This window comes from Calonectris borealis, chromosome 5, assembly GCF_964195595.1.
Source record: "Calonectris borealis chromosome 5, bCalBor7.hap1.2, whole genome shotgun sequence".
Taxonomy (NCBI): Eukaryota; Metazoa; Chordata; class Aves; order Procellariiformes; family Procellariidae; genus Calonectris; species Calonectris borealis.
Window position 1 is genome coordinate 12,399,422 of NC_134316.1, and position 223,017 is coordinate 12,622,438.

Here is a 223,017-nt window from a genome sequence, read left to right on the forward strand (position 1 = left end):
GCAACAAAAACCAAGCAGGTCAAATCTGAGATCGATGCTGCCTGAGCCAGATTCTGCTGCGGATAATTCCTGAAGACGTCTTGTGATCAAAGCAGTAAAGCAAGAATTTGTCCTAACCACTGAAAGTGTTAATGGAAGATCCTGTCTGTAATGTCTGCTGCACATTCCTGCTCATATCCAGCAAGCAAAATACCTGCTGGTGTCAGCAGGGGTGTCAGGCAGGGAGTAACGACTTTGCCATGGTGATCCACATCACCGATGTGAATCAAACCAGGTTTAAAACTGGCTGAGTTTCAAAGGTTAGATGCTGATCCCTTTCTGCTTTCACCCTCTCTTCCCCCAGGTTTTGTCTCTTTTACATAAGAACAAACCTGAGGAAGGCTAGTGGGGTTCTTGCTGGCAAGGAGCATCCCTTAAACAACCAGTCTGATCTCAACACCATTATAAACTAATTAAAAAGCAGGACCAGTCCCTTTCCAGCAGGTTCACAGTAAGGCATTTTTCACAGTCTGACCAGTACCTGTGCATTTCTTGCAGTATTACAGGAGGAGTATTGCTTATTACAGTAAGTATTACCCAAATCAGTAGAATTTTTTAATATTATCAGGTTCCTCCTTTTTGCTGTTTCTCTTGTACTCCTACAGCACATTTAGGAATACTTTTGCTGACAGCATTGTCTTTGGAAAGGTCCATCAGCATTCTGCTTTGGCCTGCCCTGCTAATGCTACCTGTCATTCAAGCTGCTTGCCTGATGCTTCCGACTGTAAGACCCTTTTTTCCCTTTGGTTTAGTTTGCAGTCTGTTCCTGTTTGGGCCGAGATGTAACATTAAGAGCATTCTGAGCCAGGTAATTTGATATTTACTGTATATGTAAAAATGTTAACCTAAAGCAGCGGTTTCTGAGAATAAAGCATAAAAAAGCGTATTGTTTTGCCCATTTTATGAAATGATTGAAGGAGTGATTTCAAATTTGATGGGTGTGTTGTATCAAGGCTGCCTTTCTCTGTGAAAATTCCCCTAAATGGAGCTAAATGTGTGAACCTTCAAAATAATCACAGTTTGCACAGGAAAGGCTTGCAGGAATTTCACAGCTGAATTCCCCAAGAGTCTCTCCTTTCCACGAGCTCTGTGCACTGCAGGGAAGATGGCCTTGAAACTGTCAAAGCAGCGTGGCACCCTCAGTTCCCCGCAGCACATCACCAGAGCTCTGGATCCAGTCTGTGTCGGCTGGAGCTTCCCTCAAGATCCAACACGAGCAGATGTTTCCTTCAAACATGGTCAGTAAAGAGATTTTCTCTTGATGTTCTGTATTATATCACTTTGTATCCTGCAAACTAAGCAGCGTGCTTTGCGGCAAGTCGAGGAAGGGTGCTTAGGGAAAAGTTGGAGCTGCTTCTCACAAGCCTTCTCTTCTGAGACCTCATCCCACAGTGTGACTCAGTCAGCCCGGCCGAGTCTCACCTGCCTCCTGGACTTGTCCACTGGTGGTCCCATGGGTCAAGGCAGGAACAGACCCCTGGACAAGGAGCACATCTCCTCTTTTCTCTGGCTATTGCCTCCACTTGCTCCTGATGTCTCTGTATGGTCAGTCGGCTCCCTGGTTTATGAGGTGCCTTCACTCCTGTGTGCCCTGGGTTTTTTCTCTCAGCTAAGGAGGTGGGAGAAGGATGAGAAAGAGTAATGATGGACAGAAGACACTGTGAGCAAGAGTAGTGATAAGCAGGAGGCACCTCCCTCACAGCCACCTCCATGGCTGAGAAGAAGAGGGCATGAGACCCATGCAGGAATCTGTTAAGTCCTTGCCCTTTGGTATGGGACTGTAGGTTGAGTGTGAGACAGAGGATAAAATGGTCCCTGATCCAGAGAGGCTTTTAAACCACAGGGGAAACAAAGGAGTTGGAGGGTTGGTTATACAGGAAGAAATTAGTTGCAGGGATCAGGGCTTCATGGGCCTAAGCTTTGACAAACACCTAACACACTTTGCATCTTCTGGGGCATTAGGTCAATTTGTCAGTGTGTTGGCCAGCAAAGCCCTGAGCAGGTTGGAGAAGTGCAAACCAGGGAGGAAAAGGGGGCACACGGGTCAGAAAGCTGGACACCCTGCCCAAGCAGAACCGGGAATGGTCTCCTGGCTCCTATCTGGCATCCAGGTCCAGGTCTGCCTCCATACATGGAGGAGGAAACTGTTCAAAAGACATTTACAGCTGTGACTGGCTCTGGGTCACCTAAAAGTCACAGAAGTGGGGCAGGTGGTGGCATGCTCTTACAGACCTGTCTTCTCCTGGAAGACCAGACAGGCTTCCCAGGTGGGGCTGACATCTCTCTTCCCTTCAGCACGTGACCCAAGGGGACTGAAAGCAAATGGGACAGGACCCAAATTTAGCAGGAGTCAAATGGAAGAGATGAGCGGAGGGTGGTTTGCTCTGCACACCCAGAGCAAAGGGATTTCTGCGCTGGCTGTTTCTGCTGGGTGTGCTGAAAGATCAGCAATATTTCAAGTCAACCAGCCAATAGCTATTTTTGGCTCTTATTTTGCAAACACCACATCAGAAACAAAGAGTTATTTTTGTCCATCAGGATTGCTCTGATAACTTTGCTCAGTACAATGTTAAATAATCAAACCCCACAGGAATAACAGCACTGTTTTATAATCCCATATTATCAGATACATAGAGGCACAAAGCGGGGTGTGTGTGGAGGGGAGAGCTTAAATCTCTTAATGAATACAAAAGAATATTTGTATTATTCATATCACCTGAGTCCACATATTGCAATGATTTGGAGTATTGTGTAGGTGTACATAGAGGAGTGGATTTTTAAACAAGGGGGTACTTGTCCCAACAGAAGAAAATAGCAATAGCTATTGTCCTCCACCCCTTTTTAGCAATGCCAATGCACAATGTGGCTGGTGTGACAAGGAGCAGCTGAGGCGCCTGCAGAGCCCCACTCCTACACACACTGTCACCATGGCTTCCTCCACATCTGTGTTGTGGAAACACCTCCTTTGCCCATGAAAACCCCAGTGGAAGTGGAGCATATTGATCTGTGAGTCACTGGTAGCACTGCTACAGCAACAATGAAGAGAAAGTAAGTCCCAACTTCTGACTTTCTACAGTTTCTGTCACACAGGACACAAATGGGACCAACGTTTCCTTTTGCTAAACACTGTATGGACTCAGGAAAGACAGCTCTTGCCCAAAGACCTTGAAAATGTCACTGGGGAAGACAGATAAAGGTAAGAGAAAGGGAGTCTTATAATGGCTGGTTGGAGAAGTTAAGCACAGAGACCTCACAGACCCTCTGCTCCACACCTATCACATCCCACATATTTTTTAAAACTTGCTATTTAGGTGCCAAAGAAACACCTGTATTTTTGAACACGGTCTTCATGGCAGGTGATCACCACATGGAAAAATCTGCTCCAAAGTATCCAGAGGGTAGCAGTGAGAAATTGACCTCCCCGAGAAACACAGAGGAGCTGTTCTTGTGAGACCTGGACACTTTGGAGCCACGTTCCTCCAATTACCTGCCAATGGTGTCAGGGAGGCTGGTATTGGAGTGAGTCACTGAGCCAAGATATTCTGAGCAGGCCTGGGTCAATGGTTCATCTTTTTATTAAGCCCACCTTTCCATTCCTCAGAAGGCTAGGAGACATCTCCTTTCTGTCTTGCCTTGTCTAACGACCAGTGGGTGGTTTTGGAGAAGAGGCAAACTCTTCTCAGGTGTGCACAGTGAAAGGACAGAAGGTGACAGTCACATATTGCCGTAGGGGATAGGACATAAGGAAAAAGATCTTCTCCAAGAGGGTGGTCAAGCAGGAGAGCAGGAGCCCAGAGAGGATGTGGATTCCATCCTTGAAGATGTTCAATGGGACATGGCCATGAGCAGCCTGCTCTACCATCAGATGTAGCCATGCTTTGAGCAGGGGTTGGACCAAATAAAGTCTACAGATCCCTCCCAGTATAAATTACTCCACAACTTTTCTGAGTTGAAAAAGGTCTCTGGCATGTTCCCCATCCTGTCTGAGAGGCTTGGCGTTTTCCCCAGGAGGCAGCACTGGGATGAAGCCATCACTTTCAGACCTGGTGGCTTAGCTGGCTAGTGCACGCAGTGGGTTGTGAGGAAGCCTCAGGTGTTTTTACCTCTGCCTGGAGAATTTGTCCATGTTTCCTGCATCAGAGGTGATTGCTCTGTAAAGCACTAGGGAGTTGTGAGGCTGCAGGTTATTTTCAACGCCTTAAAAAGCAAAAAACCTACTTTGCATGCAACGTCAAACAGCCATTGGTCTGAGAAGGGAAGAGAAAGACCCTGTAGGCTGCTGCTTAGGGCACCCAGCTGGAAGATAAGTGTGAATTAAACAATATTTTGGAGTGAGTATTCACTAGAGCAAGGATTGAAATCCTGGAGTCTCATTTTCCCTTGTGCCCAAATCTCCCCAATACCAGCCCCTGAGCTGTGCTCTTTCCAGCTGACCTGGTGGAAAGGAGGCCCTGAAATGTCTTTCCCTGCCAGCTGGGGCTGCCCCTCTGCCATGCTGGGAGAAGGGGAAGGCTGGGGTGGCCCCAAGAAGGCTCCTGGCTGCAAGCACTGAGCAGAGCCAAACACCCCTCAACACCAGTGTGTAAGTCGCTGGGAGAGGTGGAACTTGAACCACCTCCTTCCACAGGATTTCCTGCAACTTAACTTAGGCTTCCCCATGTGTATCAGGCTGGTTGTACTAAGAGCTGTTTCCCAGAAACTGCATCTTCCCATGTGCCTCCCATGGACCCTCCGTGTCTCCTTTGGTGAGTCTACTGGTTTGCAGGATGCACAGGAGAACGGCCCTGGGAATGATGTCCTTGCATGGGTTTAGCCCAGAGGGACCCAGCGACTGGCCCAGCATCACAGAGTAGGCTTGAAATGGTGAGGGTATGTGGGCTTCCAAGGTGGTATCACTGACATGGTTTATTGCTCACTAGATCACGTTCTCTCACATTTCCAGCACCTGGAGTCATGAGCCTATCAGAGAATCTCAATTTGGGGGTTTTCTAAAGGATGTTCTCAGCCCTTTGTGCTGCAGAGAAATGACTGAAAATGCAGTACCTCTCCTCTTCCACTGCTGCAAAAAGCAATTAGGGAGCCCAGATCCACTTGTTTTAAATCTTGTAATTTTAAGCCAATCATAGAACTTTTGAACACCTGGAGTTGGCAATCCTACAGCCCAGAAGTCCTTGTGCCCAGACCACCCAGCCTTTGCAAATATCTGCACAGATACATGTGTCTTCAATTTGTAATGTATTTTGCAAAAGCCGTTTCAATTTCGTGAAACAGGCACTTGATACCTTGAACATTCTCATTCCTAAGCACTGGCCTCTTTTGGAGTATTCATGTGCTTTTTGTCTGTGTGATGGAGAGGCTGCCGTCACTTGGTCAGAAGGAAGATAATATATGCAGTTGCATATTTGGGTTGCTCATCTTCTGGAGTGTTGAACAGACTTCCTAAATGATGCCTCAGTCCTTTGTTCAACTTTCAAAATGAATATCCCAGAGCGGTCTGCATTTTCTGGCTCAGCTCTGCTTTCAAGCACAATGAATCAAAAAGGGGATGATTTTCGAAGCACTTGTGTGGGAAATTTATGGCTTTGGTTCTTCCAAGATGAAAAACCTGATGTAGGCTATAAACTCAGCTTGTGACTTCTCATGGGAAACAGAGGATGGGTAGGTATAAATCAACCTGCGCTAAATGGAATGGCTGAGACTTCAGAAAGAGAAATCTGGTCCAAAGGACACACTCTTCGCTGTGGAGTTAAGCCGAGCTCGAACGCTGTGTTATCGTTTCACTCTCCTGTGCACACAAGACACTCTGGCATGAGTTTTGTGGCACTTCCAGCCAGGTGAGCTGGCGCGAGTAGGAGTAGAGTCAGCTTGCAGAGAGGATGCAGCCTAAAAAAACCTGCTTGGAGCACTCCTATAATTTTCCACCTGTGCCAAGAAAGACAGAGAGGTTTTCCCAGTAGTGACCAGGGGAAAGAGCAGGATAAGTTGGTGTGGGGCAGCACGAGAGGCTGGCTACCCCATGACTCACACCCAGCCTTGGCTACCCCACAGCCAGTGAGGGTCATTCAGCGTAGCTGATGTGAAAGCAAATCCTGAACTGCTCTGCTGGGACAGAGAGCAAAAAAAAAGGAGGAACAATCCCATGTTTATTCCTGATTAGTTTACATTGAAACATGGCTGCTGACAGGTTATTTTGGTAATAAAGGCAAGAGCTCATTGTGTCCCTCATTCTGCTGCCTACTCCGCATGGGTGGAGTTTCACTGAGATCGGCTGGAGCCCTTCCACGTACAGCAAACGGCAGGATTAGCAGCGATGTTTTGCAAATATCCCTCTTACTCAAATAACCTATTAACTAAAATGCTCCATTGAGCTGCAATCGCTAGTAGGGTTGTTTTAGTTTATAGTTTCTATGGTGAATAGTGTGTTTCTGGAAGCTGGGCTAGGTATTTTTCTTTCCTCCACTTGGAAACATTGTGCTGAAGAAAGTGGAGATTGTTAGATGTTTTGAAACACGTTCTTCTGCAAAAAAGTTCCCTTTTGAACGTTTGATAATAAAAATTCATTTCCATGATGCTACAGGCTGTGGGCTGACTTGCATGGCTGGATGATTATTTAGCAAGATACGGAGTTGCCAAAAAACTAGGTGCAAGTTCAGAAAACAACCAGGCATTGCCCGAGTCTGCAGCTCCGGTGAATCGTCACAGGGCAGAGGCATGGAGAGCTCGGGGCATCACGCAGGGTGCTGGGCGGTGCCGGGGCTGAACACCACGCGAAGCAAATCACAGCGTTAAAGCTCAGGACGTGGACCTGAGAGGCAGGTCCCATCGGTAGCTCTGACAAAAAGTTTGCTGTCTGTCCCTCGGCTCTGTAGTCTGGAGCAATGGCTCAAGGCAGGCCCAGAGGGGTCCCGGGGTGTCGCAAGCATCTGCCGATGACTCTGGTGGTGGGTGACTGCCACTGGGTCAGCCCCTTCGGCAGATGGGGATGGAGAGGAGGCAGCGCAGGAAGGTGTCAGGTACAGGTGGGCTGTGAAAGGGCGAGAATTTGGTTTCCAGGTGTTAGTTTGGTGGCACTTGGGGAGGGTTGAGCACCGGCACCTGCTCGGGGCAAGCAGCAAGATTCCTGCCAGCGACAGGGTTTGGCCAACCGTCGCTACAGCCGCAGGTTTGGCTCCTCGGCTCTCTCTTGGCTGTTCCGTCCCACAGAGACAGCTGCATCCTGGAGAGGAGAGGTGGGTGTGTAGCAACATCAGGAGACCGCTGATAGGAATGTAGAGTATTTGAGCTATTGTGTATTTGAGCTTTTTGTGTATAAAGCTCAGCATCAGCACCAGAAATGCAAAGCAAAAGCAAATGTCAAAAAGGAGAAGAGTCAAGAACTGAAAAGTAACAGCTTCTGGTAACTACATGCACGTTTCCACCCATTAGTTTGAAGATGTAATCCCTAGATCATGCCAACCTCAACAGTATGTTTTATGCAAACTGTTACTCTCTCCACGAGCTGCAAGTAAAAACACTGTTGTTATACTCATGCTCTTGTATCATGTGTAATGATTCTTGTCCAATTTACTAAGCAGCAGTGTGTGTTCAGTGTCACATTGTGTAGGCATTAGAAGTATTATTTGGTAGTCTTTTTTAATTTTAAACACTTCTGAAATGCTAGGCATATAAATTGCTGCTTTTAAGTTTGGGGTGAAAAGGAAAAAAATGAGAAGGGTGTCACTGCTTTTAACCTGCATATCATCTCAATGCCATGCTCTTCGCGGGGAGCACTTAACAATCGCTCAGAAACCCTCCTCCTGCCCCGAGAAGAGGCAGCCAAAATCTGTCCTGTGGGGACACTGTCTCCTGCACCAGGCCCCACCGATGAGAAAGTTTGTGCATCCCATAGGTGTATGCGACTGTGGATGTCAGATGTAAAAATGCAGAACACTTTACCAAGGAAAGCTAGATACTCCCAGGAGAGTAAAGACAGAGGGGGTGAAAAACTGGGGACTGAACATACAAATCTCCGTGTGTGACTTCAGCTCAGATAGGTGAAGTGGCTATGCCTAGGTTTGTGGTGAAACAAGAAGCAGAACAGAGGTCTAGGGACTCCTACAACCCAGCAAGTGACAATTCTCCCCCCTGGTTAATCCATCTTCTTCTGAATCATTTATGGATGTTTTGAGGCTGCTTACGAAGTTCAGAGGCATTAGGCTGGAGAAGAAAGTGTGGAGAGGCGTTGCATGTGCTGTCAGCCCCCCGGCGGTGCGTCCATCTGCTCTCGTGCGCTAACGAAGACCTGCTGCGTGATGCGTTTCAGGAATCTTCCAATCTTCAGGGCCTTTTGCATTAATCTTTAATATGCTCTTTGTGTGCTTGTCATGTAGGAATTCAAAGACTGAAAATAAGCTGCTTAGCAAAGATGGGGCATATTAGCTGACTTCTGCTCCAGACTGTGGGACAAATCCGCCAGCCTCTGGTGCAGAAGATACCAGCTCGGGCTAATAGGCCCTTTTGCAAAATTTTTTCCAAAAAGGAGAGGGAAACCATCAGCACCATAAGGGATCCCATTCTGTGTTTTTTAGTCCTTCCTTTGTTTGAGCATCTCATCTCTCTAAGAAGACAAGCTCACGAGGAAAATTTTCAGTGGAGGTCCAGCAAAGCTGCCAAGAAAAGCACACCGGATGAACAGGGCCACGACGACTTCAATAGTAAGCCCCAATAACAGCCCAAATGCCCAAATTCAGTGTATTACCCATCTCGAAGCAGGTCCACAAAGTCAAAGGAATTACCTCTGTACATACCTGATCTCAGAGGAACATTGGGTTGGAGGCTCGTGAGCACAACTTCACCAGACCTAGCCTAGTAGCACAGACCACAGACACAGCTGGGGTTGGTTTATGTCTTTGCGTTAAAAGTTGAGTACCAGCATTAGACATAAGAGATTCCTGCTCTTTCATGTGTATTGGGTCCACAGCATTTTGCTTTGAGTTGGTAACAAACCATTACTCAGAGGGTAATGGTATCATTCTAGGTAAAAAAATAAATCCACAAAGAGAAGATCTAGCTTAACTATGGGATAATTCAGTGTACAGAGCGTTATGTATTCCTGGTAGCCTGTAAAAAGGGCTGCAAGTTTTCTGAGTTAGTGCTGGCATATGCAGTCCTGATAAAATTCAACTTGTGAATTCTAGTCATGGTATTAAAGTTTATTAAAATGCACTGAAAAGGAAGGTGACATTGTAAAACAGAATAAATAGTGATGCCTTGTAAAGCCTGAAATATCAACATGAGTATCTTGAGTGCAGTGCTAATCACAGTAAATTTGGAGTGGAAATCAGCTCTTCTAGTTTCTTCTGAAATCTTTCTCTGGAGCAGAGCTGATGGTCACTCTAGGAATGTTTAATATTTGATACTTGGCATCATACACTCTGAGCCCATATGTCTCATTCGGTTTGTGTGTGTTTAACTCGTGTAAATTAATTACTCTGCAGTGGTACAGTACTTACAAACCTACCTACTGCGATGCATCGCCTATAGCATATGTTACTACAGAAGCTCTGTTGTTTATGAACACTCCAGGCACGATCACATTATAGCAATAGCTGTATTCTGCTCTGGTGTAAAGCATGGGCCTTATCCTGCCATCTGCAGTCAGGCTTCTGCTAAGAGCTCGTATCGTCTTGTGTTCAAGGCACAAAAAAGTGTTGCCTCTGGAATTTTCCTTCTAAGTGAGAATAGTTCCTCAGGCAGGAAGGTTTCGCTGAAACATAGCAGCATCTGGTTCTCATTTTGGGAATCAGTCATTTATCCAGCTTTATAAAACTGAGACACAAGAGGTCAAATGATTTCAGTTCAGGCACCGAGTTGGTGGATCAGGTTGATTTACATCTCAAGATGCTCTTAGTTCTCTTCTTTGGCAAGTAGATGTTACAAACCAATACAAAAGATAGTTTCCAGCATTAATGCAGTATTGCCTGTCTCTTCTCCTGTAACCTATGCACACCCATATATTAAGACTCTGTAAGATCACATCACAGTGTTTTTTCAAGCCTATATATGTTTTCTGATTAGATATGTGCGCTGGATTTAGCCAAATCCCCACTTAAGTGCTGTACTCTATGTATGTAGGTCATTTGCACAACAATTTTTATTGTAAATCTGGAATAACAAGCTCTTGGCAGAGTTCTGCATGGCAGAAACACTTTATGTCTTCATATAAATGCATGTGAGCATTTCTGGAGGGGGAAAAAAAAAAGAACAAATTAGTTAATTTTTCTATGGTTTTCCTGGCAACTCAAGAGTAACCAGGAAAGATAACTGGAGAGACTCAGAGCTGTTGCTTTTACTCTACTTTTAGGCAAACGTGTTGGGCAGCTCTTGGACCATTTCACCTGCCTCCTTCGGCCTCAGCCCAGCCTCAGTGCGGCCCCGGGCACCTGCAGTGGGGAACGCAGCGAAAACCTGCCGGTTTTGTCCTTGCCAGAGCCAGCTCGCCCACCCAGCTGGGCTCTGCCGGCAGCCCCCTCCCCGGGCGGGCTGCAGGGAGGAGCAGGGCTGGCAGCAGCAGGGAGAGGGGCGATATGCCAAAAGCTGCCCTAAAGAGGGGCAGGCAGCCTCAGGCAGGGTATGGACCAGGCACCTCTGCCTGGGTAAAGGCACCGCAGGCATCTCCTGCCAGCTTCCTCCCGCCGCAGGGGACCCTGCTGCCTGCGGACCGGAGCCCGCTGCCGTAGGCGCTGTGCAGGTATTTCCAATACAAAGCAACCAGAAGGCAGTTAGTACTCTAAAGAGTTTAAAATCTAATCACTTGGAAGGAAAGCTTTGGCTCGGTTACATCAGTGGTTATCACGACTGGAGCCAGGCGCTAGGTTGTGACAAAATCACCTGTTGTGAAAACAAGCTAATTACACGTCTGGGTTATTTGTGAGTTGAACCAGTTCTTTCCTATTTGCTGAAATGAAACGCGAGCACCTAAGCAATGTAGTTTGCTGCATTGTGCAAACAGTGAAGCACCTCCAGCAGCCCTGCCAACCAAAAGCGCTGCGGCTCTGGATGGTGAGAAGGGCACACATCACTGTCAGAAACCAGAAAAACTTTGAAGAATGCAATAAAATCTGTACTTACTCAGAGAGCTGGCCTTGCTTGGGACAGTGGCTTAGCCTGATAAGCACCATCACTTGCCCTGCCTATTTCAATACATTTCTGAGCATTTCTATAAAGCAAGGGTTTAAAATACCCTCTTTTTTTCTTTTTTTCTTCCTCTTGGTACCCAAACTCATCCCTCAGCTGCAGTGGACCCAAAGCAATGCCAGCAGATTTAAGGAATTTCTATCCGTGGATCTGCAAGCAGGGTTTGTACCCACGCATCAAAACTTTATATTATTTTAATAGCTTCTTTTTCTCAGAATGCATATGAAAACCATGCAGATGATTTCTAGCTGGACAGTGGTTCATGTTGAGCCAGCAAATAATTTTCTGGTCTTATTTTGAATCACTCTTGGAACAAGTCTTAGCTCTGCATGTACAAACTAGGCCAAAAAAAAAAAAAGGGTGGGGAAAAAGACACAAGGCCCTTTGTCCTCTCTGGAATTTGTTTAAAACCTCAGGGATGAATAAGGCACTTTATTTAACCCAGCCTGGCTATAAATAGGAAGCAGCACCTTAGCCTCTATGTGAACTAGGGAATTCAGATGTGTCTCCTCAGTTGCGATCACACTTGAGAGGCACAGCTTCAACCTGAGATGTGTCCCTATGATAAAGGGTCATTAAAAGTAACCGAGGACACCAGGTTTGGTCCAAAGAGAGGCCCTGAGCTAGAAGGAAGGTGCTGGGGCCAGCAGGAGTCAAATGGCTGCTTTGCCTTTGCTCGTGTTTTCTGGTCATGCTTAAAGCACCACGTCCTCCTGCTATTTAGCGTCCCAAATCCCATCTTAACTTTTTTTCTTGTTCCTACTGGAGCAAAATTGGTTTCAGCATGGTGGGAGTGACTGTTCATCCCTGTGGTACCTCAAGGGCTTCATGGTGGAAAAGGCACCAGGAGCTGCTCTTCCCTCTCTGCAAAGACCCTTCGCACGAGTGGGGTTATGTCGTGGTTTAACCTGGCCGCAGCCAAATACCACGCAGCCGCTCGCTCACACCCCCCCCGCCGGGTGGGATGGGGGAGAGAATCAGAAGGGTAAAAGTGAGAAAACTCGTGGGTTGAGATAAGGACAGTTTAATAGGGAAAGCAAAAGCCGCGCACGCAAGCAAAGCAAAACAAGGAATTCATTCACCACTTCCCATCGGCAGGCAGGTGTTCAGCCACCTCCAGGAAAGCAGGGCTCCATCACGCGTAACGGTTACTTGGGAAGACACACGCCATCACTCCGAACGCCCCCCCTCCTTCTTCTTCACCCAGCCTTATATGCTGAGCATGACGTCATATGGTATGGAATAGCCTATTGGCCAGCTGGGCCAGCCACCCTGGCCGCGCTCCCTCCCAGCCCCCTGCACATCTGGCAGGGCATGGGAAGATGAAAAGTCCTTGACTAGCATAAACAATACCTAGCAACAACCAAAACATCAGCGTGTCATCAACATTATTCTCACACTACATCCAAAACACAGCACTATACCGGTTAATAGGAAGAAAATCAACTCCATCCCAGCCGAAACCAGGACAGGTTAGCTCCTGTCCCCCCAAGGGATGCCGTCCCAGCACCTCTGGGCCACACTACTGGGCCAAATTAACAAAACCCATGGTGGACAGGAACACCTGAGATTTAGAGAAACCTCTTCAGCAGCAGCTCCCAGTCCTCGGGCCCACGAGGAGGGGGAGGATGAGTCGCAGCAACCATGCGTGTGTCCTGCTGGGGAACGGGAGGGCTAGTGGCTGGACATAGCCATTAAGAATTAAAAAAACAACCATGCTGCTTCCAGAGCCAGTGCACTCCATGGCTACGTGGAGACCATTTTTGTGTCCAATTCACCTTGTTCTGCCTCAGTTGTAAATCTGGGGAAAAAAGCGACTTGCTTCCCCCCGCATACCCAAGTAGGAGTTAAAGACCAGTACCAGTGAAATAGCACCTGAGTTGCTGGTTTTCATCCCATGTTCAGTTTATTTTGTTCTGCCCTGTGTTTTCAGTTGCAGTTCTGCAGTACTTGCAAGACCTCACCAGCCTGAAGAGCTAATCCAGGAGGACGTACAGGGCTGCCAAGAGAAGGCTGGCTTGATGAGATAGGTGCCTGTGCCATTTCTTCCTGCTTGAAACATCATCAGTGAATAGTTAGTAGCCACAATAAATTATTCTTAGGTTTCCAGTGCTGTTGTATCTGGAGCTTTCCCCAGCTCCTGGGTCTGGCTGTACGTCCCAGCAGCATCCCAGTCCCAGGGGTTTTCATGGCTTCATCGCCCACTGAATAGTAATGCGTGAGGGTACAGTTGTCCCTCACAACTGGGTGAGGGGTGTGGAGGACGTGGGTATGTGACAATATCCAACCTATGTTTCATAAATTAAATGACTAATTCATAAAGAGAATTTGTCACACTCCAGGAGCCATGCCAAAGCTGAATGCTGGCTTGATTGCAAACATCCATTTAATGGCTGGACTCATTGCCATCACGGGCATTTTAAACAGATTTCCTTCAGTGTGTGGGTACAAATTGTCAGGCAGGATGAAAAGATCCTTGTCCTTTGTAGTGTAAGGTCTGGGGTCTGAAAGCTGAGCATGAGGAGAATAGCTCCTGGTCCGTGTCCCCACCTCCCTGGAAGCCCCCGCTCCTCTGCTCCTGCCCACCCTCCTAGCTGGGCTCGGGGAGGGTCTCCAGAAGGGAAGTCTGCTAAGGTTAGATGTGAAGTTTTTGGACTCTTCATGGCAGAAATGTTGGAGAAAACGGAGGAAAATATTTTACCAGCATTCTTAGAGGACAATTGCAACTTTTTAATGTTTCAAGGTTTTTTTTTTCCCGATGATTTTTTTTAAAGAGAGAAAACCAGAAACTTTCTTAAAATCCCAGTTTTCTAGAACTGAGTGAACTTAAACTTTGGAGAGTTACTGTCTCTGAAATGAAAGCCACAATTTGTTTTCAAAGACAAAGGGAAGAAGGGTGCCCTGCTCTAATTTATGGTGAAAGCAGTGCATATGAGTAACAGCTTTTATAACGTGAATGCGAGGCATGTGCTGTTTGTTGCGGGAGTCATGGCTCCCTGTAGCTGCCAGAGATCACCTTTCTCCATAAAAGAATTCACACAAATATTGGATTTGGAAAAAAAAAGATGGTAAAAACACAAATTAGGATTGATTTGATTTAGATGTGACATTTTTCAGTTTAACGTCATAAAAGCCAGTTTCCATCTCTTACTAGTGGTTTAAATAAAGGCTAATTCCACTGAAAATGTTATTTGCTCCTTTAGATAGGAGTGTCAAGCAGGATACATCTGAAAGAAAGAACTGCTAAGCAGATGTCTGATTAAAGATAAATGAAAATACCTCATAATATGTCAATGGGATAACATTAAATGAACCTGATCCTAAAGGATCCAGTGGATTTAAGTTTAGAATATAAATGTTAGGAGCAAGACAACAGTGTTCCCATGCTCACCCTATATAATTAATTACAGATACACTCCCCTGCCCTCAGACTCAAGGAAAGAAAACATCCAGGACTCAGCACAGATCTCACAGCAACACAAAATCAGCACCAGTTGAAATTGTAACCCCTGGAGCCATCAGGTAGCACCCGTTGCATCCTTATGTGGCTGAACACTGTACACCACACACCTCGCAGGAAAACCCCAGAAGGAAGGGACGGGTCCTAGGGAGGCGAGCAGGAGGCAGTGTCAGCCCCTCTACCACCCCATCCGCAGGGTAATATATGCCTGGACAGGAGATTTTCCATGCATGGTGCATGGAAACTCCAGTACTCTGTGACATTAAGCATCAGGTCTGCAAACACTGCGGTGCCAAAGCTGGGCTCATTGCCTCCAGCCTGGGATACAGAAAATTTCCCTGACCATGCCACCACCGCCCACCAGGCACAGCCCCGCTGCGCAGGTCCCCAGCCCGGCTGGGGAGAAACTGGCTTTGACCCCAAGCAATGCTTTTTTGCCATAATGCTTTTTTGCTAACACACCCATCACAGCGAGCAGCAGCAGCTTTTGAAAGTAACAGGGAGTCTCATCCTCCAGTTATCTGATCCTTAGCTTTTTGGTAACTTGATGTTTTTGGAAAAAATTGGTTGTTCGGTGGCAGACTATCTCTGCTGCTCATCTTTTCTGCCACATGAGCCTGCTCTCCTTGCACAGGGTACAGGTTTCTAGTAATGTGAGTTCCTGCTGGGCTCCACAATAGCCTCTCCAGAAAATGTTAAAAATGTGCACTGCATTAAAAGGTGAATAAAGATGAGCCAACTGGCTCGCTGTGAGCACCGCACGCAGGCAGGTACCACCCAGGGCGAAGGGGCCACGCCAAGCGGGGCAGCAAGAAAATCCCAAGACAGAAGCAGTGAGCGTTGAGCTGCCTGGTCTAGGGAGGGCTCAAAGGAAAGAGATGGAGACAGCAACTGCCATTGATACAAATCTGAATTTATCTGTGTAGGAGCCTGTGGGATGGAGGGCCAGTGTGAGTATTTGCATGCCCCGAGGCAAAGGCAGGCTTAGAGTGGGCTTTGTTCCCCTGTATTAGTGGTAGGACAGAAGCTGCACGCCACCACAAATAATCCTTTGCATTTTTAAACCAAGGCACTGTGGGTACACCACTTCTTCCAATTGGTCCAGTATAGGCATTTAATAGGTTAAACACGTAATACATCTACAGGACATACATTAGTTGAGTATTATGTACAGGTGGCATTTTACAAAATTAGAAAGAACTGAAATAGAGCAAAATCCAACAATGTCTTACTCCATAAAACTTCCTTTCTGCACTACATGAAATATTCTACAAGCTAGACTAGAAAAATATGACTGAATGTCTTTTTTTTCCTTTTTAATTTCTACAAAGCTTTTAATCCAGAAAAAAATACAAAACAACTATTGAGTTTATTAGAGAGACAACACTTGCACACAGACAAAGTAAGTGGACATTCATAGACCTGCAAGTTGAATAAATAGGGCTTGTTTGTATAAAACAATTTTCTCTCTATCTTGCTCTCCTATTTTAGGGCCTCTGGCCCATGTTCAGAAAAATAAAAATGAGAGGAGGAGTTTGGCTTTGCGTGGTTGTTAAACTGAGGCCATGCGGCTTTAGGAGAAAGCTGTAGTTTGAAGCATCCATTTGCTACAGGTAAAATACTTCAAGGGAGCAGCGCAGAAGAGGGAAAAGGAAAGAGAGGAGTAATTAGGCTGGAAGGAGGAAATCTGGCACTTCTATACGGGCTGTAGCCTTACGTACTAGGATGAAAAAAGTAGTGCTGTGTGGCGTTTTTTCAGGGTGTATGCAGAATTTTGTTGTTTCTTTGGGAAACTTATTTAGGGAAGTGCCATTGACCTCAGGTGGAAATAGGATAAGGGCCATCCAGAGCAGGAAGGGAGGGAGCGTCTGAAAGCAGATAGAGAGCACATAAAATTGGGGGAAGTGTTTCAAACAACTGTTTTTCCTTTTACAAAGTAAAAAGCAAATTAAGTGATACGTCTAACGTCATTCCTCACGGAGCTGGGCAGACGCAGATTGAAAGGAAATCACACAGCTAAAAATATGTCGTCACCGTCGTTGTTTTTCCCCCAGAGCTTTGTAAAACTTCTCGACAGTTGATGCAAAAGCAGCGTTTAAAGAGCACCCCGCATCCGCCCGGCCACCTCGCCAGCGCAGCTTTCCTCCCACCGCGACCAGCTGCAGACGGGTCCGAGACGGGGACCTCCTGTCGCTGCTCGTGCGCTACCCAAACACGTAGCTTGAGCTTGTTCTCGCTTCGTTGGCTTTACCAGAAAACTGTCCCCAGGGAAGAGGGTGACGGGGAAGGCAGCCAGATTTAGGAGGTGCTCTTGAAACCTTCAGTTACTCTGGTGAAATTCGGTACTCTGACCAGAATCCCACTCATCCAACAAAATAATTCTGTGACAGCGTAGGTAAGAGAGTCTACATCAAGAAGGCAAAACAGATGGTTATATAGGTTGAGAGAGCAAAGTTTAACTTAAGTATCACATTATAGTTTAACTTAAGTATCACATTATACTATACTACACTGCTTATAAAAAGGGTCCTAGTTCCCAAACACCCCAAATAATGAGCTATATAGTTTTGTACATAAATTAATGTTGCTTTGAAGTAAAATATTCTCTTTCCTTTGTATTAAACATTCATTGCACAGAATTCTTTGTAAGTAAATATATTAAATTTGGTTGCTAAGAAGGTATAAACTTATCTTATTAATACATCTGGCCAATAAATTTTATCCACCATCACACAATTAAAAGTTGCCGTTAGAGAAAATTATTACTGGAGAAAAGAAAGCACTTGGAAGTCAACTTAGGAGTTAACGCTAGAAGAAATCCTGTTATTTCGTTCCACCTACAGCGAGCGGCTTCTTCCGGCTGCAACATTAATTGGAAGTACAGACCCCATCCAGCCCTGCAGAGATGGAGAAAGCCAACTTCGTAGCTTGCGGGACAGTCATCGCTGACACAGTCAAACCCTTTTGAGTACATGCATTATCTATCTCCACCAACACTGTCCAAAGGGTAGTGTTTTGGGCCAAGATTGGTGGTTCTCCTGGGACGGTGGAAGGTCCCTGTGCAGGAATGGGTTCACCCCTGTCAAAATGGCCCCAAGGAAATCCACTGGAGGCCCGAGGTGTCCAGAGACAGCTTGTGCCACCGTGAACTCTGGTCTCCAGGAGGTGGCCGTGCAACCAAAGCCAAGGTGGCCGTGCAACCAAAGCCGAGGGGGCCATGCCGTGGTGACGGCACCCCCCGGCGCCCTCACTCCCGCCAGCAGCACCGCTCGGGCAGGAGGGAGGCGGGTGTGTGTCCTGCCACCTGGGCCCTCCTCCACCCCCTTCTACTGCGGGTGGCTTGGAGAGGACCTGGCGTCAGGCGAAAAGGAGGGCAGGTTTGGGCCATGCCATGGAGCTCCCGTCACCCAGCCCCAACCACCGCCCGGCTCGGGTTGAGGGAGGAACAGCTGGGCCTCTGCACCTACGTTACACACAAAACATACCAAAAGAAGAATCGTCACAACAATTTCTATTAACAAGGTGGGACAAATCCAGCCCTGGCAGAAGCGGGAGCCGTCTCGTTGGCTTCAAGAGAGAGGAGCGTGAGCCACGCCACGGCTGGACCTGGGCCTGAAGAGTGCACGAACAGCACGATCCACCCCACCAAGCCTACAACAGACAGCCTCACTCCACAAACACCAGCGACTAGCTAATCCGCTTCGTCAATGTACAGCGAGAAAGCGTTTCTGAAAGGCATGAGCCTTTTTGAAAAGGCGACTTAAGAAAAGGCTGGTTCATCCAAATTTGCACAGGTTAGCCAAAGGGAGAGAACTGCTCTGGGCTGCCCTGGGGCAGCAGCCTGGAGGCAAATCTTACACTTGCGTCTCTATACAAAAGTTACAAAATCAAATGGTGACTTTATATTACATCTATTGTCCATAATATCACAGTGCTAGTTTTAAATGGCTAAAAACAAGAAAGGTTTTAGATTTAAGACATCCCTCCCGTAGAAATGTAACCCCTTTGTCCTGCTGTTGATACCTGAACGCAGCCTTGCTTGAAAAAGCTAAATCCAATGAAATGTGCTAATTGAAACTAGGAGTGTTTTTCCTTGATAATCTCATATTTCCTAAGAAGTCCCATTGTTTCCCAAGGAAAAATTAAACAAATAATATGAATCGCAGCCTGAAAATCAAAATGTTGAAAAGAACAGTTCTAAAGCCCAGACGCTTCTTACCAAGTACTAACTAAATAAAACCCTTGCAGATTTAAATACAGATTACTTTGACATGTCTTCAGAGTGTGTTAGCTTTCCAATAACATTCACAACGAAGTTTCACTTCTGAGGCCATGGAGTCCCTACTCGTCCTCTTCAGTTCTGCTTTCCAGAGTATCTGTACTGTCTTCCGCTTCTTGAGCTGGGTGCACTGAAGTATCTGCAAAAAAATAGCTCGTCAGCATTTATTCCCCCATACAGGTACAACAGCCCTCATTTGATTCCCTGCTCCACCAGGCAGATGATCCATCAGGGTGCTCAGACTCGACATGAGCAATTCGCTCTACTTGCAAACCAGTAGTTAAACCTGGAGTAGGGTACTCTGAGTGCATCACAGCCTGACTTTACAGGGGATGTCAGACCTCAGGACGGGTAGCGAGATGAGGTGATGATCCCTCTCATTAAAAGCAGGAAAACCACTGTAGTGGGAGGGCTACCTGCTGTCTTAGTGAAATCTGCTTAAACTCTCAGTCCTGAAGACATAATGAGTCCTAACGTCACTGCACAAAATCAACACAGAGGCCATAACATGCAACCTGGAGGTCAGACCATAGATTTGGCTCATATTTCTTCTTGAATGATCAAACCCTGTGGTTGCCCCCACCTAGAAATGCCAACTGGAATAGCAGGTGATTTGACACCTCAAGATCAGACCATTTGTCATCACCCCTTTGGAGGTAAGGGAAGGCGCATCTTGCACCCCATCCTGGCTGCTGTCTCTGGGCATTTGGGTGGCAAATGGTGTACTGAAATGGAAACCGTGTCACTCTTTAAGGAAAAGAAGAGCACTGAGATGAAAAAAGCAGAATAGACTAGTTCCACACTGAGCATTCACTGTGCAAGCTACGCTCCAACAAGCTCTTATCTTTAGCCATATTTACCCTACAATGACACTACTAGTCATATATACGTGTTTGTGAGCTCCCTGCTACATTAATGCACTCCTGGGATATCATGATGCTTTGAAAATGTGCAGCTGTTAAACACATTGCTTCTAAGCTAGGAGATAGGGAGGTAGATATATGCTATTGAACCGGATTCCTGTTTCCTCAAGCGAACTGCTAATGTGCAGCAAACTGCCTGTTGGCCATGCGAGTGGCCAGCACTGAGCCTGATGCGGATGAAAACACCATGTGCTCAAAAGCTACAAGGAAATTTTCAGTCCACAGGACTCCCAGTGCAGGTGTTTCTGGGCACCTTCATGCACCTACTGCTCTTTGGTACACTATTAACTCAGTGCATGGCATCGCCTGAAACTGCTGTTTTCCTATGGGGAACAAGGATGAAAATTACGCATTCAGACCTTCCAGATCCATCTGCTGCTGCTGCTGCTGCTGGACACAGACTCTTTGGTCACCATGAAGACCCTTGTCTTCTGCTGATTTCAGGTCATCAGGAGGCCAGCGCAGCTCCCCACTTTCCACCTCCCCGGACTCGGTCGGCTCCACCACGATCGACGGCAGTCTTTTGGACAGCTTAGGGTACTTCTCACGTGAGTCTGGGAAGGCCTGGTGAGACATGTGGGGACACGTCTGTCAAAGCCTTGCCCAGGGATGCATATTCAGAGCAAGCAGAGTACACGCTCTGTCTTAGCATCCTTTCTACATTTGACATGCACTCCCATGTCCACCAAAGAACCCGCTCAAACTGGTGTAAGGCAAGCACTCCTGCATAGGGAGGATTTCAAAAGCTCCTCGCCGGCCAAGCGAGGGTGCAGAGGGACTAATAGGACTCAGCACACTCTCCCCTGCATGTGCTGTCCCTTGCTGGGCAAAGACCAGGACCAGAAACCCAACTTTGCTTGCCAGCGTGCTGGGCAGACGATTGCCATGACTTGTGTGATCCAACGTGCACAGTAAAAATGGAGACTTAGGCGACAAAATTCTTTATGTTGCCAAACACTTGTGTGTCAGTTCTGGTGGGTTTTTAGGACACAAAGGTCACTGCTGTAACACTAAGCTAAATGGCTGCTGCAGCCCTTCTAGCTGCTGTGCTTTTGCTCTGATATGATATTCATGTTTTCTTGCGGTGACAGTTTATTAAGAAGCCACCATTCTGCAGAGCTATTTTCTGTAATGTGAAACACTGTATTTTATAATGCATTCGTGCAAAACAGGTAGCCCCAGAGATTCATTTTTACACAGAGGATGGTGCCAGCTATTATTTTCATTTGTGACATTGAAGCTGCAGGTAAAACACTATGCAGTGATTAGAGCTTGAAGCTGAACTACGTCTTTTTAGTGAAGGATACTGTAACACATAAACGTGCTTTCTTGTTTTCAACATAGCTAGTTCATTTAAATCTCTCAGGGTACTTTGTTTTGGATTGGTTTTTTTTCTGGGGCTTTTTTGAGGAAAATTAATTCCAGCTCCTCCAGGATGTTAACGTAAGACAAATTCTGTTGCTGCTTTGCTGAAACCTTATCTCCTGGCTTCTCAAACGTCCATATACCGGCACTAACGGGCTGTAAATGTCTCCGTGCTAGCCGAGTTTTGTTTTATTTTATTTTATTTTATTTTATTTTATTTGTAACAATAAAAGCAAGGTGCAGACTAGGGGACTGAACTAGGGGTTGAGAGCGAGAACCACCTCAGTTTAACCCCAGGTGCTGCCACAGGTTTGCTGCGTGCTGGCGGGAACCTCCCCACATATCTGCAACACATTCACCACTGAATCAGAGTCTCTGGTTAGACTGAGCGCTGCTGTTACGTGAGCCAGTCTCAGCACTGCTCCTCCTACGAGCGCAAGCAGAAACAGTCATATATTTCTTAAACACCATAAAACTGGGCAAAACCTCCAGGACATTGCCAGGGACCTGGGGACTGTAGCGTCATAACCCAGTGGAGGGTTGCTCCAATGGCTTTTGCAACCTTCCTTCATCCCATGAGATGCTCTCTCTAAGACCTTAGGGTTTAGTTGTCCCACATGGCATCAGAGCTGGCATGGGGACGCAAGCCCTTGGGAAGGGCAATTCTCCTCCTACGTGTCTGGGAAGCAGCAAGCACATTTTTATCATTGCTGCGATGCCTGTATCCGACTTCTGGAGATGAGAAAGGACAATAATTCTCATCCTCACGCCCTCACTCCTCATGGTAGTGTTGCCGAGATTCATTACGTTTTGCAAATCTACATGAAGGTGAAAAATGTTGTATATTATTGTTAGTGTTGCAAAGTGAGACACGATTAAGAAGGGATTTTTTTTGTGAGAAGGTCCCTTCAGTGCAACTAGACCAAGTGAATCACTGAAGGTAAATCTTTCTAATGCCTCCCTGAGCTGCAGCCACATGGGCATAACTCAATCTGATCAAGCAATGCTGCTTGTGCTGCCTATCAGAAAAGTTCCCCCCAACTTCCCATTACACAGCCTCCTCCTGACCTGTTTATAATTTGGAAAGACATTTCCATGGCAGCTGTCTCGACTGGGAGGAATTTTTAAGAATCTGTTAATATGATCCTGCTATTTCCAAATATGTTCAAGGTAAAATCTCTTTGGCCAGGACAGGTCCAGAGACACCCCTGAGCAGCAGTGCACTCTTCTTCAGACCAGGTGGAGCCCAGCTCCCTGAGCCTCATGGGGCAAACTGTGGGCAAATTGCCTTATTTCCTCCCAGGGCTGCACATACAGGTGACAGTGACCTGTTCCCCCGGCTCCTGCTCAGCCTGCTCGGGTGGCAGAGGGCTGCGTGAGAGCCACCCCATCCCCAAGCCTGCCGGCAACCCCTGGCAGGGGGATCCAATGCAACAAAATTTCTGCTTTTTCCATCTGCTTTCTGAAGCCCTAGGAAATGACACACGCTGATCTAAAAATGTGCTAAAAGGAGATTATTACGACTGCAACAAAATTTAGGAAAGGCACCTGTGTGGCCTCAGCTTGGCTATTTTTATTTGTGTCATTCTCATACGGTCTTTTCTCACACCAATCACATAATGTTTTTTTCCACCGGAGCCCAGTATTTACCACGTCCCTCCAGGAATGAGTCAGGACTGGCAGGAAGCAGAGCTGCCTGTCGGGCCTCGCTGTGTTTTTCTGCGGAAGCTGGAGTGTGTGACGAGTGGGCAGCAGACTGCAGGAAGAGAAGGACCGGTCTCCTGGCCAGAGTGCTTGGAAGTTGCTGGAAGAAAACTAGTTTTCCCGCTGAGTCACTGACTTTGTGCTACCTCTCGTTTCTTTTTGCTTTGCTGCCTCAGTTGGTCATCACTAAAACGTGGATGGTATCACCTTCTCCCAGAGGGGTGGGGTAAAGGAGCTGGGGGAAACCCTCTGGAGCATATGATCAGGGACACCATAGAAAAGCCATAAAGACATAGGTGGAATCGGAGCTGGCACAGAGTTTGGGCAGTGCACACTAACACAATAATGAAAACTTGGGACTCGGTGAAAAAGAGGAAGGAGAATATTGAAAATGTGTGTGCTCTTTGGGTGAGCAGCATCTATCCTGTGCGGTCAACGAGGCACGGGAAAGCCTATGGTACGCTCTTGAATTGCATACAGCCTTTCATTTCACGCACAAGTGATCTGAAAGGAATTTGCAAAATTTCCGTTCTGACTTCCCTGGCTTCCAAATGCTTGACTTTAACCTGCAACGGGCTTCTCCTAGAGTAGCTTTCCGAGTCTGCCCGCAATAATACATCTTGTGTTGAGAAGCAACTCAGGTCCACCAGGACACTTTTAGGTGGTTTGTCCCCAGCAGTGACAGCGAGAGTCACGAGCAAAACCACAGAGCACAAACTGGGGCGTGGGGGTTGTCACAAGGGGGCTTGGGACATCGTGATCCCTCCTGCTGGAAACGGCACTGCAGGCGGGTGCACGAGTGGGTGTCTGAGACCGCCTGGGGACAGAAAATGCTCTTGCACCTGCCAGCAAATGGCCCTGACCAGCGCTGCCGCTTCGATGCCAGAGCCATTTACGTGAATTACACCATCATTTCAAATGGTCTCTTTTCTAAAAAGGGAGCTCCCTCTGAGCCTGAGGAAACTTAGCTCATTACGCGGGTGGCTGTATAAAAGCTGTGGTATTGGCTGGATGCCTTCATCACGCGATGGTTGCTCAGATCTGAACTCTTGGTGACAAACACCCTCTTTGCCTGCATCCCCACAGGGGCAAGGCATCGCTGCCACCGTGCCCCAGAGGCCTGGCACCCGACAAAACCCTCCCGCCAGAACTCTTACCTTTTAAAAATGAAACCTAAGTAGGATCAAACGTATTTCAGGGCTTGTTCTTCTGACAGCTATGCTCTGCAATTCAACATCTATGTGTATGACAGTTACTGGCTGCATTACATTGCTTTTGAAAAGCACCTCAGGATACTTTCCAGTTTTTCTGAAGTTACCTGGCCTGAAGGGCCTCCTTCTTCCTCAGGAGTCTGGCTGAGCGCGAATTCCTCCATCACCGGTTCCCGTGTGTTCATCACCTCTGTCATGCTGCGAATATTAAATCAGAATTGGAAAACTCAGCTCTGAGCTTTGGCCCCACAGTTAATTTGACAAAAGGCTTTGGCTTTTCATATTCGTTAAAATAATTGTGTTACAGATTGTCCTTTCTAAACAGCCCTCCAAGAATTGTTTCCTTGGCCCTACGAGCCAACCGCTACCACCGCATGCCGTGATGCAGAGCAGGGCATCGACCCCAGCTGCCCCGCCGGGACAGCAGAGAGGACCCCCATAGCGTCCCAGAGCTGTCAGCAGGAAAATATGAGCCCTCCTATGTTATCAGCAAGCAGTTCATTACTAATATATGAGCTCAGAAATTGCGTCTGTTGACCAAAAAAAGTTACTCGTGGAGATATCAGCCTTGAATTAAATTCTCATTCTTCATAACATCTTCAATATTTGCTCTTCCCAGATGTCTCTTCTATTTCGTTATGAGCCAGCACTTCTTTTTAAACTGTTAATTCCAGACACACCAGCTGTATTGGTGTCTAAGGGCCAGATTTTCAGTAGTCTTTACTTGCTTGAGTGTTCAGAGGGGCGTTGAGTGGGATTTTCAAATGCATCAGGGAAGGTTTGGCACTTAAATCTCATTTAAACCAGGGACTTAGGAACCTAAGTTGCTTACGTGCCCATTAAGCATCCCCCCGTGCTGTTTGGCGCCCGAGGGACTACAGCGCTGGCCCTCGCACTCTCCTTGTTCCACTGGGCACTTGGGCAGCCGGGAGCAGAGGGGTGAGAGCCAGCTGCAGCCCGCACTGCAGGGAGCTCAGCCCAGCCCACGGCTGGGTAGCCACGCGTCTCTACGGCGTTAGGATTTTCCTCACATTTGAGATTTATAGATGCAGCATTCTACTGAAAAATTTGAGGGTGCCTGAAAACTTCATAATGCGTATTAAGCGCATAGGCACAAACAGAGCCTGAACCGCTCTGTTTGACCTACAGACTGAAGGGGCCACGTTCATTTTGGATGGGAATACATCAGCCCTGGATGGGTTTGGCCCCGGGCATTTCACTCTCTCTAGCTGGCATTCATCAGGTACAGCAGCTACTGGCTGCCGGAGCCTCCTGCAGCACGCAGAACGTAGGCATCATCAATTACACCGCCCTGGCACCTGCCACAGCAAGCACCCCTTTAGGCACGACTAAATGCTGCCATTAATTCTGGTCCTGCTTCACACACAAAAGCCTTCTTTGTAAAGGCTGCTCCCACTGAGAAATGCAAACTAAAACATCTTAAGGATAACTTGTTTCAGGCTTACATTACCAATTACCCCACAAAACTAAATTTTACAATATCTGCAATCACTACAAAACCCTTCACAATGACTTTAATTAGCTGTAGCCCAGAGCAGCGTGATATCGTAGAGACTTTCGCTCCCACTGTATCATATTTAAAAAAGAGCACAGCAGACCCAGAAGACACTTGAGCTCAGCTGTGGGCCAGGACCCGACCTAGGGAAAAGCCCTGAAATGCTGGCCTTGGACCCAACCAACGCTGAATTAAACAGCACATTTCCTGGTACACACACACACACGAGGGGAGCGGAACCAGGCTCTGAAACTCAGCAAGAGGCTGAACCAGACCCCTGATCTGGGCATCCCCCAGCTTACACAGCCTGAATCCTCCCAGAGCCACAGCACAGCAGAATAGGGACAGATTCTGCCTGCTAGGAAGAGAGTTTTGAATTCCCCGCCCTTGCTTGGACCTGTACGCTCCCCAGGGACACCACATCAGGACACCACAAACCACCTAATCAGTAAAATACATTTATTTTCTGGATGCATGCTTTTATTCCTGCAGCATCCAGCGGGCCATACCACTGGGCACCCGTGGACAACAACACTGAGGGACTGGTGATCTGGAGACCCTTTCCTGGAGCAGTGACCATGGGCCCAGCTGTGCCAGCTGTTCCTACACCCCAAGACAGCGCTTAAAAGATCAGAGCTGTGCCCTTGAACCCTTCCCTGTCCAAAAGGAAAGCAGCACTCCCTCCGCTGCCTCCTTCCACTGATCACCCCTGGTGCTCATGCAGTTCTTGCCTTTTTTCCCCATCCTGGTCCTGGTCTCTCCCTTGCTCCCAGAGGGACCTTTTTGCATCCCTCCTGCTGCCCCTCCAGTGCTGCCTCTGCGGATGACCACGCTGGGCCACAGCAGGACCCTGCTCTCCCACCCCACCTCTTTGGGAAGATTTGGTCTGGGGGGCTTTCACACCGCCTGTTAACCAGACCCAGCCATAAGCGCAGAGAAACACAAGGCCCACCACTCTGACCACGTCCAAGATGAATGTCTTTCTTCTCAGATCCTTTTTGGGGTTCAGTGATGGAGCTGTCCTGGATTGCAGAGAAAGGGAAATGAGAAAGTGCGTGTGTGGCTGGAAATAATCTTGGAGGCTTTGCGGGGGGCCGGAATTTATGAAGTCTTGGGCTTGGCTACCACGGAGAAGACATGTCCCACTGCTGTGTGTCCTTGGGGTTGGTCCCCACTAGCCAGCGGCAGACTCCTGCAGTAGCCCACAGCTGGCTGGTTTATTTTAACAGCCTTTCAATACATACCAAGTGTTTAAAACACTTCTCTGTCCTTGTTCCATGGGACATTAGAGATATACATCCACACATGCACTGTCAACTATGTCATATGAGCTCAAAGATGTTGTTAAGACCTCATGAAATTCTATTATTGAGCAATAATGGGCTCCGTGCTTCCCTAAGACCACATTACACCCCGCAGATTATTTCTAAATGACAAAGACAAATGATTCTGGCTAGGAAAACGGTGACAGTCCTGCCAGTGTTACAGCAGATGCCTCAGTGAATCAGCTCCCAAGCTGTTGAAGCCCAGGCCATTTCACAAAATCTGTGCAACTTAAGGCTTTGATTGAATAGGATGGCAGAAGTGATTGTACTTGATGTGTTTCAGAAAAGAACATGGGGCCATGCAATTGGCAAAAGAATTAGGCTTTAACTGGAATAGATTAATTGTTCTCAGTCTCCACTTAGAAACAGTGAAGGAAAGCAGAAGAAATCTATACAGGCTGCAAAAGCAGTGATGCTTCTAACAAGCTTAACTAGGTATTTAACACTAAAAACTACTAGAAGTAAAATAATTGAGAATGCCGCTGCAAATCAGTTCATCTGAAACTTTGAAATCACCTGTAGGACATCACCAAATTGTTTATAAAGCCACAGAATCTGAAAAAGGGGTTGGCTGCTGCTTAGGGCTTTTTTACCGATGATATGATTTATGGGCTGGATAATATTTTACTTTTCAGCCAGTTTTGATTGAAAATATTGAGCCACTTTTACTGCTGCTTTTATGTGAGATGTACTAATATACAATAGAGAAGTGGCTGATACAAGCAAATTATTATAAGAACTCTCTCTTAAATTCAGTCTTGTATTCATTTTATGTACAGTAGGTGCTGATATCACCAATGACATGCAGTAGCCATAGTGATGCAAAAGAAGGCAATAAATAGCATTTACAAACAAAGAATAAATTCTGTTCTGCTGGATGAGTCACTTACTCTGAACCTTAAAATTCTTGTGGCAGTGCATTAAGAGATGCATTTACTTCCCCTAGGTTTAATTAAGCTCAACTATACCAATTAGGGGAGAAAAAAAGCAAAATCTGTTCTTGCTTTTCTGTGAGAAAACTACATTTAGAGAAGATTATCTTAAATGCAACTACTACGGTTGCAGGACCATGCTATGCTGATCTTTTTCCAGGGGCACAGAGCAAACGCACAGCCCACTTTCTGCTGTTTGCGATGGCGCTAACAAGGTCAGTAACATACAGAGCAATATATAGGTTGACAAGTGCTAAACCACTTACCATGAGAAAGCACTCAGAAATAATGCATGCATTTTTATTTTAGTTTTTGAACAGAGGGCAAAACTGACCTGTGAAATTCCTGGTGGTGAAACAGTATTTGATTGAGGACCAGTTTCAGGATCCAAAAACATGAAGCACTTATGAGGTTACGGAAAACAGGCAGGTTGCGTGATGCAAGCAAAGATTGCCTTAAGAAGAGGGGCAAAACCACATTTTATGGGACAGGCTGAGCCATGGTTGGGAACAGTTATTACCTGAAGCAAGGATCAGCCTGGACAGACACGCATCGAACTGAGGCCCGACCCCGCTCTCACCTCACCAACCAGGATGGGCAGCAAAGGGGACGCCCGGCCAGAGGACGAGGCTCCATGGAGGATAAATGGCAAGTACAGGGCAATGACAGAAGAGAACGCGTTACCTTCAATCACATCAACAGATGTCGCTTCCGAAAACTGTCCTCGCTGCAGACGTTCACGTCGTTGATGAAGTGTCGTGCAAACTCTGTCAAATCCTAAAAGTGCCTGAAAGAGACAATACAACAGAGTCAGAGCGTGCAACCAAAGCGACCACGCTGGCAGCGACCGGTGTGAGAGAGTACTACTGAAAACTTGCTGCAGAAACTCCTACTGTGAAGGTCTGTATAATTTTCTACACCAGATGGGATTTGATCTCACTAAGGACGCAGCTCGTAGCATACCTTGTGAATTACTGAGGCAATTACTGTTCCAAAAACACCCAAAGCTCTTAGCTGAAACACCTTGCAATCTGACTTTTTTGTGATTATGATTCCTTAGTGTAAGCTACATAAAAATTGCTGAACCTGGGACACTCTGAAATTCTGCCATATAGGAATTTTGATGATAGTTGGAAAATCAGAAAATAAAAATGTATACCCTTATTTGGCAGGATCAGTCTGCTTAGTGAGGCATGGCTTAAAACATCAAAGAACGAGACTCCTGCTCAAGAAGCTACTGGTCAAGACACAAAGAAGACAAAATATGCTGAAAGAAGGATACCTTAGGATCACATTACTGCACGCTTCTTTCAGATGTCACAGGAGAAGTGATTTTTGCAGAAGTCTACTCCAAACTGAAGGTAATACTTTGACTGGTATCAAGACAGGGATCCTGGTGAGCAGAGGTGAGGATCCCACCATTTCAAAGCGTGCATCACTGATTTCTGATGACTTCTCTGTCAGAAAGTCTTAGCTGAAGAGCTTGAGGAGTTACAGTGCTGAAATATAGTCAGTATCTTGGCCAAAGATGATTTTCTGAGAAATTTGTTTAGCCCTACAGCTTGCCAAATATATATTCATGCCAGCCACAGCTATTTCCTTGGATGGGAAAAAGGTGTTTTCAGTGCAGTGAATGGCACTAGTGTATATATTTTATATCCTCCAGTGGTTTGGATTCCAGCCCAAGTGATTAAACAAATCTACCTGCTCTGGAAGCCTTCCTACCAAGATTTATAACTCCGAATTAACTGCACACTGATTTTATTCAAAAACAGTGACAGAGGAAAAATTGTGCATTGCATTCTGGAGTTTCTTCTCATGCCGCAGGCCATGCTTATTGCAAATTAGGGAAGCAGGAAATCACATCTCCATCCCCGGGATTCAATTCAGAAGGTTGAATTCTTGTCTGGCAATTTTCCTTCCTAACCAATGACCAAACCAACTTCAGAGAGGCTAATGTTTTGTCCCTTAAAAGTTCATGACTACACTCAGTGTTTGTCTCTTGTATGGAAACCAGAGAGCATCCGATACTGTGTTATCCAATATTCTGGGAAGAAGATTTTTATCCCACTACTCATTACAAAACCGCTGCTATTAAACCTATGAAAATTCAGCACGAACTTGTCTACCTTCAATCTCTCCTTTAGAAAAGATTGGGTGTAATAAGAACAGTTATTACACTGAGTCATCTCAGAGAGATGAGAGATAAAATAGTGTAAGAGAGAACGAACCGGGCACCACATGGCCACTGGTTGGAATCCAAGCCAGGCCACTTGCTATTTAGAGGTATCTTTAGATGCCTGGTTAGCTGTATATAAGGGTCCACGCAGTACTGAATGAATTAAACCCACATCCATTGCTTTTCCAGTCTCAGCAAAGGAATTCTGGATTGAACTGACCCAAGACCAATCTCCTCTCCAATGTGTTGGGCAACTCTGTCCTATGGTGCATGCAATGCTTGAGAGGGGATTTCAGCTACTTGAAAGCTGTAATAAAAAGAAAATCACTTAAGGCCTGCAGCATGGAAGAAGTCCCTTCTCCCAGCCCCACAGCCATATTTAAAAACATGAAAACTTCTTCCCAGTCAAGATTGTTGAGAATTCAGTGTTTCCAGTGGATAAAACTACCAGAATGCATTTATTCTCTGAAGAGGAAATACTCACTTTATCTACCTAATAGATGTGATTATCTTCTTTGGCTGACACTAGAGGAAATATAACTAATACTCTTCCTTCTATGATACTGCTTAATCTTTCAAAAACAAGGCACGGCTACTGAGACCACGCGACGAGCCTTTACTGCGGGGGAAACAGTCTGGAAATTACTCAAGTAAAGCCTTTCTCTGCTTATTTCTTCTTGTCCCTTCTTACTTTTACCCACCTTTGCTGCTTTGCTGATCAGTCCAGCCTGGAGCCTGTTTGCTCAATGCACCTCCTCCCAACCTACCCTGCTTCCGCCTCCAAAATAACTTGCCCTCCTTTGCCTCAGCTTGATAACCATTTTCTTCTCTGGCTCCAGGAGTACGAACACAGCTGTTCTGCTATTAACAGCGATCAAGAAGTCTCAAGTCTCAGAGAGCAGGGACACTACCTGGCCACCCCTCCTCTGGGCTTGGAGAGCCCTGCTACACCTCCCAGTAAAGAACAGTTGATTTAGGGGCTGCTCCAATGAGCTGGTCATGCCCTGCTTCTCTAGGAGCCGCAGCACCAAGCGAAGTGTGAGGAGATACAACCAAGGGAATGATAATAGAGCTGGTTCCACCAGTGAGACCAAGCAACGCTTCAGTGGTGGCTCCTTTGCCCAGATCAAGGGCCCTCAGCCTCCCACCCCACACAAAGGGATGGATTTCCACCTGTGCTGCTTGGCACAGGCCAAAAGCCCAGGCACCGAAAGGTGCTCTCGGGGCTTCTTTCCCACTTCGGAAAGCATCTGGGACACATTGTGTGTTTGGAGTTTCTACACCACAAGGACACGGTCTGTCCCGGTGGTGTGGTCTCACCACCCACGGGAGGACAACCGGCACCAGGGAGCAGAAGCAGGATGCTGTGCAGCAAGTCTGGCCAGCTGGAGTGTGTGGGAAGCCCAGCCTGGCTGTCTCTCCTGGGTCATGCCTGGCCTTGCCATGCGGGGAGAGGACTCCACCAGGCACAGCAGCAGAGGCCTTTCCCTGGGATAAATCCACTGTGAATTGCAAAGTGGATGTTTTTAAGGTAAGCGCGCTTCATCGGGCAAAACAGAAATAGGAACCGGCCACAGGTTGCAATCCTAGCAGCCCGCAGATCGGCCGCTTGATAAAGGAGCCCTGCGTTTCAGAGGCGCCAAGCCCCGAACACTTCCCTGGGAGGCAGCAGCACCTCCAACATCAGGTCACTCTCATTTAGAGATGCCTCCTACTCTGAAAGCATCACCTCTCCTCTCCCAGCTGCCCCAGAGTTGGAGACAAATGGGTGGCAGAAGGAGACCTGACCTCAGGGTGCCAGGTTAATCATTCCCCCACTGCGCACTCATGGAAATATGATGATAACAGCCTAACAATACCACATTGAAGGTGCACCTTCTTACAAGTAAGTGTAGATAGGTGGCAGAAACTGGCCTTGAACCACAGTTCCACGTGCAATTTTATCATTTCTCTGGCACTGCAGAAACGGGAGCCCTCCCCTTCTTATTTCAATGGGACAATCCCAGGGGCTTTACCAGCCCCGTATTTAAATTGTGCTGGAGAGACGTTCCCCACGTGGCTCTGCACGCGGGAGGACTGTAAACACCGAGCTCTGGGAGCTCGCCCGGCAATCGCAGCGCACACACGGTTCCCGCTGATTTCAGATAGCGCCTCAAACAAACCAGGAGTCCAGCCCTGGGCGTCCGGTCCCCCCCGCTTCACCCCACTAAAGCCTCCGGATAAATGCTAACTTTTCTTCATTCGAGGAGCCTAGTCTTTGTGTGTGCTACAGAAAGAAACCCCTGCTATTGAAAATTGGGACAGGGCATGCATGAGAATGGTGTTAGGCAGGAGAAGCAATGGTTTACTGCTTGATTTTTGCAAAGTGGAAAATTTCGACGGGCCACAGTAAACCCTGCTCAGCAATTCCCAGTAAACAAACAGGTCTAAGGAAGAAGGAAGGGTGCCTTATTTGAGCCACTTTGCTGCATCAGATCGGGCTGTCAGTTCAGCCAGGGTGGATGAGCGGGCAGTCTAGGACAGAGCTACATGAAGGGGCTGCTCACACGGTACCAGAAGGTGCACGTCCCTGCAAGGAAACGTTAGTCGGTGTTTTCTAGGTCCAGGTGCTTCTGTGGATCCAACTCTTTTATGCCTCAGTCTTATGTTAGTGTCCTAGGAGGACGGAGCTACGGCTTAGGCCCTGCAATGCTTCAGGCCACACAGGTGGCCTGGGCCATCCATAGGTAGGACCATGCCCAGTACCTTTGCTGAGGGTGGGACACCAGCCTCAGCCTCCTGGCACAACCTAAACTAAGCATTTACCTCAGTGACACCCTGCAGCCTCCAACTTCTGCCTACTGAGCTCAGCTTTTGGACACTGTGGATAGGAACTTGGACAGCTTCTTTGTTTCCCCCGGTTGCACATTTGTAATGGATGCACTTTATGAAGTGTTGTGGATTCCATGGGACTAGCGAAATGTAAATTACCGCAGAATGGACCACAGAGATAAATGCGCGCGTGTATGAACTCCTATTTAAACCTCCCACTTCTTTTTGGATGCAAATCTCTTTCCTAAGCAACTGAGAAAAGTGCGATATGTGTCAGAGTCTGGAGATTAGAGATCTGTTCTGTTCCCTCATTTCAGAAGCTCTTGTCTTTGGCCACCCACACAGTACTTGAGTTCTGCTCTCCGCAGGCCAAAGCTGCCTTCCTCTCTCGGCAGCGTGTGCTCTGCAGAAGATGTCGATCTCTCTCAGGAAGCAGCAAGATGAAATGACTCTCGATGTGGAGGAGCAGGCATTTCAGCATGAGACACAGCACGTAGTTTGGGAGAGCGAAAAGGGGTAGGAGGCTGCTATTTCCAGACCGTGCTGCCTCTCACCGCTAACTTCCCAGCGAGCTGCAGTTTTTACTGTTCCTGCTCCAAAGAAGCTACTGGGGTAAATATCACCTTGGGGAATTTCTCAAACACTCATCTGTGGACTACCAACACCAGAAAACACAGGCTCGCAAAGGGCATGGTCCTGGCAGATCACTCTACCTCAGCCTCCTTGACTCCTGGTGTTGCACAGTGAGGCACCGGGGAGCCGTTGTTCTCACATCCCCAGCTCCTGGAGCGCCATGACTACACACAAACCTCAACTTCCAGTTTGTTGTAGTTGTCCAAGTTCCTACTGGCCCTGTTTGCCAAAAGGAGCTAGAAACTTGACTCATAAATGGTCAAAGAAGAAGGAAAAAGAACTAAAATGTGCCTGTGTTTAACTATCGCAATTTTTAAAGCAATCTCATGATTTGGGGGCGATTTAACTCAAAGTTTTTTGCATGTTTGCAATGCTGCTTGCTATGGATGCTTCCTTGGTAGGTTTTTCTTTTTTCTTCTTCTTTTTCCTGGACGCTTTAGAGAAGCTTATTGATTTCAGCTCTTTGATCTCAGCACTAAACTACCTGAGCTTCCTCGCGGAAGATGCCACAAGGGATAGGTACGGCAAGGGAGGAGAGCGGGGCAACCAGCCAGCCAGGATGCTTGGAGATAAGGATGAGGAGCAGACAGCCAGGAAGCATGTGCAGAGCAGCGGAGGGAGAAAGAAGCAGAGCAGATGGGAAGAATGACTAAGCCAGCTCCTCCGAATGCTGGTAGACCTCGGTATCATGGAAAACTCCAGAGAGTCCTCATGGAACCGTGTGCCAAGAGAAAGTTTGGATTTATGTCTTTTAACATTGGATTCAGCAGCTAATTGATGTGAAAGGACCTCATTAAGAAAACAGCCCCATCAAAATTAGAGATAAGCCTCAACAAGCTGTTAAATGTTTTTAGAGGTATCTCTTCTGGTACTCGCTGTGCAAATACTCTCTCACCTGAGAACTTGCTGTTGGGATTGGAAATGCCTGTGCTGAGCAGAGTGTTTCTGAGCTCTGCTCACGCAGTGAACCTTGCATTGGCTTCAATTTCTCAAAACCTTATGAAGCCAGCACCTTACAAATAAGTATATCATTCCTTCTAATTCAGAGCAACCGTTACTTGGGTTGCTCTGGGTCTCAGAAAGAAATGGTTTTGTTTCCGGGATCTTCCCTGGAAGATGACAATTCTCTCATCCCTCATATTTGATGCCACGATTGTCCCTCACCTTATAGGACAGGGAACTGGTGACAGATGAAAATTGGCTTCCTGTGCTTCTTTCCACTATTCCCTAGGTATTTCTGGATGGTCCTGAATTCAGGCCATAATCCCATGAGCAGAAGATGAGTGAGGAAAAAAGTATCTTAGAACATCAACACAGAGTAGGTGATTCTTAGATGGAAATGTCATGGGAAATGGATTGCGAAATGTCTGATGTCTTTCTGGCAGTGTGAAAGAATACTCCGGATAGTCTATCACTGCACCCATTTCTAGGTAACAGAATAGGATAAGAGGTTAGGTACGGTTAGGTAGAACAGTGTTTTCTTAAAAGATAAACTAGTTCTTTCCTTGTAACTCTGGGGAAATTGGAACACAGGGCTATCAGTGCTGTAATATGATGCAATATTGAGCACTTAGTAGAGAATTTAGTAAAGTCAATGCAGCAAAAGTGTTAGATTTTAAAAACAAGCAAACAAAAACCCACCAGACATTCCTAAGAGAACAAAGACAAAGAAGACACTTTTAATGTTCCCTATTGGTAATTAACAGCACAACTGCAGGTGTCACGACATCACAACCTCACACCAGAGATGCAGCTGGTTTTCTTTAAGAATTAAAACTCCATAAGCTTAATTGAATTTCCAAGTATGGGAAGTTGCCCCAGCCTGAGATGGAGGATATGAGAACACCGTGTGCTATCGCAGCAGGGATGGGCATGATGGAGAGTGAGGACAACACATAGCTAAAAATAAAGAAATTATTAAAAAAATAAAAATGTGGTATGTTTTTTTTGGAATGAGTCATTAACGCTGAAAGCAGATATGCATTAATAGGGCTATGAGTCTTCCTGCCAACCAATTAACAAGCACCTTCCGGATCTAGAGGTCTCCTAAATATTTGCACACAGGCAGTTTATGCGTGTGCATGTCAGAGACAGAACTCAGCTGAAAATTCAGGTTACATCTTACAGAAGTTGCAGTGGTCTCAACAGAAGAGCTGGACTTGGACTATTCTCTCCTAGTCCTATGGGGACATGGGCACTACGGGGCAAAATGCTGTGGGATCAGTCAATGATGAGAGCAGGGGCTTGTCCTGCTGGACCACAGCTTCTTCCAGCACTGGTACCTGCTCTGCACGGTACTGGTCACACTCTCTGCGAACCGTGAAGGAGATCCCAGCCCCTAAGGACTTGCGATCAAGAGGGAAAAAGGCTGAAATAGGGGGTTGAGATAAGGTTTTAAGGACCTGTTGGTATCAGTCAGTCTTTTTCATTCTATGTGGTTGTTATTCGTTGGCAGTTTTCCTGGGGTTTGCAATGAAGTCTTCCTTTGAAGATGGAAAATGCAGGAAATTGATTCATTTACAGATCTTTCCAGACAAGGTACACATGTCTGAGGAGCAAAGGGAAGGGCTGTTGCTGAGGCAGATGCTGGTCTCCTTGAAGTCACAGCAGGGCTCCTCCTGCTTACATGACATAGGATCCGCCCCGGATCAAGGCTTTTCTGACTGACCCCTCCAAAATAGACAGATGTGGTCAAATGGGCTCAAACGCAGGGGCATAATTTCAGAAATGAGAGAGAAGGAGCAATTTCAGCCTGTGACACTGTGGGGTCGATACCTGATCTATGCAAAAGCCTGTTGCTTAATACAAAGAGATCATTGTGAAAAGGGAGGGAAAGTAGTGACTATATTTGCACGTTCATTTCTTCTGCTAAAGTAATGTACCAGAGACGTTAGAGGAAATTCCACTTGATTGACAAATTGTCAGGCTAGATCGGGAACGCAAGGAAACCAGGTCAAGTCATTCCCTGTTTGCTTGTTTTCTCTCTGTAATCATAATATTGACTCTGAAAACATGTTTTTTTAAATGGAATATTAATTATCAAAATCCTGAGCTGTGAGCTGGATTCTTTTCTGGGCACAAAATTTGTTGCTCATTAAATCTAAGAGATGGAAAACACAGGCTTGAGCCTGCTTGTGTGTAGGCAGATTTCCCCGCTTCACCTTCATTTTCAGGCTACTCATAAGGAGGCATTGTGCAGAGAGCCAGGCTATGGGACAGACGTGAACACCAGCTTCTGGGTCCTTCAATAAGATTTGAATCTATAGCCAGGAGGGCTTCCTTCGCTGTACCCCGACTATATGACTGCAGTAAAGATCTCAGTCAGGAAAAGACGAACAGAAACAAATTTCTCTCTGTATATCGCTTATTGTGGCTTGAGGGGTTAATGCTACATCCAGCCTAACCTAACTCCCCTCTGCGACTGTAGCCATATTCAGAGATCTACAAACACAGCTCTGTCCCAGATGAAAAGAAAATTTTTGTGGTATGCTCATTTGGCAGCAGGAAAATATTCACACCCCTTGCTCAGAGTGTAACATAGTCCTCATTTACAGAGCAAAGTAGGTTCTTTCTTTCTCTACAAGTAATCGTATGTGTGGTATTTGCTACCTGATGGGAAAAGCAGGATTTCAGTGTTCTTTTACCCTAGTTCAGCTAGGCTGCAAGCAAAAGCATTATTGTCCTAAACTTGCGCTTTGCTACCCGCTTCCTCGCCTCAAAAGTTGCCTTGAAAAAAACAAATGGAATCAACGAACAGCTGAGGCGATCGCAGACCACAAACCAACAACTCCCCCAGCGCTACGCTCATTCATCAGGATTCCTTCACACAGCCCTTTCGGCTGCCGAATAAGTTGGTTTGGTTGTTTTTTTAAAGGAGAACCCATTCTTCAGTGAATTCTCCTTAACATCCTTTAATCAAAAAAAAAAAAAAAAAAGCATCTGGAGAAACGAGCCAACGCAGAGGCGCGCTTTCTGCCTCTCCTTCCCCCTCAACTCCCCGCAGCCAGGCGTGGAAGTCAAACACTTTTTCCCGGACGGCGCTCGGACGGCTCCGGCGCCCCGCGCCCCGCACCGCCCCGCACCGCGCCTCCCCAGCGCCCGGCTCCGGCTGCCGGCTCCGCCACGGGCGCGCTGCCCCACGGCGGCAGGCAGCAGCTTCCCGGGCCGCCGCCGCGGGGCTGCAAGCGGAGGACTTACAGGTGGCGGCTCTTCCCCGGGCTGCCCCCGGACCCCGGGGCGGCCGCCCCCCGCCCGCCGCGCCCCGCCACCCGCACCTCCCCCGAGCCCGGCGGAGACCCCCCGCCCCCGGCCCGGCTCACCGGCGGGGCAGGCGAGGCGAGGCGAGGCGGCAGCCGCCCGCCACCCATGCACGGCGGCAGAGGGGAGCCAGCAGCTCCGTCAGCGTGTCCGCATCCTCCCGGGCCGGGCGCTGGCACCGCCGCCGCCGCGGCACCTCCCCGCCCGCAGACCGGCCCCGCCGCTGCCGGCGCGGGGAAACCACTCCCCCGGCAGCGCCGGCGGGCGGCGCGCAGCCACGGCCCCCCCCGGCACGGCACGGCACGGCACGGCCCCCCGCCGCTCCCCGGGCCGCCCCGCGGGGCGGGGGGGGCGGCAGCCCTCGCGGTCCCGGCACTTTCCGTGGACACGCGTGGAACAGCACGGCCCCACCCAGCCCCGGCCCCCGCACCGGCCCGGCCCACACAGCGCCCCACGCGCGGGACAGAGGGTCCCGGGAGGGGACACTTCCCCGGAGCCGTTTCTCACCTTGCCCTGCTCACGGGTGTGGGGCTGACACGGGGCTCCCACCCCTCCCCGCAGCAGTCCCTGCTGAGAAAACTATGAATTCAGGAGGCACAAACTTTTTTTGGTTCTTCTGAGGGGGGTTCTTTTGGGGGGGGGTGGGTGCTCCACCCCAGGGTGAGTTTCCCAGCTGCATCCCCTGCCCGCGGCAGGGACACACTCTCCTGCGGGCAGCATCCCGTCACCACCTCGTCCAGAGGGGCCACGGAGCTGGGGCTGGTGGGCAGGCTATGCCAGGGCGGTGATAAGGGGCTCCCCCCTGCCAGGGGGCTGTCTGGAGCCCACCTCAAACCCACTGGAGAGAGGCTGTCAGGGAAGAGTTTGCAGCTCTGCTTCTATTTGTGATGCTGGAGAAAGAAGCAGAAAACACCCGCAGTGGGTGAGGCACTCTCGTGGCAGGAGCCTGGGGAGCAGTGGCGGGGGGATGTGGCCCCCCAGGGCTGTACAAAGGAGCGTGGTCCTCCCCGCTGCTGTGCATCCCCCTGGGAAGCAGCTCAAGCGCAGGCACTGAGGGGTGTGAGGGGGGCCTTCCTCCCTCTGCTCGTCCAGCGATTGGAGCTGCGGGTTCAGCCTGCAGAGATGCAGCCCCTGGGGTCCCCTCTTCGCTTGGCACAGGGCAGTGGGGCTCCGGGGAGGGACGTGCACCACGGCTGCCGGAACAGGCCTTGCTTTTGATGCCTTTCCCGAGAGCAGCACTTCCAGCACGAGCACACAAGAGCACGATGAAGCGGCGTGAGCACTGAAGGGGAGACGGATGTCAACCCGGAGAGGCCCTTCCAGCATTTGGTTTGTGTGAGGTCCTGTGAAACCAGCGCCAGCACGCGCGGGCGGCACAGGGTGCGTGGAGCGTCCCTGGGGGGCACGGCTGCAGGCGCTGGAGCCCCTGCCCAGCCAGCAGCAGGCAGGGGAAGAGGAGGCGATGCGAAACCTCCTCTTAGATCTCTGCTCGGGCTAACGTTGAGTTGTCAGGAAACAAGGAGCTCGGCCTCCATTTCAGGGTGATTCATGCTTGGCTGGTGGGGAGAAAAATGTCAGCTGCTGCTGATTTAAGGGAAGACACCCGCCTGTTTCTGTGGGCAATGCTGAAGGTAAGTGAATTAGGGCAGTGGGACAGTGCTGGCACAGCTGCGTTCAGCTCTTCATGCACTCAGGACGGTGGACGGGAGGGATCTGTGTCCAGTGAACCCATCTGGGAGTGAAGGCAGCTCCTTCCCAAAGGATATATATAGATGTATGTACACTCTCTATACAAAGAGTGTATCTACCAGGATATTTTCCAGTGCCAGGGTTATGGGCATGGACCCCAACTCAACAGCTGCCCAGGAACTGGTTGTGTCAGCTCTTCTTCGGGAACTGCTCCTGAACTGCGAGCTTTTACACACTGCGTGCTTTTTACACGCTCCTTTTGCAAGTGTGTATAAAACGTAGCTATCAGTTTAAACCTATATGGGCAATATGTAGCTTCAGTGTATAAAGACATGGTGTGCTGGGAATGAGCTTTGCCATGGCAATGGGCTGGCCGTTTGTTTATGGCAGTTTTGTTCCCAGACTTGTAATAAGGAGTTATTCTTGTCTGAGGACGGAACGGCTGTAAGGGTAGATTTATAGGGTGGATGTTGTGTTCCTAATGTTCCCAGTGACATTAGGAATTGCAGGAATTCTTTAGGAAAGAGGTGTCGGTGTGATTGGAGCCCCGGGGTGATATCAGGGAGCCTGTGTGCCCCCTCAGGCACTTGGGCAGGGCAGGCGATGGCTGGGACGTGGCAGGATCCAGCCGTGGGGCTGGGCAAGCTGCTCCGCTGAGTGAAACAGAGAAACTGCTGCTGCTGCTGCCCTCCGTATCTGATGGCACCAGAATCTTGCCAGGAGGTTGGTGGGGACAGTGTGGTGCCAGCGAGGGACCTTTCCCTCTGCTCCCACTTCTTTCCACTTCCCATGAGCAGGTTCCTGCATGCACTTTTTTCTTCTCCAGGAACTGCAAAAGGCAAAGGGGAGAGCAGGGACAGGGGGTGACTGCTGCCAGAAAAAAAGATGTTTTAAAGCCATTTGAGTTTTGCAGAAACAACTGGGGTTTTTTTGTGGCCGCAAGGAAGGAAAGAACAAGCTTCTGTCTCCGCCACAGGATCTGTGTAGTCCTGGGCAGCAGATGGGCCCCGGTGGCACCCAGCCAGCTGTGGGGGTACGGTGGGATGTGCTGTCTGCCTTCAGCCCCCGTGGTGCCCTGCAGAGCGTGGTGGGGCTTTGCTCCTGCTCCCCGCAGAGATCGTGGCGGGGAAGTGGGCAGTTGTGCCGCTTCCTGAGGGGCTTTCAGTAACAGGTACAGCTCAGAGCCTCTCTGACCTTCCTCCCCACCAGCATGTCGGGGACTTCAAGGGTTGGGCACTGGTCGAGGGCTCTCTTCCCTTCTTTGGATGTCTCCCAGCAATGGACAACTGCTAGCTGAGACTGATTTAAGAGCAGCTGGCTGGGACACTACCCAGATAGAGCAGCAGGGATATTGAAGAACGATGCGGACAATCAGAGGGGATGATTGAGGTCCCTTTGAATCATGAGAAATCCCCAGATGCTGTTTGATGGTCCTCTTGTAACAATACCTCCACTGGGCGTTTGCCACGTACCTGGTGGGGAAATGTGACCCTTATTTTCTCACATGAACGCTTGTGATATGGTCCGTGCCTCTGTCAGTTCAAGATGTGTCCATGGCAGCTAGTGAAAACGATCAGATGAAGCAATCAGCATCTGCCTGGTGCCCTCCAGGAGGGCTTTGGAGTTGTATTTGCAACCTTTGAGGCCCTGAGTGGGGAATTCACTTCCCTCCACGGGCAAGTTGATCAGACACCAGCTGGGAACGCAGAGGATGCGGATGGGATATCCTCTGTGTGGGCTCCTGGAAGCCCCATACGGGTGGTTTCTGAAGCCCACTGCAGTTTCTAAAATAGGCTGGAGGGCAAAGGCTCTCTAGATGACAAACAGGGTAAGCGCCAGTCAGCCAGTGTTATTCCTGTGGAATTGATTTGAACACTGCAAAGACTGAATTTAATTTCATGATTAATTATACCAGGAGACCCCAAGTGTTGGATAGGTGCCTTTATTAAATAAATATCTTGGCTCCAAGAGACGGGGGTTGCATTTTCAGATCTAGAGTAAGACTGGTGTAGGAAGGGCACTAAATCAAGATGAAAACACATGGTCAGGAGGCTCGGTGAGACATGCCAGTCCTGCAGCCCTGGGTGACACCAGCTGCACGTGCTGCCTCCGGTTTCCCAGGAGGGGACCACGTGCAAGCCCCCGGTGCCAGCACTGCTGCATCAGAGAAGCCCCTGCCTTGAGCCTCTGCCAAAATCTGACTTGTTATTATGGCCCAAGGCACCCAGGTTAGACGTGCGATTTCCACAAGGTGGAGGTCTAAAGCGGCGCCTGCACGCATATGTGTCCATCGTCTGTATCTGCCCATAGAGCTGTGCGCAAGAGATGCAGCTATCACCTTGCTTCTTCATGGTGGGTATGCTGGCTTTTTCACGGGCCTTAAAAAGTCAGTGCATCAGCTGAGCGGTGGCAACTGCGCATCTGCACAGCATATATACAACGGTGTGTCTTACCATAAACCTTTTTGCTATAGATTAAAAGAAACCAATTTCTTTTGCCTCTGTTGCAGGGTGACGTCAGAAGCAGGGGCAGCCGTGCTGGCTCAGCCGAAGTGAAGGAATCAGATAACCATGCATGATGCTGAAGCGTTACAAACCTTGTGAATTTAATGTTGTACATTTCGTCTCCCACCCTCCTCTCTGCAGATTGCTGCTGTCCCTCCTGGACACACCTCTCGTTGTGAATCGTGAGATGTCATGCCTTGTTGTTTGCTGTGCAGGTCACCTTGTGAATGCTCCGAGACAATTAATTACCCCAGTCCTGATTGAAAATTCTCAGTCCTTCAATTTTCTGGTTGCATTCAACTGAGTAATGTCTTTCCAGAGACAGGGGAGAGAAGAGTTTCCAATTCATTTGCAGATATTTGATTATTTTAAGAGGTGTTTTTGTGAAGCATCTTGTAATACATGAAGTCCCATGGCTACATATCCTGAAGGAAAACCCGGGCAGCACAGCTCCTCGATCCAAGCAGGCATGGCCAAGCTGGCCAACGGCAGGCTCAGTTCTCACACAAATCAGGCAGCAGAAAAAGGGACCAATTCCCGCCTGGTACAAGGGCTTTTGGGTCAGAAAATCTGGTCTTGCCATGGTGCTGCTTGAACAGGAGAAGGTAAGCTGTATTAACATGGACTGAGCGTGAGAATCACAGAGGCTTCAGATGCCAGGGCTTCGGGGTGGGAAAATAATAAAGAATCACACAGAGCTTTCTGATATTAAATATCAAAAACTTACTGGAAGGAGGAGAGTAACTTTTTATTAAAACACCTGTCTTTTCTTGGCTGTGGAGTTCCTACTTACACCCTTTCCCCATCCCTTCAGGCTTCACTCCCCGATACGCTTTCGAGGCCACACATTTTCATCCCTTGCCACTGTGCAGGGAACGTGGCCCTGCATACCCCACACGTGGGTGTGCAACACTGCAGGGGTAAGACCTGCAGGGGTTGCCATAACGGGGGCCTCCCTGTATAATACCAAAGGTTCATTTAAATTATTATGCTTAATATCTATGATATGCTATGATAATGAGTTACTATGTATTACAGTACTGGCTTCGTTTCCTGCTCCAAATTTGGTCCCTTTTGGCATTGGAGCAAGGTTTTATCCATCCGAATCACTGCATCATCATCAGATGTGGTCTATAGGCACAGGACTGTCCTCCAACAGCCCGTTTTCCCTCCTGAAGGCTGTGGTTGGGAGTATGGTTGCCATGGTGGTAGCGAGACAATTAAAACGGCTTTATAACCAGCTGAAGGTACCAACTGTTTCCAGGATACCATATATCCTAATCAATCTCAGCTCTGACAGACCTTGGAGCAAAGCCAGGTCCAATGACAGCAGTTGGTGGCGTTTCATTTTTTTCTTCCTTCTTCAGCCCTCTAGGTTCCTGCATGGGTTTGAAGCTGCAGTTCGAGGTAAAAAAACCTCCATCCTTTGTGCATGTGGTATCTTTCAGCCCGCATCCTTTAATTTGGGCCACGCAGCACAAAAAATGTATAAAGTTATCACCACTCTTCTGATCTCTTGACCTGCAAGAAGCTGAACTGGCTTCCTTGCATTGACTGATGTGGGTGCTGCCCTTTAGCTGAGTGCAGGGAATAAGGGATCTCTTTGTTAGAGGCTCCTCCTAACAGGCTGTACTGGTCCCCCTGCCAGGCCATTCCCTGTGGGTGGTGGGGGCTGGAAGCAATATGTTGGAAGTCACACTGTATCCCAACAGCTTGGGATTCAGAGCTGTCAAGCAGTGGCTCATTGTTAGTACAACTTCTTCCAGAACACCAGAAAAAGAAAAGGCGACTTAAAGTTTTTTATGACCTGCTGACACACGAGTCTGGTAGGAATCTGACTGTCTGTGAATCCGGAGGAATAGTGGAGGGGTTTGGAGATCCGCTGCTGCTAGTTACAGGGTTATTTTTCCCTACAGGTAGCGATGTGAGCTGGAGGGCACCTCCAATTTGCATCTGGTTCTTCCAGCTGGCTTACGTGGATCTACTTTGTGGTGTAGGTGCTGCTCCGTGCTGGGGCAGCACTTCAAATGGATGTATAGTGTTTTTCTGAGGGCTTCTTGTATCTTTGCCACTCTTCAAGAACAGTTGAATTTTAGAGAGTTTCTGACTTATATGAGCCCTGAGGTGACTATGTAGTCCCAGGTAGGCAGCTGGGCCAGCCGTGTCCTGCAAGTCTGGATGAGTCTGAGTGTGAGGCTACAGGATGGCACAAAATGGCACTCCTGATTGCTACTACTTTTCCCCACATTTCTAGAGAACTTAGCTCAGGGCTGCTCTGTGTGGCACTGGACAGGTGCTACTGTGGGTTTCAATTTCAGGGCTCTTCTGCATTTCGTGGTGACACTGTCTATCTCAACGTTCTCAACTTTTCTTTTTCTTGAGACAGAATACTTAAAACAACCACAATTATCAGCATTAAAATAAAATTAACCTGAATCTGACTTAAGTTTATGGCCCTGCTTAAACCTTCTAGGGTTGTGAAGCCTGTTGTGGAAGCTGCTGGTCTATATCTTTGCAATCAGTCAACAGCATGCCATCAATCACTGTATATCATTTGCTTTAGATTATCAGACCTTGAACAAGTCTCCTGAATTTCTAGTGTGCCCATAGATATGCTAGCTCTTTACTCTCCGTTTGGATTTACCTGATCCCTCCAGCTGGAAGAGTCTGCAAACAGCCTCCACTTCTCAGAAGGGGCACTCCACCCAGGCAAACACTCCTGGCATCTGCTGAAACAACAGATTTGGAAGCATTAGCCTGCTCCATTAGTCTCCAGGGTAGAGGGTCATTGAAAGTCCCGAGGTAAAGCAAAAACCTTCTCTGGAGGCTTTTTCTCCCTTAGGAACCAGCTATCTTCAACACTTCCTCAGTGATCAAAGAGAAAGCTTGAAAAAGCCCTAATTTTCCAAAGATAAGCAATTTAACTATGTAAATGGAAAGTTATGGGTTTCTTTAAAGGCTCTGCTTGAAGATTTTTTTTCCATGATTCCCCCTTGACACCATTAGGTCTTCCTGGCTGCTCATTTTGGATGATTTTGTTTCAAAATCTGTTTAGAAGCTTAGGTTCTAACGAAGGGCAATAATTACCCAACTAACAATGAACTTAACCAACCACCCGAGGAGTCGGAATGATTTACAGCTTTCAAAGGAGCTGATGCTAGCTTGCCTTTTGTCTTTTTACTTAATGCCTCTCTAATATTCTTCTCTGGACACAATGACTTTCTGAACTGTTTTTTCTCCTTCTTTTTTTTTCTTAAATAGAATGCTAAGCCCCTCCACCACCTAATTCTCTGCATACAAAAGAAGATTTAATATCCTCTAAATGACTACAAAGAACAAACCTACCAGATGGCAGACTTCATTGCTCAAGGGGGATGCGGGCTGCTTTTCTTGGAGAAGCATTTCAATGTGGTTTTGAAAGAGAGAGTCACTAGATGTATTAATCTTTTCCTTAGTGGGGTGCTGTGATATAACTCAGGAGAGGTGCAAGAAGAGGGAAATATAGTTCATGATCCAACAGAGGAAACAAACGGAGCTGCGTGAGGAACCTTTTTGCTTATTTCTTGAGTCTCTTTGAGAAACATTTTAACTATGACCTTGAGCATCTTTGCAGAAGTCTTGAGATGTAGCATCTGGATCCTAGGCGTAACTTTAAAAACTTGAAGAAAGATTTAAGAAAGTTAGTAACATTCAAAGACTACTTCTCCAGATTTAAAACAAGAATGTTGCTGACATACAATCAATGCTCTTCAGGAAGAAACTGTTCTGCTTCATTCTCTTCCCATTTTTCCTATGTCAGAAGCCAACTTGCTAACAAGATTAATTGATTATAAGGAGGGCTTCCTTAAGAGCAAATGTTTTGCATCTCACTTATTTTCCAAGTATTTGGCTGAATAATTCATCTGACACGTAGCTAAATAATTTCTCTTCATGGATTATCTGAGAAGAGATCACAATATTTACATATGGACCTATTGTTCAGACTTATTTGCTAAATAATTTATTGGAATAATCTGTGCTCTGTGTCTCGTTTGTGGCCAGTTCCTTGGGAGATGTTGATATTCTGATGATGTGATATGTTTCTGTTCCCAAGTGGGTGAGTGTAACTTTCTGGAATTATTTTGTGATGTAAGTGGATGTTATTATGAGTTTGAAATGTGTTTTCACGCTAAATTCACACTTGGTGAGTATTCCTACCAGAAAATGTGTTCCCTAGGATAACTGTGGAAAGCAAACATGAAAAAGGAAGGAACACAGTCAAAGCAAATCCATAAAAAGATTCAGATGAACAGAAATGTGTTTGCAGGACACACTTATCTCTGTTGTGAAGCAACGTGATAAAGGAGGAGACCTCAGATTTACAAGGTAGAAATTGCTATATGCCAACCAGCTACATATCCTGTATGGACAACTTGGAAGACGATCAACTGCCAGACCTGCTACCAAACAAATATGACCCACAGTGATTTGTGTTCTCTTGGGATATAGGTTACACAGCAAAGTGTAAAGCGAAGCAAAGTGTAAAGTTACATACAAAATGAAGAAAAACGAGAAAAGACAAGAAAGGCATATTAATGGATGGCAACAATCTCGGTATTAGGGATGAAGAAAATAGAGTATTTTATATGTCTCCAAACTAACACAATAGCCTGTAGTAACAGCCACTACCTGATACCTTGAAAGCAAAAGAATAATTTCTATCGTGATGTAGCGATCAGCTTTCACCCTGAATTTGGAGATCTGATTCCTTTATCTTTGCAAGTGCTACTGGGAGACCTGCTTGGTAACAAGAAAAAAATTCAACCTAACAACAGCCCATTCGTCCTGGTGCTGAGTCAGGCAAAACCCAAGTATTTATCTGGAACATTAATTCTCTGCAGACCTTTGCTTCAAATCATGTTTGCTGTATGCCAGTATGTATATTAAAATAGCTAGAGAGAGAGGCCTTACTCTCACAGAAAGTCAATCGAACTATGTTTCTCCCCACTGTGAAAGAGTAGATTTAAATGGTAAAGCATATAGCTGAATGGTGAAAAACAACTATTCTGGATTTAATCCCAGCTATCGACTGGGAAGATAGGTTGCAGTTTTCTCCCTCTCTAGTATTCACATCTTTCTCTAAATTTCAAAGGATGTCTTTGGACCAACTAGAACAGACGCTGACTTTTTTAGAGCTTTGGGCATGTTTATACAGGGACAGTATTTTTCCATATAGATATAGATATAGATATGTACATTGTTTACACTATATCAAACTCTCTTGTCCACCCTCCACGTTATGATAGTCTAAGATGCTTCTCTTGACAATCCTCGTGCATATACTGTTTGCTCAGTACTTGGGAGATGTCCCTTGCTCTGTTCTGTGCTCTACAGCTTTACTGGCAGTTCGTTGTGGGATGCCTTTCGAAACTACAGGAATACTGGTCCGGAGGGGTGAGTGTATTAAACTGCCAGTCTCCCATGATTCACATCCCTTCCTGCCATCCACTAATGTTCCTGGCACCATTTTCAAATTACTATTGGGCAGCAGATGGAGGACATGCTGCTAAGTGCTATGATTATGAGATTCATTAATATGGATGGGATTATGCACATGCATTTGTAGTTGGGCAAGCAGAAGAATTTGCATCTAGAGTTGCCTAAGATGTTTGATACTGAGGTGATACAGCTGTAGGAAAGGGTGCTGTAGGAAGATGAGATCAAATTTTGTGGAGCGCTTATGTGAGGCAGTGTTACTTGACAAAACTCTTGTTTCAGGGCTCACATAGGCAGCAATGACTGGTGGGATTTAGGTAGTGGTGCAGAACTGGATGGCCGCTGCCAGTGGCAAAACTTTTGGATGACAAAGACCAATTAGAGATGTGAGCAGAGCCCAGAGCTACAAGAGAAGAACACAGCCATGAGTGTGCCCATCCAAGTGGGCAACCGTGCCACCACTAACTCTGGCATCTTACTGCTGATCAGGAGCTCACCAGCTGCGGTTGGGTGATCAGCTACAGCAAATGTTATCATGGGAATTTGAAATGGGGAGGTATCTGCTCCATCATGTCATAAGCCTGGAAATGTGTAAGAGTTGGTGCTGGCTTTAAAGGGTTGAAAATGATAAACACACATCCCTAGTCTTTGCCAGCAGGAAAAGGTATTTTCCATGGGTTTGCAGAGGCTGACTGATCACTATAAAATATTCACTGACGGTAATGTGCAGTGGAAAGGTCTGTGATGCTGTGTTATTGCAAAAATTGGGTCTGGATGGTGGAATGGAGAGGGACTATTTGCTTCTAGAGAGGATATGAACATTATGGTTCCTCTTCTTGTTCTGGGCATCTGGATTCAGTGTATGCTCTGTTTCCCTGGCCAAGGAAGCTCTTTGTTGGTGGTTTCGGCATGAAGGAGAATTATTTAGCTTTGTGCGGAGTGGTTGCAGATGATCGCTGGCATGTACCTCAGGAAGACGGATAGGAGGGAGGTGGTACTTCATGAGAAGGGTGGGTGTTTCTCACATGATGTGCCTCATGTGATAAGTGCCTGCAGTTTTTTTGCATATCTGTAAGAAGAGAGACATCCTGAAGGAAATATTGGAGCAGGAATGTGAGTGGGAGCAGGAGGCAGAAATTTAATATTTTAGCCAGATGGGGAAAGCTGTCTCTGTTAAATGACTGAAATACTCATGACCACAACATAATGGATGTTTGGTGTGCTGAGGACAGAGAGTGATTTTTGGCCTATAAATGCATTGTAACCAAGGAAATGTCTTCCTGTTTGATGTATTGAGGGTGTGTGGGCATGATCTGTCATTTAGGGGTTTAGCTGGATCTACATGACCTTTTCCAGTCAAATGCACCAAAATGAATTTGAGTGAGGAAAGTAATACATGATGTGTTGAATAAAAACCCAAAGACCGCAGTGAGGAAACACGCAAACATAACAGCTGTGAAAGAGACGCCTGGTTGGACTAAGGATGTATAGGACCACAGAAAGGTACCAAAGCGGGGCTGGCAGTAGCGAGAGCCCCGGGATGGTATGTTTCCTGGGTTGCATGGGGTTCCCTCATGTTTGCCTCTGCATTGCCCATATAATCCCTCCTTCCAGGGTGCCCTGTTCCCATTCTTTGGGAGCACCTCAGCAAGTGGCATCTCCCTGCTATCTCTGCAGCCTCTCTGCTGGGATGTATTCAGTCGGCCCTGGCACAGATTCTCTCACACATTTTTTCCCATTCAGGTATCTGTCAGCCTCCCTGTGCATGATAATGCTCCTCTTCACACAGGTTGTGTGCTACAAGTGCTAAGGGAAATGGTAAAACCTCTAAGCGCTTATTGTCCGTTCCCAGTTTCCATGGCAACCATGATAAAATGTTTCTTTTCCCACATTTCAGGAATGCCATTCACCTCCTTCCTTCCCACTCTTCAGTTCCCTTCAGGAGGAGGCGATGCTTACCCGGCTGCTTCCCCAGGGACAGACCCCTACGGCAAAGGCTTGGCCCTGCCCGCGCCCCCAGGGCAGATGTGAGAGCGAATGGGGCAGCGCTGGTAGCTGGAGGACATCACCTTGGTACAAACTCCCCAGGCCCCAAACAGGTCTCGTCTGAAGAGGCAATAGTCTCGCCAGGACCACACCGGCAGCCGGAGTCTGCCAGGCTGGCTTCCTCACGGCTGCAGGAGTGGAAGGGGAGAGCCAGCTTTCTCCTGGGAGAGCGGCTTTGCCTTGCAGGGGTGTGCTGTGCCACGTGGGCTTTGATTTCCCTATAGATCAGGCCTATAGATCAGCACAAGCGCACCGTAAATTAACGGAGTTTCCCAGCGGTCTTCCTAAGCGCCCTAAAATCTGCATGCCTGGTCAGCCTCGGCAGCTGGGTCACAGGAGCTCACCGCTGATAGCTCACCTTCTTAATCAGCTGAGTGAAATAATGAGCTAGAGAACCTTTTCTAGAGAGTTTTTCTGCCTGGGATGTGTTACTATTATATACATAATGGGTTTTCAGCGTGCTTAATTATTTAACCAATGTGTTGCTGGGGCGTTGAAGCCTGCATTGTGTGAGCTGCTGTGGGTGCACAGGGCTGAGCAAACTGCCAGTAACGCAGGAATGGGATGCGAGGGCAGCGAGTCTGGCTAACGGCTGCAGGGTGGACGTGGTAGGCAGCAAACCTGTAAGTCTCGGATGACTTCATTTTGGGTTGTGTGGCGCATATACAGAGGGAAAGAGGGTTGAATGCTAAGCAAATAGAGAGACAGGCCCTAGAGAACAGGGGTTTTATATATTGTCTAAATATATAATATATAATTTGTGTGTGTTTATACATATCTACTACTGGAGGCTGTCTCTGCACTGTGTTCAGTGAAGCTCTTCTCAAGGCATTTGAGTGCATTGCCCAAATCTCCTAGGTCTTTGCCCATCGCTGCCTGCCTTTGTTAATGTCCACCTTGGCAGATCCTGGTCAAAAATGATGCCAGGGTTACTTTTGTCTTGCTACTCACTGGCAACAGGGTGGTTCTGGAAAAATGGACTATTCCACCACTGTCCTAACTGGCAGCGTAACCTGTACAGCACACCTGTAATATCAGGGATGTTATCTGCAGAGATATAGTCCAGCTCCTCAGAAGCTGAACAAAGAGGGGGGTCACTTTCTGCCTGCAAACGCTTCTGCCAGAGCGGTCTTGCCTTCCCGCAGCACCGGGCTCCAGGAGGGTTACTCCTTCTCCGTGGCTGTCCGCATCCTGGCGGTGCTTCTCCAGCTGGAGACCGAACGTGCAGCTCTGGAGAGGCAGCCTGGTCAGGCCCCTGCAGGGTCCGTAGAGGAGCTAAATGGGCACACTCCTCTCAAGCACTGGGAAACGATAGCACCGGAGAGCTGGCATCTAGTCAAGAGGTCGCTGGAGCTGTGGTGGGCGCACAAGGGTACCAAGGAGGCCAGTCCCAGTAAGGACCAGTATCATTTGGGTAATGTTTGGAAACCTACCAGATGTGGCATTGTTGGTACCAGAGCTGGCTGAAGATCAGGAGTTCTGATTCACCAAAAAATTACATTTTTCTTGCCTTTTCTTTTCCCCCCAGATTTTCAGCAAATTGGGGCCAAAGGCCCATAACCTCAAGGCTGCTTAGCCCAGGAACAGACTTTCCAAATACACCTTTCTGCCCCCACAGTTTGCAGTACCCCCAGCCTGGGGATGTTAGGGATCCAGAGGAAAGCATCCCAGAGCCTGGCCTCAGATTTGGTCGACTGAACCTAACGTTTTCTACGTGAAACGTACAAGATTTGAAGAAAGCAGTTGTTGGGCTGAAAATTTAGTGGAAAGTTTCCAGCCAATCACAGTTTGAAATGAGCCTTCATGAACCCTAGAGACCAAATGGCCTCACTGGGAAGTCACCCAGTGCCTATTCATGGAGGTTTCTTACGGGTCCATCAGCATGAGCAACTGAAAGGCCCCAGGTGTGGGCCGTCCTCCACACTGTTTAATCGTTGTCTTGCTCCCTGGTCTGGTGCTGGCTGGTGCCGGCCGGTGCCCTGGCACGGCACGGAGGGCAGCATGCACCGGGGACTGTTCCCAAATGGGCAGCAGGGGCCAGGCTGCACCGGCTTCAGCACCATCCTCCCCACACTGTGCTCCATCAGTGCCACATTTTTTCCATACCCCCATTTTCATAATAATAAAATATCATCCTGCTCAACTGCAACACTCGTTCAGATGCTTAAAAAAAAAAAAAAAGAAAAAGATAATACTAGTAATATTGTATTAGGGCCACAGGGGCAGCACATGGGGACCAGATGAGACCCAGAATCATACGTGTTATGGACTGGAAGTGGCTAATCCATGCCAGTTGGCTTCAAGGCCAGAGAACAGTCCCTGGCCTGATTTTATTTATTATTTCAGACCTAGACTGACCAGCAAATTTGGTATAAAAGTGAGCAGCATGAGGACATCAGGCACTTTTTCTGCAAACTAATTTAGTTACTCTGGGGTAACATCTCCTTAATGAAGGTTTTATGGAAGCACCTGGAGGTACAGATGTGTTGTTTTGCCTGCATAATAGGTTCATAAGGGTGCTCAGGATGAAGTATGCTACACTAGAGGTTCTTCAAATTGCCAAGGTGACCAAAATCCTCAGAGCTGCAGAGACTTCTGTACATATCGACTGTGATTTCAGTGGTGGTGTTTATAGACTGCGCATAGTTTGCCAAATTCCTCACAGACTCATTACGGGACAGTTTCTACACGGACTTACACCCTAGATGGTCAGTGTACAGAATGGGGAGTGGGGGCCACCCAAGGTTGGAGGATATTAACTAACATTATTTTGGATTTTCACTCCCCTAGTACGCGAGTAGTTCTTTGGAAATTAGCCTGGCATTCCTAGGTCTGTTGAAAGAAAGGTATTTGAAGAAGGACTTGAAGAAGAGGGCTAAAGAAGGGACTGGCTGCACAGCTAATTCCACATCATAGCCATGAGCGTCTCATCTATCTCCCAGCCATTCCCATTACATCTAAATAGACCTGTTGTAATGAAGAGGTGAGAGAGGTGAAAGAGGGGGTTAATGTACTAGTCTGTTACTGCTGGAGATATCATTTCCAATTTGATGGAGGTCACACATGAAAATAACTGTGGTTGTCTCAGCTGATTCTTCAGGGCATACCTGGTGGCTAATTTTCCTGAAATCTCCTGGTTTTGCATTAGTTAAGAATTTGCATAAGTGACTTTGAGAGAGGAGATTGTGTTTATATCCTCTTGGTTTTATTTAACATTGTACTTTTATTACCTGGGGTTTACTCCTCTGGTGTGATGCATTTCCCCCTCTCAGATAAAGCAAAGTAATAGCTACCCAGAGGCCTGTAAAGTATACAAATGGGGCTGAGTTGGAAAGGTCAGCCCTACAGATATGTTGGACCATGCCAAAGAGCAAGGTGAACAGATTAAGCTATATAAATATTTAAAGAGCTGTAATTAGGACATGGCCTCACTCCCAAGGTTCATTATTATACATGCACATGGCAGAAAAGTAACTAATCATGACCTTTTTCCACTTGCTTTTCCTTATATTCTTGACAGAGTGTTTTTTACTCCCTAAGAGTTCCTGGCTGGCACTGCCTCCCTGGGAAGGGACAGATTTGTCATGGCTTTCTGTGAGGCCGGGAAAAATCCCAGAGAGGTTTCAGAAGCAAGTAAAGGGGAGATGTTGGCTTTTGCCCAGGCGTCACCCTGTGCTGCTGGGGTCTGGGGCAAGGAGGCAGAGATTTCCCAGCATGGTGGAAGCTTTCGTCCAAAGCCCAGCAGGACTTGAGAGGCTCTTGCTAAGGACACCAAGTGTCCCGGTGTCACAGACACACAAACACCCTCCTCCTGGCGGGACGACTCCGGCTCATCCTTGGCCTCAAGACCATGTATTTGCGACTCCTGGACTCAGCTGTTACAACTCTCCTTGAGGCACGCAATCTCACAAGCTAAAAACGCTGTAGTTGGTACAAAGTACAATATCCTCTTTGCTTAGCAACACACGTTTTCATGAACACCTCATGCCATGAGGCTCGCTGTTGCCTCATCGCTCATCAACCAAGCCCAATCCAAGGTCTCCTTCCATGGATGGAGGTAATGGGTGGCATCCCCCGCCGCTGCTGTGTCCTGCAGCAGCAGCCACCTTCCTGTGACACAAGAACCAGTGGGACAGCTTAGGGGCTGGGCCACCATGGCAGCTGTCCTGGGTTTTATGCTCCTCAAAGTGCAGCAGTAGCTCACCACCTTGGTGCCACCACCTCCAGGCAGGGAGAGCACAGGGGGACGGTCACTGAAGGAGAGGCTGGTCTCCTTCAGAAGAGGTCTGAGCTGTCTTCCTCAGAAGAAGAGGGTGAATGAGGGTCAGAGGCGTTTTCCAGATTGCCCACGGACAGACCCTGGTGCTGGGTGGGGAACAGACCCGTAAATGCAGCATCCCACAGGGGATGCTCTTGGTGTAGACCAGCCCCTGCAGGGCTGCTGGTGAGGGTCAGGGCTCAAGGCATACACCAACACCACATTTTTAGACCTCCTGCTTTTCCAAACATAGCATCTTAAGTCTGTGCCTGTGCCCCTTCCCACCACGCTAACGGCTCAAGAGGAAGAACCAGAATTACCAGCTCTACAGCACAACAGGCGCGCCTGTTTTAAACCAAACATGGTGGTGGTGGACAACATCAGTTGGACCAAAGCAAAACTTTTGATGGCTGTGAACCAGTTTTGATGACATTTCCACTGAGAAAGACTTACTAATCATCTGACCAAAATGAAATGAAGAAAGAAGGAGGCAGAGTAAGGGAGGACGTGTCCCCAGAGAGCCTGGAAGCTTGCAAGAACACCTGTACTGCACTGGCCAGCAGCCCGTACCCGCACACACATCTCTGAAAGTGCCCACGGAATAAGAAAATTCACATACACGCACAAGAAAAAAAAAAAGAAAAGAAAAAAAAAGAAAAGAAAAAAAAAGAAAAAAGAAAAAAAGCTTGTTTGCTGCCCTGCTCTTCCCTGCAGCTAAATTAATTGGGTCTTACTCCTGCCGTCTGTACGCCGGCAGTACTCCCACAGCACTGACTTTAATAGGAGTGCAGATTGCAGGATCAGGCCCACAGTGTCTTGGAAAAGATGAATAATAATCACTATGTGGATAAATACTGCAGTTTGCAACTCAAAGAACACTTTAAATCTGCTTAGCAATTTGTAACGCCCACAGTAGAACACTGTGTAAAGCTGCAGTTATGAGACAAATCACTTCTCCATTAACCGCGGCTCCAGGATGTGCCTTATGGCAGCGCGCACGGGGAGCGGGGAGGGATGGAGGGGAGGGGGACACTGCGCGCGGGGCGGTGCGAGGAGCGGAGAGCTTTGCTTTTTATGGCAGCAGCTGTGCTATTCCTTTACAGTTATCTTCTGGGCTTGCAGCAATTAATCCCCATACGGCCTGACTCCAATGTCCATCCATCTGCGGACGGTTGTGCCGCCTCTCAGAAGTAACCATCTCTCAGTACTGATGACTTTCCTTCAACAGTGTGCCTGGGAAAAGAAAATTATGTGAATTTTTCCAAATTATGGTATTTTTCCCAAGTGCAAATCTCAGCGTCATTTGATGAAGCCTTTCCTGGCCAGCCGTCGGTGTTCCCTCAGCCACCCAGTGCGCTGCCGGCAGTTATCCAACCTCACCTACACCTGAAACATCCCTCTGCCATGCCAAAGCGCAACAGCAGGGCTATAAAAGCTCATTTTAAGGGCCTTCCTCTTTCTTATTTAAGCCTTCGACATCCTGCTGATCTTCTGGAGGCAGAAAACCTCTCCAGATGCAATATGCCCTTGGTTGACTCGGGGCTGTTTCACACTAGCAGGAGGCACTGAGCTGCTCAGGGCAGGAGTAAGCGGCACGTCCCAGTCTCAGCCACTACAAACTGGTATAATCAAATGGTGTTTGATCTGCACATCTGCTGCCGACCTCACCTGGACCACGTTGAGAGCCGGCAGCCTGGGCAAGCGTTGGGAGCCTCTGGGGAGAGGAGCGCTGGGAGCCCATGGCGGGGAGCGAGGAGTGTTGTTGTCGGAGCTAATCCTCCCCCTTGTTGTGGGAGGGCTGGTTCTGGGGAGCCTTGCACTGGCTTGCGAGTGAGAAAAGTCTCAGGAAAGAGAGCCATAATTGAAGAGTTCACGCTGAAATAAGCCAAGAGAAGCCAAAGGGAGACTGACTCCCATGTTCAGCCTCCAAAGCAGGTAAAGGCAGTATGTCATGGCAAAACAATCCTGATCCGTAGGACTGAAGCCTGCACCCATTTTCCCCAAATGGCCAGATGGTGTCTCAGGGGTCCTCTCAGATTTGCAGGCAGGCAGCAGTAAGGGGAGATCTTCCCCTCTAGCCTACAGGGAGGGAGCAAAGCTGCTAATTAATTCTGGAGCCAGCAAGCCCCACAGCTGAACACCTATCACTGCCACAGTGGTGGTGAAGGGTGGAAGCTTGCCAGCTCTGACCCTTTTGTCCCCAAACTCCCCCACGCGCTAGGTGCAACAAGCCTCCACCACCCTCCAGTTATAATTCGATGGGTACCAGATGATGACAAAAAGCACTGGCAGAGACACCACCTGAACCACAGTGGCAGGAGGCCATTCACAACGAATTCTTCACCCAAGGCTTGGCCAGGGTGACCTGGCTCTGAAATGCCACCAGAGCAGAGTAGGCTGCTGAGCACAGCTCTCTACCAAGAAAAGGAAAGACCTCGGACACACTGGAAGTAGAAGTGTGGTTTGAAATGCAGGGAGAGGGAGGACAGTGAGCTATCTTGAATCATCTACATGAACCATACGATGACATTTAAGCCTGACAAGGCCGGTGAGGAGATCCAGGCAGACTGGGGAATTAGACAAAAGGGCCAGGGTCTCAGTGCAAGCTTTTATCTCATTCCTAGGGAAGGTGTTTGGAGACCTTGAATGAGAAGAAAGGGTAGCAAGATAAACAGAGCAGGCAGCTGATTCCCCTAAAGATTTTGAAACAATGATCAAAGGAAAATGCAAAAGAGGAACATGCCCTCAGAAAGTCAGAGGAAAAAGATTCATAGCTCAGCAGTTGGGTTCAGGTATTAGAGGAGGTATTTCAGCTCCTCCAGGGAATCCAGCCTGTCCCACACCAGGAAAGCACACGCTCGTGCTGCAGGGAGAGGGCAGGGCTGAGCAGAAAGGTCAAGTTTCCTCCTGCCTAGATTATGCAAAATGCTGCAGGTCCTAAGTGTTGAATCTGGGATGGCATGGAAGGATGTGTGAAAAATAAGATATTATATGTAAAGGAAAAAATTTTCACAGCAAGGGTAGTCAAATGCTGGAACAGGTCACCTACAGAGCTTGTGCAATCTCCATCCTTAGAGATTTTCAAAGCTCAACTGGGAAAGGCCCTGGGTAACCTGAATCATAGAATCATAGAATCATTAAGGTTGGAAAGATCCTCTAAGATCATCAACCCAACACCACCATACCCACTACACCATGTCCCTAAGCGCCTCATCTACACGTCTTTTAAATACTTCCAGGGATGGTGATTCAACCACTTCCCTGGGCAGCCTGTTCCAAGGCCTGACCACTCTTTCAGTAAAGAAATTTCTCCTAATGCCCAGTCTAAACCTCCCTTGGCGCAACTTGAGGCCATTTCCTCTCATCCTGGTTTAATCTTGAAGCTAGTCTTGCTTTGAATGGGGGGTTCAACCAAATGATCTCTGGCAGTTCCTTCCAACCTAAATTGCTCCACGATTCTGTAACTCTATGATCTGAAATGATCTCAGGGTAATATTTTAAAGTTTTAAGATGTTTGCTTGCTGTACTAGAAACCCACGCGCTGCAATACCTGGACTTAGAGAGCTGGAAGGGAGCTTACAAGAAAATGCAGGCCATCGCCAGCTCAGCAAAACCTAAGCTGTTCCTAGAATGACTCTGACAACCAAAGTCAAACTTCCCCAGTTTGCTCACAGACTGGGCTAGTTTACATGTCTGTGCTCCTGTTGTGAATGTGAGGGATTTTACCAGCCACTGAGCGATGCATCTCCACTTGCAAAGGAGCAAAAGAGCATCTCTACTTCTTGCAAGCAGTCAGATATTTTTACTTTACATCCCATCTTAAGACAAGTTTTAGTGCTGGATTTGGGTAGTGCTGTGCTGATGGGGAGAAGCAGGAACACTTTGTACACTCAAGGTCTCTTTGCAGACTTCATCCTGCCAGCCTCAGGAGAGAGTGTTTGGCCATAACATGTTTCAATCAGCCTGCTGGAAGAGTAAGCCCCAGGTCATGAACCCTGTAGCCCTGACTCAGAGTAGGAGCTAGAGAAATAAAAATTAAAATAAACCTGAAAAATAAAAGTGGGAAAAAAAAAATCCCATGACAGAGGCTAGTCTTCAGTGACACCAACAGCAACATTTGATTTGCATATCGAGGCATGGCCAGCTGTCAGTCACTGAACACCCCAAACAGATCACATTTGATCATTATTTCTTCAGTAGTACCTTGAGGCTTCACTATAGGACAAGCACCCTACAGAGCCAGATATTATGTGCACAAAACATATCCCCTCTCCTCCATCCTCATAGTGAAATTTCCAGTCTATTTTCTCCCTTGACCCACATTTTTGTAGCAGGTGCTTTTAAACGAAGGAAAGAAAATGAGAAGCAGCTGTTTGATGGCTACTGAAGGGCCTGGGATGGCAGCAGCAGCTAGGCTGAGAGGGATTAATAGCACTGTGCACGTGAGGAGGTCAGAGGTGGCAAATAAATGCAGTTTATCAGAGAGTTACGGAAATAAAGGAATGAATCACATTGCTCTCATCACCATAGATGAGGTATAAATAGAGTTAATCAGCACTGAATGAAAGCATATTAACTCAAGGAGAATTATTCATGCACTGCAGGTGTTTTCCCAATCCCTGTCCATGGAAGTAATGAGTGAGAGCAGTAATTGGTGTCCAGCCCATCTCTAGCCAGCAGCTATTGCCCCTTCTGGACTGAATTAATCTTCCAAATTGCCATGCTGCTTTACAATACATATTTCAACATAATGATCTTTTACTTATTATTATTTTTGGTAGCTAGTGAGTTATCGAGATTGATAGCATCCTTTGCAAGAGAAATAAAGAACCCAAGGGGAACTGATAATTCATTGAACTTTTGAACTACCTCCAAGTCACCTCTCTGGGACTCGAAAATTATGATGTATTATTTATCCAGCCCTGGCTGTGCCTCTCACAGTGTGGTAGGAAGCTTCAGGAGAGTAATAACAACATGGGCCCTGTACACTTTCCCTGAACACTTGCTGGAGAGAGCCTGCTACTAATTTGCCTTTCAATAAGGGCTGTATTTTTCCGTTGTAGCCACTTTTTAAAACAGCAATTTCTATGTGTCAGGTTACCAATGCAGCCTCAAGAGTTTCCTTCACTCTGGTCAGCTGCGCTGCTCCTCCCTGCTGCAGCTCAGGCGGTGTTTGGTAGCCCTCTCGGGGTGGTGCACAGGTACTGATGACCTCCCTGATCTCTGGGCCAACACTGCATCTCCCACAGACTTCAGCAATACAAGGACTGATCCCCAAACAAGTGGTTGTAGCTCCTCTGGGTCCAGATCTCCCCCTGCAAGGTGCTGAACCCTGTAGCCCGGATTCAGAAAAGTGCTTAAACAGAGGCTTAACACAAGCATGTGCTCACCTTCCTCACAAGGTTAGAGCTCAAAGGATCACCCCCAGGCAAGTCCAAACCCCATTTAGTTCCCAGCAAAGTGAAGACTTAGTGGGTCCTGAGAAAGCAGTTTTCATCTGTACCAGCAATGCTGAGTTTTCTCACATTCACCTCCTTATCCTCCCTTCATCATGCCAGGCAGGGGGAAGATGATGGTTTAAGAGCTGCTAACGGGACCATCCCCAACCCGTTGGCCCCTGTGCTGGAAGCGGGGCCACAGCAGTGGGGCTGAGGCTGCCCCGCTTTGCGATGGCAAAGCCCCGTTCCTCTGAAGACCTGAAGTGGTGCAGCAGGAGGAAGAAGGGCGAGCACGAGAGGCATCCACCTTTGCCCCTTGCATCAGGTTTAGCCTTTCACAGCAAAGGTTATGTACTAAATTTATTCTGTAGGTATTCACAGGGATGTCACCGAGCCCGCCTGCAGCTTCTATCCCATACTTAAAGCACCAAATGATGTGTAAATATGTTATTAACCCTTTGGGGGCCGAACCCCAGCTGTGCAGGTCGTGCATGGCGCGATGTGGGTCCCGGGTCCCCCTCGCGGAGCCCCCCGCCCGCATCCTCACCCGCAGCCGCCGGGCGGGGGACGGGGCTCGGCGGGCCGCGGCGGAGGCAGCAGCCGCCTTTCCTTTACTCCTGGCTCCCTCTCGTGGGCCTTCCCAAAAAGCGCAACTTCGGCGGCCCCGCAGCTCCTGCCCCGCGGCCGCCGGCGGGATCCCCCCGCGGCGGGAGCCCGGCAGCCCGGCCGCCCTCCCCGTCTCCCGGCCGTCATTCAGCCCAGGGAGCTCCGGGGGGGAAATGAAACTGCAGCTTGGGCTGCGGTGCCCGGCCGCGTGCATCGCTCTGGTTGCAAGGTAAAATACAGTATTTTGAGTTTTCCAGGGTGTGTTCGGCTTCACAGCTATGCTTATACCCCCAGTGATGGGGAGTTGCTCATTTATGCTCTTGCTTTCATGCCTTACCACCAGTTTTAGGGACAGATGTGTTTTCTCCCAAGCAAAAAGACCATCCATAGTTGTCACTCCTCTGCCCTTTCCTGCACCCCCTCAAGCTAAAGTCTGCAGTAGCTGTGTCCCTGGCAGTGTCGCTGCATTTCCTTCCCCTGCTGCTTCCCTCTGTCCCATGCCTGTCTCTGTAGCATCCTCCATCTACTCCACAACCGGACTTAAATCTTCATCTAAGTCTTCAGCTTGCAGCGCTTTCAGAGAGCTGTCACCTTCCTCCTCATTCCCAGCCTGTCTGCCAGCTCCTCTGCCCCTTCTCGACCCACTTCACCCCGGCTCTCACCTCCTCTTTCACTAGCCATCGCCCTGTGCCTGCTTGGCAGCCCTTTCACCCCTCTTCCTTCTCTCTTGGCACCTTCTGCACTGTTGTCTGCCAGGGCACTGTCAGCACTGCTCTCTGCCTCTGTCACCTGACCCTCGCCTGACCCCTTCCTTTCATCTCTGTGACCCCAAATCACCTGAAAATGTGCTTATCCTCCTTCACTCCTTCCTTTTATTCTTTCCCCTCTTATGTTTTCATGTTTCAGTCCCAGCTGTGTCCCTTATTCCAGCCATAACTCATTCTGAGATGCAAACGAAGAGTGACAAGCCATGCCACCAAAAGCTGCACCAGGGACACAGCTGGTGTGAGGCTCAGGATGTGCCTGCAGCTGCGGGGCTGTGAAGCAGGGTCTGCTGCCTTGCTGCATGAACTCAGGTAGGTAACTGAACCTTCCCGTGCCTTTCTTTCTCTCCTTCATCCGTCCTCTATATTTCAAACTTAAGCTGCCGAGTGCAGGACAATTTCTTATTCTCTTGTGGTAAGGTGTCAGATTCAAAGAGGTCCAATTTCTGTGTGAATCTAAGGCCTGATAACAGCACAAATAATAACCGCAGCATGTAGAGCTTGTAAAATAAACCTTTGGCAAATGGATATCTTGTACGTGAAGTGATGCTTGCTAGACTTTTACACATTAAACACCCATGAGCCTGCAGCTGCCTCCAGGACAATTTATTTCAATTCCATCTCATTTTCCACTTGTGAGGTACTCCATGAGACTTAGTGACAGTATGTGAAAAAGGAGCTAGAAAGCGTTTTGGTGTAGAACAGCCACTGAGCCATCCAATATGCTTGATGTGCTTTATTCAGAAACATAAATCACTGAGTACTGAAAATTTATGGAGAACGATACCATTTGGTGATGCTTCTGCCTTGCCCTTCTCACCGGGTAGGTTTCTTTGGGCTCCTTGGTGCCTCTAGCAGGGAGGAGCATGCCCTGCTGCAGCTGGGTCTTCCGTGCTCCAGATCCATCCAAGAGGTCCTTTGTCTCATGGTACAAAGGATGTAAGTGAAGTGGAAAACACACATTCTTTCTCTGCAAGAATCACTGTTTACATGTCACTTGCTTGGAAAACTTAGCAATGTCTGAAATCTTTGGAAAACAAAGCAAGGCTATTTCTGAACGGTATCATTCAGACTGGTGGGTTTCCCCACCAAGACGGAACTTGGCTATTAGATAGCAAAATAGTTCCCAGCTGACAGAGGAAATGGTTTTTGCTTTGACTGGTTCGGTGTCTCTTCAGTCTGGACATCCAGATCTCGGCAACATCAACTGCACATGAGCTGTCGTGGGGCTAGAAATGCCTTTGTGTTGACCTCGCTCATTAACCACTGAAAAGACGCCAGAGGAAGCCCCAGCCCGGTTCTGCTCCAGCACGCCAGGCATCCAGTGAGAGGCAGGATTTCCTCTGGGGAGAGCTCGCAGGGGGGAAACAAAGTCCTCGTGCAGAAAATGTCAGCAGACAAACATCTGCGGGTCAGCAGGAGAGCTTGCAAAGCTGCTGCCCCCACCCAGCTCAGCACGCCTGGGGACACCTTGTCCCCTCCGAGTCCAGGTGCCCTCAGCTTTGCACTTTCAGGCCCAGCTGTGCTCGAGACCACAGACCAGCCCTGTACAAGGTGCTGCAGAGATGCCTAGCCCTAACCCAAATTTCTAAGCCCATGTAATAGATGCCAAAGGCTTTATGTGCCTTTACAGTCTTGTGCACCCTGTGGGACCAGCCAAAAGCTGAGACAAAATTTTATTAAAACACGGTAAAGTGCTGGGCAGCTTATGGGATGTCCACCCGATGGACGCTGTGATGTCCTCCCACAGCACAAGCCGGTATTTGCATACATAGGTATGTATGCATGAGGACCAGAAAGCCAATGTGGCTGTTCCCACCATATGCTTTATTTAGTGAAGTGGCATTGCTGGGATCTGAAAGAAGTACCCTGCAACAAAATGGAGAGCAAGACAGAAGAGCTGAGCTGGGCTGTGAAAGGAGCAGCTATCTTAAGACTTGCTGAAAAAGAGCAAAAGCAGAGGGGTGGGAGACCCCATAGCCTTTGAGAGAGGAGAAAGAGGAAAGGGCGATGGGAGTGAGCTGAGCCACACGCCCAGAGCAAGAGGCGGATGAGCTAGCTGGGCCTGGGCAAGCAGGGTCTGCACAGGGCAGAGCACAAGCTAGAAGCATCTCCCCGATGAGGATGACGTGTTTCGTTTCTGCAGCCCCCAGGCACTCCGCCACCCTCAAGGCCAACCTTGCTGGCAAGAGCCACCCGTGGCCCCGAGAGCTCTACGCATCGTGGGCAACAAGAGCAGCCGGCTGTGGCAGAAGACAAGTCAGAGGGCAAAGAAGGAAGGTCAGGCAGTTATTTAAAGCACGTCCAGCACCGTAAGTCAGTAGGAAGGTGGCTTGAAATCTTTGGAAGTCAAAGCAATATCTATCTGCTGCAGGTCTCTTCCTTCAGTCCTTCTTTGTTTTGCCTGTTCCCACAACTCCACCTTTTCCTTCTCTTTCTTCTCTTTCTTCTGGCAGTCCTCTTTCTCCTGTTTCTGGGTTTCTGTCTTCTTGTTCTTAGACTCTCTTTTGCCTTCCTTTCTTCTTGACCCTCATGCTTCTTCTGCCATCTTTTAGCAAGACACCTTACACCCAGCCTTGGCCTCCTGCTCTGCCAGTTGAAAGGAGACAAGATGCAAGGTGCTGAAGGCAGGATAAATAGGTCTTTCCAACCACCCCAATGAACAATCAAAGCCTGAAGAAATGCAGGAGATAGGAGAGGTGAGCAGAAAGACTCAGCCTTTTTTTTCCTCGCTTGGTGCTAGTCCTTTTCTCCAACAGATCCTTCCAAAGCCACCACCTGCACCAACAGTGGAGAGCTGACCTCAGGCAGCACAGCACCAGCCACTGCCCATGGACCAGCCACTGTTGTGAGAGTGCAAATTCTTTCTTTTTTAAGCAGAGATGGGATGCCTCTCATCTCTCATGAGATGCCATCATGAGATGGGAGAGAGGAGCCTGATCCCGCTGTCACTGCCATCAGTGGGGCTTGTTTTCAGTGCTGATGGCAGGGGCTCCAGCTCAGAGCTGGCCATGTCAGGGGGACCCAGGCCACCAGCTTAAAGCATCGTCTTGGCTCCCAGTAAGTCCAGCTGCCAGATTCCCACTGCCGTCTGCAGGCACCGGGTTTGACCCTTGCCCGAGCGAATGCCCTGAGGCACAGCCCCTTGCAAGGCCAGCAGCTGGCAAACCCCTTTCCTTGCCCTCTCTCCTGCTGCTGACCACCCCCTGTCCCGTGCGGCTCGGGCCCAGGGGAAGGTGTGTGACATTTGTTTGCCAGTGTTTGCCAGAGAGAGTAGCCACTCACATCGCTGCCGTCTCCATCCTGGCAGCCTGCAATCCACTTCCCAACATATTCTTTTATCAGAGGAATAAATGCTGACCAGTGGCTTGGCTGCTCGGTGCATTTCAGGCTGGGAATATACTGCTAAACTGCAGCCTGTGCTCTCCGTCTGCCTCTCGCCATCTCCTTTGTCTTCAGCAGGAATTATTTATTGCCCAGGAGCAGCAGTGGGGCTGGGTGTTGGTCTCTCGGTTGGAGAAAGGCCACGGCCGGAGCTGGGCTCTGCCTTTTGATTCCTTTGCTGTTGGATCCATTTTTATTTCAAAGGACCAGATACTCTCTTTATGTATAATAGAAATGAGTGAAGACAGAGTGCTTACCCCAGGATCAGCGTCTTTGAATTCAGATGTTTGATCAGCGGATGAAGGGGCAGAGAGCAGGGGAAGGAGGGGAGATCGCAGGACCGTAAGGGTCCTGAGGAAGCGTTGGCATGTTTGTGCTGTTTCTGTCAGTGCGGAAAGTCTGGAGGTTTTGATTCTGCACATCAAAGTCAAAGCTGAAGGCAAGTAAACGAAGTTTATTCACTTCTCATTTGGGTGGTAAGAGTTTACTCATTCCTCACCACTAGAACCCCAAGCAGGGACGATTTCTTGCTTTTATTGACCACTGTAGCACTGATCCTGTTTTAAAGGCAGGTTATTTTTTTTTTTCTATTTACTTTTCAACTTAATGTTACAAAAAATGGCCGAACAAAGTCCTCTCTAGCCTGTGCCCAGGAGAGGCAACCAGCAGGTACTTAGGGGAGACACAAGCACGTGCTTTCCTCGCCCCGCAGCTCCGGGACTTTGTTGACGGTTGTGCCCAAACCTCTGCGCTGAGCCCCCCTTGGTGGTCCCTCTGAACCTGCTGCGTGTGTGTCCCACCCACCCTTGCTGTGCCTTGGTGGGCCCCGTGGTGGGTCATGCGGGTGTGAGGAGCTGTGCAAACACAACCCCAGGGACGGTCCCCTCCTCCCCCAGGGTCCTCGTGCCAAAGGAACCCCTTTGCTGCCCATGGTTAAACTCCTTTCCACTTGTCCTGGTTCACCACAAAACCTCTGTTAGAAAATTTTGGAGATGACTTACGAGAGACCGCTGCAGTCGGCAGGCAGATTTGGGGAGGGCTTTCTAGCAGCTACTGAGGGGGGAGGCAGAAGCATAACCACAAACAGCAGAAGACCACAAATCAGACATCAATATTGCCTACGTGGGGGAAGCAAAGTGGCTGAGGGGGGACACAGCAGGGTGCCTGATTTCAAGACAGAGCCTGGGGTCTGGCTGGAGGAAGGCTTCTAAGCCCAGAGGCAAAATAGCATGGCCTTAGTGCCGTGGCAATCTTATGATGCAGCACAGAAGTTACCTTTCCTTCCTTTTTATACTTACTTTTAATTAATAATTTGCAAGGGGAGGTGGGGAAAGTAAACTATTTCAGCCTACATCTTTGGTGGCAAGCTGCAAAGCTGGACTGTTGAATGTACAAGCTCAGGGCTCCTTAGAAGATCCGGTGGCTGCGAACTAGATGCCCTGCTCGTCCCCGCACCCAGGCTTGTGCTTACACGTCGGCTTGCACGAAACCAGGAGAGGCACTGTGGCTTCGTCTGCAGCGATCCTGAGTGCTGGAAACTCTGACTAATTCCGCAGAGACTCGCGGCCCGCTGACTTAGGAGAGCATTTGCAGTTAGTCAGGCTGGAGAAGTCCCAGCCACAGGCAGCAATGTGGCATCTTATTGCTCGATTCATTCACCTTATTCGATAACTGTTACAGAGGGAGAAACATCCTGGAAAGACATAACATCTGACAGGCAGAAAGCAGCCAGAAGCCTTGCCGACACAGTTCTGCTTCTACTGCGGTTACAACGCAGGGCTGCGGTTACGATACCCATCACGGTTGGAGGGCACGGGCACGGTTTCCTGCTGCGGCTAGCAGGGTCTGCCGCAGACAAAGCGGAATCAACCGGCACAGCGTGAACACCGTGCTCTACCTAGGCTTCCACTGAGCACACCAATGTAAAGGCCACTGGATTTGGATTTAAGTATGGGGAAAACAGCCCTTTGGAAAGAGGGTTCTGGCTGGCAATGATGGATAAATACTATCGCAAACTCCTGTCCCCTCCCTGGGCTGCTGCTGGGCTGATTTATGGGCTGTTTTATGGACACACACATGCAGTAGCGATTGCCCGTTCCTCTCTGCAATGCAATGCAGGCTGCAGCTGGCAGTAGCTGAAGGGTGGAAAGCGCTGCTGTGCAGTCCCCACGGCTGGGAAGCGACAGGCACGCCGCTGCTGACCCCGGAGAGACCCGCGCTGGGGTCCTCCTCCGGGATAACACCCGGGCCAGCGGTCACAGCAGTCACATCCTGGCCTCTCACGGGCGGCCAGGGCTTGAAAAATCGTATTCACAAGGCAGCTGCAATATTCGCGGGGTCAGAGCTGCAAGGATGCTCTTTTATAAATCAAGTGCATCTACTGGCTACATCTTCCCAATCAGTTCCTGGGGAAAAAAAGGCTTTTTGAATGGAATTAATGTTTGGGCGTTTGCTTTATGGTTCCAAGTCAATATGTTTAAATGCTTTGCAAAAGAGCAACGGAGAAGAAAAAGCTCTGCAAACTGGTCATGCATATAAAAAGCCTCATCCTTCAGCAGACTAAAGCCAAGTAATAATCCACTCCGCTCTTGCTTATTTTAGGCTTGTTTTTAAAACAAAATGTGGAAAGTCATCAGAATACTTGGGGTGCATTAGACAACCCCGTATCTCTGTCTGAGCAGGTCGCAACCTGCAAACCTTCCCAAGGAACTGTGTGTGGCTAATTTGAATGTCCCCATCCTTCTGCCGCCGCGCAGGGCTGTGTGTTGGGACTGCAGCCCGCTTAGGCCAAGGACAGTTTACAAGATCAGCTCAGTGGTGTTTCATCCTTGTCTTGCTTTGCCATAATAAATGCAATAATTACAATCAGCATTATCACCCTAGCTATTTGTTATTTGACTTATGGTGATAATTTGCATTATCGCATGAGAGCCTCTCTCTATTCCAAGCAACCACATTGGATCGGGAAGATATATCGGCAGTCAAGCCGCCCATTTTAATTGACTCCCTCATCTTAGCAATGGCAGTGCCGGCAATTTGCTCAGCTGTTCATCTCCTCACTTGACTTATCCCAGTAAATGGATTTCCACCAGGAAGCCAAGGAACAGGTAGGCTCCTACCCGAGCCTGCCGCAGTTGCAATAGTGCGAATGGAGAGACACACCAAAATTCCGATAAAAACTAGGGAGTTGCCCAAGACAGATACAGTCCCCATGCAGAGACTTCTTCGCCCTGGCTGTGTGCAGGGCTGCACGGAGGGAGGGGAGAGACGCCCGTGCTCGGGGCAGTGGGGTTTGGCTCGGAGCCCTGCTGCTGCAGAGGGGAGGGGAGCGGCTGAGGTAAGGTACCGCCGGCCGCCTCTCTTGTCTCATTTATTTGGAAGGGCAGCTGATGACAGAACTGCGAGGAACATTTGCCTGTGACTTTATCACTGGTTTCCATGGAAAACATTGTGTCACAGGGGAGTATGAATTCAAGGCAGGAAAAAGCTGAAGAATCGGATGGGTAACAGGGCTGCTGCCGCTCAGCCAGGGCAGCTGGGAAAAGGCAGGTCAGGGACGGCGCTGGTATCTTACTGGTGGGCTTTCTCGGTGGTCAGCTTGCTCGTACAGGCTGCACGGCTGCCACGGACAGCCGGGGTTTCCAGCAGGCTACAGTGGTAAGGCCACAGGTTATTTTTATAAATCCTCACCCTTGCAAAGGCCTCTCCCTCAAATCACCCCTCGAGGGCTCCCGGGGCTCCCACCACCACCCCTCAGCCAGACCCCCACGCCCCGAGTCCACCGATCCCCCCTGGAGCCCCGGCATGGCTCGGATCCCATGTCACTAGAGGGCACTCAGGTTATTTTTTCCACCAAGCCTTCAGTTTTAATATTCATAACATGCGCTGCGCTCTTGGGGCGGGTTGGCAACATTCTCTTACGGGAGCAAAGAATTTTTTTCCAGCTGGTTTGCAGGGAGCGGGAGCGATCGTAAAGGCAGCGCCTGTTTTCGGAGGGGATGCCGCAGGGGCTGACGGCAGCACCAGAAATGGTGCGTGCATGGCGTGCGCTGCGCAGGCTGCTGCGCCCGCTGTACGTGGGACCCCGTCTTGCTGCGCCTCGACGCGGTGCGGGACAAAGAGGTGGGTGCTGGCCCCGCAGGGCTTTCAATAAAGTGCTAATTGAAGCAAACTCCCAGCCTCCTGGAGCTTCCAATAAAATAAGAGTACTGACACATCCGAAGCTTGACGCCTGGTGAAGCATGAACTAGCAGTGCGGGCTTTTGTTTACTGCCTCTGAAGCAGATTACTAATGCAGCAGTGAGGTAATATACTTCTATAGGGACCTGGAAAAGATCCTTTAGAAAGAGGAGACGTGAGTGATGAACTGCCTGGATTGAGGGGTTGCACTGCAGGCCTCACCCGAAGGGTTTTTTTCCCCTATTTTGACCCGACGCTAAGGCTCCTGGTGTCCTGCCCTGGCTCTGGTGTCCCCAGCGGAGCAGAGGATCCAACTGCTGCCCACGCGCCGTCCCGAGCCGGAGCAGCACCGCCGCCCTCGGCGCAGGCACCGTGGGCAGTCTCCTTGGCTCAGCGCCGTGCTCTGCACTTCCCCAGCTGCAGGATGCCCCACACCAGGTCCTTCCCCTGTGTCCTGCCCACAGGTGTGCGCGCACCCCCCCCCAGCACACAGGGTACCATTGGCACATGCCCCAGGAGCAGCCAGCAGCTGGTACGGCTCCGAGGAGAAGGCTGTGAGGGGCACTTAGGGTTACAGCTCCCGGGTTGCCCCAGCTGATTGGGGCCGGCCTTGGCCCAGGGGGTAAGCGACCTGTGGCAAATTCACTGATGCCTCCTCCACCGACGGCTGAGCACTCGGCTGGGGGTGAAGGCTTCGCCCTCCCACGGGACGCCAGAGCTCGCACGCTGCAGTCGCGGGAGGGTCAGTCTCACCACGACCCTCGAGCCTTCGCCAGCGGCACAGTGCGTGTCTCCCTCCTCTGATGAAGCACATTTCCCTCTCACAAACCATGTCTCATTAGCAGTAATGCTTTCTAAGCTGTAACTGGTATTCAAATCAAAGAGAAGTAGTGTATTTTCCCTTATCTATTGCCACTTTATTTGCACTGGAGTAGGAGCTAGAGGCTCTGATTGGGACCCCCTTGTGCAAGACATAATGAAAAGATGGTCCCTGCCCCAAAGAGCTTCCGGTTTAATTACAGAACAAGCGACAACAGATGGATGCCCCATACAGACAGGGAGGAGCACAAGGTAACAGGGAGACAATTATGATTAGCTTAATAAGCCGTGGTCACAGTACAACAGCTGCCTGCCATTGTCACTAATTGTCACTCCAATTGCTATGAAAGAATTCTTTCAGTTTAATCATGAAATGTTCTCCATCACCCAGGGGGAGAAAATCCAGACATTTTCCTACGCCCCGTGCCTCACTTTCTCTATGAAACCATCCTGCCAAGCCCAGGGATCCAGGACATGTTGTCTCCAGCAGCGGTGCTTCTGCAGGTATCTCCCTGCCCCTGCTCGCTTCCCACCTGGCCCTGAGACATGACAGCGGCTTCTGTCCCCTCCACTCCCGTCCCTGCATGGTCTCACCGTGAAATGGATGGAGGAGCTACACATAACGGCACCAGCAGGGCTGCAGGGACAGAGCACCACGCACCCAGCCCCCCCCAGGAGTGAGCAGCAGGAGGAGGTCTTGCTGCTGGAGGTCTGGTACTATTCAACCACAACCTGAGGGTTAAATCCATCTTTCTCTTTTTCTCTCTCTTTCTCCCCATCACGACTCAGCTACATCGTATGTGCTCACTCCCAGCATCTCTCATGTGCTCTGACACTGTGACTGTTGCAGCGTAAGACCAAATTGCTGGCCTTTTCATGGTTGAAGTAACCATCGCACTTTTAAGTGGTATTTAATTCAAAACTGCTCCCACCTGTAGCTTTCTTGACTACCTATTTGCTATGTATTTCTGGGTTTTTTTCCTGTGTATTTCTGTGTCTACTTCCAGATTTTGACCGCTCAGATTAATGTTTCAAGGGTTTCTGAGCATTTGTTGAGACTGGCTTGCCCGTATCACACACACACGTACACACACACATGCTTAAAGGAAGCGGGATTCCTCCATGCCCACAGAGAAGGACAAACAGAGGGCACATCTGGCCATCCAAATTGGATTTCTGCTCTGACTGAGCCCAGAGGAGCCCGTCTCACTCCAGCGAGCAGAGAGAGTCTCAGGTGACCCAGGCTGCAGCTTGGGGTTCAGCCCAGGCTCCCCCAGGCGCAGCTGCCCTGCACTCCTCCCTTCCTACACCCACCGGCTGTTGTCCCTTCCCGTGCACAGGCATGAGTCCTCGTGCTGGCCGTGGGGTGACTCGGACTACCCCACCTCCCTTCTCCACACATGCCCATCTTACCTCAGACTGGAAAGAATTACCTACTGCCTGCTGAGTTACGCCCAGGCTCTCAGGGACCTCCACTGGGCCGTGCCAGCTCTTGGTAGCATCTCCCCTTTACACTGGGCTTGCTCCTAGGAGGGAGCAGAGCTGTGAGCATCGCCCTTGCTGGCTGCAGCCGTCGCGCTGCAGACCTCTGTGTCACAGGGACCTCAGTCCAACCTCCCTCCCTCCCTCCCAGGGGCTTGTATTGACTTCGATTTCCTTTGCTGCTCTCCTCAAGCTGAAGTCAAAGACACCTGCATAGAAAGCATGGGGTAGGGAAGGAGGATGCATTAGTCTGCACCAGTGAGGACATGGCCCCAGGCTCTCCAGGGCTCAGGTTGTTCCCAGCAGCACCAAACGCGCTGTGGCAGCGCGGCGAGCGACAGCCAGCAACGAGGAGCCGCGGCTGGGCTGGCATCTCCTGCTCGTGCTCGGAGAGGCTTCTCCGCATGCCGGCATGGGCGCCTGCCGGAGGGCAACCGCTGCCAGCCACACCAACAGTGCTAGCCGTCGGCGCTGCGCCACGCGGCATGTTGTGCCAGCGTCCTGGAGAGAAGGGGATTGCCAGTTTACCGGCTACGATGGAGCCCGGCCAGCTTTGAGTGAACTAGATGGGAGTGCTCGCACCGAAGCGAAGGATGAGCCCATGTGCACTGCTCGCCTGCCAAGTGCCACGGGCGGCTGCTGGCCAGGCCTGGCTGCGTCCCGGGTATAAAAGCCATTTCAGGGCACTTCATTTGCTTTGTAGTGTCCTAAAAGCAAGAATTAAGTTGCTTTTGCCTTGCAGCTCGGATCACTCTGCGTCTTTGGATACTCGTGTCAGGTCAAGTGTGAATTAATTGTGCTTGCTGCTTTCCTAGATACATTGCTTTTGTTGGAACAGTAAACTGCCAGGTTTATTAGCAAGCTGAAGAAAATCTCTGGGTTTTGGTTTCTTTTTTTCCTAAGCATTAATAACTCCTTATTTATTCCACTATCACAAAAAAAAAAGAATTAAAATATTCAAAGATTTTATGGCAACTGCTGCTGAATCATTGCAAAGTGGAAAAACTTCTTCAGTAAAAATTAGCCCATCACATGTTTGTTTGCTGGGTTATCTGGGGTTGCATTTCTTTCCTCTCCCTACCTGGTATCTATCGACATGACAGGTACAAGCGAGATACAAGATAAAGGGCAAATGTAATTTTAAAATAAAACCTTCTGTGTTGAAAAGTGGTAACTATATTGCAATCAATCTGCTGCTGCTCTCTTCCTTCTGCTCAAGTGGATATAAGTCAGGAAAAGGAGGATGCCATAAGACATAGCAATGTGCTTGCTGCAGCCCAGGCTGCCGAACGAGGTACCTCAGGGCCTTAAAGACCGTGACAGTTGGAAATTATTTGCCGGCACATATTTTGCACCATATGTCCTAGGAGTTGAAGTACCTATAAAGTGTGCTTAAGCAATGATATGCTGCCAGGACGAAGGCTGGTGTTCCTCAGCCTTTCAGCAACTCTGCTGAGGGGAATGATTACAGAAGCTGCAGAAATCTGTTGGTTTTTCTCTACCTTGGGAATGCAGAGCTGGTTGAACTTGCCAGCCAGCCCAGCAAAAAGGTAAAAGACATCAGAGGCAATTAAAGGCGAGTCAGCATGGAATTTGCAGAGTTCAAAAATACTTGAACCAAACCTGTCAGAGTGAGACAATATTCCCGAAAGAAAAATGCAGTCAAATATAGAGGGGGAAAAACCCGACATAAACATGTATTAGGAAGAAAATACTGTTATTTCTGAAGGATACAGTAATCTATTTGAGACAGGTCTCGGTAAATCAGCGCTTCGGTGCCTTATTTACAATGATGAGACAGATGATGTGAAATGATGAGAAGTCTTGCATAACTAATTTGCTGCAATGTTTCAAAGCTGTTAGTGGGATGATAGTAAGGGAAAATAGAGAGGATGTTTTGTGCCAAGATTTTTAAAAAGCACTTCATAAAGAGAAAAGTTAAAGATTAATTAACTATTGGCTGTGGTATGATAATGCAGTAAAGCATCTTGTTAGTTAGACAACTGGCTTAAAAACAGCTTATGAGGGGAGGCTAGGACATGAGCAAACCAGCAAGCATTTGATTTTAAGACTTTAATTATCTGTAACGTCTTGTATTTTTAAATGACTAGGTTGGGATATGAAATACTAGTTACCAAAATTTGCAGGTTAAGACAACAGTCAGATTTAATAAGCAGGAAGGGAGCTGGTCTGTGTGCAATACAGCTCTGCTCTGAAAGGTGACCGTGAAAATTACATACTGGGATTTTTTTACACAGTTATATTTCATGTACAAGCAAATGACAGTTTCATAACCACCTGCTCTGCAAACTGGACTGGAGATCCTTGAACGTCAGTGGGAATATTTGTAGAGTTGGGTGCTTCTCAAAGTGAATCAGGGCATCAGTCTTTGACCTGAGGCCAGTAAAGGAGAGATGGGCTTTAATGTTGATGACTAATGTGAAACAATAAATCAGGGAGAAATGCCAAGCTGCAAATAGCACTGTCATGCAATACACTGCCAATTATTCGGGAGTCCTATTCAGAAAACTTTTGAGCTCATCAGCATTGTATGTAGCTGCAATAAAACCGGGAGAAATAATGCCGTCGCTGGTGGTATTGAATGCAGAATCTGCACCATATGGCCTGTGGTAGGTGCATTTTGCTGAGATTACAGCATGAAAAAAAAGCAGTAGTTCCACAAATACTGATTTAGGACCAGATTAAATCTCATGAGCTATGGTAGGTTTCTATGCTGCTTTTCCATTTAAGGGATCTTTAAGATGCCGTAAACATATGTTTCATATAGGGGAGGCCGCTCAGGAATTCGACTCTTCTGGATAGCGTGGTTTTGTCGGGTAGTGTTTGAGGCTGAGTGACAAGAGTTGAGAGACAGAGAAGAAACTCACAGGCCATCCAGACACAGACACAAGAAGATATATTAAAAACACAGCCTCAGCAGTCGGGGGGGAGAGCGCGGGGCTTGTGCGTCTCTGTGTCTGCCCAGCCTGGAACCCAGAGAGCTGCGCATTCGCATCAGGGCACGGGCTTAAAGGCCTTCAGGGCTGTCAGCAGCAATTCTGTCTTGAGTCCCGTGTTCGGGAAAGCCTGACTGTCTCCCTGGCACAAGGGGTCTGCCTCTCCTGGGTGTCACAGTCAGATTTCACAGGCCCTGAAGAGCAGTTTCTGACGTTCTCACACTCTCATTTTCCTTCTTTCTCCAAACCAGCCATGCAATTTAGGTCACGGTCAACCCTTCCATTATTGTTTCAAACCTCCAAGCCAATAAAAATAGCTTGTAAAGGCTTTCATCTTATCTCCACCACCCATTTTTTAGTAATTCAGCAGGAACGCTCTGTGCCCTGCTGCCTTGTTGGTCCTGAGCTTCCCAAGCATCTTCTGCATCTGTTTTTCAAAATTTCTGCTGCAAACAGCTCAGCTGTCTGGAAAACGGCTACTTACTCTTCACCTTGCCCACCTCTCTGTTAAGGAGCTCATTAAAGTGTTCCTCTGCCCTTCTGCAATTCTTTAGAACTAAAAGTTCCCTTTTTTGTTCTTTATCGGACTCACTCCTCCTTGCTATCTTCCCTTCACTGCCACTTTTGCAAAATGCTCACATGCTGTTAGGACTTCTACTCTGCCCCATTGTGTCTGGCAAGCCACAAAAGAAGTATCTTTTGCTTCATTCTATCAGTTTGTTGTACCCACTTTCAGCAATATCATAACCTTCTGGATTTTGAATGCAAACAATCCATCACACCGCATGTTAATCCTCAGCTGCTTTTGTGTCATCTTCCCCATGTTGTGTATATCTTGTAGATACCAACATCTTTCATAACTCTCATATAACACTCAGTCAAAACCTCAAACTCTTCTTAGCATTTCTGTGATGTCCCTATCTAGATTTGGGTTCCTCGAAGCCTCCGGGGTATTTCTATGGCTATTCTTCAGCTGCTTCTTCATCATGCAGGTATTTCTGCTATTGGCATTCTTACAAGTCACAGTCAGAGCTCCTCAGGCGCCTGGTGTTCTGGTCATTCCTAATTTCCTTAGCAACCTGTCTTCTGGTTATGTGTCCATTGTTCCCCCTGCACCAGCAACTACTGAACCTGATTTCTACCAAATTTGGCAAAAGCACAGAAATAGCAAAGACCTGTCCTCCTGCAAGTTCTGTGCAAATGGGTGATTTAATAGAGGAGAGAGATGCTGCATTTGTACCCTCCCAGGGAGAAAGGCAAGACTGACTCCAGCCCCCACCTACCAGGTCTGGCAACAAACACAGCCAGGATGCTCGCGGCGCTCAGTTGAGAGCCCACAAGAGGTAGGTGGGAAACAAGAGGGGAACTGGAAATACTGTGATTAGCCAGAAGGAAGTGTAAACGCTTTGGCATACGGCAGGGCTGGAGGATAAAGGCACAGGAAGCATGGGAAAGACGGGTATTGGGCTAGAGTGAGGATTCTGCTGTGGAGATGATGCAGAGGATGAGGGGTGGAACAAGCATTAGTGCACAGGGCACAGAACCACTGGAAAAACGTTCCTTAGTTCTGCTGCTCATGAACCCTTTTCATCCTGGATCAATACTGACTAACTGATTGACGTGATTAACAGTGACCTGATCTCTGGAGTTCTGTACAGCCAGATCTTTAAGCGTGGCACAGTGAGCTGATCTCGTTCCCTTGTCATTATTCATAACACGTGGACTCTTTTACCATGTGATTGGTTTCTTCCCCTATTTCAGCACTGTAGTTCTCTCATCCATTTCTCTTATGAGAAAACCAGCATATATCACTACAGTTCTTCATGGACTGTTCCTGTTATTTCATCCTTTGCTTCTGCAGTGACTACTGACGAAGCAGATACCGTGCTCTCTTTTTTATCCTGAAACAGCAAATTTATTCACCCAGAGCTTCCAAACTGGTGACTGCTAATAACCCAGGCTCATCATAATACATGCTCACACTGCATATCCAGCTGGCTTGCTTCTGCTACAAGACAGTGGGTTTGCTCATTTTTAAAAGACAGACTTCCAGCGCTCTCAACTTTTCCATGGCTGCGATAGTCCTTTGGTTGCAATGCTGTTTTTTGGAGGTGGCCTGAACTGCGTAAGATCAAAACATTCCACGTTCCAAATTTCTAGTCCTTTTTCCATCACAAGTCATTTGCACATACTATAGTTGGTGCTTTCTCAAGGTGTATTTGAGTTGCTTACAAATCAGGGCTTTTATAGGAAAGAGTTATTAAGCACGAGACTGCCCAGCCTGCAGTCTAAAGGACCAGGCTTCTTAATTTGGCCACTCTCCTTCAGCGTGACAGGGGAAGGAGTCTGCAAACAAAACTACTGGAGGTTTAGCTGTGTGCCCATGGGAACACAAAAGCCCTTCTGCATGGTCATACGCTAACAAGAAAGGGCCATTAAAACACCATTAGAGCTCATACTTTGTGATGAATGAGGCCCACAGCCCTGCCTCAAGGTAGTGAAAATGAAGCAAACCTTCACTGGAGCCTCAGGATTTATTCTCAAGGGGAAATGCAGTAGGCAGGAGGAGCTGCAGGCAGAGCAGGACAAGCCGCTAACTTGCAAGACATCTGGGTTTAACCTGAGCTGCAGGGACCGGTGACTGCCTGCCAACTGCGTTAAAATGTCACGGCCTGTCCCACACAGACAGGACAGCAACACCGATAAAACTGGAGGGGGGATGGCCAATCTGACCAGGCTCCGTCTTGGCAAGTCGGAGCTGCTACAAGGTGACTTAGACACAAGAGTCTGCCTACATGGCATCAGGGTCAAAATTCTGGGACAGGTGTCCACCCAGGGCTCAGCGTGGCTCAGACATTGGGCTGCCACCCCATGTTCCTGTGTGTGCCACCAGCCAATGCCAGCCTCATGCTTTGCTGGGAGTCCAGCAGGATGCCACAATGGGAGCTGCACGTCACCTTGCTCAGTGGTGGCTGCTCCTCAAGGAGGCTTTCTCAGTATAACACACCAGATGATAGTTTTGGGGCAAGACAGATGGGTGGACATAACAAGTGAGGACCTGACAAGGTAGATCCATTGGTTAAATTAGTGCATTCTTCGTTATGTTCAGAGGAGAGACCATATCAGCCCTGCTGAGTAGTGTCTCAGCAGGTCCTCTAACTGTGAGGCTTGGCTCTAGGGGTGATATCCTCTCCACTCCTGCACAAAGCCTGTTTTCCCCAGAAAAGATGGCAGTTACATGAGCCAGCAATGTGTCCTTGTGACAAAGAAGGCCAAAGTTATCCTGGGCTGCATTAGGAGGAGTGCTGCCAGCAGGTCGAGGGAGATGATCCTTCCCCTCTACTGAGCACTGGTGAGGCCATACCTGGAGAACTGTGTCCAGTTCTGGGCTCCCCAGTACAAGACAGAGATGGACATAGTGGAGAGAGTCCAGTGAAAGGCCACTAAGATGATTAAGGCACTAGAGCATCTCTCGTATGAGGAAAGGCTGAGAGCTGGGGCTGTTTAGCCTGGAGAAGAAAAGGCTCAGGGGGAATCTTATCCGTGTATATAAATACCTGAAGGGAGAGTGCGAAGAGGACGGAGCCAGGCTCTTTTCAGTGGACAAGAGGCAGTGGACACAAGCTGAAACAAGGGAGTTTCCATCTGAACATGAGGAAACACTTTTTCTCTGTGAGGGTGACTGAGCACTGGCACAGGTTGCCCAGGGAGGTTGTGGAGTCTCCACCCCTGGAGATATTCTCTCATCCCTGGAGATATTCTCTCATCCCTGGAGATATTGCTCACGGTCCTGGGCAACTGGCTTTAGGTGGCCCTGCTTGAGCAGGAGGGTTGGACCAGATGACCTCCAGGGGCCCCTTCCAACCCCAGCCATGTGATCTGTGATTCTGTAATACAAGCAGTGAGGATCATGCATAACACCTGCACTCCCAGCACTTTTAAAAAGGTGACCTCAACTTTCTCCTACGACAATGAGTGATTACGTTTGGAAGCTGTCCCTGAGATTCTGCTGGAGCTGAAGCCTGCTGTAAGTACTTTGCATTTACTCTTAGAAACTACACCCAGCTGGATGGTTCAGAGAAAAAACGTATTTAAATTAGGCATGTGGATTTGCATCTTAATCATGTTATCATGATTAAGTAGTACCTCGGTGTTACCTGAGGCAACCATAGGCTACACACCTAAATGAAATCTGAAACAGTCAAACCTCTTCTGCTTTACATATATTATGTCAGTGCAGATTTTCACATCTGCAGGGCAAATCATAGATTGGCAAGCGGCATTTTAATGATTGAAAGAGACAGCCTTGCCCAGGACAGGCACCAATTAATTGCAGTAACGATGGATGCTTTGAAATAATATATCCTGTTCCTGGACCATCACAAAATTAAATTTAGGTCTGTCCTACTCCCAGGATAATCAATAGCAAAACCTCGGGGTCAGCTGGACATCAGTGGATTTCGTTGAAGTTATGACCATTTTTACCAGCTGAAGATCAGCCCTGAGGAGTTTAGTTATTGTTATCACGAGTCTCTGCAATTTGCTATTGACTCCAATGAAGTCATGACAATTTACTGTAGCTGAGGGTCCACCCCCCTCCTGCTTAACGTCAGGAACAGAAGCAGTATCCATCAAATCATTAATCCTCTCAGAAAAAGCAATCACGACTTCATGCTCTTCTGGGTTGTCCAGCCTGAGCACTCAGCCTGTGGCAATGGCCACTGCAGAGTCTTCATTTTTGCACCCGGAAAAGTCCCCGTTTCCCCATCACAGCTAACGGACTCAGAACAAGAAGTGATAATCACAGCAGCTGCCTCCTCTCACGCTGTACATCTGCCCTTGTATCTCACAGTGGGGAAGCAACTCCCTGAACCTAAGGCTGCTTGGGGAATCTCTCCTTTCTGCTCTTCCCACGGCACTTGCTGGTTGGAGGACCTCCTTGTCTGGGACTAACGGGCTCTTGGCACCACGGGGTAATGACTGCCTGGCCTTTTGTCACTGAAAACAGGGCTCTGCTAAGACATGTGTGGTGCCAAAAAATGTATATTTGACACTGTCACACACACCAGTGGGTGCAGTGTCTACCCCCATGTTAGTGGGAATGCACCCACACCTGTAACACTGTTTGGTCCTGTCTGTGAAGTTGAAATCCCAAGTGAGACACCTCATTGCAGATTCGATTTTCAAGTTGCCCTAAAATGTGTGGATCATTTCAACATTGTATGGAGACAGCTACATAGAGCTAAAAAGAAAACACAATAAAAGTGTGGAGACTGCAGATAGCTTTTTATTGTCAGGAGTGGTCGAGGGCTGGTGACTACAGAGCGAGCTGGAGGCCCACACAGGACCAGCAGTTGTCCTCTCCTTCGCATTGAAGCTGGAGAGCGAGGCTTGCTGCTAGTCCTTCTTGAGAGGGGGGTGAATGCACTCCCAGGAGCATTGCCAGTCACCGTTCAACCCCCAACCCCAAATTAGCAGGTGCATGTCCAGCTCTTCAGGGTCTTCCCTGGCTTTTTGTCTCCCTTTCTCCTTGATTCCGCAGGTAGCATAATCTCTCCTGAAAAGTCCAGTTGGGTGCCGCCACCCACTCCTGCAGCATCTGCTACTGGAGGATGAGTAGCTCATCGCTAGCTGTGAAGAGAAGAGGATCGACATGGGGGATGACAGGGAACCAGCCCCCAGAGGGAGGTGGGAAAGAGGGGATCAAATAGTTCCCGTGGGGTGGGGGACTGGCCGTGGCTGGGAGAAGGGGAGTCAGGCAGGGGTAGCATTCATGCTTGCCTGCAGTGCTGTGAAGTTCAGGTCTCTTCTGAATTGCTGTCAATGTTGTTACAAATCTTGGTAATTGCTGGCATAACGTGTGAGACGGAGGGCTTCCGCGCAGCTTTGCTGAGACGGGGTAAGGTGGAAGCCAAAGACAGTAGCATTTGTGTAAATCCAGACTGAGTGCCTCTGGATGTGTAATGGTGCAGCCAAGATCAGCCTGAAGCTTGGGTGAAATCTTTGTTCACAGCAAATGAATAGGAGCAAAATGTCTTTTTTGCACATTGTCAGAAAAATCACTTTGTTTTTGGAAGAGGTTTTATAGAACAGAAAAGTGAGAATTATCAGGAGCAGCCTTTCAGGCTATTTGATGCTGAATTGGTACAGTTATTTTTTCATTGTCCCAGGATACTGTGAATAAATTGAAGCCATTTTGGTCCCACCTCTGCCTTTCTGAACAGTACTCGGAAATTTAGAATAAAGATACCATCTTTATCAAGACACCATGGATAAAGAACCATCAGCTGAGGATGGTTTGCCAGGTCATCATTACTGAAGAAGTAAAAGTGTTTTCTGCACAATATCTCCTGCTGCTTTTAGGGCAGTGTACAACTGTATTTTTCCTGAAGGCTATTTACGCTCTGCCTGTATCTTAGAAATAGATTGGAATATTTTCTGATTTCAACTTCTCATTACCACAAAATAATTATCTATGGATAATATATCTATGTGGAGAGGGAACCAGGGAAGAGAATACAACAGAACTTGCTTTTTATTTTGATTATACAGTCTCTGAAAATCAAAGAGCACTTTGTCATAGAAGAATGAAGTGTGTATTAAAGTAACATTACTTAAAATGCAAAAATATTTCATTCAAAGCAGACTAGTTCTTTTCCTTGTAGGTAGACTCGGTTGTGCTTATCTCCATGGGAACACTCCTATTAAAGTCAGTGACAGATTTTTAAAGGTTCAAGAGAGAAGACTGGAGAAGTTTTATATTTCATCTCCAGTCATTCCTCTCAAGACATAAAAAAATTAATAAAATGCAGTATTAATTTAAAATGCTGTATGAATAACACTGCTACTCTCAGCAACCCATGAGAACTAATCCTACAGATTAGCCAAGAAAAAGGAACACATTTCCTAGCTATTTTTTGCACATATCACCTAAAACTCGTCTTATTCTCTGCAACGAACAGGACTACTGTCAGCTTGGCTGAACCAAAGTGCCGGAGTATCTAGCAAAAAAGAAAAAAAAGCCCACAAAACAAAATCGGATAATCTTAGTCTAGCATCAACTCAGGCGCAAAAAATTGCCTCTAGCAACACGATGCTTTTCACACTTTGTACAAAGACTGATCTGACTGAGTCTGGCAGATGTGAAGTTGCAGTAACACACCATTATTAAATGGCAAAATGGCAGCTGTACAGAGAACAAGACATGGTACTGCTACTTGCAAGATGTCATAACTGTCAACGAGTATTTGGGTTTTTTAATATTATCCCTGTACCACTGCTTCCACCCCCTTTGAAGATCCCTGAAGTAGCATGAGTCTAAGGGAGGTTTTATGTTTTGTTTTGCCAGTCTTTCAACATTACCATGTGCCTAAACAGACTGGATCATTGAGCCAATGCTTTCCTTGGGATACTGTGGACTTGAAATCAGAAGTCAAATAAAATTGAGCTGTTGTGTTGCCTAAATATGGTGATGACATTCTGTTCCAGATGTCCATGATAATTACCTCATCTAAACCCCCAGTTCCCTATACGTCAGTCACTTTCAGACAAATTCTGGAAAAAAAAAGAACAAGTGGCCTCATAATGATTTTGATGGAAGCAGCTGCCCACTTCAGTTAATGCTGCTCTCAAAGTGTGAATGGAATGGGAAGCCCATTAATTTGATGTGATCCATTTCAGGCTCCTTGTATTAAACCGCCTGTAATCAGGAAACATACTGATCAATAAGACTGACGGTTTCCTGAAACAGCAGCAGGGAGGCAAGTTCCCTTCTTTCAGGTGAACTTTAAATAGGCATAAATTATTGAGAAAGAAAACTATGTGAGTAAGAAAAAATTCTGAGGAAAAAAACAATGTGCTTGGAAACTTGCTGCATCTAGACTGGAAGAAGTGAAGGATTAGCACGGTTTCTTTGCCTATGATGGCACTCTGCTCCCTAAATCCTGCAAAGCAAACCAGCCAGAAGTAATAGTATCCCTAAAAGTCTCTACTAATACACCTCATGATTTTTTGCTCCTTTGGGGTTTTTTTCTCTTTAAGAAAGCATGCAGCAAGTGCAAAATCTTTTCATATCCCAGTTTGCCTCACCTTCAGTTCAAAATACCATCACTAAAATCTAGATACTTACAAGAGCAAAATAGAAGCACTGCCAACAAATGCACTTAATGGCAGAACACACTTAACAGAAGGTAGCCTGCCAATGGCTTTGCTGCTCTTTTTTTTTATTATTGTTGTGAGAAAGCATTTAGTGAAAATTGGAAATGACCAGACTATCAGCCCTTCCCAGCACTTCTCCATGAGCAACTGCCCTTTCTTTCCTCCCACTTCACTCATCATCATGTGCAAAGACAAGAGCGTTTGTGAAACCCCCTTGCTCAGCTAGTGCATTAGCAGTAAGCTAAAGCAGAGAGCTCTCTGGAAGCCGAAGCAGAGTTCTAGCATCCGCCACCCTACCAAAAGAGCAGAGACTTTGTTTTCTCTGAGAAATTTTCTATGTACTTCCCACTGATGGCTAACATCACACCAACGGTGACTTAGCTGTTGTTGGTTTTAATATTGAATATATTATCTCAATGCTCAGGCTTACACGATGCAATGTCATCAAAGGCAGCCCCCACTGCTAGACTATTTTTGGCTCCCAGTATGGATGACAGCTGTAGATTTACACTGCTTTTGGCAAGAAGGAATTTTTTTAGAGCATTGCCAAATACAAACAGAGCTGGAAAGGTGACAGTTTCCTAAAAAATAATTCCAGGAAGGAAAGTCTATGATAACAACAAGATATAAACCAGTCGTGTTGCTTTTAGGCATGTTTAACTCCTTCTTATATTCTACCTTTGTAACTCACTACTAGGAGCTTTCTCCAATTTCAATTTAATTATATTTTGCATTCTGAATCCTTAGAAAACTCCTCCCTTGCTCCACATTAGTCAACTTCTCTCTGTTAGAAATTTCATCTAATTTCCTTAATGAGTAGAATATATTTAAGTCTTCTAGCTAGGTTTTCTAGCTGTTCAGTCTCCCCTTTGCCTATTAATGGAAAAACAAATTAAAAAGAAAAGCAAATAAAAGATTGCAACTTGATTTTTTCTCTTTTTCTAGAATTATCTGTCTGAATGTGACAAAGTAGGTATTTGCAACGTCTTCTTCACTTTTTTTTTTTTTAGCATGGGGGTCTTCATTGTTAAGGAGCCATGTTTGCAATTTCTGTCCATACTTTTTATGTTTCTTCATTCTTCTCAATTCCAAAATGATCTGTGGGTGGATTTTCCTGAAGTCATAAAGCGGTGACACAGCTATTTCCTGTTGCCATCAAAATTCTGTAACAGAATTTCTCCCTCTACTAGTTACTAAGTTACTTGGAGTACAGCCAAAAAAAAAAAAAAAAAAAGGAGGCCTAAGTTGATTGGATCTGAAAAAAGGTTTCAGTAGCCATATGGACTTCATGCCTTCAGTTCTGTAAGTCTACAATGATTCCAGAAAATATATAAGTGAGAAGCCGTTCGTTTATATTTTCTCTCACAAAAAAAAGAAGAGGATTTTTAAAATCAGATCAGTCCCAGAAAAAGGGGCTGTATTTTTCCACTGAAATATACCACAGGAAAAAGGAACTGGTAAGATGGATCATTTAATTCATTTTAGCCAGATCACATTTATTTTTAGTATATGGGATTGGCACAGATGAGTAACAGAAGCAGAATACCTTCAGCTGCATTTTCAAGCTTACACACATTTTTTAGTATGTATACCGAACGTCACTTTTCAGCTAGGTAGGTTTTTTGTAACTGCAAACCTTGCTGTGAAAACCCAGCATTATTTACAATATACAAGGCTTTTAACTCTTCGCAATAGTTTTTGAAATCTTTCAACTAATTCTGGAATACCTACAGTATTGCTTATAAATAATCCTGCACGTGTTAGTCTGATGTACTTAACCTTCCATAGTTGTTAACGCAGGCTACAATGTCATCTGTCACCCATCTGTCGTTTTCCCAGCACAGGATCTGGTTCTTCCCTGTGACTGGTGTAAGTCAGGAATAGCTCTTGAAATCCCTGAATTCTACTAATGTAAAACAGACCGAGGAGACTGGAAATATTAGAGTGATTGGTAGGCAGAAAATGGCTATTTCTTCATCCAGATGCAGTTTCCTTTATAATCTCTTCCTTGCTGAGGTGGTGGTGATAATCACCATCTGCAGGAATAGATAAGAAGGGAAAAGATAGATATTGTAGCAGGATCTTTAAAACTCTGTTCTCCCTAGCCACTACTCTGATCAACTGCCCAAAAATGAGTCTCCAAAGTGGTAATAAGCGGAAAATGTTAAACTCTCCTTTTAAATAAACCAACAGCAGCAGAAATACAATAGGAATTGTTAAAATGCTAAGGATCCTGCAAATGAATGTATCTATGATATTAAACAGTTTGAGGTCAGGTGAAACAAGCATAACCAGAGAGGAACATCGAGAAAGAACAATGAAAACTTCTAGATATGCTATGAAATATTTTTTCAAGTGGATGTGTGCAGAAGGAAGTACAAAGAGATAGAAGTCATTTAGGAAAAACAAAACAAAACAATTTTAGTCCACTGTGGTTTTCCTTTGTTTTAAAATTATAGGTTCTCGGTATAAAAGTATGATTCACGGGATCTTCTATCGAATTGCATTTTTTAGAATTAACAGGTCCCAACATGCCTGTACCTTCTTGATCCAGGTAGTAGGTCCAAATGCACAACGCAGTATTACTACGACCCGAATAGCTCTCAGATATAACAGGTATTCGGTGTCAAAGAGGTATCTATCAGACACGCCTGAGGGGCAAGGGCTCCTAGAAAAAAGTATTTCTGTAATCATCTGCTGGACCTTTCTGTCACGTTGGGAGGAATACTTGCTGCTACACAATACTCCATCTAGCTCTGTCTGGTTATGCTCCTGACTCTCTGAAAAGGGCAGCTCCCTCTATGCAGCACCGGTTGGGTTTGGCCTAGCCATTGGCCCTGAAGGTGACGGTTGAGAACATTCAGGTCTTTCAACAATGACCAACATGTCATCTCTGACCGTGGAGGACCCCTGACAACTGCAGCTACCACAATGCAAACCCCTGTCTAGCTCCAGCTCCTGGAGGCAGGGGGTTTCCCAGCCCTGACAGAACCAGCACTCAGCTGCCTTCTGTCTCTGGTGTGATCATTTTCCGAAAGCACACAGTGCTCCATCTACTTGCCAGGGGAGTCAAGAAGGAAAAGGCATCCTTCCCAGTTCAGCTTTGCATCGGGACCTGACTGGCTGCATTCCTAGAGACGTAAACTCCCATCTCAAGCTGCTCAGCATCTTGCCTTAAGGTATTGCAGCCTCCAGAAAGAACAGCTCTCAGAATAACTTGTAATGCAAAAAAAAAAGCACTGCAGAAAGTTTGAGTGCCGTATACCGGGCCCCTTCTCCTTCAAGGGAGCGTGGACAGCAGCTGTTAACACACTGGGCTCTATTTGTCCAGACTAGTTGCTGCTGCTTTGAAATAAAGCCCTATCACCAGGTAGGTTTTGAAAGGCGCAGAAAGCCACAGCTTCCAGGCGCCATGTCCTGCTGTGGGGCCTTGCCTACCCTGCCAGCCCCACGCCTGTTGCCGGGGTCTCCACCGAGGCAAGCCCAGCCATAGAGCACGGAATCGTGGCCGAGGCAGGCAAAGGGAAGGCCCCACTCCAGCCATGGCCGGAGAAGCCTCCTGAGCCCACATCAGCCCTGGGCAGGCAGTGCCCAGCCAAGGCCTGTGGGGATGGCGGCCTCCGGGGTCACCCCCCTCCTTTGAGGGAAGCCATGGCCTGGCACAGCCTGGTGCGGGCCTGGGTGGCTCAGGGCAGGCTGCCCGGCCTCCAGAGCACCGCGCTGCCTGCCTGACCGGTGAGGAGGGGACTTCGCCCCGAAACCCTGTTGGGATGGCAAGGCTGAGGCACACGCAGGCTGCGCCCTGCCGCCGGGAGACGAAAGTGCGGATGAGAACGCGCAGCCCGCGCTGCTCCGCTCCTCTCACCCTCCGCGGCGAATCTGCCGAGGCGCTGCAGTGAGCGGGCAGACGCACCCCTCTCCCCCCGCTCCGCTACGGCGCGGCGCTCGTCCCAATCTTCCTGTGCGGCTTCGCGCGGCCCTGCCCACGTCGGAGCGCGCGGACGCTGCGTGGTGGGCGTGGCCGGGTGCCGCCGGGGCCGCTCCGTGGGACGCGCCGGGCCGCGCTCGCCGGGGCCGCCGCTGCCGGGGGAGGAGGAGCGGGAGCAGCCCTTCCCCGCCGCCGGGGAGAGGCCGGAGCGGGGGGGGTGGCCGCGTCCGGCCCATGGACCGTCCGGGCCTGAGGCGGAGCCCGTGGAAGGAGCCGCTTGGCCCCGGCGCGGCCGTGAGGGGCGGGAGGCGGCGCGGGGCGCGGGCGGTGCGGCGCAGCTGAGCGCGGCGCCCCGGGCCTTTGCGCGCCGCCGTCCGCCGGCTTCGCCGCCGCCCGAGCGGCCCGGCCCTGCCCTGCCCTGCGCCCGCCGCCGCGGCACCATGTCGGCCAAGGTGCGGCTGAAGCGGCTGGAGCAGCTGGTGTTGGACGGGCCGCAGCGGCACGACAGCGTGCTGAGCGTGGAGACCCTGCTCGACCTCCTGGTCGGCGTCTACGCCGAGTGCAGCCGCGACTCGCCGCTCCGCCGCGACCGATACGTCTCCGACTTCCTCGAGTGGGGTGAGGCCGGGGACGGGCCGCGGGGTTGGGGGGGACGGGGCCCGGCCGGGGCCGCGCGGGGAAGGGACGGGGCCCGGGTAGCGGGGGGGTTGTGTGGGAGCCCCACTGCCCTGATCCCCGGGCGAGGGGCGGCGAGCTGGCCCGGGAGGGTGGCCCGGCCCGGCCCCGGGAGCGCGCTGCCCGCCGCCGCTCCCGTCTGCAGCCGGGCCGGGCGAGGTGGGGAGACGCCGCCCCTGGATGCGGAGCCTCCCTGGGGAACACCCCCGCCGCCAGCCGGGCCCTGACCCCTGCGGGTCTCCTCCCAGCTCCGCTCGGTCCCTAGCGAACCGCTTGGCAGCCGGCAGCAGGAACAGCACCGGAGTGTCCTTGGCCTGAAAGCCTGCTCGGCTTAACCCGAAATGTCAGGCTAATCCGGTGCTCCTCGGAGGGTTTCCTACCTGGGGGAGGGGAGGCGGGGGAGAGCAGCAGGCTCAGGCTTTGAATTACTGCTCTTGTGCCGGATTTGTTGCTGTTAGAGAGGGCGTGTGTGTGTCTTGAAGGAACAAGAGTTACCGTTCATCATGCAGTCTTTTTAATTTGGGCATGCCCCCGAAGGACAGAGCAATTCCAGGCAGCCTTTATAACAGCTTTGTTTAATGGTTTCCTACTGTTAAGCAGCCTGATAATGAGAAACCTCCAATAGTCCGGAGCGTGCTGACAAAAGAAAACGGGGATACTTGTGATAATGCTTAGGATAAAAGTTTTCTATCCAGTGTTGTTTAGTTAAGACTATTGACTACAGGTATGTGGATAGTAGAGATCCTTCCCTGCTGCATGCCTAAATGAATTTATGTTAAGTGGCCATGGTGGCTGACTGGTTTATTCAACTGAGTAAGTTATGAATAATAATGTATGACGAAGGTGACTTAACTTCTCCATGGAATAAGAATTGGAGGGGAGGGAGGAGAGATCATTGCTCACGAGTATATTGTCCCGTTTATCAGCTGTTCCATGCATGTACAGTTAATTAGGCTTTTAAAGAGCCCTCTTAAAAAAAAAAACAAAACAAACAAACAAAAAAACAAAACAAAGGATTTCCTAAGGGAGAGGGAGGAACTGATTTACTTCAGTAAATGCAAATGTGTCTTTAGCACTACAGACCAGAGCACTAACATGTAGGGACAGCTGGTTCTCCTTAATTTCTGTGGGGACCACCACTCTTTGTCATATACTAACAAACTAAGAGGATTCACTTCCTGGACTCTTCTATTGACGTCAGTAATGCGATTGCCAACTGAATAATTAACCACTTTATCACATCTGCCCCACAAGGCTGCAGCCTGGGGAACATTGATTATTTGTTTTGTGGTGGGAGCTTTGTACGTCTTCTGCAGAGTGCAATCTGGTTTTATACTCTTGTTTTCAAGCTGATGGCTTCAACGAGTGAGCACCTACAAACTGTTAAATGTGATAGATCAGACTACGACGGTGCTTTGAGACTGAAGTTGAGGAAAGGATTTGAGGCAGGCCAAAGAATGATATGCTTTTTCTATAGCACTGCTGGTGGTTGTGTCTTACTGATTGATCCCTGCGTTGTCATCTTCTGTGTGATGGAGAGGCCGATTATCCAATTGTTTATAAAATCGCTTCTTTTAACTCTATTTATTGTGTTCACTGAATGTGAAAAGGTTACTGACTTGATGAAAAGTATAGCTCGCAATAAAAACAGTGTGTAGTTCTTACCGCAGTGTGGGATTACCCTAGTATAACAAAGTGCCTATTCAATAAATAATTGAAATGTATGTGAGCTACCATCTGGTGCTGCAGAGTAGGGATAAAAGTTTATAATCCAGGCGCTTGATGGTAAGGGGATGGGCCTAAATCTGGACTGCTGTATATTTGTGTTCCATCAACAAGGAATACCCTTAAAACCAACTACAAGTTGAAACTGTGTGTTCCTCCCTTTCCTTCAAGCTGTTAAAATCAAATAAATGCCAACAACGAGACACCTTTTATCTGTGTCCTAATGCCCTCACAGTATGTTTCCACTGACAAGGAACTTGTTTCTGCCTCCAGCTAATAAGGAAAATATCATGCCAAACACGCTAATCTTCCTCATGTCATGATGTGCAGTCTTAATTACAGCCTGATTCTCTGCTAGAAGATATTCTGGATTGATGTGCACAAGTTTTGCGTGCTGTTATGTGTCTGTAGAAGCATGACAGTGTAGTTACATATTTGGGATATACTTTGAAGATCAGTGTTTCTTTATCAACTGGAGACAGAAGGCATTTCCTTTGAACAAAATGGAGACTTATTACCGACAATGGAAATAAGCTGCGTAGGTATTAAGGTTAAATTAAGCTGCGCTATATAACAAGCATTTCTTTACTAGTTTGGATTTAAAACTGGGCGTGAGGTATCACACACATGAAATTCCCTTAAAATGATTCAGCGTGGCTAATGGACTTGCTTGCATTCTTAATTGCCAAGAGAAAATAAAGTTCAGGCGTGGTAGTTGAGGCAGAGTTTTTTCCTGGCTGTGGGGTGCACAGGAGATGCTGAGTTGTGTGGTGTAGCTGGTGGATGTGGATATCTCTGCTCTCTGACAGCAGCGTGATGCTGCTTGTATTCTGGAACTGGCGATTGTGAGAGAAGGGAATTGGGGAGTCCAGAAAATTAAGTCCCACGTTTATCTTGTGAGACTTATGCCGCCTTCGCCCTATTCAACATCTGTAGAAGCCTCGCACCTCACCTGCAGAGGCTGGTGAGCCCCAAATGCTGGATCTCATTGCTTCTGTCCTATAAATCCCGCTGCTGCTTCCTGGCAGTCCTGCCACAGGCTTATTTCTTCAAAATCTTCTTCCTATTTGCTAACCATAGAAGAGCGTAGGGTGTGGCCGTTCGCCTTGAGGCGGCTTGTGGCTTCCATCGCTTTAGAAATGTTGTAAGAATCTGCCATTTTAACCTTGGCAATTGTAGCTTTCCCATGGTGAATGGAGCTTTCAAACAGACTATATTTCTTCCCTATACTGGAAGTATAATACACATATCTTTACGCCAACTATCTTTGGAGAAAAGCTAGCTGAGCTACAAGTGAGGAGTTCAAAAGTCCTTTTCTTGTAGTTATTTTTATTTATAACTCCTGAATAAGGTCTCGCCCAATTGGTTATCACTGTATTGTTTATATAATAGATACTGAAATAATGCACAGTATTCTTAGTGGGAATTGAATCCAAGTCTGTTAGATAGCAGACCCATGTCTACATGTTCAGAAAGAATTTCCCAAATCTGTGCTTAGTGCCTTTTAAACTGTTGCTACATCTGCTGCTCCTGGAGTGAGAAATAGAGAGGAATCCTAACAGTGAGGAGTCCTGTTTATTCTAGTTATACTTGCTCATTCCTCTCTGAAAGTCATCAGTGAAACTGGGCTGCTACAAACTTCATGCCTCTGAGGCCAAATTGCTTGACCATCTCTGCTGTCCTTCCAGTTGTCAGGAAAGCAACTTAGCTGGCGTCTGGGGAGATGCTGGAACTGGACAGTCCTGGGTCCTAGAAAGCTTGTAAAACAGTCTGCATGGCGCTGCAAGTCTATGGAGGTAATTCCCTTGGTAAAGCTGACCTAGGCCACTAATGAAGACTACCTAAAGCTGTCGGTAAGCACAGAGGAGGCTGCATGGCCTTTGGGCTTACCCAATGGATTATGGTGAACACCAGTGCTTGGGTGCTGTGGGGTGGTATTGTCCATGCACTGCACAGGGACCTCCTAAGAGACTCTTCCTGCAAAAAGTGTGTGCTGTCCCTTGTTTCATGTGACGAGGAGAGAAGTACAGGAGTGCTGGAACAGTGTGGCTGCAGCTCAGATGTCTGTGCATCACCTATCCTTTGGCTTTCAGGTACAGCATGCTCCTCCCTGTGGAGCCCCTTGTTCTGTCATACTGCGGGACCTGAGTCTTTCATAACTCCTGTGCTAGAATGGCAGCTCCCAGGGCACCTTGCTGGCTGGCATCACATTCGTGCTCGTCTGACATCACCTTGTTTTTCAGGAGTTATCTTAGCTGGCTGTGGTTGGTGCTTGCTGCCCCTTGCTTCCAGTCAGCAGGGACTGGCGCAACCGGCTGCTCCGTTTTTGAACAGCTACTTGGCATAGTTTGCAGCCAGTAGGCGAGCATGTTCAGAAAAGAGTCTAACAGGAATGGGCCTTATTTGTATTCAAAATGCTCTTGGTGCTGCATAGACTCTCTTGCTCCAGCCTTTGTTTCCTCTGACCCTGTTTTGTACTGCTGGCATGCTACAGAGGGCAAGATGGCACATGTCCCCACATAGTTCATTCAGTGTTGTCTCACTCCTGGACTATGCACTGGCTAGTCCTCTCTGTGAGAACACCTCAAAACCAATGTCAGAGTAGTTCAGACTGATCTGAAATGTGGCCTTTTTTTCCTTGAAGCAGGTGCATGGGATGCTTCTGTGGACTATTTCTCCTGATACATTATGAGCCATCTGTTTGAATGCTGACTTATCTTCTGCGGTGTCAGTTTGTGCAAGGTCTGCTACCCAGCTAGACTGGTGTTCTGCTTTTGGATAGTGGTAGTGGGTTTTTTTGTTTGGGTGTTTGTTTTTATTTTTCCTGAGAGGAACTTACTTTAAGGAGGCTGAAGCTGTGGGGAAAAGAAAGAAGATTGCAGATGATTAGCACAAGTAGGCCGGCTGGGCACCTGCTGCTGAGCCCTTGAAGGCAGTCTGGCATAATAGGCAGTGGATGCTGGTATAGTAACAGCAATATATTCCCAGTCTGGGCTAGAGGACGGAAAAACGTGCATGCAGAGTGCTCAAAGCAACCTCTCTAACCTACCCTTGAGCTGCCACTTTTGGGTATATATCTGTTACACTTGGGGCTGGACCATAGATGGAAAAATCACACAGGGAAGGTTCACCAGAAAGGGTTGCTGTCGTGCTGCTGCTGGTGCAGTGATTCACAACTTTGGGTCGCTGTCAGGACTGGTGCTTCAAGTTTGGATCTTGCTGCTGGGGGGGCTCTGTGAACTTGCTGTGAACTTTGCAAGTCTACTCCCAGACCTATTTTCTCCTCCTTCCAGTTCTGCTCAAAGAGGCACCTTAACATTTTAAATAAAAAAAAAATCTAATGAGGCAAGGGAGAACCTTGCAGCGTGGCCTTTCTGTCAGAAGAGTCTAGAGCCTGTTCTCTCAGCCTGAAAGCAGTTGTATTCAGAAGTGTAGATGTGGACCTGAGAAAAGGTCTTCCCAGCCTGCATTAAAGCATCTTCAAAACTAGCTGCAGGGTAGACCTAGTCCTCTGACTGCCACAGGCACTGATGTACTAGAAAAAGTGCTAGGTAAGGGTGGGGGCACGGTGTGTGGCTGAGTGTGCTGGTAGTATAGGAGGCAGAAACTATCCTTAAGTATTTTTGAGATGACCTTAGAGTTGTCAGACTTTGAGGGTTGCTTATGAGGATCTTTGCTTTGACCTTTTTGTGTTACACCAGGAAAAACTGTCACTTCATAACACGTCGTATCTCTTGACTTGAGGCTTAAATTCCTCTCTTCTTTCCCTTTAGCACTCCTCCCCTGCTTGCAGAAATACATGCAGAAAGCCAGGAAGGGACCTCAGGCTCTGCTAGCTTGTGTAATGTCCTTCTCTGTGCAGGCAAAAGCTGTGCAGCAAGCGATAAGCCTGTTGGGCACATATGCGAAGTGAGTGTGGTTGGATAATGAAGACAGCTGATGAACAAGAAAACTGAATTTCTGATTCTGGCCTAAGTTCCTCTACTTCCATCCTCTATCCACCAAAGCCTGTTACGATCCCTTACACTAGATTAGTGGCAGGAGGGTGTGGATGAGGCCCCACTGGGGAGGGTGAAGCTACAGGTACCTTGCAGAGGTTCTGGAAAGGCCGGTGGTGGTGGTGGCCACAGTTTCTTTGTGCACAGTGCAGTGTGGATGTGGCTGGAACCCTTTCCTGCTCCCTGAAGGCTTTCCTGTGGTTGGAGATGGGGCACCATAGCTTGGATCGCCTTTGCTAATGAAGTCTTTGATGGTCATCTGGCAGAATGCGAGCATGGCTGCCGAATCCCAGTTTCTTTCGTTCTCTGCTCTGAGTAAACTGGTTTTGTTCTTTTGAAAAATATATGTTAGGATTAATTCATGTTGAAGTAGCCCAAACTGCCGTGTTAGCTTTGATAGCATTGTGGTCAGCGCTAGTGATCTGAAGGCATGAAGTTCAAAGCTTGCTGCTGTATGTATGATGGACCCTTTACAGTACATCTGTTCTAATCTGTTATTTTTAGAATGAGGCAGTGTCTTTTAATGACTTTTTCTGTAAAACTTTATGTTGTGAAACGTTGGCACTGAATGCCGCAGTCATGTTTTGACAGTGGGAAAGTAATGTGGTCTGGAGGATGAGAGATACGCTGGCATGTGCTGCTAAAATGACAGACGTCCTGGGTGAAGCTTGTCTTCTGTCCCGTAGAAGGACGTCGGTATCGCTATTCTCCTGTGGATAAAGTTGCTAATAAATAGCAATAGTCCTTAGTGAGGGCTTGAGGAATTATGTGGTATGTTAAAGGCTGTGACCTGTATTTTGTAGTTTAATTTTGTTTATATATGAAAACTCAGAAAGGGGTAAATAAGTAATTGATAAATTCGTAAATTCTTCATGTAGAAAAAATGTGTGCAGCTAGTAGTTTCTCACTCATGGTACATGACAAGGTATAGAATGCAGAAGTAAGGTTTCATTAGTATCCATAAATCTAACATTTTTTCTGACTTGTTCCACTTAGAAATCTGAATTATTTTCATATTGATTTTCATAGGTAATATTAAGATATATTTTGGAAAAAAAAAAAAAATTTACATCCTTAAAACTTCCGTGGTTGGCACAGTTATGCATTATCAGTGGAGATGGCTTGGATGTTGGTTTAGTCAGCAGATTCAGTGCAATGAACTTTTTTATCAAATGAAGTTGAACTAACCTTTTTTTGCAAATAATTCGCATGTGGGAGTGAGTCAGTTTTTTCTACACCTACTAGAAACGAATGATTTTAACTGAGTCAGAACTGAAGAGACTTGTTTCATTAGGTTTTTTTAGCAAGTTGCTTTTACTTTATGGTTCTATATTAATGTTTTGGGTTTTAGAAATGTTGATCTGTAGCTGAGATTAGTTGGGAATGTTATACTACTACAGATTCTTCAAATTTATGAAACTTACATTTTATCCCTTGCTTGTAATTTGAGACAATTCATACAACCTGTTTTTAGGCGGGTGTTACAAAAAGGAAGAATTATAATATTTACCTAAACAATCGCAAATTTATCTGAGCTGTTAACAGAATATAGTGCCTAGGATTAGGAAAAATTTTATGGGTTCATCTTTTTCATTACCCATGTCTGAAAAGATGAATAGGGTGATGGATCACAAGCAAATCTGTTTAGAAAAATAGAAGGGACTGTTAGAGCTTTTTACTGTATTTTTGCCTTTGATAGTGCTTTAAACAGAGTTGAGATTCATTTTCTAAGTCTTTCATAAGGTACGCTTGAGAATTCCGATATATTCTTGATGTAGTTACCAAAGAGCTTGTATCATGCTCACTAATATATCCCACTGTAGCTCTAGGTGTTTTTTGTTGTTTGTTTTTTTTTTTTTTGCTTGGTTTTTTTAAGAAAAGGGATTTAATTTTAAAAAGCTTTTCCAGGTCTAAGAATTTCTAAGTACATTTAGTCTGTGGTTCAACGTGATCTGTTCATTTTAGCTGTCTCCTAATACTAAAAAATTCCGCTCTATTTTTCTCATCAGCATATGCAGATTGCTAGAATGCAAGCTTTCATTTATAAAGAATTTTGTTCACTATAATGAATGGAGCTTTCTTCAATAGGAAACTACACACAGTTTTCTTAAGCCCTGATTTTGCATAGACCTCAGTGATCATGTCTGTAGATGTATTTAGAGTGCATTCAGATTAAGTTTGTGCATCCATCATTGCCAGCTGAGGCCTTAGGCATCCTGAAGTGCCTGAGATCTCAATTTCTGTCATTCATGTCGTCAGGGTCTTAACATTGAAATATATTATTACTTAACCATGGCCTAAAGCTTCAAATGTGATTAGGACCTCTGGATGCCCAACCTGAGACCTCTATAAAGGAGTCTGAGCTTTGGAAAATGGTGGGGATGTCTTCACCAAGTATTAAATCATTGAAAATGTATGGAGTTTATTAATCAGGCATGCATTAATGAAGGCTGAGGTATAGTTCTTAATTTGCTTAAGTGCAGTGCCATTGAGGGCTGAATATGTATAGCTGCCTTTCCCAAAAAGGTCAAGAAGAGAAAAGATCAGAAGCAGCATCAATTCCAGATATATGCCAAATTCTTTTCACCATTTATAGTTGTTCTCCAACATAAAAATAAACATGAATAATTGCTTTGTTAAGTCCTACTTGAAATGTGTTTATGCCAGTTTAGCGAGACGTGCGTGTTCAGGATTTTAGAAAAGTCTATAGAAAATTCTGCCTGGACTTTTAATTCAGCTTAAACCTGGGTTACATTGTTCTAATTTTCATCAAAAAATTCAGTGAAATATGAAGTAATAAGTAAAATGAAACCAGTTTTAAACTCACTTAAGTAGATATGTGGAAGTCAGTCTTAAAGGAGTGTTGCAGCTATTCTGGCAATATTGCACTTTTATTTGGGACTGTGTAGTTCGTGGGATGTGGATTCAGTCTTTTTATAGATGATGTAACTTTACCCAAAATATAGCAACCACTGTACGAGTATGGGGGTTTTTAGTGTATTATGATTTCCCTGCTAGTAATGGTCCCTTAGCCTAAGAACTAAACTGTATGCCTTGCCTTGATAGATGAGACTTAAAGGAAAAGCTTTGGGTCACTAGAAATCCTCCAAAGGTACATAAAAATAGATCATGCCCTAAATTGGTTTAAACCCTGTAGTACTGGAAAAAAAGACAACAAATACCCTCTCCCAGAAAAGAAGGCGTTAAAAAGTTGAATCCCTTTTAGAGTTGTGCTGAGTGGGGTGTTGGGCGGAGGAAATCTCTGTCCTTGTCTAAGGAAGGACGAGGTTTCTAGTAATTGCATGGTAATACTTCTGGGGCATCTGAAACCTTTTTCCCACTCTTGAGGAATTCCTCCGTCCCTGGTTCCCCCCTCTTCCAGAGATCCACGTGTACCTTGGCGGGGGCGGTGGGTGGGGGTCGTCCCCATTGCCTTGCACACCTTTGGATTTCTGCTGTTGTTACAGCATGACTTCCATGATCTTCATTTTGCGCATCCTTCCTCAAAAATTCGCTTCTTCACGGAGCTTTTCTGTGTGCTGCCGGCTTTATTGCTGCCCGTGTGACTTGGATTATCAATACTGAAAGCTGGAGTGTTCCGAGTGTCTTTTATTTTACTGTAATTAAGGCAGAGTAGAAACAGCAGGAGGGTGACTTGAGGCGTGAAGATCCTATTATCATTTGGAAATATGTTCCCAAAGGTTTGCTGTTTAAGATGCATGTTTAGTCTTTAAATTTAGCTCTTTTTCTGATAGGATTAGTTAGGTCGTCATGTGTTGTCGTTCCCTCCACCCCCATTTCTGTGTATGATGGCTACCTGGCTGTGGTCTCCTTGTCTGGAGATGGACGCCTAGAGTGCATGCTCTGCAGGCTTTGTCTGCAGGCTTCTGACTATTCTTGGACTGTGGATCTGAAGAAGAGTAGCAAATGTATTTTTTCTACGGCTAGGTTTACTTGAGTAAGAAGTTTGTATTAAAATTTTAAATTAAGGAATTGGGTTTCTGTTATCTAGTCTGTGATCATTTGCACTGCATCTGAGTGAAATGGGAGTGTAATATCTGTCCACATTTTCTTTCTTTTTAGTTTGCATGTTCTTTAAGGCAAGGAAGGGATCTCACTGCGCCCTCCCTATCAGTGGTTCTTTTTAGGATGGCTTTGTTGCCCTGCAACCCTCTCAAGTTACTCACTTAAAAAAAGGAAACTACATTTTTGTGATTCAGAACCTCACCCTATTATTATTATTACTTATTACAGGAGGCTGGGAGAAGAAAATTTTTACATGTACAAATGGCTAAAAGTGATCTAAAGGTCCTAACGGGATAACTGGTAGCTAGTAACCGCTAGTTGTTGGGTTATAAATGCAGAGAGAAGGCTGGAGTCTGTGGTATTTAATCTTTCTGCCTTTTATGGGTAATATGGTATTTTTCCTAAACTCACAACACTTCATCTTTCAGAGCAGACTTTCTGAGAAGTTGCAGATGAGTTAGCCTGTTGTGTCACAGAGAAGCAGCACACTTTTTCCTTCCAGGCCAGCTTTAACTAGTTGTAGCAAAATGCCTTAGTCATGTGGCGTGGTATCGCTGCATGGAGGAATTAAGTTTGACTGTGTTAACTTACTGTGGTATGTAACTGAAGACTTCCATTACCAGTAAATTCAGCCTTTGGTTTCCTGGACAGTTAATATTTAAGTTGGGAATAACGACAATATCAAACAGCTGTTTTTAAACTGTGGTTCTGCTGGCCTGGTACTCCAGGTAATATAATACAGGACAACATAGAGTGGGGATACCTAACTGGAGGCTGTATCAGGCCCACAGACTGTCTTTATCTTGCCCTTACTGGTATTTACTGGTTATTAAGGCAACTGAACTGTGGTTATTGCTCTGTGTATGTTGCGGGCCAGCAGGGTTTACTGGATTGGGTGTAGTGCTGTACCAACAGGGCTATACTGGTCAGGCTTGACCCAGGCAGGCAAGACCTAGTCAGGTCTACATCCATGACTAGAAATAATCAATCCTTGTGCATCCTGAAGTTGACTGTGTCTGATGTGAATTGTAAAAACAAAAGACCTGACACTTTGAGAAGGAGGATTTTTCATTTTAAAAAAAATTCAGTGATGGAGAAGCTTTTACTGCTCTTAGGAAAGGGCTTTGCAGTAATTATCCTCAATGTTAAAGGTATGCATGCATTTGAGTGGCTCAAACCAGGAGCAGAAGTGCCCTGGTTGATTTTGACAGAATCAGAGCTACAGGTAGTCTAGTTATAAACTTCCCATTCTTGTGGGTATTATTAAACATCGTAAAGGCTTTGTTTAATGTTTCAGGCACTTCTTGAGGGCGGGGATAGCAGAGATTACATTCTATACTTTACCTTTTGCATACCAGCTTTATATTTCCTTCACACTGTAAAACCTCATGAAGTTCAGCATGACAAGTGAGAAGTCTTGCACTGTGGAGCTGTAAAAGTTGGGGAATGACCAAGTAGAAAGCAGTCTTGCAGGAAAAGGCTTGGGGATCCTGGTAAACAACTAGTTGAAAAAGTCAGTAGTGCATCATTGTAGAAATGGAGGCTGCCTGTGTGCTGGGCTGCATCAGCAAGAGTGTAGCCAGCAGGTTGGGGGAAGGGGTTATTCTGCTCTTTACAGCGCTTGTGAAGCCATTTCGGGAGTACTGTGTCCAGTTCTGGGCTTCCCAGTACAGAAAAAACACTGAGAAACTGAAGCGAGTCCCTCAGAGAACCACTGATGTGGCTGGAGGCCTGAAGCACGTGATGTGCAAGAGAAGCCTGAGATACCTGGGTTTGGTGAGCCTGGAGAAAGGGGAATCTGATCATGATCCTCAACTGCCAGATGTGTGGTTAGGGAGAACACAGAGGCAGACTCTTCTCAGGCGCACCGCTGAGAAGGAGAGGCAATGGACACGAGCTATGGCAAGGAGGATTCTGACTATGTGATTATGTGTAAGGGGAAAAAAAATATTCCTCCTGAGGGTGGTCTGGAAGGCACTGGAAGAGGCACCCAGAGAGGTGATAGTCTCTCCATCCTAGGAGATAAACTTCATCTGGACAAGGCCTTGAGCAACCTGGTTGAACTTTGACATTATCTCAGCTTTGAGTAGGAGGTTGGACTCTGATCTCCAGAGGTCCCTTCCAACCTAAAATTATTCTGTTCAGTATAATCTTTTTTTTTTCCTCCTGTGTTAGCAAATTTATTTAACATCATGGCTGCTTTAATAGAAAACAGTTGTTCTTCATACTTCGCAGAATGAAAAGAAATATGTGAAATAGAATCTTCTTGTTGTTATAAATAAAGTAGTTGACACAACTGGTGTAAATTTACTCTTCATTTTTTGGTAATCTTAGGTGTTTACCCTGATTGGTTGGCATTTTATCACATGGTCTAATGTAAGTATTGACAAGCTTTTAACTAAATTTTAGGCTTGTAAATGATGGGAAACTAAATTTTGTTCATGTTGTTCTACCATGTGTTTAATAAAAGCACCAGTTTCCTTGTTCCTGGAAGAGAATTGTCAGAACAGGTTTCAAGAACTTTGAACCTATGTTTTTTGTCTAGTGCTTTTTCCCAAGTGTGGTTTCCTTATGTCTAGTTGTTAGCCTTGATAGCAGTTGAAGTATTTTAAAGCTTTGTTCCATGGAGCTGTCAGAAGAGCCTGCAATCTCTGCATGACTGCAAGCCTGAATCATCCGTTACGAAAAATACAGGTTTAGCTGTTCTGCTAGATATGTTCTCATATCACAAAGGGATCTCTATCTAGTAGGGTTCTTAATATCCTTATATCTGACATTATAAGGAGCCTGACTAAGCAGTTGGTAACAACAGGGTGAAACAAATTTTCCTCATAGTTGTAAAGATCTAATGGGAGATATTGGCTGTTTTTTGGTTTCCTCTGTAAAATAAAAGCTTGTATGACTTAAATGAAGTTGAACTTGCAACGTCCTTTTAATGCTGATATTCTTTCCTGATGATAGTGCACTTAGCAAACCAAAACACACAACAAATTCAGTGTTTCAAAACCATATTGATATATAGGATGGGAAGTGCTATCAATGATGAGGATAACAATATACAAACGGGACAAAAACCAAGAATTGAATCCTTTATTAGTGGTGTGTTGTAATTATTAACAGGGTATCCTAAGTGACACTTGACTTTCCGTACAATTAATTTATATCTGTGTTTTGGAGTATGTTGCTTGCAGCAAACTCCTGGGAAAATAATAAGATTTTTCAAAATTCTCATGATTCCTAAATGCCTGGGAGTCTGGTAGACATTCTTGCCAGAGAACATACACTGTCAGCTATGTCATGAAGGCATTCATTGACAGTACTATATACTGTAATGGTCCGTTACCCTGCTGGGGCAAGGACTGTGTATGTGAGCAATTTATAACGTGTGTTAATTTTTCAGAAGAAACTTTGTTCAAAATGTTGTATAGTTGTTTCAGATGCTGTGGTTGTGAGCCCTCAGCTGTGTTTGTGATTGATGTATGGAAGCTGTTCACACTGTGTTCTAGTTGCAGTGTGTCGCTTCCCCCTTGGGAGGTACCTGCACACTGTGCAGATAGTGAAGTAATGGCAATAACTTCTTTTTTGGACTGAGTCTTGCTGCCTAAAACTACTGAGAAATATCATCCCCCTCCTTTCATGTCCTTAATTTCCTCTTTTGTTTCATTGTTCAGACTTTTTACTACTTATTTCCTGTTTGTATTTAGAGAAGGCACTTTGCAGTCATGGCTTTAAAACAGCAACGCACACTTGTGCACACATTGCTGCAATGATCTTTTGCGTCAGTGGCTGTAATATGTCATTGTGCACATTGCTAATGATAGCTCTTACTTCAAGTATATGCTTGATAGCTACAGAACAAATAATACAGAGACTTTACTGGAAAATGTGCTCCAGTAATTTACCTTCAGAGCTCTGTGGGGAGCTCTGAAATGGGTGACAGCTGGTGAAAGATTATCTTTTGACAAGAGAGAAGCATGGGCAAGACCTACTTCTTACTTCAATCTCCTTGCCCTCATCTCTCCCTCCCCCCTCATGTCCCATATAACACTTAAGAACCTGTCCTCTCCATTTTCTCCATTTAGGTGGAGACTGTTAGTTATCACTTGTGTTTTTTTTTTAAAAAAAAAAAAAAATTAATTGGCAGGGAAATAAATTTAGCTGTGCATAACAATTCGTGGAAGAGGAAATCAACACTGTCCACTTGTAATCTTTTAACTTGTCCAGAAGTTAAAACTAGTTAACTTGTCCAGAAATAGATTGTTGAGGAGTCATAGTATTTGCATTAAAATTTGCAGTATTGGAGTAAAAAATAAGCAGGTACATGAATTAGAAAGGTCTGGGAAAAGCATCACTTAAAGTCCTAAATATCGATCAATATACTACAAACAGTGGTCAGGCCAGATGTCTTTACCTGGACTTCCAGAAGTGATAGCCTGTACTTTAAGGAAAACTTTAAGTTGAGCTTATGTACTGTCTGTTAAATAAGGAGAGAGATGGAACCGGTGATACTCGAAGAAACGAGAAAGATTCTTACTAGACTTTTGGGGGTTTTGATGTGTTAAAATGTGTTCACGTAAGAAAGATGAGACTCCAAATTGCCTTCTTGGTTCTTTGAAAATGCATTTCTTACAGAGTGGTTCTTCAGAAGAGGACAACTTCTTAAATTCTGATTTCATATAATACAGTTATAAACGCTCCTGGCTTCTTTCCTTCCTTCAAAATACAACTGAACAGTCAGTCGGGGTGAACTTTTGCCACCAATTGCACAAACTACTCAGCTATTGTAAAATTTCTTAAAATAATTAGGTACATTTTTGTTCCTGTGTAGGAGTAACTACTGGTGCAGTCTGAGCACCAGTAGTAGGAATTGTGACGAAGTGACACTTGCTGCTCATGCAAATAATACAGTGGAATAGTTAAACACATAGCTGTTCCTGGCATTTCTTTTTAAAGATTTTGTGGACTTAGATTCCCCCCCGCCTCCCCCAATGATGTTGCTATGAACTTGGTTTTAAAATTCAATTTATATAGGAAACAGGAGTTAAGCTTCAAGAAATTATGATAAAAGTGAAATTGCGTGGCTGTTAGGGTATAAACATTAGGACAGTTGCCAGAAGAATAGTCTTCAAGACTTGGTCTCCTTTACAGAAGATTTTGACAACAAAAATGCAAGCTTAATAAGCACAGCCTTCTTTCCCCTCAATACTGCATGATATCTCTGTCTTGGAGACCATTGCCACACACTGTGTGTGTACCTGCCCGTAAGAACTAGATCGAAGCTTGCATGTTACTTTAAAGGCCATGAAACTATCAAGAGATTAAAAATATTTTTGGTAATATTCATGTCCTTGCTGGATTCACAGTGGCAACCCAAAGATGGAATGATGTATTACTAAGCAAGCGGTCCTGAGCACTTTTTTCACGTAGGTTAAAAAAAAGAAGACATAAGTGGCATAAATATTGAGAATCTTAAGAGATGAAAAAGTAAAGGAAAAAATTAAAGATTACATCTCTTCCAGACTTTTCCGTTAGAAAAGTCCAAAGAAGTTTATGGAACAAAAGCATTACATAGCCTCAGCTCCAGAATAATCAAAAATGAAACTAGCGTGTCTGAACTACAGTATCGAGGATGAAAAGTTTGACAGTCTTTAAAAGATTGTGGTTTGGGACTAAGTAGTTTTTTAAAGTGAGTCAGTGCAAGTGGAAGATATTACTTAAGAGCTAAAACAACACTGAATGGGCAGAGTAGCCAAGGTTTACTTAGATGACACTGGAGATAAATTAGTAAAGAAAAATATTAAATTCTGTGTGGAAAAAGAGAAGGGAATGGGGTATAGCTAAAATGATGTGTAAGAAAGTAGAAAGGCAACCATTTGGCTTTTCTCTGTGTAAATAGTTGACTCGATGTCTATCCTAGTTTGCAGTTACGTTGCAACAGCTTAAAGTATTTAGAACATTGGCAGAAATTCCTTGTTACTCTGCTTGTGGTCTCATCTTCTGCTTGTGGTCTTCTCAGAGGCCATGTACTACGTCAGAAGATTTCTGGAAGGAAGTTAATGCACCTTCACTGCTTACTACTCTGGAAATGGAAAATCGTAAAAGCACATCTACACTGGTGGGGTTTTCCGGCTGCATCTACTGGCATGCAGGTGCTCACCCTGGTGTTGCACTGGAGCATCCAAATGTTTGGTTGTTATTTTCAAGTATGAGTAAAGGAAAAGGTTGGAAGCCAACAGAATGGAGCCTGAGGTATAGATGAAGATTTGAGATTGCCAGCCTACTACAAGCTTGTTCTGAATGTCCTGGTACTTGATTTTCTGTTTTCAAATCAACACACCTGTCTAGATGGGCTGTAAATGAGGAAGGAAAAGGAATTCTCTACTTAAACGTGTGGAAATAAATCTTAGGGCAAAAGGATTATGGATGTAGTGCTTATTGAACAAAGATGGCATGTGGATAATCTTACTCTTAAATTCAAGTAAAGAGGAGCGTACAAAACTGAAAAGTTGTGTTTAAAATGATAAGCTCAAAAGCAGAATGTTCTATCAGATACTGCATCTGATATAAAAGCTTGTTGGGATGATCTTCACTTGATATGCCTACCTTGAAAAAACTGAGGAGCAGGACGTAAAGGTGCAACATGTGGTATTTACAACTGTGAGTGTAATGATTGAAATACTTTTCATATTTTAATGGCAGCAGTTTTGGTATCAGCTTTAAGCATATGCAAGAAAGTGAGAAAAGCTAGAACCCATAGAGCTTGGGCTGCTGCTGATCACGCTGGGGCATGCAGTAGCGGGACGTATGTCCTAGTTTGGAATGGTCGTGTGGAGGATATGAGCTTCCAGGAGCCTACGAGAGGTTTGGGAATGCATAGAAGCATGTCCCTTAAAAGGTGTGTCATGTGGGCTGGCAGTCTGTTGAGAGCTTGTTTTCTAAAATCACGATCCAGAAACTGGATTTAAGAATTTCTGAAAGGTATCACGGCAAAAATGTTAGGAAAAGATGGGCTAAAAATACTAAACAAAAGCGAAAGTGTGTTCTTTGATACACAAATATTGAGATAAGGGGAAAGGGCTTATTCAGCATACTATACGTAAATTAGCAAAAAGTTGGATAAGAGAGGGTGACAAAAATGCAGAATGAGGGGAAGAGAAGAAGGAAGAACTCCATCCTGACTGTACTAGAGAAAGCTGAATTTATAATGCTTGGAGACTTGGAAATGTCTGTAGGAAAAGGCATGGTGTTCTGTTTTTAGATTCTTGTTCTCTATGCTTTACATATACATGAGATGTTAAAGCTCTTTAGTCGTGCTCTAAATCAGCTGGATTTTAAAAATTCACTCTTAACTGTTCCAGGATTTGTCTTCCCTGAGGACAACTATTTGATTTAAAGGACAGTTTAAAAATCTGAACGTGTATAAACTGTCACGTGTCTAATATTCCAATTTATCCAAAATGTTTTCTTTCAGGGCTATTCAATGTGTATTAAAGAAAAACAATCTGCTTCCAAGCAAGCTTTAGGTGGATTTTTAGTCTTATTTAATAGCAGGTGTTATGATCTTAGTCAGTTTGAAACTTCAGAATAGTTAGTTGATGCTGTTTAGCAAACCGATAACTTAAATGGGCAATATTCTGAAACAGAATTCTGCAGGCTTCTCGGTTTATTTCTTAATAATGACAATTTTTGGCTTTTTTTTAAGCCATGCACCACACAGTTTAACTCCATTTCTAGAAACTTACATCTGAGGCCAGGTTTAGGATCTCTTCAAAGATTTCCAGTAGATTTCCCACTCACCCCCCCACGCCCCCCCAGCAAAATCTAGACTTTCCTTTTTCAATTTAAATTTTAACTGTAGTATATGGAAAGCCTGGGGATACATACAGACAAATTTTGAAATGTGCTAAGTCAGCGTCAGACATTAAGGAAAAGTTGCATAGTGAAATTAGAAGCACGTCGATTTATCTGGATAAAGTTTTTATCACACCTTGGAAGGCTGAGAGATGTATTTCTCTTCCCTTTCTACTCTCTTTACATCCTTTCTGAGCAAGTAAGCGTCAGGAAGCATCCTGCCCTCTGGAGATGAGCCTTTCACTATAATGTGTAGCAAATCTGAGCACGGGACTTGTTAATATTCTCTGCAGATTTAGAGACAATCTCCCTCTTCTCTGCTTCTGAGTAACTTGAGCTACTCCAAATATTCTAGAGCCTGGTTACGGTAATTGCTTGTCGCATGTCTTCATGGCCTTTTCCTACGGCAAAAATCTGACTTTCATTGACCTTTTAATTAGATCTGGAGCTCCAGGGAAGTTCTGAAACAGGGTGAGTAGTGTCTGAGAACATGTCCTCCTGCCCGCTGCCATTTAAAAGGAAGTGGAGTGAAGAGAAAGATGTGCCACACCTGCACTTAAAGTAGCTATTGCTATCTGAACTCTTGAAATTGAAAAACAGGGTATTTATATGCATAGTGTTGCAGCCTTGAGCCATCAAAAAAAAAAAAAAATCAAGTGCGATTCTGTAGCACTGTAAGCTGATCTAATGCCCCATCCACTTAGTCTTATATTTCCTAGTTTATGGTGTTGATCTGGCTGACCTGAAGTATCAGGAAAAAGGCAGTTGTCATCTGGCTCTGCTCCCTTACCCACCTTTCTGTGCAGCTGCCTGGGTGTTAGCACTAAGGCAGGCCACCTCCGCAGCAACTAGACTGCTGTGAAGGCCGTTGCATGGGCACTTATCTCGTCTTGGTCTGGGCGACTTAAGATGACAGCCTCTGAAAAAGAGCTGCGCTCCTTTACCCTCTTTGCTTGCACTGGTGTAGCAGCCGCTCCTGACCCTTCAGCGATGATGATTCAATTTGTTAAACTACAGGGTGATAGTTGCATTATGTGTCTTGGTAGGTTGGGTTTCTGCTGGTTTAGTGAGCAGAATCAGGTCAGTGAGGTGAGACCAGCTGAATTTGTTATAGCCGATACAAAGAAGAGAGCAGATCTATGAGCCTGCCCTCTGGTCGCAGAGTGATCCACTTCAGTTGTGTCATTGAACTACATCTTTACTTCACTCTAAATTTATAAGCAGCAAAAAGGGATACCGCAATAGGTGGATTTCCCTCCTGTCACTGTAAATGCATTTATGTAGGGTGCTTTGTCAAGAAGAGCTTATTAATAGAAACCTCTAACCCTTGAAATAAAGGAGGTGGCATGTGGTAAGCATGCAATGTAAAGTATGAATTGTTCTGTTACATAATGAATGTATTAAGTTTTTAGTAAATTGAGAGAACATCTTGCATATATCTGGAGAAAACAAAAGATGTGCATTTACTGTAAATAATTGATAAAACAGTTATGCTGCTTGTCTTACTAAGTTTTACTTTTAAGATGAAATAAAGCATGCAGTCAGAAAAGTAGAACTTTGCTCATATGTTGATGATGTAAGTGGTGGCTTCTTAATTAATGTAAGTGTATGTAAGCTTATATCAGCACAGTGCGGTCATCAGATTGGAATTGTTTTATTTCTCAGCAGGGTGTGCAAGAGGTGCTGGGTCTGATGAAATTTAGATTCATTCATGGGTTGTTATTGAAATTTGGGTGAGCTCAAATTGGAGATTTTTTTAATCTCTAGTTTGAAACTATCTGAAAAATAAGTGATAATATCAAAGAGTTTTTCTGAGTAGTCATAATTCTCAAACTATTCTACAAAAAATATTAACTCTGCTTTTTAGATTATTCATGCAGTAAAATAAGTGGATTTTAGCAATATTTACAACTTTGTTATGGAATGAAAGAAATTGAATCATTGAAATTTTACTGTTTGGAACTCGTGATTCATGTAGAAGCCTGAAACAATTTTTCCATTACTGTTGTGCTTCAATATGCAATTCCCATTTGCTGTGGCTTAAATGGTCTCTCCAACACCTGCAAAATCTGGCCCTGGACCAGGAGTACAGAAAAATTCAGGTACAAATAAAGCTCTGTTAAACAGAGATTGTATTCTGTGGTGTTTGTTGCCACCCATTTCTTACAATGTTTTGACATGTATCTTGGAAGATCCTGTCCTAATGTGCTGTAGGTTGGCTAGAAACAGACTCTTGCGTAGCACTCCCATGCTCACTGCAGCCCAAAGCAGATCCACATCAATTCCAAAAAAGGCCAATTTGCCCTTCTCCAGCCTCGTCCTGCTGCCTGCCTTGGGCTGGGGCTCCAACGTCACAGCTGTGTGTGAGTCACATTTGGTGAATGGTTTGGTGGGAGGGGATGGGATAGACAAGTTAGCTTTTGCCTGGAAATGTTTCCTGTTTTGACATACCACGTGAATGCTAGGGATCTAGACAATAGAGTGGAGCATGGTGGGAAGGAACACGGAGGAACTCTTTCGGCAGCAGAATGGATTTCCTGGATTAAAGTGGTCGTGTAGCTCGCCATTCAGTGGTCTCAAATGTCTGGGATGTCAGAGAATCCCAGGGAAAATCTGTAATTCAAAGAGCCTGTATATGACTTGACATGCATGTATCTTCTGGGCTGAGTATGATTGTCTTGAAGAAAATAAAAGGACTGAAGATGAAGCTTAAGAAGGCATTGGATATCAACAGTTATTCAAGAGCAGAAAAGATTCTTTATTGTGGAATAGTAATCTTTTCTTTGCATTTTTTTAGCAAGGCTTAAGAAGAACGAAAGTACCATCTCTGAAAACCTTATGAAATTCAAGTAGAAGCAAGATCTGGTATTTCAGTCTCTTCAGAAAGTGACAACTTGCAGACATTATTGGGCTTCTGCACAATGGTTTAGTCAGTGAAGTCTCTAAGGCTGAAGAGGCTGATAGACCACCAGGGAATCCATGGTTGGAGCGTAGTCTGCTGCAAGAGCTGGGAACCTTAGGGAAAGGTTGGAGAGGCAATGGCAGCTTTCCCTCTCCCAAACAAATGTGACAAGTTGGAAAGAGGTATGAAAAACTGGACTACAGACTGCAGTCAGGAACACACTTTCTAGGAGCTTTCTTAATTCTCCCGTGAGAGTTCAGCTAGAACTTAATTTCAAGCTGCTGAGTGTTTTTGGAAATGCCCTGGTTAGTACTCATAAAGGTACAGGTTTTCTTGTTCAGAATGTGTCATCCTGCTTAAAAAAGTCTGTCTGTGTCCTGATAGCTGTATGCTAAAATGTTATGTATTGTGAAGCTGCACCAAGCTTGTGTGGATGGTAAGTCACTTCTGGGTTTCCCAAACTAAATGCTATTCACAGTCACATTTTTCTTCGGTCTTAGTACTAACGGTTAGATCTTCCAAGGTCAACTTCAGTATTAAAAAAAAAAAAAAAAAAGACAAACTCTGCCTGAATTGGTTCTGGAGACCAAGTTGTACTTTCCTAAATTATGGATCATTCTATGACAGTAACACAACACAAAGATGTTAAATTGGGCAGTGAGCTTTCTCCTCTGTTAGATCTCAGATATAAGCTTCCTCTCCCTTGTACTTGCATCCATCGAAGCATTAGCAGATGCCATTACCTTTAGGTCTGATTGGTGTGTGGTTTTTATTTTACCTGACCGTTATTTTTTGATAGGTGAAGTACTGTCTTTTATATATATATGAGTACAGCAAATAGTCATTTGGTGTTTTTCTTGGATATGTGAGCCAATGCTTACTTCCTCTCGCCTGCTAGAACACACTTGCTGTCTACTTCTCAAAGAGAAGCACGGTGGCTTTGACAGGAGTTAAAATGGCAATGCATTTTGTCACTTGGACTACTCGGAACCATCTGCGTGTTCCTCAGTGCTTGTCTGTACAAATCTTGAGTATTATCTTTGGTGTCCTTTCATTGTAAGCATGAAAAGCAGTCAATGGGCTAGTCAGGCAGATAGCCAGCTATTAAATGTTTGTGGTAACATTCATCAACGATCTGGCAAATGGTAGCATATTGCTGCGGATTGAGTCCTTCTATGTGGTACTTGCTTTTGGGGTTTGCCACACAAAAAGAGTAACAGTGAACACAGATGATGTTTCAAGGTAAATGCCTTGCTCTTCTGCTGGCAAATTTAGTGATGCTAATAGGATCAGCACCAGAACTGCTCAATGTTTTTCTTCAAAACATTTCCCAATGCCGTTACCCTTTAGCATGGTGATAAATTTTTCATGCAGTTATTGCAAACTAGTATACAAATTCTAAATGCCAGGATCAGTTCTTCTGTAACTGATAAAGCCGCTCGTGGAGCAAAATGCAGAAGCTATGAGCACTCAGTCGTGGTTTATGCCTAAAAGTAATGACGGTTTTAACCTTTTAAACCTTTGAGGATTTCGCATGTAATTATCTAATCCAAATCTTGTCCAAACTCATAGTTCTGTTAAGTGCCAGCAAGGTATCTGATTGAAAGTGGTCAGGCACTCTATTTTATGTATGTCAGAAGGCTTTCATAAAACGAAGCAAAATCCATAATCATGGCTGCAAATGGATATCTTTGTGTGCTACTTCTTCAGAAAAGTTTGAGGTTTTTTTTAAAACACTTGTATACCAGATTAAGTATCACAATATAATATTTAATTTAATAATAGAGTTATCACTTACTGTCCTGAAAAATGCTGGCAATCAGCCTCAAGAAGATTCGGACTTTCTTGGTGTTGTATTAGTCTGTCTGCATATGTCTGTTTCTACTGGCATTTCAATTCAGATAATCTGTTAGAAGATAACATCTTAAAATTAGGAAGTACTGACTAGCCAGGCACTATGAAACTGGATGGCCTTGCTCAAGGGATAAAGGGGACTCTGACAGGGTGTGAACCAGTGTCCGGCATCAGGAGGCTGTTCCGCAAGGGCTGTAAGCACTTTGCAAGAGGTAACCAGGTTTTTAACCCAGTGGAGCTTGTGTCATTGTAATGATAACCGAAGTCTTGCGCCACTGAATTTATTTGTCTAATGGATGTTGATGAATGGTGAAGAATCAGATCACTGAGCAAGAGGCAGAGAGAGTAAGTGAAGTGTGTGTGTGTATGTTATAAAACAGGAGGGAGGGCATGGCCGAAGTCAAAGGCCCAGCAGAAAATGTGTCAGAGAACACAGAATGTGTCACCTTTTGCTTGTAAACCGCAGAACTTGGTGAAGTTTGGCTTCCTGTAGAATTGGGATCTACCTCCTTTACTAGGCTCAGCAGAATAACCCCGTGCCCTTCCCACCGTACTGCCTTCCCTTTTCTGTTGAATGCTTCCTTTCTTCCCTCCTCTGGGTCACCATCGCTCTACCGTCCCTCCGTGCCTAGGGACAGCAAGGTATGTCCGCTTTGCGCCTTAGCGTGCGCTGGTTGCCCAGCTAAGCAGGTGGCCGCTATATTCCTGCGGCAGCCTTTCCCTTAGTGGAGATGATACTGTGAGTGTCTTTCCTATTCACGGCCGGTTTTGTTATAAAACTTGTAGCAACTTGGTATCTTTGGACAACTTCAGTGAAATTTGGCAAAGGGGGTATTAAGGGTCTTCACTGGGATCAAAAGGTACCGAATGGGAGGAATGGACTCAGACTGGCGAACCGCGTGATCACACATACCTTATTTCCTTAGGAAACCAGGCTGAAGCAAGCATTCACAGGGGTGGGCAGTGAGAGGAAACAGGCCAGCACAGGAAAAGGGAGGCAAGGATCTATAATTGGAAAAACTAAGACTGGAGTCACAAAGGATGGAAGAATTAACAAAAATTTACATTTCTAAAATATAGGGAAAATTTCACAATCGGGTAGCAAGAGGATTGTACTTCTTTAAAACTCAAGTGTGGGTTGTAACAGGTATTTATCACCCTAGTAAGCAGGTTGGGGCTACCTGGGTGTGGGTATCTCCCAAGACATGTATGCAAGCACTAACTTGTTAAACCTGTCAGCCTACTGTTTTAGTAGCAATATCACAGGAATGCTGTTTCTTTGAAAAGGGTGCACAAAGGGCAAAGAAGTTACTTGATTTCTAGAATGTAAGTCAAGAGGGGTGGTTGAGGGAAATGGTAAAACTTGCTGCTCTTTCATGTTCTTCCTCCAAAGAAAACATCTTAAATAAAATATTGGATCTGCCTGGTGGGAGTATGGCTCCACAGACAATTATCTGCGTCATTTTGTTGTTTCCCTGACATTAATATTTTGCAATTCGCATAGTTTCCTACCACAACGTTTTGTAAAGGGGATGAGTAGCTAAAGGGAGCGTGGTGGCAGATGAATTTCTGTATGACCAGACAGTTTGGACATACCTTCTGGGTAGATCTACCTGAATGTTATCATTGTGTTATATAATCGCTTAAACCCCAAATCACTTACAAGATCAGGTCTGAACTGTGAAACTATCTGATGCAGGGCAGTCCAGTATATGAATAGGTTGTCCAGAGAGGCCATGGAGTCGCCATCCGTGAAAGTTTTTGAGACCTGTCCAGGCAAAACCCTGAGTAACCTGGTCTGAAATCAGTATTGACTGTGACTTGAGCAGGAGGTTGGACTAGAGACCTCCTGAGGTCCCTATCAACCTGAATTGTTGAAAGGCACCTGTAAGTCTGTGTATTATTTTCGTGCAGTTGTCACATTTATTTAAAACTTGAAGCCGCCAATGATACAGAACATCAGATGTTCTTGAACATTTGGCAGCTTCGACTCGGTGTGTGTCACTCGACTTGTGACTCTGAATTGCTGGAAACTTGCACTGCCTAACAAAATATGCGGGAGTCCTCAAATTAGAGCCATTGGGTAACTCCACCGCTGAAGCAGTAGTTACCATAAACCCAGCAGACAGTCTTTTGTCCACTGTAATGTAAAGGTGCTAGTTTTTGTGATTCCAGATAGTAAATTGTTGACATAAATCGAATGGTTCAGAATCTGAACAGAAAGTAAAAATCCAAAACATACCTCAACACTTCTCATTTTTAACCACATTCTAGCTTGGGAAAAGTTCACCATTTTTTGAGGGTGATGTTGACAATATTACCATCCTTCCCTGACCTGCTTTCAGAAATGAGAGAAAGTTTGACATATGCTTTTGACCTTCACAGGGGCCGGCATGCGCCCGTTCCTGGGGTAGCAGCGCAGGGTGCCCAATCTGCCATGTCAGATCATCTCCGCTGGCGTTTCCTGCAGCTTTTAGTCGTTCTGCACGTCTTCAAATATCTTTTATCAGGTGGCATTATACAAATTGACTGCAGTGTAGATGCACCAGCTCACAAACCTAAATCACAAACCTGTTTACCTATGACTGCGCTTCAAATTATGTTTTCAAATTATTCAAATTGATGTTTTCTTTTTGTGCAAATGAAAATCCTAGTCCCATCTATCAGGGGAAGAGGAGGATCTGACCGGAATAGAATTTGTTTGTGGGTGGAGAATTATGTCTTTCATACATACTCTAGTTTTCGATGAAGAAATAAATGTTGGCATTTCACTTCCCGTTATGAATATTGATCAAAACATTGACTGTTACTGTTTTGTATTATATTCTTGAGAACATACATTTCTTGGCTTCTTAAAATTACTTGGGTTTTTCTTTCTTGTGTGGCCTTATGGAGAACACCCTTCTTCCAAACAAGTGTAAGTACAATAATGCAAAATCAGCTTGAGAGAAAAGGCAGTGATGCATACAAATATATTGCACGTAGAATGCCTATCCCAAATTCTGATTACAGCCTCACAGTCATGAATAAACAAACTCTTGCAATTATTCTCAGCTAATGTTACCCTGACAACAGTATATATAACAAAATTCAGTAATCACTGCCAACAAAACCCCCAGTACAACTTCTGTTTGCCAGGATGAAATACTTTCATTAAGTATGAAATCAACTCCAAATCATAAATCCTGCTTTTAGTATTAGGATCAAAACTAATCAGTAAAGTATAATTATTCATTCCAGTCTATGGAGAGAAGTTTGCTTTGAGTTCCTTATTTATAAAATAGTGATATGTAAAAGGAGAAGCTGGAGCTCTTTACCAGTTACGTAGTAGTGGGTATATCACTTGGCATCATTCTGGCAAGCACGGCAATATAACAGCTCTCTGATACTTTTTGGTGCAAGTTTCTGCTCACTCAATTTTGCCAGTTCTGTGCATGCTACTGGTCTGGACATTAGAGGGTTGAGGAACAGCAACCTCCTGGGGGGGAGCAGGAAAGCAAATTGGAAATATTTTTTGATTTAACTTACAAAGAGGTAAAAATTGTGCAATCCAGTACTTAAAAGCGGCAGGTCACATTCTGGTGTAAACAGGGTTCTACTCCAAAAAATGCCAGTAAAGTAAATATTCGTTTAAATGAATTACTGGTGTGTTGCCTCCTCTGAGCTCTGATCTGCTGCATTCAAATGTTCATGGTTGGTGCTTAGCTTTCCAAGAGACAGACCTCTGAAGTTGTGGTGTTTCTGAACACCAACACCTGCTAAATACTAAAAGCCAACATAAGTTAAGTGCACAAATAGCTTGTAAAAATAGTAACTTCCTTTTAGGAGGGAATACTTTTTTTCATTTACATATATTAAACTAATGCATTTTAATATGTAGTACTTCAGTTGACCAACTGAGATAGAAAAAGTAGGACCAACCTAGGACCCTTGCAGTTTTTGAATTGCAGTGGTGGTAAAGAGAATGAGGTCTGCTAATCCTTCATTCTTGAAGGGGACAATTCCTAGAAAGATAGCATTAATGCCCTTCTCTGCAGACACTGTTTCTTCTGTTTACTCAAATTTAAGTACGTGCTCTGCTTGATACATAATATTTATTACCTTTTAAAATATAAAACTAATTTAATTCACTTGCTTTAATACAACTTAATGCATTTCTAAACTGAATCCCAGTTTTAGCGAGTGAAGTTTGATACACTTCAAAGCAAGGAAAACTGTAGACAAAATAATGAAATATTTCATTACCAATTGACAAAACAAGAAAAATGTAAGAAATAAGGCGGTTTTTTAAGTGTACAAGACAGCTTAAACTTCTGTAGATTTGTGTCTTCCCGCTTTGAAAGTTGCTTGTCATCAATTCACAGCAGCAGGGTTTTTTTATAAATACTTAAACCAATTATTTTGCTATTCTGTTTACTGACTAGAATTATTACTAAAATTGGTTATTTCTTTTAAAAAAAAAAAAAAAGGAAATTATTCTTGGGTTAGTATCCCCCAGAAGTAAAATTACTGGATTTCATTTCCTCTCCCCTTGAATTTTAATAACAGAAGCTGGTGTTCTGCAAAATTAGTCTAATGACCTGCATTCTGTGGTAGCGATCCATAACTTGATAATGGAACTTTCACGTTTATTTCTTATCTGTAGTTGCATTTCCTCAATCTGTTCTGATTTGATGGGAAGGGAAGGAGGCAAGAGAACCTTGCAAAAGAATTGATACATATCACAGCCATTGGCAGTGGTATTTACTTATATAGATGTCTCATTGGACTGGTATAGGTCTCTAACTGGTTTGAGTTGGTGTTGCTGGGTGAGTTTGTTAGAAACAATTTGGGGTTTTGGGTTGATAGTCTCAATGGCGCTGTGGTGGGGGAGATCGTGGTAGGCGTTTCTGCCCTGCTGAAATGGGGAATATAGCAGAAAAACTCATACAGTCTCGTTCTTAAATTTCATACTTCGGATAGACAAGAAACATCCAGTGAAAGGGGTATTACTTGTGGAGAAAACCTTTTCAATAACACCTCTCCTAAGTACAAAGAAGCAGCATGGCTATTCTTCAGTACAGCTATTTCTTCATTTTATTAGCTGTTATATGAATTTTTGCTGAAAGGTTTTCCGCCTTTCTTGGTTAGACTTTATACTGAAGTCTGTAATCTCCGGTTCAGACTTCTGTATCTTCTGTGTGTTCGCGTGGTTTGGTTTGTTTGTGTTAGCATCTGAAATACATCGTCAAGGCAGTGACCCCTCTTGTAGGAATTGTGTTTGGCTAATAACTCATTAGCTTAATCATAACGTAAGGTGAGGTAAAACGGGAGTCTGGGCTGAATTACAAGTAGTAGTTCTGTGATGTTTTATTCAGTTGCATATGGGAAAAAGACGTGTTTAAAAACACCAGTCTTTTTAGTCTGACAATGTTCGTGGTGAGGTGAAGAAGAGCAATCTTTTTTGTGCTTAGTTGGAGGTGTAAGCTGCTGCTTCGTAGACACCATACTTGCTCTTATGCAGTTTAGCTGGCACCACTGTTCTTCCTTATTGATTTGGTCTTCATAATCAGAGTAGTGAATTGTAACAAATGTTGTATCTAAACAGTAATCCTCATCCTGTGATATGCTAGAAATAAATAAAATATTCTGAATGGGAACTGGAGAGGAGAAAATTGATGGGATCTGCAGGTACAGTGGAATTTATCAACCAGATATTTTGAGAAATGTCTTGAATCCAGTGGGACCACCAGAACAAAGTAAATGTAGGTTAGTTAATTGCTGGACGTCTTTTAGGCTTCAGCCCTTCAATAATTGGTCTAATTGAGATCTGGTCAATGTGGCTTAACAGAAAAGATAGTTCAAAGTAAAAATCCTAAATTAGCCACAGATCTTGCAGAAAATGGTTTCATTTCTATTGAGTAGAGACAGCTATCTCTTGAGAGTGGGTTGTTAAAGCTTTAGCTGAAATAATAAAAAGTAAAGCTGAACTCTGCTTAAGAAGAGAATTATTCTAGTGGCTGAAGGATAGGACATATTTTCTCTAGGGTTTACCAGTAATGAATCAGCTCTCTTCCTTTCACATGGTCCTTCACTGATTCACAAAACCCTGAAGAAAGGGGGGAGGGGGGAAATCCTTCTGAAAGACTCCTTTGCCCTTTCCTCACTGGCAGCAAGGCAGAACTTTTTTAAGTTCTGATTGAACTTTTTTAAAAATTCTAAGTGTTAATTAAGTAGTGTAATTAATATTTTTTCCTTCTATAGTTCTAACAGTAGCTGAAAAACTACTTTGCACTGGGTATGCAACAAGTACTTTTGACTTCTGATTTATGGATTATTTTGGCTTACAATATTTCTCTTAATAATTGAGTTTTCTTTTTTTTTTTCCTTAAACAGCAAGACCATTTACAAAATTGGTAAAGGAAATGCAGCTCCATCGAGATGACTTTGAAATTATAAAAGTGATTGGAAGAGGTGCATTTGGTGAGGTAAGAGATTTTTAGTCTCAGTTGTAGTAATGTAACTTTCATCGTTTGTGCATCTTATTTCGTGCTACAGTTAACCTGTACTTGTCCTAAAGACAAAAGATTCACACAGATGTGTTAAAATACTTCCAAATGTGGGATGTAGCTAGGTGCTAGTGAAAGGTCCCTTTGAAGCAGGGTATTTAGTGTCCAGTTCTGCCATTTCTGTGACTGGCTCATTCTGACTTCAGTGTAGCAAAACAAGTGTCTCTTCAATGTGTGTATGAACAGGGTGGTCCCACCTAGCAGCTGCACAGCTGAATTTGGGATCTCTGCTCCCACTTGCCATATGTACTCTTCTGTGCTGCTATAATTTAACACAGAACTGGGCTGCTTCTATGGTAGGAACGCGGAGGCTGCTCCACCCATCTGCCTGTCTCTGTAGCAATCTGGTAATGCAGAAAGACGCATTTGGTTGCTTCAAAGGCTGTTCCCTGTCATCTTTGAAGATCAAAGGCTGCCGGATCTGTTTTTTTGGACAGCAAGTTGAATCATGCTGGGATGATAGGAACGCCTTGTGTTTTGAGGACTCGCCAGTCCCAGGACCCTGGACTGAAGCTTTACTACTTAATATGCTTGATGAAGTCTCATCAGTCACGGAAGTCTGATAGGGCTTGCCACTGGCAAAAGCATTCATGAGCGTGTCCCCTCCAGTAGGCACCTGAGACCTCTGGAGAACCTCAAAGACAGCCCTTTCAGCGTTTAAGTACATATAACTAAAGCCATAGCTGTCTGCAAAAGAGGTTATTAACTAGAGAATTTCGAGAAGTGAAAAGCCCCTTAGATTTCTTTTCAGGAAGCTTCTTTTAAGTAGTGCCACAGTAAAGTCAAACATAGTGACAGCCGTTAGTGGCTCACTTCAGCCCATTAGCACTTGGTTACAACTTCTGCTGCCTTGGCTAAGGCTAGGCTTCCTCATCTGTCTCCCATTTTCTCCACAGAGAGGTGTGCCCTGTAGGGCTTTCCTTCCAGGCATGGTGTGCCCTGGACACATCGAACTCTTTCACATAGGGTTTGATTGTGGGACAGAGGTATCACAGGCAGACCAGAAACTAAGCTAGAAAAATGCCAGGACCCTACTCGACCTAGGTTTGGAAAGCAATGAGGTTTCTATGTGCATATGCACGTGGTAGTGGGTGAGGTAATAGCTTCATATCCACATAATTTTAAGCCACTTCAGAGACTGCTTTTGAGGAAAGTGGACACCTAAGACAGAAATTAGTGTTTCAAGAACATCTCTTCATCCGTACTATCATCTAACGGTGTGATGAGGTAACATGTAGTTCACGTGTAATCATCGTGAGCGTAGCTGCTGAAGGAACTTGAGCATTTTAACTAAAATGTCCAGATAATAGTAACATCTTGACCTGTAAGACATAAGTTCACTTTCTAGAGGATGTTGAACTTGATGAGTTGCAACATTTGTTACAAAAAAGGAAGTGTTATCTTAGGGTAGTGGAAATACTGCATGAAAATCAGTTGGTTGTTTCACTTGAATGTTTGTTTTCAGCTGGCCTGTATTATTTGAACATAATTTAGAGAGAAATGTTTTTAGAGAGAAAAGTTGCTGCAAAGAGTTTGGCAGGAAAAAGCAGAAATGGGAAAAAAATTTGATAAGTCTAAGGAAGGGCAGAAAGATACAAATTAAGTCCAGAAAAGAGGTCTGAGGGGAGAGGTTTATGAGTAGATATAAAAGGCCTAGAGAATCAAGACAGTAGTAGGTTACTGTCCACCTCTCCGGTAGGGTTTTGATTCAAAGCAGTAGCACAGTTTTGAAGAGAGTGCCCCCCTTAGTGCAGAATGATTTTGCTGTGCGTGAGCTGGATTTCTTTTGGAGGAAACTAAACCAGAACCTCTGTTCCAGGTGTGCACCAAATGTGCTTCTGGCCCCAAGGAGTACATAAGAATCAATCACTGGGTTTGACTCTCCTAACAGCTTCAAAGCATGTTTGGTCCAGGAGACCAGGCTAGATACAGTCTGAAGCAAAATTCCTGAACTGCATACAGTATAGATGGAAAGGCTCAGCACAGGCTACCTTCATCTGTTGTTCTGGTCTTGCTGTACCAAATTACTTGCTATAGTGGGTGTGACCACTGATATCTAAAGAATTTTAGATTAGTGTTTTGGCAGTTTGTCTTTTGGTGGGATTAGAAGTGGTTTCTGGATGTTTTCAGAACTAGACTTGTGAATGCTATAGCTATCAAAAATGGTTTCGGGTCAAGGGAGCCCTTTATAGCGACTTGCAGATGGAGTCAGTGTTGGGAATGCCTTCATACAGTATAATTTAAGGAAGAGCAAGCATAAGACTTAACTAAAGCAATTCGTACATCCCATCCCCCCTAGTGGAAATGAAATTCCACAGAAGTGAAATGAGAAAGTATCTTAATTTCATCCTTCTGTTAGAGCTGCGAGTGCTTACAAAGTCAGTGGTGTTAGTTATCTTTCAATATCACGTGTCCTGATTATTAATTATAAAAGTTTTAGTTGATTGTTAATTATAAACATAATTATAAATTATAAAAGTTTTAGTTTGTAGTTATAGCAGCTTCAAACTTTTTGATCAGTTTAAATTATGCAGGAATCATTGATTTTAAGTTCATTATACTTTGATCCCACTTGCCAGAGAATATTTCATGCTTTTTGCTTATGAATGAATCCTTTGACCCTTGTGTATACTACACTGCTGTAACTGCCAAATATTATAGGCATTATAAAATAGTAATTATATAAAGGTTGACATTCCATAATAAGAAAATAAAATCTAGTTTCTTGAGAGGGTGTTGTGGCATCTGACTTGTATAAAGCAACACTTCAGAAGACTGAATGGGGGAGCTGTAAGTAATTTTCCATGGTACGTTCATACATACATAGGAACTATGTTAGAAATTAGTTGATGGGATTCTAGTGATTATAAGGTTATTCACTAGTTCCTGTTTAAAAAAGCAACCCAAACACAACTATCTGCTAGAAATAAATTTTAAAAATAAAAATATTTGTTAGAATGCATCAAGAAATTAATCACAATTAAACTAAACATATTCCTATTAAAAGTAAGTAGTTTAAATTAAACGCTGAACAGCTAAACAAGCCAGACTTCAAAAAGGATGAAAACTACATTCCATTCTTCTCAGTTTAGGTATTTTGGACTTTTTGGAGAATGCCAGGGACTTTAGTCTTACCAAAGAACTTTTGCATAAATCAATAGCTTTGAAGAAAGATAGCTTAAACAAAATAAAGGCATGATATTAGTTATTAGTCAGGATCAGTGGTCAATTTTTGCCCTACAACATGTAAGCCAAGGAAAAATGGTCTTTGACCGGAAAGAGGACTGAGACCACATGTGAGCTTCTTCCTGTGAACACAACTGCAAAATCAGTATCTAATTTAAGGCCGATTGATATAATCACCAGTACATATCTGTACTGGCATGTCAGTGCCTTTTTCTATCTTTCTCCTTTTCAAACCGGCAGAACTTAACCTGGTTCTTTACACTTTTTCCAGCAATATGAGAACAAAACGCAACTGGTAATCCAAAACCACCTGAGTGAAAGTTCTTATAGCACGGGAGATCTGAGAAAGCAAGAGAAAAAATGTTTCTTAAAGTTCTCATTATTATGCTGGGACAGAAATAGCATAGCTCAGAACCTAGAGATTTCTTCTCTAGCCACCTGCCAAAACACGCAGTTCTTCTTTTCTCATAAACTAAGCCAGCTACTTTGCATGCAAGGTAAACTGAATGTCTGAATATCCTTTACAGCAACATTTAAGGCTCTGACTCCTGGAGTCACTGGCTTGAGAACATAATTTAATTTTTTCAGGAGTTTCATAGTTATGAAGAAAAGTTTGAAATGTTCTTTGAGTGCATGACAGTTAGAATAGCATATAAATTGAAATGCTAGCTGTGAGAAGGATAAACTACTCGTGGCTCTTCCCCGTCTTCTAGGGTGTGTTTGCCCGGGGGTATACCCAGCTGGGTGGGACATTTTTGTGAGTGCCCCAATGTTACTTTCAGTCTTTCTTTTTTGCGGGTCATATAGGCAGATAGCTCATGTGCAGAGGGGCAACCTTCGTGAGGAGTAAAACTAATAATAATTAAAAAGCCCCCTGAAATAAAATCAGAACTAAAATGTTTTTTCTGTAATCTTAATTCTGGTTTCTATTAATAAAATTCATGTAGAAGTCTGTCTTTGTAGACAAGAATGAGTATGTTGCATAGGGTAAAGTTTTTTGTTAACTAGTGAAAATACACATTCTTTAGGAGAAGATTTAAAGAATATGAGCACAGAATGGAAAACTCCTCCAGCTTTTAGACCTTTAAAAAACCACACCAAAATAAAAAACCCAAATCCACCTGTCGCTTGAAGTTTGCATGTGCCTGACTACTCCTTCTGTCTAGAAACACTGTGGACCACTATTTGAAAGGAAATAGTGTCCTGAGAAGCTGTGTCTGGTGGGATTGTGCCTACCTGAGAAACTTATGCCAGCCTAAGAAGTGCCTTCTGTGTGCCTGGTGTTTGCCCCTGCACGTCGAGGGAACTGGGAGTACTAGTGCTACAGAGTGGTGAGAGGGATAGGAGGAGGATCCTGTGTACAGGGACTGTCTGGCTCTAAATACTTGCGCTTGCTCCTTTGCAAGCTTCATCTGACCTCTTAGTAATGTACTTATAAGTCTTTAAGATCACTTTTTCTCATTTTGTGTAAAGGACTGTTTAGGCACCATTTAGTGCTGTAGATTAACGCATTTCAATGAAGAGCAGTTGTTGAAGGAAGAACCGTGTCAAGATGTACCTTGTTTGAGAATTTGGAGTGTATAATGTGGCTGACACCTCCTGGAAATTTGGCAGCATGGGACTGAAACAATTGTTTTCCTTCCCTTGTTTGTTAGCAAGGATTTCTTGAATGAGCAACGCTTACTGTGGTTGCAGCGGAAGGGTGGAACTGCTTGGTCTTGCTTAGCACAAAAATAACTACAACTCTTAATGTGCCCCACCTTAGTATTATTGCTCTGGATGGATTAGAAATACCTTTTCATATAAATGCTGTTGTGTACAGACTTGATCTGTGTAGTGTTTAGTAATAGGACATGTCACCTCGACTCAGGATGCTTAGTCAGAGTCTTAGCTGGAATCAACAGACATAAAAATCTGTCTCCAGAAGAAAATAAATAGTGGTTGTGAGAACAAGACTGATACCCTGTGTACCATGGGTTTCTGATAAGTTACGTGGTTCCTAATGACAGATACCTGCTAAGGGTGCAGTGAGACTCAGAGTGAATATGCAAAACCTAATGTTCCTGTGGACAGTTGTGCTTGGCAATGCGGCGCAGAGATGTTTGTGCCTTCTCCACCTTGTAATTGCAGCTGTAGGGTACCGAGTTTAACGTTTTTATGTACTTTTAGAAATTAACCTGGGGCACAGTGAGCCTACAGACTGCAATTAAGGCGCTCTCACCTATTCTGAAGCTCTGGTGATTGGTATTAGGTACTCAGCAGGGACTGTGCCTTCCTACATTGTAGATTAACAGAATTCCTAAGTATTGCACACAACGTGTATGACACTTTTCATCCAGCTATTCAAAGAGTCAAAGTGTTCAGAATACGATGCAGAAGAAATATTTAATTAGCTTTGCTTTTCCACAGTCTGCTCTTCACAAAAAAATATCAAAGCAGGCTATTTTCTGCTGTGGAAATGGACGAAGAAAGAAGCTGCTTTGTTTTCAAAATGCTTCAAAAGAGCTGGTTGCTATCTTAGTCCTCCCCAGCTCCGTGTCTGTTTGTATGGCAGCACCAAGTTACTATGGTGACAGGCAGGTTGCAAGGAGCTGGAGAGACACAGTTCATTGTAGTGCCGCTGCGAGACCAGCCATTTGTCTCTGCAATCCCCCCGATTGCTGAGGAAGACCTTAGGTGTTATTCGGGGCCTTTATTCTTCTTTTGCAGAACCTTTCTGGCTGGCACTTGTAAGTGATTTCTTATTTGCACGACATGACGATCCACACCGTGTGTCCAAAAAAATGATTTTGCTTTGGAAATGTGCACCGTGGCATATGAACCCTACCAAAAGACACTCTGGTCGCTCATTTTAAATGTAAAATAGGCATAAAAAAACTGACAGAGCAATCCAGACCAGTTTTTCTCAAAGATGCGGTTTTAAAACTGTTAACTAACGAGCTATGTATCAAAGACTTTTCATATCCAAGAGTATCGGGAGGATAAAGCAGTTCCTGCAGTGTTTTTTCAGTAGCTAGTATCCAAGGTATCAATAGCATGAGACAGAAATAGTATAGTAAAAGTGGCATATACAAGTTTTAACTGAGGGAAATGACTGTAATATTCAATTATGAATCTGGTAATAAGACATTATGGATAAATTGTTTACATCTGAAATGACATTTTGTCTCATCTCCCAGTTGAAAGGCTTGTCTAAAATCTCTGCTCAAATGTCTAAAGCCATTCCAAGTTCCTGCCAAAGGTTAATTCATGGTAATTTTACACGATTTTATCCATGTAATTTTATTGCCCATTAGCCTAAGCAGATCTTTTATGTTTTATCATCCTTATTACTGATGTCCTTCTTTCCAATTTTATTTGTAGGTAGCAATCATATCCACTTTTCTGCCCTTTTTTTTTTTTTTTTTTTTTTTGAACAAGCAAAGCCTTTTCTATTCCCACGGTAGCATGAGAGGCTCTTTAGTTCCTTGATCACCTCAATAGTCCTCCTTCATACCTGCTCCAGATAAAGTTTATTTCTCTGGGGTGCGGCTGTGTGTGGAGTTTCCAGTGAGTTTGTTTTTCTACAAGCCAGTAATGTTTACCCCTCCCGTGGTGTGTATCTGTCTATGAATTCCAGTGTTTGCCTTTTTCTTAACTACCTGTCATTATGAGCTGATTGCACGAGGATTATCACCTATGTCTTTTCAGCTGAGAACTTTTTGCATTTGAGTTTCACCTTATCCCTGAAAGTGCAGTCCGTGAGGATAAGTTTTACCTGAAAGTTTAACGTGCCATGAGCATGAATGGTGTGTTAGGTGGCTTTTTTATCTTTGCTTTGAAACGAATGCCGGCATGGTTTCCAAGAAGCTGAACATCAAAGAATTTACAAGCTTTCCAGTAGAAAGTCTTTTTGTTAACTATCTTAATTGTTTTCTGGAAATCCAGTCTTGCATTTAAATGATTTCTGCACTTTCTTACACCATGCTTATCTTTTACATAAAAGAAAATTTGTAACTTGATACTGCTTACTGATGTTGATCATGTCACTCAAAGGGCAGAGTACAGTGGTGGGAAGTTCTGTCGTGTTTGTAGAGGCTGATTTGGCTCAGGTTCCCACCCTGTAGATTTCATTGGGGCATGAGGAAAGGTGAAACTTGGCCTAGGCTGGCTTTGCATGTTGCAAACCTAAATGTCAGTATCAAGTGGTTTTTGAAGATGAAAATGCAGCAAAATACTTCCATAAAACAATTCAAGAAGCAAAATACTAGCTCTTGCCAAAGTCTAAAGGTGTTATTTTAGCTGCATTGGTTCCGTTTTTATTTTATTGCAATACAAGTGAAACAGAGCTTTGAGGCAAAAAGTACTGGAAGAAAAGGAATGGTAGAAGTAATACAAATCTGATAGGATGTTATGGCGTATAGTTACCAAGCTGGCTCTCACTTTTGCTTTAGTCCCAGTTCTCATACATTTTTTTGACATAAATATATCTTAAGTTGGTTGAAGTGTAGGCACTAGAATTCATTACGCTTTCTGAAGTCCTTGAGGAAACATACTTATCTCTATTGCAGTGTCCCTGTTGCCGTGAATCTTGAGCGTGACGAGTCACAATGACAGTAATCAAATCAGCTGGTGACTGCTTAGACCCATAGGAGCTTGCCTGGAAGGGGGGCTGCAGTGGCGGGGGAGCCCCTGCATCTGGAATTTTTCCTTATCAGTGTTTTAAGGCTTGGTAAAACAGAATCACCTAAGTCTCTCTGTGATTGTTGAGTATTCGGAACCCTCAATTCTCCATTCCAACCTAGCACAATGAAATGCAAGTTGGGTAAGTTTTAATTTTCTTAATTTGACACAGGTATCAAAGATAGTTGTTCTAGGTCAAAGGTGTGTGGATTAGTTAGCCCACATCCCATCCCTTTGGCTAGGTGGAGAGGTGTAGGAAAAGTCCAAGGCCAGAGCAGAGCTGAACCCTACCAGCTTCCAGCGGCTGAGGGTTCAGGGACTCCCTAACCACACCTGTAACTCAGTGGTCAGTAGTCTCAGACTTCTGCTGCGTGTGTTACTCAGTCATTAAGCATGTACTTAAATACTTTCTGAATACTTAGGCGGCCACAGCAGCCTCTGGGGCTGAGTTCAAAAACTGTTGTGTGACAATAATACTTCCTTAAGCTACCTTTTTATTTTATTTGATGCTTTTCAATTTCTGTGTTATGAGAAACAGCAAATAATTGTTCTCTGTTCATCTTCTCTGCCACATTCGTGGTTTTGTATGCCTGTCATAGCTGTTATCTCTTCCAGGCCTGGAATATTTTAGGTTATTAAATCTTCTTCTTCGGAAGAAGATTTTATACCTCTGCTTGTGCCTTTTTTTCCTTTCATTATTCTTAGTGTACTTTTTTTTTTTAACTTCTATTACAGTGTAAGTTGTAATAACCTCGGAAATGAAGAGTGAGCATCAAAATTAAATCCTGGTCTTTTACAGTCTGTGCATAATGTGAGCACTTGTTCAGCCAGTAGACTTTTAAACTTTGAAGATAGAAGCAATGCTTTTGTTCTTAAAGTAGGCATTTGCAGCAGTGTACAAATCTGTGTCCTTTGGAATACTTCTGAACACCGAGTATTTTTTCTTACATTAGTAGATGTGGTGGATTGGTATGTAGTATAGGAGCCATCATATTTAAAACCTGACATCTTGCATGGTTAGCACCATTGCAATATAAGAGGTTTCTGTTTGATCTTGCAAAGTGGTCAGTGTGGTTATTGTAATTGAATTTGAGGTATGCCAGAGAAAGAGGAATTAATACAAAAGTGAGAAAAAACAACTACACTGCAGCATCTCAGAAGCAGCCAAAGCATTATATGATGAATGTAAACTTAGAAATACTGCCACCTGATGAAGAAAGTAAAAGAAAGCTAACTCGAGTTAGTTCAGTGAGGAAACGCTGAGGTGTTTTATGGAACAAAGGGTGTAGGATTTTTTGCAGTATTGTAACAATATTCTTGCTTATAATAGTACTGAGTTTATCAAGGCATAATTTAGTTTGTGCTTCCCTGGTTCAGTTCAGCCATTAATGAGGTTTGGGTTTTGCATTTCTATTTGTTTGTTTTCTTAAAAAAAAAAAGAAGAAAATCTTAATGATTAGAATGGGTTGAGAGTCGGGTCTAGTCAGGCCAAAGTTCTGTTACTTCTGTGAGGCATCTTCTGCACCTTTCAGGCTTCTTTTCAGAGATAAAATTCTGGGGGAATTACCTATTTTGCTGTATGGGTACATGAATTTTTCTGCTGGCACAAGAAGCTGTCCCACTGTCCCCCTTAAAACTAAAGCAGCAGCGTGTTTACTGGTGCCATAACTTGATAACCACTTATTGTAAAATAAGTCAACTTTCCTTTTCTTCATCCCACTTTTTCTTCCACAGAAGACGATTCTCTTCCTCCAGAAAGTTTAAATTGGGCTTTTTTTAAGCAGTCCTTTCAGTTGAAAATAAATAGCACTAATATAGATAGCAACTGAGGGATTGCCAAATAGGCCCTACAGATTTGGATTCCTTTTTCTTTTCCCTTTTTTTTTTCTGTCCAGGCCTGCTCTCATTCGCCACTTTCTGTTCCAACGTTTGCACAGCTCCTCAGCTGTGCGTGTCCTCCGCGACGCCAGGCTCGCATCCCTCCTCAGCACTTGAGCACACTTCAAACCTCCGTCAGCCTGCAGTGCTTTCAGACAGTGATGGCCTTAGATAAAGTGCAGTAGATGCATATTGGGGTTCTGATTTGTGCACTATGTTTGTACTTAAATGGCTGAGCAGTTCTAGCCTTGTGGTGTAATGAAACCTGAATGTTGCTACTTCAGGGCTCGCAGAGCTACGCTTGCAGATTGCTTCTGCCTCAGAGCTTTTGTTCGTCTACAGCAGATGCTCAGTTCGGTGTGTCCCTTCGGTGGAGATGGGGGTATTTCCTGAGTCGTCATGTTCTGTATGGAACAGACTTTAAAATGTATAGCAGGGAATGTCAGCATCTTGCAGTTTCCCAAAGCTTTTAAGTGCAGTTTGACTTACAGTGTGCGTTCAGCTCTATCAGGCAAATTATTCAATTACGTGTATGCAGAGAAGTTGTTGCAATGGCTTTTAACTGCAAGGCCATGATGGGGGCAGGAACAAAGCTAAATGTGTTAGGCCATTACATAAGGTCAGTGTTGAACAGTTTGATATGTCCCAAAGAACCTCAAGTGTCTGCAGGAGGTGTTTGTAGGCCAGGAGGCACTGGTGTGTAATGTAGCTGTGGATGTTCTGCATAGCTTACAGAAGCTGCTTCTTTGTGCTGTGTCTTTCCCAGCTGCGTTTGGGGCCAGATTCCCATGTCTTTCCTGTGATGGGTACTTGCTAGTCCTTCTCTTAAGATACGTTTCCATTACATGACTCTGTGTGCAGGTGTGTACGAGGTGTTACTCATCCGTTATGTGACCTGGTGAGTGGAGCTTCACACACCAAGGGGTGGGAGGCTTAGGTATGCATCTGCAGAGTCAGGTGTCTAAATGTGAATACCCATTCTTGTGTTACTGGAGGAGCAGTCATCCCCCTGCCTCTCATCTGGAGCTTCTTTATTAGTAAGGTGCAGGGAGGTATTGTATTTCCCTCTTCCCTCCTCAGGACTTCTGACTTTGTATAGTGTTGCTCTGCTTGACGCATTATTCCAACCTTGTTTTATAGTTAGCGTCTTAGAGTTGCTGCAGCTCCTGAATCCCTTATAGATAAGAGTTTTTAAGCAACAGAAGAGGCGAGCTGATGTGATTCCTGTTACTTTTCCCACTGCTATTTGAGCTCTATTAAAAGCAATGAAAGCTGGTTGGTTTTCTACTTCTGAAATAGCGACAATCTGAGAAGCAGCAGAAATATTCAAGCAGTCCATGTATAGTCCTGTGAAAATGTTGCTGTCTTAGTCGTGATGCCTGCTTTTCTTTGCCAAGTGGAAGAATTTTGTGGAAATGATGGCTTTACTACAAGAAGAATTAGTTTTGGTCTTGGAGAATACAAGTCTTGGTGAAAATAAAGTCTTTGCATTCCTAAGCCTTGAAGTTTCTGTGTTCTGTTTTTTCTTCCACTGTACATCTATGTGCACAACTAGCGACTTCTTAATAGACCAGTCTGAGCAAGGCTAATATACAGGTTGCATAGTAAAATGCTTCAAGCAAAATGATGAATAAGTAAATGAATACTGTTTTTGCTTCTTTTTAAATATCTGCATACAGTACACAAAAGCATGTTAATTTGCAAATATCTTTCAAGCTTCTGAAACCTGAAATGTGAAAACAAAATTAGTCAAATGTAGTGTACTTCTATTGACAGCACCCTTCCTTGTTTTCACAGGCTGTCCTTTTAAATATTGCCTCGTTGGCTGAAGGCATGGTATACAAGCATCGCTTGTTCTTGGCGAACAATGCAGCTTTACTACGCATCTTCATATGAAAAGCTTCATACTCCTCCCGCATCATCCCCCGTGTACTTGATCATGAGCCCTTGACCACACATGGTGTGCTGTGCATCAAGTACATTGTAGTAATGCAGGAGGACTATAGAAGGAGCAAAGACTCAAGCTGTAATTTATCAATGTGTGAGCTGATCGCTGATGACTTCTAAGTAACTTTTTTATTAATATTTTGTTAATATTAAGATGTTTAAATATTGTATTTCTCCGACTATGCTTTTGTGTGAATATTAAGTTGTTTAAATGTTGAATTACTCTGACCATGCTTTTGTTAAATAAAGATATCTTATTATTTCAGGTTGCAGTTGTTAAAATGAAGTGTACAGAGCGCATTTATGCAATGAAAATTCTAAATAAATGGGAAATGCTTAAAAGGGCAGAGGTAAGTAATACGGTTCTCTAACAGACAGAATTTTAAAAATGACATTAGGAGAATTACACTGAAGTTCTTCCAGATTAGGAAGAATTATTTCATGTGCATAGGAGCTTCATTCTTTTTTCTTTTTTTCTTAAGCTGTATTAGTGCAATCAAGTCTGACAGTCCCTTCCAGGCATCTGTTGTTCTCAGCATTACTGTGTATTCGTTTACCAGACAGTTTGCCCTAGTTCTTACGCTGAATTTATTGGCCAGATTTTTGTTTACAATAAAGGCAAGTTAAAGACTTCATGAAAGCTGAGATTGGTGCTACTATGACATTCACAGCTGTGTACAAAAACATTATGAAAAGGTCTTTTTTTCTCTTGCCTTCAGAAAGCGTACATTAAGGAGCTTTGCATCCTACGGTTTGTAACAGGATTTATATAACTGGTGAAACTATAACTAAATACTTTGGAATCAGAAATTCAGATTGTAAAACAAAATGTGTTAAAAAGGTAAATCTGTTTAAAAAGGGGTTTTTTTGATGAAAGGAGATGTACATTGTCACAACAAATTATGCAAATGTGAATAATTAGGATTAGGAAAGGACCTGCTGAGAATATGCCATGGGAAGTGGCGTAGTCCTAGAATTTGCATTTGCATCCTAGAATTTGCAGACTCCTACTCTTTGTGTGTAGAGGAAAACCTTATGGCAAATGTAATATTACCTAAATCAGCAGTTAAATGAGCAATATTGAGCAAAATGAGCAATCAATATTTGCAGCTGTTCCGTTAAGGGGCGAAGGCTAGCTGCTTGCTGAGGACTGAGCTTGCTGACCCTTCCCAGTTCCATTCTTCTGTCCCCTTCCTGATGCCACCTCCCCCCCAGCCTACCCTTCCTAGTCCCTCCCTTCCTTTCAGTGAGTCAGTGCCAGCTCTTTTCCTGTGAATAAATCTCCTCCTTCTTGTTAAGCCCCTCTTCACCACTGCGTTTGCCTGATTTAGTCATACTCCGTCCATCGGTCCATGCTCTCCTTTACAAGCGGCGGCAGCCGCTGCCGCTCGGCTGTTCTTTGAGCTGTCAGGAGAGTTCATGCTCTTGGCTGTGCTGCATCGGCGGTTCTGCATTAAGCCTTCCCTGTACGGGGGAAATTTGGGGCCTTTTCTACACAGGTTTCAGTTGGGTTAATTCGTTGGTCAGTATAGAATTGTTTTAAACCCAAGTGCTTGTAGGGGGCTCCCAAAGTCTAATGGAAATACAGCTATGCTGGCTTATTTCAGTAATTTTTAAAGTGACTTAATTAAATGGTCTACCTAAATAGCTGAAACTTCTACATGTAGAGATGTCCTGAGAAGTTAGCTGTTTACAAATTGTCTTCAAATTATGCGACTAACTCCTCTTACCCACTCATTATCCACCAAGAAAGCGGTATAATGAGCAATAGTTTTCCCAATACACGCTTAGGACAAGTAACAGCCCAGTTAAGTTCTCTTTCCACTCACTTTTCCCATCTACAAAGGACAATAAAGGACCTGTCTTCTCTGCTGTGCCCCTTTGTCTTTTCCTGTTCGGTTTGCTCACTTGATTTGGCTTTTCTGGATAAGCAAGACTTTATAACCTGCATATCAAGTTCATAAAACATCTGGGTGTTAAAATTTCTCAAATGTGGTAAAACTTGTTAGTTTTTAAAATGAAGCCTGCAAGAATACAGTAGCCTCTTAAGTGGGCAGTTCCACTGAAAAGCAGACTTCAGGTGTTTTATTATCCACTGTATGAGTGGTCTAAGCAGCACGTTGTTATACTGGTTTATGTTTGTTTTGTGAATTGTAATATGAAACATTTTATGACTTACTAAACATCGCAACAAAGTTATCTAAACACTGCTTATTTGTGTACTAGCTGCAAGAAAAAAAAAAAAAAACATGGTCGGAAGCCACTAAAATACAGGAAAGATTAGTGAATATCAACTGACATCCGTAAATGGGTTGCAAGCAAAAATAGGCATGCCATTTATGTTGATAAGGTGGACCATTTGTATTCGTTGTTCTGACAGCAAAATACATAGACGTTAGTGTATTACCGTTGACAGTTCCAAATAAGTCCTGACTGGCTGATTAGGTAGCCTGTCACGCTTTTTCAAGGCACATCTCAAGGCCTCTTAAGCTAGTCTAAGCAGAAGAGGAGAGTCTTATACTTTGAATTCATGATGCAAAGTGTTCAGCAGCATTACTGGTTTTGAAGTGTTCGTAACATTCCCTTGCTATTTGAGGTTGCACAATGAACTGGATCAAGGAACTTCGAAAATAAACAAACTAGTTTTCTGTGTTGGCAGCCTCCTCGCATCGTGGTGCCAGAAGAACTGAGAAGTGCTGTGCTCTGGTGCTGCGGGCAGGGGATAGGATTACTTGGAGCTGCTGTTGCTGCCAAACTTTTTGTAGAGTGATACTTTGGCCTTGCATTCATAAACCGTTAAACCACTCTCAGTTAACATTTAATTACAATTTACATCTCTTTGCACCAATAATTACTAACTTTACAACGTGGCCACAATATGGTCTTCTTCAGTAGAAATGTAAATTGACTTTTGCTTCCTTAGGGGGGGGAGAATTGTTGAGATACCTTTATAAGATGTACTCAATATATGGTAAAGCTTGGGCTTCCCAGGAATTCGTTCCATAGGACATTTTCTAAGACATCTGGACAAGTGGCAGTGACCAAAAAAAAAAATCAATTATTATCCAGAACCCAAACACTTGAACTGCAGCTACCGAATATCCTAATAAGGGCTCTTTGAATTGAGAGTAGTGAAAGAGTCCTCCCGATTTCTGCATCTTGATAGTTCTGATCCAGTAAAAACATTAATATATTTTTATTAAGAAGGACTCGCTTGAAGTTTATGAAAGTTGGTTTTATGTAAAGATGCTGAGAAAACCTGTTACGCAGAGCTTGCTTCTCTGAAGTGTTGCAGTGGGCTATTTGAAGTAGAGGAAAAATTATTGAAAATGTATTATACTGGACGAAGATAAGACAGCAATAGTAAAATCTGCTTATTTCCTATAGTGTGCTGGCAGTGTGTGGAACTGGGACTGTAATGTAAGAAAAGTATAGGTGAAACTCTATTTACACAAAGGTCTTTTTCAGAAGTACCAGACTTACTTTCCTAGAGCCATTATCTTTCTGCTACAGATTGCGGTGACAAGTTATCATTTTTCTGGCTTTTAAAGATACATTATGGAACAAAGATTCAGTGTTGACTCAAATTGGTTTGTGGGCTTTTTGGTGTTTTGGAGGGGAGGTGTTGTGTGTTGGTTGGGGTTTTTTTTTTGTTTTTTGTTTTTTTTTTAAGTCACGGTCTGATTAGAGTGATTGAATGCTTGACTACAAACCTACACAGATTCCCTGGTTTGTCACTTGTGCAGACTGAATTCCAATGAATAGAGACCTCTGTTCAGTAATTTTAAATAATCCCATAAAACGTCCATATATATTCATCCTGTGAAAATTATTTGTTCATGTTGACAATGGCTTTTTCCCCTCTCTTCCTTTAGACAGCTTGCTTCCGAGAGGAAAGAAATGTCTTGGTGAATGGAGATTGTCAGTGGATTACTACGTTGCACTATGCCTTTCAAGATGAGAACTATTTGGTATGTTTGATTCATCAGCAAATAAAAGCTTTAGGTTATGAAAGAACTTTATTTTTGGTACATTTAAGGATATTAGTGCAATAAATCAGTCCACCTCATGCCTTGCAGCAGTGTTTCAACATTCTTGTTTTCTCCTTGAAGAAATACTTCAAAGGGCTGACTGTAACTCCAGGAGAGTGAGAAAGTCATATAGTACTATAGTATGTAGAGGTTTAGTTAAGCACCTTAAATTAACTAATCTACCCTTACATAAAATATATCATGCTTAAGTTTAACATTTTGGATAACACTGCAGTTAAATAATTTGAGAGGTGTTAACTCTGTGAAAGTAAGAAATATTTTTATTTTATTTTAAACTTTCAGCATGTCTTTTGAAGCAAGATTTTGTTTAAAAATGGCAAAAGTAATTTAAAACTAAATTTTAATTGATTTAAAATTTTTATTTAAAAAACTGATTAAACTGGTATTTTAAAAGCCTCAGGAAAAAAAAAGCAGCCTATTTCTTAAAAGTATTTCAAATATGTTTTTAAATCAGCAGATTGGTCATCTCAGTAGTTTGAGAGACTTTGGCTACTGTTTATAAAGGAAGTCATTCTCCTATTACATTTTTTAATGATGGGTTACTAGAACTGTAATATATAATCTATGTTTACCTTAGTCAGGAGAGTGCTGGTCAGGAGCAAAGTCAGTAAAGCCCCAACATACTGCAATTTACCGAACCATAGAGCTTCCATGTGGCTACTTGAGGCGGGGTTTGCAAACTTGTTATTTCTGTAACAACTGACATAGTTGTAATGTGAAAGTTTTCACCTTCTTAACACTTTTTAGATAGTACCATAATAGCAAGTCATGGTTATAAATAAGAAAAAAATTGTATTGATAAAAAGGCTGTCAATGAGTTTAGGAACTAAGCATATGAAAGAGTTAGAAAATACTCAGACTTTTTCACAGGTGCTGAAATGAAACAAATTATTTTGACTGTCATGTTGAAAGTATTTTCACAATAACAAGCACGTCCTAAGCAAGTAAGTAGTCGGGTCTTAGACCCTCATTTACAGGCTATTTCCATTGAATGCTTTGTGACAGATCCAGATTTTCAACCTCTCAAAGTTTAGTTACCTCTGGCACTGCCTTATGAAGATAGCTCATAATTTCAAATTCCGTCAGAACCAAAAAACCTTCAGACTTGCATAAAAATAACCTAAGCCATCCTAGTATTTCCAAGTAGCTTCTAAGAATGGAACTACCTAAGGAAAAATTGTTAGCTGTGCAAGATAGCAAGCAGTAGTAATGACAGCATAGAGAGGGATCTAGCATTGCTAATAGCATTTTATACAAATCTGTTCCAAGTAAGCTATAGCAGTATAAAACATTTCTTTTCCCCAAGTTGCCAAAGACATTTAGATGTTGGAAGTTTCATTTGACAGCAGAATTTAGACATCTAGCATCTAATTTAAGATCCAGTATCTAAGAAAGCAACAACTCTGCCTGGCAGCCAAAGTCAGCAGATTCCCAGCTTGCCTGAGGTCTGGTTCTGCATGTGCTGAGATGCTGCCTTCCAATTTGGTCTGTTACTCAGCATCCACCTCATGTAAATGTCTGGTGCTCACAGATGGAGTGTATCTGCATCTCAGTCACTCTGTTGTAAATGATGCGTGAAGAAAAGGTGAAACACATCAGGAAGTGACTTTCATCCAAAAACCTGGACAGAAGGTTCTCTTCCATACCATCTTAGTGGTTCACTTGTCCAGGGGCTTGTTCAGTTCTCTGCTCAGCTTGAAGAAATTTATAGCCAGGTTTTTCCACATCTCGGGAGAGTACTGCCATGTTACAGAACCTGAGCAGATTGGGTTTACTTTTTAGCTGCGCTGTTCATCCTTGATCCTTGTAGAATGGAATGCAAAGCTGAGAACAAAACAAGAACAGACAACAAAGCTTGGTTCTCTGACCTGGAGTGGACATCAGTCCTCTAAAAGAGAAAGCTCTAGGTTCTGGTGTCTGCTCCCAGTGATGTCGGTGCAGTATAGCTAATGGTGCTTAAGTGCAAAACCATGTAAGGTAACGATGAAGCCGAGCGAGAACCTTGGTGTCTTCCCACACCTAGGGCTTTGCTGTCCTCCTCTGGCTGCATGATAAAGGGCTCAGAATGACACAGATAAAGAGAAGATGAGATGTTAAGGTAGAAAAGTAATAGCTGCCCTTGGAGATACTAGAAGTTATTGGGGTTTTATTCCCTCTGTTTGATATTAGTAGAGCACGTGATGATGCAGAATTTACATATAAGCAAGAAACACAAAATTCCACAAAATGCATATGTTCTGCAGTTCATTTTCTGGTTCTGCTTCTGTAATTTTAAAATGTTTTAGAGGCAAATACACCATGTGGTAGTATTTTCTAAACAGCCAACTTTTAAGTGACATTACATGGAAATGCTAGGATGGCTTTTTTCTGATTCCTAGAAAGCTTTTTGTAGAGACAGTTTGAGTCAAAATGGGTTAAGTAAGTCTTTGGTGACTTTGCAGAAGTAGATATGGTGTGGATAAAACATAGTCCATGAATATTAGAAACATGTACGGGACCTGTAATCATGTAATCTCTTCCAGATTCAAATCTGTTAGTTTTCTTGTGCTTTACCAGAAAAATTTTCTTTCCCAGTCTCATTCATGAAGAAGGGCATATGTGTGATTGTGTGCTGTCGGCCTCTTAAAGGCTCTGGAGTATTCATGAGAGTATTTTGATGTCTTTTTTTTCCTTTGATTTCCAACTACTCTCCCCCTGTTTGATGTAGTCACTTCTCTGGAAGAATGCGATACCTCTAGATTTCAGCATCTTAATACCCTTTATTTTAACCCCATGTGAAGGGAGAAGTGCCTCTGGCAAGAAAATCATTGTGAATTGGAAGATGAATAAAATTTGACTTTCTTATAGAAGAGGTCTTCCATCTTTCTCTGATCCAAGTGCCTCATTTTATGGGTCAGCTGAATTCTTGCTGAGTTATAAATGCTATGGGAGCTGAGGGAAGTGCATTACCTTTGCTGAGCGAAGTGCATTACCTCTTTGACAGGCATGCTATTTCAGCTCCCAAAGAAGCCTCTCTAAGCTCTCTTATATTTGATTTTGAGAGAAAATTCTTTAATACAATATCCCTTTTAAAAGATTGCTGGTTCCTGTCTGTAGCCTTTTGTTTTCAAACGTAATTGTTGTATGTGTACAGTGTTCCAACACATGTTTAAAATTCCTTGATGGGTTGTGTGGTACGGACTGATTGATTTCAACATAAGTGATGAAATTTGCCTATCAGATTAAGCTATAATTTGAATAATATGGAGAAAAATATCAAAACCTATGCCTTTCGGAGTTGCTCTTTTACGCCAAAAGATAGTGAGGAAATGGTTAGTGTTGTACTTTATGTTCCTTTGGGTTCCTATCTTGTTTAATTTTCTTCCCTTGTGGAAGATGAATCTGTGGCAGGGACAGTGGATTGCTTTTCCTTGAGGAGAAGAATGACTGCTTTGGAAAGTTATTTCCAGAATAAGCAAAGTTATTCCTAAAACCATGTATCAAAGCATCTTGGGAAGCATGGAACAAAATGACTCAAGACTGGTAGTACCAGATAAAGTCATTATACTTGAAGTGATGGTCTGGATTTAGGTGGATATTGCTAGGAAATAACTAAAATGTAATCACTGTTTTGTGGTATGAGAAACAAATAGCAAGTCTGAGTCCTTTTCTTTCACATTACCCTATGTATGTTGGTCCTTTCCATGGATAGGATTGGCCTAGGAGGCTGTTCACTTTTTCATTGAAATGTATTCAGAAGAACATAAATGTTTGATCTTTAAGTTTCGCACTGCTATAGTGCCTCTGGCTTGACAGTGCTCCTGGCTTGTCATGAGCATCCCTAATGTATAGTGTCATCAAGCTCCTGCCAGCTATGTTATGCGTTCATGATGTGGCACGTGCCAAGATGAGTGTTTGAAGATGTTGATGTGATAAGTCCCACTTTTGGAACCACTAGTAGTATTGAAACGGTACCAAAACTAAAAGTAGTTATGAAATGTATATTTTAGACTAAGCTGCATCAAGTATTGTTTTTAACTACAGTTTTTTTCTTCCTGTATCCTCTGGAAATGATCAGTTTAAGGGTTGATAACCTACATTAGTTTTGGTGATACTAGATAATTTTCTTTGTGTGACACTGTAGTTAAGACAGAAATAAACTCACCCCGATTTACTCATTTGTTGCTGCCATACCTTGGTTGGGTTTTTTTTTATGGTAAGAACTGAATGCTGATGTGTCACCCTTACTGTGATTATTAAAGGAATATGGTATGTTTTTACACTAAATAAGCAAATGATGACCAATTTTGACAACTTCCCCCAGGCATAGAAAAAAAAATTAGTGAAAGGGTTTTTTTCAGCAGATGACTGATGAACTTTAATTTTTTTTCTTACCACCTGTCTATCGGTACTTAACTGCTTTATTTCTCCTTTTTCAGTATCTAGTGATGGACTACTATGTTGGTGGTGACTTACTGACACTTCTCAGTAAGTTTGAAGACAAACTTCCTGAAGATATGGCTAGGTTCTACATTGGTGAAATGGTGCTTGCTATACATTCCATACATGAGCTGCATTATGTGCACAGGTAAAATACCGTCTCACTTGGGAAAAAATACATGTGCAGTTATACAACGTTAATCCTAAAGATATTGCTACATATACAAATGGGCACAGTAGCCATAGGCAAACTGCTGTGGGTACTTGCTTACTATATATTATATAAGCTATTACATTTTAAATATCAAGTTTTGATGGATTGGTATTAGAAGAAGTGACATTTATCTGACTAACCTTTTACTAAAGCTTTTATTTTTAATCAGGCTTCTTGACTTATTCTCAATTCACTTCGTGAATATTTATCTGCCTTTGTCCAAGCCAACCTAGAAGTTTGAAGCAGTTTGAATTCTCTGCAAACGCTTAGACATTCTGCAAAACTTAAGCACAGTAAACCCATGATAACATCAGTGCATCTATTTACCTGAGGTCATCCTCAAATGGTTTTTGTAATGAGTGGGCATGTGCCTGTCTAATTGTTTCTGCACACAGGATGTATATTCCAGATCAGTGCCTACCATCATATTAACTTAAGTTGTGTTCTGTAGTAGTGAAGAATATATAATATTCCTTATTCTCTGTCAGAAGAAACTGGTCAGGAAGGTAGACTACACTTTGTATGCTGCTTTTTTGGCTTCCTCTTGGAGGAGCTGTTTTAGAAGAGCTGTGAGTAATGCAAAGGAGGCACTTGATAAATATTTTGTTTCATCGTTGCAAGAATCTGGATCGAGTGAGAATTTCTATCCTTTGTTTGCTTTTCAAATTTAATAACTATGTATGATATGTCAATTAAAAACAAAACTATGCTAATTCTAGAAACCGTTGCAGTTGTCTCTTTAAATGCTGACTTTATAGCTTGATTTCAGTAAACAGAAGTTAGAAAATGCAGAGTGTGAGAGTAGTGAGGTTTCTGAGTTAACTGAAAACTGCTTATGGCTGTACAAGTAGGTTCATGATAGATCACTGAAGTCCAGGCTCAGGAGAAACCGACTTCATACTAGCGCTGTATGTGACTTGGCAGGTACATCTTGGCCAGGGCCCTTTACCTCTTTACGCGTTTATTTCTTAGTCTGTGAAACAAGGACAGTTTTACTGTCTCTTCTATGAAATTTATGGGTGAAAACTGTTAGGAAAGTGAAGTGATTTTTATTTACAATTAACGTTTAAAAGACACAGGGAATTCTCAAACTATAACACTTTGAACTCTTCTGTTTGGACTTTGATCACTGTTTCAAAAATTAAAAAGAGAAAAGGTACATAAACTCTGTAATAGTCCTGTGAGTAAATGTGGACAATCCATGGGGATTCAAAAATGTTATGGACTCAGAAGTTCACCAGAGGCTCCATTGCACCCATTTCTGAGGAAGGTGGCCTGACTAACTGACCAGCTACATCTTTGCATGGGGCTGAATGAACATCTGTTGTGGCGATAGGAGTGAATGGCTCTGAGGCCAAAACATACGCTTTGAATAGGAGATGTATGAACGCCCGAAAAATTACTGCTTGGCAACTGGAATGGATTAGGAGGAAGCATGATTGCTCTGGAGAGGATTTCAAGGACCCTTTAAAGGCTTATATGACCTGTTAGCTGTAGATAGGAAACAGTGGAGCTCAGAGACGAGGCATTAAGCCTTTCTGAACAGAAACAGTGTTCCCCTAGGCAAGCGAGAGCTGCATGCAAAGCAGAGAAGCAGAGATGTGTTGGATGACATTGGCTCATGCTTCGAATGGCACTGTGAGCAGTGTTCTTTAAAAAACAAACAAACAAAAAAATTGGTGTATAGTTGTATATGAGCTTTAATAGTCCTCTGCACCTACTGAGCTTGACTTGTGGTTATGGGACTGTAAGGGAATGTTGACAGTATCTGGAACTGAAATGCACGGAATAAGTTTAACAATAGAAAATCAGTAGTGAGTTTATTGGGAAAGCATAGTGAGATGGTCTCATTTTCTGGGTTAGCACATAGTTTTCTGTATTATAACAAGTATGCATGCATTTAATTTATGTTGACAGGCATAGATTAGCATTTACTCTTTTGTCTTAATACTGCTAAGGAGCAACAGTGTTAGTGAAGTTTCAGTAATGAATTTCAAAGCATTAGCCCTTGGTTAAAAAGTGTTAATTCAAGTTTGTGTTGGAAAAATTTATCAGATTGGCAGGATTTTTACACATATGAGGACCCTTTGTTAAACCTATCATGGTTTTTCTCATAAGTCTCCTCAAGTGTGAAACTGTGGAATTCAGCACCTTAAAAATCAGAAATTGTCAGCTTCCACATCTGTGTAGCAAGGTGTATTAGAGCACTTTTTTTTAACTTGTTTCTAGTAATTCTAGTCTCTTCCTCAAAAATTAAGCTGAAGCTATTGTACATTTTTAAAGTTTTTGAGCACATGCAGTGGCATTTGGAACTTCCCATTTGAAAAGAAATACAGTATTTTATGGTGCAGCAAGACTGGTGGGTTTAACGTAAAGCATATGTAGTTTTATTTATTACTAATAGGTAGTATTATTTGAATAAATATGGTATCTTAAAAAAAAAAACAAATCAATACATTTATAGGTTTAGTTATCTTTTTTGGCTAGCTCAGATAAATAATAATATTTCAAAATGGCATGGTGATATGCTAGCATGTTGGGAGCTGATTCTGGATAGAGTTTGCTGAAGAAAGGGAAGGAGACTGATATATGTTACCTTGGAAGACATGGATGTTCTCCTTTTTAGCCTGCAGAATTGGTACATAACTGAGTTGATTCTTTTTTCTGCACTTGCTCTTCTCCCTTCCTTTCTCACCACCTTCCTAACGTATTGGCTAAGCACTCTTAACATCGTTTGGGATATTTTCAGGCTATTAATTTAAAAAAAAAAACAAAACACAAACAGCATAGTATGTATCAGGACTGTCTTATTAAGTTGTCTGGATGATTGATCTTTTACTGATACTTTACTTTGTGTGAATTTGACTACAAAGTGGTAAAATAAAATGTGGTTAATTGGTGGACTAAGTTCAATTAATATGCTCTTTAGTAAATCCTTTTTGGCTGCCTTCCTGATTTCAAAAAGAATATAAAATAATGAGCTAGAATGAAATGGGAATCTTGGTTCCATGTCGTTTAGTAGCCTTAGCGTGCTGTATACCGTTTTATACCCTGCTATATCTGTAAGAATAGGAAGGGCACAGTTTGATAGCAGAGACCTCCTAATGTTACTGTATCCTGTTGAAATGGCATTGCCCTGATCCCAGAGCTGGGGGAATTCAGTGGCTTGTAGAGTAACTGCTGCATGTACACAGGATGCAAAGGTCTTTAGGTATCCATAGAAGCCAATGTGCTGTGCAATAGTGTTTAGAAAGTCTTGAATAGCAAATGAAAAATAGTGGCCAACAGAAATGCTGAATAAAATTTAGAGAAGCAGTAAAAAAATCTTCCTAGATAAGAAGGTAGAAGTTAGTTATGAATCTTGGCAAAAACCATGCGATAAAAAGATTGCCTTTTCTCTTTTATCTGTCTTGCCTCTAAACAATATATTGTGATATATATAATCTTGAAATTATGTTGATGAACTGCCTGTTGCAGTCAGTATGACTCACTGTAATGGTTCTGCTTGGTTATTTGACCTTTCAGAGTTCAACTTTGATGAGCTTGAAAATCTGATGTAATCTAAGGCTTCAATATTGCAGGCAAAGTTTTAAGTTGGGCAGGAGGAGAGAGTCGTAACTAGTGCAATAAAAAGATTTTGCATCAGTGGGTATCCAACATAAAATTCTTTGTTATTCTGATGCAAGATTAATCTTTACAAGCAGAGCTAATACTGTATGTTTAAATCTTTTCTCTTCTTTCCATTCTAACAGGGACATAAAGCCTGATAATGTCCTTTTGGACATGAATGGCCACATACGACTGGCAGACTTTGGATCCTGTCTGAAAATGAGTGAAGATGGCACAGTATGTATGAAGAAAAATTTAATTGGGTCACTGTTAGTGGGACCTTTTAAGTGAGTTGCTGGTCTTAAAGCTGTTAGACATTGTCAGTGTGCATCAGGGAGGTGATAGATTATAAGCTTATGGACACGCTAAAAATTGAGGGAAGTGTACAATTTAAGATATTTATAAAAACATTTTTGACAACTTCATCTCCTGTTTTACAGGCTGCTACCTTTAAAGTTATCCTTTGCTATGTTTTTCTATCTTTCACCTTTTCTCCTACTAGCTGTTTGAGTTCTCATGAAATTTTTATGAACTGTCAAAAGACCCTGTGTTAAAAAAGGATAGAATTTTGATATTATTTATGTGCTGGAATCATAGGTGACCAGGAACCTAGCAGCCCTGACAGATTTGAAGTATAAGTCATTCAAAATGAGGAGATAATTAATAAGCAGTTTATTTTATATGCCTTTTACAAATCCAACAGCAACATTATGGTAATTGGCCATCTTGTGCACCAGATTGGATACACCCCTAAAAGCTAAATCACTCATGAGGTTTTTTGTTTGTTTTGCCTAGTGTAGGGTGCTTCCAGAGGTGCCAATCCTGCTAAAATATGGCATGCAACTGATGGTGCCAATCCTGCTAAAATATGGCATTGTTCACTGATTTTTGGCACAAACTCAAGTCTTGGTGACATTCTGTAGTCATAAAATGCCTGTCAAAGATTTACCATATTAAAATGCAGAATGAATTGGAAGGAGCTGTTATAATGCTATGTGAATCCTGAGAACATATTCCTAGAGATCAGAGCGGCTCTGCCACTGCCCAGTTGCACAACTATGCAATAAGCCTTAAACCAATTTCTGACATACTAAAAATAGGGGTCTATCTTCAAACGAAACTGTAAAACTCGGGCGTAGGACTTGAACTCCCTGCTTATTCATTTCTCATTTCAACTTCTGGCAGCCAATTGCAATTTTAAAGTATAAACAGATACAAAGGCAAAACATTTTCTCCTCTTGTCTTTCTGGTTTCTCACAACAGGTATGACTGTTTTGGGTTTCTACTGTGTTCAGAATAAAATGTATCAACTGATTTTATGTAGAAGTAGACTGGAACTTAATCTTTGCAGTCTTTGTTACTTTCTTAATATTTTCTTTATTTTGTTGCTGTGATTTTATAAATCTCTTCCCTTTCCAAAAATCATGTCCTGTTGTCTCTGTTTGTCACAAATACTAGTGTGTGAGTGAGAAAGTTGCTGGGAGAACCTGAAAACTTATGAGAATTATGTTTGCCTTATCTTTAAGGTACAATCATCAGTAGCAGTGGGTACGCCTGACTACATCTCCCCTGAGATACTGCAAGCAATGGAAGATGGAATGGGAAAATATGGGCCTGAATGTGACTGGTGGTCACTGGGTGTCTGCATGTATGAAATGCTGTATGGTGAAACACCCTTTTATGCAGAGTCATTAGTGGAAACCTACGGGAAGATTATGAATCATGAAGTAAGAGATATATTAAGTCTCTATGTATTCACTGAGATTATAATGTTTACGGAGAAACTGTTACCACCTAAAGATATTGGAGTGATGGTAGTTTTTGCTTTTTCACGATGGTTTAGAACCATATCATGTAGGTTTGTTGGTTCAAGTTTTAGGAATGTTTACTTCTTTGTCAAATTGAAATTTTTCTCTAAATGCTGATGTTTTTCTTGATGGAAAATCTAAGCAGACTACCCAAAATCGAAATTAAAATCATGTTAGGCCCATTTAAAGTTTCCTCTGGGCTGTGCAGGAGAAATGAAGTAACTCATTATTTACACAGCTGCGCACATTTTCTGTCACACTGATAACAGTACAAAAAAGGGAACAGGCAAGTCAACCGGTGTCGACATGAGCTGCATGAGGAACATGAGGTCAGGGGGAGTTGCCCGGAGTGGAAGTGGTAGAAAAACATGAATTTGAGCTTCATGAAGAACGTGAGGTTAGGGGGTTTGTCCAGGGTCAAAGTGGTAGAGAAGAGTTAGAACTTCTGGGTGCAATTCGAACATTAGAGAATAAGAATAAACCAGTTCATGGTGTCCTTTCAAGAGCTGTATTAGGAGGCTGTGTTTATGTGCATACTTATCCTAGGTAGCGAGAAGCTGTTGCATAGGGCGTATATTGTTGCATTTTCTTCTCCCCAGGATGAGTGCAGTTTACTGGTGTTTACAACGCTGTGCTCTCACAGTGAAGCAGTGATGGATAAGACATGAAATCCTTGCCAGTGCTGACACCCTTGCTGTGATGAATATTAATCTCTCTCTTGCTTTAATTTCTTCAATGAACTAACTGGTAGCAAATGTAACTAGCGTAAACTCTGGCTACCTGGTTCTTAAAGTACTTGGGAGGAAATTTGAAGCTGTTGTCCTGCAGACTTAACATTTTAATCTCATTTGGACACACAGTCAATATGATTGTATGTTTTTCAATGGAAGTTTTAAAGTTTAATTTCAATTATGTTGGTTTGGTCCCTAATGATCTCATTTTAAACTTGAAAAGTTGTATTATAAAAAGATAGATATATATGCTATTGTCATTTATTGAAAAAACACAAACCAAAAAGCCCTTCTTGACTATAAAGTGGTAGTAGTAGCAAGCTAAAATACAGAAAAAGTTTTCCTGATTTTTATCTAGAGTAATTTCAGATGTTAGCGGTAAGTACAATTTTTAGATCTTCTGTTTGTTTATGATAATACAAATCTTTGCTAAATGTAGATTATATTTTGGTAAGAAAAACAGGTATTTAACCTATAAATTAGAAAAATACATCTTTAAATATAACAACATTTTGATAAGAATTGACTACCATCATGGGTTTTTAAGAGTTGAAATTAATAAAATCTCAAGGAGTACATCTTCAGGAAGTCAGTGGATCTGTGACTAAGAATACCAGTGAGGGTCTGCCTTTATTGTATGATCTTTAATACATTGTAGTGTGTCAAAATTCCTGTATGTCATTAAACAAAGTTTGCTTTTCCTCATAGAGTTACAATAATTGTAGTTAGTTTCAAACAGATCTGCATTAAAGAAATTGAGAAACGATTACTTGTCCTCGAAATCCATTTTAAGACAAAAAGTCTGTCACTGAATGTATTGCATTGTGCTCTGCCACTGCTCGCTGGAACTAGAACAATGTTTGACTATTCATTTCCAGTTTTATTGGTGTAATTTAGCACGTTCTTTTTGAAACTACTGTTGAAAGTTATGGAATGGATTCCTTCTCTAAAAAATTCTCTATTTGTTTTGTTTTCTAGGAACGATTTCAGTTTCCATCCCATGTTACAGATGTATCTGAAGAAGCGAAAGATCTTATTCAGCGACTTATCTGCAGTAGGGAGCGTAGACTGGGACAGAATGGAATAGAGGATTTTAAATCTCATGCATTTTTTGAAGGACTTAATTGGGATAACATCCGAAACCTAGAAGCACCTTACATTCCAGATGTTAGCAGTCCTTCTGACACCTCAAACTTTGATGTAGATGATGATGTATTAAGAAATCCAGTGAGTCTTTGTTTTTAAATATTACTAATGCAAGTATGCAACCTTGCTGCACTATAAGGTAGTAGTGAGAACTTATTTCAAAATAAGTAATGTAAGAGATGAAAATTAAGTCATTTCAAATGTGAAAAATTCAAGTTTTTCATCTCTATGGCATTTTGGGTTATCAGAAATCGCGAGCTGCTTTTCTAAATGGTAGCACTTGCCAAAATGGACTACTGTTACATGGTCAGTCAAAGTTAAAACATGTTTTGGTAGGGAAAAACCCTTAGTTGCCCTTTTAGTTTACCTTTACAAGGAGCTAGTATTTGGATTTATTCCTTTTCAAAGGTGAAAAAAAAAATGTCATCAGAAATACACATATTCTCCATGCAGCTTGCAATCACAGCTGTCCAGGTGAGTTTGCTCACACTGCTACTTCTCCACTCACTTAAGGACCAGGAGGTTGCTTTTTGGAGTGGGAACACTGGTGTTCCCCTCCTCCATATCTGTTGTGTAGTAGTTTCCAAACTCGGGTTAGGAGGAGCGGAGGACTTTTGTGGTAATTTATTCATCAGCTTGCATTCCAAGAAATGAAGACCTTTTAGCATGTTTTTTTATTGTCTAACAGTAACTAGCATACTAAAACTAACAGCATGCATTTTGGTGCCAGGTCACTTTTAATTAGGAACATGAAATTTCAGGTTTTCTTTTACTGGTTACATTGTGCTTTGAACTTGTTGAAATGCTGCCCTTTCAAGTGCCAGTTGAAGAGACTCCTAAATTCAGGTCATTATATTAAGTGACCTAATCTGAAATAAAGTTCGTCCAGGGACAGTGGAAGGCTATACAATGAAGCATAACTGCCAATTGTCAGTTGGTATGTGCTAAGAAAAGTCTTCCCGTTAGCTGTCTCTCTTTAACTGTTGAGGCTAAATCAAATGCCTTTAGCTCTGTATGGGTTCTCTTTCGGGTTTTCATGTATGTTGTTTTCATGCAGGAAGTGGTGCCACCAAGTTCTCATACAGGCTTTTCTGGATTGCATTTACCATTCGTTGGGTTTACATACACAACTGATAGGTAAGCAAAGGATATGTTGTTCATTAAACTTGTTTCCCAAATGCAGCTAATTCTAGGAAATTCTCATTTTTATAAACCTGTAGAAAGATTGATGTCCATAGGTGTACCTGTGGATAAACCTTTATCCCTTTTTTTTTTCAAGTGTCTGAACATATTTTAATCATGCTTGCCAAGATTAGATGCTTTTGTATTTAATATTTTATCTACTTGAAATGAGTGGAAGTTAAGGGACTAGATGTGTCACTTGCAATTGGGAATAAACTTGCTGTTCCTGCATTGAGAGGCTGAGAGCAAGTCTTGTGCACGTTGCATGTCTGCCAGGAACAGTTCAGGATTAGCTCATTGGTCCAAAGCTCTGCTGGTAGGCTAAGTGAACGTAGGTGGTTCTGAGCATGGACAAAGCGGCTCACTTTGCACGTCTTTGAAATGGCCTCCATCTGACTTCAGAGATCCCTTAAACATATACTTGTCTCTGATCTTAAGGTTATTCTGCCCTGTTTGTTATTCCGTTATTTCCCTTTGCTGGGGTTTGTTACCCCATACAATACTATTTCAGAAAGAACCCAGTACACACATCTCATCCTTTTCAGAGTGAGATCATGTGGCTTAACTTAAATCCATCTTTGTCACACTTCAAACTTTTGGGTTTGTTTCTCAGCTCTCTCAGTGCACGTACACTTACTTTGCTGTCAGGTACTAGTAACCTTTAGCATAGGAAAGCTAACATTTTCAATCATTTAGGCAGTTTGTAAAGTGAATATACGTCCGCATCATTAAAGTCCAGAATGCAGGTATCTTAATTCTACAGCAGCGTACACAGTAGCTAGGGAATAATAACTTCATCTACCTTGACAGCTGTCTCAACAGTACTGCACTAATTGTTCTTGTAAATTTAAGGTGTATATTTGGTGGAATCCCAGCATGTCACTGCTATAGATTGTTGTGAGTATTTATTAAAATGTTCTAACTTACATATTTATTTTCAGCTCTTTATCTGATAGAGGCACTTTAAAGAGTGCGATGCAGTCTGACACTGTAACCAAAGATATGGATGTACAGCGTGACTTAAAGAACACTTCACAAATAGAAGGCTATGAAAAGAAAATACGGAAATTAGAGCAAGAAAAGCAGGATTTGAACAGAAAACTGCAAGGTTAGTGGTTTATATTTGTTTGGATTCTTAGTTCTGCTCATTAGGAGGAATTGGAATGTATTTGTTGAAAACCTTTTCCTTCCTTTTCTGGTTTTAAGAATCTACACAGACAATGCAGAACCTCCAGGGTCCAGCATGTGTTACAGTAAATACAAGCCGTGATAAGGAAATAAAAAAATTAAATGAAGAAATTGAACGGTTGAAGAACAAATTAACAGGTAAGCCTCTGGCAGGTAATTATAGTGATGCAATTTAATATAACTAGGAGTAGCAAAATATGTACTGTGTTTTTGCAATAAGTAGAATTAATGTTCTTAGGTGCTTAAAAAAAAAAAGGGTTTTTAAAGTCTCGTTCAATATTAAGAGGAATTTCGGTTTTTCCAGTGAGCACTTAACTTTTTCTTCCACTTGCTCGGCCTGATAGCATATACTAGCATGGGGGGTCTAGAGTACAATGAATTGTCTAGATGGGTTCAGTTAAATATTTTTTGTGATGTCTCTAGAAGTCTCAAGAGATTCTCTTACTCCTCCTTGTGGGGGGTGGGTGTCGTTTTGGAGGGGTTTTACTGGAGGTAGGTGTAAGAGACAGTGGGGGGAGAAAGCTAGTTGCTCTTTAGTAACATAAGGGTGGGAGGATGTGTAATAATAGTTCACATTTAAATATTTCTGAGCTCCTGCTCCCTTTGTGTTTCTGTCTGGTGATGCATTAATTAGGAAGCACTGAGCATTGCAGAAAAACAAATACTGGCATCTGTCCTGAGAGAAGACTGACTCATCCATATCACTGAAAATCTGTTGCTTGACAATGCTATTAGTTTATCCATACAAACCTCCTGTTAGCATCTAATTTTTAAGTGGGAATCAGTGATAAACAAAATGGTAGTTCTGAATCTTAATGACTTGGCTGAGAGGTTTGTAGGGGCCTGTAGAATAACGTGAGTGAGATCAGATGCTGAGTTGCTGATGCTGATTTCCGCTCCCCCCCTCCCCCCCGCAGTTTGGCAGTATACCCCCCTGCAGTTTGGCAATATACCCCCTTTGTAGGTGCATGCATTGCAAAAATCAGCTCAGCTCTCCTAAGTAGATTACCCTTCCAAAAAAAGCTATTCTTGTATATTCTGAAATTAGGTTTGAGTCAAAATAGTTAGATTAAGGTGCTGCTTCTGCAAATGGTTCACATTTATCTAGCTCTTCAGCCAATGGTGTCCTGTTAAATATAAAAACTAGCAGTATGATCTCGTTTAAAAAGAAGTAGTATTGGTTTGCGTAGAGTGGGAGGAGGTTTGTGCTGAAATGAGAAAAGGTATAATACTTCAGTCGTTACAGCAGTGCTTGGGATCCCTAACACATAGGTCTGTTCTGCCACAGACATCAGTGGAACTTGAGTGAGACAGTTATTCCCTGTGCAATTTATTTATTTGTTTAAAAGAAGTAGTAATTAAAACCAAATGGAGAATGGCAGTTCATTTTCTTACCAGCTCTTAAGACTGAGCAGAAATATATAAAGGTGTTTAGTTTGTTGCACTTAAAGGTGATAATTTCAAATCAAATTTGTTTAATTTTCTTTGAGAGTAAAGAGAGAATGACCAGGAGAATATACTGCCAGGAATATGGGCAGTCGAGTCGCGTCTCCAGCCTGCCTCGTGCAGGATGGTATTTTTTTCTCAGATTGTGAGTTCTTATCCACTCCAGGAAATAAATAGTCCTTTCCTGTCTTGCTGGATGCACTAATGACTGACTATAGCCTTGCTTGTCATATAATGAAAACTCTTTAGGAGACAAATTACTAGAACTGGAATTTGAACAACTCAAGTTTATTTCAATGGTTTCAAGGGCTAGAAGTTGCATTCCTTAAAAAGAAAACAAAGCCCTGTGCTAAGGCTTTTTCACTTCAAGAGATCACAGTCTTTGGGAGAATTTCTTTAATAGGTTGAGAAAATTAAAATTAAATGGAGCTGTCAATGCCCCAAAATTACCTTAAACAGTCTAAAATGGTGGGAACAGGAAAGAAGTTGATTTTCCAAACAAAGTGATGCCAGTTTGCTTGAGTAATGTTGTGTGCTTTATTGGTGTAAATTTAGGACCAGTTTAATATGTATTAATCTACAGATATAAGTAAACTGGAAGGACAGCTTGCAGATGCAGTGTCTTTTCGACAAGAACATGAAGACTCTATACACAAGTTGAAAGGACTAGAAAAACAGTGCAGAGTACTGCGGCAAGAAAAGGAGGACCTTCATAAGGTATTGATCCAAAGATAGATATGTTTAAAAATAATCATGTAAGTAGTTATAGAACGGTTTTGTTGTGACTGCAATTTTAGTGTTTTAAATGCTGCTTTTTAAAACTATACTGAGATGTTAGTGAACCTGTTAATTTCATTTGCAATACAGTAGTTTTCCAAAATAGGACACTTTCTTTTTTGGAAGTTGATAGGCATCTTATTTATTTCAAATGTGTTCTGCTAGATGGAACAAACACCAAAAGAATGGTTTTAGTTTAACTATTTAATTATTCTCAACTGTTTCAATATACACAGGAGTTAAACTCAGATCTATGGCTAGTCATCAGTCCTGTAGATACCAAAAAGCATGCATATATATATATATATATATATGTATGAAAGAGTTAATAGAGCTAGGTCACTGCTCCAGCTTGAGCCCACTTACCCTTTGTAATACCAAAAGGTTAATTATTGCTTAAGGCTGAGGATGACTTTTAGGTAATTGCTGAGTTTATTTACTGTTGTGTAAATTACACCTTTGTTTGCTTCCTAAAATGTAACAGTATCTTAGTTTAAGTCAGCAAAATATTTTGCAGTAGTAAATAGGGGTTTGCATATACTACATACCAGTTTCAATAATATCAAAAAAAGCTATCTCTATTCAAATAGCTAGTTTTGGAAAAGTCTAGCAGCTGTATTGTTCACATGGCATTTAGATGGACCCAGAAGTAATCCATGGGCCATAATCTTTGGGGGTTTTGTCCAGTAGAATTTAACAGTCTCTCTTCTGTCTGTTAACCAGTGGTAAGGGTTATTTACCAGAGTGTATGAGTAGCAGAGAAAGCAAATCTGCTCCTCCTGATTTGAACACATGCCTTTTGGGAAGTTAGTGAATGCTCCTGCAATACTCCTACTAACGGCAGAATATTTTAGAAGTCTTTTGGCCAGTATACATTTATTCTGTTGTCTAGTTTTGCTCTTTTTCTTCCCCCCCCCCATTCTCAAATGATTTTATGTAGAACATTCAATTTGTATTTTAATCTTGTTAATTTTCGTTAACTACTTACTGTAAAGGAAACAGCTTTTACACTTTCAGTTAAAGTATTAGCGCTTCACAGTTTGTTCTGAGGAATCTTCCTCAGTTTTCTGAAGAATTTCACAAGATTTGCTGCAGCGTCTCAGTGCTGGTACAGTGTATTTGATGGCTCTCCTGAATGTTCTGTCTGCTAAAACTTTCCTTTAAAAAAAGATTACTATTGTGCAGGTACATGGTGGTAATCTGAAATGAAGTTATTTGGAAGTGAGGTGGCCTTGTATAGTCAGATTTATAAGACAGACTTCTGGAACAGCAAAGGTACTCTTGGAGCTGCCAGACTAGAAGCAGAATAACTGCTGTCTTGGTATGTTACTGCAGCTGCTTACCCGGAAAAAAAAACTTTGTGTAAATTAAGTATTATAAATAATATTTTACAGTTATGTGAGGAGGTCAAGCTTTCAAGTCATGCTTATGTAGGTCCACTTCCTTTCTTCTTGGAAAGAATATATGGAGTTCAAATGACTTTTTTATTATTACTTTTTTTTATTTAAACCAGCAACTTGTAGAAGCCTCAGAGAGATTAAAGACACAATCCAAAGAATTAAGGGATGCCCACCAGCAAAGAAAGCTAGCTGTGCAGGAGTTCTCCGAGCTCAGTGAGAGGATGGGAGACTTGCGGTCCCAAAAGCAGAAGCTGTCCCGTCAACTTCGCGACAAAGAAGAAGAGGTGGAAGTGAGCATGCAGAAAATTGATGCTATGCGACAGGACATCCGTAAATCGGAGAAGATCAGAAAAGAGGTAGCTTGATAAAATAGCTAACAATAACATGTTTCAGTTGCTGCTTATCCAGTATCTCATATGTGATTGTATTGAAAAATTGGCACTGTTAACGGTAACTTACTTTGTCTATAAGAAATTACCTCCATAACTTTTCCATATAACTTCGCTACAGATCACAAAATAGATCTTGATTTTGTTTCTAAATGTTTTACTGATGTATCAGGAAAGAACCGAGTCTTCTTTTTGTTTGTACTTGGGCTGATTTTAATCTGGAGGAAACTATTCTTCCTATATGCCCAGCTTCTTGGTTCTTGTGTTTTGATTCTTGTAGACTCTGACTCATAAGTCAGCTTGAAACCTAGAGAGCTTAATATCTTCATGTGCTTTAAGGTTGGAGTATTCTGACTTTGGTTTTTTTCAGCTGAATTTTTCTCTTCAGCTGGAGGGAAGAATAGTGATACAGACTAAATACGTGGTTTTCCTTCCTCTGTAGTTAGTCATTGTAGAGAATGTCTGTAATATCTTTAAGCAAGTTAATTTCCAATTGGTATTCTAGGCAATTTATAGTTTTACGTAAGATGAAGTGGATAACCAGAAGAGGGCATAAGAAACAGCTATTGTGGTTAACCTGGAGTGTTTTAATCACTGAAAAACCATCAAATTTTATGTATTCTCTGGGTGAAGTGTAGAAGAGAAATTCAAGAGCTTTAGAAACTAGAAACTAGAAACTTTTTTGCTAGAAAACTTCTAGCAAATTGAAGGGCAGTCTATGAAAATGTAGTAAGAGATGAAGTTTCTCAGACTTTTATCCATGAATAAGAAGTGGTAGTTAGCTGGGAAAGGCAAAGGTGTCTGGGGCACCATATTTGATGCATAGGGCTGTGGCACCTTGTCTCTAGAGCAGAATGCAGCAGGCATCCAAGGCTTATTCAGTTAAATACTTCCATGCAGGGCATTATAATCTCCTGTCTTTGTTCTTACAAATTCCTCTGTTCTCCCTTTCCTAACAGCTGTATCAGTCTTCTATTCAGAACATAGACTGTAAGTTCATTATCTTGGCCCACAATTCTAAATACAATCCTTTTAAAAACAACTTTGCTAGTTGAATTTGAATGCAGAAAAACAAATCTTACTCTTCCTGTCAGGTTTTAAAGCCTTGCCATTTCTGCTTGAATTGCAACAGTTGCCTTAGTTGCCACTAAATTGTCTTTCTGATAAGATTTCTGAGGTCAATAAATGGATGATCAAGCTTATTTTGTTTTATAATTGCAAAGTAAAAGTGTCCAGTGTTCATATTTGAAGTATTTTGCAATAATTTGGCTCAAAGGTTGAGATTTTTAAGCTGCCTTAGTAGATACTGAGGCATGGAGCTGACCTGTAAATGTGGGAGACTTTCTTCTTTCTCAACTGCAATGACTTCTTAGTGTCATTTCCTTCTCTTAGCATTAATAGAAGCTGTGCGGTTATCCCTGCACATATTTGGTGTAGTTCTTATCAGTACAAAAAGTCATATAGTAATAGTTCTACTGCATGAGAGATGGATGCCTGGATCAATGAAGGCAAAAAAATTATCACGGCATTCTGAGATGATTGTTATAGGGTGTAACTTAAAATGGAAATAAGGAAAAACTTGCTGCTCCTCCGTATGTAGGAAAGGAAATGAATGATACAGATAGCACTATCTTGTGTTGAAATGACTTAAAATTACTCTTGTTGCAGCTGGAAGCCCAACTTGAAGAAGTTGTAGCAGAAGCATCAAAAGAACGCAAGCTTCGTGAGCACAGTGAGGTCTTTTCCAAGCAACTGGAAAATGAACTGGAAGCTCTAAAGGTTACATGGTTTTTGACAAATTCTTACTCATGACACAAGAGCTGCAATAGTTTTGCTTACTCAACTGTTGATGCCTCTGGGAGACAAACACTACAGCATTACTAGAGCCTGACCTAACCTGTTCAGATTTATTTAGGGTTTTTTTTGTTTGAAGTACTTTAATATCTCATTGGACACTATTGTCTTGAAAATGTCCAGTTTATGAATTCTAAGGAGATACTAAACCAATGTGATCCAAATTGATTATCTCTGCAACCCATTTGAACCCCTTATTAGAGCCATGTAATCAGAGCAGTCACTTATGGGGCTTAATACTTGGAGACAGGCACCCTTTAAATCACTCAGTGCTCAGATAAAAATTTTTCCGAAGTGCAACCAATTTGACAATTCTAAGTTTAAATAATGTTCCAAAAATATAAAGATGATAGTCTTTTCCTGATGGTTTCTCTTCTTCTTCTGCAGCTGAAGCAGGGAGGCCGGGCAGCAGGTGCCACACTAGAGCATCAGCAGGAGCTTTCCAAAATTAAGTCTGAGCTGGAAAAGAAAATCTTATTTTATGAAGAGGAGTTGGTCCGAAGAGAAGCATCACACGTTTTGGAAGTAAAAAACGTGAAAAAGGAAGTACATGATTCAGAGAGCCATCAGCTTGCACTGCAGAAAGAGATCATGATATTAAAGGATAAATTAGAGAAAACAAAGCGAGAGAGGTAAGCTTTCAGGCATGATTCATTAACTATGGATTTCTTTTTTTTCTGTATTGCATTGCATAGGTATCTGTGCAGGACGGTATATCACTTTAACTCTATTTATTCCTTTTTGAAAATCCCAGCCTACAGGTTCAGCAGTGTTACAGTATAAGTGTTTCTATTTCTTGTCCTTCTCCTTAGGCACAGTGAAATGGAGGAAGCAGTAGGAACAATGAAAGAGAAATATGAGCGTGAAAGATCTATGCTCGTGGAAGATAACAAAAAGCTAACAACAGAAAATGAGAGGGTAATTATTTTAGGAAACATTTTTAAGCAAACTACAATTCTTACTTTGTACTTTCTGATGTTGAAATAGTCTACTCATTGATCAGAACAGATCTGTAAATGTTCAGGCAATACCTGAATAAAACAAATGTAGTTTTTGCCATATAAATGGCAAGAGATCTGGCTAAATAGTAACTTTAGCATCTCAGTACTGCTCTTTGTGGGATTGATTCCCACAACTCAGAGGGCACCACCACCTTCTGATTTCTCCATGAAGGCCGCACAGAGAGGGAAGCATTTACAAAGACTGCTTGCCTTCCTGATGGCTTACAGTTAAGCCTCATTCCTCTTGATGGCCTCTACACTCGCTTTTTCTTTTCATTTTGAGTGAACTGGCAATGTGTTGTTCTATGCTCAGGAGCTAGTCTCCAGTTCCACAAAAAAAGAACCCCTTCCAGTTTTTTGGTCTGTGTTAGAACTTCCAGATAGCCCAGGGTGGTCTTGTTTGTTCAGATTCTATATGTGTGTAGACACATGCATATGTAAAAAGCCTGAAACTGACATAAGCCATGGGTGAAATTAATCTTTTGTTTCAGCTTTGCTCCTTTGTGGACAAATTAACAGCACAGAACAGGCAGCTAGAAGATGAGCTCCAAGACCTAGCAGCAAAGAAGGAGTCTGTTGCTCACTGGGAGGCTCAGATTGCAGAAATTATTCAATGGTATGTGCTATTTAGAGGTCCAGATGGCCACTTTCAAGTTCTAAAATATTGATTGGCTTTTTTTTTTTTTTAAAATGTATAGCTAGGTCCTTTCTCTGTGTCTGGGATCCACAAAAGCATGGTATTTCTGAGTGTTGGTTAACTGTTTTTCTTCTGCTTTCTACTGTTGCTGCGTAGTAATGACAAGTGAAATTGTCAGATTCTATTACGTATAAAAGAGAGGGGTTTGGTGTCAACTTGCTTCAGTCTCTAAAGTGATCATTAAATCACCTAATATGGAATATTTTGATAAATTCATTCAGGAAGATGGTCATGATTTAAAAGGTCCATGTTAACATATAGAACCTCACTAGCTGTACCAGACAAGCACTTGCGCTTAATTCACAGGTCAGTTTTTCCCTCTTATTTGCTGTTTTAGCAAGCTGTGTGGAAGTATTTTCTTGTCCTATGCAAGACAAGAAGGACTTGAAGGTAGCCCTTATGAAAATTGAGCAAGCAATATGCAGATCATGTTCCAAACAATAACAGTGAATCTCTGCAGAACTCTTGCTGATGGTAGAAGGGAAACTTCCGTTTCCCTAGCAACTGCCACAATCAAAAGAATCAGATAAAAGAAAAATCTAAAGCAAGCAATCTAAGGTATATTCAGTTTTCGGTTGCTGGGAGAGTTTTCCCTGCTGTGTCCCTAAATCCAGGGCAGACACTCTGATTATTTGGTGGTACAGTATTTGGTGCTATGAGCCATGAAACTGTTAAGTAACAGTTTTTTGTAATTGCACAATAGGGTGAGTGATGAGAAGGATGCTCGTGGCTATCTCCAAGCATTAGCTTCCAAGATGACAGAAGAACTAGAATCATTGAGAAGTTCCAGTCTGGGGTCACGAACACTGGTAAGAAAATTCAGTAATTGCCTGGTAAGCAGGCATTCAGGCTGTTCTGGGGATGTCTAAGCAGCTGCTTCTTTAGTTTCAGCTCCTGTCTTATCGATATCTATTCATAATCAGAATTCTTTTCTAATAAATACTCTGCTCTAATGACTTTCTAGATTTTAGCTATTCTTGTGAAATCCGTTTGGGTCATCTGATGAGATGTTAGAGGCGGGGGGGTGTTTCTTACTAATATCTGCCATCACAGACTGCTTTAAACAGTACAGAGGAGAGAAGAAACAATAACTTAAACCATTAAAGGGGAGTACAGAAATGTACCTCACCATGTTAGATGCAAGTGAATAATTTTAGTTGTTTTTACAGTGAGATAACAAAGTAAGTTTTCGTTTGTGAACAAGCATTAGCTGGTTGGTATTGTTACAAACTAGGGACGTGCTGAGAGCATGTAGCTTTATTTACATGCAGAACAATGAGACCTTATACCATAATTTTCCTGTACAGTAGTAACATGAATTCCCCAAAAAAATCTGCAAAATAGAAGAGCCCTCATGAAGGAGTACATTTTCAAGGACGAAAACACTGTCTTGCCTTGGCAGGTACTAAGTACCTGCATAAGGAAAGGGAGAGCCATTTGCAGGTAGGCATGGAAGCCCACATCCCTAGCAATGCCGGTCAGCACAGTCTGCCATGCAAAGAGTCTATCTGCTGCTGGTTTATACAGATAAGAAGTCACTTAGCCCTTCCAAACCTATGAATAGTAGAAAATAAGAGAAAGTTATGACTTCCTGTGAGCTAACATTTGCCTACATCATCAAGAGATGATTATAATATTGAGAGGTTTAATAGGAAGAAAGATCAGATCAAATGCAGTTGGCATTTTCTTCTTAGCTACTGCTACAGCTGTAGCTACGCTGTCTGTTCTTTATATTACAACTGATTTTGTAACTTCAGCAGAACCTGATCTAAGGCAATTATTTCTCAACATAAAACAATGCCTCTCATTTTCATGACTGTTACTTGCAAGTTCACGTGTGACTAGAGGGGTATCCATTAGGGAATGGATAATGTAGTCCACAGTGAAAAATGCTTGGAAGAGCTCGGGAAATTAGCTTTTGGGGGTAGTAGGGCAGAATTGCATGGTATATGCAGAAGTATAGTGTATGCTGCTTAGCAAGTGTAAGACCTGTTTAGGAAACAGGTATCTTGGGTATCTCAAAAAAATTTCATTTTTTCATGCCTTTGCCACTCTTGGTATGTTTTAGATTAGTATGTTTTACATTAAATATTTACATTTATCTCATGTTTGAAAGTCCAGTATGTCACTGTGCAAGTTTTATACTCTTTTCTACATTGGACAATGAAAACTAGCCATTTTCAATGGGTTGTCTCAATTTGACTTCCATGCTCAGTGATCCAGCATTTTGGTTTCAAGCATATTGTCATAGTGGTTTAACCATTATAAAAATTGCTCATTACTTCGTTTTTGTGTAACAAAGTCTGACTATCGACTGATTTCCATGTAGCGGGTATACCATCCATAACTAATTAAAAGAGCATTCTCTGAACCAGTGTGAAAGCTATTTTATGTCTTTGAACAAGAATAGAAATATCTTTAGACAGTTGATATTAATATTCAGTAATTTACTGCAACAGGATCCACTTTGGAAAGTGCGACGCAGTCAGAAGTTGGATATGTCAGCTAGGCTGGAATTACAGTCTGCCCTTGATGCAGAAATTCGTGCCAAACAACTAGTTCAAGAAGAGCTACGAAAAGTTAAAGATGCAAACATATCTTTTGAAAGGTAATAAGGGCTTTGGTTCTGTTTGGGGTTTAATGCGCTGCTCTAAACTGCTGGTTAGAATAGTAACTTTCTTAAAATGGCCCCTTGTGCCTGGGATATTGGACTTTGCCAGAAAGATCCCATTCCACAGACTACAAATTTCTTACATAGTCAAATGAGAACTGTAAAAATTTCTTCAAGTAAACATTTCACTGCTGTGAACAGCTTGGTAATAAGATACAGATCTCGGGCACCTGAGGAAAAAAAAAGCATAAGAGCAAATTCAAAACAAATTCAATACCTTTTCTAAGACTAACTGGAGAGTAGACATATTCTTGGGAATTAAAAGCCAAACTACTATTAGAATAATTTTGTTTGGCAGATATCTGCAATGATAGCAGGAGTCGCAAGTACAGTTTTCACTGTCTCATCAAGTAGTGACGTGCCTATTCAGAGGAAAAAAAAAATTAAAAAACCACCACCACTCCTCAAAAAAAAAAAAAAAGCATTTTCCAAAACTCTGAGATGTAGGACCAGAAATTAACAACCCTGTGCACTGGTATTCCTGCCTTTGAGATATTTCAGATTGCATTTTGATCGTATTGTGTTGCTTTAGTAAATTAAAGGAATCGGAAGCAAAAAATAGGGAACTATTGGAAGAGATGGAAGGTTTGAAGAAAAAACTGGAAGAAAAATACAGAACAGATTCAGGTAATTAAAGTTAGTGTGTTTTAACAGAGTTCTAACACCACCTGCAATGTTGCCTTTTAGCTAAGCCTGTTCTGCTTTGGCTTTTAGGTCTCAAACTTCCAGACTTTCAAGATTCCATTTTTGAATATTTCAACACCTCTCCTCTTGCACGTGATCTGACTTTCAGAGTGAGTTATTACGTAAAATAACTATAAAAATGTGATAGCCGAATTATATTTTTATTACGTAAAAGCACTATATGGCATGTTTGCATCTGACATATTAGCCAAATTAGTGTGACGCAGAATTGGATGTCCAGTAGATGTCAGATTGCTTGCCATTTTGTGGGGAAGCTGGCACCTTTGGGAAATATTCCCAGAAGTTCACAGTAATTATTTCCCATTCTAGCTTATTTGTTTAGGTTAATCTCAAAATTAGGCTGAATAATATATATTCAGGGTTTTTTGGAAAGGCTGGCACACCCTGTTACAAATAAGGAATTAAATGCTTTGCAGTTGGAAGATGCTGATTAGTACGAGGAAAAGTATTCACACAGTTCAAGGAGTATTTAAACAGATATGTAAAATCGTTGGCTCCAGATCTTAATGGAGTGGTTAGAGTAGAAGGAACTGGGAAGAGAATTAGAGGACCCACAGATGTTGGTATAAGAAGTTTATCATGACACACCCTCTGATCCTTAGAAAACTAATCATACAAATCACAGCTCCAACTGGGCGTTTCAGTTAAAAAGGTTTGTGCATTCCCTGAGGAAGCAGCTGTTAAATGCAACATTGAATCACATTTCCTTACCTCATGAACTCTTGATCCGTGAAGATTTTCTGGGATGTTTTTTTGCAAAACACATAGACAGTTTAGGATAAAACCAAGATCTGGAACTGGAAAGAATAATCTGTTATGTTTATGGAGCTGAGTTAAAGGGACTCAAAGTTAAAACCTCATCGGTCTGGTTAGATTTTTATATCTGAAATGTGTACTCCCTCTATTATTTTTTTTTTCCCCAAATTGTCACTGTCACTAAAAAGAAAGCATATGGACATGCTGTGGTATTGAGATACACTTTGTGTATGTGCTGTTCCCAGTCACAAAATGTCCACGCTTGCTTTCTTGCTGAAGCAGCAAGATGTGCTATATGGATGAGGTGGGGGGAAGAGAGAGAAACATGATATATGCTACTATCTGAATAAAAATTTTTATCTACTGACCTTGATATTTTAAAACAAAGCTTTAAAAAGAACCAGATATACTTAAAACAGTAACATGTAAAATATCAAGCCCATAACTAATCAAGATTCCATTTTACAGATCCTGCAATACATATGTAGTCGCTATGGAAATGCAGGTGGCATTTTCTGATGAATTACATTAAAATTGATGATACTGTACTTAATGACTTCCATTAACAATTTTTTTTCACGTGTACATATAGAGATAGTTCATGTCATCTGCTCCGGCTTAATTTGAATAAATATAATTTGGCCATAAAAACCATTTTATTTAGCTAGCCTATTAATATTCTATCTGAAGTTTTCCTGTGGGTGATAAGTGATCGTTTTTATCCCTCATATCCGTTACAACAAAGGATTCTGTTTCTTCTTCGTCTACATCTTCTCTGCTAGCCTTTTGGGAAGAAGTAAGTTTTTGCTAGTAGTTTTGTCTCCTTATTTTGTTGTGACCTGTCATAGTAAAAATGGCCTTCTAAAACTAGAGATTTTGCTTCCTTAACTTCTCTATGACTTAATCCGCTAAATAGAACTAGTTTAGTTTTCTTTTAATACTTCTTTACAGGCTTACTATTTTATATTTTGACTATCTATATGGCTAATGCTGAATCACACTTAGCATTTTTAAATAGTTCATATTACATAATAGTACAATTTGATCTTAAATGGCCCAGCCCTACCAATCAATTCATAACAAAAAAAAAAACAAATATCTGAACATATTTAGTGAGCTAACTGAACTTGAGCCATCTCTCTGTCTAAACTGGCTGGGAAGTGAGTGATTCATTACTTGTTGCCTTTAGTGCTAATTACATCATTGATGTGAAGTCTAATCTGATGTTTGTTAATCATGGTTTTCATGATGTCCTCAGAGTACAGTTATACAGTATCCTACTTCCACACCCAGCTTCTTTAGCTCTGGAATTGTAGCATACTTCCCCCTTGTGCTGGCAATTAGTAGTTGCTAATATAAGTGTGAAATTAATAGAAGGCTTGTAATGGATGCTAGTCTTAAATTTTAGAGAAATATAAGACAATGTGATTAAGTAGACATGATTCGTTTAAAGACAGAGGCCAACCATTTTTAAACAACTTTTAAAAAGATTGTGTAGTACTACTTTAAGAATTTTTCTTATGGCAGAATTGCTGGCTACTGTGCACTAGAAAAATCCTAGTGTAGTAAGCTACCATGAGAAATAAGCTATTTTATGGATGATTGCCAGGCTTCTCAAACATCATTCCATACCTGCATGCAAGAGATTAGATGCAGCCTTGCTGGGAGAAGGCAGCTGTTAACAGCATTTATGCTGCCTACTATGAGGTTTTGCATTTCAGTACTTCCAGCTTTACAGCTTTTCCATCAGGTGGCAGGGTTTGTTTTGAGGAAAGATTTTTTTCAGAGTGGAAAGTTGTTAGATGTATGTGTACTGCATATAGAAATGAGCATTGTTTTGTGTTTCCATTTTGTTGACGTGAGAACACTTCATCAGATCTGTGGTATCTAATCTAATGTGTTTGCTGTCACTTTTGCAGACCAGTTCTATTAGTGAGCAGGAAACACAGGGCCCCAAGTCAGAAGTTTCACCGTCTACTTCAGTTGTAACTGCAGAGCAACAACAAGAAGTAAGAGAGCCGTTATTTTACCCTGAAGAGCAATTCACTAGAAAGTCTCTCTGTCTTGTTCATGATAAATACATATTGCAGCATTCATTATGAAGAAGCAGGATTGAATGTTGCTTATTTGCAGTGTGACAGTGTGAATTGCACCTGCTTTGAGGACAGTTGCAAATGAAACCTTTTCACTGGCTCTGTGTATGTTGATGTACCTCATTTTCATATGTTTTCTGTATTGCTGCTTGTTTGTTAGTGTGCAGGCTTTCCTGTGAGTGCTTTAAAACGCAATCTGTTTCTACTAAATCAGAACGGCGATGTTTACAAAGATTAAATTTCTGATAATTTTCAAAAAAGAAAAAAAAAATCAGAAAACAATAAGCTTTGCCACCCCGATCTTAAAACAAATTCTTGAAGCCTCATTTTGCTCAATTACAGTTTTTTGTGATTCAGGAACCAATTCGGCTTCAGAGGATGCCTGCTGCTCCTTCCCCCACCATTCAATCCATTTCTCTAGCTGTACCAAAGGTAGGGGGACTGTGCTAACCTTATTCTAAAGAACAAAGGAAAAAATATAAGTTATAAATTAGCCCTCCGTGTTTGTTCTTGTCCTGTTTGGGTTTGTCATGTGTTGTTTGTTTGTTAGGTCTGCGTTTTTAATCAAATGCTTCCAAATGCAAATTGATGGGTTTTGATTTGTCAGAAGGGATGACAGGTAAAATATTTGTTGGTAGGTTTGGGTTTGAGTGTCTTCTGCAGTTGGAAATAAAAATGCTACTGTTGTCTTGCAGCACCTTTTACAAGCTGCACTTGCTTGAAAGAAGCCCAGGTTTCATAATGTACACTCTAATATCCTGGAGGGTGGTGAAGGGAGATGCTTGCGTTACATGAGTACAGAAAGTGAAAAATTGTTGTTTTTTATCCTGAATGTATCTTTCAGCCAAAAGCTCACCAGCTCAATATCAAGTCATTTACAAGCCCCACTCAATGTAGTCATTGCACCTCTCTTATGGTGGGATTAGTTCGACAAGGTTTTGCCTGTGACGGTGAGTCAGTTAAACTTTCTGTATTTTCAGCAAGACCCTGAAATAATCATCCCAAAACACTAATGTATTTTAAGGCAACCATTTCTTTGGGGAGGGAGTGAAAGAGAGGGGTGGCTACCACTGAATGGTTCTCTTCTTACTTTTGCATGATCATACTTCTAAAGTCAAAGAATTAATATAAGCGCTCATGGTTCCCTTTGATGCTACTAATGAATTCTGCTACTATTAGTGCTGTTATAGTGTGAGTTGAGGTGCTGGGGAGGCAGGAGTGTTTTCTGTTTGTGTAGTGGAGCAAAAAAGGCTATGGGAATGCTCTGATAACATGAATCTGAGTCTGTCTGTTTTGTGCAATCCTGATCATAAACCCCGTACGTTGGGAAGACCATTTGCTAGGGTTTTTGGCCTGTAGCCTGCTTTGCTGTCCATTAGTTTTATTTAAAATGCTTTCCCTGATGCATGTATCGCTATTGAGTTCCATGTTTCAGTATATGGAGGTATTTTTCTTTGAAAATATTTGTCTGTATCTTGATTAGACACACGAAATCAGTAAGTAGTCCACAAATCTGTTGAAGACACTACAGTATAAATAACCTTATTGTATTTCTGTGCCCAGCTTAGTTCTTGCTAGTGGCACCCTCTCCACAGACACCTTCAGCATCATACTCAGATTGGCTCATCTGCCCTCCAGGGCTTTTTTCCTGGCAAGTCTTCCTTGGCTGTTCTTCCCTCAGAGCACCTATTGCTCTGCCAGCGCTTGCCCTGGGGCTGCCTTTTGTCTCCTGTTGCTGACGGTTCTGAACTCTTGCTTTGCATCTCTTCCTGCAAGTCTGAAACGGTCTTTTTCCCTTAGTGTAGCTATCAACTTTGTTCTTTTTTTACTCTTGTGTGCTTTAGTTAAGCTCTGCGTCATTAGTTTTCCAGTTTGCCTCTTCTACTCCAGATCTTGATAGCTACAGGAAAAACTAGAATCGCATTGACATAAGAATAGAGATGACTCCAGTAGAACAAAACTTTGCCATGTTACACTCCCAATCACTTGCTTTTCCCAATTCCTCCTCTTTAATGCTGGAGACTACGGTAAAATACAGCTGCACTTCCAGAGGCTTGTGGAACTGGCTATATCCTGTGGATTTTCCCTATTCTGCAACTGGTGTGCCTTGATACGCGCAGTCCAAATAATTGATGCCTCCTGAAAGAGCTGAATTTATTATCTGGTCTTGGGGAGCACCTACAGTACTTTGCATGCATGACTCTTTGGTGGCCCCTGGGAACAGACTGTAGCTCAAAGAACGAGCCAGGCAGCCTGCTCTGGGCTGCCCTCTCTCCTGGCTGTTCCCTCGGGCATTGTGAGGAGGCGGCTTGTAGCCCAGTCTGTGGCTCCAGCAGAAGCAGGCTGTTCCCAGGTTTTCTGGAATCCTTTGACCCTTCATAATTACAAGACTAGATGTGCACAAGGTATCTGCCATATGCCCTTCTGAGAATATGGTTAGGAAGAAGCAGAGGATAGATCACGGTGCCATGTCGCTCTCTGCTGCCTTCCCAAGCCTTCTGGGACAAACCAGGCAAAATCTCTGTGGAAAGATTTGGCCCATAAACTGTGGGTTGGATGCCTTGATATTGCATGTTAATTCATTCTGCAGTTCTTGTAGTCTGTCTCATGTGAAGTGGCATATATTCTGAGTTTTTTCTGTGTAGTGCTTCTGTGTCAGGTGCTCTATAGGCAAGAGACCTCTGTCCCTTGCTGGTGCAGCACAAAGTGGTACAAAGTGGTGTAAATGATAAGAAAGGATGCAACGATTAGTGTACATGTTTGCTCCTTATTTGGACTCTGAGATATATACATATGCCCCTTTCACCACACAGCCTTTCAGTCCTTGTCCCCGGGTTTCTACTTTATTATGCTTTCAAGCCCATTGCCTTTGTTTAATAGTTTAACGCATTCTATATTTTGGTCAGTTTAGTTTTACGTTGTCTTTGCAGTATTGTTGCATACTTGGATCAAATTAAACACCTACTATGTTTATCTTGTCTTCTACCACTGCCCTGTAATTTTTATTCCTCCTTTATTAATACTTTTTCTCTTCTGTGACTTGGTTAGTTGCTGCTTAATACCAGTGAGGCTGACCAACTTCTTTTCCTTCTGGAAAATGCTTTCATAAGTTGCTTTGAAATGTGGACTCAGTTCCTGCCCTTTATGGAAGTAATGGGCTTAAAAAAGAAAATAAATGCACTTCAGAGAGTCTCATACAATATCTAGGTGTGTTCACTCCTTTAGCATAGTGGGCTATTATAATATTTGACTGCCAATTTCAGTGTGATTAATTAATTTGCTAGGCGTAAGGGTAGACTATGTTAATCTCCTGTTATGATTGACTCATACACGCATTTCACTGTGGATTTTCTCTTTTGTACTTAGTGTGTTCATTTGCATGCCATGTTTCCTGCAAGGATAGCGCACCTCAGGTCTGCCCTATACCCCCTGAGCAAGCCAAAAGGCCTCTTGGAGTAGATGTGCAAAGAGGAATAGGAACCGCCTATAAAGGTTATGTCAAGGTAATAGTCTTTTGTTCTTGGACAAGAGAAGAATACTAAACTTCACTTACAGCTATGCAACTTGGAACCTCTAAGTATGTTTAAACAGATCTCCTGAATTGTGCTAAAGCCTTAAGGCTTTGTGTGCTATCTATGTAACTTATTTAACCTTCGTTGCTTTAGATGTGGGAGAAACGGTTGGTTTTACTACAAGAGCTAAAGGTTAGTAGATTAGTAGCTACAACGTTCATAAGTAGTGGGGGGGGGGAAGTATGCTTTAAGGAAGAATTTCTGTCGTCGTTGATGTAAGCATAATATAAAAGGTAAATTGTCCTACCATTTTGGCATTTGTGGAATATACAAGCCCCATTGTTTGTCCTAATACTACCTAATATATTTGTTAAACTGTAACAGGGAATGGTTGAACTTAAGGGAGGAAAAATGATTGCTTGATTACTTGACATTTTTTCACTCCATTTTGAAGGGCAAGTAGAACATCTTCTAATTCCGTTGATCTAAGTATAAGCTTTTCTAAATGTCTCTAATTTCTGTGTCTACTACATATGCTTACATTTAATAAGCAATCAGTTATTTATACACAGGTCCCAAAGCCTACAGGAGTTAAGAAAGGGTGGCAGAGGGCTTATGCAGTTGTCTGTGACTGTAAACTGTTCTTATATGATGTGCCTGAAGGAAAATCCACCCAGCCTGGAGTTGTTGCGAGTCAGGTCTTGGATCTCAGGTTTGTATTATTGTGACAGATTAGAAATCCTCTGTATTTTTTCCCTAACAGGAATATTTATTTATAGTACACAAGAAACTTTTAGATCATGAGAGCTCTGGTCTGAGAATACCTGTGTGTTCTGAACATAGACTGCGGCTAAGTTTAGGCTGAACGAATTGGCTCAACAAGAAGTCGCTTAAGTGACTTTATAGTCACTTACACTACAATCACTAATATTTACAGTATTAGCATGCTTCTTCCTAGAATTCCATATGCACACATGGGAGACAAATAGACTTTGGTATATTGGTTTTTCCCCTGCACTCTGACCTCAAGAGTGAGTCACAGATCATCCCCTAGCCAGCAATTTCAGGAACATTAGAAAAACTGAAATAGTCTTCAGAAAAGCACCAGCTAATTTACAATGCAAGTGGCTCTGACCCTGTCTTCTCACAGGAGTCGTTTTTTCATGGTGAACCATTTGAACCACTGAACACTGTCTACAAAAGATCTGAGACTTTCATCGGTCAGAGTAACAAAGAAGGTTTTTTTTATTTAAATTTATGGAAATATCAATAAAGTGTAATACCTTTTAATGTTACAGCACCTTCTATCTCTGTTGAATATAAAGTTTGCATTCACAAGTACCTTGATTTATTTTTTTTTCCAGACAGCAGTACCATGGGGTTGCACCAGTACTGCTTTCTGTTCTCACATTTATTCTCTGAGAACCGTCAGTGTCAGCTCTCTCTGACATGCTGGCAGCGGGAGCAGAAGCGTGGATGTATTGCAAACAACAGCATTCATATCAGTACATTGCTTGAAGCAACTCAGCCAAATATTACACCAACTGTCCCATGCTTTATCTGCTTATTGTAGCTGCCTCTTTGAGTCCGTCTTCTGAGGATTCTTAGATGTTTTAATAGATGTTAACCACCACAGCTATAAATTCTAGCATGGGCAAATTTCAGGCATTAGTGTCATCTTTACACTAAAATTGGCAATTATGGTGATCAACTTGGTCAAATTCAGTTTAAAAAGGCTTGTGTAGGCAAGCCCTCTGGGGTGGAGCACTCTGAAATGCAAAAGTTGTTCTGATGTCTGTTTATTTTACTGTAATAGAGAATAAAATCTAGCTGTTTTGAAAACCCTTGTTTGAATCCCACAAACTATAATTATGTTGCCAAGAGCTTTTTATGTGATTTTTCTTTTTTTCCAAAGGCCCCTCTCTTGCTACACATTGAGGTATGAATTATTCATTTCTAATGTGTCTGCTGAGCTGGAAGAGCAATATTCTTGCTGCTAATTGTAGAATAGGTGTGGTCGGTAAACCAAAACTACACAAGCCCACCCCACCTAACTTCAGGTGGACTGAGTTACATGTACTGAATGCTGTAGAAACATAACGAAAGCTTGTGAGTTGTTTGGGTCAAGGATGGTTAGAGCATAACAAAGCAGTGATGGCAGTTGTGACCTCTGTGTGGTGTTAGGAGATTGCAGCCAATTGAAACAGTTGTGATATCAGTTAGATTTTGCTGAATAATGTTAGTGTGTGCATGTATGTGATTCTCTTGCTCTCTTTCTTACTAGAGATGAAGATTTTTGCGTGAGCTCTGTTCTAGCATCAGATGTAATACATGCGACTCGTAAAGACATCCCTTGTATATTCAGGGTATGGCTACCAATTTACTCTTAAAGAAAATACAAGTTAAATACCAGTGTTTTGTTTTGTTAGTGAATTACTATATTTAATGTTTATTAAGTTATGCAGAAGTATAAGAATTTAGGAGGGGTGCTGAAATGTGTAGAAAAACAATATGATACTCTGCTTATAATTGAATTGTAAAGAACAAAGTTCTCCTTTTGCTGCTTCCTTGTATATAAAGTTCAGCTTTTTGCTATTTTCTTGATTATAATTCAGTATATTTTTGACTCCTCTTCCATTGGTATTCCCAGATCCTGGTTTTTCTTTATTAGCTTTGGACGACTCCCACTTTAGGAACTGATGCTGTAACAGAGTAGGCTGATGCTGGGTTGTGCTCACTGATCTAGTTTGCCATGTATTGTCTTGTATAAAAAAAAATACATTTGAAATTTCAGTTTCCTTAATTTCATATTTAAGTATAGTACAAAAAATTTAAAATAAGGGAAAATAATTAGCTTAGTTATAATAGCCTCTTTGATGTATGTTCTATCCAAATGCTGTATTTAGTTTTTAAGACCTAGGAAAGCAGTTCCTGTTGTTATGTGAATTATATTTAATCTGGAGTTTTAAAATATAGAGAAGAGTATGGTAGTAGCCAATATCTATAATCCCTTGCATTTGAATGCAGAAACTCATTGTTTTAGTCATTTAGAATCTAATCAGTGGAACATGGAAACCAAAGAGCTGACAGTCACATGCAATCCCAGTCATTTGGTCCTTTAGGGTTTTACTTAAGAAATATCTTGGCTACTTGAATGCTTCTGTGGCTTTACTTTACTACCTTTTTGTACAAATATTTTCTGCAGTGGATTTTCATCCTTTAGTTTACTACTACTTTTACCTTCATTTTCCTCTTGCTTGTTTCTAAATGTATTTTTTTTATTCCCATCTGCCTGCTCTCTTCTCAAATTAGCACATGTGGAATACTATGGGAAGGGGCTTCTGAGGAGAGAAAATGAGCTATGCAGAATGGTGGTTGATTCGTTTAACCAACAAGGCATTCATAGAGTTCAGCCTGCTTGACTTGCTGCTCTAATTTCTGCCTGCATTTTTTAACTGCAAGGGTATCTAAGAAAAAAAACTTTTGTCAAATATCCCCATGTAGGAATACTTGTGTAGATAGACATGACAGAATGTCATGTTTGATCAGATTATCCTCTAGTAGAGGTCTGATGAATTAACTAGAAGCCTGGTGTGTGAGTGTGTCTATTTAGATAACCTGTTGACAGGGACCAGAGAAGATGCTGCCAAAGTCCACCTCTTTTCTCAGTTTTATGTCCTTGAACAGAAGGAGTTCCTAAAACTGCAACAGTTTTCAGATATCACACCAGTGATATCTCATGCAAGAGAGTCTATTTTCTCAATTTCATTTAATTCTAAATTTGCATCTTGCTAACATAATGACATAGAGTGGCTTCTACACAACAATTAAAGCGTTACTTTTCATCATCTGTGTAAAAATGTTGTCCTTCTTTCATACGTATTATTTCACGTAACACGTGATGATATTGGTGGCCCACCAAAGACAGATTTTCATTTCTTTTGGATCTTCCACCAACAGAAAGCAACACCAGAATGCTGCCAAACATGAAAATATTCCCACCTCTGACCCCCCATGAAATCAAGAAGAGGAAGAACATGTCTCAAACTCAAACATCTCACCTTGGTAACCAGTTTTTAAAGCTGGATGTTAGGCTGTCCTGGCATCCAGACACTGCAGTCTAAGTGCTGCCATCGATACATTTTTAATAATAGTGTAAGAGTGTCTGTAGTGGAGGCCTTCCACAGCTTAGCAGTTTGAGTTAAGAAGCCTTGAGTTGCATAGCAAATACTGGGTTTTTGTATGATGAATAATGCTAGGTATATTATGACCAACTTCTCCCATTTTTTTCTGCGTTTGACTGCATGTGAGATGCCACCTTCAAAAGACTGAGGAGTAATACATGGTGGTACTTCAAAGAGAAAACCATAGCTGAAGTCTGGTTTTGTTTTGTTTTGTTTTCAAATTTAGAAATATTATCCATTATGCCTCCATCAATCTTTAAAATATTAATGCTTAGTTACAGTTTAGGACATGAACAAAGCTTGATGCAGACTAATATGAGCTATGAGCAATTGCAAACTATTCAGTTCTTTTCCTACGGCTCTTCACTTTCGTCTTACTTCTGGAGTTCTGTCTTTGGCATCCTATTGTCCCAAGTTTACTTTCAGTTGTGGGGTTTTTTTTTTTTTCTTTAAGATGAATATTTTTGCTTAATTCACTCTTTCAGGAAGTGCATGCTGCATAACCACATCACCCATCTTTATGGTGATTTTCTTACCAAGGCTTATAAGCTGAAGATGTGTTATCCTGTGTATGAATAGTTATAGCCTTCAATTTTGCACTTTTGCACCTTTTGCTGCTTTTTTCTGTTTAACTGTTGTTACTCTAAAAGTCTGTTGTGAGGGCTGATACTGGCTGATGGCCTGTTTGTCTGTGACTGGAAGCATAGTTCCCATGATCTCACAATTCCTACGATCTCTTCAGACAGGTCACAGAACTAATATTAAGAATTAGTAAGTGGATACTTTGGCCAACAGAAAGTTCCTGGATCATTTTTCTATTCAGAACACATTTTCCTTTGAGATCTGTAGGATGATTTCCCTGAAAATTAAGTGAAGCCATTGTGATTTTCTTTTAACTTGGGGAAGTGGGAGAATGCAGTACTTCGGTCTCAAAAGATTGTTTTCCTCCAGAGCTTTTAATGCAGATACGATGTGCTCATCCCCCTGGACAAATATTTTGAAAATTAAGTAGCAAAATCAAAATCTAGAACTGATCATAGCAATGCCATTGGGTTTAAATGCATCTGACTCAGAAAGCCTGTGTGTCATTTTCAATAAGTTATTAAAAGATGGTGGGGGGAGGCATCAGGACAAATTATGGCATGCTACTGAAATTCCACTTCAGAGCAGGAAGGAGCCTTTTGCTGGGCTGTATTGATTATTGTAGGAAAGGAATGTAGCGTTCCTTGCCCATTTTAGGATTCAGAATGATTAAGCAAGACTGAGTATTTTTAAACAAAACCACGGAGGCCTGTGCATTTTTTCAAAGCACTGTGGCCATAACAGCTGTTGTGCTGTGTTGCATACCACTCAGGTACATCATCACATTGTTACGAAAAAGTGTATTTTACTTTTGTAAATAAAGTAAAATGTGAAGTAAATAATACTGCCAAAAAGGACTTTTATTACTCTTACTAATTTCGCTTTCTCTGTCTTTTAAAAGGTGACAGCTTCCCTCTTAGGTTTGCCTTCGAAGTCTTGTTCTCTATTGATCCTGACGGAAAATGAGAATGAGAAGAGAAAGTGGGTTGGAATCCTAGAAGGGTTGCAGTCTATCCTGCACAAAAACAGACTGAAAAACCAGGTTGTGCATATTCCACAAGAAGCCTATGACAGCACACTGCCTCTTATTAAAGCAAGTTTAGCTGCTGCTATTGTAGGTATGTTTGTTTTAACTTTTATAAGCGTGTGAGAGTTGTTGGAGCTTTTAGATGGGCTTCTGTAATGAGAGCACTGACACCTTGAAATAAATTCCTCAGCTGAATTCCTTCACAGGAATTTAATAATGGGGGAAAAATGCTAATCTTGTGTTTATATTCAAATTTCTTCATCCACTCAGAGTAATACAGTTTAGTTGTTTAACAGGTTGTTTTAGCAATACAGTATATAGCATGCTTTTGACAGACTGCATGAACTTAAGCAAAATTGATTTGCTGTTGAAAATCTGTTTGTCCAGAAATTTTTCTAGCTGTTCAAAGCAAACAGTTTGTTTTAAAGATAAGATTAAGTGTAGCTCAATTAACGGCCTTTTTTTTCCTTCCTGGTTTAGATCGAGATAGAATAGCAATTGGTTCAGAAGAAGGACTGTATGTGATAGAGGTGACCCGTGATGGTAAGTTAGGCCATAACGCATGCAGTAATTACATACAGAATAATGAGCTCTATAACTTTTAATGCTGTTATAATATAGGTTACACAACATCCCTTCATGTATAGTAAGTATTAAGCACTTAGTTAATTGACGAGAAGGAAAAGTGAATGTGATATATAAGCGCTAACTCGGTCATTATCATTACATTCCGTTGACTGGCTGAAATTAAAGGGATGGGTTACTGGGCGTATTCTGACACATTCTCACCTTAACTGTGTTCCCACAGCAGGTAGCAAAATGCTTCAGCACAAAGAGCACGCACAGCACACACCGCAGCAGTTGATGCACAGTGAATTATCAGGCACTTACTAAATAGAACTTGAATTATTGCCAGCTGGGGTTAAACCACGATGCATGGAAACAGACTTGTTCCAACCTGCACCGTCAGAGGACTTAAACTGCCATGAATTAGAAGTTAAACAGCCAGTGCAAGCAACACAAGAGTTTGTAGACTTTCCATTAAAGCCACCATGTATCATTGTCTGTTTCTTCCAGAAATTTGACAACCACCCGTGTTCTGTTTCAGACCAATGATGGCCAAAGCAAATGCCTTGCTTGCCCCTTTCCGTTATCTCTTTATCTCCCTGGCCCCATGCTTCCTCCTGAACCTGCTTTTTCCTTCCTGTTCTTAATGCGCTCTCTGCTCTGCTTTGGGAAAAGTGGGATCAGTTCAGCCTGTTCTTGCTGAAGACTTACCATGTCCATTCCAGAAATTCACAGAGTGTGCTCCAGGTACCACAGCAAAGTGTACGCTGCGTAGTCAGTGGGCGGCACAGGCATACCCCTCTATCGTTGAATTATTAGGCATCATAGCTAGGGAGTAAGGGAAGCATTTTTCCCTTGAACATGATATACTGAGCACAAACACAAATAATAATGGGAGACATGCCTTGGTATGGTGGGGAAAGCATGGAGGCCGAAAGGATTGCTAGCACATGAGCATGGGGATCATTTGGGATCAGTCCATGCAAAATGCAATTTTAAATATTGAAAAGCAAAGAACAAGTCTGGTTAATTTTGCAATCTGCTTCCATAATAAGATATTCCTATTTTGAACAAAAAAAAAAAAAAAACTAGTTGAGCTAAACTGAGTTTATAGAAGTTAAGTAACATATTTCTAAGAAGCAAGGCAGATTTAAAATACAATAATCTACTACTATTTATCCTTTTCCAAGTTATCATAGGAAATATTAGTTATTTCTTTCTCTCTGATTTTAAAAGCACCAAACATACCTCATGAAATCCATTCTTTCTTATAACTCGTGAGGCACTCTAAATTTAAACAACACTCTAAATCCATACTTCTTGTGGTAGAAGAGCTAACAGCCTTGGCTCTCAGGTAGGATTGTTTTTAACAAAATACCTAATGCTTTCTTCACCTTTATATATAACCTCTGAGCTTAGGTTCTTCTGGTGTCTTTAGTTGTCTGGGAGTTGAGGATGTTGAGGTCAGTGATACAGATTTGTAAAATTAAAAGGTGCTTGGGTCCCTTTTCCAACTTTGGAAAAAATCCCTGGGACACTCCTGAAATATCCCTTTTTAGTCATTGTCCTTCAGATTTCAAAGGAGATATTTCTTTAAATTTTGACTTGATGGAAGAATTTGAATTTCCTTTTTCAATGCAATTTAGTTTGTGACTATTTGAAATTTGGATTGCAGTCATGCTAAAACTTGCTTTTCAACGTAAAATACAGCAGTGAATACAGGTTTTTAAAGACTTACTTGACTTTCAGAATGAAATTAAGTACAATGACAGGGATGTAGTTCTGAGGCAAAAAGCAAAATGTTACTGCTTCCTCTTGCTTAGAATAAGCCATTGCCCAATTTCAGGAGAAACTGCTTTATACACGGAGACAGCAGATATTTGAAATTCTTTTTAGCAGTAATAAATGCCATTCCTTTGAGTAAACTTCCAGTGGTCACCATTCTGTAAGTACTTAGATATGAACATAACTTTAGATGCAAGTAATTCCAGAGATTCCAGTACAGCTTCTTGCATAAAAGAAAATTGTACATTTAATTTGAAAGGTCATTTCATAAAGGAACGATTATCTGCATCACCGTGTCATATGTAAATGTGAAAATGAATTATCAATTTTGGTTTTAAATTAAAAGATGTTTTGCATGAGTTTTCTATGACCAGTTCCTGTATGTTAATAGCATTTTTATAAATCGTAATCTCTTTTTCATTTTATAGCGGTTGTAATTTTCAGTGTTAATTAACTGCGAACTGCTTATACCAAAGGTCTTTGGTCAGAATATCACTTAGTTCTTGACAAATAAACTAAACTGTAAGCTGGAGTTGGAGCTAGGGGAAAAAAAAAATCTTTTCTCTGTGGCAAAGTTCCAACAGCTGGTTATATCATAGAACATTTCTTCGGACGTATCATCTATTTGTGCAATTGGGGGGATGCAACAAAACACTTGGCTTTGATCTAAACAGCCAAAGTCTTGTTATAACTTTACAGAATTTGGTGAATTGGCTAGGTTACTCAACTATTACTGAAAAAATGCATATAATTTCCACTTAGTATTTCTTTTTTTTATTATAATTCACAAATATTTTGAACACATTCAGTTAACAGAAAAATGAAAATGATATTTTAATATAAGTGGCTTATGTGTATTATGTATTATGTTTCCTAGTTTGGAATTGCTTAGTCTCTTCTATTTGTACCCCATGAAATACTCACTACTTTCTTGAAACTGCCATTATAGCCACGATCCAAAAAGCAGAACATGTTGGACCTAACCCGATTAGCTGCCTCTAACCCAGTTTTAAAAAAACCTTCAAACAGTGAAGACTCCCCAGCTTCCATAGGTTACCTGACTAGCCTTCACTATGAGAAGGCTTTTCCTGGTGCCTGTCTTAAACCTCTCTTCCTACAGCTTAAGCCCATTCTTACCCTTTCCCAGCGCACACAGCATTTTTTGCCTTTCTCTATAGGTGTTTAACATTCACTCACTGTACTGCTTTTGTATTTGGCTGAGACATTTCCTAACAGTACAGCATTTTGTATCCTCAATTATCAGCATTAAATACTTCATATTTCTTCTCTTTGTGTTCTGCTAATTCAGTCTTCCTCCATAATTTACTGAAGATGCTGATGTTTCTCCTGAAGATGGGACCGGTTTCAGAAGATACACCATCTTGTAGTGTATAGATAGTACAGATAGGATTATATAAAGTTTTTTCTCCATTTATCCCAGAGGTTAAGTAGCCTTTCCCTGCAAAGTGTTGCTGAAGTGAGACTTTATATCCAGAGAGAGTTACAGGAGTACTTTGTTTCATTGTTTATTCTGAGAATTAATAATGGAGCATAGAATGTGTGCAATAAGTGCTCTTTCTTATCTGGTACGTGTCTGTGTTAGATTCATTTTCAGACATCAGTATGTAACACTGCAATGTTTCCAGGCCCGATGGTTTTCTTGATTAACTTACGGCAGCTCTTGTTTCCTTTGCAGTGATAGTCCGAGCTGCTGACTGCAAGAAGGTGTACCAGATAGAGCTTGCTCCCAAAGAGAAAATTATCATCCTCATCTGCGGTCGGAACCATCACGTTCACCTTTACCCCTGGGCTTCTCTGGATGGGTCGGAAGGAAACTTTGACATTAAGCTTGCAGAAACTAAAGGCTGCCAATTGATTACAACTGGAACACTAAAGAAGAGTTCTTCGACTTGTTTGTTTGTGGCTGTCAAACGACAGGTTTTTTGCTATGAAATTCACAGAACTAAACCCTTCCACAAAAAATTCAGTGAAATCCAGGCTCCAGGAACTGTACAGTGGATGACAGTTTTCAAGGACAAGCTCTGTGTTGGCTACCAGTCTGGGTTCTCTCTGTTGACCATCCAGGGAGATGGACAATCTATAAACCTGGTAAATCCTAATGACCCCTCGCTTATCTTCCTCTCACAGCAGTCTTTTGATGCCCTTTGTGCTGTGGAGCTCAGTAATGAGGAATACCTGCTTTGCTTCAGCCATATGGGAGTATACGTCGATTCGCAAGGTCGAAGGTCACGCATGCAGGAACTAATGTGGCCTGCAACTCCTGTTGCCTGTAGTATGTATATGTTTTTCTGTTGCCATATCCCTGTTGCTGCTTTACTTGTCTAAAAATAATCAGCATTGTATTCTATTTTGCTTTGGTTTGTCTTTCAATATCTACAGTTTAAGTTTTGATGAGTTAACAGGATACACGGTTCTTCCTGATGGTAGTTTTGGACTTGGCGATCTCCTGGGCTGAGATCCTGGACACTACAAGAAAAGAAGCCCTGTCTTCTTACAGAACACAGAGGAACAAATAATGGAATGCAAATTAACTTTTGCGGAGCGGAGAGTAGTCCTGGATGCAGGACAGTGCAAGACTACCGGTCTGTGAAATTCTGAAAAGATTTTTGCTCCCCTAGGGAGTGTATATGTCTAGTTGTCTGTAGGATGTCTTCTGTGTCCTGTACAATAGAAAGTTGAAGATGAAATGTAACTACGACTCTAAGGGTTCATAAAGATCACAAAGTAAGAGGTAAAAACAGTTGCTTTTGGCAGAACTGGTTGCAGTTTTTCTCCTGTTGGTTTTATTTTTAGGGGCAGAATTTCCAAAAATAATATAGGCAGGTGGAAGGTAATTTTTCAACCGCTCTGCTGTTTTCAGGCACATTGGTTTATCAGCTACTTAGGACAGAAGCAGATGCGGAGCATTTTTCAGTATTCAGTAGTCAGGGGCAGTTCATGATAAAACCGGGATGTCTATTTGGAGAGGTCAAATAGCAATTAAAGTGTTTTGAATGATTGAAAGCAAGAAATAGCTTTTTGTTTAAATAGTACACCAAGCAGTTAGGTGCTCATTGGCTTGATCAGGCCAGGCCCTAATAGCAGTTTGTTTAATTTTAATTGTCTTGAACTGAAATTATTTGCTTGCTTTACTCTGACCTAGTTCTGTACAGAAGTCTGAAGCAAAGGCCCAAGGAAACAACGTAGTTGCAAATTTACTTTAAAATGCCATTAGCCAAAGCTAATGTTTCCTTTTCCTTTATCAGCTTTACGGTTTTTTGCATTTCAGCAAACTAGACATGCTAGTTAATTGTTTTGTCTGTTATTATTAGAAGCTGTTCTTACAAGAATGCTATAAAATAGTTTACAGTATGTGCAGTCCTGAGTGGCGTTGGCCTAGGGCTGTTTTTGTAGAAAGAGCAACTTTGTCCGCTGCCAAAGGAAACTGGATTACTTTCCTTTCCATTAGCCTCGTCCTCCCTCCTCAGTCCCGGTGTCTGTCACTGGTGATGGTGGTAATTTTTTTAACTGTCCCGTCAGGACATCATCAAAGTGGAAATAGTTCTCCGGCTGTTCAGTTTCTGCTGTGGTAAAGGACCATGTTGTAGAGAGGTTTTAGGGTACGATGGAGAACTTGTCTCTAGGGCATTCAGTCCCCTCGTGTCAGGAGAGGCTGAGGTGTGTGCTAACACAGTCAGCTCTGTTATCTCAGGTGGCCTGTCTAGGTTGCGATTAAACCAGCTTCATGCGCTGGTTGTGTGCTGAGTCAGCGTAGGCGTTGTGGGGCTGCTTAGCTTGAGTACGGCACAGTGCAAAGGCTTGGAGCCAGCAGGTCTCAAAGCTGTAGCGTGGGCAAGCCCAGTGCAGACACTGACGTGTCTCTCTGGGAGCCAGTTGATACCTGATCAAGCTCATCAGCTCTGACTGGTAAGTGCTGGCCTTGGCCACCAGCTGGCCAGGCAGAAGCAGTTGGTGCTTCTGTCTGATGCTTGGTGGTCTCCCTTGATTTGGACATCCAAGTCAACCATGACTCCATATCATAAATACTTGACCATAAATCACTTCTAGGATACGTATTTATGATAGCTGTCCAAGGCTTTCTGTGAACAAGTTTAAAAAAATAGCAGCACAACCATTACTTCAGTTCTTCTAAGAAGATTCTGTGATGTGTTTAGTGTCCTACTGCGTTATTTTCCTTTTGTTTATTGAAGCAGCTCTTTCCTCTATTAAATCCCATAAATTTCTAGTAACTGCTCTTTACATCAGGACAGTCTTTACATGAGCAGAAGCATGTTGATATGAAGCTCTAGGGATCTCTGCTTTTCATTTGACCTAAAATAAACTTGTCTGCTGATGCCTTTTATGCTTTTTTAAAAAGTTGAAAAGAGAAAATGGGTTGTGGGCTTAAGCATTGTGACATTTTTCTGTTAACCTGATGAAAGCAACCCATACATGAATATCTAAAGCTAGATAATTGTTAGCAAAAGAGGAAGGAAATTGAGAACAGATCCGCATCATGACTTCATGACCCACCTCACAGATGGTGGCCCTCTCTTTTCCCCTGCACACAGCAGTTAGTTTGCTGCTTCCGAAATGAAGTAATCTGCATCTGTGGAAAAGCTAGCTGCTCAGTTCCTACCAAGTAGCAAATTTGTATGCATCTGAAAACTTGAGATGCCATTTTGCAATTTCATGAAATCATAATTTGAAGTTTAAAAATACTGAAAGGGTCAAATTTAAATCTTTCCATGATGCTGGCAGTTGTCATTAGCAAATCTATTATCACAAAAATATCTGTTTGAAAGTGGTGCTGGGAAAAAGTGTTTTAAAATGTATCTTGCACCTAGTGGAAAACTTGTAACTATTGAAATTTGCTCAAATACATGTCAGTTCTGGACTACTGAAACCATATTAGGGTTTTCTGTTTGTTTTTAATCTATGCAGGTTGCAATTCTTCGTATGTAACAGTGTATAGCGAGTATGGTGTTGATGTATTTGATGTTAACACTATGGAATGGGTCCAGACTATTGGCCTGCGAAGGGTAAGTAATTTTCTTTGAATATAGAACTTAATTGGGTTAATTCCAAATGAGATGTTTCTTCGCAGGGTTTGCTAGGCTTGGGTTAATTCTCTGCCTCCTTCCTCAAAACAGATCAGACCATTAAACATGGATGGCACGCTGAATCTCCTTAACTGCGAGCCACCAAGACTAATATATTTCAAGAACAAGTTTGCAGGTGAGTATTGAGCAAGGGGAGATACGGGGAAATCATACAAAGCTAACTGGGTGATTTTAAGCAGTGTTACCTTTGCACGAGATGAAACTTGTATTGGATGCGTACATGTACCTATGTATGTGAAATTGCATTGTGGTATTACAGCAGGAGCTGTCCTCAGTGTACCAGAAACATCTGACAATAGCAAGAAGCAAATGCTTCGAACTAGGAGCAAAAGAAGATTTGTATTTAAGGTTCCCGAGGAAGAGCGATTACAACAAAGGCGGTAATAATTTAATCTGATATGTACCTTAATAAACATGATGACATGCAGAGACTGGGAATGCTAATAGCAAAAATCACTCTGTTCTTTTAGGGAAATGCTTAGAGACCCTGAGCTAAGGTCAAAGATGATTTCTAACCCAACGAATTTCAACCATGTGGCTCATATGGGACCAGGAGATGGAATGCAGGTTCTCATGGACCTCCCACTGGTAAAATACATTTAAAAGGGAGGGAGATATATGGGCATTTGTTCTTGCTCAGAAAAACTGTGAAGATGAGCTGTATAGGGTTCAAGTATTATCTTTGTACCAAATTATTCTTCTAATCGTTTTGAGAAAGGTGAACCTTCCTGATGTGCAATAAATCTAAATCCTGTGCAAGGAAATACTGTTAGCTGACTTACACATGAGACACTGAAAAAAATAGGTATCACTGCCAGGAGCTTGTTAGCAGTTTTGTAAATAATCAGTCTCTCCTCCTTCCTTTTTCTTGTTTTTCTTCTTAAAATAACAGAATTAATTTCCTTCCCCCTCATCCTCTCAACATTCTGCTCTGATATCACCTCCAACAGGCTTTAAGCACATCTATCACGAGCCCTATCTCTGCTGAAATCTTTCTCCAGAGTGACCATTCCTCACTGCAAGGCTCCCCTCTGCTTTCTTCCTGTTCCTGTCCCTCCTCTGCTTCCCTAGCCGAGGGTAGGACTAGCTACAAACTGTTAGGAACTGGAATGGTTTGCTTGTGGCGCTTCGCCAATTCTAGAGCAAAAACAAGGGGGAAAAAACTAATGCTGTGGAGGTAACTAAAACGCATGTAAGTTGCGATGCTTTATAGCGTTATTTTTTTTTATTTTGCATTTAACAAATACAGCATTTTGTGAGCTATTTTAGTTTTAAATCCACGAGAGGAAGGCGCTTTTATGTTCTGTACCTTCCATTTTATAGCTGCTAGTTAGGCTTTCTCTTGCCTTCTCAGCTAGCCCAGATGAGGGTGATGCATTTGTCCTTTCAGCAGGAGTAGGAAGGAAAGCAGAGCTGTTGGTGCCGTCCCTGCCCCTTCATAGAGGGTTTGCTGGCTGACAGGTTCCAGTGGCTGCTGTGGGGCTTAGTTCTTTCTCTGTCTTTCTCAGGGTTTGTGTCTGTTACTGAAAATATGTGGATGTGGTCAAGTAAGTTCAGAGTTTTTCTACCAACACTGGGTTGTAATAGCTTCAAAAGCACAGTAAAGTTTTCATGAGTAACAACTCCTAGTTGGATAGCTTTTGTTGCTGGCTAACAAGGTCTTTCATTTCAACTGTAGAGTGTCCTACCTGCTGCACAGGATGAAAAACCATGTCCGTCTACAGCTAACCTCTCACGGCAACAGCAGCAGCAGCAGCAGAGAAATAAAACCTATATTTCATGGCCCTCGTCAAGTAAGGCTGGAAGCAAGCTTGTCAGTTCCGAGCTGTAACTTATGGCTTCAACAAGAGGTGTAAACCTGCCTTTTTTGCTTCTTTCTCTACAGGTGGCAGTGATGTGGGAGGAGCCATGCCTTCCCGAAGTATGTCCGATCCTGACCAGGAGTTTGACAAAGAGGTAAAGTAGCTTAATTAAATGGAGACTGACGATATCCTGTTGCCATAGATTGTTTTCTTCTTCCAATAAATTAAATTTCTGAGGAAATACTTCATAAAGACCGTGTTCTTTATGGAGATGTTTTCCTTCCACAAATGTTTTCTTCAGCCTGTAATATACGATTGCAAGTTAGATACGCCAGCACAAAAGCAAAGCTGTGAAAAGATCTTTTTATGGTGATATTTTAAGGAGTATTATGTCTTGGATTAAGCTTTGTAGACAAGGGAAATTTGACTAATTGGTGAAATGTCCTCAATGCTCCTAAAAATGTTCTCTGGGCTATTAGCATAGAATAGCAAAGTAATACAACTAGTTAAGTAATTTTCTGTGCTGCCTTAAGGAAGACTTTTTGTCATATAACTTGAAAAGGAATCGTATTTAAAATACGTAAAACTGCTTTTATCAAGAGTAAAAGTATGTGCCAGTAGTCACCAAACTGAAAATGTCCTGGCTGTACAAAACTGGTGTCCCTGAATCTAAGGAGAGAAGATGTATGATTTTTGTTTCCTTGATTTATCATGGGTGTAGCCTTTTCTAAGCTTTGCTCAAGCTCTGCCTGTGCAAGGGAGGTGTTAGGAATTATCATTGAGAGGCAAACTCCTCGATCAAGATCTTTGCATCTTTTTAGTGCTTTTTGGTACCCAAATACAGATCCATGTAATGTTCTGGATTTTGAAGGGTGTTTTCTTGAAGCCAGACCTTTGGAGGATGCCTTAGTACACCCTAAGTCAAAGCATTTGTCCAGAGTTCTCATCACAGCCATGCTCTGACTTCGTCACCTTGAGTAAGCCATTAAAAGCATGTGAAAATGGGGATCTCTATAACCACAGGTTATTTTTGAAACTGTCTTGATTTTTCAAAAGTGCTGATGACGGACAATGTTATTCTGCAGCATCCTTCCCAAATTGCATTACATTCTGTGCTCTAATGATAATTGCTGCTTGTAGGCACAAGTAGTAGTAGATTCATAGGTTTTTACAACGTTTTCTTTTTCGGTCGATCTTACAATTTCTTACAACTTCTTAAACTAAAAAAAAAATAGTAGTTTGAAACTTGGAAGAGGAGGTTCTAGGTATCCCCTTTTGGCTTTATACTATTTTTCCCATAGCTTTTGGCTTTATCGTGGCATGAACTGGATCATGTTAGGATAATCTTGTTACAGGTGATCTTATTATTGTTTGAGCCATGCAAAACCTTGTGAACAGCATTCTCGAAGGATGTTACCTTTCAATCAATTTGCTAAATATATATTCCCTTTCTCGAAAATAACTTGCTGCAATGGTACCAGTTTTTCCTGTGCAGTATTTCATTAGCTGTGAATGTGTGCAGTGCTCAGAGTTTTAACTCACCAAAATAGTGGGAAACTTGCCAGCCATCCTGTTGAAGTGAGACCAGTTTGTGAAGGCAAATATCCAACAACCAATCTAACGCTGGGGGAATAACTGTGGATAGACTGTCTTTATTAGATATTGACGTAGGGCGTCTCCAGTAAGTATATTCTGTTTCCAGATCTCCAGCCTCGTGCCAATACTTGGCAACCTTCACTCTTTTGTCAGGCCCTTCACATGCTTGTCGCTGTGGCTGTTTTGTAAATAGTTCGTATGCTTGTTTCCTTCCTTCTCACCAAACCGAAGATGATTTGACCGTAATTGTTTACATGTTTATATGGGCAGATAAATCTACTCCTGGGCTATAAAAATTGCTTGAAAAATGCAGGCTGGTAAATCCAGAACAACGGTGGACAGATAGATGTGTTCCATCAGGAAAGCTTTGCTATGGCTAAAGGAGAGGAGCCTGGGATTTACCAATTTCCACGTACTTTGCCATAATTCCTGTTACATCAGAAGGTCACCTTCAGGACTGCACTACAGCCTATTGATGATAATGGAAGCATTTGCATGAATGTTTAGCTGTGAAGTGAATCTAATACACACTGCTTCGTAGGTGTTGCTCACCCTAATTTTTGAGTGCCTTTGAAAGCTTTTGAGTGTAAACAATTGATTTTAAGCGTAATTTTTTTTTTAAACATTTCTCGTTAACAGCCTGATTCAGACTCCACCAAACACTCTACTCCATCCAACAGCTCAAATCCAAGCGGTCCCCCAAGTCCCAACTCTCCTCATAGGAATCAGCTTACGCTAGATGGACTGGACCAGTCAACCTGTGACGCATAACACTACCGCTCTCACCATTCTGGCTTCGATCATCCACTACTCCGTGGAGTATTCAAGAGCAGGGCAAAGCCGTCTCAGATGCTAGTGCCAAGACTGACACTGAATCTCTAGTGTTGTACAAGAATAATTATATATCCAGATTGTAGATACAAACTATTGAAATGAAGAAAATTCTTTACTAAATAGCGATCGAGCTTTTTATGCAGAATTGTTCACTGCTCAGTTACGGTTGATTCCTTTCTGCACAGCTGTGACACAGTTTTATTGCATAGGAGCATTTAAGGCCACCAGTAAATAGTCTTATTCTTATGCTGAAAAAGAAATAGAGAGAGATACTGATAATGTTGCTACAGTATCAGGAATATTATTTTTCTATAGAATGATGTAATGTCTCATTAGCAGGAAATCCTTTTAGACACAATTTGGACCTCTAAATAGGAAATGCAAGCAGGTCTAGTTACATCCTCAACTGAATACACTTTTCCCTTTTTCCCATAACTGTTTGTTCCCTAAATCTTAAGGAGAATGCTAGGAAGCTGTAGGTCGTTTCCAACATCAATAGAATCACCAGGAAGTCAAATAAAAGTTGGTTATAGTTTTGTGGCCTTTTAATTCATTTAGCCATTACATATACAGCTGCATAACTGTCTTTCTATCTTTCTACCAACTTTTTAGTCTTGTACATAGGACTACTGCCAGTTATCTTTTACCCATACCCCGCTTTTTAGTCCTCATCAATCAGTGATTAGTCAGGGCTTTTAAAATACTGGTAATTACTGCTGTGAAAAAAATGTTACTCCTAGTTCCTGCCTATCTCCTTCTCAGAAGTTGTTTCTCCTGGGTTTTTTGGTGTAAGGACACACTACATTGTTTAGCTAGCGAGCCTTCTCGTGGACGCATTGCCCTCGGGAGTCTGCTTGATCTAAGGGACTATATCGCACTAAAGCATCAGTCTGTTTTATTGGTTACCAAAGTGGAACGTGAAGGATGTGTAACTGGGGGTGCTGCTTTTCTCATTAATTGTATCCTCACCTGCATGAAGACTCCATGATTATTAATCAAGTATTGATCATGTAGAAAAATGCACAACACACTCCTGTATATTTTGCTATGGCCCACGTGCAGTGGTGATGTTTTGCGTGTATATTTAATCTCATGCTTCCATGTATTATACATTTAGTAATCAAAGATTTGTGACCATGTTTCATTAAAAGCTTGTAATTAATTCAGCGGCTGGCATATCCAGTTTGTCATTGTCACACTAGTGTGCCTTCTGTGCCAATTTTATGACAGTTGGATGTCACTTATTTAAAATTTGGTTTAAATGGGCTAATGATATACCAATGGCTAATGTTCTTTTCTGAAACACTGTATAGGACGTGCACTTATCTTTAGTTTAAACTGAGTGTTCTAGTCAACATTTAATCCTGTTACGTTAAGTGTTCGACAGTACTTGCTCTTTTTCTCAGATTCTTGATAAAGGGGCTCAGTTAGAGCTGGACACTACTGCTTTGGGGGTTTTCTGGTTTTTACTTTTTTAATGTAAGTCTAAGTCTTTGTAATTATTGAATTGTGAGAACATTTTTGAACAATTTACCTGTCAATAAAGCAGAAGAGGGAGGTTTTAAAGTTCATAGTCGTCTGTCTTGACATGTGAAAACAGTCTACCACTGACACTTGCTTTAGTTTCATGGTAAATTCACTTTGTTCACATGGACATTTTACATAAACTGAAAGATACTTTGAAGCGCCGTACCTTAATGCTACGAGAAAGGTGTGTGTTTCTGCACGTAAATGCATGTTCAGGAGCGATGGAAGTCCTTTTGGTGGAATACAGTGTTGAAATTTTGTGCCCTTGGTTTGTGTTAGAGTTGTCATTTCATCTAGTCGCTGACCCTAATAAGTAATTTTTAAATTATTTATATGACTGACTGCTTATGGCCGAAGCATAGTAAGGAGGCTGCAGGATCTATTCAGGCATCTTAAGTGTGATAAAACAATAAAGACACTTGACTTGTCAAAACAGTAGTCCCAAAGAAACACTTAGGAACATTTCAAGGATTGGTGTGTGAATGGTGCAGCCCCTAATATAGTTGGTTGTTTTTTTTTTTAAAGCTCCCCTCATGCTCCAGTATTTGAGCCCCGCAGAGCTCACTGTAGCTAGAACAGCGCCAACATCTTCCCCAGCCTGTCCTGGGTCAGCATCCCTCATCCCTTGCGGAGTGCCCAGGTGCTCCTGGGTTACTTGATTTGTCTCGCCCATTTACTCCAAGCTATCTTAATGGGTAAGGCCTAGATTAATATTTTGGACCCTGCTGTTCCTTGCTTGACCAAACCTACCCGGGCAAGGCCAGCGGGCTGGGGCGGGTCGGCTTGGGAAGGTGCACCCGCACTCTGCCCGGGGGATGGGGGTGATAGCTGGCAGGAGGTTTGAGGGCTGTGTGCCGGAAGCCTTCTCACAAGTGTTCATGCTAATCAGCCTTTGACTTTTAAAAAAACATTTCTGCTGCTCTTGAGCTGATTTTTCTCTGCACGGTGAGGACTTCGGATGACAACAAAGTCTTTAATTATGGGGGTATTAAATCATAGCACTCAGCAGTGCCAGGGCTTGGTTATAATTTAAGCAGGAGAACGTTTCTAGAAAAATAAATTAATTGCTCAGTATGAATACATTATTCTTTTCTTTTTTTTTCCCCCTCAAGTCTGGCCGAGCAGAATTCTTCCTCAAGTCCTCCACCACAGCCCCTTGCAAATCTTCTATTCCCTTAAGGCTTCTGATGCTGGTTACCAAAAGAATCCTCCTCAGTCCTCGGGAGAACTTTTAGAAATGCAGAAATTCAGGACTTAATGTGAAATGTTCCCCTGATGGTGCACTTCCTTCTCCCTGGAGGCTACCAGTCTAGTATCGCAAGTGAGGAATTGAGTTAGGCAAGGAACGAGGATAATTTGGTCTGCCTGCTCCTCTGCCTGTTCCATTTGCACAGAGGTGTTACATCGCGTCCCAAAGCCAGGGCGATGGGCGTACCACTCACCAGAGCATGTTGGTCACTTCTAGCACAGATCTTTGCCCCGAAAGGCTGTGTATTTTGGAATACATCCTGGTGTCACTTGCTACCCAAGAACGAAACCCATCTGCCAATGCCTCTGTCTATAGCACAGATGTGCTGAGAACAAACAGCTTCCTAAATGGGTGCAATCAGCTGGGGGGGATGCGTAAACACTCGATTTATGTTTGCAGAGTCAGTGCTTAACACAGCTAAAGCCCGGGGAGGGGACTTCAGCGTGGAAATGCTGAAGGTCCAGGCACCCTCATTGTTCTGCGTAACGCCAGATCAGGCATCCCTGGGAGAAAGCAGATGCGTAAAAATCTTAAGGGCTGGCAGTGGTAGTCTAAAGCACTGAGAAGCAGGGAAGTGTCTGAGGGAAGAGATGACTGGGACCTGAACGGCACCCTTAGGTGCAGTTAAGCGAAGTAACAGTCGAAGGAAGGTGTCACATCATGACTACAAACCTTGTCTTGCTGCTGAGTTAGCCTATTTTAAAAGGAAAAGGAAAAAAAGAGAGGTGGTATTCTTGCATGCTGGGCTACCGGAGCATCTCATGTTCTGGTTTGCACCCTGCCCACCTTGTACCAAGTGATTCCGGCAGGCAGGAGCGAGGAGGACGTACCAGAAAGTAGCATTCACCTGCCCAGCCCTTGCCTTCCATTGCGGTGGCAGCAGGTCTGGACTGCCTTCTCCTGCCTGCTTGCACCCCTGTAAATGTGGCTTCCCTCTCAATTTCCCCTTACATCCCTCCTCGGCAGCCTTGGGCTCCTCGCAGCTCGGGGGGCAAGAGCTGCAGCTGCTGCCACCCTCGCCCAGCGCAGAGCGGCCACTTTCCTACAGGTTGAGAGCTGCTGCCCCACGGCCTCGGGCTCACCGCTGGCAGGGCAGTGCAGCAGCGTGGGGTCAGAGGGGCTCTGCTCCAGGGGGAGGGGTGCCACGGGCACAGGTACCACGTCAGGGAGGCAGGAGGGAAGGCACAGTGGTGCTCTTTCCAAAAAGAGCCAGCATGATCTCGGTGCTCCCTTGCAAGGCCCTCCTAAACGTGTTTCTGAGGACGTGGGGTGATGACGAGACTGGACATCAGCTGCACGCCTGTTGCGGGATGCCAGGGAAAGCCAAACGTTGGCAGAGCATGTCCCAGTGGCGAATGATGCTCAGACTAGTGTTGCCAGCGGGGTTAGCTGAGGACAGGAGCAGAAGACAGCAGGACGTGCTCAGCAAGCGAGAGCTGCAATGCTGCGCTCCAGCCAGAGGAGGAACATGAACTCAGGAATCAGCCAGCTCCCCATCCTTGCAGCAAATATTTTCCCTGCTCCCCAATAAGATGCAGCAGTTTTTTGTCACCTGACTACACAGGTTTATGCAGCTTTATTGCTTGTTTTCTCATAGATAAAACCCTCAGATTTTTTGCAGCATCATCTGCTTTCCAGTTTCTTACACAGTCCCTGTTCTGCCGTCCCGTGAGGAAGAGCAGTGCGGAGCCCTGCGTGCTGATGGAGGAATGGCCACAGCTCTGCTGCTGCCCCGCAGCGCCTTGGCCAGCTCCCGCACTCCCGTGGTGCCAGCCCCTGCCAAATCCCCTCCCTTTTGCTGCTGCTACCTCCTGCTATAAAAAAAAGATTAAAAAAATGCATTGGGCAGGCAAAGTCTGTTTGCAGACTCGGTGGCATTTTGAGCACTGCTGCCTGCTGCACTGTCTGAATCAGGATTTGCACAACTTCTGTGAATGACTGTAACGCGTGGAGGGAAAGCACAATGATACGAGTTGATGTCCATGAATAGTGTGCAGGTTGCTATTTCTTTTAAGACCCCGGGAAGCAATGACTCCTGAGATCTTGCCATTAACACTAATGCATTTTGCATTAGTCTGTCACAGCAGGGGACCCTTGACTTTCAGGACCAAGAGCAAAACAAAGCCATCAGGTGCCCAGCCGTGCCGCGCACAGCCTCGTCGACATAAACCACCCATCTAACGCGCTGCTTACCAAAGATGTCTGCGAATTAAATTCCTTGTTTAGGCAGGATCCCAGGAGAGACCCTTACGTACCAAAACCCGTTGTGTTACCCTGCCTGCACTGTGGGCTGTCTGCGAGCGCAGGGTAGTGATCACGGATGCAGCTGGTTTTCCAGAAGCTGTTGGCCCCCGGCATCGCAAACTGGCTCTGGTGCTTCAGGTTTTTTTCTGCAGAGCTCCCCCCTCCCTGTGACGCTTTCTGTACGAGCGAGCGAACGTGGCTTCTGAAGGAAAAGTACAGAATGTGCTCTGCTAGCGCGCTGACAAAAATTGATCTCTACTTTAATTAAAGCCTCTACTGTAAGTGACCTCAAGCTGCTAATGCATTTTAAAAATGAAGCCTCGCCAGCAGCAAATCCATACACCCCAATACGGAGGTGTTACCAGGCGGCGATCCGTGCTGCGGGGCAGCCTGCCTCCCCGCCTGCCGGCTGTGCCGTCAGCTGCGCGTCCCCAGAGGCCGTCCCACCCCACGGGCACACGCCTGCCCCCGGCTCACGCTGAAATCCCCATGTGCCCAGGCGGGACGCAGAGCTGATGTCCTTAAATACCATCCTGCCGCCATCTTGTGCGATGGTCCCTGTTACCGCTGGGTTATCTTTTCCCTCCCCCAGCATGCAGCCGTGGGCTGCGCCTGCCTCTCGCCTTCAGCGCACGGCACGGGGATGCAGCCACCGAGACCCCTCGCGATGCCAGAGTGAGGGGCCCAAAAACAGCAGAGGGAGGGAAGCGGTTCACTCCGGGGCGAGCGGCAAGGGGCTCCTTGGGGGATGGCCCTGAGCCCTCTCCTTGCGCGGGGCAGAGCTGGGGTGATGGGCTGCCTGGTGCAACGGCCTCCAGCGTGCAGCGCTGCATCAGCCTCGGCTGGGGAAAAATACATCGTGTATTTAAAGGCTTGTAAGCTAGAGGAGCTTCAGTCACTTGCAGACTGATTTGAAAGGGGAAAAGAGCACAAAAAGGCTCTCAGAGGCAGCAAGTAAAACACCCGTATGGATACGAATACCCCCCTTGCAGAGAGACCCAGCCGGCGGACGCTGTGGCTGCTCTCGCAGGCACCATGGTAACACCGCGGCACCAGCACCTTGCCGGCAAGCAAAGCACAGGCTGACCATGCTGCACCGTGTCCGCACCGGCCCCCCGGCCACGAGGTGTTGTCCGGCCTCGTGAAGTCCGGATGAGGGCTTGGGGTGGGGGGGGGTCTCCCTTGGGTTCACATCATGGGGGTGACTGTGCGCTCTGGGGCAAGTTCTGGGGACGTGTCCCTGGGTCACTGCTTTCCATGGAGATGCACTTGTTGCAGGACCACGGGATGGTGGGACTGGGGTTTTCCTGACCCGCTGGTGTCAGCCACCACCTGCAGCAGCCGATGGCTTCCTCTGCATTTTGACCCAGCTGTTGACCATTTCATTCAGCACCAAGTGCCTGACAGCCGCAGCAGAAGCTCCTTCCCCAGGCCAGTTGCTTTTCATCCCGGTACTGCCGGAGGGGCACTCAGGAGAGGCGTGCACGGTGAAATCCCCACCCTGTGCCCCCGAGCGCAGACCCCCTCTCAGCCCCGGCTCTGCCCGGGCTCGCGAAGCAATGGCAACAACCAGGGCCTGGAGATGGCCTTGTGCCCTGCCTGGCTCGTGTTTGGTGTCCTGCCTGCTCGCGCTGCCCGTTACCGGAGGTCTCTCTGCCGGCAGGGAGGCGGCAGGGCCGGTCTCATCAGCGCACGCTGCCCGTCTTCCTTCGTCAGGGCTCTGATGTGCCTAATGATGAATTCCCAGGCCTTTGAGAAGGGATTATGTCTTCCAGAGACTAGAACAAAATATAATAAACTTAAAATAGCTGCTTCCTTATGGAATATGCCAACAAGCCCTACTGAAAACCCAGTAGAGTGTAAATTTGCGTAAATTTGCATACATCTCCATAATTTCAGCCTCACCCATCAGACCTGCTCCTGTAATGAAGCACTGCCTGACATTGTGGACAGCTGAGGGTATTTGGCACATGCCAGGCCACAAACACCACCGCTAACGAGGCCCCTCGGTGCCGCTGCTGCCCCGACCCTCGTTAGAGACAGGCCAGAGCGACTGTGCCCAGCCGTCGGGTTCCTGCCTGCTTCCCTCCCCGGGGACCCCTGGCACCAGCACTGAACCCTTGCACCACGAGAAGAGGTGCTCTCTCTCGCCGTGGGGAATAACAGGATAAATCCCCAGATAGGTCCAAGAGGGTTTTATAACCATCAGCCTGGGCACAGGGGAAAGGAGCAAGCTCAGGCTCAGCGGAGGGAAAGGGGAGGGAAATGTTTGCTCAGGACAGAGCCCTGTGCCAGCGCCCAGGGGACGAGAGCAAGGTTCCAGAGAGAAGGAACGGGGGATCCTGCGCAGAGATCCCCCGGCACCGAGCACATTGGTGGAAAGCAAAATAATTTCCTTTTGAACCCAGCTAACGGGTCCAAGCTCTGGAGGCTCTGGGCCACATTTTGAAATTAATTTAAGCACTGAATTTCCATCATGCGTCCAGGGATGCATTGTTCAACCTGCTGCATGCCCTGGGCAAATCCAGCATGGTGCTGGCTAAAGAGCAGGGTGCTGAGTTAGACCCTGGCTTCCCCAGGTATCACCTGAGACCCAAATCTCAACGTTGAACTGTCTAAAAAGGACCAATACCTACAAGATACAGTTTAAAACCCAAAAGCAACACCAGGGAGGCTGTGCCTGCACGGCTGAGCCCTTACGGCGAAGGTTTGCTGTGGTTTCCTTCACCATGAGGACACTTTTATTCAGGTGAGATCTGCTTGCTTGTGGTTTAGATCCCACCAGGAGCGACGTGAGGGGCTGTGAGAGGGCTGGAGAGGCGGCAGTGTCCCCAGGGAGGTGGTGGCTGCCCCAGCATGAGGCCACGCCATCAGGTCTCCGTCTCGCTTGCATCATACAGAGGATTGAGGTAGAAGACCTGATGGTCTTTGGGAGCCATCTCCTGTGGCATCTCCTCTCCAGCATCAGTGCTTGGTGGCTCCTGCAGCAGCGAGGGAGGGAAAAGCAACCAATGAGAAGGGAAGCAAAACCCTTGGCAAAACCCACCCAGCACCGAGTTCCTGCGGCAGCCGAGGAGCTGGTGACCCATGGGAGGATGGGACCATCCCACAAACCCCTCCTGGCCTGGGGAAAGGAGAAGCCCTGCCGGGAGCGTTGCACCCCGCGTTGTACCCCCACTGGCACTCGAGAGGGTCCTGGCTGGGGCCCCGCCACCTCCTGCCCACAGCCCCCAGCATCCCCGTGTCCCCGGGCAGTGGTGACTCACCATGTCGAACATGGGGTTGTCGAAGCCTTTGTCACTGGCTGGCACAAGGGACGCCGGGTCCTCTGCTCTGTCCCAAGGCCGGGGGAGGTGCAGGGCAGGCAGCCTGGGGAGAGACCTGGGCATCACCCACCCGCATCCCACCCATCCCAGCAGCTCCCCCAGCCGAAACCCTGCATCTTCAAGAGGTGGAGGGGAAAATACAGGGCAAAGTTTCAGGCTGTCTTTGAAATGGGATGTTTGTACCCTTTCCCAGGGAAAAGCTGCCCTACCCAGCAGAAACCGTTAAGCCTGGAGGGAAGAGTTTGTCAGAGGCAGACAACCCCGGCACAGGCTTTGCTTCAGAGCCATCGCTCTCCTCACATGGCCTAAAATGAGTTGCCACAGAGCTGACACCTGTTCCCACTGCAATCTCAACAAGCACTAATTACTTTTATCATTACTTTTATCATGTTATCATTTTATCATCTTAATTACCATCACCACTTTTATTATCTTCTTCATTACTCCTATCCTAAGGGTCCCAGTCACCGAGGATCATCCCCTGCACCAGGCACCTGGTGCGCATGGGCTCAGCAGTGGGTCCGCACACATCACCGCAGGTCCTGAGAGCTCACTGATACTTAAACACTGTGACCACCCTGGCCCCGGGTCTACCTAGGCAACCGGAGGAGCTCTGTTATCTGCAGGGAGGCTGTACCAGGCTCTTTTTGCTGGAAACAAGCTGAATTCACTGGTTTGCCAGTGGTCAGGATGGCTCTGCTGCATGGAGGCAGACTGTAGGCTCCCAGAGCCGCCTGCCTAATTTGCAGCATCCCCGCCGGTGTCAGATGCCTCCACGATGCTCGGCAGCGCTGCCCGAAAGGCCACCTGCCCTGGAGCCACCCAGGGCCACGCAGCAGCAGCGGGTCGGCCGGGGACGTGGCCTGGGCTCGGGTTCAGCTCCATCTCCTTTAGCTACATGAACTTCCCTCCCGCTGCTGACGGAGCCGGTTTCAAAGGCCTGTCCGGCGTCCAAAGAAGTGTCAGTGGAAGATAAATCATCAAGTAGCAATTATGGGACTGGGAGTTTTATTTAGAAATTAAATGAAGGCGCGGGTTTACTGCTAGGAAATGTCATGTCAGCACGTGCTGAGCGGCAGGGCAAGCATCCCCGGCCACGGCCGCTGCTGCACGGCGAGAAAACCCCAGTGGGAAACCAGGAGGGAAGAAACAACCTGACTTGTGAGCCTACAACACGGCCAGCATGCCCTGGCAGACACCAGTGCACCTTGCACACACAAATTAAAGCAATTCCCACCCCCTGGTTATAAAAAACGTAGGGTCCATCCTGTTTGCCCGTGGTCAAGTAGGTGAGACGAGCCATAGCGGCTCAGCGGACAGCCCCATGCACAAAAGACGTCTGCCAAGAACCCCTGCAAAACCCTCCTTGGGGGAGGCAGGGTCCTGTGTGAAGGTGGGTGCGTGAGCGAGGAGCAGAGATGGGTGCCCCAAGCGCCTGCTGTGGGCGCTGCCGGGATGCCCTATTCACTGCTGGAGCCTGTCTCCCAGCTGTGAGGGGAAAAGGCGATGGAGAAGGGTGTTTCTAACCAGCTCCCAGCTGTGGTGAGGTCAGGTGCTGTGCACGCCCCGTCCCTCCCCTGGGACCTGCACACCACTCTCCACGCAGCGTGAGCAACTGATGCAGTAGAAGCTGCATTTGCTGTCACTCCCTTCCATGGCTACAAAGCTGCGGGAGGAGTGCTTTGAATTATTTTGATGCACTTCTATTCAGCAGCTGGCAGTTTCAGTCTTCCATCCCCGAGCAGGACTACAAACTAACAGTTACAAGGAACAGGCGATGTCCCCAGGCAGCACGGCCAGGCTGTGCAGAGCTCCAACCGAGCCACAGCAGCCCCACTCCCACCAGAGCACACCGTGCCATATGGCACCAAGAAACAAGTCCTCCCAGCCAAGTACCAGTACAAGAGTACAGAAATGCCTTTAATAAACTGTGAGGAACAATGAGGTCAATGGTTTTAAATGAAAGGAGGGTAGATTTAGATTAGATACAAGGAAGAAATTCTTTAGTATGTGGGTGCTGAGACATTGTAACTGTTGCCCAGAGAAGTTGTGACTGCCCCATCCCTGGAAGTATTCAAGGTCAGGCTGGATGGGGCTTTGAGCAACCTGATCTAGTGGAAAATGGCCCTGCCCACGGCAGGGAGCTTGGACTAGATGATCTTCATAGAATCATAGAATCATTAAGGTTGGAAAAGACCTCTAAGATCGAGTCCAACTGTCAATCCAACACCACCGTGCCCACTAAACCATAAGTGCCACCTCTACACGTCTTTTAAATACCTCCAGGGATGGTGACTCCACCACTTCCCTGGGCAGCCTGTTCCAAGGCCTGACCACTCTTTCAGTAAAGAAATTTCTCCTAATATCCAATCTAAACCTCCCTTGGCGCAACTTGAGGCCATTTCCTCTCGTCCTATCACTGGTTACTTGGGAGAAGAGACCAACACCCACCTCGCTACAACCTCCTTTCAGGTAGTTGTAGAGCGCGATGAGGTCTCCCCTCAGCCTCCTCTTCTCCAGACTAAACAGTCCCAGTTCCCGTAGCCGCTCCTCGTAAGACTTGTGCTCCAGGCCCTTCACCAGCTTCGTTGCCCTTCTCTGGACACGCTCCAGCACCTCCATGTCCTTCTTGTAGTGAGGGGCCCAAAACTGAACACAGGATTCGAGATGCGGCCTCACCAGTGCCGAGTACAGGGGCACAATCACCTCCCTGCTCCTGCTGGCCACACTATTTCTGATACAGGCCAGGATGCCGTTGGCCTTCTTGGCCACCTGGGCACACTGCCAGCTCACCTGGGCACACTGCCGGCTCATGTTCAGCCGGCTGTCAACCAGCACCCCCAGGTCCTTTTCCTCCGGGCAGCTTTCCAGCCACTCTTCCCCAAGCCTGTAGCGTTGCCTGGGGTTGTTGTGGCCAAAGTGCAGGACCCAGCACTTGGCCTTGTTGAACCTCATACAGTTGGCCTCAGCCCATCGATCCAGCCTGTCCAGGTCCCTCTGCAGAGCCTTCCTACCCTCCAGCAGATCAACACTCCCGCCCAGCTTGGTGTCGTCTGCAAACTTACTGAGGGAGCACTCGATCCCCTCATCCAGATCATTGATAAAGATATTGAACAGGACCGGCCCCAGTACTGAGCCCTGGGAAACACCATCCGTGACCGGCCGCCAACTGGATTTAACTCCATTCACCACAAAGGTTCCTTCCAACCCAACCCATTCTGTGATGCTATGAACTAATAATGTTGGGTATAGCAGACCACCCAGCCATGCCCACCACCATGGGAGCTCTGGCAGCCCTGCATGCCTCCGTGCCACCTGGCCGGCAGGAAGGACAGCCTTTGGATGATAGCTGCCCCCAGGCAGGAGAAGCCTGGCAACATGCTGCCAGCAGAAGCCTCATCCCTACCTTAGCTTTCCCTTTCTGTAGAGAAAGAAGATCCCTCCAAGCAACACGAGACCAAAGAGTAACCCCAAGACCGTCCCCGCTGTGATCCTGCTCAATGCGTGGCTCCCCGCTTGCCCGCTGAAAGTGCTGCCGGTGGCCACCTCCATTTTGCCACTTGAAATGCCAAGTGCTTCACCTGGGAAAGGGCAGGAAGAAATAGGGGTGAAGACTGGATGGGACAACATGCCCCCACACCCGCACACCAACCCAACTCACAGACAGGGCAGGGGGAGCCTGCAGTGGGGTCTAGCACTGCTCGCCTGGTTAATCACCTTTCCTTGGGGACAGGGCTGGGGTACACAGCTGGGTGGACTCAATTGGAACAAACCCATGTGGGTCCGCTACCCATACAACAACGACCAGGTCCCCTGGCTCTGACCTACATGCTCATCAGCATCTGCCAGCTTACACGGCTGCCTCCACACGTAGTGTTCTGGCTGGAAAGCAGCTCTGCAGAGGGATCTGGGGGTCCTGGTGGGCACCAAGCTGACTATAGCCAGACATGGCATGGAAGGACAATGGTATCCTGGGTTGCATAAGAAGGAGGGTTGCCGGCAGGTGAAGGGAGCTGACCCTTCCCCTCTGCTCTGCCTTGGTGAGACACAGCTGAAGTGCTGAGCCAAGCTCTTCCCAGCCCTGTGACAGGGCAAGAGGCAATGGGCACAAATTGAAATACAGTAAATTCCACTTCAACATAAGAAAAAACTGTTTTCCTGTAAAGGTGGTCAAACACAGGGACAGGATGCCCAGAGAGGTTGTGGAGTCTCCATCCTTGGAGAGATTCAAAACCCAACTGGACATAGCCCGGGGCAACTTTCTTTCAGGGGAGGGGGAGAAGGTGGTCTCCAGAGGTCTCTGCCAACCCCGATAATTCTGATCCTGCAGTTCTGCTCTGCCCACACCACTGTCCGACTACAATTAAAATGGTAAAACTTCTGGGTAAGGAAAGTTAAACTTCTTGGTAAGCAAAGTTCACTACTGAAATCATTAGAAATGCAGAGTGTGTGTGTTAGGAAGGCTTAGAGGTGTGCTGGACCAGACTGACAAGGGCGAGGACCTTAGGAGTGTTCAACTCGGGGAGTTTCAACCAAGCTGCCGCTTGATTTCTGTGTGATTCCCTGGTGAAAGGGCAGGGACGCAGGGCTGCCACGTGGGCTGCTGGTGGGGGACAAGAAGTTCTGGACAGCGGTGGCTTTAGGTGCACCCGTGGGGGACCCACCGAGGAGGACAGGGGCGTTACCGTGCTGTGCTATATCCTCCATGACATCTGCAGCCATCTGCTCCGCAGCGGTGCCAGTCTGTGCTCCCGCCTCGTCATCGATCAGCACTATTTGGATGTGGGGAGTGGAGCTTCGGGGTATGACTCCCAGGAAGGTCTGTGCTTTGTGCACCTTGGATATGGCCATCCACACACCGGCATACTTGGGCTTTTCAAAACACAAGGCAACACGTAAAGCCCATGAGAGCGGTAGGCAGAAATTAGTCACCTCTACAGACACCTCTACACGATGGATGCACCAGCAAGGCCCACCTATAAATCTTCATGTGAGTCCCACCAAAGAGCTGCCATCCCTGTTACCACAGTGCCATTGGGTTTCCCAAATAAGAGGTTCATACCTCCCCTCCCTTCGAAGCTGTGACCAGCACCCAGCACGCAGCGTCCCCTGTGGAGGTGAGTGCACCAACAAAGCAATTTCGTGTAGTACACCCATTAAACGCTGTATTAAGATGTGTGCAGCTGTAAGGAGGGCAGGCAGCAGGCTTTCATCTTGGGATCAATACAGAAATACTCTGATATTGATCCTCCCGGTGTAACTCAGAGCATGCCTCCCCCTGACAGCTCCCAGCCAGGAGGAGGGATGTCATGCTGTGACTGACAAGCAGCAGCATGGAGTGATGCCTGGTAGAGAGCATGCATCTGAGTGCTGACCCGTGCCGGCTACCCACCCAGTGCTTGCCTACTGGGGAACAAAAAGCAGCCCAGCATTGGGAATGATCTCCCAAAGCCCATGGGATGCACTGCAGCAGGTCTGCATGATCCCAACCACATGGGCTGACCTCCCATGTTATCTCAACCTGACCTCCTGGCTGACCTCCTGTGTTTTCTAGACCAGGGTTTCCAGCAAGCCCCCCTGCACGCTTCCCCATCTGCACACCAGCAGCTGTTCCTGCCCCACGTTGAGAGGGACAGCGTGGCTGTGGTGGGGAGCAAGGGAGGCTGCACCAGCGCCCTTGCCAAGTTGGCTCATCCAAGAGGCCAAATGTGAGAGGTGAGCCCTGCAGGGTGGTGGGGAGCGAGGCTGAACCCCCTGCACCGTGGCACCTCATGCTCCCCCCCCCAGCCAGCCCTACCAGCAGATGTGGCCAGTGGCTTGCGGTTTCGTTAGCCCCTCCCAATCAGGTGGACTGACGTACCTGGCTCAGCAAGGCTTGGACCAGCCTGTCCTGGTACTTCTGCAGGTCAAAATCAGGAGTGAAATCCAGGCTAATGGTGGCTCCTGCAGCCCAAAAACAGACAGAGATGACATTGTCACCGAGTCCGGGCAGAGACCTGCTACAGTGGCACGGCTCCGACTGCCACGAAAGGCACGGGGGACCCTCTGGTACCTCCGTGCAATCAGTCTGGCTGGGCTCAAGAGAGGCAGCTCCACAGCTCTGCCTGGGCAGCGCTGCCCAAAGCTGGGTTTGGTGAAGGGCTTTTGGTTTCCACCATATTCCGGAGAGAAGTTTTCCCTGGAAAGCTTTCCCCTGCGTATCCCCTGGGAAGCTCTGCATGTAACTGGGTCTCGGGTCTGCAAGGCTGCGATTCAGCAACGCTACCCTGGTTTTGGAGGGAAGGTGGAGAGGAAAGGACACCTGCACTCGTTGTGTCAAATATTTTCCTTGGGAAAAAAAACAAGTAAGCATTTGTTGAAATATGAAATTCTCCTAAAGGTTTTAAGAAGCTCTGCTTTTAGGAACATGTTGGGGAAACATATGGTGCCGTTTTAATGAATTTGGTGTGACATCCCAAATATCTAGGTGCAACTGTGCATGAAAAATTCTCCTTAGCAACCTTCCAGGTAGATTAATGGAGAAGCACCCATTGCAGAGGGAATACTGTCAATCTGCATGGTTTTATTTTAAATGAAATGAAACAAACTTGCTGTTGGAAAGCTGGCATTATGGTGAAAAAGGTGCATTTCCTCTGAGTGTTTTCCGCTGCATAAACTCAGCAGAGCCCTATTAGCTTGATGAGCTGTGACATCTTGACAGGATAAACCAGAGGCAGGGACAAAGGGCTGCAACTCAGAACAGGCTCCCAAAAGCCAGGCTGATGCTTCATAGAATCATAGAATCACAGAATGGTTTGAGTTAGCAGGGACCTTAAAGATCATCTAGTTCCAACCCCTCTGCCATGGGCAGGGACACTTTCCACTAGACCAGGTTGCTCAAAGCCCCATCCAACTGGCCTTGAACACTTCCTCGGATGGAGCATCCACAGCTTCTCTGGGCAACCTGTTCCAGTGCCTCACCACTCTCACAGTAAATAATTTCTTCCTAATATCTAATCTAAATCTACCCTCTTTCAGTTTAAAACCATTATCCCTTATCCTATCACTACAGTCAGTGATAGAGTCCCTTCCCATCTTTCCTGTAGGCCCCCTTTAAGTACTGAAAGGCCGCAATAAGGTCTCCCCGAAGCCTTCTCTTCTCCAGGCTGAACAACCCCAACTCTCCCAGCCTTTCTTCACAGGAGAGGCGTTCCATCCCCCTGATCATTTTTGTGGCCCTCCTCTGGACCCGCTCCAACAGGTCCATGTCTTTCCTGTGCTGAGGGCTCCAGAGCTGGACGCAGCACTGCAGGTGGGGTCTCACCAGGGCAGAGCAGAGGGGCAGAATCCCCTCCCTCAACCTGCTGGCCACGCTGCTTTTGATGCAGCCCCGGATACGGTTGGCCTTCTGGACTGCGAGCGCACATTGCCAGCTCATGTCCAGCTTTTCGTCCACCAGTACCCCCAAGTCCTTCTCGGCAGGGCTGCTCTTAATCCACTCATCCCCCAGCCTGTATCCATGTTTGGGATTGCCTCGACCCAGGTGCAGAGAGATGCCCTGGGAGGGCGGCACGTGGGATGCGGATGGGACCCGTGGGAGCAGTGATACAGCACAGTGATACGCCCGCCAGCGCCCGGACCCCAGACCAGCAGCATCCCCCACACACGGCTTTCCCCCATGGAGCCAGGGGAAGGGGCCTGGGGCAGCCGAAGCGGCGGGGAGGAGGAATAGAGCCGTGCCCCCCACTCACCACAGACTCCGCAGCAGTGGCCGAGGGGCTGCAAAGGGCTCCGGCACGCTGGCGCTGGGCACTGCCTCCCCAGTGCCCCGAGCAGGGCCGTGCAGATGCGGTGGCCATCCTAAAGGAGAGCAGGGCAGTGTCAGTCTCTTCCCCCCCACCGCCCCCCAAATTGCAATGGCACCCTCCCTAAATTGCAATGGGAGGACTCACCGGGGCGTTCCCGCAGGCACAGCCAGACTTGTCGGGACAGCCGGTGCCTGTCACCTGCAGAGTGCCATTGCCATGAAACTGCAGTGAGGCGGAGGGACCCCGCAGGTACCCGGCCCAGGCCTCGGGGCTGCTGAGCTCCTGCGCGGGGAAAAGCAGAAAAGGCGGGTGAGTATCCCCAGCCAGGTCCCAGCGCTGTCCCCAGGCACCCGGCCGTGCCGCCTGGGCGCCCGGTGCCATGTCTGACAGCAGGATTGGGGCAGCCCCACCGCAGGCAGTAAGTGCAGCAGGAAAATCTTGCCACTACACCCGTTCAGGCTTTTCCATGGGGCCAACAGAAAAACCCTTTCTAATTTGACAGGGGGGGATAATGTGCTGTGGGGTGGTCCCCACACATCAGTGGAACCAGCATCACTCCGAGCCTCCAGGACCGCCCACCTCTGCATCCCTGGGGCTACGTGTGCCCGAGGTGAGCTCCATGGGGGTCCTGCCTTCTCCAGACTTGTCTGCATCCGCCTGGACACTGACTGAGGTTATTACTCCAAAACCGGTTACCTAATGCCTGGCCCCGAAATGGCAGACCTCAGGCAGCGCAGCGATAGAAATAATAAATAACTTATGAAATGTCTGCCGCATCTCCCACTCCTGGAAGGAGCCTGCGTTTACTGCTGCAGCGCCTGTGATCTTTCACTCCTCCAACTGGCAAGGGACGGGGCTCATCGTGCGCCTGATTCCCGGGCTGAAGCACAGCAGGCTGCCAGCGTTTCTATAATTATCCCTCCAATCAATTAAAGAGCTGTACCAAAGCAAAGCTGGGAGACGACCGCCGGGCCATGGGCCACGTTAAGGTCGGGGACGGGAGGGAGGTGTCCCCGGAGGGTCCCTGAGCAGCGCGGTTACAGACACGTGCCTGGGAAGGGGGCAGCCCCTGGGTGCTGGAGAAGATGCAATTTGCTGGCAGTTTGACCCATGCACTTGGCTTTTTTTTTTTTTTTAATGTGAATAGTGAGGTGGCCTGTGGTCCCGTGCACCTCCCGTGCAGGGAGGGAGGCGATAACAAACCGGTAGAAGAAAAAAAATCATTGAGACCATCCACAGCAGCAGCAGCAGCCCATGAAGCTGCAGTGCCGTGGGAGTGCCCCATCTCCCCGCACAGTGCTGCTCCTCCATCCCCAGCTGGTCCTTCCTCTCCTGACCTACTTTGGGGCCTTGGTGAGGAGGCGTCAAGCCGGTTTCTCATCATCCTCACGTTACCTGGCCCATGAGAGAGATGCTGCGGAGATGAATCACTTGCCGCGATGAGTCGACGTTTACCCGGAAGGAGGTTTCTGGCTGGAAGATAACATCATCGTAGCGGCATGGGACGCGTTCCTCATCCACAGAAAAGATGCGCCTGCCCAGCTCGAGCTCCCCACTGGGGGACACAGCCTGCCACAGCGTGGGGTCGAACCACGTGTGGTGCTCAGCGTCAGCGAACCTCACTGTTGCACCTGGAAAAGCAACAGAAAGGTTGAGCATGACCCAGACCCAAATCCACAGCCCTGACAGATGCATCTGGGTTGGTAAAACCAGTGAGTGCTTGGCCTGAAGTGGAGGAGGTCACCCTGTGGGCAGGGAGCAAAGGGCTGGCCCTGCCATCGCCTTCCCGGGCAGCCGCCACAGGCACCTCCCGGAGCCCAGTGAAGGCTTGGCAAATCTTTCCAGCACTCAGGGCTGGGGTCTCAGCAGCTCAGCCCGGACCCCACTTCTGGCTGCAGACCTCCGGCCCCAGATCCCACAGGACATTTTTCCCCCACTTCTTTAAAGCTCACCCTTATGGTTAGGGAGGAAAACAGCCATGGAGCCTAAATGCTGAATAACAGCTAAACTGGAAAAAAATAATTCATGTCCCAGTTTCCAAGCAGCCTAGCAGGCCTGCAGAAACATGACCGGCCCTGGTCCCCGCAGTGGGTAACCCCAAAAACCAGTGCACCATTTAACCATTAATTATTTAACCATTAACCATTTCCCTGCTGGTCACAGTTAGTATCACCACACAGTGCCCTGCTTCCTTCTCACTCTTTCCCAACAGCTGAACCTTTACCGATTCAGCTATCACACAGGCGTTTATTGACTGAATTATTTGCATTCATTTTAAAATCATGCTTTAAAAAAATCCATTTGTGAAAGCTGCCCAAGAAACCCCTGTTGATTTCAGGGGAGCAGCACGTGGTCAGAAGGAAAAGCCCGGTGCAAGGCGGAGGCAGCTGCCAGAGCATCCCTGCTGGGGGCGAAGAGCCCCAATGCAGAAAAATGATAGGGATGAAGGTTTTTGGAGTGGCTCCAGACAGCCTGATGCTGCAGCCCCTCCTCCAGGCAGACCCATTGGTGCTTCTCCTCTCTTTTTTCTCTTTTTTTGCCAGTCAGAGTGCAGACGTGGGCGCTTTGCTTGGACCCTTCCTTTCCTGCAGCCGAACTAAAAAGTTACTTGCCACTGAAAGTGTTAGGTAGCTCTTAAATGCCCAAAATACATCTCGCTAGCAAACAGCTTTCAGACTAATAACAGGCACCGATGAAACAAACCTGCTACCCCAGTCACGGCAAACCTGGGCTGGAGGCTGGGAGGGGAGGGAAGGATGCGCTCACGCCGAAATGCCTGTGCGCATTGGGCCAAAGGCCAGAGCGCTGCGATGGCTGCAGTTCAGCTTGCCCGTGTGTAATTCCTAACCAGTTTTCTTTAGAAATACCATGGCAAAGAAAATGAGGGCTTTGATGTGGCTACATGCTTAATAGGCAGGGTAAAATACAAACAATATTTGCCTCTCTGCTGCAACTTCAAAGGCTTCCCTACTGTAATTACTTTCTTAGAAGACAGGTGATCTAGCAGGAAAAAAAGATCTGATGTGAGGGAGGTCATCAAAGAAAAGGCAGGTATTAAAAGAGGAGTGATTCACTTTGCTCTGAGGTGGGACAGCAAAGACCTTTGTAGAAGTATTGGGGCTGAATTTGCATGATTAATCAGGGGCTGATGGGGTGACTGGTCTGGGCACAAAATACCTGAGTCACAGCCTGCATCCCAGCTGCCGTCGAAAGCTGCGAATCCTGCACCAGATGCCAGCACGAGTTCTCCGTTCAGGGGCAGGTACTAGACGAAGGGATTCAGAGTATTACTGTGCGGTCCCGCTGCCAGGCACCCAGGCTTGTAATCAAATAACAGTGCTAATTATTAGGCTGCCTATTACACTTGCTGTCTCCAAGGCACTTTGCAGTCATTAGGAGTTACCCTCGCCGTGCTCCGCATTAATGGGAAAGTATCGGCTCCCGTTTTTACAGATGGGGACGCTGCAATGGGGAGAGGCACTTTGACATGATCTTCCAAGTAACACAGAAAAGCATGAAGTGTTCAGGGAAGCAAGAACAAGGAAAAAGCAAAATAAACTCTTTTGACAGCTCCTTCCTCCTCTCGCACACCCACTCCCACCAGCTCAGGAATGGCTTTGTACATTGGTATGCCATGAAAAACGCAACCTTGCTCTGCAAGTGCCCAGAGGACCCCTTGCTTAATGGGTTCCCACCTCCGGGGACTGTGCTTGCCCCACAAAAAATAACTCAGGGGCCCAAGCAGTGCTTGGTGAAGTGTCAGCTAGTGGACTCGCACTTAGCATGAGCTAAGGAAAGCACTCGGCGGCATTTGGTGCAGCTTGCCATAGCTAGACCCTCTTCTTGTTGGGTAGGACATCACTGGCATGTAGTTGGGGTCACCACGTTTGCCTGGCTTCAGCCCCATCAGGCTTCTGCTCTGGGGCATGAGGACAAACCTGGCGCAGATCTGCCATGGGGGCCCTTTCAGCAAGCAGCTGTGGCCACCCAGGTTGCCAGCCGGCACTGCTGACTCAAGGACAGGCCTTGGCAAAACAACTGAGTTAGGCGGCTCGTTCACAGCACATGCGTTATTCAGCCCAGCGACCTTATTTTCCATTTAGAAATTGCCACAGAGAAAGTCGGGGTTTCCCCCAATATTTTCACGTGTCAAGGAGTGAGTGATGTTCAAGGCTCCGTTATCCTCTAGCTTAGTCTATCCAGGATTTTAGCATCACTCCCCAGACAGCAGCTGGAAGCCCTCCAGGACTGCGACATGCGTCCTGTGCTCAGGCAGAAGCATGTTAGATGGGATTTTAAGGTTTCATCTACTTAATTGGTCTTTAAATATACATGCAGGTTAAAGAAAGCAAGACTTCTGAATGACTGCTGCAGGTGGCTGCCATAGCAGTCTTGCCTGAGGATGTTCTGTCCCACACAGGGACTGCCCTGGGAGGGAGGATGGACATGGCAAAAAGCTCCTCACCCCCAAGCTGTAGGCAGCTGTTTAGAACTTTAGTGCCTTGGTGGTATGGTGCTTTGAAGGCCATAGCCCAGGTCCCCCTCTTGGTTCAGGAACTGCGAGAAGCCAGGGTGGAGAGCAGAGGGCGGCTGCCACCAAGAAGAATCCCGCAGTGCTCCGGTGCACCACCCACTTCAGACCCAGCAATGTTGTACGTTGGGCTGCAGAAGAGGGGATGACGAGGCGAATAGCTGAGGTCTGCGCAATTCTGCCCCAAGGGTATGGAGTCTCCCCACGGGGCAGTAAGAAGCCTTTGCCTATGGATGCTGCTCCATGAGACTATAGCATGTGTAGTGCCTAACTGGAAATCATGCCATTATGTTCGCTGAATTTCTATTACTCTTGAGTAAAGCCAATTTTTCCAATACTGAAGCACTGAAAGAGGCTGAAAGGTCTGCCAGGATAAGAATGGCAACACGCCCTTCAGCTGCAGATATAAAAGCCATGTCTGATGACATTTTGAGGCTCAGGTCTTGGCCTGCTTGGAGCTGGGCAAGGTCTATGCTATCAGCTTCTTTCACAAGGTGCTTCACTTCAGAAATGCCCTGGCTTGTTTTCCTGTAAGGCCACGCAGGAACAGGCGGTGGGACACTTTGGGGGAGTCAGCTACCACCAATACTCAGGGCAGGTGCTGCCAGCGCTGCTGGCTAAGTCCCTTCTTCCAAATCCGCTGGGTCATCTCAGGCTGGAGCCCCTCACCGCTGCATCTTGCCCAGTTTGCAGGTTGCCACCCTGCAGCCTGCCGTGCATGACAGGGCTGAGCAGGGAGGTGGCCGGCTGGCTGCTGGGGTCCAGCTGAGCTGCTCAGGATGGGGTTTAGGATGGGATGCAGTTGATCGTTTCACCAACACAGGGTACCAGCTCTTCACAGCAGTTATCTGTGGGCACTCGGGCCCGTAGCTGCAGGGATCTTTGGCTGGAGGAAGAAAAATCAGAGAGCAGCTGCTGATGACAGAGATGGGTGACACAGCAGGGCCATGACTAGCTGGCCTCTGTGCACTTTCCCAGGCTGCAGAAGTTGGCGTTTGTGAGTGTTGTGGCTGGATCAAGACCACCAGGTTGGGAAGTCCCTCTCTGATCCCTGCTTGCCTGACAGCTCTTTCCTCTATAGAGTTATCAAACACTTTGACCGTGGCTGTGGGTCACAGCTTCCCAAACACTCTGCGGTGGCCATGCAGGACACAATGAGCTTTCCTGTCCAGGGCGTTGTTCGTTCAGATCTTCACAAATTAACTAGGGGGAGAAAAAAGCCACAGAGACAACACTTGGACAAATATGTGCCTACATTTGTAAGCTGCATCACTCACACTGCTCCAGGGAGCAATGCAAGAGCAGTTGGTGCATGCATTATGCACAAAGGAAAGCAAGAAAAACCTGGTAAGGATTCACATGGCATGGCTGAGTTCAGTGTGGGGAGAGCAGGGATAAAGTGGACTTGGTGGGTTGGAGATACACATGTGTACACACACAGATGCACAAATGCTGGTCCAACGATCAACTGAGGTCACATCCTCCTGTGCCTGGGAGGTGAGCGGGGTCTGGATGGGATGTGGAGCAGATGCAGGGTCAGCAGCGCACGGCATCAATCCTGCCCACGGGCAGAGGTGGGAGAAAATGCCTTACGCTAAACCTGCCCCATGCCTGCAGGGTCTATGCAGGGCTCTGGAGACACTGGGCTCTCTGGTGAAGACACAGCTTCTCCAGCTACTGCTGGAGATCCCCCTCCACCACCAAGGCCAAAACCCCAGGCTGGCTGAACTTCCCAAGCCCAGAGGAAGCCATCCACGTGAGTGTGAGAGTGGCAGGGAAATGGGAGCCCCACAGCACACACAGTGTCCCAGCTGCTGGCCCCTTCACCCTCTGGAACTGCCCAAATGCTGTTAGCACCAGCCCTGGAATTAAAATGCAAGGCAACATGATGTGAGTGAGGGGACGGAGTCACCTCATCTCCACAAACACAAAGTGCAAGAAGAGCCCTGTACTTCTGCTTCACAGCAGGAGTTTCTGAGGTTGGCCCCACAGCTATGGCTCCTTGCCCACCAAGGCAGACGTGCTGCCCAGCCACCACCAGCCCTCCCCGAGATGCATGCCACTGGGCAGCATTTCAGAAGTGGCTCCGTCGTCCAGTGCATCTTAGTTAGTAAATAATTTGCCCTTTCTTTTTTCCTCACATAAGTTAAGCATCTCAGCTTGCTGCAGAGGATAAATGGAGACTCCAGTTGGGCAGTGCATTTCTGCATTTGGGTGTTTAGTATAGAAATTGCATATAGGCTGGGCCACTTTCCAAGTACATTTTGAACTGAGCAATGACATGCACCAAAGGACCAGAGCCAAAAAGCTGGTGGTTTCATCTGCTTTCCCTTGCTCCTGCCAACCTGTACTCCAGGGCCATTAATACAGCAAGCTTAGAGTCCCATTAGTCATTTCCCATCCCTGATACTGGTAAATGACTTATCTCCTCGGTCATCATTATCAAATGTAATGACAACTGAAACACAGTCATCATTTTTCTCAGCAAAGTCAGCAAACAAAAAGAGGAAAGACCCCATGTGGGTCTCAACCCACAGTCACCACATTTGCAACCCCAGCGTTCCACCACCGAGAAGAAATCCTGCTGCTCCAGTGCGTAAGTGAAAATGAAACTAACCTCCAAAATGCAAGAGAAAAAAATGGCAAAGGCCTGAGCGCATGGCTTTTGAAGTGACTGGCTTTGAACCGGCCTCCAGTACATCCCGGCTCTGTTCGATTCATGAGCATCGGGCTAAGACGACTGACAGCAGCGGTGCGATTGTCACCATCATCAGCGCAGGAGAAAATGCAGTACTAATGCTTCAAACCCGGGCAAGCGAGGTTCATGATTGCGTCTGGCTTTTCCGCCAGCCTTGTTCTAATTCACAGCATCAACCTATTTGACTTCTTTGCTCGGGTGAGATGGTGCCATCATCCCCATCGTGCAACACCGAGACTGCCCGGGCACGCTGGGCTCCGCAGCGCTGCACCCACGGGTGCACCAGCGAGCAGCTCGGCAGCCATCGGGGCTGCGCACGGCCCCCGGATACATCCCCTCGCCCGGCACCCGGCCTGGGGGCAGCTCCCGGGCTGGCGCTGCTGGCACCCCATCGAAACACATCCCTGAGGTAGGATGTGAGGGGGTTACCTCTCTGCCACGGAGAGGATGTGTGCCGTAACCCATAATAGACATTAATGCTCAAGGATTTCTGTATCGTCTCTCCCAGTCCTTCTTCCCTGGAAGCCCACACATGGCAGCAGGCAGGCAGGGCAGCAGGCAGGCAGCCCCTGCCCGTTGCTGCCCGCAGGGGGGAATAGTGGGGGTTTTCCTAATGCCCATTGGGGCCGGGGGGTCTGAACGCAGCTGGGTGGGTGCTTGGGTGGGATCCAGCTGCTGGCTGAAGGCCCCAGAAAGGCGCGGAACCAGGTTCATGTGCAGCTGAATCCCTTTGACGGCTCTGGAGCGTTGCCAAGGGCTCGCTTGTCGCAGGGTTTCTTGGGTTCGTTAGCGGGGGTTCATTCACTCGCTTTCCTGCCCAGGTGAAGCTCCCACCCGCATCCTTGGGCCGGCGTCCTTCCCCCCAGCCGCACACACCACCCCACGCCCCCAGCCCGCCACCGGATCCGCCTGCCCCTGCCATGGCCCCCGATTCCACACCAGCTATTCCAGATCCCCGGCAAGAGGAGCCGGCAAGGCAGGATGACCCACGGCCACCCCAACAGCTCTGGGTGAGCCGAGGAGGGCAACCTGCTGCTGGACTTGGACCTTGCTGCCCAAAGAGCTCCCTGCCGGGGCACATGCTGCCTGTGAGGACTGGGGCTTTAGCATCCACAGGAAAACGGGCAAGAAATGCATCTTTTCCCCCCATGAAACTCACGTTCGGGCAGGCTGGTGCAGTGCGGAGCAGGGCACAGGAGCTAGTGCTCCTCTCCACGGGGCCCATCGGCGGCGGGCAGAAGATGCCCACCAGTCCCCTTCTGCTCCCAGCAATAACTCACCCCTCTGCTTTCGCCCCCCGGAGCAGGCAGGAGTAGCGTGCCAGCAGGACGTCATCATTTCAGCGTCATCCCCTGCAAGCTAACGAGGCGCTTGGCGGGTCTCCCCTGCCTGCATCCCTGCCTCCCCCTCCTGCAAGGCAGGGGCCTTTGGCAGCAGTGCAGCCGTGCTTTCATTAATGCAGGAGCTGGTTCCTCTGCCGTGTCTGCTCGTCACGTTTTACGTTGCGTTTCGGGATGCAGGCTCCCCGTATCGCCTGCCCAAGCTGGCCTTGCCACCGCGTCCCCTGGCATGGGGGTGGCCCGACACATCGGGTTCCTGAAACATCACGCTCCTGCCTGTCCCCACAAAGAAGCCGCAGCTCCTGGCCGACCCACGTGGGTACTGCCCGGTACACCCCCTGCCAAACACCCCACAGACCCCAGTAAAAGCCATTGGGGGATAAAAAAAGCAACGGGCCCAAAAAGGCCATTAATTTGAGTGCAGCCCCCCCGCACACACCTCCTGATGCAGAGCCAAACAGGTCCCAGCAAGGTGCAGAAATCGGGTGTCTTGGGGGGACACGGGACGTCGGGAGCCCCTTGGGGAGCGCATTAAGGTAAACCAGCCCAAGACACTTGAGTTACGGATGCAGAAGGCACACAGAGGATTAAAGCCATTTGCCAAATCTACTTCAGGTTAGTTCAGCTCATTTGCCTGAATGCCACGGACGAGGTCAGAGAGAGCTGGAAGGCGGCTCGAGCTGCGGGCAGGGGAGCCGTCCCCGGCAGCGAGGGACGGCAGCCCGTCCACGGAGCAGCCAACCAGCCAGACTTGCCCCAGCATCCGCTCCAGCCCAGGATGCGGCAAGATGCTTCACTCGTCACAGGCTTTAATAATTCCTCCTGCTAGAAACTAGCCTGCAAGGAGCAAATAAACTCAGGGAGGCGACTGCAAAAGGCTGTTTTACTGCACCTCTTTCCTAGGGCAGACCTTCAGTGGGAACACTGCTGGAGAAAAGCCTGCAGGATTCGGGCTTGTAATTATGTGCTGGCACACACGCACGTATGCATGCACTCCCATGAAATTTTTACCTTCATCTCAGGAGAAGGAAAAATAATCCCTTTTCTGGGTGTCTCGTTACCCTGCTGTTTGGCAAGCAAGGGGGAGGGAGCGCCGGTGCCTGGGACGAGCGCAAACCATGGCAATTCATTAGAGCCGGCGCCCCTGGAGAGCAATTGGCATTTCGAGATCAATCTCTGCCAGGAACCGAGCAGGAGCATCCTGCAGCAAAGCTGAGTACATTCTGTTCTCGCAATTAGGCAGCTAAAAATATAAGGCTGGGCGAGACGTCCCTGGTTAGACCCCCGTGCCCCGCTCGCTCCTGACCCTCGCCCAGCCTTTGCGGCCCCTCACCGGGCAGGCAGGGAGGAGGTGCAGGCAGCTGCCGCCACCGTGGCAGGGCTTGGTGGTGGGGCAGAGCTGGAAAGGTGGCGTCGGCACTGCCGAATAACCCCGGCCAGTGCCCTGACCCTGGTACCACGGGGGTCGAGCGAGGCTGTTCTGCCCACATGGCTAAACCCGACTCCTGCCGCCCCAAAAATAGTAAGTGGCATCATCCATCCCTGGCCCGCGCTGCGGTGCTGGCTGGCTCGGGCACAAACTGCACCAGGGCTGGTATTATCGGGGCAAACATTGGGCTCACAGCTGCAGCTGTGCCCTGGCCTGGCTGCCTTTGGAAGCGCAGCCACAGCCAGAGGGTCTAAGCCCCTCGGAGGAGCCCTTCTCCCCCAGCAGGGAGACAAGCAAAGCCAAAGCCCGCCTTGCCCTGGAGCACCCACAACAGGCACCGCCACCCTGGGCACCTCCACCTTTTTTGTGGATTTACTCCCAGGCGCCTCTGAAAGCCGGCTAAATACTGATCTGCATCTTTAGGCAGCTAAATACCATAGAAAATCCAACCTAATCACAATGGTTGTGCTTCAAAGTCACTTACGCTTAAGCTGGATTTGGATTTAGCATGTGGCTGAATTAGGGATCCACTCGAAACTTCAGACCAAATAACCTCCGAGCTGGGTGATAAATGGGCTTCCTCTGGGTGGGGAGGTGGGTTGCGTGCCCCAACAGCCCCGGCCTGCTCTGGAGAAAGCAGCTCCCGGTGCTTGGCTGGTGCCCCCATGGGATGATGAGGAGGGGAGCTGGAGGGCTCACCATACAGAAGTGTTTCCTTTAATGTAAATGTCCAGGGGGGCAGACAGTGGCACATAAGGACCCCCCGGCACCCCAGGTCTTTCCCCACTCAGCTGGGGAGTAGGATGGGAGGTCTCATGCTGCCCCTCCGCTGGCGGGGCACCGGCACTGAGTATGCCCCCCCGCACCCACCGCGGCAGGCACCGTCCTCATGAAAGTCAATGAGAGCCCAGCCCCTTCCCTGGCTGTGAATTTCCTCCTGCGCTACTATAGCAAGCAATGCTCTCTTTTTTTTGGCCAAAGGCTGTATAGCATCTCCATGGCGACTCTAAAGCTTAATGTATTCCTGCTGATTTAAGTGATTAATGCTCCGGCGCAGCGCGGCCGGCAGCCGAACAGGTGCAGCCCAGCCTTTCTGCAAAAAACCTCACGACCAATTCATTTTCTAACCACCCAGTTGCCAAATTTCACGCCATCCCCACAAGTGGCAGACAGGCTCAGGTGCTGGGTTTCATTCCTTTTTCATCCCTAATCTTGGCAGCCCCCATATCACCTGGTGACAACAGAGCATAGCAGCGCATGGGAGGGAGGTGGCTGAGCTGACATTAAAAAGAAATATTAACCACCACGCTAGGAAACTTGCTGGGACAGTTCATTGCAAATCGTCGGGGCGGTGCTGCTCAGAAGGAAAGCATGAGCTGCGGTTCGGGTAATAGCCTGGTTACTCACAGGAGGTGCAACTTGGTGCAGCAGTGGGGCGAGCCCCTGGCTGGAGGGGAACGGTGCTGCGCTCCCACATCCAGTGCTACCACCAGGATTTATTCCCTCGTGGGCCCCCCAGCCCTCCTCTCCTCCTGCACAGCAGTGGGACTATAATACTCACTGTAACCCTGGAGCCTGCACGGCTGTTCGCCAGCAGTGGGATCCCAGAGAAACCCCGGGGCAGCAGAGGGTCCCCGAGGGCTCCTGCGAGGACTGCTGGATCCTGTGATGGGGATGAGTTGGGAGCCACTCCGGCACCCTGACCCCATCGCTCAGCCCCGATGGGAAACGTCCACCCGAGCAGCTGGCGGCCGGCCGGCACAGCAGGGCAGCCACGGATGTCATTAGTTGTGCAAAGGTTGTGTTGCACCTCCCTCTCCTTCGGCCAGCCGCGGGGCTGCTCGGCTCGGCTCGTTAGCTTGGTTGTGAAAGGCTCACGCCGTAATGAATAACGCTGCTTTGCAATTATGCACTTTGCAGGCCTCTGATGAAAGTACTTTAGAAATATTATACATTCATCTGTAAGTAAAATAAAATCTACTGGAGTGATATTTTGCTCTTTTCTTCTCTGGGTAAATTCCACATCATTTATTACATTATATTTGTACGTATTTCCCCAGTACATTCTTTCCTTCAAAAATTCATATTTAAAATGCCATATAAATAAACTCACTCCTCCAAATATTTGTAGAGGGATTAAATGTGGCACATAGCATTATTAAAGCATCAAAACTATTAGTGGCGTAGACAGCCTGAACGAATTACACCACATAAATTTCAAGGGCTTGTTCGGATTTAGTGGCCGATAAAAGAGCAAAGCTGCCCTAAAACTGAGAGAGAAAACCTGGCTGCAAGCTCGTCCCATCCCGGGCAGGAGGTTTTGCAACCAGGATCCAGCCCATTTCGTGCCATCCCGGCACTGGGATGGGGAGCGCTGGTGACCCAGCCTGCGCCGATGTGTTGGGGCAGCAAAGGTTTGCTTTTTCCCTTTAATTCCTTCCTCCCTGTTAAATTTGACCCTCCAAACTGTGGGGATCAAGACTCTGTGCTTTCACAGCTGCCTGTCAGCCTGCTCCGGGCAGGGCTCCTCTTTTTGGGGGACACCAGGTTGCTCAGAAACCCCTCCGAGGTAAGAGCCCCCCCAACCTGATCCTACCCAACGTACACATTTCCGTAGGATGTTGTGCCCGTCCTGCCATGGCCAGGCTAATAGCATCACAGAAAAATATAAAACCCAATAGCGCTTGAAAGGAAGTATCTCGAGCAACATTTTAGGATTTCCCAGAACGGTTTGTTTTCATTTCCAGATATTTTGATGTCAGCTTCACTTAGCCCCTGCCCAGGGCTAAAGCCTGCTCCACGTCAGCAATGCCGCATGTTGGGGCTCCTCAGCAAACTACTGCCAAGGTCTGTCCCATGGAGGGCCTTTTTTCCTTCCTTTGGGGAGGAAAAATTAATTTCTTCCAAATGAAAGTGGTTTTTGGGGTGCTCCCCCCTCCATATGACCCAATGAAAAAGAAAATAATCTCAGAAATGGGCTTTTTGGCTTCACAGTGCAGAGCCCCGTGACTGCTATGACTCCTGTTCCCTGCCCCAGCCGAGGCATCCTGGGCCAGTCTGGCCGGAGCAAAATGTCAAAGTCCCTGGAGAGGGGGACAGGGGGATGTGCCACCCGGCTGGCAGCGCTCCAGCACCAGCCCTGCCTTGCCCATCCTCCCGGCGCCACCGCACGCTGCCTTACCATGTCCGTCAGCGCGTGAGGAGACCTGACGAAGACTGAGATGACCTGTAAGAAAAGGAAAAATAAAAACAGACTTTCCCCCGTCAGGAAAAGGGCTTTTCTGAACGCCCAATGGCATTTTGCAAACAAACAAACAAACAAACAACTAAAAAAACCCATAAAAATGGCCAATACCTTGTTCTTCTCAAAATGAACGATGTCGCTAGCACAGGGGACTCTGCCTTTATCCCAGTTGGAGGCGGTTTCAAAATTGGTGTTGGGGATCCACTGCTTGTACGCGGCGGCGGCGGCGGCTGGGAGGAGCAGGGACACCAGTGTAACCCAGATCATGGGAGGCACTGGGAGCCCTTTCCAGGATGTGCTATGGGATGGGTTGGCCTTTTCAGGCCAGATTTGGGGATTTTCCACCCAGGACCAGCCCCTGCATGTTCCCAGTTGACCAGTCACTGCCCTCCTCTGCACAGGGAATTTTTTTGGCTGGGTGATGGCTTTTACCCACCCAGGTAGGAAGAGGAGTAAGGGAGGCAGAGAGAAGGCAGGAAAGTCCTGCAGGCAATGGGCAAGAATAACATAGACCCCGTACCTAAGCATTCATTGCAGTAGGTTTTGTTGCCACTCGGACTAATCGAATGTGCAGAGACCCTTCGACCTTGGTGTTTCCCGTAGGTTCGGAGCGGGCACACAGAGCTGCGGGACCACGAGGACAGGGCGGGAGGAGAAAGGGCATTTGCTATGGGATGTGTAGCACAAAGTATGGGCTGGTTTCATGTGTTTGGGACTGGAGGGGGAGGATCCAGTGGTGTCCTGCAGCCTGAGGCGCCAGGGAAATAGAGGTCTTCCCTATGGGCCTTGCCGGGATGGCAGCGGTCCTGCTGCTGGTCCTCACAGCGATGAGCCCACTGGCCGTGGACGGGCCGTGGCAGAGGTGGGTTTCCATTCTGACCCGCTCTGCTTGCACAAGCGCGGCGGAGCTGCATGCCTCCCAGCCTGATATTGCCCAGGCTTGGCTGGGAGATGCACGTCCAGCTGAAGATGAGTCTCCAGCAGCCTGAATTAAATGGCTTCGGGCAAGTGAGTTATGAGACAGAAAAGAGGAAAGAAAAAAAAGAAGAAACATTTGCTCTTAATACGGATCATCTTTTCTTTAGGGAAAAAACCTGCAAAAGTACAAAATAGGTAGAAAGCCAGCACAGGATGGGACCCGGCCACAGAGGGGGCAGGAGGGGCCACAGGGGGACCCCCCCATCCATCGGAGGGGGGTCTGAATGACTCCGGCCGATGGAGGGAGGTGCACTGCAGAAAGTCTGGGCCCTGCTAGCCCAAATGATGGGGAGGGACGTGGCCGGTTGTGCTCTGTAGGCTCTACAGAGGCTTTATCGGGGTGCAACGATCACCTCAGGCGCAATTTGCACTGTCTGACTCTGCCAGGGGCTCTGCTGGCTCATTTGCTATATGTAGCCACATCCAGGTGAAGAGGAAACAATATATTTTTCACCTGAATGAAAGTCCTAATGGAGGAACAGGGGTGGGAGCCTGGGTGCGAGGAGCAGAGGGGCCCTCCAGTCCCACACAGGGCTGCAGCCATGGCTTTCAGCTGCCCAAAGGAGCCCTTAGGCAGAGCAAACACCCCCCTGCCCTGTATCCACTTCAAAACCCACTGAGAGGGAAAAGGACCGTACAGCGATGAGAACCGTACCCAGGCACCTGCTTGCAGTGTTATGGGCACAAACATCTTGCTGATTTGGAGTCAAAAAGAGCTTAAGAAAGGAAAAAGCCCCCAGAAGATAATTGCAAGTTGCTCTGCTATGGTTGACTCACGTCCCTCCTGTCCCGAGAAGCTGGAGAATGGAGAGGTTAAAGCTCCAGCAGAAAGGCTCAGCTGGCCCCATTGCATACACACCTCACGTTCCTGCAGCTGCAAGGTGTTGTGTCAAGCGAGCTCGTGCGTGCTGCACCGCAGAGATGGCTCTGTGTGCCGACCCAGCTTGGCTACGGCAGCAGCAGGGGCATCTCCTCTGGCCGGAGGTTCTGGGGTGGTAGAGGTTAACCTCCTGTTGGAAAGCCTTTCCCCCCATGCAGCTGCACTGATGCATTCCTGCACCCTCCACAGCCCTGGAAATATCAGCTGTTTATTCAGCCTGTCTCCAGGGAAGCGCAGTCCTTGAACATGCATATTCACCAGACAATGTGTCCTGCAGTGCAGAACCGCTGGCTTCAAATAAGAGCAGGAAAACCTGAGCTGCGGAGGTGCAGCAGGCACGATACACTAATCCCAGCCTCATTCCCCTGCCTTCTCTCTGCCTGGTTGGAAATGCCTTTTCCCGTTTGTGTTACAGATACGCCTGAAGTGACAGAGCCTGCAGCTCTGCCCCGACACAGGGTTGCCCTAAGTGCAAATAGGGAAGTCGTCCAGAGGTCACCCCTGCTCGCCATGGTGGTCGGGCCCTGGGCATACTCACCAAGGAGCTGCAGGACACCGAGGAGGAGAAAAAGGCACTTCATTTTGCAGCAGGCTGCCAGCCCTCACCTCCACAGCCCCTGCCCGGCCGGACCTTGGACCCTCCCCGGGGGCACGTGATGGGCTCAGCCCGGAGGAGGCTGTAGGGAGAAGGGAGTAAACCAGTACAGGAGGCAGGTTTCCCCCAGCACAAACCAGAGCCTTGCTCAGTCCCAGAAGCCGGTTTGCTCCTTTCCCAAGCTGCTCCTTTCCCAAGCTCCCCACCTCCATGGCATCCATGGAGCCTGGCAGAGCTGCTGAGGAACAAGGTGGGGAGGCGAGAGCGGTGCTCCCCCCAACTCAGCTCACCAGACTTCGCCATCCACACCCCCTCCACACCCCCAGGTCCTGCTAAAGGGTGGTGAGTGCGAACGCACCGCGTGCGCGTCCCACGCCGCTCTCCCCTGCAGAATGCCAGCTACCTTGTAATTACTAATAATGGTCTCAATGTATTTTCAATTAGCTCGCTTGGAAGAGAGCAGCTCCCAGCGACGACTTGTAATTGTACTTTGGCCACCAACTGATTTGCTCATTACCCAGCGCGCGCCGCGGCAGCGCCCGCACAGCCCCACACAGCTTTTGTTGAGGCTGCCGGGGGTCGAAGGGGGCCGCTGGCAGCGCACCAACGCACGTGGCTGCAGGAGGAGGAGGAGGAGGAGGAGGAGGAAGGACCCCACCATCCCTGTCCTCCGCCGCAGCAATGCTGCACGCAGGTCCGGGCCCGCGTCCTTACAAGGGTGTGTTAAGAGCAGAAAAGGATGGGAGGAGAGCAACGACAGCCTGGGAAGGGGACAGTGTGGGGATAGTAACAGAGGCCTGTGCCATGGAGAGAGCTGGGGGGGGCTCAGCACCCCTCCGGCAGGAACCCTTCGGCTGACGCTGGTACAAGCAGGGCAAGGGCAGAAGACTTGTGAATGCAGGGGTAATTTGTGAATTACAGGAACCCAGGAGGAAACTGGAGAAGTGCTTGGAAGGGACATCAGTGGAGGGGTCACAAACCACAAGAAGCTCTGACCTGGCACCAGCGAGGATTTAGGAGCGCAGGAGGGGGAACGGGCCATCTCCATACCACCCTTTATGCTCCCACTGCTTCCCAGCTTCCAAGCAGGCAGACGGAGGCAGGAGGAGTGGGGACCAGGGACCCATCGCTCTTGGAAATCTTCTCTCTGTCTCCCAAAAGCTCAACCCACTTTGTGCCATTTCCCACCTCTGCTGCAAGCGCAGGAGTGAGAAGAGCAGCTGGGGTCCTGCCCCCAGGATGCCCCAGCGCAGCCCCAGGCGATGCACCATGCCCTGCGAAGGAAGATGGAGGTGCCCCTGCCTGGAGCTCTGTCCTCACCGGTGTTGCGAGTGTGGCCCACGAATTGCCAAGAGAAAAAGCTCCTGAGCAGCAGCTCTTAGCCTGGGCATCAGCCAAAACACAGTCAGCACTTTCTGCGCAGGGAGCTGGATGCCGAGAGATGTCCTCGAGGTGAAAGGCTTCCGCACTCTCATTACCACTCACAAATCTCTCCTGAGGGACTCTCAGGATGAATGCTGGCTGCAGTGAAATCTTCTGTATTTTAATAGAAGGGGAAAAAATATAAATCATGGATACTCAGCAATAACAGCTTGGAGAAAGGACTGCAGCGTGCACACTTGTCCGCAGCCTCAGCTTCCCTCAGCATGCTCAGGGAGGGCAGGAGGGGAGAAACCATTCACAGGATCCTGTACAGTGAGAGATGTCATGGTCCCTGAAACCCTGTGTTTCAGGGGGTGCTCCACACCCTTATTTTTATTTCTTGTGCCCTGCAGCCGCTGCTTTTGTGTGCAGCTTGTTTCAGCTGCTCGGCAGCTCCAATCCCACCGAAGCTGATACTTGTTTGATTTTAAGTGAGCCAGGATTCATCTGACAAGCAGGCAGAGGTCTAAAATACCCAATCTGCCCTGAGTTCATCAAAAGGTCTGTGAAATCCTGCCCGTGGATGGACAGTCCCTGTTCCCCCTGCTCCAGCATTAGGGTAGGACAGAGCAGGGCAATTACAGAAATCCCAGCAAAACCTGTGTCACTGGGGACAGCCGCTCACTGCAGCGTTACTGCTGGGAGCGAGGGGACGGAATAACCCGGCCCTTGAGGCCGGTCTTTCCCCAGGACTGGAGGATGCTCCTCTCCGACCCAGCTTTTGTCGCTGCTACCACCTCAAGATGCTGCTGCACCCCAGGGCCAGGCAGGCACAACGGAAGGCTGCACGGGAGCGAGATTTGGATCAGGCTCCCGTGGTTACAGGGAGAAAGAAACAAAGATGAAAGGAAGCAGAAATCAGTCCCCAAAAATGAAAGCGGCTGCCCTAACGCAGAGATCAGCACATTTTACTCCTTGCTGCCAGCCCACCCTTCTGCTCCTCAGCCTGCTCCCCTGGTGCTGGTGGCCCGCGATGCCCCTGGGGAGGGCAAGCATATTGCTGCCGCAGCGGGGGAAAACAGCGCACAGCGGATGCTTGACCTTCCCAGCATTGAGTTATAAACTGGTATCAAAGCCAGAAACACCGTTCTCCTTCGTCACCTCCTAAAGCCTGTCAAGGACATCCAGCACCTCGCTGAATTTCTCTGTTGTACAACTGCATCTCTTCTCACCGCTTAAAACAGTTGTAGCCTGCAACACAAGGGACTTCTCCAGTGCGAGCCCTCAGCCCCAGCACTTTGCAGCTGGAAAGGGAGCCCAGTGCTGAGCATGAAGTGGCGACGGTTGTGAGCACCAGTCCTCGAGGTGAGTGATCGCCCCCAACACTTGCACACTCCCTGCAGCCCTCCAAACAGCCAAGCTGCAACAGCACCATCCCCAGAAAGTAATTAAGCACATGGAAAAATTATTCAGCGATAACTGTATTAGGCCCCATGGCAGAGGCATGCCAAAACCAGCTGGCCCAAACCCCCAGTGCCGAGGCTGTGCCCCTGTGCGTGCACAAGGCTGCTCCCGGGGCAGGCTGACAGGCCGGGCTGTACCCGGGCACATATTATTTGCCAATCTCCTTGGCACAGGGCGTCATTGCTTAAGGTTTGGACATGAAGCTAATCCTAAATAACTGGGAGAAGTGCCCTGCCAGGTGACAGCCCCTCTGGCTGTTGTATCTCGCACCTGCCCTCAAAGCAGGCAGCCCCTAGCAGTGATCCAATGGAGCAGAATAAGATCCCGTGTGGAATTTCCTTTTATTTAAGAAAATGTTAAAGTCTCAGGTGCAGCAGCACAATCTGTATTGCCAGGACCAATCCCCGGTGGCAGAGGAGCTCCGTGCCCACCTGGAAGAGGCACGGCGCCATGTCGGGGCCGGTCAGGAGCTAAAATTGAATATTCAGTAAACCCGCAGAGACAAACCCTCTTTGGGACTCTGCACCAATTCAGCAAGAGGAACTCGCCTGGTGCTTACAGGCGTCCAGCAGCCACACGGTCACCTTCCCCTAGGACCAGCAAGGCAGGAGAAGTCACCAGAGGGGACCATATTTGATCTCAGAGCTATCTGGAAACCACGCTCCAACTCACATCCTATCTCGTGGTCCAAAGCAGGAGAACAAGGGCCTCCTGTGGAGACGGCCCTGAGAACCGGCTACAGAGCTACCTCCGTGTGGATGTGGGGATCTGAGCATCCAGGCCTGTTTCTCAAGTCCTGAGCCCACACCCTGCCAGACACTGTAACCAGCCCACTTCACCCAGCCCCTGCGCTTGGGTGAGATTCCTTTTTATCCTTGGAGGACTGAGAGCCACTTTCCAGCCTCTGCTGTCTACCCCCAGGACACCGGCTAAAGAGACAGCGGCTGGGGACAGGCTCAGGCCTCGTCCGCGTTCCCGCTGGCTGGTGGCGCAGGGTGTGCTGAGACAGATGCCATTTCTACCAGCCAGGGCTGATCCAAATAATCTCCTCTGTGGGAGCTGCTGTGTTGGCACAAAGCAGCCGTCGAGCGTCCATAGCAATGTCTGCAAACAACGCCTGCCTCTAGTCAGCACAAAACACACATTTCCACCAGCTGCAACCAGTGTTGCAAGCTGTGGCCAAACACCGCTTAACCCTGCAGCCTGTGGGGTAGAAGTCAGGCCCAGGGTCTCTTCTGTGTTTGCCAGCCGGGCTGGTGGGAATTCAGCCCTCCCGTTACCTGCCGGGGGCCGCACCCTGTTCTCGGGAGCCCACGGGACACGAGAGCATCCATCAGGTCCAACGTTCACCGCTGCCAGAGCCAGCTCTGGTGGCCACCCCGAAGGAGCAAAGAGCTGGGTGGGCTCACCTTCCTCGCCGAGGGGGGCAGAGGAAGACACTTGAGTTACCACCTCTTTTGGCCAAACAAGGACAAGCCAGACACGTTAACGCGATGGTGACGGCCTCAGGACTCAACCCAGGCGTACAGGCAGGAACCGCACAACTGACTCATGGAAAACCAGCTTTGGGGAAGACCAGGGGAAATCACCTCTTTCGTTACTTATTTTGACAACCAGATATTTCCCCCTTCCTCAAACAATTCCAGGACTTGGTCACACCAAAGCAGGCTATCCTGGAGAGCAGCAGATAGGTCCATCTGTAGGACCAAGAAGTCAGAGGTTTTGAAAATGCTTCTCCTTACCAGACAGAAGCAAACCCAAGGCTTGAAACATTGGAAAACTTAAAAAATTTTAAAAAATGCCCCTGCAATTCTTGCAAGAGATGGCCCAAGCAGCAGGTCCAGGCTCAGCAACGTACGTGTCTGCACAGCACCCTCTGTAGACCGGGATTGCTCCTCACGCCACTCTCCCGGCTGCTCCGCTGTCCCAGAGCTGGCACTCTGCTCCCATCACCCTAAATAACGTATCGCCCGCTGGGGGAAAGCATGCTACAAAGCTGCCAGCTGCCTTCTGTGACCTGTCACAAAGAAGAAACCTTCTATAAAGACTCATTCTTGCCAGGAACGGTATCACGTATCATTTCAATTACGATTCACTGCTGGGGGAGGAGCAGCAGGGAGGCGAGAAGAGAATCGGTGATTGCCTTCACATTTAAAGCAATTTGTTTCCTCTCCACCTATCCTGCTGCACGTAATGACACAAGTGTCACATCTGAGCAGCACCAAACAAAAAAATTTGGAAGGAGGAGGAGCTCTGGGGATAGCAAAGGCTGCTCTTAAGAGGGCTCTGCTTGAAGGTAACCCACTTCATTAAGACGACAAGGAAGTTCACCGTCTTTTCACACTCCACAGCGAGGAGATGTGAAGAGCTTCAGGCGGCTCAGCCTCAAGTACCAGTCGTGGGAGTACGAGTGGAAAGTGTGATGAGCAGGGCAGGGGATGCCAGAGCATAGAGAGTCACTTACCAGTGACTGCTCTCAGCAGCAGAAGGGAACATCCACCTCAGCACATCCTGCGCGTGGCGAGGACCGCATTTCTTAGCCACCCTTCCCTCTCACCATGCCCACCTTCCTGCATTTGCCTTTTCTCTGGCATCCCCATTATTACCAAGAAAAGGCACTCTGCCACCCAGCACTTTTAGACTACCTGCTGCAAATGGTGGTGTCGGCTGGCTGGGTCGTACTCACGTTCGGATGCCGGCAGCGCGGCGGTGGCTTTTGCCATGACACCATGGTCTTGCCTCTGAGCATAGGCAGGACATTCCTGCATGGCTAAACCCAGTATTACCCCTGCAGTGATGTGAAAGAAGGGACATGGCAATTTCAGTAAGCAAGGGGTGGGAGGGAAGGGAGGGAAGAAGAAATGGAAGGACAGACAGATCAGCGAAGTGCTCAGTAGAAGTGACGTGCCTTCACCACCGGGGATGAGGGTTTTCATCACTAGGCTGAATCTGAAATCTGGTGGAAACACTACTGCTTCACTCATTTCAAAACAGCATGCTGCTTTTACAGACTGCACTGTGTTCTATGATTTCAAACACACATCTGAAATGCATTTCTGAGTTGAAAAAAAGAAGAGTCACTAATGACACTGGAGAAGAAAAAAATAAATCTACATTTTCAGACATTCAAGCCATACTCTGTCTCTCCTTTCCTGCAAATCTTTGGGAAAGCAGTGTACCACAAATGCACGAAAAGCCATTTCAATTATTTCTACTCTATTTCCACAAGGACTCTTGACACTGATGTTAGGATGCACACCATCACCTAGTTTATTCTAGCAGAGTTATCGCATGGAAAATAGGACTCTGATAAAAGTTATGACAAGTTTCCTGTGAAGAGGAAAGGAAATGCCACAATAAAGGTCTATCAGGTGTGTAAGTGTAAAGCCAACGTACAGTGACTTCAGAGAGGAGAAAGGATGCACCTTGGCCATTTGCAAGTCAACAGCAGTCATTCAAATTCAACACACCAGTTTTTTCTTAAAAAATATGATTTCCTACTTAGATTTATTTTTCCTTTAATAACACAGTTTAGCATTTCAGAGTTTGGCATTCTACACTCTTACACACTGTCCTTGTTTATTAGCATTTAAACACAAAAAGACATAGCAAGACCTCCAAACACAAATAAATACAAAAACACAATATACAATAAACTGAAATACAACATATAATAATGCTATTGGGAAATTAAGACATGTTGCTAATTCCTTTTTTTTATTATTATTTTTTAACAACATGGTTATTGCTGAGCAATAAATTATACATTTTAAAGTTGTTTTTCCCCCTAAAAGAAAAGGACGAGAACCACTGGTTACCAGATCACTTGCACTGTATCCTTACAGCTATTGATAATTAAGACAGGCAGAATATACACAATCAAATGAGGTTGGCCTTCTTTGGTCTTTGTTTTTGATCATAAAACTGAACACAAGTGTACCGTTCACTGAAGAGTATGAGATTAAAGAAATGGATACACAAGTTTCAAACACATTAATTTGTACATTATTCTCGATCACTGATGTCTTTTCCATAGATATTTCTTACAGAATTTCTTGGAAACAAATGTCAGCTTTAGTTTTCCCGATTATTACGTTGTTCCATGCGTCTTAAAGGTTATCCTACTTGTCTAAGAGAAATGGACCTACGTTTAGCCCATCATCTCCTAATGGGGTATTTTTCACAGCTCTCTAGTCACCACTAAATCATTGGAGTTTTATACCTTGTAGAAAAAAATCCTGAATGACCCCTGTTTGTTTTTTTTTTTCTATAAAACTGAAAAAAATATATAAACCAAACAACAGCTATAAGAAAAACAAAATAGGTGGATCACATGATGCATCAGCAACGATGGAAGCTTGTACCTTCCCATTCCACAAGTACAGATTATACAACTCTCTGCCAGTGACGCAGGTCATAGTTGGAAGATGTGTCCTTTCAGATGCGAGCTATATTCAAATCCAAAGCTCAGAACACTATGCAAGAAAATGACCTTTACGAATGATAATGCTGGTTTATCTCAGTAACCCTTAGACAGAGTCAAATTTTATCACTACGCATCGCACTGCCAGCAATGGAGCGTGTGAACACCGGCATTGCTAAGAAGTTAAAAAGTCCTTGCAGAACTGGCAACCAAATTAAAAGCTTAGTTCCAAAGGACCAAAAACACAAACACCACGTAGAGACAACAAACCCTTCCCTAAATGGGTAGGTTAATAAGCCACAGAGTTGGGATCCAGATTTGAATTCCACATCAAGTCTGGGATGTTTGGATCCAGGATTTTGGTTCAGGTGCTTCTCTGTGAAATTTAGAACTTATTTGAACCCTAAGGAACTAATCCTAACTTGGAGAGAAAAAAAACTAAACAAACACAGCCTAGTATCTACACCAAGATCATGAAATGGAAGACAGAAGCTGCAGTCTTGACCATAAATTAGAAGAGAAATAGGAATAGTCAGATCTCTTACGTGTTGTATACCTCTACTCTTCTAAATCTTAAGAGGATGTCCCTGAATCGGCAGTCCAAAGTTTTCCACAACCTTCCCATCTGGTATTCTCAGCAAAGGCCTGGATTAAGAGGCAGGAAAGAACAATTAAGCCCTCCATATTTTGGTTTAAAGAGAGAAAGCCCCACAAGAAAGAAATGGTCAGTCACGCTACAGGCTGGTAGAACAAAGATGAACCCACTTCACTTTAAAATGGTATTCTCCCTCCTCAGTTAAGAGGAGCATCAAATGAGACTTATTTTGCTGGGTGATTCTGAACAAATAGAGCAGGACACACATTTGCTGCTGTTATTCACACCGACACATTGCGCTGGCCTTCCCCTCCGCAGGCTGTGCAAAGCACCGCCAAGTAGTGAGCAACGTCTGGGCTACCATACACGTACAACCCCAAATCACGACAGCTTCTATGTTTAATTCTAGCCCTTACTGTCCTGATGTGGGTCTTTAAGGTATGTCAACTTGTTTTTCAGTTCCTTTAACGGGACAAATGTATTAGAAGGGTCAAACCTAGTGAATTGAAGATAACACTAGGGAACTGGAACCTCTCATTCAGTCCCGGCTCCAGGAGATTCCTTTTGTGACCCTGGGCAAGTCGCTTCACATCTCATCCTTGATTTCCTGTTTCCAGAAAAGACAAATAGCACTTGCTGTAAGAAGAACATGTTTGCAGATGCAAGTGCTTCCTATGCTGTACGTAGCACTAAAAACTACTCTGAGTTCCCAAACCGATCATTTTTATTGCAGTAGCTATGATTTCTAGGTCAACCAGGATATAGAGGTATAGACTGAACAGGATAGGAATTCCAGGAAGAGATCCAGCTGCTTTTTATTATCTTTTGATCCCAAATTAAAGGAAAGAATTTGCAATTAACAAGCTGCCCATCACTATGTTTGTTTAAAATACAGAAACCTCCAAATTAGTGGAGTATGAGGAAGGACACATGTCCTAGATGACGTTCCAATGTCTTCAGAAAGGCTAAACAAACTGTTTGTTTGCTCTATACAGCCTATACAACCTGGAAGATGTGAATCCAAAGTTTGCCCTTAGCGAAGATCCTCCCTTAGCAGCAGCAAGTTATATTTGCACCAATTGATCAAGTATAACTTGGAGGAAAGGGTTTTGTTTCATCACTTCTACGTAAAGAAAAGACTTTGCATATATATGTGCATGCATGTCTGTGTGTATGTGTATGTACCTACACACGTATGAGTACTTTACAGAGCAAAAACTAAGAGATTAGGTATGCAACCCAAGAATTTCTCCCCCTCACCTATTTGTATATTTGCATAGTTAAATCATATCAAGGCATCAATACTGCAGTCACATTTTTCACTCTTCTGCGGTGCAGGCAACTTTTCTTGTTACTCCCTACACGCTTCTCTGTCTTGGACCAAACAGCACCACTGTTTTAAAAATGAAACAAAACAACAACAGAAAGTCTGCACTGTTGGTGAAATGCCTATCCCACGTGATGAAATACAGATACAAATAGGTGATAGCTTTTAAACTCCATCTCAACAAACCATAATCGTGGCAAGCCGAGAAACACAAGCGATACAATCACAACCTAACATTCATGGGTTCAACACTTAAATTACAACTAACACAAATCTCTATTACCTTTGCATTTGAGAAATTCACCAGGCACAGAAACAGGCACATATCTTCAACTTTCCTTTTCCAAGTAGGAAAACCCATGGGAAAAGGAAATAAACTGTAATTCATATTTATAAGAAAGCTAGTATGTTACCCACAACATTTTTTTTCTGTCAAAATTATACCACCCATCATCCCCTTTTACTATTGCACATTCTCTTTGTGAAGAACAACATTTACAGTACAAGGCTGAAATCAACATTGCATATTGTAAGTCAGCAGTTGAAGGTGTACCATGTAGACAGTAACTGAAACAAGACCCCTTTAATTAGATCAGAGAAGTAATGCAGACATGGTCATGCATCACAATCGCAGGTTGGTCTTTAAACACCCAAATAGTTTCATCCTGTTTAGAATTCAAGACTTTCTAGGTAACAGATGCACTCACCCTGTGCTGAAGGGCGTACAAAAAGGGCAACATCCAGATTGTCACACACTGGAATCTCCCTAGAGAAAGCTGGAAACGGAAGAGGTTTGTACGTAACTTGGAGCATCATCGTTAAGAAAGAATACCAGCAAGAGACTTCAGTTGTGCGCTGCTAAGAATTACTAAGCAGAGGAAAAAAAGCTTCCATTGAAGAAACTCTGTTCAAAGTAATGCAAATACTCTGGGACCCCCTTGCAGTAATGGCACACCACAGGAGTTAGCCGGGATTCAAGAGTATATGTGGGGGCAGACTGTTACCCCATGAATCACTTTAAACAGACAGTCCCTAGAAAACTTTGGATATCTGGGTCAGGAACATATAGAAAAAAAGGATAAAGGGCATTTCAATGATGAGAGAAAAAGTTAAATAATTTAAAGTGTTGAGTAAAGCACCAGGTATCTTTTCTTTTCAATTTAGAGAATATACAGTGGCCTTGTTTTCACAAAATGCTACATACTCCTTGCTGGAAAGCAGAGGAAACCGATTTCTATGTACACAGTAAGAACTCTACAGAGATGGCCCGCGAGTTCTGCGGAGAAAGGGGTGTTACAGTCAAGGCTTCAGGTATTCCACAGCAGGCGGTGTCTACGTTTGTGTAGCAAGATCCTGGATTTCACAGTACGCAGGGTTGGCAAACTGGAAATTCTCTGGCAGCTTCATGTAGTTTTAAAAAATAAGTGCAGTAGGCCTCCATTTTATTAACTGTGATAAAAAGCATATATGCAAAAATATTTTTATATCGATAGCACATTACTGCATTATAAAAGCTGCCCAAGTGAAGCTGAAGATTCTGGCAGCTGGTGCTTTTGGCACTTGGGAGATGTGGAAAGCAGCATAGAGATCTGTGAAATACAACAGTGACTGATGTTTCTGCTACAGTGATCGGCATTAATATAGTTAGCAGTGTTCATATTTAAACTTCTCTATGAAGTTTCTGAGTCAATATCCCACTAAGAGGAGATATTCAGATCTCTTAAAGCTACTAGTTAGGCTGTGTGCAGACTCAGGAAGACTTCCCTATTAGTTTACACTTTTCACATGTTTCAAAGTCCTCTTTAATCACAAAGGCTGGAAACTCTTTTTTCCTCCTCTTTTAAAGAGCCTGGATTTAGAAGCACAGTTCTGTCACAGGAGTTGGAAACTGTAGTCACAAATCTGCAGAATATGCTGGGCCCTGATTATACTAGAAATCTCCTCCAAGTCCCAGATTGAAACAGGATATAAACTGTTTTGAGATGGCCAAACGGTTTCATTTAAGTTTACAAGACATGCATTAGCAATGGGAGGAGAGTCCTTTGGACATTTCCACTTGGGAATCCTGTTTTCAGTAAAATTCTGTGATGCACAAACACAAAAGCTCAGCTGCCTACACTC

At 45.1% G+C, this 223,017-nt stretch overlaps 3 protein-coding genes across 21 annotated transcripts; 1 reads left to right on the forward strand and 2 right to left on the reverse strand.

Annotated features, from left to right (window-relative positions):
• Positions 1 to 15,774: 15,774 nt before the first annotated feature.
• LBHD2 (LBH domain containing 2) lies at positions 15,775 to 38,027 on the reverse strand. The gene is made up of 5 exons (XM_075152485.1): positions 37,872 to 38,027; positions 28,614 to 28,716; positions 24,264 to 24,354; positions 20,236 to 20,440; positions 15,775 to 19,092 (listed from the first exon to the last, which is right to left on the reverse strand). Exons 3-5 carry the CDS (start codon positions 24,351 to 24,353, stop codon positions 19,016 to 19,018), a joined length of 372 nt encoding a protein of 123 aa, XP_075008586.1. The 5' UTR covers position 24,354; positions 28,614 to 28,716; positions 37,872 to 38,027; the 3' UTR covers positions 15,775 to 19,015.
• Positions 38,028 to 85,638: 47,611 nt separating this feature from the next.
• Positions 85,639 to 181,468, forward strand: CDC42BPB (CDC42 binding protein kinase beta). Of its 19 annotated transcripts, none has more exons than XM_075151019.1 (38): positions 85,640 to 86,113; positions 114,902 to 114,993; positions 127,014 to 127,097; positions 130,623 to 130,718; positions 135,218 to 135,366; positions 139,185 to 139,278; positions 140,568 to 140,768; positions 142,559 to 142,807; positions 143,784 to 143,863; positions 144,850 to 145,016; positions 145,115 to 145,234; positions 147,126 to 147,259; positions 148,833 to 149,075; positions 150,777 to 150,887; positions 151,350 to 151,594; positions 151,775 to 151,880; positions 152,455 to 152,579; positions 153,364 to 153,469; positions 155,120 to 155,268; positions 155,864 to 155,958; positions 156,046 to 156,125; positions 157,538 to 157,588; positions 158,712 to 158,801; positions 159,228 to 159,317; positions 159,730 to 159,835; positions 162,252 to 162,388; positions 162,970 to 163,109; positions 164,682 to 164,763; positions 168,065 to 168,281; positions 168,671 to 168,733; positions 172,239 to 172,835; positions 175,487 to 175,584; positions 175,696 to 175,780; positions 175,925 to 176,045; positions 176,136 to 176,253; positions 177,344 to 177,458; positions 177,551 to 177,621; positions 179,703 to 181,468. In XM_075151019.1, the coding sequence occupies exons 1-38, from the start codon at positions 85,936 to 85,938 to the stop codon at positions 179,832 to 179,834; spliced, it is 5,217 nt and encodes a 1,738-aa protein (XP_075007120.1). In that variant the 5' UTR covers positions 85,640 to 85,935; the 3' UTR covers positions 179,835 to 181,468. The 19 variants fall into 19 exon arrangements, 14 of the variants coding, with proteins under 14 accessions (XP_075007133.1, XP_075007134.1, XP_075007120.1 ...); XM_075151020.1 differs by having other exon boundaries at positions 175,928 to 176,045; XM_075151021.1 differs by having other exon boundaries at positions 85,641 to 86,113; positions 159,243 to 159,317.
• Positions 181,469 to 187,787: 6,319 nt separating this feature from the next.
• AMN (amnion associated transmembrane protein) lies at positions 187,788 to 217,319 on the reverse strand. Its single transcript, XM_075152427.1, has 13 exons — positions 217,238 to 217,319; positions 211,669 to 211,731; positions 209,384 to 209,502; positions 209,210 to 209,254; positions 199,208 to 199,295; positions 197,426 to 197,661; positions 196,175 to 196,312; positions 195,974 to 196,082; positions 194,104 to 194,186; positions 192,929 to 193,115; positions 191,650 to 191,824; positions 188,184 to 188,286; positions 187,788 to 187,898 (listed from the first exon to the last, which is right to left on the reverse strand). The coding sequence occupies exons 1-13, from the start codon at positions 217,317 to 217,319 to the stop codon at positions 187,788 to 187,790; spliced, it is 1,539 nt and encodes a 512-aa protein (XP_075008528.1).
• Between the last annotated feature and the right edge of the window lie 5,698 nt (positions 217,320 to 223,017).

Bases quoted from the DNA above. Each gene is read 5' to 3' on its own strand.
- LBHD2 (XM_075152485.1), bottom strand. From the start codon at position 24,353: ATGACAGAGGTGATGAACACACGGGAACCGGTGATGGAGGAATTCGCG. The intron at 20,441-24,263 runs GTAACTTCAGAA...ATGTCTCACCAG, and splicing joins AAGGAGGCCCTTCAGGCCAG to GCCTTCCCAGACTCACGTGA. The intron at 19,093-20,235 runs GTCTGAATGCGT...ATTTTTTTGCAG, and splicing joins GCAGCAGATGGATCTGGAAG to ATACTTCAGTGCACCCAGCT.
- AMN (XM_075152427.1), bottom strand. From the start codon at position 217,319: ATGCAGGAATGTCCTGCCTATGCTCAGAGGCAAGACCATGGTGTCATG. The intron at 209,255-209,383 runs GTATTGGCCATT...CTTTTCTTACAG, and splicing joins TTCATTTTGAGAAGAACAAG to GTCATCTCAGTCTTCGTCAG. The intron at 187,899-188,183 runs GTGAGTCACCAC...TCGCTGCTGCAG, and splicing joins ACAACCCCATGTTCGACATG to GAGCCACCAAGCACTGATGC.
- CDC42BPB (XM_075151019.1), top strand. From the start codon at position 85,936: ATGTCGGCCAAGGTGCGGCTGAAGCGGCTGGAGCAGCTGGTGTTGGAC. The intron at 86,114-114,901 runs GTGAGGCCGGGG...TTCCTTAAACAG, and splicing joins CTCCGACTTCCTCGAGTGGG to CAAGACCATTTACAAAATTG. The intron at 175,781-175,924 runs GTGAGTATTGAG...GTGGTATTACAG, and splicing joins TTTCAAGAACAAGTTTGCAG to CAGGAGCTGTCCTCAGTGTA.